The 288,358-nt window shown below is 39.9% G+C and overlaps 5 protein-coding genes and 2 long non-coding RNA genes across 13 annotated transcripts; 2 read left to right on the top strand and 5 right to left on the bottom strand.

The window, feature by feature from the left end:
• Positions 1-147,329: 147,329 nt before the first annotated feature.
• CAAP1 (caspase activity and apoptosis inhibitor 1) lies at positions 147,330-161,668 on the bottom strand. Of its 2 annotated transcripts, none has more exons than XM_069001925.1 (6): positions 161,494-161,668; positions 160,253-160,453; positions 158,673-158,757; positions 158,004-158,079; positions 153,710-153,783; positions 147,330-149,206 (listed from the first exon to the last, which is right to left on the bottom strand). In XM_069001925.1, exons 1-6 carry the CDS (start codon positions 161,623-161,625, stop codon positions 148,863-148,865), a joined length of 912 nt encoding a protein of 303 aa, XP_068858026.1. In that variant the 5' UTR covers positions 161,626-161,668; the 3' UTR covers positions 147,330-148,862. The 2 variants fall into 2 exon arrangements, with proteins under 2 accessions (XP_068858026.1, XP_068858027.1); XM_069001926.1 differs by lacking the exon at positions 161,494-161,668 and adding an exon at positions 160,755-160,919.
• A 5,081-nt stretch (positions 161,669-166,749) lies between these two features.
• On the bottom strand, positions 166,750-188,962 carry PLAA (phospholipase A2 activating protein). Of its 2 annotated transcripts, none has more exons than XM_069002111.1 (14): positions 188,786-188,962; positions 180,258-180,451; positions 178,788-178,888; positions 178,589-178,709; positions 178,094-178,261; positions 176,924-177,059; positions 176,259-176,428; positions 174,626-174,783; positions 173,350-173,569; positions 172,200-172,268; positions 170,593-170,664; positions 169,667-169,768; positions 168,896-169,060; positions 166,750-167,465 (listed from the first exon to the last, which is right to left on the bottom strand). In XM_069002111.1, exons 1-14 carry the CDS (start codon positions 188,932-188,934, stop codon positions 166,900-166,902), a joined length of 2,391 nt encoding a protein of 796 aa, XP_068858212.1. In that variant the 5' UTR covers positions 188,935-188,962; the 3' UTR covers positions 166,750-166,899. The 2 variants fall into 2 exon arrangements, with proteins under 2 accessions (XP_068858212.1, XP_068858213.1); XM_069002112.1 differs by having other exon boundaries at positions 180,258-180,442.
• A 118-nt stretch (positions 188,963-189,080) lies between these two features.
• Positions 189,081-225,972, top strand: IFT74 (intraflagellar transport 74). Of its 3 annotated transcripts, none has more exons than XM_069001670.1 (20): positions 189,081-189,224; positions 189,731-189,877; positions 190,322-190,457; positions 190,971-191,019; positions 191,806-191,904; positions 192,069-192,129; positions 192,575-192,634; positions 193,582-193,643; positions 204,325-204,463; positions 205,471-205,533; positions 206,153-206,296; positions 207,397-207,437; positions 208,635-208,714; positions 211,816-211,869; positions 215,150-215,247; positions 216,221-216,347; positions 220,156-220,319; positions 220,914-221,039; positions 223,433-223,493; positions 225,110-225,972. In XM_069001670.1, exons 2-20 carry the CDS (start codon positions 189,755-189,757, stop codon positions 225,223-225,225), a joined length of 1,803 nt encoding a protein of 600 aa, XP_068857771.1. In that variant the 5' UTR covers positions 189,081-189,224; positions 189,731-189,754; the 3' UTR covers positions 225,226-225,972. The 3 variants fall into 3 exon arrangements, with proteins under 3 accessions (XP_068857771.1, XP_068857773.1, XP_068857772.1); XM_069001672.1 differs by lacking the exon at positions 189,081-189,224 and adding an exon at positions 189,239-189,367; XM_069001671.1 differs by lacking the exon at positions 189,081-189,224 and adding an exon at positions 189,239-189,392.
• Positions 194,691-200,845, bottom strand: LRRC19 (leucine rich repeat containing 19). The gene is made up of 5 exons (XM_069001673.1): positions 200,757-200,845; positions 198,254-198,346; positions 196,852-197,362; positions 196,445-196,651; positions 194,691-195,239 (listed from the first exon to the last, which is right to left on the bottom strand). The coding sequence occupies exons 1-5, from the start codon at positions 200,781-200,783 to the stop codon at positions 194,914-194,916; spliced, it is 1,164 nt and encodes a 387-aa protein (XP_068857774.1). The 5' UTR covers positions 200,784-200,845; the 3' UTR covers positions 194,691-194,913.
• Positions 225,973-227,646: 1,674 nt separating the features above from the next.
• TEK (TEK receptor tyrosine kinase) lies at positions 227,647-287,299 on the top strand. Of its 2 annotated transcripts, XM_069002349.1 has the most exons (23): positions 227,647-234,800; positions 253,713-254,024; positions 262,019-262,129; positions 265,738-265,890; positions 266,724-266,855; positions 268,020-268,160; positions 268,361-268,489; positions 269,455-269,609; positions 269,867-270,008; positions 274,600-274,761; positions 275,563-275,697; positions 276,467-276,760; positions 278,017-278,316; positions 278,821-278,978; positions 280,214-280,424; positions 281,361-281,471; positions 281,817-282,007; positions 282,425-282,538; positions 283,428-283,498; positions 284,096-284,136; positions 285,243-285,339; positions 285,816-285,915; positions 286,045-287,299. In XM_069002349.1, exons 1-23 carry the CDS (start codon positions 234,749-234,751, stop codon positions 286,117-286,119), a joined length of 3,387 nt encoding a protein of 1,128 aa, XP_068858450.1. In that variant the 5' UTR covers positions 227,647-234,748; the 3' UTR covers positions 286,120-287,299. The 2 variants fall into 2 exon arrangements, with proteins under 2 accessions (XP_068858450.1, XP_068858452.1); XM_069002351.1 differs by lacking the exon at positions 276,467-276,760 and having other exon boundaries at positions 227,648-234,800.
• On the bottom strand, positions 234,753-253,718 carry LOC138103782 (uncharacterized). 2 transcript variants are annotated; one of them, XR_011147851.1, is made up of 6 exons: positions 253,638-253,718; positions 252,286-252,577; positions 249,045-249,135; positions 238,128-238,314; positions 236,020-236,129; positions 234,753-235,620 (listed from the first exon to the last, which is right to left on the bottom strand). It is a non-coding gene; the product is annotated as an uncharacterized lncRNA (long non-coding RNA). The 2 variants fall into 2 exon arrangements; XR_011147850.1 differs by lacking the exons at positions 234,753-235,620; positions 236,020-236,129; positions 238,128-238,314 and having other exon boundaries at positions 245,201-249,135.
• LOC138103783 (uncharacterized) lies at positions 253,800-260,160 on the bottom strand. Its single transcript, XR_011147852.1, has 4 exons — positions 260,057-260,160; positions 257,958-258,006; positions 254,005-254,129; positions 253,800-253,873 (listed from the first exon to the last, which is right to left on the bottom strand). It is a non-coding gene; the product is annotated as an uncharacterized lncRNA (long non-coding RNA).
• Positions 287,300-288,358: the final 1,059 nt, after the last annotated feature.

The following is a 288,358-nucleotide window of genomic DNA, read 5'->3' as shown; positions in this document are numbered from 1 at the left end:
TGGGTTGTGTGGTGCTACGTCTCTCACTCTGTTAGCAGATAAACTGTTTCAATACAGGTTTTCCTATTTTAAGATAAATATTGCACAAAAATCTAGTCTAGAAGAGTAGAATGATCAACAATAAAAATACCAGCCTGTGTGTTTACACAGCCTTATATCTAAAAAATTTCAGCTATTCCATTCACTTCTACTGGGAGCTGCATAGCTAATAAATCCTTATCATGCATCTCTAATCTAGGGAAAATTATTACTTTAGAAATTGTATGGCATGGCATCTTTCAGAGAACGTCAAATTGCTAAAGATTCAGTAAAACATTGAAAGGGTTGTTCCATATTTTTTCAGCGTGGATGTAAAACTGTTCATCACAGAGGTTTACAAAGCATTTCAGGAGATTCTTTGAGTTTGCTATCAATACTTACCATCCCTGAGAACTGCCCCCTGTCTTTACTACTTTGCTAAGTGAATGAGGCAAAAAAGGGGGCAACTTCACGTAGAGGGAGTTTCAGTTCTTGTTGCCATGGTAACACTGCTGCATGTTAGGAAGCTTTTCTGAATATTTTGACTTCTTTTATATCCCTGCCTATGCTCAATAGATCTTTAGTGCTCACACGTTTAATTCACCTGACAAAAGCTTTTTCTTTTTAATAAAGCCCTGCTGCTATTATTATTATTACTATTGCTGTTGATGTTATTTTGGTGGTGGTGGTGGTGGTTTTGTTACTGTTGATATTAATACTAATATTATTATCTAGTTCAAAATCTTTCCTTGCACATAGGGAGACATCTTCTATGTCAGCAAAAGCTTCATGGTAACTTCCTTCCCCATCTTGGACAGGAGCAACAGGGTCCCAACAGGTTTTAATCCTTACCATTTTCTTGCAACTATCCTGCATTTTCATGGTTTTTCCTCTTGCAACCATGATGGCTCATATATAAGAAAGATTCGGACAAAAAGAAAGACCAGGAGTATCTACACAGTCACAGGCCAATGCTCGGGAAGGCTTCAGGGCTCAGAGTCAGGTGTTGTAAATCCTGAGGGCAGTTTCCCCAAGTAATCCTGACACATCCACTTATACTTTCTGTCTCAATTTCCTCCTGGGTCACCCGGAGGTGAGAGCTGGTCTAAGCAAGTACAGTGACAAGTACCGCTTCACTTTTAGCAATTACAACCATCCTGTGAGATAATATGCACATCTTTAACCTGGACCCAGCCAAAACTTAGGAATTCTGCAGTATAACAGTTCATAATCCATTCAGAGATCTTCAGCAGTTAGAACCAAAACCTAAGAACCCCAAATTTTAACTTTTTAAAGCATGCACATTTGAAATACCCCAGGTTTCAGGAATTATTTTTTCCATTAAGTGAGTAGAGTTGTACCAACAGTGTAACATCTGTCTCTGTAAACTCTCTGTGCAACTTTTTTTTCATCTTTAAAACAGAGATCATGCTTCTTCTGCATCCCTGACGTGTGTTGAGATGTCTGGACAGGCAATGTCAGAGGAAAGAAATCAAGACAAGGTTAATGAGGAGAAGGACTTTTTTTATTTAACAAATTCAAGTGGTTTCAAAATAGCAGATATGCTACTAAAAGCCTTTATTCAAATCCCTTACAGAATTATTAGCATTTCTTATGAATGCATATAAATTTAGCTCTTTCCCTTTTTGGCACAATTCTCATTATTGAAATACTCCTGAAACACAAAGTAGCATACATGTACCATCATTGTTGTGATATTTTGAATTTGGTGTCATTCTTCTGTTCATTGTTTGTTTACAAACAACCATGGAAACAAAAGTCTCCAATGCCTAATAAAAGTCCTAACCATAAACATCCTCAAAAAACCATTTTCATAGAGAAGTAAACACCAGGATTTTAAAAGCATTAAATCATTGGAGCGAAAATGTAAGCATCTACTTAGAGCTCCAGTATTGTAGTAGCCTCTAAGTTTAGCAGAGTAATGCTTCGTGCCATGACAAAAGGAGAAGAGGGTAGCTGTGTTTCTGCTGAAAAAGTAATTTCAGCCCTGCAAAGATTTACTGATCATACTGCTTGTCACTGATCCAAGAGCTCTAGACAGATATCACTGTTTTATTTTAAATGTAAATGAATAAATAAATATTGACATCAACACCTTTATATCATTTTCTAGTGTTCTTTTCTAATATAGCAGGTGTCTTGTTTTCTTCTTAAACTGCAGCAGAGACCTCAGAAACCCTCAATAATGACTTGGCAATCTCAGGATTATCTAAGTTATTCAGAGACATCAGCAAATACAGTAGTGCTCAGCCTGAACTGCATATGATTGTCTTTCCTGTTATTGCAGGCTCAGTCTCTACACTCAAATTCAACATTAGTTAGAAACCATTTCAGATCCCTTCTGTGCATTCTACAATAGACACAGCCCCAGCACTCTCAAAAAAGATCAGTGCTGCCATCCTCTGTATCATCTGTTTCTTCAAAGAGACAGGTGCTAGGAAGGTTCCCTACAGTAACAGGGGAATCTGGTCCTGAGCACAGTGAAGAACAAAAGAGAGTTCACATTCTGTTTGATTAATTAACTCCCAAATGACACACAAATGACAGAACAGTAACTTACAAGGAAGAAAAGATAGGGATATTGTAATTGATGTTTGGAGCTCTCTTTACCTCATGTTTAATTTACACTTTTTGTCACTGCAGTCTCTGGCCAGGGCAAACCAGTAGTCTAATTACTTTCTGCTCATTAATATAATTCTAAAATTATCAAAGATCCCTGGTAATAGCACTGTTGCTCTTGTTTTGTTTTGTCTTAGGAGGAGATGTTGCTTTTTTGTCTTGCAGATGGATCAGTGTATGATATTTAAACTCCGTTTCTATGATAAGAGCAGCTGGGGGTTTGCAAGTGGTACTGCAATTATATGACAAAACACACTGATCATATAAACTTATGTACACTTACCCCACCTTTAAATTAATTCAAATGCAGTTTATTTGTCTATGCAACAGTTAATTTTATAAGTAACACATCATCTCCGTATGCCATTCTAATGTAATCTGATAACCTGTCCTCCTAAACAACCCAAAAACTCCAAGTAAGCATTGTATTGGGTGTTCCTGATGATCTAAATTAAAATATAGCATGTCTGGGCACAAGATCATGGGACAGTGCTGATGATCTAGCTACGCACAAAGCTAATGTAAAGAATTGGCAATATAAGGTGATGATTCACAGGTCTGTTCTAGAGGCAGTTTGTTCAGTATCTTCAGTGATGTGGATGCAGGGACTAGAAACACACAAGTTGGCTGATGACACCAAACTGTGAGGTGTTGACTCTCCCAAGAGACCTTCCAGGATATCTAGCTAGATTGGAGCATTGAGCAATCACCAGTGGCATGAAATTTAGCAAGACCAAATGTGGGATTCTGCACTTTAGGTGGGCTAACTCCGGACACAAGTACATACTGGGAGAGTGGCTGGAGATCAGCCCTGCAGAACAGGATCTGGGGTGCTGGCTGGCAGCAGGATCACTGTGAGCCAGCAGTGTGCCTGGGCCAGCCAAGAGGGCAAACTGCATCCTGGGGGGCATCAAACGCAGCGCAGCCAGGCAGTCAGAGAGAAGATTATCCTGCTGTATTCAGCACTGGTGTGGCCTGAGCTGACTGTTGTGTCTGGGCTGGGTCACTCCGTTTGAGAAGGACGTGCTGGTCCTTGATTGTACCCAGAGGAGGGCACCAAAGCTGAGGAAAGGGCTGGGTACTGTGTCCTGTAAGGAGTGGCTGAGGACCCTGGACTGGTCTCATTTGCAGAAATGGAGGCTGAGGCTGACCTCACTGCTCTCCTCTCCACAGATTCCTGAGGAAGGGGAGTAGAGAGGTAACGCTGCCAGGGGCTTGTCACCACAAGCCCCGGCGTGCCCTCGGGCAGAGGGGACGCAGCGTTGGCCCCCACAGCATCCTCGCTGGACGGCTCAGTGGAATGGGCGTGGGATGGGTGCGTGCGCTGGCTCCTCCTCAGAGGAAACACGTCGGGCAGCCGATGGATCAGGCTGGCGTTTGCCCCGAGGCAAAGAAGGCGGGAGGGGCTTCTGGTGTGAGTTCCAACAGGTTTATTTGCAGAAAGGATCAGGGACCAGCAAAAGCCCCCAGGAAGCGCAGGCTAGCCCCTTTATGGGGGGGGAGCGGGGGGGGGGGGGGGGGGGGAGTAAGGCAGGGAAAGAGAAAACAACCAATGGGGTACAAGCAGAGGGGAGGATACAATTTTTCAGAACAAATGGGGAAAACGGGGAAGCAGGAGTCATAACAGCGAACCAATTAATAACTAAAAAAGGGAGAACTTTCTGGAACAGGGGGAGGTAATTTAGGATTGGGAGCCACCCAGTGGGAGATAACCTAGACCTCAGTGATCTCTTCTAGTGACTTACATTTGATGGTTTCAGCCCCAGAGCAGGCTGATCCATCCCAACATCGAGGGAGGTGCTCTTTCCTCTAGGATCCAGTAATAGGGCATGTAGAAATGGATCAAAGCTGTATCAGGGGTGGTTTGTAATGGACATTACTGAAAGGGTGATCAGACACTGGAACAGACTATTTAGAGAGGTGGTCGAAGCCCTATGTCTGTTGGTGTTCAGGAGACATTTGGTCAATGCCCTTAATACCATGCTTTAACTTTTGGTTGGCTCTGAGTGACTGGACAGTTGTAATGGATGATTATTGCAGGCTCCTTCCAACTTGAATATTTCATTTGTGGTGACTTGACCCTGGATGGATCCCAAGCCCACCAAAGCCATGCTATTGCTCCCCTCCCCAGCTGGACAGGAGAGAGGAAAATATAACAAAAGTGCATGAGTTGAGATAAAGACAGTGAGAGATCATTCACCAATTACTGTCCAGGACAAAATAGACTCAACTTAGGGAAATTAGTTGAATTTATTACCAATCAAAACCAAAGCAGGATAATGAGAAGTAAAACAAATCTTAAAAATACTTCTCTCCACTCATCCCTACTTCCCAGGCTTAACTTTATTCACGATTCCCTACCTCCTCCCTCCAGCAGGACAGGGAGATAGGGACGAGGGATTATGGTCAGTTCATCTCAGGTTGTTTCCACTGCTACTACTTCCTCAAGGGGAGGACTCCTTCCCCTGCTCCAGCATGCTCCCTACAGTCTTCCATGAACTTCCCAACATGAGTCCTTCCATGTGTTACAGTTATTCATGAGCTGCTCCAGTGTGGGTCTCTTTCCATGGATGCAGTCCTTCAGGAACAGGCTGCTCCGGCATAGGTCCCCCATGGGTCACAAGCCCTGCCAGTAAGTAAATCTGCTCCAGTGTGGGCTTCCCAGAGGTCAAAGCCTTCTTTCAGGCATCCACTGCGATCTTCCATGGGCCACAGGTGGATCTTTTCTTCACTATGGACCTCCATGGGCTGCAGGGTCACATTCTGCCTCACCATGGTCTGCACCACGGGCTTAAGGGGAATCTCAGCACTGGCACCTGAAGCACCTCCTCCCCGTCTCCTTCACTGGCATTGCTGCCTGCAGAGCTGTTCTTCCCACATATTCTCACTATTCTCTTCTGTGAGTGCCATTACTTCTGCACAGTAGCATATTTTTTTTCCTTCTCTAATATGTTACCTTAGACTAGCTACCACAGTTGCTGATGAATTTGATCTTGGCCAGCAATGAGTTCAGCTTGAAGCCAGCTGGCCTTGACTCTGTGGGACATGGGGGAACCTTCCGGCAGCTTCCCACAGAAACCATCTCTGTAGCCCACTCCCCCACTGCCAGAATCTTGTCATGAGACACTACTGTCAATACACTCTTCTCTTCTCTTCTCTCCTCTCCTCTTCTCTCCTCTCCTCTCTTCTCTCCTCTCCTCTTCTCCTCTCTCCTCTCTCCTCTCCTCTCCTCTCCTCTCCTCTCCTCTCCTCTCCTCTCCTCTCCTCTCCTCTCCTCTCCTCTCCTCTCCTCTCCTCTCCTCTCCTCTCCTCTCCTCTCCTCTCCTCTCCTCTCCTCTCCTCTCCTCTCCTCTCCTCTCCTCTCCTCTCCTCTCCTCTCCTCTCCTCTCCTCTCCTCTCCTCTCCTCTCCTCTCCTCTCCTCTCCTCTCCTCTCCTCTCCTCTCCTCTCATCTCTCCTCTTCCTCTCTCCTCTTCCTCTTCCTCTCTCCTCTCTCCTCTTCCTCTTCCTCTCTCCTCTCTCCTCTCTCCTCTTCCTCTTCCTCTTCCTCTCTCCTCTTCCTCTTCCTCTTCCTCTTCCTCTTCCTCTTCCTCTTCCTCTTCCTCTTCCTCTTCCTCTTCCTCTTCCTCTTCCTCTTCCTCTTCCTCTTCCTCTTCCTCTTCCTCTTCCCTTTCTCTTATCTTCATTACACCTCTTCCTTACTGTAACCTCTCTTAAGGGTGTGACATGAGTGCAGAATGTATTTGTCTTATATAACATTGATAACACATCTGTTCTAGTAATAAACACAGTTTGGTAAATCTGAATGCAGATCAGATTTTTTAGAACTCAGTGTTCTTCCTGAACTTTCCTACTTGACACGCATTTAGGTCCTTTATAGCACAGTTGTCACACTAGGAAGGTTTTGTTAAACACCTGCATCTATGATGCTAAGACATTCTCAACCACTGAGGAAATTACGGGATCTGCATCTGAAGTTCCAATGCTCCCATTTTATTAGCAAGGGGACTTTCTTCTTCTTTTGTGTTCCTAGAAAAGGATATGTAGATACCTTGGTGCCTTTTCAAGACCAAGCAGAAACAGTCCAAGTTAGACAAAAGTTTCTATGAAATTTTTTTAATAAGTAAAACCTCTCTGTTTCTTTTATGTTATCAATATCACACCAGAGAAAAATCTGCAAAGCTGCAGCTGAGACTTCTACATCACCTCCTAGAATCAACTCCTAGTCCAAAAACTTACATTTCTTTTAAAGAAAGTGCACACTGGCTTCTTTATACATTTTCACCTGTAATGTTGAATTAGGGAGAAAAGCTATTCATTCTAAAGATTTCTTATTACAGTTAGTCCCAATGCAAAGGTAGAGTGCATAGCACAGGAGGGCTATAGTCTATCTGAAGCTTAACTGATAAAAAATTAAGTCAGAAAGAGAACTAGAAGGACTAGAAAGACTAGAAGGACTAGAGGATGAAGACTGCTTTCCGCACTCCAGAGTTTAAATTGTTCAGAGTGATCAGTGAAGAATCATCCTCTTCCTATACAGAATTTTGATATGTTGATTTGAGATCTGAAGGTCCTTGAAATTAGCATTGAAGTGATGAACTTTCACTGGAAAAATGCAGACTTGGCTATCGTAACAAATCTCTGACAAAGACAATATTTTATGCCTTCTAGCTTTATAGATTACCTACTCAGGCTAGAGCACTCATTGAGTTGTACAAGAGGTTGCCTATAAATGTCTTTTTTTGCAGAATGGCATGTAATCAATTAACTTCTGGTTACAAGACTCTTCTCATCTGCCTCTGTTATTCCATATCCCTATGGTAAACCAAATATTTCACAACTATCCATTCATTAACAGGTGTTCTAAGAGAAGAGTGTAAGTGCAAAAGAAACTTCAGTGCTTCCTGCTTCCTTTGCTTAAAATTATTGTGCTACCTGTTTCTTTTGCTGAAAACAATTATGCTTCATTTTCTCCTGTACTTGAACTTCATCCTGCATCATTTTTTATTCTGATGGATATTTTTCTCTTGCCTACAGGCTAGGAAATATCTTTCTTAATTACTCTGTGTGACCTTGATCCAGAATTTTATTACCAAATTAATAGATTTACTAAATTAATAATTACTACATTACTAACTTGATTGCTAACCACTTTTGTTCCATAAGAATGTGGAGGAAAGACCTTAAATTGACTTATTTTTTATAGTCATGAATTTTATAACAGCAGTTTTAAAAAAATGCACTCACAGAAGGAATATGCTTATGAATGTCAACAATCTTCCTAAACAGTTGCCCTACTTTTCATACAGTAGTACTCAGAATATTTCCACAGATCATGCAAAAGTCCTGTTTAACCACTTGTCAAGGACTTTACTACACTGAGAACAAGTTTTACGACAATGTTTAACAGCTGCCTCAAATCTTCATCCGTGGCATTAAGGAAGAGCTGGTACTGTCAGCAATGTACCCTGACATCTCACTGATACTTAGCATTTTAGTGCCACATTTTCAAAAGTGCTTGAAGATATGCAGATAGGCATGGTGTGGGATTTTCACTATATGACCGTATGTTTTTGAAATCAAGGGCCAAGATACACCCACACTCTGCTGGGCTGGAAAACTCTCTAGATACCTACTTGCCATTGTTAATGTTACAATTTAAATTGTGTAATGTTGCATTTAAATTCTGACTCCCTGACAACTGAAGATGAGCCATTATTCTCAATTTTTGAATTTCAGATTAAATTTTAAAAATTAATTGGAATTATATCTTCCTTGCCTTATCTGAATATCTCTGTCTGCAGGCAAAAATCAAATGTGATGCTTCAGTACATGGTACATACCCTTTTTCTTATTGTAGGGCTGAGGAGCTCAGCCATATGAGAGTGCTTCTATGCTTTTACCACCAGACAGAGTAGGACACAGCTGATGCCTTGAAGATAATCAAATTAGGCAAACCAGATGATAATGCTTTAATATCAAGTCTGAAGTAGGATTATAGTTTCACAGAGAAGGAAAGGAAAGGCCACAGTATTTTTGTAAGGTGATAGCAGAGACCTGGGACTAATATATCAGTTTCTTCAGAATATGAGACCAATGCTTTAGCCATAAACAAAAGATAGAGAATGTCCGAGGAACAGTATCCTTTTACCACAACACAGAATTTTAAAATTTATTTCTTTATTTTTAAATCTGTCTTGAGATAGCTTCTGTCTTTGATTTACTCAGGTAAGATGAAAGGAGAAAATTAGGAAGTTGGAAGGCTTGAGCAAAATATCCACCTAGATGTCAGGACTGAATACTCCCTTTCACAATCTTCAGTGTTAAACTCAGTTATTCTTATCACCTCTAATTCCTAAAGAAGGTAAATGAATAATGCCTTATTGAGATTTTTAGGTGTACTTAAGGAGAATCTAACCAGATTTGGCTAGATTAACTTCTTTTACTTATAGGACTCTTCAGCACCATGGAAAAACTGTTGAGAAACAGTTCCTGTTTGTTCCTTCAGAGTCTTTAGTTAACAAAGCGAAAGGACAGTGAAAAAGGACATTGGAGAAGACCAGAATGAAAAATAAGCAATCTATCTATATTTATCTGTAGTAAAATACAGACAGCTTCATAATCACTGAAGCATGCCCATAGACACATAAGATCCATCAAAAGCTCAGTGCTTCAAACTTGAGGGCGGAGACTAAACTGTAAAATTCAGCCACTTGCTAAGGCTTTATGAAAACAGACCTGTGGTTTCAGCCTTATAGCTGTCTTCTTCACTATTGCACAGCTGAAGGCATAAAAATACACTCAGCTTGGAGCAGAAAAGGACTATGTGCACTGAAAAGCCAGTGAGGTTCCCTCCAGCTGTAGTGAAGCACAGAGGTTCCTTTGAAGTGAACCTGTCAGTTAATGCCTAGACTTGGCTTAATAAAGAAGTTGCAGAACTTATCATTAAGAACAATCTGTTCTTAACAGCTCTTCAATCATTTAGAAATGTACTTGATATTTCAGAAAAAACAACAGCAGTATGCTAGTCTGTGACAATCAGTGAGTAAAACTGGCTATTATTAATGAATCTAATTTCACAGTTTGGGGGGTGGGTAAATGCCTATGTTACTAGGTGGGTAAATGCAGATTTTACCTCACATATGTGAGAATGATATCTATCATACCTGAGGCAGAAGAGCCCTGGAGCTAGAGTTTTATTCCCTCTCACCCACCTCAAAAGCAAGCCAGCAGAGGGTTCTTAATATTTCCAGATGTGACACCTAAGTTTTATTCAGCTCTTTTTTTTCCAGTTTTAGAAAACCCCATGTTACATGATTTATAACACTCACATTAATAAATCCTAAGACAAATCTGGATCTAGAGTTATTAAAAAGAAATGTTTGGAGGTTTTTTGAAGAAAATATCCCATCAGTTTTTATGCAAATTAATAAGGATTACTGAAACTGTTCAGTCCTCACCAAGGATAGTCATCATTTATCTTCCACTGTTCTAAGAAGAGTTTAAATTTGACTAAAAAAATCCATTAACTTTCTTTTTTAATTACAAATATACATTATGCTTAGTTGCATTCCCATTCAAAACTGAATAAAATGGGAGAAGAAAATTAAACACTCAACCAAATTAGTATTAGAGCACTGAGCTTACCAGTGCACTTAGCTCTTCCAAACAAAAACCAAAAACTGCCTTAAAACCAACTGCTGATGGGCAGAAACATCTTTTACAAACAGAAGCCATGGTCCCATCATGAGAGGATGCAGGTAGATCACACTGGCTGTGGATGTTCAACTGACTTCAAGGGAGCCACATGTGACAGTAACTGCTACAGTAGTTACTTGGAAATTCAGTACCAAATTTTTATCTGAAAAGACACATCTACTGGTTTCATCTTGAAAGGACAGGTCTATCTGACAAGATCTATGGAGAAAAAACAGTTTATTTCTTTTGCTGACTCTGCAACATTAGTGAATTTTTAAATGCTCCAGGAAATTAAAAATGTTAATTTAAACTACAATTAAGAACATAAATAAAGAAAGTTATGTTTTGCAAATGAAAATAAATTCTTAGGTTAAGAGTCCTTATTTCCCAGCTTCTAAGGAAATGTTATCAACAAAGCAAAGCAAATAACAAAACCTTAGTTATTTTCTAAACACTTGCAACTGTGCCTTCAAAGGGAGCTAAATTACATTGCCATTAAATTTTAAGGACTCTTCCTTAAGGAAGGAAAAGATCTGTAGTTCCTTTAGCTGGAGTTTTGCCAATTCTTAATGTGATTACAGTACTAAATGCAGGGGGGGAAATAATTTTAAAGAAATGCAATGCATTAAAGTTTATAGGAAACACTAAAAGGATATGTACAAAAAATTTTGTTGATTATTTGCACCCATATCTGAAATGAATAGTTATCAACATAAGTCTTCCTTTGGAACTAAATAAAGGTTTAATAAATGTGCATATTTGTATTTTTAAAGATGTAGTCATGTGGCAAACCTGCATAAGCTGATAAAAGAAGTCTTGGGGTTTTGTGAACTCTGAAAAATGAAACAGTAAGTATTTCTTCCAATTAAATGTTGAAGCCTGCTTCAGCACTGATTATTTCTGTCACACACTGAGAAATCAAAAAAAATGAAGAAGTATTGGTTACAAAAGTTCTAGAAAAGGAAAATGAAAAGAGGCATAAATTTTAAAGAAATGTTTACTTGTGAAACAAACTTCAGAAGTGCCTTAAAGAATCTGAGTTTTCTTTTTAAGTTTTCACTTAATATTTCTGTGAAAAGAATATAAGAAACTTCAAAGGAAATATATCTTAGTAAATTTAGAGCGAGTTAAGTTCTTGCATATGATATTAACATTTTTGTTGGTATATACCAATATACATTGATATATTTTATGCATAGGGCTGGGGAATATATACAAACAAGTATATAGAAGAAACAAGTATCAACTCCCATAGTGCTCAGCAATTGCTGTATCACTGAAACTGTAGTAAAACAGCTCAAGTGGCAAGAAGCAAACCAATCATCTGTTTCCTGTAAATATACAGAAGTGCCTGCTGCATAAAAAAAATTTTTGAAAGTCTGAGGAAGAGGGAAGAAAAGTGGATTTCAGAACAAGGATATGTAAATATAAGGTCTGAAGATCATGGAAAGTTCAGAAGAACTAAGAAAATCAAAGCTGCAGGATGAAAAAAGTACAATTAATATTTCCATGTCCTTTAGAGTAGAAAGGACAGAATTTAATAAAAATAGATGTGTGATGTTTCAATATAAATTGAATATAGTTGTACAAAAACTACTAACAAAACCTCTGTAATATAATAAAAAATTAATATGGAATCTAGTTGCTGTTTTAAAAATATATCCAGTATCGGGGCAGAATTACTTACACAACTCATAATAGCTATATAAGCTGACATTTCTCTATAATTTTTTTTTTTTTTCCTGCAGAGCATTATCTTTATTCTAAAGGTGAGATGTTGTCGTGGTTTGACGCTGGCCCAACGCCGGGCATCCAGGAGAGCCGCTCGCTCACCCTTCCCTGCCACAGCCGGGCAGAGGAGGGAAAAGGAAAAAAAATTAACAAACGCTTCCTGAGCGAGGTAAGGACCGGGAGAAACACTTCAAGGGTGAAACAGGCTCAACTTAAGCTGTACAGTGCATTTATTACTAACAGAATCAGAGGAGGATAATGAGAAATAAAATAAGCCCTTAGAACACCTTCCTCCGCCCCTCAGCCCCTCCCTCCTTCCCACCGACAGCGCAGGGAGACAGGGCATGGGGGCTTGGTGAGTCCATCACCGAGATTTCCTTCCGCTGCTCCGGGACAGGAGTCTTCCCCTGTGAGGCCGTGGGTCCCTCCCACGGGAGACAGTTCTCCTGAACTTCCCCGGCGTGGGCCCGCTCTCAGGAGCAGCAGCCCCACCGCCCCTGCTGCAGCGTGAGCCCCTCCCACGGGCACACGGCCCTCCCGAACTGCTGCGCCGGGGCTCTCTCTTTCCACGGGGTGCAGCCCTCCAAGGACAGGCTGCTCCCGCCTGGAAGCAGGGCCCTCTCTCTCCACCGGGTCTCCCGCGGGATCACAGCCCCCTCCAGGCATCCACCCGCTCCGGCACGGGCACCTCCCCCAGGGGCTGCGGGTGGATCTCGGCATCCCCCGTGGATCCATGGGCTGCAGGGGCACAGCGGCTTCCCCATGGTCTGCACCACGGCCTGCAGAGGAACCTCGGCTCCGGCTCCTGGAGCACCTCCTGCCCCTCCTTCTCCTCTGACCCTGGTGTTGCCATGTTGTTTCCCTCACGTGTTCTCACCTCCTCCTCTTCTCTGGCTGGAATCCAAAATCTTGTGACTTTGCTTTGATTTTCTTCTTAAATATGTCATCGTAGAGGTGTCACCAACCTCTCTCACAGGCCCAGTTTTGGCCAGCAGCATGTCCACCTTCAGAGCCATTGGCTCTGCCAGCCATGGTGGGAAGCTTCCAGCAGCTTCCTCACAGGAGCCATCTGTGTGTCCCCCCTGCTGCCTAAACCCAGGGTGTGCCAATCCAATACAGACGTCAAGGTACAGAGATATTAAATATGAAAATTAGCATGTGTAGCACTAAAGAACCCCCTGAAATTAGTCAAATGGGACAGCTTTAAACAAGTATTTAATTTAGCAACAGAGAGCTTGTACAATTGGATCTCCAGCACATATATGAAAATATAACTGAAAATTCCTATTTATTAGGCGGCTGAGGGGGAGTGGGAGGGAAGTATCTAGGAAAAGAAGCAGTTGACTAAAAGACACAAGTTGGAATCCAAGGTATGTCATGCTCTGCCCCCTGGCTTACAGTTAAATTTCTACTGTGGATTTGATTTGCTTTGTGGGAAAAAACAAACAAACCAACAATAACAACAACAACAAACTCTGAACAGCTGATATCTGAAAAAGAAACATCAGTCTCCCAAGTCAGCATCCTCCTGCTGGGTGTCACCTTCTAGAAGAGAGTTAGATCTATGTCAAAAGATTTCCTCCTGCCAAATGTTAATCCTACAGAGAGATCAAGTCAAGTAAAAAGTTTGACCAGATGTCAGGCTCTAGCCATTGCATTCTTTCTAGAAGAAAACAAGAAATAGACTCATTAAGATTGCGGGAATGATTTCCAGTGTGACAAGGAAATGTTTTTCAAAAGACTAACTAGTGTAAGAAATGGTCTGCTCCTAGTTCAGAGACACAGCACAAAAAAGCTGCTGAGCTTAAATATTTATCTTTACCTATCTAAATATCTGTGTGTCTAGATATTACAACTGGATATGGGGTCAGTGGGTCTGACCCAGGAAGAGGTGACCGGTCCAGAGAGATGGTCCCAAAAGGAATCGCCTTCCCGAGGCCTGGTGTCTTCCCTCAGCTGCTGGCAGAGGGGCCCTTGCAGAGGCTGTCAGCTCTTTAGTGATTATCAGCTCGTGATTCCAGCTCAGCTCTGCAGGGCAGCCTCCAGGCCAAACCAGACCAGAGAGACTCGTGTGGCTGGTTCTGCACAGATGTTGTTGGTTAGTACTCTGGCAAAGGGGAAAGCCAGGGACAAAAGCTCTCTCTGTCCCACAGGGGCAGAGGTCTTGCTTTTATAGGGATACAGGGTTTGGGTAAAGGCCAATGGGTTACCTGCACAGGGTCTCCTAAAGGATTGTGGGTCTGTCTTTTCTCGCCGTGACCAAAGAAGTGGTTGACTTTCCAGGGAGTCCTGCTGGGCGATTACACAATCTCAGCAGACATCCCTCCAGGGCGGGGGCTGGGCATACCCCACATCTAGCTAGATAGATAGGTAGAGCCTTTGTTTGTACTTACAGACCGATGGCTAACACCTGGATTTTCAGACAAGTGCCTTTCTTATATTAACAGAGAAGCTCATGTCTGAAGAGTGGTTATTAAACTAAGAGGGAAAAAAATACATGAATGACGTACTTTTCTAGGAATGAAAAGTTTCCAGTTTGCCATGAAAGCTGATTCACAAACTCAGGCTTTTATAGTTTTACTTTTAGGGAATTTGTTATTACTAACTCACTCCAACATGTTCATATCCCACCAGAGCATAGTTGTTACAGTACTTTGTGGATAAGAGTGGTCATAGCCAATGATGATGGACTACAATTCTATTTAGCTTCAGACAAAAAAGTAAGAAGCAACTTGTATGCTGTAAATCTATTGCTTCCAGACTTTTGAGAAAACAGACACGCATTTCAGCAGGGTGTTTTTTGCCTGTTACCTTCCACACATCTATCTGTTCTCTGCAGCAAACCAAGCAAAAGCATGGAAGAACCTTGCACTTTAGTGTCTTTTTTTCCTCCACTCGTAGTTTTTCTTAATTTTTCCTAAGACTTATGATACTGTTTGTCTCTTCCCAGAGGAAATTTCGAAGGTTTTGAGTGGTGCTGCAAAGGCAGAATGTGCAGCTTTGCTCCAACAACACTATCTTCAATGTGTAAGACAACAATAACTATCATTCGTAACATTTCTTTGCACACTCAGATTATTGCTACTCTTCTGGAGACATGAAATTATATCAATTGGATCCCAAAGTAATCCCCAACTTATGCCTCTTTCAGGATTACTGTGCAGTTGTCCCTTTTTAGTCACCTAAATAGTGCATGATATGCTATGCTTGAATTACACTTACCAGAAAAGGGCCTGAAGAAGAGACAGGCTGATACAAAGAAAAGTACAAAGAGAAGAACCTGAACTTTTATGAACATATTTCAATACAAAACCTGAGTTTGAGTCCTCAGGCATGGTGAAAAATTTGCTTTTTAGATAATGATGACATAAATCTGGGTAAAACTTTTAGCTGTGTAAAAGCCATTCTTCCATTCACAACGCACACACACAGGGATATATAGAAAATGCTTCTTCACACTTATGAATTGCACCTTTGATGACCAACATCAAAAATGCCACGTTCTCCTGTATGGACCAGCTCAGCTTATAAGGCCCCTATGTGCTTGCTTCCATGATCCTACTGGTTTTGTGTACAACTTTCTTTCAAAGGGATCCCTTTTAATTCTACCAGTGGTATTATTGCAGCACATTTTATCAGACAGACTCTCTTAAACTCAGAATCCAAAAGGTAGAGAAAAGGTTCAGATTAGTAAACACATAACACTTTAGACATCTCAGTGGCAGCCTGCCTACTAATTTTTTTTCTGTTGCAGTGAATGGCATGAAATATGTAAAATTTGCTGGAGCTCTAGTAAGAAGGCTTTTATTCCAGCAAAAGGGATTGTAACCAGGAGCTGCCTGCTGGCCATACTCACTGGGAAGCTCTCTCTGTTGTGGGCCATGGCTCCCCTTTCCCTGTGCTTCTCAAAAGCAGTCACACATCAGCCCTCTCCTGAAAGTACCTCTGATGTCTAGCAAAAGTGGAATCATAAATGTGTTTCATCTGGGCACTAAAGTAGCTGGATAGGGTTTTTGAAGTGCCTGGGACATCTCACTCTGCATGTATCACCAGCATCATAGCAGGGTAGTTGAAAATGGGTAGGAGAAAAGAGCAGGAAAAAATAAATAAATGAAAAATTCTGATGGATTTTTGCATTCCCTGTCTTGTCTTCTGCAGTGGCATTCAGTTTAGTCCATGACTTCTCTTTTAATATGTCAGGGTAGATCTTGTGACAGGTCAGGAAAAAAACCCCAATGATATTTTCTGTTTCCTTTCAGACAGGCTGGAGCAGTAAGACAGTGTTGTAATGTTCCTCTGAAGCAAGAACACAGCCAGCTATGAATAGGATGCTGAGAAGATTATGCAACATAGATGTGCAATTCCAGTCACTTCTGTACTCAGAAAGCATGTGAATTGTGAATGAACTGATTGCATCTTTCTAAAGCCTGCTCCCTTAGTAATGCTCATTGCCTCAACAAAGAAGGGAACATCTCAACATTGCTATCAACATATACATGTTAACAGGGGATTTTTTATAAATACTTGTCTGGCAAAAGTGCATTCTTGTCACTTTCAGATGTGCTCAGTGCTTCCAGCAAAATACATAGAAACATCTTTTGCGCTTACATGTAAGTATGGACTAACCTTGCAGAAAAACACAGCCAAAAAATGGCCTGATTTCCCATAGCAGAAGTGGTCTGGTTTGAAAGAAGGGATAAAAGGCATAAAGGACAAAGTGTTGGATTATTTTCTGCTTTCTTCTGAAAATCTGTATGCTTTCCAAACTTTCCAATAATGAAGAAGCATTTCAGTAGCACACTTGGGAAATGCAAAATTATCCTTGGCTGTCTTTTTCTGTGTAATACCAGTTCAAATGTCTTCCTTTTACACATCTTTCTTAAGAGAAATCTGTACAAAATAGATGTCTGTAACTCCACGTCAAAACAACTTGAACTGTGATTTTACAGTTGCAATTCCTGTAACTCCAAGACAAGCCTGAGCTTGTATTTCTACTCTTGGCATTTAAATAAGTTACAGAATTTTTTGCATCAATACCTGAATGAACATCAGACAGTAGCAAAGCCCATCCTGATGTCTCATGGACATACCAAATGAATTAGTTAATGTTAGTATTACAGAAAACTTCTTACGAAATACATCCAAATATTGAAAAAAACCCAAACCTTACAAACCCCAGAAAACCATGAATTCTTTAAACTCTTCAGGTTCAGGGACATGGGCTGTTAAGCCCATGACAGGACACATGATCACAGTTTCCATCATTCATCCAACAGGCCAAGAAGGACGGTCAAGGCAGCTGCTGACAGAAAAATAAGGAAATTCCCATGGGATTTAATGAGCTATAGCTTCCTACAGAACCTTGACAGGATTTCACTAGAGTTTTCTCAAATACACGTCACCTTATGAATATTAGAAATATTTTGAAGATTATAATTGAAGAAAACACATTATGAGTTTTTTCATCCAGTTTTCTTATTCCAAGATGGTCTCAACTACAGATTGCCTGAGACACCCATAGAAAAAAAGATCAAAGCCACAAGAAATGAAGGTTTTTTTCTTTTTAAAAGTACCAGATTCTTACTATGTCAAAGTAAAGTGTTAGAATTTTGACCATTTTATACCAAAATTGCATTTCAAGGCACAGAAATCATTATCCAACCAATATTTCTCAAGATTACTGGGACTTGCTTGAATATGGGCTCAAGAGAAACTTCTTGTGAATTGCCTTTTATGAGTTACCTCATGTGAAATGATAGCAATCAGACACCTGGTACATCCCTCAAAGTGTGATGAGGTTCATTGTTTTGCTAGCTTTAAAAGCCAGGGAAGCATTCAGATTGTTAGTGAGAATTTATTTGACTCAGATAAAAATCCCCAAAGTGACCATGACCTGTCTCCAGCAAATGAGCAGATCCATTCTCAGAAATAATTCCTCAAGATAGGAGGTTACTTTAGTTACATTATGTTATGCAGATTATTGCCTACTCACTGACTTGGAAGGAGAAGGGTAAAACTTTGCCACTGCAAAGGTTTGGGTTTTTGACTCTCTTTGCTTTCTCCCTCTCAAATTCTTGCAAAAAGAAGAGGATTAGGAGAAGAGGTTAAGGTTGCTGACAACCACCAATCATTTGGAAGGATGATTTCACCTATGTCCTAGAGCCTCCATGCATTTTTTCCACAGAAGTATTTTGTCACAGCTGTCAAGCTTCCCCTACCTTCCCAAGTAAATCGTCTGAATGATTTGTAGAAACTAGCTGTAACTCCTCACTCAGCAATGCAATATGTGAGGGAAGGTTCTTGAAAAATAGAAGATTAAACTGATGGATTGCTTGATTTGAAAACTGTCAGAGCCCTCCCTGGAGTAGCTCTGCTTGAAGCAGATGAACTTGGCCTGCTGTTGCTCAGCATACTGATTATTGACATGGGAGTGTGGGCTAGAGGGTACAAACACAGTGCAAATCTGATGACAGTCCTGAGCCCAGTCAAAATTGGAGAGGACTGTACCCACTGGTGATTTTCATGTGAACTTCCTAAATTAACATATTTGAAGAGACGACTTTGGCCTAGAAGGAGAAACACAGGAGGTAGTGGTATAGCTAGGTAGTTATAATTCAATGTAGAGAAGGACAAGCCATTTATTTGATATGCAAAATTGTAGCTGCTGTACCTAGAGATGATTTGCAGAGGAAGGGTCCTGGATTTAGGCAGCTATTAACAGAACAGTGTGGGGTGGCAATGAAGTATCCAGCCCTACTCTTTCAACTGCCTGGAACATGTGAGCTTTCCCAGCCCCTCTTCTTCATCTGTCCTAAAAAATGTGGTCTGTTTTCGTAACATGAAAAAAACCATCATCAAGCTGTACAGCTTTTGCTGCTGACAAAAAAACCCCAATGGCACCAAAAACCCAAACAAACAAACAAAACAACAAAACAAAACAAACCCAAACAAACAAAACCAAAACAAAAAATCCAAAACAAAACAAACAAAAATCCCCAAACAAACAAAACCAAAAAATAATCTGACCTCATCTCCACAGAACTGAACAGAACTGTTTCTCTGTAACAGATTTTCTTTTGATGTGCCTGGAAACAAACCCATGGTAAGTCCCCTTCTCTGCTTTCTTAATTCCCTTTCTCTGTCCTTACTCTCCCCAGCTAAACTGCAGCTTATTTGTCTGCCAGAGATGTTTTGGGTCCATCCCTTGCTATGATGGAGGATTAAGGACAATCCCCACCTTTGAATTCCTGTACACCATCCACTGCTATAGCTGGGGATAAAAGAAGAATTAAATATTACAGAGAGTACTGGTTTAGAGAAAGAAGTATTTAAACTAATGATGCCTATCCCCATTTCCAGCTACCACTATTTCTAGAGCTTCTTGATTCACAGCAGGACCTCCACGGGACATTTTGCCAACTGGAAGCAGCAGGAAATATCAGTCAAAAAACAACATGTAAAGGCTGTAGTTCCCCACAGTCAATGTTCTATTTTAATAGAATGTTCATCTTCATTACATCATTTCATACTTACGACAAAGCTGTTTGTCACTCAAATGAATCCAACCATGCTACATCCTTCAGTTTAATTTTAATTTCGTTTAGGTGAATAGAAAAACAACTGTCTGAGGCTTGCTTTTCTCTGACAGCAGCTGGTAAAAACAAGAAAAAAAAATTAAAACAAGAAAAAAAAATTAATTTAAAAATGCTTATCAAATCTCAATGCTTCATTTAGCTTGACTTTTCCCTGAATGCAATGACACTTATTTGTATAATTAGTAATGTATGATAGTATTTCTCTCCTAATTTTTCCCCCTCTCCTAGCATCCTATGACCTCTACACTTAAGTCATTTTGAAACTGAACTTTTTTCCCCCTTAAGCAAGGGGGATATCTGAGAACACATTGTCCAATGCCAAATCAGAGCAGTGAGGTAATACCTCCTGTCCAAAATCCTTTTCTTACCTTCTTTTTGGTCCAATTTGCCGCTAGTTCTTGCTTGGTAAACTGGTAAATTTAACTCCAGATTACACCATTCCACAATCAGCAAACTTCTCTAATTTGGTTTTAAAAACATAAATAGAACCTTTGAACTATGATATTTCAAAAAGAAAATGTCCTGAGTATCATGGCAAACAACCATGGCAAACCAATCTCACTGTTCTTCAATTGGGCTACAGGTGATTTGTAGGATTTTATGCTGGCTGAAGACCTAATGGAGCAAATTTTTCTTGCATGAAGTAGAAGAGGAAAATGTCTCAATAGAATTTTCCTCATCTTTGCCTGCAATCCCCAAGAAACACCTCATTTGGCATTTCTTGAAAAGGAAATTGGGACGTGGGAATTGAATAAAAATAAGGAAAATGTATTCCTCCCCTTTGGTGTTTCAGCATCAGCATATAACCATGCAATCATAGAATCTCTCAAGTTGGAAGGACCCCACCCATAAGGACTATCAAATCCAACTCCCTGCACCATCAGAACTACCAAAAACTAAATCACAAGACTATGAGAATCACCCAGATGATCCTTGAAATCTGACAGCTTTGGTGCCCTGACCACTTCCCTGGGGAATTCTTCTCCAGTGACCAACCACCTTTCCAGTGAAGAAACCTCTCCTGCTGTCAAATCCGAACTACCTCTGAAACATCTTCATTTAACTTCCTCATGTCCCATTGCTCTGTTGCATGTGATGCACTGCAGGACACAGTTGGCACTTTTGGGTGCCAGGGGACACAGGGCATACCTTCTGGCCCTTTCAACAGCTTGGTTTGGATGCATTTTAGTATATTGACATCATCCTTCTTAGATGGTGGGGCCTAGCACTGCACGCAGCTCACAAGGTGAGGTGGCACCGATGCCTAGTACTGCAGGATCATCACCTCTTTCGACCATCTGCCTGTGCTGTTTGATGCACCCCAGGATGCAGTTTGCCCTCTTAGCTGCCCAGGCACATGGCTGGCTCACAGTGAGGCTGCTGCTGTCCAGGAACGCCAGAACCCCTAATGAAGGGCTGACCTCCAGCAACTCCTCTCCCAGTTCATACTTGTGTCCAGAGTTACTCCATTCCATGTACAAAATCACATAATCACATCACACATAATCACAGAATGTGCAGAGTGGGAAGGCACCCATCTGGGTCATCAACTCCAACTCCTGGACCTATGCAGGATACCCCAAGGATCACAGCATGTGCCTGAAAGCATTGTCCAAACTGTTCCAGTGCCAAACACCCCTGGGTGAAAAGCTTTTTCCTGATACCCAACCTGAACTTCCCCTGACTCAGCTTCAGAATTTCCTTGGATCCTGTCACTGGTCACCACAGTGCGTGCCCCTCCTCTTCCCCTCATGAGGAATTTGTGGACTGCAATGAGATCTCCCCTCAGTCTCCTCCTCTCCAGGCTGAACAGACCAAGTGACCTCAGTGTTCCTCATACAGCTTCCCCTCAAGGCCCTTCCCCATCTTCATTACCCTCCTCTGGACACTCTCTAAGAGCTTAATGTCTTTGTTATATTGTGGCACCCAGAACTACCCCCAGCACTCGAGGTGAGGCCACCCCAGAGCAGAGCAGAGCAGGACAATCCCCTCCCTTGCCCGGCTGGTGATGCTGTGCCTGATGCACCCCAGGACATGGGTGGCCCTCCTGGCTGCCAGGGCACTGCTGACTCACGTTCAACTTGCTACTGACCAGGACCCTTTCCATGGTGCTGCTCTCCATCATCTCATTCCCTAGTTTATACACATAACTGGGGTTGTCCCATCCCAGGTGCAGAACCTGGAATTTTGATTTTTTAAATATCATGCCACTGATGATTGCCAATAGTCCAATCTCAATCCCTCTGTTAGGCCTCTCATACCTCAAGAAAATCAACAGCACATTCCAGATTGGTATCATCATTATAATTGTCATTGGGGTGTTCAGCTCCTGCATCCTGATCATTGATGAAAATAGTGAACAGTAACAGTCCTAGGATTAAGCCCTGAGGAACTCCACTGGTGACAGGTCAGCAACCATATGTGGTCGCAATTGCTCCAGCCCTTTTTTTCAATCAGTTCTTCATCCAGCTTATTAGAGAGCTGGTCATTTCATAGTTGGACAGTTTGTCCAGAAGGATGCTGTGAGAGACAGTATCAAAAGCCTTACCAAAAGCCAGAAAATTACAACCACCATCTTCATCCATGAGGCAGGTGACCTTGTTGTAGAAGGATATCAAAATAGTTAAACAGAACTTACCTCTTGTGAATCTGAGTTGACTGCACCTGATGCTTGCCTTGTTCTTTCAGTAGTACCCAGCATGCCCTTAATTTTTCCAGGAACCGAGGTTAGACTGACAGGGCTGCAGTCACCCAATGTATTATGGACTAGCTGTTTGCTGGACATTTTATGCAGAAGATTACTGTGAAAGACAGTATCAAAACCTCCTGAAATTCAGAAGAAAATTCACATCTACTTACTTATTTTAGTCAGCTAGATGGTTGGTCTTGTCTTAAAAGGAAACCAAGATGTTTAAGGAGGATTTTCCCCTTGTGAACTCATTCTGGCTATGACCAGTGACTGAATTGTCTCTCAAGTGCTTTTCAGTAACTTTCAGAGCAACTTTCTCCATTATTTTACAAGATACTGAAGTGGGACTGCTAGGCCTGTAATTAACAGGGGGTTCCTTCTTGCTCTTCCTGAAAACTGGGACAACACATGTTAGTTTACCATCTACAGGGACCTCTTCAGACTACCAGACTGTTGAAAAATAATGGAGACAGGCCCCGTGGTGCCATCTCCCCTCTCTTTCAGTAGCCAGGGATGAATCCCTTTGGACTCCAGAGGTCTGTGCACATCCAAATAGAGCAGCAAGTCTTAAAAACCTTTGGGGTGTCTGTGAGCTTATCATCCTCTCTGAGATTCACAGTCTTCCAGCACAGAGCTTCCGGGGTCCCAGGGCCCATCACGGACGTCAAAGACAAAGGTGAAGAAGGCGTTAGATGTCTTTACCTTGTCTACATCCTGATTTGTGAACTGTCTGACCTCATGAAGTAACAATGTTATCTCTCTGATCCTCCTTTTGCTATTAAAATATTTTAAAAAGTCTTTTTTGTTGTCCTTCACAGTGCTGGCCAGCAGTGATGATCAAAGCTGAAGTTGTACCTTACAGAAGTCAACTGAACTGGTGCAATGTCTTGAAGGGACAGGACCTGCGTCTGTGGAGGTAGGGAATTCTGTGACCTCTGCAGAGGATAGGAATAGCCCAGAGCAGAGATCTTTCCAGAGGTATTAGGTCTGATCCCCAGATTCATTATGACCATCTTCACTGCTACAAATGTTGCATCTAATTTAAATCTTTGAAATCTCCTGAAAACAGGTTTTCCACCAAAAAAAAAAAAAAAAAATTCAAGAAGCAGAAAAACAGAATTTAATGAAAAAATGAGAAACATAAAAAACTGTTTCTTTTCCAGAATTCAAAATATTCAGTTTTTTCATAACTAAATGACAAATAAAAATGCAAAAAATAGTTAAAAATTATGAAAACAAAATAACATTGAAAATAAAATCCTTTTAACTAAGTCTTCTCTGTATTCAGTACTTTATTTCGCAAATTTATATAAGGCATTCATCACTGAAATAAATCTTTTCATGTCATGAACACATTACACAGTACAATGTAATTTCATACATTAAGGCTACAATAATGTAGGGGAAAGTTTCACACAAGATTCTGAATTTACTCAAAGTAACTCCATTACTTTACGTATAATTACTATTAAATTGGCTTCTAGCCACAAAGTAATTGATATACACAAAAAAAGAGGCACTTTTCCACTTGGTAACTGTAGAAATAATTTCACTTATCTCTCAGATACATTTGTGTTTAAATCTCATAAATGCCAAAGTATTCTAATTCCACCCCCAACTTCACATAACAACCTAAATCAAAAAATATATATGTAAGAAATTATCTCTTCTGTTTCAAGTTGGACAGGACAAAAATAGGTGATATTTTTATTTTTAAAAATATTCTACTTCAGTGTCTACTGTCCTCCCTGAAAGTGGCCTTTGATACCACTCACAAACAAATGAACAAGGTTTTTATGAAATCTAGGATTTATATAATGGTTATTTTTACCATCTGACACAGGTAGTACCAGATTGCAGAGACCAGAGCACTTCCAAGTTTCTGCTTCATCAGCTGTGACAGCACTTACTCCAACAGCCACCAGGTTTCTCCGTGTGCAGCAACCCCACCACAGATAATTCTGATTGTTTGGAATCCACTGTTTACCTTGCAGACTTCATTGCTCCCTCTTTGCTTCCTCCTGGCTCTAACATGAGCCAATAACTTCCTCTACAGAAATACTTTCAGAAGTCTTGCCAGAATATGATCAGGATTTGTAAAAATAAAAAATTTGTAAAAAAGTCTTTGTATTCCAGTTTCACTTTCTTTCATTTCATCTATAGTTCCAGGGTTTTCTGCCAGGTCATGTTTTGCTTGCACTTCTGCAGCGAGAATAATATCTGTTCAAAAGCATAAAGTTGGCAAATTTGCAAAGATGTACACTGGGAAATTTGACAAAATTAGGATGGTGTTCCTGCTCCTGGTGAAGATATATTTGCATTGTGAGGACTTTCTGGTGAAGTTCACTTATTAATTAAGCTAAATTCAAAACTCTGTTTGGTGAATAAGATAGATGGACAATCTTTAACACAAAGCTCTCGCTCATGGAAGCCGCTGCCTACAAGCATCCCTGAGACCACTCATTCAGAAAGGTGTCTCAGTAAAAAAAGTCTGCAAGACAGTTGTCAAGACTCTTTTGTAGCCTGCAGAAAGTAAATGGCACTTTTAAGGCATGTTTCATCCCACTCAATGTTCACAGTAGGTCAGATTATTGTCATAGAAGCAGTTTTTCTACAGCAACTGTAAAGTGAGTTGAGGCAGTAACTAAGACCAAGAGAATGGTTTTTCTTCATAGATCAAGGTCTATTACAGTGTCACGCTACAAATGACCAGTAATGGATTTAACTATAGGGAACAGATGAGGGAAACAGTGTTGGCTACTAGAGAAGGTCTGTTTTTATCATGATATGAAGTATGTTTTTAAGGACACAAACAAGACCTGGCAGTGTGGACAGGATTGGATAATGATAACGTCTTCATTTTATGATGTGACAGCACACATGGCCACACATTTTGATTAAGTTACCTTTGTTCTAATAATCCATGCTATCCATACTTAACATACTGTTATCTAGCTTTACTGTTGTCTGGTACACAGAAGAGACCATAAATTTAGAAAGTCATATCTTATCTTCTAAACCATTAACAACCTTTATTACAGACAAAAAATATTTCCTACAAAATTTCTTGTTCTGGGGCCATCCTGACTTAAACATAAAACAAAGAACAGCCAATGAAATGCATCTGTCCTCATCGTCACAGGGATAGAGTTCATTTTCTTCCTGGTAGCAGGTATGGTGCCATGTTTTGGATTCAGTGTGAGAATAATGTTGTTAACACACTGATGGTTTGGCTGGTGCTAAGCAGTGCTTACCCTGAGTGAAGGACTGTCCAGTGTCTCATGCTCTGCCAGTGAACAGATGCATAAGAAGCTGCTAGGGACCACACAGGACAGGCGACCTGAACTGGCCAAAGGGATGTTCCACACCATAGAAAGTCATGCCCGGTATATAAACTGGGGAGAGCTGGCCAGGAGAGACTGATTGTTAACTTGGCCAGCAGGTGGTGATCAGTTGTATTTTGCATCACTGTCTTTCTTAGACTTTATTCCTGTCTTTTTTTGTTATCTCCCTCTTCATTATTTAGAAATTTAGTGAGTTGTTTGGTCTTTTTTTTAACAGTATTTCAATTACTAGATTGGTCTTAATTCACAGATTTTACTTTTTTCTAATTCTCCTTCTCATTCCACTGTGGGGAGAAGGAATGAGCCACTGCCTAGTACTGAATTGCCAGGTGGGTTTAAAACCATGACAGTGTCATCCTAGAAGACTTTGCATCACAAATGCCAAAGTATCAGAAGAAACTGCATTAAATTATGCTATATGACAAAAAACATCCAGAAGTTTTTTGCACAGAAATGTAGCACTTTCCAACCTCCGGTGCCATTGCATTGCTTATCTGTTCCTTTGTCTAAAAGGAAAAAAAATTCTGTATCTTCTTTAGGGCCTCATTAACAAAACTAAAAATAACTAGAATTGTTTACTCAAAGAAAAAAAAGAAAATACTTATGGGCATAAAATAAAAGATCAATCTTGAGAAAGAAAACATCATTTTTTATTAACTCCTCAAACTATACAAAATCAGAAATTGACTAGAATGAAAAACTGAGTAGAATCAAAAACTGAGTAGAAATATCTCACAATATTCAATGGAAGTATTTTAAAAGAAAGAACCCCTCCTGATTTGAAGACTATGATCAGAACTGCTTTTGAGTTTTCAGTTGTCCATCAACCTTTAGTTCAGTTCCTCAGTGCACAGCATAGGAAGCTGTCTGTGTTGTTTTTTCCTGAGTCAGATGAACTTAGACCATACTGAAAAAAACGAAAACCTGGTAGCAATTAGCAACTGATATACTGATGGCCCAACTCCAGAAAAGACTATCGTGTGATCTTCTCTCGTGCAACAGTAGAGTAACTGTTGTAACTGCTGTAACCTCTCTATATCCTCTTCTCCAGAGATAATTAATCATGACACAAAAAAGATTATGAGCCTACCCAGGCAACCCTGAGGTTTGACTTTGCAGGTTCACCTGATGCCTAACGTAATTTAAGGAAGGCTTAGCTGCTCAGCAAAAATGTTGAGACAGGTGACAGCTTAAGGCAGAGGAAGGACAGCTCTAAAACATCAAAGTCTCTCTGACACTCATGATGCTCTTTGATTCCAGCACAACTTACTGGTAGCGCTGCATGGGCCATGTGTAGATCAGGAAGGTGGAAAACCCTCCAAATTGTGTAAGGTGCAGATAATAAAGAGAAATAGCTGACGTCTAAATTTAATACAGTTGCTTTCTCACATGCCTTGCAACTACAATACAACTCTTAACTAAAGAACTCACTTAAGAGGTCACAGTAACAGAGAGTTTAGAAAAGGATAAAAATTGCTTCAGTGATAGTGTCAATCATAAACTTTTGGCAAAGGTTTCAGCACAAGATCTCTGTGACTTAAGAAATAGTACTGTATTATAATAATGTCTTTGACAACTCTACAACAACAAAGGCAAATTTAAGGGAGAAAAATTATTTTGTAAGGGCTGGATCTAGACAGTCAGGCAGAGGACACTAGAGAAAATAATCAGTCTGGAGGGTCTCCCAGTTGCACTCCATGTGTCAGACAGATCACAACCTCAGATATTAAGAAGAAAAGAAGGGTGGGTTTAATAGGAGAGTCCCTTCTGAGGGGAATTGAGGGCCCTGTATGTCAACCGACCCACCCCAGGAAAGTGTGCTGCCTCCATGGGGTCTGAGTATGGGATACTACCAGGAGACCTGCTGAACTAATTCAGCCTTGTGATGATTATGACCCACTGCTGGTCTTTAAGGCTGGCAGTGATGAGGTTGATAAGGAGAGTAATTAAAAGGGGCTTCAAGGCTCTGAGTTGGTTCATTGATGGGACAAAAAGCACAGGTGGTGTTCTGCTCAATTCCTTCAGTTCAGGGATGAAAGACAAAATGAACAGGAAAACCAATATTATCAATAAGTGGCTTGAGGACTGGTGCCATCAGCAGAATTTTGTTTTTTCCCCTGTAGTCGGCACTTCCCACTGGTGAGGCCACACATTGAGTTCTGTGTCCATTTCTGGGCCCCCAGCTCAGGAGGAACACTGATGTGCTGGAGTGAGCCCAGAGAAGGGCAACAAGGCTGGTGAGGGGTCTGAAGCCCAAGTCCTGTGACAAGCAGCTGAGGGAGCTGGGGTTGTTTAGCCTGGTGAAAAGCAGGCTCAGGCGAGACCTTATCAGTTTCTACAACTCCCTGAAAGGAGGGTGTAGCCAGGTGAGGGTTGGTCTCTTCTCCCAGGCAGCCAGCAACAGAACAAGAGGACACAGTCTTAAGCTGCACCAGGGGAGGTTTAGACTGTACATTAGGAAGAAATTCTTCACAGAAAGGGTGACTGGGCACTGGGATGAGCTGCCCAGAGAGGTGGTGGAGTCACTGTTCCTGGGGGTGTTTAAGAAAAGACTGGACATGGCATTCAATGCCATGGTCTGGTTGACAAGGTGGTGGTGTTAGGTCATAGGCTGGACTCCATGACCTTAAAGATTTTTTCCAACCTAGTTGATTTTGTGGTTCTGTGATTCTGTGATATACAGACAAATAAATAAAGGCATAAATGTAAGCATGATAGACACTTCCCACTATTTCCTATGGTATTTGTCTGGGGAAATTAGCTTTTCTGTCTTGTTGCACAGTAGTTAGATTGCTTTCAGTACTTCTAGAAATAAAAGGCAAATCAAATATACATGTTTGTGTTATCAGATGATAAATGGCCTACACCAGTGAGCTAACACAATGCTTGGTCTCCAAAACTACTGGCCTGTGGAAAGTTCACAATGCCCATTGTATAAGAAGGAGAACCAGAAGTTCACCAGGCTGTGTCCTGCCAACTCAGCCAGGTCACCTGAAACATTGGGATTCACAGCCACCAGGGGCCACCAGAGAGACCCCCAGGACAAAAGAACGCAGGTGTAAAGGGGAGGGGAAATATGTTAATGATTTTGGGGAAATTATTATCATATGTATGTTTAGTCCGGGACAATCAATAAATATGCATGTGAAATACAGTATATAAACAGAAACTTTCCTGTACTAAGGATGCATGGCTTTGGGAGGAGCTATCCCCTTATGCATCCAGCAGAATGAATAATGCCTGCTTCTCAATACTACATTGGTGTTACGGAGTTTTTTATTTTACCGAATTTTTGGTAACATTCAAGGCCTTTAAAATTGGGAAGAACATTGATCTAAGTCTACAGACCTAATTCATAGCATGACAAGTACAGGATGTTGCCAGTGGGATATGAAGGGAACAAGAGAGATTTTTCGATTTTGAGGACTTAAAATCTTCCTGCTTGTTTTCAGTTACAGATAACAAAAAACAAACAAACAAGCAAAAAAAAAAAAACCAAACAAAAAAAACCCAAACAAACAAAAAATCCCAAACAAACAAACCCCAAAACAACAAAATCCAAACCAACAAACAATCAAACAAATTAAAATTTTAAAAAAACCCAGCCCCACCGTACTAAGTTTGGTGGTTATATGGCTGTTGGCTGTTATTTATACTTCTCACCTAACTGCAGCGTCATGTTATGGGTATAGTGATCCTAGTCAAGGCCAGAATTTAACTTTAGGCAGGTGGATAAAACATTGCAGTAGGAGACAGTCAGCTATCCTAGAGCATAAACTGTATTCACTGGAGGGAGAGGGATCTGAGGGGAAAAGAAAAACTACCATAAAAAGATAATTTAGTACCTGTCCAATCAAAGGCAACAGGAAAGCTTTCCAATAGCTAGAGTAAAATCTAAAAAAGTTTTGAGAGTATGGGACTGTAAAACTTGGGAATTTTCACAGAGAAAACATCCACCCAATACATAAATAAATTCACATTTCAGTCTCAGTCCCTCTTACAGTTGCACATTCACCATACAATTTTACTGTCTCTTGATCCACCTACTCCATACAGATTTCTTTTCATTATTATGAGGTTGTTTATTTTCTGCTACTCCTGGCTGAGGTGCTTATGAGCCCCAGTTTATATTGTACTGTGTCTATGAGTTAGTACAATTAATAGAAAATTACCCTAAATGAAAGGAATGTATAACTCAGTTAATTGCTTCACAATACAGTACGCTGCCATTTAGAACCAGTCTCTTTCTTTCCATTGTAACAGCATGGAAATAAATGACCAATTTTCATAAGTATTGAAAAGAAAAAAATCACAGCTTAATTCATAGTCTTGTGAATAATAGTACAGAGTCCCTGTATATAATGCACCTTCCCTTGTAAATACCATTCCATTAGTCCACTCGTTTAGGTGTGAAATATATCTGGCCTGTGCCGTACTTGACACCTGGGGGGAGAAATAGCTAAATAAAGTGAGATATAGGAAGAAAGGTTGAAATAGTCTGCTTGGATAAAAGTAACAATTGAGAAGGACCAGAAACAATTCCTGTGTTCATTATCTCAGGTTATATCAATCTTAAAAGATTTATGAGCTCATCACATTACTCTAGAAAGTATATTTTCTATGCCTTGTTTATTAATGGACAGAAAAAACAGACTGAAAAAGTAAAATCTATTTTATCCACATAGGGTTTCAAAATCCACTGCACAAGTACCACTTCATTAAAAGAGATAATTTTTTCAATGAAGATTAAGTGTGATTTAAAATTCACATTTGCCTTTATCTATTCCGATGTAGGTCTGAATTAAACCTGAAATAGGGGTTCTTCAGGAAGATTTTGACTTAAAATCCCAATCCCACTGTGCTTGCCTTTGCTTTCTTGCTTTCTTTCTTTTTTTTTTAATACCTCATCTATTAGTGTCTTTCACACGGGCCTCAAAATAAAAAATTCTGCTGTTCAGTGTTAATAAAATTTTTCTGATGCCCAATGACACATGTGGAATATTTGGTAATTAAAATCAGAATATCAGAAGTTCTGCACAAGTTGTTAGTGCTTGCAGCTGTTTAGAAAAAAAACAAACCCTCCAGATCATTACCAAGTTATATCTGCTAGTAGGAACATACTCAGACTTAACTATTGCCAGGTTTTTTTCCCATGTAGTTTCATACATGCAGTACCTGCTGAACAAAAAGCACAGTAGGAAGAAATTAAAGAACTGATCAAAAATACAGAGTAAGAACAAGAGACGTTTTAATCCTATTGAAATAAGCATTAGGTACAGATATTAGGGTGTAATGTAAAAGAAATTAAAATATGTTAAGGGAACAAAATTTATATTTAAGACATGCAGACATCTTTAGAGTAGTATTTATAAAACCAAAATTAATGGCTTTCTCTATACAAGGAAATTGTTTGTTTGTTTGTCTTCACTAAAATATTTTTTTTTTACCTTCCAGACTGGTGTCTGAGACAGATAATCTTTCTATGCAATTTCCATGTATTTTGCACTGGTATATGAGTCTCAGTCTGAATTTTATCTTAGCAACTACCTAATCAGTCAATATGAAGACTACTAGGTCCACTTTGCCAAGCACATAATATCTGCATCTAACCTGCTGTATTTTACAAATGGCTGGTCACTTTCACAACAGCATTTAGCCAAGTTTTTCTTTCATTGATCCAGAAGAAAAAAGAATGATGAAAGATGATGATGATGATGGAGGGCAGTTACTAAACTATACACCTACATGCAAGTTTTGGAATCATCATAGCTAAAAGTGCTGATTAAGGAAGGAGCCAATGTAATTTAAGGGCTTGCCTTTCTGAGACTGGCATTTTGCCCAATAGAAACTAGACAGGAACAGTGACTTAACTTTGCATTTGAATAAATAATGAAGAAGCGAAAAACTCCCTATATTGTATTGTTTATTCTCCAGAACAGAAATATGATATATAACAATTGTTTTCATTACTTCTTCCCCTCTTCTTATGCCTTTTAGCTATCCATAATTTGGGGGTTTTTTTCCTTTCCTATCACATGATGTCTTTTAAGATTTTCTGGTAATCATTACCTTAGATCCAAATAAAAAGCTTCAGAAATAAAGCATAATGACAGTATGGAACACTTCTTGCAATAAGGGTCATGCTTATGGAGCTGGAGCTAGTGAAGGTGAGATTCTACAACCTGGGAAACTTGGGAAACTTTTTAAGAGGCCCTTGTCAAGCTGTTACTACTCAACAAAAGGTACTTTAGAGAGAAACAAAAAGAGGGTTGTGGCTCCATACTTCCTTTAGCAGGATTCACCAAGGTTATGCCTTTTCTACTGCATGACAAATCAGATGCTCTACAGCTGTGCAGAAGTCTTCATGCATATAAACAGCCAAATTCACAAGGCAGTTTCTCAGAAGATCAGTTTCCCCAAATGTAAAATGGAGATAATAATGCATTACTCCTCAAGAACAAAAACAAACAAATGAACAAAAGAAAAAACCAAAACCAAACTAAACTAAACAAAAACACAAACACACCAACACACAATAAAATGTTTAATGGACAGATCCAGCAAAAATGCAGTGAAATTATCACCATAAATTAGACTGTTACAACCCATGAACACACCTTCTTTTCACCTGTTTACTTCACTTAAATGTTTATTATAAGTGGATTCTGATTTTTTTGTAGTGCTTTTTCTGCCATTAAACATAAGATTTTGCTTTTAATATTAAGAGTCATTAATAATTCGAATTTTCAGTGGACAGAATAAGCTATTTCTGCTCTTACAAAATCTTGGCAATATTTTTCTTCTGTTTCCATATATGCAGCTTCTGCATGGAGAACCAGCACTATGAATAACCAATTTCCAAACTCTTTGCACTGTAGGAATGCTAATTCCATTCTCTACAGAATAGATCCTTTAATAGGCACAAAAACTTCAATATAAACTTTATAATTGCTTCCAAAATACTTATTATCTTTCCATGTCACCTCATGCAGAATGCACAGATGGTAAAAAAACCATTAACAGAAGACAATAGTGAGCATTAGAAAACAATGAACCATAAGGTGTCATGAAATTTACTTATCGTGTTGCTGCGTGAAGTCAATTTGTATAATCAAGAACTGGAAAATAAAGCATGCTTGAACCTGTCATCACATGAAAATGTCTTCATTAGGTTTTTATCCAGCTTCTCCAAAAGCTGTAAAACAGCTGTTTAAAAAAAAAAAAAAAAAAAAAAAAGAAGAAAGAAAATAATTATTTGTTACTTCAAGAAGCCACAAAACACTGTCTCTAAACCTATACAAATCTCTTCTGACAATTTCTTGATCCTATAAAAGTGTTAGCTGAAAGTATATTAAACCAGCTTGTCAATCTTTCCTCTCATACTGCCTCTGAGAAAAATGCAGAACCTATGACCACTAAAAAGAAACGACAGCTTCCAAAAGGACAGCTACAGGCAGATATCTAGCTTTGAAATCTTTTCCATTTATCTACAAGATCTAATAATGCTGGTCTGCCATTAGAAAATAGAAAAAGTAAACAAAAATACCTATCCAATATTGCAAATCCTTATGGGCTAAACTCAGAAAATAAACATTTAGGCTGTCTCTTAACATCTCTTGTTTTATTACAACTTCTCATGTTTGCTTGTAGCTACCTTGAATCCCACTGTATACTTCTGAAGGCTAAAAAAAACCATGTTTAGAGAAACATAAAAGAAGAGTAAAGGACAGAACTTGAATTCCAGTGCTAGGAAATCAGCACATATTTGTGCTTAAATAGAAAAGCTTTAGTGCGCGATGATTGGGTAGAGTTCCAGTTTAACATGGAATCTGCACAGGTGCAGCAGGAGCCAATTCCTTATGTATACGTGGCATTGTATCCACTCCCCATCCAGGCTCTGCTGCCCAATGGTGGCCTCTGAGCATTCATCTCCATGACCAGTTGTTACAAGACAACACTGCAACGTCTCATTCCCAAGGCAAACTTCACTTCTCTACAGAGAGTCTTTCTGTCCGTTCATTCTTGTGTCCAGTCAGTTCAACCCCTTCTGCAGCTGCACCTTCTTGCCCTCCATGCCCAGGTCATTCCCCGGTCACAAATTATCAATGCTGAGAAGCTACAATTTAAATTTCCCTTTGACCAGGTGCTACATATTCCAGGAAATAAATTATGATGGGCTGAATTATATTGCAAATATTTCATTGTATATATGGAAAGTGCAGGAGAAGACAAGAGAGCAGAAGAAAAGGAGACAAGATAAAAATATTCTGGATTCTTTCCTTCAAGTGGTAAATGTAGTAAATTTATGTTCTGAAGGAATGGACTAGTAAGTTTGTTCACAGCACTACAATGTTTTCTGTTGCTGCTTAGAAAACTTCAGTATCTGGTCACCAAGCTCATTCAGTCTCTTCCCCTCTCCACTTATTGCCTGAAGGAACTGAGTGTATTTTTGATCTCCCTTTTAAAAAGAATATAAGTGTCTTCAGGGGCATTACTCTCTCTTGTCAACCTGACCATATTTATTCCAAAGACATGCTAAATTTATCATGGTTGTATTAGAGACCAGTATTTTCCCCCATTATTATCTAAACACTTCATATTTTGCACAAAACTCATGTCAATGTTCACAAGGTTGGAATAATTAGCGATATATTCTCTGAAAAGGTACACAAAGAATCTTCCTGTCCCACAGTTAGAGGGAATATACATAAACAGACAAGAAACATAAATACCAATTTGCTCATTGTTGGGAGTAAATTAAGTCCTTTGGGAAATATACACATACATTGAATACACTAGTTAAAGTCAGAAATATATTACAGGGCAAATTGTTGCAAGACTTCAGCTTCCAGTTAGATAAGGAACTGACCAGATGCACCTTCAGTGAAAACTTGGGAAAAAAAATCATCTCTGAGTCCTCTGCAACAGCTAACCTTTAACTACAGGTACAGAAGAATAAAAATGTAGCTGTATAACAATTTGATGCAGACTGGGATTTCCTAGGTATCTTAAGTTATGTTTTCACAACTAAATCTTCCATGATCTTTTGAAATCCCAGCTGGTAACCAAGTGGAAAGCTACAAGTAAATTATACCTATACTATGCTTTGCTTTTGGAAGACAGTAGATACGGAACTATAGCAACATGTGATATCACCATGAGCTCTTAATGGAAAAAGAGCAGTATTTCAAAATAAACATCAGTCATATCTCATCTTAACAGTACAGATTTCCCACCACTTCATAACTTACAGTAAATACATTTCTTTCTTGCAAGAAAGTTTTTCATATGAAAAAAAATACAATTAGAATAGCTGACTTCAATATTCACTTTTGAAAAAATAGCCCTCAACCTTCCTCTACCAAAATTAAAATTGTGTTAAAATAACACACAAAAAAAAATTGTAAGCATCTCCAGCACAAAGTCATGTCTTGCAATGAAGAACTCATACTAGCACACGAACTAATCTTTTGTTTTTGTAACTCAACACAAGAAACATAAGGAAAAATACATTTGAAAGTTAAAATGGTGATTTTATAAAAGTGAGGACCACAAAGTGTAGTTGACTGAAGACAAGTCTTTTGTACCAGGAGACTCACATTCAGATTCTCGAAACTCACATTCAGATTCCCAAAACACTGATAATCTTTTCTGATAAGAAAATAACCACAATAGAATGCTCAGGGAACTTAGCAACTAATGGAGAACCTGATGGGGGAAATCCTAAATACTTCTTCAGAAAAAAAAAAATAGTATTTAAAAAGCTGATACATGACATTTTAAGGATCTGAGTTCAGATGTAGCTTGGACCTTATCTTCAAGTCTTAAGGTCTGTTAACCCTCATTTAAGTACCCCACTAGAAGGAACTCTCCATTGAACTCATTGCAAATTAGTTTTTCACCATGTTTTTACACAGAACATAAAGGTGTAGCAAAAAATAAAAGGCCATGAACTTCAAACTGCAAGTCTTGCAGCTCCCCCTTAGTCTGAAGAAATCTATACTGGTTGTGTCCCTCTGTTTTCTCAGAGCCATGGCAAGTTGCACATATTTTTCTCTTTTTCTTTTATAGATCCTCTTCAGCTTCTGAACATTTTTGTGAGAAACAGAATTATATGTGGGATGTACTGTGATGCTAAAACAGCTGCAATTGAGTTTCACTGTGACCACAAAATCCCTGTTGAGCTAGAGTAAAAATGGCCCACACCATGCCTTGTCAGTTTAAGTTTAAATACTTTGTGTAATGGATGCTGAATATAAAAAGATAGGTACAAGTCCCAGTTAAGGCAATTATGAGGAAAAGCTCATAATTGAATATGCAGAATGGGGATTTTCCTTATGAAATAAAAAGCACATGAGGAAATTTTATATCATCAATTGGATTTGTTTAAAATAATCTGGTTGCTTGTTTTCAATAGCTTCCCATGGTAAAAATGCAAAATTCTGCCCAACCTTGAACCAAGAGAGAGTGAAGAAACAGCCTTGATCAACTGATTTTTCATTTCCTATATCTTTAAAAGTAATTAATACTTTTATACCAGGTTAATTTTTTTTAAAGGTATCTTAATTGTGGAGAACCACTTTCTTGGTTGTACCTTCCATATTATGTTACGGTTTGTTATGGGTCTGACTTGCTGATTTGCACCAAGGTGGAAAGCATTCCTCGATGTGATGCTGCAAATTCAGTGAATGCACTACAAGATGGACGGAAATAAGAAGCTGATTCATCTGTCAGAAAGAGGACACTGCTTTAATAATAGACTGTATAAATGATATCCACAAACTTCATAAAAGTGTTTCTCAGAGGACAAGCTTGACATAGCCTTGTAAATAATAAAAATCTTTGTTGCCTTGTATTTCTCAGCATGTTCCTATATTGAAAGGTGATATAACAGGAGCCAAAGTCCAAGATGTTTCCATCTTTTACAAGGACTACCTATCAGCCTCTTACAGGGGGTAATAAGTACATTTATAAGCATGCTGGAGCTATATAATTTAGAACATATTTAGAGTACAGAGCAGTTAAGTGGTAACAGCAACCTCTACAAATATATTGTATTCTATTTTGAAAGCAGCATGCTTAACTATATATGTCTGAAGTACATTCAAAAAACATTAATTATGAAAACCCTACTTTCAAAAAAATTCAATGTACTTACAGCAGTGTCTGATTTTCTCAAACATTGTCAAAAATCATGGATTTACATTTAACAATATATAAATATATATTAATATTAATAAATCCTAAAGCTCCAGCCCTGAGGAACTGAGTCAATTACTGCAGTAACATGTCAACAGTTAGCAATATAGACAGCCGGTCCAACAATGTGCAATGTTACTGCAACCTTATGACAGCAAGAAAGAATTTGCTAATAGATCCAACAAAGCCAAAATTTAATCAGAAGTCCTAATGCTACTAATTTCCAGCACTGCCTTCATAAAATAATCTAATTTTCTGTAAAATAACTCTCCTTATCAGTGGGCCTTTGCTTATACTGTAAGAGAACCACAATATTGACGCTATGAATTCCTTTAATATCTTTCGATGACAACATATCTATGGACTTACCCATGATATCCTATATATGTGTCAGCACTCTTTGTCTGGTGGAAGACTGCATATCAGATCCAAACTTGCCACCTGACCCTTGCCATTTTTTGTGTAAGCTCATTCACATACAGATTTTTAAATTAATCTAGCACTTACCCATCAGTAGACCGATAATTTTTGTCTCAGTTTGGATTCCCTTTTATTTACTACAGCACAGTACAGTTGGAATTAAAGTCATTAAAAGTCAGTTGCCTCTGAGTAAGTGAAAATATCAGTCCCTGAACACACTGATCTAAATAGAATACATGAAAATGCAATGAATCGGAAGACCAAAAGGGGTGAGCTTTATACACCAGTGTCACAGCCTTGAAGTTCCAAGCTTTCTTGGGGGACTCCATAAAAGATGACACATGAAAATTACTATGTGAACATAATAAAATACAGAGAAGAACAATTTCCTCTTCTCTCTGAAATTCATGGCTCTTCAAAAAAAAGGATTTATCTTTTTTTCTGTAAAATTTTACATCTGACTATCCTAATGCAGACTGACTAGTCTAATGCATCTGAATTTATTCTGAATCTCAAAATACACAATAAAAATATATCTGTGACAACACAGACAGATTTCAACACACATGCATATCTAGGCATTGGCACACATGCACTATGTTAATACTTTTCAGTTTGAATTCCGTACAGGAGATTCAGGTAGAAACTGCCATGAGTTTGAGTATCCTAATATATTAAAATACAAGGTAGTCAAATATCTTAACCCAGAAGTGCCTTGTTGGCACTGGTATATAGGAAGAACTGTTGATATCTTCTTCATACTTCCTGGGTCCTGCAAAGAGCAGTGATTTTCTCACACAGATAATTTATTGGCACCATCATGGCTGCGGCAGTCCCTGTTCAGCGGAAATGTAGACTTTTCCAGCACTCACATTATTCCTGTAGTTCATCCCTATAATTCTGTTCTTAAACCAACCATGCAGTAGCCAAGAAGATACTTCTGAAGTGTGGTTATATTCAACATAATTGGGGTAATGCTTGGTAGAAATTGAAGAAATATGGATGAATCACAGAACTGAACAATTATTTGTTAGCTAGCAGCTTGGTCCCAAGATAGACACCCTGGATCATTAAAAATCAAACCTCTAGGCAAACATATCTGCTTTCCTAGAAATCTGTCTGAAAAGAAGTCAAGCCTTTCCTTTTATCCCAGCTTTAAAACCCTTACTACTAGAAAAGTTATTACAAAAGAGGACAAACGAACAAAACCAGTTTACTTCTGGGTAAAATGGGTAAAATGCAATATGTGGTTATGCATTATGAGAACCAGTAATCTTTTTTATAGCATCCTCCAAACTAGTGCTAGGTCCATTGAAGTTAATGTAGCAGACTGTTGTGCAAAATGGGGTTTAAAACATCAACAGAGAAACAATAATATGTATGGTTCTAATTGTCTTTGACTACAGAAGTTATGAGAAATCAGAAATGAGAAAACTTACACATTCTTTTGTCTGTTACCAATGGGAAAAACAGATAGAAGTAGAAAATACAAAAATTTAAAAAAAGGAAACAGCTAAGGAAACTGCAGTCATTCTGTTACATGTCAAAGCAGAAAATAAGAATGTGAGAAAAGCTACTGAAATGTAGTATCTCCTTGAATTAAAATGTTCATTTGAAAGAAAAAAAACCCTGCCTCAATTCTAAACTTTTTTTTTTTAATTATTGAGGGGAAAAAAAGATGAGAAAAAAATTTGAAAGAAAAATGGAAGAGACCCCAATGCTAAAGACAGGGTTTAAGCCAAAACTTTTAAACTCAAGCTCAAATTAAAGCTTTTATAGAGGAAATTACACCTTTGCCAGCTGTTCTTTCTAACCTGAGCTAAAATGCTGTGGATGATCTAAAGAATATATAACTTAAGAAATATTTTATTTACCTCTGTGCCCCTGCATGAACTAAGCATACAGATAGATGCACTACATACCTCCTTTTAGGGGCATTGATAGCCTCTTCTAAACAGGTAACTTTTTAAGCCAAATCCGTCTGGTGGTAGGTTCAACAAAACAAAAAGATGTCCCTGCATCCAGCATGAAATGGTTTCCCTCACTGCAAAATGTTTGGAATATTAAGCATAAATTGCTTAAAAATTACTGGACAATTACTTGAAAGAAATACCCGACATGCTTCTAAGTACACAACATCATTTCTGGCTCAGTAATGCCCAGACATGAATACTCTCAGTAGCTGTATGTTTTCACTGTGTTCTTACAGATATAAAATTTTCATACAATGAGCAAGAGCATATTCCCAGTTCAATGCAGCTTGTTCTCATATATTGAGTTTAAAATATTCACAGTAGCCAGTGCCTCTTAGGGGCAAAAAAGTGTGAGCTTGAAGTCTGGTCACAGTTGTGCTAAGTGTCTTACTTTCACTTTTAGCTTCAAACACCTACTTTCCTGCTATACTTATATTAAAATGACCTCAGTACCACCCTATTCACTTAGGAGAGGAAAAAAGAAACTGAAAAATGTATAGAAATAACTATTGCAAAAATTATTTGCAAGGCATTTTAATTTGATAGCTGTATTTCCCATCACTCTTTTTTTGTTGACAAGTTTCCTAGATTTTGATCTTGTATTGCAATGTTACTCTATCAGAAAAAGTTTATATTCTCCTAGCAGTTAGTGGCATAATGCAGAATCATTTATGGGAGCAACTGTTGGTTTGCAAAGTGTGCCCCTACCAGGAAAGGTGTTTGGTAGTCTGCTTGACTGTAAATCATCGTGTATGTGGTCGGGACTCCCAGACAACAGACTGAAATCTCCTCCCTTCCTTTTATCAGGATAGTAACATCTGCATTGCTGTTGATAAGCTGAATCAGCGTTTCTAGAATGTGCCCATATTTTCAGTGAAGGGACTTACAACTCTGGTGTTAGTATTGAAACTGGACTGAAGCCCAGCATAAAAATGTGCTGGTTAGGATTACTCCGAAACTTTTGCATGTGAGAATATATTTTTATGCTGGCTAGTCTCAAAAAGTCCAGTCTAATTGATTTTCAGGAATACCTTATTTGTTTGGTACAAATGTATTTCCACCCAGGATCAGCTTCCCAAAAGCATATTTCAAACCTTAAAGTAGAGGAACACTGCAATAGACAGAGTCTTTTCTGCATTTCTTTCTTCCAAAAGAGAGAATAAACTGAATTTTATGGTTGGCATTGTTCTCAGTGTAAGCTGCAGAGTCATTAATGGCTTGTAGATAGAATTTTGTTATGCATAAACATTTTGTTTCAACAGGACCAGAAAAATAGAGATCCTAAACTGTCCAGAAAACTGGAAGATGTAGGAAAAAGATAGAAGTATACTCTCTAGTGCCTATTAATGTGCTTTACTACTTGCAACAACTGTATAGTCAGCACTATTCTTCTAAACTACATTTATTTGGATTTAATTCTAATTCAGATGTGCTCTTAGAGGGGATTTTTGTTCTCCTTTTTCAACAAAAAAACAGTGGTGTTCTTACAGCCACAGTTAACTTTTTACTGAAAAGGGACAAGGTCGTAAGAACCTATGTGTCAAGGTCAAAAGAACAAAAGGTAAAGGGACTATCTTTATACAGGTACAGCTATTGTCCTACTCATTTGAAACATGTTACATCTCAGACTTGATGAATACTACAGTTTTAAAAAGCACTCAGCTTAATGATCAAACACTAAATCATAAATCAAATTTTAGAAGCATTTTTTGACGCTCTGTGGGCTTTTCTACTTTAAAAGTCTAGAAAGATTTATTTTCATTTGCATTATCGGACTGAAACAATAAAGTCCCAAGCTAATAACATCATTTCCTCACAGGAAAACAACAATTTTATTAACTACACAAAACTGTAATCTGACCCCATAATTTATTTTTTTTATTTTTATTTATAAGCATCTCAGCCTGTCACAGTCCTAAGTGCAGACCTTTAAAAATCTTCTCTAATGCCTGTATTGAATGTTTTCTCTCTAAAAAAATGTGCTCTGATGCACATTACTATGCCAGATATCAGACTAATAAATATACTTGAGGTCTGCGTTTACTGAGTCAATGGCAAAGTCCTGGATTTCACACAAGGCTGCAAAATTTTTAAATGGAAATATAAGAGATCAAAGAATGTACTTTCAGGTTTTTTATATTTTAAAAGGATTCAAGCAAAACAACATAGGATTTAAGAAAATATGGCAGCATAATTCTAGAATAGAAGGAAAAATATAAGTTTAAGCTATATTTTAATTTATCTGAATACATGTTGACTATATTACAACCTTTTTCATCTCACAAAAAGCAGAATTAAACCATTTCAGAACAGATTGAATAAAAATGTTTTTAAAGAACAATGGAAACATCTCTCTTGTAGATATAAGTAGAAAGAGTTTTATTAATTAATTAGTAAGTAACTAATTTTTGAACGATAAAACCCTCATGGGCTCTCATATAGGAAGCCAACAAACTAAAGAACGTCTTCCAAAAAATCTGCAGAATATAAAGGCTAATATTTTTTTTTCCTGCTACTTCTCAGTTTAAGGAAACTAGCATCACTCTGTCAAACAATGAAAAGAAAAGAAAAAATAGAGGTCACTGCTTTGTTGTTCAGAAGCATGCACAATAAATAATACTTGAAAAAGAAACTGAGCACAGAAGATCCATCTGAAATACTGAGTTAGAAAGGTATTCAAAGAATTTTTTAATGTAAAAAACTGGAATGAAATAACTGATATTTAAGTTGACAGCTCTTGAAAATCTAAAATTGAGCTAAGACAAGTATTATGAAAACTAGTATAAAGTAAAGACTATGTTGGCATTTTACACATTTTCAGGTAAACAATGTCTAAGGAAAATCAATTCTGGAGCAACAGATAATGTAGTCTTCCTGGGTAAAATCCTAAATATTAACCCAAATAAGCAATATTTTTTCTGATTTGCACAGGACACACAAAAAAATGTATTCTGTATTGTTTATTTGAAAAGAGATGCTTCAATTTTTTTTTCTAGAAGAAGGGGACTCCTATCACTAAGTAAGCTGTGGATCTTCAGATTGTAATTGATGCTTGTTTACAATCACTTCATCATATATTATTGCCTGAAGACCTTCATGTCCACATTCAAGGACTTCTTCCTCAGGATTGTACTGCTGACCACCATCATTTTCCCCCAATATGGAATCTGAAGAAGAAAGAGAAGTAAGGGGAGAGAGTAAGCAAGAGGTTTGGTTAAGAGGTCTTTGTAAGGCAAAGAAAAAGATAATTCAAAGATTTAACCTTATCACGTCTCTGCAGACAGAAGAACCAATGAGGTTTAGCTTTGCTGCCAGCTGCCATTGGCTTTACGGGTTAGACCACACAACCATACCTCTGAGTGCAGGCAAAATCTTAACAGGTAAAATACAGGACAGAAAAAAGTGAAAGCTCCCAAAAGACAGGCAATAGATTATCCATATGCAATCTTCCATCAAAATACGGCATCTGATTTCCTTTAGTGACAAGGTAACTCAGGTAGTTGATCAAGGGAAGCCAGCTGATATAATCTTTTTGCATTTCAGTTAAGCTTTCAATACTCTCTCCCAATATCCTTCTGGACAAACTGTCCAGCACACAGATGGATAAATGCATCATGTGCTGGGTAAGCAACTGGCTCACAGGTCAGGCACAAAGGATTACAGTGGATGGGGTGACACCAGACTGGTGACCTGTCACTAGGGGACTTCCACAGGGCTCCATCCTTGGCCCTCTGCTCTTCAATCTCTTCATAATGACCTGGACACAGGACTGAAAGAGATACTAGTAAGTTCACAGATGATACAAAACTGGGAGGAGCTGTCAACTCCCTGGAAGGCAGGCAGGCCCTTCAGAGAGATCTCAACAAATTAGGGGTCTGGGCAATCACCAACCACATGAAGTTCAACAAGGGAAAGTGCTGGATTCTGCTCCTGGGACGGGGCAACCCTGAATGTACAGACAAACTGGGGAGTGAGATGTTGGAAAGGGTACCATAGAAAGGAAGTCAGGGATCCTGGCCTCTGGCAAGTTGAACATTAGTCAGCAGTGCCCTGGCAGCCAGGAGGGCCACCCGTGTCCTGGGGTACATCAGGCACAGCATCACCAGCCGGGCAAGGGAGGGGATTGTCCTGCTCTGCTCTGCACTGGGGCGGCCTCATCACAAGTCAAGGGAAGTTTTGGGTGCCACAATATAAGACATTAGGCTATTAGTGTCCAGAGGAGGTCAACAAAGATGGTGAAGGGCCTTGAGGGGAAGCCATATGAGGAGTGGCTGAGGTCACTTGGTCTGTTCAGCCTGGAGGAGACTGAGGGGAGACCTCACTGCAGTTACAACTTCCTTGTGAGGGGAAGAGGAGGGGCAGGCACTGATCTCTTCTCTGTGGTGACAGTAACCAGACCCAAGGCAATGGCCTGAAGCTGTATCAGGGGAGGTTTAGGCTGGATATCAGGAAAAGGTTCTTCACCCAGAGGGTGGTTGGGCCCTGGAACAGCTTCCCAGGGGAGTGGTCACAGCACCAGCCTGACAGAGTTCAAGAAGTGTTTGGACAACACTGTCAGATACATGGTGTTACTCTTGGGGATGGTCCTGTGCAGGACCAGGAGTCGGACTTGATGATCCTGATGGGTTCCACCTTGTCATGTTCTGTGATTCTGTGATTAATATTTTTAGTGGATTTAGTGCAGTACTTGAAGCAACTAAGTTCAAACAGGAATTCAAGCATTTTCATTCTTGTTCTTGCATTCCACACCAGATTTTCAGAAGCAAGAATCCAGTATTATAAAAACACAAAACTGATTTCATAGTCTTACTATGTCCCAAATATATATTTTCTCTATGTATTGGACTCACTCTTACCATCTTGTTTTTTTCCTAAATGTCCAGGCACGTTTACTACTTCAGGTTTTTAAGAATGCATTTCTTTCTGAGTCTGAATTTCTTACATGAATGGTGGTACAAATTTGTTTCAATAAGCACAAAATTCAATTTAATTTAAGAAATTACTCACTTTGTGTTTTCCAATGTTATTCAATGTACCTTGGGCAAGTCCCAGAAGTGCAGGCCCCTAAAAGCTACTTAAGCCTGTAACTCCCCCTGAAATCAAGCTTGAGACCTGCTCATCAGTGGGATCAAGCTCTTAAACTGTTAGTCTCTTTTATTTAATTTGTAAGTAAATTGTGCCAGGTCATGGAAGAGGTATGAATAATTACAGAAAATGGGAAGATGAATCATATATAACTATTTAAGAATATAAATTGATATTTAAAAAAATAAAGCACACACTTTGAAAATATTTTTAGGGATGTAACCTCTTTGAAACCAATGGAACTAAATCACATTAATAAACTGAGACAGAAGCTTACACAATTCCTGAATTAGTCTTGCAGGAGTGACTGTTCTCTTTGACAAATTAAACTTCATGTAATTCCTCAAGTATCAAAGCCCTATGAAATTATACTGGCAGGTAATCTGAAGAGGGGAAAAAATAATTTGTCACTAGTTATTTTTGCTTATCTTCATCAACATATTAAAGACAGGCATGCTTTCACACAATTTCATAATAACATGTTGTGTTATTCCTAACACAAATTCTAACAAGAAAAACTGATGTTATTATCAGTATATTACAGCCACACAAGAATAGATCACACCAAAGATGACATAGAACATAATCAACTGCAGTCGGGAGGCAGCCAGTGGGGGGAAAAAAATATGACAGATCTTGGAACATGTTCTAGAGTCAAAATTATGGATAAGCCTTCTCCAATCAGCCAAATCATTCAGTTCATTACCTAGATAATCCCAGGGCTTTGCCCAGCCAACCACTTGCTGGATTTTTAGAGTTCCTCTTTCAGAGCTTCTTATGAGGGAGACAAAACTGATGAATTATGTAAAAATAAGCCAAATTTCATAAAGCAGACTTTTTGTTTGTTGTAGCAAAACTGTGGACCATAGAGCTATATTTTTAAAGGCAACTTAGTTATATACTCTGTCGGAAGTCATCACCTTGAAAAGTCTTAAAAATCAATGGGAACAAGGTCCCCTGACACCTTTATGGAAGCTGTTCCTCTTTTTATTCAAGTGCTTTGCCACACTACTTTTCTTATTCCTGTATTTCTCTTTAATGTTCAGTTTACTTTCACTGTCTCTGTTATGGTTGAGATCCTGTTGTCCTAGCTGTTCCTGTGTGTTCATGAATAAACTGTGAAAACACAGATCTTAAATGATCACTGTTAATGATTCTTTCAATGAACATGTATTAAGAGTCTCAAAAGCCACACTATCACATGAAAAATACTTATATATGTTTTTCCTAATGAGCTCCAGTCCTAGGTTTGATCCAGGACATACTTCCAAATGTATGTGCTGCTATTTTAAACCAGGAGGCAGTTGCTTACAGGATAGCAGACAGCAGCTATCAGAACAATTAACTCTGGCCATTAAAAGAATTCCTTACATCCCATTAGCACTAAAAAATTAAGAAACACAGAATAAAGCGCCTATCACAGCTACCATGGTATTCTTTGCTATCCAGGTAAACATTTTGGTTTTGTATAACACTTGTCTACCTTTCATAGTTCAGGTCACTATATTTTAAAAGCTGTTTTTTTTCCAGGAGCTAATTGAGCTTTGTCTATGTGAGTGAGCTGGTACCTGACACTGACAGCCTGCAGAAGGCAATTTCTCCAATTTCTTGAAAAGACTAAGGAATCAGACATGACAAACTGCAGCCTGGAATATCTGGCAGCAAGCCTATTAGTGCTGAAAAGGCCCACAAATTACTTACTTAACATACACTCTCTTCATTTCTGTCATGGAACTCACTGTCCTGAAACAAAAGTTAAAGGTTTACTTTCTTCCCCCTTCACAACCTGTCAGAGGTTTTAAAAGTTAAATATATCATTTATTCTATATGAGATATAATTACTAATATTCCTACTGCTCCTTGAAGTAAGCTTCCTTTTCATTTGTTAATTTCCTCAGGATGGGACCTCAGACCCTCATTAGACACACTTCATCTCAGCAAATGTTGCACAGTTCATGTGCAAAATTGTGAAGGAGGGGAAAACAGTTCTATTTCTTTCTGTAAGGCACTGTCTTTAGTTCAATTTTTGTCTCTGGATGTATACAGCTCTTTAGTGACAGGAATGAGGCTGCACTTTCATTCAAAACTACTATAAACTGGCTCAGGCTACAAACAAATCCAGCCAAACTGGTACTAGCCAAGAAATTATATACTGGGAGGTCTGTGTTAGAAAATTGTTTCATTTTCTTAGAAAAAGCTTTTCTCAGAAGCAGTTGATAACCTACTGATATATTCAAACTATGCATATAAAGGACTACAACCCAAGCTGCATGCCAATGGCAGTAGAGTGGTTTCATTAAAAAAAAACCTAAGGCATTTCCAAGGCACTCTGAGTGTCATTCATGCTCTAAGGTTACCCTCTCCCATGACTAAAAGTGTAAGTCTGTAAAGTTCCATGGGCATTAAGGACCAGTTCTGGCTTTATGAGAATAAGGAGACCTTAAAGTACTGACTGCACTGATTTGGAAGACATCGCTATTCTGTACAGCATTTAAATAAAGGTTCAGTTCCTTTTGAATTAATTCTAGTGCCTTATAGCTTTGTTGAGGTAAGGCCAAAGAGCACTTTAAGAGCCCTCAAAGATTTATGCAAAACATGAGCTAATCTCACAATATAAGAAGCTTAGTTACACATGAAGTATTTACAGATTATTTTGCAAGCTTTAAGACTTTCACCTTTAAACTTGTCAGTCCAGCATTTCAAAGATGTGTTCCAAGATTCTTCATAAAGCTGAAGTAAAGAAGGCTAGATAATGACTACATAATCCACCTGAAATATGTACACCTGCAGGGGAAATTGATGGAGATTTTCATCTTGAAGTATGAATGTAACTTTACTCACCCATTGCTTTTTCTAAAGAGAGAAAGAATGAGTAGAACTTAAGAATTCCTCTTACATGGGGAATATTGAGAGGGGAAATACTAGAAAACCTTACAGACACATTCAAATGAGTTCTGTAGCATCACACTGTCTACTATAAATTCTTTGAGGATCCATGTCCATATTTACCCCTCCCTAACACAATCTTTGTAATCTTAAATAATCAATGTGCCAGATTTTCACTCCAAATCTGATAGTTAGCTGGAATCAGTAACCAGACAGAACAGGTGGGAGTGTTGTGATTTAACTTCAGCTGGTAACTAAGCACCATACAACCGCTCGATCACACCCCGCAGCTGGGATGGGTGAGAGAATTGTGAGAAAACTCATGGGTTGAGATAAAACAGTTTAAAAGGGAAAGCAAAATCTGCACACACAAGCAAAGCAAGATAAGGAATTCATTCACTGCTTCCAATGGGCAGGCAGGCGTTCATCCCTCTTCAGGAGAGCAGGGCCCTATCACACATAACAGTTACTTTAGAAGTCAAATGCCATAACTCCTAATGTCCCCCCTTCCTTCTTTTTCCCCTGGATTTATATGTTGAGCACGATGCTGCATGGTGTGGAATATCCCTTGGATCAGCTGGGGTCAGCTGTCCTGGCTGTCTATTGTGAAAAGCAACAGAGGCTGACTGCTCTTGTTGGTGTGGTGGGCGTGATCTTTGGGGAACAGTGAGTCAGCCAAGAAAGAAAGAGAGGTAGAAAGAGAAAATGAAAGGCAAAGAAGGTAACCCTCCAAAGTCAGAGTAACAAGCACCTGGGCTGGATGAACAACAAAGACCAGTAAAGGCTGGAGCCTGTGCAGCTGGGGAGCAGCCTTGCTGCCAGGTGCCTGTGGACAACAAGCTGAGGGTTCAGGAGTCCACAAGGACTGGTTAATTTTCAAGAAATTACTTTGAGAAGCTCAGGAGCAGGGAATTCCCCTGTGTAGAAGGTGAAGCAAGCAGGCCTGATGGCCAGCTTTGCTGAACAGGGCAGTCCTTGAAGAGCTCCAGAGGAAAAATTATATGGTCTCTGGGAGCAAGGTCAGGCTTTGCAGGAATATGACAAAGCTGTGGATCATATACATGGGAAGAAGACACAAAAGGCCAAAGCTCAATTAGAGTTGTAAGTGGCCAGTGTTTTTTCTAACAACAGGAAGGGTTTTTTCAGTATGGTAATACCAAGAGGAGTTCTAAAGAAAAGATTGGAGCTTTTTGATGATCGTTACCTAACAAAGAGGGATGAAAGTTCATAAAATCATATATTCATAGGTGGCTTGGGTGGGAAGGGACCTTCAAGATCATCTAGTTCCAAGCCCTCTGCCACCTTCCACTAGACCAGGTTGCTCAGAGCTCTCCATCCAGCCTGGCCTTGAACACTTTCAGGGATGGGGCATCCACAACTTCTCTGGGCAACCTTTTCAAGTGTCTCACCACACTCACTGTAAAAAATTTCTTCTTGATATCTGATCTAAACTCACCCTCTTTCCGTTTAAAGCTATTCCCTTTTGTCCTATCACTATCTGTCCTTGTCAAAAGTCCCTCTTCAGCTGTCTTGTAGGCCCCCTTTAGGTACTGGAAGGTGCTATGAGGTGCCCCTGGACCCTTTTCTTCTCCAGGCCTGTCTTCATAGGAAAGATGTTCAAAAAAGAAGGAAAACAAAAAACCCAAAGAAACCAACCAAAGAACCAAAAACACACACCAAAAAAATTACAAAGAAAATAAAACAAACCAAAAAACCCCAGAAGTCTAGTGATTCAGAGATTTTCTTGGCTCAGTCTTCAATAATGCTGGTGCACAGTGGACTGGATGATCTTTAAGGTCTCTTCCAATCCAAACTATTCTATAGTCCTGTGAGTCTATAATTCTGTATTCAACTTATAGAGTCATTTCGATAAACTAATAGCCCTCTTGGAATAGATTACAATTCATTTAAAACTAGAAGTCAGGTAGGACTCAAAAAATAAAACTGGTTAGAAAAAAAAGAGGAAAATTGTTCATCATTTATAGCATCCATAAAACTAGTTCTTGTATTCTCACTAGGTACTCTACAGTTTTCCAGTTTACTTTTTAAGTGAATTCTTCAACATGTAAGATTGAACACTATCTTAAAAAACAGTATTATTTTAGATTCCTGAAATTAATTTGTATTTTTATTTATTATTTGCATTCTAAGTATGCATCAGTGGGCTTTTGGTCAGCATAAAACATGGATTTCCATGTATAAAACATACATTAAGTCATGTATTCATTGAAACAGATTCACTTTATATTTGAGTAGATACAGTCAACTGTGCCCATTGTTAAAGGGCAGGTGAGTTACACTGAAAGCCATGTCAGAAAGCCAAACAGAATACAGAGGATACTTGTTCACAAAAATCATTCAGTTATATCAGCACTTTAGAAATTACAAATATAAAAGATTTCACAAATTAACCTTCAAAATTAGAATGGGATATATCTTTCTTTCATTTGCCCTTCTCCTGCCTCATAAAGGAATAGACTAACATTTTTTATTAAGTCCTTGATTAATTAGGGTAATTTCCAATTTTGTGGTGGGATAGCTTTGTATGTCAAAGAATGTGGTGAATGGAGTTACTTGCAGCTGATGGCCAGTCCCTTGCAGTGTTCACCAGGGCTCAGTCTTGGGGCCAGACCTGTTTAATATCTTTATCAACAACCTGGACAGTGGGATTGAGCATCTCCTCAGCAAGTTTGCAGATGACACCAAGCCGGGTAGGAGTGCTGATGTACTGGAGGGTATATAGGCTCTTCAGAGGGATCTGGACAGGCTGGATTCATGGGTCAAGGCCAGCTGTGTGAGATTCCACTAGGCCAAATACCAGGTCCTGCCCTTGGGTCATAAAAAGCCCATGCAGATCTGCAGGCTGGGGGCAGTGGTCCAGCAGAAAACAACCAGGGGCACCGGTCGACAGCGGCTGAACAAAAGCCAGTGTGTGCCCAGGTGGCCAAGAAAGCCAATGGCATCCTGGCCTGTACCAGCAATAGTGTGGCCAGCAGGAGCAGGGCACTGATTGTCCCGCTGTACTTGGCAATAGTGAGGCTGCACCTGAGTCCTATGTCCAGTTCTGGGCCCCTCACTACAAGAAGGAAATTGAGGTGCTGGAGTGTGGCCAGAGAAGGGAAACAGAGCCTGTGAAGGGTCTGGAGCACAGATCTTATGAGAAGCAGCTGAGGGAGCTGGAGTTCAGTCTGGAGAAAAGGAGGCTCAGGGGAGACCTTATGACTGAAAGTGAGGTTGTAGAGAAGCGAAGGTCAGTCTTTTCTCCCAAGCAACAAGTGATAGGACAAGAGGACATGGCCTCAAGTTGCACGAGGGAAGGTTTATATTGAATATTAGGAAAAATTGCTTCACCAGAAGGATGGTCAAGGATGGAACAGGCTGCCCAAGGAAGTGACTGAGTCACCATCCCTGACGGTATTTAAAAGATGTGTAAATGTGGTACTTAGGGACATGTTTTAGTGGTGCTAGGCTTCAATTCAATGATCTTAAATGTCTTTTGCAACTCAAATAATTATATGAATCTTCAATGCCAGAATGCTCTTCTGGAACTGAATAGGGTAGGGATAAATGAAATCAACCATGCCGTTTTTTCAAATTGTCCTTGTAGAGCAAAGGCAATTGACCAGCCTTAAATTTAAGTTTTTTTAACCTTTTATGTCTTCACATTTATCTTCAACAGAAAACATTTTAAAGAAGTATTTGGCTTGACCACTAAATTAAGATAATTTTGCCAGTGTATGACAAAATTGAAACATTGATATTCTGGCAATTTTCTGGATGTTTATTTCATGTAAATATAAGTGAAAAAATCCCACCTAACGAGCATCATTTTCCTAGGCAGATGTGTCATTCTGTCCTTTAAAATCCCAGAAAGCAACCATCTGGCCTAAAATCCATGTTGCTTTGACTTTTGTTTTAGCTTTTTAAACACAACTGTCTTGAAGTTATCCATAGTGACAGATCAAGTCGCACTTTTTTTCAGTCTTCTGTTCAGAAAAAGCTTAACAGTATAAATCTGATTATGAGAAGAATTTCAAAGTAGGGTGCAAATCCTATTAAATACCAAACACTAACACATTTTCTCAGATTGCAGGGAACTCCAAATCCCATCAGGCGAAGATGTGATTCTCCCATTAATACCCATTCCCTCATCCTCTTCCCTCAAAACCACAGGAATGAGTTAAAAGAAGGTGCAATCTGATCAGAAGTTAATTCTGGTGGTTTTTTCTTAATTGGGTTGAAGAGAAAGAAAGGTGAATATTTCAGTTAGGATCTCCTCAAAAAGTAATCTAACTATTCATTATAAATTTAATTTTTCTTTCTGGCCTGCAATCCATCATCATAATAAAGTTAGGAATTTACCATATTTGATCAGGACAGCTGTGGTTACATGACATTATCACTAAGTTACAGACTTATCACTAAAATCTCTTAATCATTTCATGGTAAAACCAAAAATGTTAGAATTATGCCATTATTCAAAGCAAACAGATATATTCATTTGTTCTCTTTAGACTTATGTCTTTCCTCATTTGTATAATTGGACGGTAAATACCAAATGCAGAAAAAACTCATTTGTCAGGCAGCATAACAGATTGGGCTAACATCACAAATTTACTATATTTCTGAATATCTTGTCATGTGGAAATTTAGGTCGGTGACCTCCAGGAAAATTCAGCAATAGTATCAATGCTATTATTCTAATATCAAGTTATTAAACATATGTGCCAACAGTAACAATTCTTTCCTGAAATTTAATGGTTCAATTGCCATAAGCTCCTTTCCATATATTTGGTACAGTAACTGACTGTACAAACTCACTTTTTAGAGCAATAAACCATATTGTTTCTGTTGCAAAATCCATTGTTCTTCTGTTCTTGGCAAGTTAAACCAAAATGAAATTTTTAAGAAGGTATTTGTTTTGAAAGAACATATTAAGCTTAAAACTGTGTTGATATTTATATTGATATTATATATCAATATAAATTTTTATTTTTAAATTTTTATTTTAATTTTTTATTGTAATTTTTATTACAGTGTAAGTTCATATTCTTAAAAAAAAAAAATTAAAAACCTGCAAGAAAGAAAATAAACATGCAATACTTTTCCTAGGTGTCTAGAGACATTTTCCAAGGCAGTAAATAAACCAGTGTTACTAAAAGAGTAATTAAAGTGTTACTTGTATTTATAGCAAACTGTCCACTGTAAAAAAATAGCAAATCCCCAAAAATAATGTTTAAAAAACAACTATTCATTATTTTTAATATCTGGTGGGCAGGTTGTCAAGGTATCCAGGTAATTCAAAAGATGCTAAATGATACATTAGTAGAATTTTAATTGTATTGGAAAGAAGACACCCAGATGCTTTTAGAAAGCAATGCCTAAATACCATGACAAATTGACTCAGCATGACTATTATGAGAATTATATGATATATAATTCTAAACTGAAAGACAGCTGTACATTTGACTGAAATTAGCGAGAATTTCCTTTTGTAAGAAACTTTCCCATAATTATCACTCATACTATCCTTAAACTTCTTTCCTTTGTGTTTTAATTTCCAAAGTTAATTTCCATCAGACATTCCCAGTCAGACCCTGCTTCACTGCAGTTTCTGGGGTGTCTGCCCCTCTATAAAACTGGGAGACAGTTTTATAGAGACAGACTGGACCCCTTTGACAGGCAGATCCAGAAAAGGGAAGTGGACAAGGCAGCTGCTGAGAGGACAAGCAATGATGGTGACCATATGGCTGTGGATGAGAAAGGACTGCTGGTGATTTGGTGTCATTTCTCTAGAAAATATTTAACTCAGCCTCCTGAAATCCTCGTGACCATGTGTCTATGATGGGAGAATTACTAAAGGAGAACGTTGACATCAGGATAAAGCCTGCAGTGGAGGGAGAGTAACCACAGCATCAACACCAGCTCTGTTCAGCTGTTGAATAGGCAGAAGCAGTTTGGGGGGCTGAGAAAGAAGAGTTTATGTAAGCTGTAAGAGTTAGGCATATGAAACAAATTGGGGGAAATAACTTCCATTAACACAGAAGAATTAAATGGCAATCAATAGGAAAAGAGATGGAGCATAAAAGAATTACTTCTTGGATCCAGAGCAAGCAGCACAGCAGACCAGCAGCAGCAGCAGTGTTTGAGATAGAGAGCAGCACAGCACAAGGACAGTGGAAGCACTGGAGAATGAACCAGAAAGTTCAGAGCCACCTTATCCATGACAGAAGGCATTATCAAGGCTGCAGCCTGGAATAGAGGACATGAGAGTCAGGAAAGGGAGAAACAGTTCAAGGCTGGTGTCTTGCTGAACTCTGCAGGAGAAGGGTGAGAGGGAAAACAGCATTAATTTCATTAAGCATTAAAAAAAATGTGGTGGAAAAAGAATGTAAAGCCTCAATATAGTGGCAAGGGAGACCACAGCTCCTTGCTGTAGGCACTAGGAAAGACGAGAGCAACTGACCACAGCAGGACTGACACTGAGATCAAATGAGATGAATTGCAAGTTTCAAGCAGGCAAACAAAGCACTGGAGATACTCTTTTCTTGCTCTGGGGTCACAAGAATTCAATGTTTGATAGGGTCAGTTCCAGCACTGAATTCATGTAAGAACAACAGCAGTGGAGTACCATGGTAGACAGTGCTTTATGCAGCTTCACTTGCCTTGTTTTCATCAGCATATTTAATAAACTAGTGCAAATTCCAATTAATGAGTCAGATCAACAACTCATCTCTGAATGAAACATTTGTATCCTCTGTGTGTCTGTAAAGTCAAAGCCATTTCCAGGGACTGTGTTTCCATGGAACTTTTACCACCACTAAAAATTACCTTTTGCAGTGAATATAACAGATGATACTGCACAGCTCAGCAGGTTAATTTTTACAATTATTGTTTTTTTAGACCCAGCATCATGGGTAAAGAGAAGGCAAAAGAATAGTAATGGCAAAAAAGAAGTAGTCTCTGGAAATAAAAATATCAATAAACAACAAATAGCCACTAAGGCTGTTTATTCTGAAATGATGAATAAAAGTATCTGTGGGCAGACTTACTCCTGCAAACATAAACAGACCTTCCCTTCCCTTCCCTTCCCTTCCCTTCCCTTCCCTTCCCTTCCCTTCCCTTCCCTTCCCTTCCCTTCCCTTCCCTTCCCTTCCCTTCCCTTCCCTTCCCTTCCCTTCCCTTCCCTTCCCTTCCCTTCCCTTCCCTTCCCTTCCCTTCCCTTCCCTTCCCTTCCCTTCCCTTCCCTTCCCTTCCCTTCCCGCACCTTCCCTTCCCTTCCCTTCCCTTCCCTTCCCTTCCCTTCCCTTCCCTTCCCTTCCCTTCCCTTCCCTTCCCTTCCCTTCCCTTCCCTTCCCTTCCCTTCCCTTCCCTTCCCTTCCCTTCCCTTCCCTTCCCTTCCCTTCCCTTCCCTTCCCTTCCCTTCCCTTCCCTTCCCTTCCCTTCCCTTCCCGCACCTTCCCGCACCTTCCCGCACCTTCCCTTCCCTTCCCGCACCTTCCCTTCCCTTCCCTTCCCTTCCCTTCCCTTCCCTTCCCTTCCCTTCCCTTCCCTTCCCTTCCCTTCCCTTCCCTTCCCGCACCTTCCCGCACCTTCCCGCACCTTCCCGCACCTTCCCGCACCTTCCCGCACCTTCCCTTCCCTTCCCTTCCCTTCCCTTCCCTTCCCTTCCCTTCCCGCACCTTCCCTTCCCTTCCCTTCCCTTCCCTTCCCTTCCCTTCCCTTCCCTTCCCTTCCCTTCCCTTCCCTTCCCTTCCCTTCCCTTCCCTTCCCTTCCCTTCCCTTCCCTTCCCTTCCCTTCCCTTCCCTTCCCGCACCTTCCCTTCCCTTCCCTTCCCTTCCCTTCCCGCACCTTCCCTTCCCTTCCCGCACCTTCCCTTCCCGCACCTTCCCGCACCTTCCCGCACCTTCCCGCACCTTCCCGCACCTTCCCTTCCCTTCCCTTCCCGCACCTTCCCTTCCCGCACCTTCCCTTCCCGCACCTTCCCTTCCCGCACCTTCCCTTCCCGCACCTTCCTTTCCCTTCCCTTCCCTTCCCTTCCCTGCCCTTCCCTTCCCTGCCCTTCCCTTCCCTTCCCTTCCCTTCCCTTCCCTTCCCTTCCCTTCCCTTCCCTTCCCTTCCCTTCCCTTCCCTTCCCTTCCCTTCCCTTCCCTTCCCTTCCCTTCCCTTCCCTTCCCTTCCCTTCCCTTCCCTTCCCTTCCCTTCCCTTCCCTTCCCTTCCCTTCCCTTCCCTTCCCTTCCCTTCCCTTCCCTTCCCTTCCCTTCCCTTCCCGCACCTTCCCTTCCCTTCCCGCACCTTCCCTTCCCTTCCCGCACCTTCCCTTCCCGCACCTTCCCTTCCCGCACCTTCCCTTCCCTTCCCGCACCTTCCCTTCCCGCACCTTCCCGCACCTTCCCTTCCCGCACCTTCCCGCACCTTCCCTTCCCTTCCCTTCCCGCACCTTCCCTTCCCTTCCCGCACCTTCCCTTCCCTTCCCGCACCTTCCCTTCCCTTCCCTTCCCTTCCCGCACCTTCCCTTCCCGCACCTTCCCTTCCCGCACCTTCCCTTCCCGCACCTTCCCTTCCCGCACCTTCCCTTCCCTTCCCTTCCCGCACCTTCCCGCACCTTCCCGCACCTTCCCGCACCTTCCCTTCCCTTCCCGCACCTTCCCTTCCCTTCCCGCACCTTCCTTTCCCTTCCCTTCCCTTCCCTTCCCTTCCCTTCCCTTCCCTTCCCTTCCCTTCCCTTCCCTTCCCTTCCCTTCCCTTCCCTTCCCTTCCCTTCCCTTCCCTTCCCTTCCCTTCCCTTCCCTTCCCTTCCCTTCCCGCACCTTCCCGCACCTTCCCGCACCTTCCCGCACCTTCCCGCACCTTCCCGCACCTTCCCGCACCTTCCCTTCCCTTCCCGCACCTTCCCTTCCCGCACCTTCCCTTCCCGCACCTTCCCTTCCCTTCCCTTCCCTTCCCTTCCCTTCCCTTCCCTTCCCTTCCCTTCCCTTCCCTTCCCTTCCCTTCCCTTCCCTTCCCTTCCCTTCCCTTCCCTTCCCTTCCCTTCCCTTCCCTTCCCTTCCCTTCCCTTCCCTTCCCTTCCCTTCCCTTCCCTTCCCTTCCCTTCCCTTCCCTTCCCTTCCCGCACCTTCCCGCACCTTCCCGCACCTTCCCGCACCTTCCCTTCCCGCACCTTCCCGCACCTTCCCTTCCCGCACCTTCCCTTCCCTTCCCGCACCTTCCCGCACCTTCCCGCACCTTCCCTTCCCTTCCCTTCCCTTCCCGCACCTTCCCTTCCCGCACCTTCCCTTCCCGCACCTTCCCTTCCCGCACCTTCCCTTCCCGCACCTTCCCTTCCCTTCCCTTCCCGCACCTTCCCTTCCCTTCCCTTCCCTTCCCTTCCCTTCCCGCACCTTCCCTTCCCGCACCTTCCCTTCCCTTCCCGCACCTTCCCTTCCCTTCCCTTCCCTTCCCGCACCTTCCCTTCCCGCACCTTCCCTTCCCGCACCTTCCCTTCCCTTCCCGCACCTTCCCTTCCCTTCCCGCACCTTCCCTTCCCGCACCTTCCCTTCCCGCACCTTCCCTTCCCTTCCCGCACCTTCCCTTCCCTTCCCGCACCTTCCCTTCCCTTCCCTTCCCGCACCTTCCCGCACCTTCCCGCACCTTCCCGCACCTTCCCTTCCCGCACCTTCCCTTCCCGCACCTTCCCTTCCCTTCCCTTCCCTTCCCTTCCCGCACCTTCCCTTCCCTTCCCGCACCTTCCCTTCCCGCACCTTCCCTTCCCTTCCCTTCCCTTCCCTTCCCTTCCCTTCCCTTCCCTTCCCTTCCCTTCCCTTCCCTTCCCTTCCCTTCCCTTCCCTTCCCTTCCCTTCCCTTCCCTTCCCGCACCTTCCCGCACCTTCCCGCACCTTCCCGCACCTTCCCTTCCCGCACCTTCCCTTCCCTTCCCTTCCCTTCCCGCACCTTCCCTTCCCGCACCTTCCCTTCCCTTCCCTTCCCTTCCCTTCCCTTCCCTTCCCTTCCCTTCCCTTCCCTTCCCTTCCCTTCCCTTCCCTTCCCTTCCCTTCCCTTCCCTTCCCTTCCCTTCCCTTCCCTTCCCTTCCCTTCCCTTCCCTTCCCTTCCCTTCCCTTCCCTTCCCTTCCCTTCCCTTCCCTTCCCTTCCCTTCCCTTCCCTTCCCGCACCTTCCCTTCCCTTCCCTTCCCTTCCCGCACCTTCCCTTCCCTTCCCTTCCCTTCCCTTCCCTTCCCTTCCCTTCCCTTCCCTTCCCTTCCCTTCCCTTCCCTTCCCTTCCCTTCCCTTCCCGCACCTTCCCGCACCTTCCCGCACCTTCCCGCACCTTCCCTTCCCTTCCCTTCCCGCACCTTCCCTTCCCTTCCCTTCCCTTCCCTTCCCTTCCCTTCCCTTCCCTTCCCTTCCCTTCCCTTCCCTTCCCTTCCCTTCCCTTCCCTTCCCTTCCCTTCCCTTCCCTTCCCTTCCCGCACCTTCCCGCACCTTCCCGCACCTTCCCGCACCTTCCCGCACCTTCCCTTCCCTTCCCGCACCTTCCCTTCCCTTCCCTTCCCTTCCCTTCCCTTCCCTTCCCTTCCCTTCCCTTCCCTTCCCTTCCCTTCCCTTCCCTTCCCTTCCCTTCCCTTCCCTTCCCTTCCCTTCCCTTCCCTTCCCTTCCCTTCCCTTCCCTTCCCTTCCCTTCCCTTCCCTTCCCTTCCCTTCCCTTCCCTTCCCTTCCCTTCCCTTCCCGCACCTTCCCGCACCTTCCCGCACCTTCCCTTCCCTTCCCTTCCCGCACCTTCCCTTCCCGCACCTTCCCTTCCCTTCCCTTCCCTTCCCTTCCCTTCCCTTCCCTTCCCGCACCTTCCCTTCCCTTCCCTTCCCTTCCCGCACCTTCCCTTCCCTTCCCTTCCCTTCCCTTCCCTTCCCTTCCCTTCCCTTCCCTTCCCTTCCCTTCCCTTCCCTTCCCTTCCCTTCCCTTCCCTTCCCTTCCCTTCCCTTCCCTTCCCTTCCCTTCCCTTCCCTTCCCTTCCCTTCCCTTCCCTTCCCTTCCCGCACCTTCCCTTCCCTTCCCTTCCCTTCCCTTCCCTTCCCTTCCCTTCCCTTCCCTTCCCTTCCCTTCCCTTCCCTTCCCTTCCCTTCCCTTCCCTTCCCGCACCTTCCCGCACCTTCCCTTCCCGCACCTTCCCGCACCTTCCCTTCCCGCACCTTCCCGCACCTTCCCTTCCCTTCCCTTCCCTTCCCTTCCCTTCCCTTCCCTTCCCTTCCCTTCCCTTCCCTTCCCTTCCCTTCCCTTCCCTTCCCTTCCCTTCCCTTCCCTTCCCTTCCCTTCCCTTCCCTTCCCTTCCCTTCCCTTCCCTTCCCTTCCCTTCCCTTCCCTTCCCTTCCCTTCCCTTCCCTTCCCTTCCCTTCCCTTCCCGCACCTTCCCTTCCCGCACCTTCCCTTCCCTTCCCTTCCCTTCCCTTCCCTTCCCTTCCCTTCCCTTCCCTTCCCTTCCCGCACCTTCCCTTCCCTTCCCGCACCTTCCCTTCCCGCACCTTCCCTTCCCGCACCTTCCCTTCCCGCACCTTCCCTTCCCTTCCCACACCTTCCCTTCCCGCACCTTCCCTTCCCTTCCCTTCCCGCACCTTCCCGCACCTTCCCGCACCTTCCCTTCCCTTCCCGCACCTTCCCTTCCCTTCCCGCACCTTCCCTTCCCTTCCCGCACCTTCCCGCACCTTCCCTTCCCGCACCTTCCCTTCCCGCACCTTCCCTTCCCTTCCCTTCCCGCACCTTCCCTTCCCTTCCCGCACCTTCCCTTCCCGCACCTTCCCTTCCCGCACCTTCCCGCACCTTCCCGCACCTTCCCTTCCCGCACCTTCCTGCACCTTCCCGCACCTTCCCTTCCCGCACCTTCCCTTCCCGCACCTTCCCTTCCCGCACCTTCCCGCACCTTCCCACACCTTCCCTTCCCGCACCTTCCCGCACCTTCCCGCACCTTCCCTTCCCGCACCTTCCCGCACCTTCCCACACCTTCCCTTCCCGCACCTTCCCGCACCTTCCCGCACCTTCCCTTCCCGCACCTTCCCGCACCTTCCCGCACCTTCCCGCACTTTCCCGCACCTTCCCTTCTCGCACCTTCCCGCACCTTCCCGCACCTTCCCGCACCTTCCCGCACCCTTCCTTCCCTTCCCTTCTCACACCTTCCCGCACCTTCCCCCATACAGCTGTAACACCTAAATCTCTAGATTCTTTCCTTTCCATAAATTGTCCCACTGATCTTAGTGACCAGTCAACACAGACTGAGATGAACTTTACAGTGAAATAGACAAAGAAAAGAAAAAAGCAAATGAACAAATAAAACCTCATAGAGAATATATGCGGTAAATTTGTGATTGTATTTTGAGTTAGAACATTTCGCATTTTCTAATGTTAATGTTTGCCTAATCAGTCAAGCTTCAAAAAGTCCATTTAGAATCTTGCCTAAATCTTTCACATACCAGAATTGCTTCTTTCATCAAGCAGACATAGACATTTTATGAAACACAGTTTAAAAATGAAACTAAAGTTTTAGTGTGACATTAAGACAAATTGATCCAGATATGGCATTCAAAGCAATCCACTACCCATCATTTCCATCAGTGTGAAGAAGGCAATCCAGGTGCTTCCTTTTTAACACAACTTTTCAGAGTGGTATGACTAGAAAAATATCACAGTGTATAGCAAGACTCACCATTCTGCCTTTGAAATCCACCACAGTATTTACCTGAATGATGCAGTTTATGGTGTTCTGTCAACACCCAGTTCTTCACATGTGCGGTCAGGCAGTCAGACAGAGCTTGACTCTATTAAAAATCTTTTAAAAAAATTCCTGCTAACTTTGGAGGAAAAGAAAACTTTTACTCTTTTACATTACCATGTTCTCAGAAGTCATCATATATTCAAACAGACTATATCAAAAAATCTTACTCTATTAATAATCCTAATCCTCATACCACTAGGATTACTGTTTTATGGAGGAAGCCCGAGAGATCCTAAATATGCAGAAACTCAGTATCAGTTTATCGAACTTTAATTTATGTTCTTTATTCTTCCAGAGAGAAAAAACCTGTTTCTTTTGGTTTCAAATCCAAATACCTAGATGTAGACTACTCCTGTTGATTAAATAAATCTTGGAATAGTCTTTTCAACAAAACGCTAAATGTAGTCATATATCTTAATGCAAAGAGAAAGAGCAGTGTAACTATCTTGAAGAATTTTAGGCCAGACAAAAGGAAAGCTGTCAGGTAGTTTTGGTGTTGGGTATGGCACAATTTCAGTTTTGTATGGAACTAGATACTTCTACAATGCCAAAAAGAAATTGATAAAATATGTGCTTTTTTTGTGTATGTTACCCCTTAACACCACATTCTCAGCACAAAAACAGTGCAAAATTCCCTCAAAGGATTTCTTTATGGAAATAATGCTTTTTTTGCATTTATTTCCAAAGGCATTGCCCCTCACATTTTAGAATATTTTGTGTAATTTCTTTCTGACTCTGACAAATGTTTCCTTCATTGTTGAAAATTATTCAAGTTAACAAAGGAACCAATGTATGGAGCTTTTGCAAATGCACGTATCTCTGTAAAGTTGGGTTTAATCACTTATTGATTCATCCAGTTTCCTCTACACTGCTTCCCAAAGCAGTTTTAATACTGAAAAGGAAAGAAAAATACCAAAGTTATGGTCTTAATGGCAAAGTCATTTGCAGTGATCAACTACCACTCATACAGTTTTGATGACAAATGACTTATAAAAGGTGATTTTGTCAAGAAGATAAAGTACTCATAGCTACATTTTGACACACAGAAAAAATTGCAATATGATTGTGATTTCCATAAAGGTTACCCAAGTTTCTGAAGCAGACTTATAGATTCCTCTTCTGCATGATTGCCTCCACATTCTAGGTCCATTTTGCAGTTTTAGAAATACATTATCTGTATCATCTTTGCTATCAAACAAAAATGTTTCTGTCAAGCCAAACACTGAAACTACCCACAATGTGTCTCATTCGTGTTTAGTGCCTAGAAAAGAAAAACCACTCACCAAAGTAGTGGGTAGCCATATACAGTTAAACATTGAGGAAAGAGGTAAATTGGGTTGATTTGTACACCAAACACTAAGTTCTTAGCAATTCAGCTATCAAGAGTTATACTCATTTACCTGAGAAGTGAGCCTTCCTGAAACACTAAGAAATTAAAGGATTAATCTTCTTTGGTTCTGTGTATTCTGCAGCCAGGAGAGACATATGAGTGCAGCACTCTACACGATCAGACTTTTCAATCAGTCTATAAACAAAGGCTGTGGGTGTGAAGGAAAGGAAAATAATGCGAGCTGTTTATCTTGAACTGAAGGGGCTTCAAGTACAAAAAACTACTATTGCTTGCAGAGTATTTGTAATGTGAAACAACTCACAACTTTTTCCTCCATTTAACAAACTCCCTGAAAAAGATCTGGTCACTTGCTACACCCTGTTAGCTAAAAACTTGTGTTTGGTAAGTACACATGATCCTGTAAGCTATGGTGAATAAAACTAGATGGACAGAGAAAAGGGAGAGGAGTACAGTAGACAGAATTATGTGATGGCTCTGTGCAGCACACAGGGGCACAGTGAATTTTTTGAGAACTTTCCTTGTAGGTAAAGTCAGTTCAAACACTTCCAATATTTTGCACCTAAGGAAAGGTCAAGTCTGCACCCAAACAAGCAAATGTATTAAGAAATTATGTTCACTCATCAAAACTCCAAAGAAAGTAGGCATGGCAACAAAAACTTCATGTTTCGTGAATTTGTATAATGTTGTTAAGAAGTTGTGAAGGAAAGGCAGCAGGATGAAACTATAACATGGTATAACTTTATTTTGCACTTTGTTTCTACCCATCGTGGCTTTGTAAGAGAGCATGATTTTTCTCCAAGTTATTCACCACAGGGTTAAGGAAACTTGACATCAAGTCCCAGTTTCATGACAGGCTTCCTGAGTGAACCTTAAGCCCTTAAATATCTTCACAGTTTATTCCCTAATTAGGAAGATGATTACTATTTCCATAGTTGACACGATTTAAATACAATGAAGGTATTTTCATCTATGTAGAGTTATTATTTTTTTTTGGTGTTACCACAGTGATTGATTGGCATCACCCCTTCTGCTGTAAACAAGACATTTTTTGTGGGTGCGTGAGTGCCTTCACTTCCCAAATCAGACTTTCATTAAAAGGAGTGAGAAAGAGTGAGGGAAAGAAAAGGAAGAGACAGAAAGAGGGAGGGAGGGAAGGAAGGAGAGAGAGCGAGAAAAGAAGAAGAAAAAGTGAAAAAATAACAAGAACAAGAACAAGAACAAGAACAAGAACAAGAACAAGAACAAGAACAAGAACAAGAACAAGAACAGAATGAATTGTTTGCTGAGTGCATTATGAAATTGAACCATCAGCTGGTGAGATTTAGTTCACTAAAAATAAAGAAGTAAATGACAGAAAACTTTGCAGAGGTAGTACCTGGACCTCAGAACATAAGAAAGCTTTTGCTGCCTGCCTCCAAAGGCAAGACACAATTCACATATATGCAAGCATTTGATGATATTTTAGAGGACGCAGTCTGGTACAGTTGTCACAGCTCAGTCTTTCAGAGATTGGTTTGTAAATCTCAAAGATGTGACGTACCTTCAATGCACCTTAGTTAACCCAAACATTATAATACTTTGTCCTGATTTACAAGTCTTGACAATATCAAACTCTCCTGGTTTCAGCTGGGATAGAATTAATTTCTTCTCAGTTTTAAAGTGCTGTGTTTTGGATTGAATTAGAATGGTGTTGGTAATATTGATGTTTTTGTGGTTTTGGTAAGTCATGTTTATCCTAAGTCAAGGACATTATTTTCTTGTCTCATGTCTTCCAGTGAGAAGGTACACAAAAGAAGCTGGCGCAGGTGACCCGAACTGACCAAAGAGATATTCCACACCATCAAATGTCATTTCCAGTATATAAACTGGGGGGAATTACCCGGGAGCACGGCCTACCTGCATTTGGGAAGGGGAGTCTGGCATCTGTCAGTGGGCAGTGAACAACTGTGAATCACTTGTTTTCCCTTTTTATTATCATTATTATTATTTACCACTATTATTGTATTTTAATTTATTTTCAATTATTAAAATTTTCTTAACATACAAGCTTTGCTTTAATTCTCCTCCCAGTTCCACCAGGGTGGGAATAGAGGGAGGGTTGAGTGAACGGCTGCATGGTGCTTAATGTTCATCTTTTCTAAAACGACAACACAAACTTTTCTTCTTTTTGGTAGAAATACATTTTGCATTGAAAGAAAAGCAAGAAATTTATGGGAAATTTCTGATCAGTGTAACAGTAACTCAGGCTAGGATTACTGATTTGCTGTTTTTAAAATGTTTGGAGGTTGGGATTTTTTGGTACAGAAATAGAATATAATTATTTCTCTACATGAATATCTAATTCTTTTCAGTCAATTGCACTCTTCTGTTGGAAGCCACGCGGGACGAAGAGCCCGGATCCCCGGCGGGGGGAGCAAGAAAACAGAAGCTCAACCAATATGGTTGATAAATGAACTCTGTTTTACTAGCAGTATAAAGGCACTTATATCGTATACCAGCTTGTTAGCTCCTTAGTGGCTTAAAGCTTATCAAGACACATTTCTATTTCTACATAAGTGGACTACATTGGCAGTTTTCCCCAGTCTTGTTATGTTCAAAAGAACTTTATGCTTGCCTCCCTCGTATCACTCCCGGATAGCACAGCTGCAAGTTCTTTACTCTCTGTATGTTTTCTCAGGCTGTTTGTTTCCTTCACACAGGGACTTTCCCATGGAAAATGTCTCTCACACACATGCCTAAAAACCTCCAGCCCAATTGCTTGCACAGTTCTTTTATTGATCCCAATAATTCTATTCCCCAACACTCTTCCATCCACATAAGCATCTACATGTCATTCCCGTATTCCCGTGAAACCACAACTGCCTGCCTCTGCAGGACTGAATTACCAGTACTGTTATATGACTTAATACAGGTTCTCAAATTACAGTTTAAAGATTGTCTAGTGTGGCATTTACCCACCTCATTTTACTGGATTAGGTCATCATCAGAATTTTCACCAAGTCCCTTTTCACTAGTATTTTCTGACAATTTCCATTTTCAAGACCTATATAAATGGCATAAAATAAACACAATATAATAAAGTAAAATAAATAAAATAATAAAAACAGACAATGAGGGAGGAGGGTAAGTTATAGACAATAGTAAAATGAGTGATTAACAGGAGCAGTGATTCATAATGCTACATTTTAGTCGTTTTACTTTGTAGAAGAAAAACCATAATTACATTAGCAGCAAACTAAAAATATTTTAGAATCTTGTAGAAGAACAATATTCAAACACCAAAACCACAAAATGCTGCTCAGCTTAAAGTACTTCCAAATACAGGTTAAGAAGAAGGATCAGGAGGTAGCAAAAATTGTCATGTGCCCTTCATCAGAACAGTGATTCGTCTAAATAACAACCACAGGACAACAGGCAGACAAGAAAACACAGCAACCCCCCCGAAACCAAGTTGTGCAGGACTGTGTCATTGACACTATTAAGAAGCAATATAATTTATAATTTCTAAAGGACATCATGCCTATTTTAACCCTTATTTCAGCATCCTCCCCTGACTCCCCACGTGCATTGAGAACTATTATGATGCTTACAATTTAATGCTTGTAACAAACTGCTTACAAGCATAAGATCTTAAAACACCCTGTTCTTATTTCCACCAGGGCCTCTGTTGGAGTTCCTCCCCCCTCTGCCATGTGGTCCTGGAAGAGGGGCCCTGGGGGAGAGACACGGGGTTTCCCTACTCCCTGGTCAGCCTCGTTCCCCATTGGTTGTTTTGTGTTCCCCTGCGCGGGCAAGGACCCTCGGGTCCCGTGATTGCCACAGTTTCCTCGGCATCCTCAGCCATGCGGCTGGGGAAATAAACATCTCTCTGAAAATATCTACCAAGAATCGGTCCTTATATTCTTTTCCACAGGCCTCATTGTCTGATACACGTGTTGCAAGTATCCCCACTGCAACAAATGGTTGGAGAATGCTGGCAAGACACCAATCCCTGGGGACAGCAACTGTGATTTGTGAGTAAACTCTGGATTTCTCTTCTTGTTTTTGTTTCACTGTTCCATCTCTAAACTATGGAGGAACCATGGAAAAACGCGTGGCTCTCAGAGCTGCATATGGACATTTATCGTAAACTTGAAAAGATTCTTGAACAACGATTTGTAAATTTTAGCTTAATTCAGGCTCAAAAGGAACTGAAACACTTCCTGGCATGGTTGTTTAAGAAGTTTTTCTACGTTTCGTGGCACTTGATTCTTACCAAAGACTTTTGGAAGAATGCTTGGACACAGTTAATTTCTGAGTCAAAATATATGCCGATGGAAGAATATTTTCGTGAATATTATTTAATTACCGAGACTGTTGAACAATGTCAGCTGTGTGAAGGGAAGCCTGCCTCAGGGACCGTGCAACCCAGACCACGTGGACCGAGCCCTCTGCGAGCAGCAACGAGGCAGTTCCTGCACGCGGGCGGAGTGACGTGAGCTGCAGTGTCAGCAGCAGAGCGAGGGGCGGCAGGAGCGGCACAACCCGGCGGTGCCCACCTGGCCCCACGCAGCGCGTGGTGGAGAGAGTGTCATGAATGCCCAGCTGAGAGGGGCGGCACGCGGGCGGCGGCTGGCGGCGGTGGAGCGGAGCCGTGCACAGCCGAAATGCGCCACAGCAGGGTGCGGGGTAGTCATTGCTCGGGGGCCCGGCCGAGCGCAGCTGTAACCAGAGGCAGCAGAGGCGGAGGAGCGTGGCCCCGAATGCGACCCCGGGAAGCCGAAACCTGCTAACTAATTTTTTCACCTTGTTTCCCAGTGAAAGATAAAATCAATAGCTCTAGTTCCAAACTTTGCCATAACCTCCACACACTGCCACCAAAGAAGGCCAGGAAAGGGAGTGTAACTATGATTAGGCACCTATATTTTTAGAGATTTATCCCTTGTGTCAAGGCATCAAAGCTGTCTTTAAATTACCTCTATATCAGCTATAGGAAGCAACCAAACAGCAGTAGCCTCGACTTTGAAATGGATGAGTTTTTCCTCCAGTTAGGCTACCATTTTCTATCTGAACTGGGTAGTACGGTAGTCCTTACATAATGCTCATTTCAGACATAAGCATCACAGAATTACTTCTGGCCCTACTTGATTTTGGGCTCCCATGGGAACAAGTCTAGTCTGACTTCAAGCACACTTCTCCATAGCCTTTTGCTGGGGATACCTTTGTTGGTAAGTTGGAAGTCAATGGCAATGAAAAACACTGGTGTCAAAAGTCATTAAAAATGTGTGATTCCTTTATCGTCACTGCTCTCTGCAATGTTAATAGCCTGCATCCTGATGTAACAGAAGTGACACCAGTTCTCACTTGCCTTGAAAGGACAGCACACTCCTGAACACAAGACACTGAAAGTTTTGTGTGTTTTCTTTTTTTTCAGATGGTAGAAGCTCGTCCTGAGTGCCAACACATCTACCTGTTAACAAGTATATATTCTCTTTGAGCAGAACTACTGGGCTCAAACATGCTTCTTTGTGGAGCTCAGGGACACCTCTAGATAAGAGTGCAGTGAGGTGCATCCAGCCAGGCTTTCAGTAAGAATACTCTGGTATCAGTGCCTGAGTCACAATGCCTACCTGGCCTTTCCTACACTCATTTAACACACCCCTAAATCATGATAATAGTAATCCCCTATGTACCCCTTCTTCAAGGAGTTCGTGCAGGGAGCCCACTCACACAGGTTTGAGAGGTAGTTCTAAAGAATGGCAAAAGTTTTTATGACTCAAAAGAGCTATGTATTATTCTATTCTAAACTAGGAAAATTTACTTTTTAAAAAGCAAAACTCTGAACAACTTAATCCAACAGTGCTGAAGCAAAGTATTGGTTTATAAACCACCCCACTGACCCCCCCCCAGATGTTTGCTCTAAGCATTGCTCCTAGGCAGAGCAGTGGTGTGTAACCCTTTGCATCAAGCACTGTACCTTTCCTGATTAGTGTCTTTATCTTACCCTTCAAGCTGACAGCTGTTTCCTCCCTGCAGTCTCTCTGTAGAAGCAACAGGCTTCTATCTCCTTGCCGGAAATCCACCTACTTGCCTCTCAATAAAACCATCTCAGCTGCTCACAACAGCTCTTCTGAATTTGCCTAACAGGAGCAGTCACCCTTCCTTAACTGAGCTGCTCTTTTTGTAAAGGCACACAGCATATTGCAAAGGATAAGCAAATAAAAGAGAAAAATGAGCTACACCAGAGACAGCCAGGCACTACAGAGACAGCTGCCTCATCTAACTGAGGTGGGCTGATCCCAGCAGATCCCTGCAGAATATCTCATTATTGCATATAAATATCTCAAAGACAGATGTCAAGAGGAGCATGCCAAACTCTATTTAGGGGTGCCCAGCATCAGGACAAGACGTAATGGCCATAACCTAAGCCAGAAGAAGTTCCACATCAACATGAGGAAGAACTTCTTTACACTGAGACTGGCAGAGGACTGGAACAGGCTGCTCAGGGAGGTCATGGAGTCTCCCTTTCTGGAGTCATTTAAGAACCCATGTGGACATGGTTCCTGAGTAACCTGCTCTAGGTGACCCGGCCTTGGTGGGGGTGCTGGACTGGATGATCTCCAGAGGTCTGTTCTGTGATTCTGTGATCATAATACTGTGATTCTGTGAATATTGGGGCAGATGGAAGTGCTCTACAACCTCAACAAGATTGCAGGTGACACCAATTAAGTGGTGCAACTGTCACACCTGAGGGACAGGATGTCATCCAGAGGGATAGCATACCATCCAGAAGGACCTGGACAAGCTGGAGAAGTGGGTCCATGTGAATCTTGTGACAGCCAACAATGCCAAGTACAAGTCACTGCACCTGGGTCAGGGCAACCCCCGGCATCAGCACAGGCTGGGGATGAACAGATGGAGAGCAGCCCTGCCCAGAAGGATTTGGGAGTGCTGGTGGATGAGAGTCTGGACATGACCCAGCCATGAGCACCCACCCACAGCCCAGAAAGCCAAACGTGTCCTGGGCTGCATCCAAAGCAGCGTGGGCAGCAGGGGAGGGAGGGGATTCTGCCCCTCTGCTCTGCTCTGGTTGAGACCCCACCTGGAACACTGCAGCCAGCTCTGGGGTCCCAGCACAGGAAGGACATCGATCCATTGCAGTGAGTCAAGAAGAGGGCCACAAAAATTCTGAGAGGGCTGGAGCACATGCTGAGAGAGTTAAAATTGTTTAGCCTGGAGAAGAGAAGGCTCCAGGGACACCTTATTACAGCCTTTCAGTACTTATTGGGGGCTTATAAGAAAGATGGGGACAAACTCATTATCAGGACCACCAGGGCAAAGGGCAATGGTTTTAAACTAAAAGAGGGTAAATTCAGACTAGAGATAAGGAAGAAATTTTTTACAATAAGGGTGGTGGTGCAAAGAAAGTTGTTGTCCATAAAGGTGGAGATGTTCCCATCCCCGCAAAGATTTAGGGTCAGGCTGGATGGTGTTCTGAACAATCTGATCTAATGGAAGATGTCTCTGGTCATTTCATGGGCATTGGAGTAGATGACCTTTAATGGCCTTTCCAACCTAAGCCATTTTATGATTCCTGTGAAATTAAGCTCCTAATCATTCATCAGAGAGGACAATTTTTTCAATGGCTGTCAAAAAAGCAGAGACATCTTCTCTATAGTTGTGACATGAAGGCATATTTTCACTGTGGAAGAGAGCAGTAGCACATGCTAGTCTGTTTGGGGCACTTGAGTTTAATGTGTAAAGTTCAAAAGCAGAATTCACACTATCAGTCTGCCATATTCCCTTTTGAATACAGAATTAAAATTTGCATAAATAAAATCAAAGAAGGCAAAGTTCCAACTCCCACCAATGGCAATGTTTGCTTGTGAACCCTTTTCGCCTTTAAAGTCTTTCCTTTGCATAATGTAGAAAATAGGTTCTGCTTTACTATTGAACTGTTCAAAAAACTAGAAGCTGCACAAAATCTATCATTAAAATACAGAACATTTCAAATGTGTTTAGAGGTTAACAGAGGTTCATTAACAGTTTGGGCAAACTAGAAATATTTTAACAGTAGCAAATAAACTCACTGATTTTAAAATGAGCTCATATTTACTTGATTTTAGTGATTAAGCAAAGGAAATGTTATTTCTTGTCTGATCCTGAAGATTTCTGTGGAACAAAGCTGTGAAGGAAACCCATACTCTCCCCTGTTACAAATTCTTTGATGAATCCGAGCAAGATGGAATCACTGAAAGGCTCAGTATTTCTGTGCTGAATGTCAATTCAGTGCCATTTTGTGAAACACTGATCCCAGAGGAGAGAAAAGCCAGTGTGGTCTTTGCATGGGCAGCACCCTTCTGCTTTCTCTCCATTGCCTTTGCTGCTTCTGACTGAAACAAAAGAAAACAACTGCACAGCTCAGGCACGGGAGACACTGACCATTTTGGCCTCACTTTCAAAAGTAATAAAATGAGCACTAGCCCTAATGAAAAACTACTTCTCTAAAGCTTATTAGAGTTGAGTATAACCTTTCCAGTAACCTGGACAGGTTGTGAGTCAGAGCTTTTACTGCCCAGTGCAGAATGTAATGGACCTAACAAAGCAATCTGACTACAGACATGAAACTGCTTAGAGAAATTGCACAATCTAGAGCAATTGAATGGCCACATTTTTCAGATACAGAAGTATGTAGAGTGAAAGGAGGGAACAAAATAACCATTAGGTAGAGCTTTTTTGTTTCTAAATTAATTTTATTGACTTTTTCTGATGTTAGCCTCTTACCAGTGCAACTTTTTTTGTCCTCTCTGTCCTTTATCCATTAAATGGTCTGTTTTGATATTATGACGCTGACTTACAGTTGATAATTATCTTGGTTTAATGGGTCTAAGGTCACTTGGTTTAGTGTTTGTCATTAACAGGTTGTGTCTGTACAATATGCCTTTGGCTGAAAAGAAGTTTATCACTCCATAAAAATGTCCTCAGCTAAATAAAAAATATATTCAATACCCCCATTCTCTTATGATTCCAGTTTTTTACATTTGGGGTGAATATTTATGTTCCAGAAAGAAGAGAGGCTGCTGTCTCAAAACCTTTAGGTCTCCGTATAAATACGATATAATCATTTATAAAATGTGTTTGGCCACAATGACCCCCTAGTGACCTAGTACAATTTAGGATTAAAGCCAAGATTGTTTAGTAAGTTTGCCTGACAAGATTGCTGAGTGAGTTTGCCTTTTGAGATGAAAGAAAGGTCCCTTTCGTACATTCTTGTCAAAAGTTATCTAAAAGAACAGAACAAACACAACATTCATCCCCAAAGGGAGGAAGGAGGCATACAGATGCATGGATCTGTGTGCCTCTGTCTGTGTTTGGGTCACCGTCTGTATGAGAAGAGTATTGTTTACCTATTACAAAAAACTTAGTCCTTTTCTTTTTCTTCTTTCTGTTTCTAAAACGTCACTACTAAATCCAATTGAAATTTGTACTGCAAGATGGCACAACTTGGTCTAAAATGAATGTCAATAAAAGAAATAATCTGACCCAGATAATCAGTTCATTCTAAACTCCATCCTGCCTGTACTTTCAGGTCTTTGGACTAACTTGGGTGTGCTACAGGTAAGATCAAATTGGCTACTGCGGGTCTGACACCCACCTTATTCAAGGATCTGAAAAAAACCCCAAGACTCACAAACATTCCATAAAATTAATACTTTATACTCATCTCTATCTAATTTCCATGACCTTTAGCTTTTTTTAAACACAATAAGGCACCATAGCATTGGAAGCACATCTCAAGAGTCTCCAGACCCCTGGCACTCATCGTGAACCGAAGCTGTCACATCAAGTATAGCAATTATTATATCACTACATGCAGGGGCATGGTCTATGTGCTCTGATTGATGCACCCACTGTAGTACATAGGCTGCTTAATAGGCAGCTTTTCCCTCTCTTTATTCCAAGGACTGTTGTCCACAAAGGTTCTGGGCATCTGGGGAAATTTCTAGGTCAGAATTTAGAGATGTCTACATCAAGCCAAATCTTGTCCAACTACTAACTTCTCCACTGAAAAGTCATTCCAATTCTTTTTCCTAAGTGAGTAAATATTTTGATTTCTTCCTCAAGCTCAATATCAATGAAAAAATTTTAAGTGCCTTTCTTCTGAAGTTAGGATTTTCCCTCTATACACAAAATTGTACCCAAAAGCAAAGGTATATGAATTACCATATTAATAGTAACACTGCCTAGTGTGTACTGCTGTGCCTTATGTTTGCAGAGCCAGGCCAAATATGACTTGTCATGTGCTGAAATAAAAAAAGCATGACCTTGACGGAAATGAAATGACAGTGCCATGTTTAATCAAACTTTCATAACCATTTTCTGTTGCTCCTATGCAATTTTCCTAGCTCAAAAAATGTTCTGGAGAGTTTATTAGCTGAAATATTTTGTTTCAAATAAAGATTTCTGAGGAAAAGTTAAAATCAGCTACTTATGAAGAAAATAGTTATTTATAAAGTAAATTGCTGATTTTAACAGCAGTATCTATGCCTTACCAAGCATCCAAAAAAATTACTATAAATTACTCCCTAGATCAGGGGTGCCCTGAGTAAATCAAATGTGTTTCAGTTGAGAACAGTTTTCCTCTCCACAGATATCTAGGAAAAATACCTGTGAGAGTCTCTGGAGTATTTACACAAAAATCAGTATAAACATGCACTGTGATATTTTCCATCTGAGCTCATCAGAAAAAAAAAAAGCTGTATGTAGATGAAGTATTTAAAGGAATTATTTTATGAGCAATATATAAATGAAATAAAAACATGACTACCTGTGAGCAATTCAAGCAGAAACACGCAATAGAATTAATATACACAGTCTTTTTGGAGTTTGTTAGCTTTATAATTTCTTCAGCCCATTGCAGGAAATGCAGGACACAGTACTGAAACCATAACCTCTATCTTCCATAGTCCCAGCACGTGTGACACAATAAAGAGTTTGTTTCATAAAGCTCAGTCATGATACCATCCTTATGTACTGACTTACTACCTCCTGATGAATTTACAGAATTTCCTCACAGACTATGAACAATAACAGTACAAACTTCCTCATTTGGACAGCTAGAGCAAAATACTTGTCTGTTCTGGCCCTTTCACTTAATATCCACTCCGCTTTCATATTGTTTAAAAGCAAAAGAATTATTTTACAAGAAAAGACAGAGAAACTGATTAAATCTATTTCTTTCCAATTGAGAAATATTAAATATTCTTGAGTCCCAATGCTGTATTTTTATTAAAGAAAAGTAAATGCTTGGGGTTTTTTTCAAGTTGTTACTATTGTCAATACGTATACATGTCAGCTGAATAACCTGACATATATAGCAAAAAAAATTTCACCAAGATATGTGTTCAGCCAAGCTTGTGCCTGGTTTTGGAATAATTCCATCAAAACTTGGATCAAAGTTTCAGTTAAACAAATTGCCCCTATGAATACATGTTTCTTATAAAATTGCATTTTATCATGGAGTGGGAGATGACACATCATTAAGTCTGTCCACTGAAGATTTGTCGACAGACCTGACTAGGAAAATTAAATATATATATATATATATGAATAAGCCAACCAAGCATAATTTATGCCAGCTCCAAATATAAGGTAGAAATGTATGATTAACAGCTTTCAAAAAACAGTGTGCAAGGAAATGAAACTAAGTGCAAGTTGCTTACTCAGAGAACAGGGCACAGCATCATTTCATGACAGTCAGCACACCCACCACTGTACAGAAAAACTGCTCCAATATGGTATTAACCAATGGGACATGACAGACCAACACAAAGGGGCACCTCAGAGAGTCATGTTTTTTAGTTCAACAGTATGTCAGGGGAAACCAATTCTTCCTTACAATGAGGAAATAAAATCTTACTCGAAGCTCTACAATTGAGTATAAAGATTTTAGAACAGGAAGATCCATCTAATAGCCATAAAAAGTCTTCCTTCTATATTGAGCCCTAGGACAACAGAAATTTTGCTGTATTTTCTACTTTTCCCAATGCAGTGATCATGTGCAAATAATTAACACCTTTGATTTATTTAAAGAGACATCATTTAGTGATGGTTCATGTCAATGATCTAATCCTGCATCCCATTAAGCCAGTAAAATTCCCAGAGGTAGCATTTTCTCCCTTGTTTCCCAGCAATCCTACCAGTCTTGACCTTTAGAAAAATGGATAGATGCGTAAGAGGTAGAGAATAGATTAATTTAAAAACAATTATTAGAAATATATTGAAAATTTTAATTTAAACACAGCTCATTATTTTTTTATCTTACTGCCCAGTACAGCTTTGCCATGGTATAGGTACATATCACAGAAAAAACAAGAAATAAGAAGCCTAACATTGCAACAAAATGACCCCATGTTAAACTCAGCCAAAGACAAAAAGCAAACTGTGGTGTCATTTTATTTACAGTCATTTCAGAAGCACAGAGACTATAGTCAAAAAGCAAAAAAAAGGACAATTGTTTTTTCTACCAATTCACTGTTGTAGCGGGTTCAATTCGGAAACCAAGTAGAAACACCAATTAAGTGTAGTGGTTTGGTTGAAAATACCTATTACTTACTTATTTTCCTTCTGTGAGATAAGAATTAGGAGACAGCAAAGCAGGCACAAAACTTAAACAGTTGCAGTACAAAGAAAGAGTTTTATTACTAATAGAATTAAAAGTAAAGAGAAAGAACAAGAAATTAAAGCAAACTCCCTCCCCTTTCCAGCACTTTCCTCCTTTTACCCCACTCACACAAAGGGTAACAGAACACGGGATTTTAGTCGGTGTTGCAGTTCTTGGTAAGTCTCTTTCTTATGCTTAAGGGAAAAAGGGTTTTCTTCAGCTGCACACGGTTCCCAAAGCGCCACCAACAGCAGACCCGCCTGGAAAGAAACAATCTGCTGTGGTGTAAAACATCTCTTCCATGAAAATGTCACAGTTCCTTCACACTGCCAAACATAGGCTATCACATGGGGTTATTAATCTTTTTAAGGATGAGTTATTTTGGCTTGAACACAAAGGCTTTCTTCACCACAAGTGTCTAAAAGCCTCTCAATGCTTCTATATAGCCTGGCATAGGCACTCTTCACAATATTCACGGGCCACACGTGAATTTTCCATCTCCCCATGTACTTCAAATGGATTAAAGAGACAAAGAGTTTGTGGTATTACAGTTTCTTACCATGGCATACAAGAAGGTTTTTAAGCTACGCGCGAGAACCGCGGCACCGCCCTCTTTTCTCCCGTCGCCATGTTCAGCTCCGTCTCACGCGACTCGCTTTCTCCTTCTCTCTGACTCTGAAGCCGCCACGTTGAAGAGCGTTCTTGTTCAGGCTTTACAGTGGAGAAAGCCTCGCTCCCTTTGTGCTGCTGGCTGCGTGGTGTCCTCTTCAGCTCAGCACAAATTGTGCTGGATGCAGACAGGAGGCTCCGCCGGCTCCTGTTGGCTCCGCCGGCTCTGCGTGTGGAGGGGAGAGGGACCCGCCAGTCCCAGGAAGCTGCCCCGGATGGATTTATAGCTGTGTGGCAGTCCATGGCTGGTTTGAGCTGCCTGTGGCTCTGGGACAGTTTCCCCCGCAGCGACCCAGGGTCCGTGCTGCAGCACTGGGGAAAGGGGAGGGGGCACAGGCCCCAGCCCGGCCTGGTGGGGCCCAGACATCTTCCAGGAGGTGAGCTGGGACAAAAGACAATTCCCCCTTTTCATGTGGTTTAAATATGTAAATTGTGAGAAGCATCATTAGTCTAAAAGACTGTCCATCAGCTCAGGTTCAACCCACTACAACTATGGTAATAGGGACAGTAAAATTATGAAGGAGATAAGAATTGAGTAGAAGAAAAGAAAATTATCCATTTTACTAAGCTTTTTGGACTGGCCTCCAGTAGACCCAGATTTTACTTCAGATTCCTCTACAAGCAGTAAGCAATCCTGATTGTTTTAATATTTACATCAAGAAGGAAGTAATAAACTTATGAAACAAGTAAAATGTATAAGTAAATAAGTATAATTATAAAGATATTATTATCAAAGTAATTATTCAATTAATATTAAGAACCTTTATTTAAAATTATTTTATAGAACAACTCCCTTATGTTTCCTTTGGATACTGTACACCAGTATCAAAATGCTTTCTAGTTGTATATTCATGGTAGAAAAATCTGCCCTTGAAATATTTTCTTAGGCAAATTTCTCACTGAAATCACCAAGCTATACATATTTGTGTTTTAGTTCAGTTTCACTAGATTTTGGTTACTCCATCCCATACAACACAAATCATGGGATGCTTAATCTCTTTTTTCTAGACTTAGGGGCATTGAAAGGTCACATTATGGTCAAGAATTAACAAAGTTTGTCCATTGACTTATTTTGGGTTATTTGTCTGCACCTGATATAACCTAGAAATTCTGCCTTTAAATTAATTTAGGAAAACTGTTGTTAGGTGAAAGAAAAGAAATTAATTTTTAAAATGCCATACCTTTTTTACAACAAATTCCAGTTTGGTATCATGAACATATATCACTTCAATATTTTTGGATAAATAAATTCCACCAAGCAGTTTGCACCACATGACTGTTGCTGAGTGAACATTTTGTCTCTGTGTCTTGAACTGTGCACCCTGCTCATTCCGTATTCTGGGGTGGTTTCGATGCCCTGGAGTGATGTGTTTTTCAGTGACACATCAGCATGTCAGTGGATACACCACAGAATATCTGTGGAAACTCTGGCAGGCTCTTAAATATGGCAGATGCCATTTACACTGCACTCATGTTCTCTGAGTATCTAAAGTAATCAAAGGACTATAACAAATATACTTGAGACATTTTGCTAAAGGGCCTGCAAAGGCTTTCAGAGAACACGGACAGTTTTTGAAAGAACCAGGAGAAAATTTTTCATGAAGTAAACTTTTACTTCTTGCAAGACATCCACAATTTCTGCATAAAATACTGTTACTTAGACTGAAGGAAATTGTGTACTTCAGCTAAAATCTGATTGAAAAAAAAGGGGGGGGGGGGAAGACCTGTAATGGGATTCTGTTCAGCTGGAAAGTGTATATTTATTCAAGGTGAGCTTAGACCTCAAAATGATACACTGAACAAAACTATAATTAATGAATAATTTCCTATCAAAATTGATAAATGTTTTGAGCTCCATCTTAGTTTCTAAATACAGATTTGTTGAGGGTTTAGGTGATAACAGAAGATTTATATATTCTACATAAATCATCCATAATTTAGTTCTTTCGTGTGATATCAAACTATTTATATTATATATTACAGCCAAAAGGCACAATCTGTTTTTTACTTGAACTGAGATATTAGTCATCATTCACAGAATATGCTTCTCTTACAGATGTCCAAAAATTCTTATATGACAATTTATGCTTACAATAACATACTATGAATCATCAGCTAAGTTACAGATCATCAAAAATAGAATTCACAGATACCACAGGTTGAAATATTTATGTGGGTGTGATGGTTTTTACTGGGGTAAAGTTAACTTTCTTCACACTGGCTGGTATGGGGCTGTGTTTCAGATTTGTGCTGAACACAGGGTTGAGAATATAGAGATTGTTTTGTTATTGCTGAACAGGGCTTACACAGAGGCCTTTTCTGTTTTTCATACTAACATGGTGGTAAAAAAGTTGAGGGTGTGTGGAAGGTTGGGAGGAGACACAGCTGGGACAGCTGACTCCAAGTGATGAAAGGGATATTCCAGATTCTGTGACACCATGCTCAGTATATACAGTGGGGGGCAGAAGGAGGAAGGGGTGCACATTTGGAGTGATGATGTTTGTCTGCCCAGGTCACCATCCTACATGATGGGGCCCTGCTCTCCTGGAGATGGCTGAACACCTGCCTGCCCATGGGATGTGGTGAATGAATTCCTTGTTTTGTTTTGCTTGTTTGGATGGCTTTTGCTTTCCCTACTAATGTGTTTTTATCTCATCCCACAAGTTTTCTGGTTTTTGCCCTTCAGATTCCCTCCTCGATCCTGCTGTTGGGGAGTGAGTGAGTAGCTGGGGGGGCTTGGCTGCTGGATGTCGTGAAACCACCACAATGGGGGAATTATGTGTATGTTTTAATAAACCTCTACAGTTGAGTATAGAAATACACTCGAGTTTCTAGTTATTTTTAATACAATCTTTGACTGTTCGAATTAATAAGATGTACTTACTCTTTCATTCTTAATTCCTATTCTCCTCATCTGCTGTGCCACTAGGATAGACAATACAAGACTTCAGTGGCAAAGATTATTTGTATTGACTTTTTTTGTTCAATAAACCCGAACTCTTTTTTTCCTCTGTGAAAATCTCTACAAATACTGATGATTTTTTAACACTTGAATTTCATTTCTTAAGTTATGCCATGAAAATTTTCTGCAATTAATTCTTGGAATTTTACTTATTGAAAGGAATTGCAGCACAGCTCTTGAGCATTTCACATCTAGGCAGCTCATGGAAAGATTTGTGGCACCTGCCTTGTAGAGTCCCTCTGATGAGGAATTCCCTAGTACAGCCTTCAATTGCCTTGAAAATTTAAGCAGGGACCTTCACAGAAAATCATCTTTTCTCACAAATTTTTATCAGTTCTCACTTTTACGTTCAGTGAAAGTGTTGATCATTCTGACCACTTAGCCCCTTTTGTAAAAAGCACTATTTATGCATACACCACATGCCAAACAATGTTGTAAGGGGATTCACTATGCGAATTAATAACTACATGTTTATCCACAGAAATCTGAATAACAGCAGAAAATATCGGAATGCGCATGTTCATCTCTCCCTGAAAAATAGGCTTATGTTGTGGGCTCATTTAAACCCAAAGACTTCAAGGACTTTCAATTTACTTGTTACATGTGAAAACTGAGAGGAATTCATCCTGCCCTTTATCCACCTTGCCAAAACATATAAGGTCTCATATTACCCAAACAGAGTCTTGTGAAGCCAACAAAGCAAGAATTAAGCAGCATTTTACCATGACCTCACTACACAGACTGGCTTTTGCATATTAGGCAATTTTTCTTGCACAGCAGGCAATCATCAGAAACGAGATGTATTTTCAGATTATTCTCCAATTTGTATATAACATTGGACCTTCTCTTTCTGCCACTTCTACCTAGGGCTCAAAGATGAAGTTTAGCCATTTCATCACTTTCTTCAGAGGAAAAAGCTGGGAAGCAAGTCTTATCAACAAGACTAGCAGATTCAAAGGAGGAATGATTTGAGTGGGACATGGTTATTTTACTTTGCCTTTTGTACTTCGTAATTTCTTCAGCTTACAATTTTTCAAATTTTTTTGTTCCTTGAGTGTGTGGTTTTGCAGCTGCCAACAATGAAAGCTTTCACTTTTCAACAAGCACAAAACAAGGCTTCTGTTAACACCTCCTACTAAAGGAAACAAAAGCTTTCCTGTGTTTTGTCAGAAAGCTCTTTTTTATCAAAACAAGGCAAGGTTGAGAAAAGAGAGAAGGATTTTTACCATCATGTGTTAATGGTTCTGCTGAGATGTGGTTCTGGCACAATAACTGTGAATTACCTTTTGTTCGGTACTTCCATTTTTATTCTGGTTTTTCTCATCTCTTTTCTGCTACTTTACTTTGATTGTGTGTTCTCCCCATAATGTCACCCATCTGTCTCTACATTTATATCTTCCTTTTCCTTTTTTATTCTCCAAACCTGATGTGTATGAGTTGCTTGGTAAAGAAAGTTAACTGAAACCATGTACTCTGCACTGTAAAACTGGACAATGTATTTGAGATCAATTGTAGATTCTTACTGTCTGTTATAAAGCTTCAAAACGTGAAGAATAATGTGTAAAACTTATCAATAGAAAACAAGAAAATCTGAGGAAATATTTTCCATGGCTTTAGTGCTTGAAAGTCTTGGATACTCAATTCCTTCCACCATCTGCAATTTTTTCTGGATACTTTTTTCCATCCAGACCAAAAAAGTTAGCCACAACTTCCAGTTTTTCCTTATATTTCCCACCCACACACCAGACACAGTTTTAGCATCAGTATGACTCAGCTTCCTAAGTAACTTGATCTCACTCTACCATTCTCATTTGCTTTACTAATGGCATTTCTAAATTCTGCTTATATTGCAGATTTATGTGCAACTGATACACTGACTAACATAGAAATCTTCCTGTCAGCTATTTTAAGAAGGTTTACAGCCTTGAAACAGGAACTGAGAAAAATATAAAAGACAGAGCTTTCCTCTTCTTTGCCTTTCTTGAAATGGCAACTGAACATTTCAGCTTTAGCATAAACATGCCTTTGCCATTTACCTAAATCCACCTAAAAGGTATTTAATTTCTTACCAACCTGTTTTTGGCACAATTTGACAATTATTTAATAAAATCATGAAAATATATTTTTAGGCCTAGCTAAGAACACAGTTATCCTTTTGACAACAAATATCTCCCAGTACTAATAATTTGGTCACTTACTAATATGCTTTTCCAAACACTTGTTATAGCATATCCACACGTGCTGTCTCAAGGCAAATTTGCTCCACCTTTACCAGAATTTGTTAGAATTGCACAAAATTCTGCACTGGAACACTTGTCCAGGTGAGACTGTAATGTGAAAACTGAAGTGACAGAGACATCAGAATATGTATAATTTCAGCACTTTGCTGCAAAACTCTACAAGTTCAGGGTGGCTGAGGACAAGTACAAAAAGTTTTAAATCCATCACAGTTGTAAAATCCAGAATATCAAATAAAGAAATTACCCTAATTTTTGAAGTAATACTAATATTTGAAGTCCACAAAAAACTTATTCTGCCATCAAGTGGAGTATTCTGATCTTGTCAGCTCCAACTTCCATGTGTATCAAACTTTGTGGCAGTATACAGTAAAAGATGCAGTCCTGAAGAGAAAATCAGCTCTCATGGAGAGTCTAATTGTTTTATTGCAATCATCTCAGTCGTTGACCTGACTTGTCACTGTGGTAAGTGTATGCTCAGAATGAGCAGTCTATGTATTTAGGAAAAAAATTCACCTTGGGATTTTGAGCAATGTCATATTTTAAACTGGAAGGAGCTCTGGTGCTTCATAATATGTCAACAATCTTACGGGCTTAACAAAGAATACAAGAACTTATTAGCTCTGTGTGTGGTCAGCTGAGAGTCATTAGGGCTTTGCTCAAAGAATAACAGAAGATTTTAGAAAGTGGCTCTGGAAAAAAATCTAATTCAACTCTGGACTTAAAGCAGGATTGACTTTGAAGTGATATCTGCTACTCTGCGTTGTTCAGCTGAGCCCTGTGATTCTCCAGTCTCCCTGTGAATCCCCAGTAGCCCATAAAGTATCCATTAACATGAGTGGAAAAGAGACAAATCTCAATAGCTGCTAAATGAGTCTGGACTACCAAAAAAAAAAATATATATATATATATTTATCACCCATGAATGATGTGAGGTTCTTGATAACTTGCTAATGCAACTGCAAGTAGTGACAGAGCATTTTTAAGTAGCAAACTAGATACGGTCATGGTTGGGATTTTTCTGTTCATTTCTATTCATCTGTATTTGTGGACTTCACAAAATCCAAGATAGCCCATTTAAAACTACAAAACTGTATTTTTTTTCTGCTCTATCTGGTTTGTTTAAAAAGCAATTTGAGAGTAAGCCTCTGAATCCTAAGTAATTCTATTCATTTGATATGGCAAACCTCAAAATAAGTCTAACATCTTCTCTTGAAAAGACCAACCCTTCCGGGTATGCCCCACAGGTTATCTATGAATTCATTGTTATAGCTGTATATCAAACTATTTTAATTAATGTCTGTCTCAAAGGATTACCATACAATACTCTAAAAGGAAAATGAAAACAAGAAGTTTCCCTGTAACCATTCATTCATGTTCTGACATCTAATGAATCTGTGGGGAATGCACCCAACCCCAACAGTGTTGAAAAGACCTACTTCAATGGGATTGGAAACACATCTTGAAGAATGGTTATTCCTAGGAAGGCAGAGAGTATAGCTGGAAATGTTAAAATTAGTCATTTTTGCAATGTCTATTAGGGATAAATTGTAGCTATTATTAGGTCATTTAACTGGAGCCGTAACACCTTACTAATATGGATTTTCCCTAGCTAAATATGAGCCATGAATCATATTTATATTTTACCTTTTTGTTTTATCTTGAACTTCATGAAATTTTATCTTAATATCTTGTCTGAAGGCACAATTGACTCACAAAAACCAGCAACTATCCATTCTTACAAGAACAGTGACATCTGCAATGACACAATATATAATTCATTGTCAACATAAAAGTAGTTCCAGACCTTTCTAGGGATTCAAAAGTAACTTGGTTTTTGCCACTGTAGGTCTTATGGGTTCCTTGAAAGCTGGGGACACAAAGGCCTAAAAGGAAGTAAACATATCCATTGGTTTATGCCAGCTGGGAAAGTTTTCTGGCATTGAAAAAGGCATTGTAAAACAGTGCTAAACTTGGATTACAACAGATGAGCATTCCGATCTGAGCAATGGACATAAGAAAATAAATATGAAGGCTGAGTTATCTCATACTGTAATTCTCCTTTCATTGTACATAACATATTTTGCTCAAGCAGACCATACATTGTTCCATAGTTCCAAGGTCTCCCAATTATTATTAATTGTAATAGGTCTCTATTACTATGCACATAAACTTCTTGCCATTATATGAATGGGAGACATATTTCTAGTGGTAAAATTTATTTAAAGAATCTAAAAGAAAGGGGAGAACCTTATTTACTTACAGAGACACAAAAAGTAAAATGAATTTTCTCTCTTATGCATCCAAAGAATAAATTTGGTATTTCACTGTTTCATTTCTGTGTTTAAACTGTCTATGTCTCTTCATCTGTCTAGCAGATTTGACTGAAATGTTTGTTTTAAAAATCAATTTGAGTCAAAAACCAATGGAATGGATAATGAAGCACTAACAATCTAAACCAAAGCATAATATTTTTCAATATGAAATAGTGGGAAAAAAACATATTCATGTTTGGTAAATGGACCAGAAAATGTGTATAAAACTTACAGAAAACAGTAAAAAACAAAACAAAACAAAACAAAACAAAACAAAAAAATCAGCATAAAAGGATGAGGAAGCTGCAAAACACAGAAGATCTCGCTGAAGTTTGAGGGGGAAAATTGTTTAATTTTGTTGTCTCCAAAGGTTGACTTTGCCTGTAACATTTATAAAATATTGAAAGAGAAGAAAGAAAGTAATATGGATATAAATCCTGTGGGCTTGTTTTATTTGCTCTTGAAAAAGCTGCCATAAATCTTGGATGAAGCCAAGTAAGTCTGACAATTTTGGTCTTAATTCTTTCCTACCATTCAAAACATACATGATCCTAATAGAGTTAGATCTAAGCAGATTGGCTTTTTTTTCTGTGATCTTCATATCCAATGATCTACAGATTTACACTGGCAAAGTTAAACCAGCATCCCCCTCCTGTTCTGAAAGGCCTGTTTGTGTTTGCGTGTGTGCAGATACATGCATACATGTGTCCGTGTGTGTGTCCGCTCTCACGCTTGAATAATCACTTGAAATTTCAGGAGAAAGTTGAAGAAAAACGTTCTAATGGAAAGGGAAAGGAAAAGCCTTGCAGAGGTTTTGGCAACTGATGAATCTCTTTTGTTGTGGTTGTTCTTTTTACATCACACAATGAATGAAATCACACACAGCATTTCTACAAATGGCTGGATCTGAGATAAGACTGACTAAACAACCACATGTAAGAGATGCTGCAGTGGAGTCACATGGAATGCTGAGCTCTGTCAACAAGACAAAACGCTGAATCTGTTGGCTGATTGCCTACTTTGTCAGGAAAAAGTTTTAATCCACTGGAGAATTTTCAAAACAAGATTTCCTTAACAGAAAACTGTATTGTATATAGTTGTTATGGTGTCATTGAAAAGTGTTGATTGCTTCAAGATGAAAGGAAAATGTTCAAAATAATTCAAGACAGAGCATATTGCAGCTTATGTCTTTGGAAATTTACATTCTATGTTTTATTCCAGTGTTCTAATTTAATGTATCATACTAAACAGCATCACCAATGTTCTATACTAAAAGTGACAATATAAGGAAAACAAAAATATATAAAATTAGATATTTCATTGGAATCACAGTTATTCCACTCTTTTTGTAAACTCTGTTCTGTTCCCTCATTGTTCTTGACTTTTAGATCCAGTAGAAAACGGCAATGATCTCTTATATGCTAGAATTTACTGCAGGGGTGAAACTTCATTTCATTACTAGTTCTAGTGAGAAAAGGGTTTTGAAAATTATTCACTCAATACATCTATGATTATTTTTAATAATTAATACTGTCCACAAGGGTCTCTAATGGCTCAGAACTCAAGGTCAAGATGAGCTCGTTTTCATTGGTCAGAGATGTTACTCAGCAGAATTTTTGCTCCCTGACTGTAATGAATATATATATTAAAATTATGTCCATAGATAGAAAATTACATCCCTGTAATTCCTTCATAAAATTTCATCATTATTTTAATTGTAAACCTTACTCTTTATTTCTTGAATAAATATCCACAAGTTTTAATATTCCTCAAATTAAAGCATGAAGTATTTTTTGTGAAATAGTGCAGATTTTTTTTTCACAGGCTTTCTCTTATTTGTGCCAATGTAATATTTGTTATACTTATTTTTTCAGCTATCTTATTAAAAGCTATTAATAAGAAAAAAAATTTAAACTCTACTCTGCTTCATGAGAAGTAATTTCTTAAAACTAAGTACAAAAGTGTTCAATAGTTTTTTCTCTTCTACTCTACAACAATTTCTAAATAATCTTGGAGGGAGGTGGTGGTGGTATTTCTTTATGTGACCTCTCTACTCCCTTAGGAATGGAAGCCACTCGTGCCAGCTCTTGTAGCCCATTTGAATTTAGTCCAGCCACAGCGATTTATCACGCAATTATACAATGGTTTGGATTGGAACTGACCATAAAGAACCTCTTGTTCCAACTCCCTGCTATGGGCAACAACACCATACAGTGGACCAGGTTTCTCACACCCCCATCTGGCCTGGCCTGGAACACTTCCCAGGATGGGACATCAACAACCTCTCCAGGCAACCTATTCCAGTGCCTCACCACCCTCACAGCACAGAATTTCTTCCCAAAATTCAATTTAAGTCTACCCTCTTTCAGCTTAAGGCCATTTTTCTTTGGCCTGTCACTGCTTGATGATGCAACAAATCCCTCTCCACGTCTCCTGTAAGCCCCTTTCACATACTGGAAAGCTGCTGTGAGGTCTCTCTGGAACCTTTTCTTCTCCAGGCTGAACAACACCAGTTCTCTCATCCTGTCTTAATGGGAGAGGTGCTACAGGCCTTGGATCATTTTAGTGGCTCTCCTCTGGACTTGCTGGGAACTCCAGATGCAGTACTCCAAGTGGGGTCTCACAAGAGTAGAGCAGAAGAGAGTAGAATCCTCTCACTAGATTTGCTACACTTATTTTGATGCAACTCAGGACACAAGGGACTTTCTTGGCTACAAGTACACCTTGTCAAGATGTGTCGAGTTTCTTGTCCACCAACACCCCCAAGCCTTTCTTCCCAGGGCTGCACTTGATTCATTCTCCCCTGGTCCATATCTGTGCTTGGAATTGCTCCTACCCAGATGCAGGACTTGGTCTGGTTGAACTTCACAAGGCCCTCACAGGCCCTCCTCTCAAGCCTGTCAAAGTTGCTCTGGATGGCATCCCTTCCCTCAGTGTGTCAACTGCACCACACAGCCCTTTCTCTTTCTTCTTAATGCCCTCTTCTTGGAATTTTTGAGTAACTTAAAATCAAATGGGCTTAGAGTTTGCTAAGTTGAATGGGCTAAGTAAATGCTTTGAGAAGGAAGTGTTTTATGTTGATTGAATGTTGCACTAAACTTTTTGCCAAAGTTCTCAGATTGTCTAGGATCGCCAGTAAAGTCTATTTTGTTGTTTTGACCTCTTGAGACTATCTTGTTGGTATTTCTCCTGTGAGTCTAATTCAGAGTACATGAACAACTGGAAGTCCTTTTAGAAGTCTCATCGAGCAAGTTTTTTGGGGCCTTACAATGCATAAGCTCTCAGTCAGCTCCTCAGCTCCAAGTGCAGTTTCATGCACTCCAGATGGTCATTGACATAGAAGGCAACACTGCCTCCTCATCTTCCTTGTTGGTCCTTCCTAAAGAGCCTGTATGCTTCAACACTCCAGCCATAAAAGCCATCACACCACATCTCTGTGATGTCAGTGAGATTAAGATCATACCCCTGAAGGCATCCACACATCTCTAACTCCTCTTGTTTATTCCCTGTGTGGTCTAGGTTTGCATAGAGACTTTTAAGTTGGGCCCCCAATGAAACTGACTAACTGCTCGAATGGCTGAAATTCCTTTGTGTCCCCCTTCATGGGCAGAAATTGATGCACAGGCAGTTCCTTCTGAATATGAGAAAGAACTTCTTTCTACTTCTTTTACTTTTTTTTTAAACCTTTGTGGGAAGAAAAAGAACAGGCTTTAATTCTCTGATCTTTATATGAAATGTTCAGACATCACTGGAAACAATAAGGCATAAAGAAGGCACAGTAATTCAAACAGTAATCTATGGGCATATATATCATCCTGCAATGGTACATTAATCATTACCCTTAAAGACAGCACAAGAGTGATGAAGTTTTTCTGTGTATATTGCAACTCAGCTATATTCAAGTGCTTTTAATCGATGCTATTACATCAAAAGGTAATAACTGAATTTTAATATAGAAATCTTTTATATACCTTTTGCAATATGATTGGAAGAGAATCATAAGCAAAGGAGAGGTGACTTGAATTCAGCATGCATCTGCATACACAAGCACTAACATGCACACAGAAGGGTTATTTACAGAATATAATATTAACATTGCTTCTGAAGGAGAAATTCAGTCAGGTCCCTGAAGATAGAACTTCCTATAAAAAAGAAAGAGGGCAGGAGAAAAGGATATGTATTTAGGCCAGGTGCAATCCTGAAATTTATAGCATCTTGTGTCACTAGCCTGCAGCTGGTTCAATAGATTTCAGTAAGAAAAGGTCAGCGAAAGAGGTGAGAATTTAACTGTCATTAGAGAGAGAGAGATTTAAAATATATATATATAGCAGATGGGCTGATAAAACACCTTTCATGTTCAGAGACAAACAAGATAATTTAAAGATTAGACTATTGTATTTATGTAAACAAAAAATGAAGCATATCAGCCATTCCATATTCATGGAATTTTCTATACTGCTTTGAAACCAGGATTCATCTTAAGAAAAAAAAGTACTGGTCCTGTCAGATTTTCCCAAAATTCCTTCAAGGAGTTTAGTGCCAAAAAGAGAACCTGTATTAATGTTTCCACAGAAGGACACCATTTCTAAATGGACATTTGATACTATTTTTGAAGTGTCTTATTAGTTGTGGTCATGAGCCAGCTGAAATCTACAAGATACACCAAAACACAGTTTTCTAGTTCAAAGAAAAACAAAAATAATATTGCTAATGATTATGATGAAGGAATCAGAGATGTTGACTGAAGTCTGGTTTTTTTTAGTGCAACCCTTTCAATTCAGAGGCAGAGGTGTTTCTCAATTACTTTACACAGCACAGTACAGACACCTTTTGCTGAGGTTGGCTCATTAAACCAACTGATAATCTCATGACAGACCCTGCAGGGAAACCTCCTTCTAAATTTGGCCCTGATGAAAAAGCAAGCGTAAGTTACGCTGGGGCCAGATGTAGGCTGGGTGGTGGGAACTGGATAGCTGCCAGAGGAAGTGCATTCCAATAAAACAGTCCTAAAGTGGGTGTACAAAGACAGTGAGTAGGTCACAGGTCACATAAACTTCCCATTTAACCCGTACCTGAGTGACAAGTACGCCTGTCAACATGTGCGTGTGGAAGATGTTATAGTTATCAGGCACCTCACATCTTTTTTGATCTCAAACTTGGTGTTATAGTCCCCAAAGGAAAAATGTAGTTTCAAGTATGGCCAGAAAGCAGCATGCTCTGCTAAATGTTTATATTTCACTTTCCACAGGTATTAGACTTCTTGGAAACTGGCCTATTATTTTTTGCCTAACATATATCAAGTTCATGGAAATTATAGGACTACACCAAACGTCCTTCTCTTCTAACATCTTGAGACCTTATCAAGCCCTACAATTACCTGAAAGAAAGCTGCAAAGAGGCAGGAGTCAGACTCTTCTCCCAGGTAACAAATGATAGAAGAGGAAAGAGACTCAAGTTCATCACGAGAGGCTTAGGTTAGAAAGTGGAAAAAAAATTATCACTGAAAATGTGGTTCAACACTGGAACAAACTTCCCAGGAAAGAATTTGAGTCACCACCCTGGACGTATTTAAAAGATGCGTGGATTCAGCACTAAGGGATGTGGTTTAGTGGTGGACTGAGCAATGCTGCATTTACAGGTGGACTCAATGACTTAAATGTCTTCTCCAACGTAATGATTTTATGATTCTATTATTGTATTCCATCTAATTTTTGGCTCAGGCCATTATTATTTGACAAAATATAGGCTTCTTCACAAACATTTATACCCAGAAATTAAAACAAAAAGGTCTTAAAAGTGTTCTACACAATACAATCTGATCCTAACCCTTAGGTCCTCAGTTTATTTCTCTTATAAAAGCTTTTAAAATATCATAACTGTGTTACTCTAGAGTTTATATTTTATCTTTTTCCTCTTTTTAATTTTACTCCTCTTTTTTGACTACTGAAATTCTTGATTCTTTTACTACAAATTAATTTTTTTTCTGTTGTTTTAATTGCAATGTAGTCAAGAGAATTGTCCATTTATAATAAAATTAGAAATACAGCTTACTAGAATACACCATGAAATTATATGCAGTGCTTATTATAGAGACAAGAACCACTGATCTTTAAAAATACCCTTTCAGACATACATCTCCACAGGGATTGGGAGTTAAAGTTTATTACCTGCACATCAGCTCAAACCAACCATCTGACAAGGGAGTAAGTAACATGACCAATAGTATTTCATGGGTCAAGAAGTCCTTTCTGAAATCAAGCTTGTTCAATCCCTTTCACTTTCTCTGACAATGACAGTAAACAATGAGTATTAGTCAGTCTGAAAATAAACGTATTTTTCAATATCTAAAATTTCTTAAAGAGAAAGATAATCAAGACATCACATAGATTGAAGAAGCAAAAGGAAAGCAGGATTATAAGCACTGGAAAGTAGACTTCAGGCAGGGGAAGCTAGCATTTCTGTTTAGTTTGGTCTATCCTTTGCTTCATCAGAGAACTCTTGAAGCTCCCGTAAGGCTTTTTTTAATGTGTTTATTTTTTGTGCATCTTAAAATGAAAACTGTCAGTGTTTTTCCATCCTGACTAAACCAGAACAGTTTATTCAGACTGAAAACCCTTCACTTTTTTTAAAGAGTGAAAAGAGAATACAGAAAATTAATTCCTTCTAGGCAGTCAGTGCAATCCCCGTTCCCCCACTCCCTCTTTCTCTAGCAAGAGATTCTTTGACCTTTTTCTTTGGCTAAGCCTGAGCTCAGGTGAACAGAAGAAAACAGGAGGATGGTGGCTTTAATGCCATTCTGAAGGAAAGTTGCTCCACCAAACAAAAAATCTGGTGAGTAATCTTATCCGTAAGGCCTTGTCCCCCCTACACAGTCCCCTTTTCCAATCCCATGAACAGGCAGCTGCCCACACTGATGGCAACCATGGCCAAGCACCATGGGGAAAAGGCATTCTCTGAAGTATGGAGGACCTAGGTCTTTTTGTAGATCACAGATTTATGGTTCTCAGGAAAGACGCCCTGTTTTATTTATCAAGTGGTCAATAAATTCTGTACAAGCTGCAGCTCCTGAACAGATTTAAGATCATGGTGGGTTTACCCTGGCTGGACACCAAGCGCCCACCAAAGCTGCTTTACCACCACCCTCCTCAGCTGGACAGGGGAGAGAAATTATGAAAAAGTGTGGGTCAAGATAAGGACAGGAAGGTCAGTCACCAGCTACCATCACAGAAAAAACAGACTTGATTCAGAAAAAGACTTCTTTTTAAAACTCCTCTTCAGAGCAATAGCTTTTACAACCTAGAAGCACAACTATAAGCTTCCTTCAACCTAAATCCATCTTTCCCCAGATGAGACGGCCTCTCATACATACGGCTCACTAGATCACATGTACCTATTCTGGTGGCACAAAATGACAAAAAGTCTGAAAGTGTTTGCAATCTGGAGTCATTTAAGGGAGTCATTTGCATCAAAAATAATAACTGTGCAAAGCTTGTGGGGCTCTGGATTTTGTCACAAACACTGAATTCTTCCAAAACCCTGATCCTTCAAAAGGTAAAAAAATCTGAGCTACCACTGTCTTTGTCTTGATAAATGATTCACGACTTCCTGTTCAAACTGAAATTCATTTAAAAGGGAGAAACTGTAGGTTTCACTACTTTTGAAGTCCAACATTTTAGGGTTAATTCAGGTAGATGGAGCTACAGAGGATGCTCACAGCCTCTAGTCAGACACAAAGAACTCAGCCAGGTCCCAGAGCCATACAGCCACCAGAGCTGGACAAAATACATTAGAAACTGCGTTTTTCTTCCCCTGGCATAGAACGGCATTTTGTGAACCAGAAATCTGTTCTAGAAAAGTTCTATTTAAGAAAAATATATTATGTTTTAGCAAAGCAAACAAAGAAAACCACAAAACACACAATGAAAACCAGTCTTTTTAGAGGGAAGCAGAAGGAGAAAAAAAAAAAACAACAAGAAACAAGACCAAACATGCAAACAAACAAAACCTACCCAGGATATCTGAAACCAGTAAAAAGTTTGCCAAAATATGCAATGATCTCACTTTCTTGGCATTTCTCCTTCTTTGTAACTTACTGGATGATTTAGGTGGGTAATTTCTGAGTCATTTTCTATGTTCAAGTCGTGTGAAGTTTTACTCATTATGATCTTCTCACTTGAATAATCACTCAAATATTCACTCTTGAGAGCACAAAGCAAATGCAAAAATGCATCAAAAACAAGATACCATAGTAAAATTCTGACATTACACTAGAGTATATTGCTATAGTTGACATTGTAAGACAGACAAAACTCAATCTGCAGACCTTAGTGACACAAGTAACCCCCTCAATATAGCCTTATTTTTTCATGTATAGCAAGGGTGTAATTCCCAGTTGGTAACATAGGTATTCTATCTCTCTAGTAATTTCTCTATTCTTTATATTTTTGTGAAATATATTCAAAATTTTCTCTCCTAGTTTTCCTCACTTGTTACAGGGGAATTTGAGTAAGTCCTCTTCCACTCACATATGCCTAACTAAACTAGACTATATATATTTGCTAAAATTTTGGATATTGGATCTGTTTCACTGAAGCCCATGATGGTAACCCAAATTTTGGCAATAGCTATCACACTTGCAAGAGCAACAAATTTCTTTGTTGTTCCATGCACAAATTATTTTGATGTGTTACCCCTGTGAGAAAAGCACAAGAACACAGCACAGCACACACACAATAGCACAGAACAGCTCAAGAACACAAAGCAGAAAAGTGGAAAAGCACCAACCAGACCAGAGTCATGTCATTTATCTCCCCTTTTGACTTCTGCATATGTTTTCATATAAAAGAAAGAGAATTAGATAGAGTATTGTTATGATGTTCTATCTGGAGTAGTTCCATCAGCAATATGCATAAACTGCCCCTGTCCCTGTTCTTCTGCTTCATAATTTATAATCTCACTGTAAAAGCCTGAATGGAAGGACAGTGTTGTAATCAATCACCTCCCACAATGACATTCTTTCTCTTTTACTCTCCTTTACTTTTATTATTTTTTATCTCTTCTAAATCATTGGCAGACAAGACCGTAAGATACAGAAACCTGTGAGTTTTAGACAAAATTATTTACACAGGAACATAAAAAGTGTAGTAGCAATCCTCTTGTCTCTTGAATATTTAGTCATGCAGCCAGGCTGAAAGTCTTTACAAAGTTTGTCCAGTACAATTCTACAATAGCAAAGAGGTCCTCAGGAAATAAACATTTAAACTCTACAACATCCTTTCAAGCACATAAGCTCCTTTTCAGCCCAGTCTTCTACTTCATGCCATCGTCCCAAATACAGGTAGATGACAGAGAACCTGAGCCCATATTCTTTAAATGCTTACTCACCATTTTGCTTTTCGCAGTTCTTACTTAACTTTACTGAATAAAAATATTCTCCCACTGTCTCTCTGACAGTTTATTCAAATTCATCGTTTTGCCCTATTCAGAAGAAAAGGAGAGTAGTGATGCATTGGGGTTAGATCAAGAGTCAGACAGTCAATTACAAAGGAATCAAAAATTTTTTTCTCCCTAAAATGAGAAAAAATCGTATAGTGCTGAAAGTGTCCCTACTCACAATACTATGTTTAAAAGTAAATTTTAAAAAATAATGGAAATAAGGAATCAATTAACCCAAAACCTCTCAAAAATCCTAAGGAGGTGGTTTTAGAAAGCACAAAAATATCTCAAATAACAATACAACTATTTTAGCATAACTTACTCCAGACTAAAGGATATCCAAGCATGGCAATTTTATTCTGTTTTAACTACAGTGTGCCCAAAAAAACATGGGTCCTCCCTGAGTTGGCCACAACTAAAGATAATGTCAGAAGCAAAATTTATTTCAGCTTTTTTGTTTTGTTTTTTGAACATAACTACTATTGCTATAAAGTCATGTATCAGAAATTCGCCATTCAAATAGGATACAATTTTTCCTGTTTTTCCTGAAATATTTCTTTAAAAAAACCAATAAAAATTACAACAACTATTCAATGTAGCAAACACATAGCTTAGAAAAATTCTAGAATAAGGTTTTTTTATATTGTTGACTTGAAAATCTCTGTTCATTTTTTTAGGCTACTTTTCATGTTTATTTCATACTCAGGATATGATGCATAAATGAAGAATATGTTCATTCAGAAGAAATGGAAGCTTTTGACTGATTGAAACTAATGAAACCACCACTACAAATGCCTAGCAGCTTCAGTGGTGTGAAATTTCTACGTGCAATCACTCTGGTCTGATCCAGAAGACTGCTTTCCAAAGTTTGTGTTCTGCACAGCAGACATATGGCACAGTGTTATGGCATAGCACATCATGCCAGCTTGGATTAGTATTTCTTCTGTGACTTTGATCAGCAGCTGAAGACAAGGTATGAAGCTTATAGCAGGACAAACAGAACAGGCATGCCCTGCTAGTATAGCCTCCCAGCACTACTGATCTATGATTAAGGAGAGGACTGGAAGAGGATCAGAGCTCATCAAGACAAATTTTCCCAGAACACATTAATTTTCTACAGTTTGATGTGAGAAAAGAGATTTTCATAACAAGGGTTAGATACATGGATAAACACCATGTGTTTTGAATCACTGATCTTCATTTCACACCCAAAGCAGCAAAGAAACCTCAAAGGACACTGGTTCTTCTTATTTCAGTAATGGTCTCTGAAGGTCATGCAAAATTTTTCTAAGATAACTTGCAGCCACAATCACTGAGTCCCCTTTTTTTTTTTTTTTTACTTTTTTGTAAATCTTACTAAATAGTAAGCCAGAACTAAGCTGATAAATTGCCAGACCCAGCCCAACTCTGTACAGATTTTAGAGAAGCAACCTCAAGATTGGAAGGAATAAGATTTATTAAGTTTAATTATCCACAGCACAGAGTTTCATTATTAACAGCACTTCTAAATGCAGCATAGGAAAAGGAGATGGTCTTCAGTCCTTACAGCCTGTAGGAAATAATGGAATGGAAATAGTAGCTGGGGGCAACACATTCTGAACAGTGGAAAAATTCTCTGCTCACACCAAAGGTGATGATTGATGCTTGTGTTGCATTGGCAGGCTTTAGCTGCATCTGATTCAGAGCATGCCTCTTCTTACAAAGCAGGTTTTGTTGTACAACCTGGCTGCTTCTAAATTTGAGGGAAACAATTATATCTGTATCTGTGCTCCTGTTCCAGGCAGTACACACTCCATTTTGTCCTTCACTATAGTAAATACAGAATTTTCATATAGTTTAGTGTAAACTAAGAACATTTTAAACCATGATAATTACAGGCGAGGACCAGAACAGACCACGTAAATTTAGCATAAATGTCACTTTATGTGTTTCTTATCTCTTTTTAATCAAGGCTAAAGCAGAAAATAGGCATTGTTTGGTTTAAGAAAGGCTTTGGAGGTCCGTGCTCCTTATCTTGAAAGTAGGATCACAAAGATGGATGCCTGTTAAATTTCACAGAATACAATGGAATCAGGGATATGAGGAAGTGTTTGGAATGACAAGCATATCAAGTATTTCCTAGAAGCATGGTGCTGGCATCAGAGACTGATAAGCTCCTATTCATAATGTGTTCCATCAGAACTTGAAGGAAAGTGTGTTTTCCAATATAATACCACAGAGGAATAAAACTGTGGAAATTTGCCTCTAGAGACAGCTCAAAATATACTGAAGTACTCTACCATTTTGGAAAACAGTCTGAGCAAAAGGCTGTAACACGTCAGCACTTCTTTCTGGAGGGATGGATGATTGTTCGACTTGGAAGAGGTAAGCCCTCACCTGGACATATAGTTACTGTTTCATTCCATCCATTTGAATCCATCAGTTCTATTTAAAATAGAGATTTTTCCTTGTCTAAGGTCAGCAACAGGTCAAGGAGCCCACAGGCCATGTCCAGTGCTCTCTGGCTGGAGCTACAGGTCATTTTGGTCAGTCTCTGGCAATGAGGTTGCAACAGGACAAGATATTGTGCAGTCCTCCCTTATTCCCCAAGGTGTGGTCTGAGTGAGCTGTTAATGCAGAGGGTAGGAACTGCTGTCATTGGCATTGACAGGCTTATTTTTCTTCAATTCTAGGAAAGGAAGACAGAAAATGAAAGAAAATGCTTGGCTCCATATTTTAATTGTTATGCTGAAAATGCCAAATGCAGTGGTGACTTCTGGCATTTAGACATAAAGAGTTCACTGGGGAGTAGACTGGGAACTGTTCCCTTCAGCCAAGCAATCACATAGCAGACAGAGTAATATTCTTGGCAACAGTGACACAGCAGGGACAGAATCATACAGGTGATCAAAACAGTGCAATCTCAGTCTCACAGCAATTGGCAGGGGTTTGATGTTAACTTTAATATAGTCCAGATTTCATCCAGGGGACGTTCCCTCCTGCCAAGTCAGTTGTACTCCCTGTGCATACAAACTATGATTTATTTCTGTTAATAGTCCAGTGAAAAGCTGTTGTCTTTGTATATATTAAACATCATTGAGAGAAAAAAGGCTCTGTGCCACAAAGACAATGCTGAAAGGATACACCTGTTGTATTTAGAGGGAAATTATACCATCTCACATTTGAGATTTTAGCAAGCACTAATGCAAGAGCAGCAATGCACTGAGAGGGAGAAACTCAGAGATTAATAGAATGAAGATGATAATAGCCTCACATTTGAACAGTTTACTTTTCAAAGGCAACACAAGGACAAATTGCTTTGTGCAAAGAGAAAATTAGTTTCCAAATTGTGCGCTTTCTACAAAGAGTCAAATTAATCATTCAAAGCAGAGGCCCATGAATTCTCACAATTTAGTCATTCTGTTCTGACACACTTAGGCCCAGTGAACTGCTTCTTATCAACAGGAGTTTGCTAATGAGCTTAGACATATCAAATAAACTTTCTGGAGAATTTAGCAGTAAGCAGGTATGATATCCTAACAGGGGTTTAATTAGGCATTTCTCTGCACAATAATATATTAGCAATCACTGTGACGTTTTTCTGCCCTGAGGGATTTTGGCCTTGCTCATTTTTACAATTTGCTGGGAAATAAATTAATTCATTACAAAGGTCTAATCCAACATATGACTCTGTTTATCCTGGTTTGTACAGTAGCAGATGTCTCAGAATTAATGAGAAGTGACATAAACACCAGAGAAGAAAATGCAGTCTTCATCCTGAGTGAATAGCCGTGATCTCTCCTCATCCTGCAGACTGTAGGAATGCAGTATTAACTGCTCTGATCCTCACATCACAGATGATATCATCATGGCAGAATGAAAATATTTTTGTTGTCTCCTTCTCAGCAAGGCCAAAACTCTGAAATACAGAAAACACAGATAATAATTTTTTTTTAAATACAGCTTCCAACTTCAAATCCATCTCCAGAAAAAAAAAGGGCTCAACACTAATAATTTACGTGAATTTTCTTGCTCGTATGTGAACTATCACGTGGTTAATCTTGTACTGTTTACAGGGAGACTTATGCTGCAGAACCTAAGTCATATTTATAGATGATCTACAACATGGAAGTGGCTGCATGCGTGGTTTGTTTTAACGTTTCATAAAATGGAAATGAGAGAATCTGTAAACACATTCTGGTTTTGAAGAGTCCAGATAAAGGTAGAAGTATCCCTCTGTCTTGGGGTGACTTTATGATGCTGTATCCCCCATCACCTGCATATTGCCCAGGCATAATCCTGTGCTTTTCTGTGCCTTTAAGTTGGGTCCGAGAGGAAGGGGGAAAGCCAGGTGAGTTCTTCAACACAGTTTGTGTTCAAGGACACACACACTATCCTGCATTCTCACCTCTGCAGAGCTGAGGGAGAAGCTTCCTGCTTTTCCCTAGTTCTCAGGACCTTTCTCAGGAGATGGAGAGTTAAAATCTTTTGCTTTTTAGCTAGCCTGGTAGCTGAGGCAAGAAAGTTTTCCTAGGACTGTGGCTTTTTCTTCTTCTCCTGGAACTGTTCAGCTTTGCTCCAGTCCAGAACACCATCACCGGGAGGCCCCACACCGTGGCCCAGAGGGGCCCACGCTGCACCCCAGCTCCTAAGAGAGCAGAGGCACACCTACAGAAGTGACTCTGAGTCTACCACGTCTTCTCCACAGCAAGAGGTTTTATTGTCAATCATTATTCTTTTTGTTTTTTTCCCCTCTCGTGCCTGCATGCACTCCGCTTGTTAAAGAAACAACTTTTCACTTTCCTCCAAGAAATTTCTTTCTGAACCTGGTGGGGGAGGGGCTGCTGAAACCTGCCTTCTATTGGAAGATATTAATCTCAGGATGTTTCCTCCTAATATGTCTCAAACCGAGACACCCTGAAACTGAAAAATAAATAAATTTTAAAAGTTAAGAGGAGGAACAGAAGATGAGAGAATAAAACAAAACCAAGAAAGTTCTTATCTGAGCAATTACAGTTCAAAGTAAATTACCCTGACTTATTCATAGCACAGTCAGATTGTGATATTATAAACCACTTGATGGTAATCACAGGCCAACAGGATTAGTAGATGCTTGTAATGATTTTATTTTACACTATACAATAGCTACGGCAAGTCTAGAACTTTTTTACTCTAAGTATAAAATCAAATCTTATTGCATTCTGCTGCATACTAAAAATACAGAAGAAGAAAACACAACACTATGGATGTTAAGAACTACTAATACAAATATTCTTTGTACTACAGTCTGCTTAAAAAAAACAAAACAAAACCCCTGCACTAGGGAGTCTAAGCCTGTATAACTAACATGTTCAAAATCTCTAATAAAACTGAGTGGAGTTTGGCCTGAATTCATAGAATCATAGAATCCTAGGTTGGAGGGGACCTCAAGGATCATCTGATCCAACCTTTCCAGGCAAAAGCAAGATCTATACAAGATGGCCCAACATCCTGTGCAGCTGGATTGTAAAAATGTGCAATGTAGAATCCACCACTTCCTTGGGGATGAGATTATTACAAAGATTTTTCACACTGTGAAACATTTTCCACTTGTCTCCATTTGGAACCTCCGCAGGAGTAACTTGTACCTATTGTCCCATTCTGTCTTTTCCATGAGACTCCTTAGACAAAGGGAGTTTCCATCTTCTTTTTAGCTGCTGGAACACGGTGATAAGATTTCAACTCAGCCTTCTTTTCTCAAGGCTGAACAAACCCCAGTGGTTCAGCCTTTCCTCACTCAGCAGGCTTCCCAGCCCTTGCAGCATCTTTGTGGCCCTTCTCTGGACTCTCTCCAGCCTCCTTGTAAAAAAACCAGTCAAGCACAGTATTCCAGAAGTGGCCTGACAAGCACTCAGTAGAGTGGGATAGGGGCTCCTTTGTCTCTGCAGATGATGCACTTTTTGATGCAGTCCAGCACTGGGTCTCTTTTCCACAGCACACTCTGTGCACTCAGTGTGAATTTGATGTCTACCAGGACCCTGGGTCCCTTTCCACAGAGCTGTTCCCCTTCTGGGTAGATCCCGGCCTGTGCTGCCCTCCTGGATTATGATTTCCTTGGTGCAAGACCTTACACTTGTCTTTGCTGGACTTCATAAGGTTCTTGGCAGCCCACTCTTCCAGCCTATCCAGGCCTTCCTGCAGGGTAGCTTTCCCTTCCCAAGCAGCCATTTCCCTCAGTTTGGCACCACCACAGGCATCATCACGGTACACTTGACCCCCTTGTGCAGATCACTTATGAAGGTAATTAACAGCTTTGGGCCCAACACTGATCCCTGGGGGACCTCACTTGTGAGAGGTGGCCAGCTTAGAAAGGAGCTGTTACCATCCCTGTCTGTGGGCAGTCCATGAGCCAGGGCCCCTGCAAAACACTTGTCCAGACCATCACACATCAGTTTCTCTGGGAGGAAGCTGTGAGAAACTGCATGGAAAGCTTTGGAAAAATCCAGCTAGAAAATGCCCACCAACTGAGCAGGATTGAAAGAGCAAAGTTGTCGTTTGGATACTTCAAGCAGCTAAGAAGATCTATGGATACAGAAATACTCACCTTTCTCCTAGAAGAAACTGAGATACTGATGTGATGACCAAACATCTGCTAAATGCCTTATGGGCACTATTACTGTCAACAGGTAAACTAAGAAAATAAGACTTAACATTTTCAAGCCCCTTCATGAGTGCTAATTTGTCAGTACACTTTTAGGAAATATTTAATCTCTCCCTGGGTTTAAATTACAGCTGCAAGCAGTTCAAGAAATTGTTCAAGGAAGTTCAAAAGCAGTCATGACAAATCACCTTGTTAGAAACAGTACCTCAGAATAATAATTCTTGCACTGATTCAAGCAGAAGCGCTTCTGTCTCCATATTTGGGATCCATGCCTTCAGTGAGGTTCTGGAATAAGCCATTTGTGTTATTCACAAGTTCAAATTAGCCTCACTAGAAGTCTAATAAATTATGATGCCAGTATGAAGGTATACTTGCTGCTCTGTCTATGAAACTTTTCATAAATATTTTCTCATGCAGAAGAATACACAACATTTATGGAAAATTAGTAAGAAATGTGAATTACATTTGTGTTTTTCTTATTTTCTTCTAACAGGGTTAAGGAGACATGAGAAAGACTGATTATGTTGCAGGAAAACATGCATAATTAATTATTTCCAACAGCACACAGTATTTGCACAGTTGTTCTGTTTCTGCTGTAGTTAAAGTAGTGATCTCAAATACACAGTTATCCTTTAGAAGGTAAAAATCCATAAAAGGACACTTAAATTTATCTAAAGGTTGTAATAGCGGACCAAAGCCATAAAGAATATAGCCCATCTGATGGATAAAAGTTTTCACAGTACCACAGGACATCTGGGTGGGAGAACTGAGTAGACATCAAGGAACTTTTCCCACTAAAATAAACGGTTCTCTTAGTTACAAACAACTAAAATCACAACATATAACAAATATACTGTAGTTCACTGTGTCATCAACATTTTTCAGTGTTCCGATAAGGAATAAAGATTAAATTATTTTTATTTTCAGTTGCAAATTTTTTGCCAAATACAAAATATTTAATCATGAAGGCAGTCATTATTCTCCTACTGTTGTGGTCTGATTAATTCTTATCATATTAAACAGAAATTCATTATATCCCTCCCTATCACAAGTCCAGCTGAAGGAGGTAAGTGGCTGACAAAATATCCCTGAGAACAGCTATAAATTACTCACTCTAAAAGAATAATAAAACAGCTATGCAAAACTGACTAAATCCTCAATATATTTAGTATAACTTAGAAATATGCAGCAAATTACAGTCAATAACCTTCACTGTCAACCTACTGTTCCCCAAATTTTTGCACAGAAACTTACCTCTGAAATGCAAATGTTTGATTAGTTTTTAATGGTGATGGTTTTTTTTCACTAGATCTGTCTCCATTATTTTTTCCATTTTTTTATAGCTAAAAAGTAATTGTCTATTCAAGAGCTTTCTTTGTCCTTCTTCTCTTTTTTATTTCCCTCTTGAAAAGCACAAGATTCAGCAAAAATGTTCAGAACAATTTACCTGAGTAGGGATGCACTACAGGGGCAGTCCTCAGTCATTTCCTCCTGGGGCAGATGTTCCAAAATTTGATGGCTCAAGTATGAAGGAAGAAGCTGGTACTAAGCTGACTCTGTGGGGCATTGTTTAAATGTATGAACAAGAGAAAAGAAATGCATCTTGCTCTGGATTTCAGTAAATAGCTGATGGCAGGGAATGGGAAGCATTACATAGTAGGAATTTAGGCATTTTATGACTCTGTGATGCACGTGCTGTTGCGGGAGGAAAAAACCAAACAAGCACAAAAGCCTGCAAACAAACAAACCAAACCAAACCAAACCAAACCAAACCAAACCAAACCAAACCAAGCCAAACCAAACCAAACCAAACCAAACTAAACCAGTCCTCTTTTGATAACTTTGAACAGCAGTGGTCTCTGCATTTGTTTCTTACATTATTCTGAAAACATCCTTCAAATTAAATAATAATACTACACTGGTTTTCACTCCTCCTACGTGTTTTCCTCCTTTAAGTATCTAATGACTGTGATACTTGTTAAAACTTCACAGAAATGCATTAAATTTTTTTTGTTCTTCCCTAGGACAGCAACTAATTGAAAATATTTGCAGAAATGTAATTTTTTTCTCCCTTTAAATTTGGTCTAAATAGTAAAAATATCGCATCATTGCTGCTGAACTTTTCTCTAACATGTAGTCGTTTATCATCAGACAGATACAATGTCATGGCCTTGTCAAGGACTTTTGGGACAGGAAAGGTGTGACTGGAAGAGAGAGTCCCACAGAGGTGGGGCAGCACTGTTCTCAGCCAACTTCCTTTTCTATTTTGGGACTCATGCTCAGTGCACCTGCATCAGCTCCCCCCATCCCAATTCACTTCCTGAAGGGCTCAGAAGGACTGGCTGCGCATGCACAAACAACATGGCACAAAAAGTCCAGTTACATAAGAGGTGTGCACTGGCTTATCTATAAAAGGAAGTTAATCTGTCCCCCTTGCTCTCATTTTCCTCCTTCTCTCTTTGTCTTGTTCTCGTTGTAGTCCCCAGATCTGGGACCATCCATGCATCAGTACCAACACAGGATCTAAGGACTAGTGATCTTTTTTCTTCTGTTTCTCTTTTTATGCCTTTCTTTCCCTCCTCTCTTGCTTTATCTGCACAAAGCAAGGCTATCATATTCTACTCTTTACTCTGTACTGAAGTTTCCTGTGAGGTTTGAGGGCTTTTTGGTGATATGAAGAATTCAACATCAGGTTGTGATATTGGGCCTAACCTTTATCTTTGTATACATGCATAGGCACAAAAAAAAGTGTTCTTGGTAATGTCCCAGGGAAAAAGAAAGTTAAGGGACAATAATGATATAAATTTTGCACTACTGAACAGGCACTACACTCATCTTCCACTGTTTCCCTCCACCAGACTAATATTTCTTCCCCGACATTAGCTGTAGGGGAAAGCTTATGTGGTGTTGGCTGCACATAGAGAGGTATTGTAAGAGGAGAGCATGGCTGGACATGAGTCATATAAAGGCAGTACAGATAAGCAGGCAAGATATCCCTGGTTAGAGCTGAGGTCTCAGGGATTGGACTTGAGTTGTAAAGCCCCCTTTATGGAGCTAATGTATGAAAATTTATAGCTAAACTCCCTGAAGTTCAACAGGGACAGGCTATGCAATTTGTAAAGGAAAATAAACTTTGCTTTGATGTTTAAACCTGAACCTTAACAGCACAGCTGCAACCAGATCCCTCAGTTGCAAGGAACAAATTCCAGTTACCAGATGGACACAAGCCTCAGTGACCATGGGCAATTTGTATATTCCCTGTTCACACCCATATTTGGTGACTATGTCTGCCTTTTTGTGACCTGGCAACATGTTTTGGAAGGGCCGCATGCTGGATTTGGCTTTTTATGATAACTTCTGCTGATAAACATCTTGCTTCTCTTCCTTGACTCCTTCCAAAGGCAATGAAGAGGTTCAAAGCCTTACACTGTTGAACTTTAACTAGCAAACTAGTTTGCCTACATTTTAAATTTTCATTATGTATCCATGAACTGATGAACTCTGATGGGTCATAACCTGCTCACCATTGGAATAGTATGTGATTTTCATCATCTGTTGACATTGGTGCCAGAAGCCAAACAGGGCGGGATGTGTTTGGACAGCAAAGCATCCTCTTCAGAAATGTAAGCTCATTACAAAGATAAAGGTATTAAGCAAAGAATTTGAACCGATTCAAAAATTGTTTCTTTCTGAACTGTGCCCTGGTGTCTATTTCTCCAGGCAATATCTACTGGCTATAATTTTATATGCTAGTTTTAAAAAGGTAAGTTGAAGCAGATCAACAACACAAAAATTATATTTATTACGCTATGCTTAGAATCACTAACAATTTGTTAAACAGATGTTGTAACTGTATGGAGTAAAAACTGAAGAAACTCAGTATCAGAATAATAGCAATTCATTTGCAACTTCAGATGTTCTCACCTGTTTTTGTATTAAAAAAACTAAATAGCATTTTGAAGGTCATTTTTTAATATTTCAATGCAGCCAGGCTGATGAGGAAGGACAAACACTTGAAAATGAAGTTATACAAGGTGCTTGAAGATAGAAATTGTTTCCTTAAAGTGTTTAATCATGCTTTTCAAAACCACTTCCTCTGGTGACCTAATCACATAAATCATAGTAAAAGGTTAAAGACAAAGTTCAATTGCACCAAATTATATGTGATAGTTTCCCTGACACGGATTGCTTTCCATTAAAGAGTGAAGTCATTCCACTAAATAATAATGTTCTTTGCATGGCCTCTGGAATGAAAGCTGATACTTTGTCACACACTTGTATGGATGGACTTCTTGGCTGCTTAAAACTCTGCTACATGGGAAAATAACAACAAATCATATAGCTACTGTGTTCTGGAAAGTAATCACTTAAGTCATGACTTACTCCATGCAATGAAGATGTTACATGTGACTTACGATTTCTGCAGAAATTCCTCAGAACTCTGCTTGATTTACAACAGGGGAAACCAAAGAACAGAATTACAATGGAGAACATGGAGCTGAGAGATGTCCCACTCTCAGACTTATGCACTGCACCATCTTCCTCCTTCCATGCCACAGCAGAGGTGCTTCTACTGCAAACTACTTACTCATATGTATTTATTTTGGGTCACATCCCTGTGTTTAGTGGGTTACAGTTTGGAGAGCTAAAGGCACCTTTCTTCCACGGAACTGCTAAAAGGCAGCCACCACATTGTGCTGGCTGTAGAGGATACTCCTCAAGTGTCAGTCCGACTGCCCTTTCTGAAAGCTGAAAAATTTCCCATCTTGCAAATAATCAAAGAAAAGAAAAGAAAGATGATGTTAATTTAAAAGCAGATAAAGAAACATGAAGCAAGGGGAAGCAGTAAGCCAGAGCTGACAAGGGTGTTACACTCTCCTTACATTTAACAGCAGCAACCACATAAACCTAAAGAAGCTTTCATTGCATACATCTTAAAAGATATTGAATACTAGTCAAAGGATTTGGCAGCTGCAAACTAGATGCAGGCCCACAAAAAGTGGCAGAAACTGTGTGGTTATGACAGAAATATGGATCCTCCATAAGATTCTCACCCAGAATTACTTTACAATTTATTATTCAAAATACAATTTTTAGATTTAAAGGTCAGCATTCAGTCAAAGGAAACTGGATGGGGTTCTTATCTCTGATGAATGCTCTAATTTTATGTTCTCCTCTCATGACGTAAACATTTTACCAGTTCAGATAATGGTGTACATTCTAAACAAAAAGATACCCTTCAAATGTATGTTTTAACGAAGTCCATCTATCTTAATATATACTTCAAATAAATAAGGCCACTTTAAGACATTGATGAAGCATTTGAAGCAACGTTTTTGTAAGTTTTTATACAAACTTCCTTAAATTTCTACACCATCAATTACTATGTAAAAACATCCAAGATCAAACTTTCTAAAAATCAGTACCAGATATCTGCAGCATCCAGGAGAAAAACTGATGCATACAACCACAATAATTTCAGGCCCAATTGATGATGAATTTTTTTTTCCATCTGTAGCGGGTTGGGTTTGTAACTGGGCGGAAACACCAATTTCATGTAGTGGTTTGGCCCAAAATACTCATTACTGTTTATCTTCTGTGAGATAAGAATTAGGAGAAATGCAAAGCAGGCACCAAACTTGAAAGAATATAAAGAAGTTTATTAACAGACCTAAAAGAAGGAAAAAAAAAATTATACCACCTTCAGAACTCTCCTCCTCCCCCCACCTTCCTCCCTTCTCCCACTGACAATGGAAAAAGACAACCCTTAAGATGTTCAGTCTGTTTACCACTTCCATAATAACCTTGTTCAGTCCATTTAGGAAGAGAAGTCTCTTCTTGCTCATGCTATGAAAACAGTATCACAACGAGACAGCCGCCCACTTCCAAATATTGTTCAGTCCATTCAGGAAGAGGAGTCTCTCTGCTCGCATGTGAGTCCCTTCCCCCGACTTGCAGCTTTTCCGCAACTGCTTTCGAGGGTCCACTCTTGAAGTTTTTTGGGATACAATTTTAAGGTTGAGCCGTTCAGAAACAAAAACAAGAGGCCCTTCTCCTTCCCTGGGAGCAAAGGGTCTTCCTCATCTTCATCGTTAGGACTATATCTGGGAGCATCTCTAGGAACTGAGGTTTTCTCCTTTCCCATTTGGAGCAAAAGTCCTCATCTGGTCCATCTCTCCCTGTCCAAACTTCTCATGAAATTACAGCTGCGTCAGCATCTGCCTATTGCTTACGAGTTGAACACTCCACCCCCCATATCTTCATGAAATTACAATGGGATACTCTGATATATCATAGCTTCACAACAGAATTTCAGCTTTAAGCATCTCCTCTCTCTCTTCCCTCAGGTTTTCAGCTCTTCACAGCAATAAAAGGGTTAATCTCACCTCGGCCTTGCACCTTGCAGCTGGAATGTTGAATTTTTCTTATCGAAGTGGAGAGGGGAGAGAGCCAAGCCGCTCTGGCATCCCACGGCAAGGCAGTGGGGGCGGGGGGGGCTCCATGGATGGAACAGGCCCATTGACTCCAGGATGGCCGTGGCCCGGCCCAGCCTGGCCGGGCCCGCTGGCCCCCACACAGAGTCCGCAGCCACCTGTCCCAGTGCCGGAAACAAGAGAGAGCTTGGGGGGGAGTTTGTCTATTCTTAAGTGTGTATCACAGAGGCGGTCACAACTTTAAGTGGCTTAAAGAATTGTCCATATTCAAACTGGCCAGCTGATAGGTTCTATCAGGTCCCAGAGGAAACTGTAAGCACCCCTTAGCAAGGATATCCCCTCCGGGACTATGCTTGCTAACCTATGACACCATCCAAACAACACGGAGGGGCTTCAGTACCTGTGAAAATAAGCCAACACACTGAGAGATAACCAGTTCTCTGCTGGTAGCAGAGTAGTTTCAGTAGAGTACTGTAATTCTGAACAGTTAATTAGGAACTTTATAATGGACCAGGTTTTCCTCACAGGTGGGAAGAAATCTGGCATAATGAAAGGAAGTTGCTATTTCAGGAGGGGAGGGAAAAAAAAGAAAGGGAAAGGGAAAGGGAAAGGGAAAAATTTAAAAACTGCAGGCCCAAAGTAGGTAGAAAGAGATTTGAACAACATCTCCAAGATAGTGTCTTAACATGTAACAGGCAGTTTGGAGTGCTGAAAAGCAGACACTTTGGTGTCCATGTGTTTGAAAGATTATAAAGTCTTAGGTTTAGACTAGTGCAAGTGCAGGGAGCAGGAGACAGCAGAGGAGAGGTAAAAATGCCTCGGACATATTTTGTTGATTAACTTGGATCATTTTTTAAAGTTGAGTCTCTCTCATTCTGTCATCAGAACTAACAGATTGACCAGTCCTTTAGTAAAAGTCAGGATTTAATTCACCTTTGATGCACACTAGCTGTGACAAAGAAGTGTCAATATCAGCATGCCTCTAGGTAAGGTGGCAAATTAAATCTTTCTCTTCTCTGTTCAACATTTTCCAGTATAACTACAAGAAGGAGATTTAATGAATTACAAGCCTTGTTTTTCTCTAATGCAGATGTGCTCTTCAAGAACTTGTTCTTCAAGTTCTCTCTGCTTCTTTTCTCCTTTTTTCTGCTTGGCATTTTCGATATCCTTCTCAAATATTTTTACTGAATTTATGTATATTTTTAAAGTAAGGAACAGTCAACACCCTCTGGAAGCAGTTCTGCTGTTGTGTCTGGCTGGGGAGATAACTGCATTCGCTGTTAGCTGCCTACAGGCAGACTCAAATTCTAACATACCCCTTAGTACTGCCAGAGGTCCACATAGCTTTCCAAGTGGGATTACAATTCAAGCAAGCCCCTTTGGCGTAACTTCTGTAAGAGCTTGTTTTGGCCATAGAAGTATTACTTCAAGAGTCAAGAGATGAACTGTAGTGTAAGAGAGCATGCTGGAACTGGTGCTAGCACCACCACAAAGGTTATTTCCACCGACGGGTTTCCCTCAGTGTCGCAGTGACCGCTACTGTCCACTGCCCAGGCTAGCTCCAGCAGTGTGCGGCAGGAGTGCGGAGCAGCCGGAGGCACGGAGCGGAGCACAGGCTCCAGGCACTGTAGCAGCCAGCAGCCCTCGACGAAGGGAGAGATAAAAAGTAGCAGGGAGGCTTGGCACAGAAGGTCATCCAACTTTATTAGAGGGTATCCACAGAGGACACACCCAGAGCAGCTCTGGGCAACACCTTATAAGGGGAGTCATTACAATAGGGATGGCTTAACAGGGGACCAATAGGGATCTTCAGGGGAGGGATATGGACAGAGATAGACATTCACATAGGCCAATAGCCTCGAGGGGTGGAGGGAAAGGGATCACATGCCCCAATGGGGCGTGGAGGTTTGGGGGATTTCCAGAGGGGAGGTATCAGAAGGGGCAGGATCTCAGGGGACTGACAAGGACCACATAAGGATAAAAAGGGAGGGCTTAGGTAATAGACACTGAACTTATGGGAATAACGGGAGGGGTTTGGGTGATTGATGGGGAACCAACCAGACCAAGGGGAGGAGAACAACCATATAGGGAACACCGGGGGAGCGGCTTGGATCTGGGACAAACCAACTGGGAATGGAGGTAGGGAAGGTAGGGATGAACCATTGGGGTACGAAGTATACACAAAGAACATAAAAACACAATAAAAACATTGCATCACCACACCTCAGCATCTTCCACACTACACACATAAGCCATGTTTCCTTGGTGGTTGTGCTAAAGCACACTTGGCATGACCTTGGCCTCCTCGAAAAAGGGAAACTTGTGATTGAAGCAGATGCCTGCAAGGACACCCAAGAAGTCCTAAGTATTTACACCATAAGAATTCTTAATGTAAAATTTGCATACAGTGATATTTCAGCTGAACATCCTTTTTTATCCCTGAGTAAAAGCCCCCCATCCCCGTCCCCCCCCCCCAACTATTTAATCTGGGATGCAGCCTTAAAACCATAAAAGTACCTTTTTCTTGCTCATTAGTGGGAAAACTTATCCAGCTTCAATCAGGACTAGCAAGTTGAATTCAGGGTCTTTCCCCTGAATCACGCCTCAACCGGGCCAGGAGACACTTCAGAGACAGAGTCAGAGAGGTGGGTATTTGCTTTATTCGGCGCGCCGGGTGTGTGGGGATCGCTCCTCCAAACACACACACCTGGTGCTCTCTACAACACAGTATTAAGGGTTAAATTATGAATATTCATCACATTCATTGGGACAGGTGTGGTTAAACAAATTATTTCTCGGAAGTCATTAGCATATGGGCCACGCATGCGCTGTGTGTCCTGGTGGTCGCGCTGAGGAAGGCCTCTCCTCTTCCTCAGGGGTCTTTCTGATGAAGGCCAGTACTCATCCTCGCAGTGAACTTTTCACCTTTCTCCCTGGGCATGCGTAGTCCTTTGAGGGATGATTCAGCAATCTCTGAGATGATCCTTGTCCCCTCTATCTTGACAAGATTAGGGTGAATTCGGCTTCTCAGGCTTTGTAATTAACATCTTCTGTCTGAACCAACATTTGCTGTCTCCCAATAGTTAACTTGTGCTTACGTGAGTTAGTTATTGACTGCCCCTTCTTCACCCCAACATGCCTGCACATATTAACCAAATGAAAATATTGTACCTTCTTTTCAGGTTAGCCGAGCAGGCTCCAGAACACCTGACTAGATTTTCTGTCTCAGAATAGAGAAAAAATGGTCAAGGTTTGTTTAGAGAACACTCTTGGCTGATTGTTGTTAAAATTAAACTTAGGGCCAACATCAATTAAGACATAACAAAGGAGTTTTCCAGTCCTGCTAGATAAGAATCTTGGCTCTCCTAAATTAGCCAGCAGCAAGTCTCTACAAAAAAGTACCATGGCCACACTGAATCCTAGCCCTACTAAAACAATATGAAACTGTCAACATTTCAGTGAGACCTGAATTTCCCAGCTGAGTTCAGGTATTTCAAGATTATATTTGATTCTGGAATTTCCCATATTCACAGCCATTCAGCTGCAGCTAAGCAGAGTAGACATGACTTTTAAGAGAGTGACCTTTTCCTCTCTGGTTAATGAGACAGGTTTTTTCAGTGCTAGCCTTGAACCGAAGGTCACTCTGATCAGGTTGACAACTGGTACTGTAAAACAAGTAATAACACAGAAAGCTGTAAATATTGTATTTGATCCAGCTATAGCTGCCTTCACATAAGGGTTACAACCTTGATTTTTCCACCCACTTGCAGCAAAAATGTTGAAAGTATCAGTGCATGCTGAGCAGCCAGGCTTCCCCACAAATGTTTAATATCTAATATATTTACACAACCCTTGCAGACAAGCCTGCAATTACATTTTTCACTGACATTTGCACTCATTATGCTCTAATATTGTTAGGTTATGAAAATATCATGTTTAAGGTAATGAAGAGAACACTGCCGAGGACACCATGTCGGTATAATGAACTAACATGGTTTTCAAACTGGCGTTTGCTCCCATTACTTGGCTTTGAAAGTAACTACAGAGAGAGTACAAGACTGCAACTTCCAGGCCCTCTTAGCAAGCACACATTCACCTTCAGGTTTGAAACTGACTTTAGACAAGCCAGTGGGGCGGGCATCAATCTTCCACACCATGTGCATTCCAGTGATTATCAGTGAGAATATTTTCACTGCATTCAGATCCCTCTTTTTCAACCAAAAGCTTTTTGGTGTCTGGAACATTAGAGGAGACAATTGGAAAATGTGGCTAAACATCATCTTTTATAAACAGCCTTAAGTTCCTCTACCCCTAACTCAAAGTGAATCAAGGAGATAGAGACAAGAACAATGTGCATTCTGCCCACTTCTCTTAAAACAATTATAAGGTCAAGAAGAGACAAAATAAATTAACAAATTTCAGAAAGGTGATTCGGAAGGACATTAATGGTAGGTAGCAAGCTACCTGCACTCTGTACTATTTTATGCTGCCTTCTCTATTTTTGTAGATGTTTCCCATTTAAATTTTCTGTAGGTGTGGCTCAGGCAGTAGCTTAAATATATGGGAAGTCAGAATTTCTTGCCCTGACACAGGAACAGTTTTGACTGCAATTCCCTCTATATACATGTGAGTAAATTACTCAGAATATTTAGAAATTTAGAAATACTTCACAGCTTCACAAGAACTGCATGGAGAGCTCAAAGATTCAAAATTCACATGCGCTCATGCTACACACTTGGGCACTCAAATATTTAAATCATGCAAAACGAGAATGTGCATCCTTGATCGGCACACCTCTACTCCCATATCATCAAGTCCTTCATTCTAATCTTCCAATGCACATTGAATTTCAGCCATTTCAGTGGCATCATGCCCATGTGGAGCAGGAGGCATGCTTTAAATTGGTCATGTTCCATTCAAAAAGACAGGAAAGCTCTCTGCTCACCTCTCTGTCAAGTTCTTATTTATCCGTTTTTCCTGAAGAGGTAATTCTCCAAACTTCAACAGCATTGGCAGCAGAATATAATTTTTGACTCTTGGTTCATTTCTATGTTGCCACTGTGGTGCGGAGGATGAACCCTTTCAGGTTTCTCTGCATTAGGCAGAGTGCCCAGAAGTGGTCACTCTGTGAGCTCTTCCATACCTGTGACATTCTGCCCTAGCTTACACATTATGACATATCCCATAAAGGCCCAGGGTTCTCTGGGTTCATCTGAGCAGATTGGAGTCTCAAGGAGATTCACACGTGCACTGATACCAGTCATATATGCGCTCATTTAGCAGGTCCAGTGGTGGGAGCCTATTGCTTTCAAATCATATAGCTGGACTGATCTTGACACTGTGGGTAAAAAACTGTGATGCACTCAGAATCTAAAAACACAAGAGGTACCAAAAGTAGTTTACAAAATCGGCACAACAGGAAAAAAGACTTACTGGGAGGACTGCTTGTGGGAATAGCTTCTTGAGAGTATAACACTTTCAAGTTCTGCCAAACCCGCTTTTATAATCCAGTGTGAATTTTTGTACAACATTCTTTCTTCTGCTGTCTTATTTTTGTTTGGCTTGCCAGCCCTTCACCAAAGATTTTTCACTTTTTATTCTGAGTCATCATAACACCTATCACAATGAGTAGATGTTCACTAAGCTGGCAAGACATTATTTGTTCTAACACTATGTGACGATTTGTTGTTAGGTTTAATAGATTCTGAGCCTCAAAACAAAGTGCATTCCTATGTGTTACTCCAGTTCTTTGCTGATTTATAGCAGCATAGAGTCAGCTTGCAAACATTGGGCCCATTTATACAGCCTCAGGAAATAAGGTTTAAGACAATGTTTTATACTACTCCCAGTGCTGTCTGACTTGGCAGTTTAGCATGTTGTGTAAGATTTTTACGCCCATATCTCTGTTGTGGTTACATCTGAAACATTTTTTTCCACTGACACACAGGTCTGTCAGCTCTAACGCTCATGTTACGATACAGCTGAGAGGTTATTCTCCATGATGCAGGGGAGGAGGAGATCTATGTATCTTGTAAATCATCAAAACAGTTCATGCATCACTATTACATTGAGAAAATACTCATCTTTAACTCTGATTGACCATAATGAAGGTAAAGGCCACTTAGCACTAGTTTGAGGCACCCGATAGATGAAAGGACTGGCCCCTACAGGTTTCACCTTTCTGCAGGACTCAAGGAGAGTGTATGTCAGTAAGAGCAAAGGGAGATGAACCAAACTTCAAACAACCTGACGTCATCTAGAACAGGAAATAGTTTCTTTCACATCTTCACTTCAAAATGTAACCAACTTTAGGAAAAAAATGTTCCACAATCCAGTGTAAAGAACTCTACATAAAATGAGATTAAATCATAACACTGTAACAACTGAAGCATATGGGGATAAAGTGGGTCAAAACATAAACCAAATAACACAGCTTGTTTCCACACTAACCAGAAGATTTCCAGAAAATGCTTTCGTTTTAGAGATAAGCTGTTGCTAGTATCTGAGTGGTATATTTGAGTAGTGTAAGTATGAGCATAATTTTTTAACCATTGTGTGCTGCTTCAGAAACTAACACTTTCTACTCAGTTCAGGGTAATAATCTTGTTGGTATCTGTTTTCCTTATTCCCAAATATTACATTCTACTACCTTTTAGAAAGAATAAAAGAAAATGTATGAAATAACCCTATAGGTTTTAGGTATCTAGGTAAACCCTAGACTGCAAAGAAGAACGTCATGCCAACTTATTCTTCCTGGTGCTATTAGGTTAGAAGATGAGAGCTTCTAGGTGAATGACACCCACCCATGATAACCACATTGAGGCAGAACTCATTAATTAAAGATGAGGTCTGCTTTTATTCACTTCTGGTGCGAGTTGAACAATCCATGGCATTTCTTTAACAAGAAAAAGGTATTTCTTGCCTCTTCAAGTAAAATAAAGAAGTACGTGCCATATTCTTATACAAGCATAAATCAGAACAGCTTAACTAGTATCCAGTAGAGTGTAACTTATTATAACTAAGAATACTATCCACCAAAACATAGAACAACCTTGCATGACCACAGAGTTTATACTTGCTGCATTGAAAATGTCAAGTAGTATTTTTTCTATGGAAAACATAACTAATTTTCGACTCATAGTGTTGGAAAAGACCTCCTCTAACTATTTCTTATAAAGGAAGGGACCAATTTGCAAATTTGCACATTTATGGAATTGATGTGTGGCTCAAAGTTTTACTGATCCTTTTTAAGCAAGAGTAGGAACAAAAATAAAACCAGGGAAAAAAATATTGACTGTATCTTCTAACCCAATTAAATTAGCTATGTGGCTTAATTGAGAAAAGTCCACCTCCAAAATACAAATTTTGCACCCTGAATCCTAGAGTTTTTACTTTTGGTATGATCTCTGTGGCTTAAACTTATTTATAATTTTAAACACAAACTTTTTAACAGTCTCTTTTTTCCATGAAAAATGAGTTCATTACTAAACCTGCTTACCACCTACTTACTTTATTGTATAACAGTACATTGCTCCCTATCTGCCTTCCCCAGTAATATTCAGTTTAAGTGTAACAGATACACCAGATATTGCAATGAAGTGCCTACATTAAATGGAGCATTATGTTTTTCTGACTTTGGTAAAATATGTTTCAGAATCAAACATAAGAGACTTTTCTGATTTCCTTCCCATTCCTGCAATGGGATTACCCTAGACCAGGACTGAAGTTCCAAATACTTCAGTCATTCTATCACTCTTCACTTGAAAAAAAACTTTCCAACATTTGCAGACTGCTGCAAAAAATCCAGTGGCTGGGCCCATTAACATAATTCCATTACTTGATATACCAGTATCATTTATGTTAAGTGGAATATTTTGTATATAAGCACATGTGTGCAAAAGCAGGTAGATAGGTAGGAATATAGATACATTGAAAGACGGATAAATATATATATTCTTCCAGCATTTCTATTTTTCAACAAATCAGCTGTGACTTTTCTGCATTTAACAGTTTAATGCATCTTGTACTTACTTATGTAGAGAAAATGTAAATGAAAATTAATAGTTTATTATGCCCAGTAGAAAAGCACCTCCGATTATATAGCTTATCAAATTCACTACTCCAAGCAGAGTGCTTGGATGAATTTAAATGTTCAAATCTGACAGACGCTTTGGTGAGGGGATATGAGCTTTTCAGTTCGCTCCCTCACAACCTGTGTCCTCTGAATACTTTTTCAGTAAAACACCATTATCTTAGAGCGTTTCAGAAGCAAGTGTTTTAAGAAACTGTTTCTTAGATTGTACTATTCAAGACATCATTTTCTATTATCATACAGTCAGACCCACCACATCTTTCCTTTCTCGGCTGTTTTAGTTTGCTAGAAAAGCTGCCACTGCTGAGGGGGAGGGTAATTATAGTTCACTAGAAGAGAAAATGAAGTTTTCTAACCTTGAAATGGATCTAATTTTTGCATTCTTTGGGGGTCCTTCCTTTTGCCTTTCCTTTCCTTTTTCCTTTCCTTTTTCCTTTCCCGTTTCCTTTCCTTTCTCCTTTCCTTTTTCCTTGCCTTTCCTTGCCTTTCCCACCCTGCCTTTCCCTTTCCCACCAGTGGTGCTCTCCCATCTAAAAGCACAAGTTCAATTTCACTTCAATTCAGTACTGTTAGCTTGACACTGAGCAGAATTAATAAATCCACCTATAATTTACTAAAGTCTTTCACAGTTCTCCTCTCAGCCAGTTCACATGGCCTGTACTTTAAAAAAAATGCTTCTGTCACCTGGAATGAGAGGATACAAATAATGGACAAAGCAGGATGAGAGTGACTGTGTTTCATGACCGAACTCCCAAGAAGCTTTATGGCAGGCATCACCAGCACCATCCTGTTTCACCACAGCTCAAATGAAGCACTGACTTATGGGACTGCTGACCCTCACCATAATTAGTAACAACTTTAAATCAGAAAAGCTACATAAAACAAGGGGTCTGCACCCTGAATTACAGGGCATGGCTCTTGAGAGAAATCACAATGAACCCAAACCTCTCAGAGGGGTCAGAAATGGAGGAGAAGCACAAATGGTTTCATGCTTCCTAGGACTGCATCACAAGTCTATTATGGAGTTTATTCTTTATTCTCCATGGCACTTTGTTTTGACCAGCAACAATCTCCTTGAAATTAGTCACTTGGCAATATGAGGAACAGGAATGTGGCCTTGTCACAGGTTAGCAAGCATAGTCCCGTAAGTGATTTTCTTGCAAAGAGATGCTTACAGCTTCCTCTATGACTTGACAGTACCTATCAACTGGCTAGTTTGAATACTGAGTATTTTTTAAGCCACTTAAAATTTTGACTCCCTCTGTGGTCCACATTTAAGAATGGACAAACCCCAAGAAGCTCTCTTGCTTCTGGCCTTGGGACAGGTAACTGGGCTCAACCCATGCAGCCCAGTGGGGCCAGGCCGGGCCCTGCTCAGCCCGGGCCAGGCCAGGACACAGCCATCCTGGAGCCGTGCGGCCCTGTTCCACCCACGGCCCCCCACTGCCCTGTTACGTGCAGACGGCATTCCCCCCCCCCCCCCAGTGTGGCCGAAGATTCAGCTGAAGCTGCCCCGCTGCCCAGCAAAGATCATGTGACCAACAGCGATAAGCGAAATTCCAGCTGCAAGGCCCGGTGAGATTAACCCTTTTAGTGCTGTATTTCCTTCAGAATGGATGAAGCCTGCAGACATTAAGTAAAGAAGAGCTGAAAACCTGAGGGAGGAGAAAGCGGAGATGCTTAAAAGCTGAAACTGTTGTAAAGCTATGGTGGTGATAGACTATGATATATCAGAGTACCTGTTGTAATTTCATGAAAGCATGGGGGGGGCTGGAGCATTCAAACTGTACTTGTGAGCACAAGCACCTGTGCTGGAATAAGCAAATGCTGAAGCAGCTGTAATTTGATGAGAAATTTGAACAGGGAGAGATGGAAGCGATAAGGACTCTTGCTCCAATCGAAAGGAGAAAGACCTCTGTTCCTAGAGATGCTCCCAGAGACAGTCTTAGAGATGAAGATGCTCCCAGAGACGGGTGAAGAGAACTTTTGTTTTTGAACAACTCAACCTTAAAATGGTACCCCAGTAGCTCGAGACTGGACCCTCAAAAGCAGTTGTGGGAAAAGCTGTAAGCTGGGGGAAGGGACTCTCACATGTGAGCAGAGAATCAACATGAGCAGCTGTCTCGTTGTGATACTGAAGCCATGAGAGAATTTCTTGTGGAGATGTCTCCATAGCATGAGCAAGAGAGACTCCTCTCCCTAAGTGAACTGAACAAGATTATTATGGAAGAGGTAAACTGACTGAAAATCTCAAGGGTTGACTTTTTACATTGTCAGTAGGAGAAGGGAGAAAGGTAGGGGGAGGAGAAGTGTTCTGAAGGTGTAGTCTGATTTTTTCTTTCTTTTAGGTCTGTCAATAAACTTCTTTATATTCTTTTAAGTTTCGTGCCTGCTTTGCTTTCTCCTAATTCCTATCTCATAGAAAGTAAATAAGTAATGAGTATTTTGGACCAAACCACTACAGGCCTCCAGCTTATTTGACTGTTACATTTCCAAAGGAAAAAAAAAAAAGTTAATGAAATTTAAAATAAATATGTGGTTGAGTACATAGGATGTTCATCCAGCACCAGATGCTTTTCCCATGCAAGGCATGGTAGGAAGCACTAAAAGAAGAAAAAGATGGGAAAAGGCTTTTACAGAGTTACTCACACCAGAAACAGGAATTACCTTGTAATCTAGCTAATTCACAATGAGGGTAAGGTTAATTTATTGCTTATTCAGTGTCTGTATTTTACATTCTGCATAGTGGTCCTGGAGACCTTTGTGCTGCATGCTGTAAAAAACTACAAACAACAACAAAAACACAAACAAACAAAAAACCCACCAAAAAAAAAAACAAAAACAAAAAACCAACCCCACCAAAAAAAACCCAAGAAACCAAAAAACCAACAACACAAGAAAAGAGAAAAAATGCCCTACAGCAGAGAAAAAGGTGTTACACTGGTTGTTTGAAAAGGAGCAATATCCCTGAGGATGAAGCACAGTGATGTGTATTGTGCCTGCTAGAAGTGTCTTCTGACAGATTCAGAAGAAAGATGATAAATCAAAAAATCACTTTTCAAATACATGTTCTGTCTATCATACCTGATTTTAAGTTCAGTAGTACTGAACATTGAAATAAATTAAAAACAAAAGATAAGAAAATTACAGAGGTGCCCATTGTGTCCCTGCAACAAAAATGTGTTGAAAGCAAATTCTTGGAGTTGAATTGGTTCTCAAAACAATGAAATATGTCCACCAGTCCTACAATATAAAACAGAACAGAAGTGCTAAAAAGTGAACACTTAAGCTTCCTTATTAAATAACGGAATGATTTGACAGATACATCACATCACTCATGGTTGCTTAAACTACTCAGAGTGAAAGCTAAAATTAGCTTTAACTTCAGACTTTCCCTGAAATCTCCAGATGAAGTAAATACAAGCTCCTTGCATCTAGTTAAAAATAGATGCTGCTTTGAACATGTTCATTAAAGCTAATTATTTGCATACGTGTTTAATCTCTATTTATCATGGAAATTTCAGGAATATATATATATACACATATCCCTTTTTAGAACCCTTTTTTCAATTAAGACATTATAAAACTTTAAACTTCATTTTCTTCAACTGTTACTGCAGGTCTCCAAGATTAACTAAAATATCTATACCCCTCTAAACATTCTTGCTAAGTGTTGATAGGAACAGCTTGAAGAAGGCAGATGCACACAGGCAATATGAATGCCAAAATAAATAACTTCACAATTTCTAAAAACTATGTGAATGGGGTTTTTTTTTCAACATTTGCACATAGTTTCCTACTATGACATCACAGTACACATCTTGAATTAGGGATACAAAAATACTCAGGAACTTCTAAATTTGACCATTTCCTTATGCTCCATTCACAACAGAAAATTAAAGAAATTTATGTTTATAGTTGTAAAACATGGGGTTTGGACTTGACTCGGCATTCTTTTTTCAATAAAAATTAAGGAATTATTTTAGAATTTGATCCAATTTCACTAGGGTTTAGAAGAAGGAGAACAGAAATTTGAGATAGAGGGCTTTGACTTCAACTTATGTGTTTCCTCTTTCTACATCTTACTCTACAGTACATCATCCCCTGGGGTTGCAGGCTTATAAACCCAAGTGCTAATTTATATTATTCTTTGCCGCATGCTTGGCTGTGCCTATCAGCCTATTAAGAAATTAATAGGGTCTCAGTACCTGTCATTGCTAATTTTAAGCAGGAAAAAGGACATGCCAAGCCATAACATTGATGCATTTGAAAATATGTTAAATGTCTTTCTCATTATTTAGCCTTGGTAGCTACTTGCCAATACTACTTTATTAAATACAAGTCATGAGAGATTATTTCAGGTTTTTAAAAATTTTATCTGAATTCTTTTGAAATGCCAGACTTTTTCTACTAATTGAAAAATAATTTTCATGAGGATTCCTGTAGAGAGATCACCAATCAGAGATAAAAGTTAATGTACAGTTGGTACACACTATCGACAGCTTGTCAACCTCAAACACTACTGAAAATTAGCTATCTGAACTCAGCAGAAGTGGTAATTAGCTTTCAGTACCAGCAGTTCTCGACTCGGGTGTAGAACAGGTGCTAACAGTTCAATCATGCTTTTGTGGCAAAATATCTCTGATAGTTGTAAAATGGGATGCAAGCAAGGGAGTATATTTTTCCCCCCAGCATATCTGGGTGACACCTACTAATGCTAGTATAGACGTGTCTGTGCAATGATGACTCTATATTCCCCTCAGACTGCAAAAGGATAGTTTTACTCTGTGTCAGTGTGTACAAGGAAGCACAAAAAATATTAGTGGTGATTTAATGCATCATGTTCCGCGGTCTATATAGAAACTTGTAGTCCTGGAGGGTCCTACTGCATTTTAGCTTTTGGGAGGACACCAGATGGGGGGTTTTTTGAAGCATAGGGAGTAATAGCTCTTTTAACATTCAGATGTCAAGTTTCCCATTCTGGTATTTCATTAATGGGCCGCAATATCCCATGGCCTGCCTGAGATCTTATCTACAAAATTTTTGAAAATCCTCTTCCCTTTCAAGGAATGAAGCAATATGGCAGCCTTTCAAGCAATAAATCAGGAAGTGTCTCCCTTACAGTGAATGTGAGCAAAAGAGAGGCAAAGGGAAGTTTGGGGGGAAGAAGTGTGGAGAATGTATGCATGTGCAAAAGCTGGTAATTGTCACCACTTGCTCTTTAAGTGACAACCATCTTATGGGATACAAATCCTTTGTATCTCATCTCTGTGCCACAAGTCTTATTAATACAAAGAAAGAACTTATGACAAATCATCCCTCATCTATTTTCCTTGTACACAATGGATGCCTAATATATTTGGTCCCTGATCCACTACAGTAATGAAGCTGTACAAGAATATACAGTCCTGACAGTGAATTCACTGGCAAGACTACATTGAGTGTCCTTCTCCAAACTTAAGAAATCTGTGTTATTAAAAAAAAATTTTTTAAAGTCTGTATTTGCATTCCACAAAGTTTAAACACATGACAAGAAACAATACATACATTTTAACTTCTTTTCTTTGCTCTGCTACTGGTTTGCGGTGGCATTTTGGTCATATCTTCCATGCATTTTTATCTTTTTTTGCCCATAGTTGAAATGGGTTTGTATAAGATACACCAAGTTTTTTGAGTACTAGTTCTTTGAACTTTCTGATCACTGGTTCAATTCTGTTATTCCTTCCTCTCTATCTGATGCTGTATGTGTGCACCAGCAGCCACGGAAGATGGTAGAGCCGCGTGCCTGCTCCCCGTCTGTTCACTCTTCAGGAGGCAGCAGGGAACAAAATGCTGCCTCCAAAAAGGTGAGGGAACCACAGGGGAAGAATTTTACAGGAAGAGCTATGTTGGTTTTAAGATGTAAATGAGATTCTAAAATCTTTTTTCCACCCTTAACCCAGAAAGGCGGAAAGGGCAAGAAACAGTCCTTTTCTAGTTCTGCAGTTACTAGTGAGGAACGTGTGTTCTTATTTCATGTGCCAGTTCATGGGAGACAAAATGGTGTTCGGACTGCTCCTCATGAAAAGAAGGTTCAATGTTATTAAGAACAGGGAGTTAAAATGATGACTTAAATTGTGCTAATATAAAAAGTGCCTTATCATTAATAGGATAATACCTTCCCCATAGGTCCCTCTGCAAGGTGCACATCTCTCTTTGGACATCTTTATTCTAGGGTTGGTGCAGCTTACTATTAACCATGTCCATGAGGAATGGCACCATTTGCTTTCAGATTTTACATTTATAAAGATCTCCTCTGACTGTAGAATATCTCTTATAGTTACATGCAAAATATCTGAGATATTATGTAACCTCAGGTGTGGTCAAATGGAGAAAAAACCATAGCTGTGGAATATTCCCTTTCTTCCTCAGATGCTCTATTGTTGCATGGTTTTAGCCATAGTAAAACGTTTTCTGCTGCCACATTAAGCACAGAGTCCTGTGATGTGAAAGAAAAAGGCAGTGGGGGGGAGGGGAGGGAATGGTTTGCATAACATTTTGTTTAGGGGCAAGCATGTGGCTCCCAATATACTCTGGAGACACAGTCTTTCAATTTGTACCATGCAAAGTCCAATCACAAGCTCATTAATCAGAAGGGAATGAGCTCCCCATACCCAAGATGTAAGGCAAGTGATGTGATTCCTGGAAGTAGCATTGCCTGGGACACAAAATCAGAAACAAGAAATTCGAGAAGCTCCTCATCACTGATGCTTGCATTAAAGCAAGCTGTGAAAGAGAGGGAGAGGGTGAGGAATAGGGGTAGAGAAAGAGTGAGGGAGAAGGAGAGGGAGAAAGGGAGAGGAGAACATGCTCTTAACATGGCTTTAGAGTGCTGCTCCAGCATCTGCATTAACATCTAAGACTTGCAACTGAAATAGAAATAATTAGAGGACAGGCAATATCCCAGCTCTGTAGAGCACCAGCTTTATTCTGATGTTGCTTGGTTTGTATTCTTTGTGCTACTGTATCTGCAGGATGTCCTGGAGAGGATCAGGGTGCCACTGAGTGTAGTGGAATGCACAAATAAATCTTCCACAGACCACTCATCCAGAGATTTTCAGAAACAAAAAAAAAAAAACCTCCTTTCAGTTTCTAGTAGTTCTCTTCTAGTTAGAATGGATCCCAAAGCCCTGGCAGCAGCTGCAGAGGCAGAGGACACAGATTGATGTGTGCCTGCATGCACACTGCAGAAGGGCTTGGCTCCGTTTACTGCAACCAGTTAGGGGAGCCGGGCTCCTTCCTCTACTCCTTTAATGTGTTGTTGCTTTCTCACTCTGGAAGAAAGAGGTAAAAAGCTAGTGGTCTTCCACTAAAAGATGCACAGTATGGGAAGAGTTAAAATAAGACAGCCTGAATGTTTAATCTGCCAGAAACATATGAGAAGAGCAATCAAATCTGGGATAAGTAGCTCTGAATGAGGTATGCCTGATTGCTTTAGACCATGCTGTTTGTCAGTCTTTTAAAATTCAAGTCATTACCAGATGCTGATCTGCTCTAATATTGTGATATTTTATCTGATTACACTTATATGATTGTGCTATATCTGCTATTTGCCTTCCCATTTTTCCATGTATATTAAATGCAGGTGGTTTTATTATTCAGAGAGCTAGAAAGTGTTGACTGCTCTGAATATAAATGGGGATATTATATCATTACCTTGCTCTGAAAGTACAGTCATTCAGTGTGTAAATCATAGGCAAGGTACCTAGTGGAGACACAATAAACCACTAATGTCTTGAGAGAGAAAGCAATGAGAAAGGGATAAGGAGATAAAAATTTAAGGCATTGTTAAAGAAAGATAATCTTCATAATCCTATTTAGTTCTTTCAAACCACCATTTGATAATATAACCTTTATATTCAAAATTTTTTTTAAGTTGAGTATCTCTTGGTGAAGAGAACATGGAACATTATCAATAATAAGACTGAATAAAAAACAGGATCACCAATGAACCAAGCACTTCAGCTGCTTTCAAAAAAATGCAGCAAAGGCCCACACATTACTGCAAATGCTTTGTGAACCCTTCTTCTAAAAACATGCCTTACTGTGGGTACAGGGTTTTGGGATACCCTGGAAAAGTACTCAATAATCACTTACAGCATATCTGAAAAGCAGATCAGGGTAACAGGGAAATCCAGGAGTCCCCTTTTCTTGCAAGCAAAATCCCTTGAAAATTTCACTATGATAAATTGAAAGCATGATAAATCCCACTGTGAGGATGCTTGGAAAAGTTACTGGATCACAGAAAGGCTGAGACTAGAGACACCTCTGAAGAAGAGCTAGCCTAGCTCCCTTGCTGAGCTAGAGCAGGTTGGGGAAGACAGTGTACAGCTGCATTTTGGATATCTTCAGGATGGAGACTCCACAACCACTCTGAGAAACCTGTCCCATTTCTCAAAATCCCACACAGGAAAAAAAAAAAAGGGTTTTCTCATGTAAATGAATATTCCTGTCTTTCAGTTTGTGCCCATTACCTCTTGTCCTGTCAACAGGCACATCTGAGGACAGTCTGCCTATACATTCTTCACCTCCCCATGACGTATTCATACATCTTGGTAAGATCACCCCCAGCCCTCTCTTCTTCAGGCTGAACAGTCCCAGGTCTCTCAGCCTGTCCTCTTAGGAGAGGTGCTCCAGCCCTCTGATAATCTTTATGGTGCTCCTCTGGACTCCTTCCAGTGTGTCCATACCTCCCTGGGGAGCCCAAGGCCAGGCACAGTACTCCAGGTGTGGTCATCTCTAGATGTTGTTCCTCTCCTTTGGCTGTTTTAGCGCAACCTCTTGTAACCCCGCTCCACCTCCGAGAGCCATGACAGACTGTCGTGGTTTGACGCTGGCCCAACGCCGGGCACCCAGGAGAGCCGCTCGCTCACCCTTCCCTGCCACAGCCGGGCAGAGGAGGGAAAAGGAAAAAAAAATTACAAACGCTTCATGAGCGACATAAGGACCGGGAGAAACACTTCAAGGGCAAAACAGGCTCAACTTAAGCTGTACAGTGCATTTATTACTAACAGAATCAGAGGAGGATAATGAGAAATAAAATAAGCCCTTAGAACACCTTCCTCCGCCCCTCAGCCCCTCCCTCCTTCCCACCGACAGCGCAGGGAGACAGGGCATGGGGGCTTGGTCAGTCCATCACCGAGATTTCCTTCCGCTGCTCCGGGACAGGAGTCTTCCCCTGTGAGGCCGTGGGTCCCTCCCACGGGAGACAGTTCTCCTGAACTTCCCTGGCGTGGGCCCGCTCTCAGGAGCAGCAGCCCCACCGCCCCTGCTGCAGCGTGAGCCCCTCCCACGGGCACACGGCCCTCCCGAACTGCTGCGCCGGGGCTCTCTCTTTCCACGGGGTGCAGCCCTCCAAGGACAGGCTGCTCCCGCCTGGAAGCAGGGCCCTCTCTCTCCACCGGGTCTCCCGCTGGATCACAGCCCCCTCCAGGCATCCACCCGCTCCGCCACGGGCACCTCCCCCAGGGGCTGCGGGTGGATCTCGGCATCCCCCGTGGATCCATGGGCTGCAGGGGCACAGCGGCTTCCCCATGGTCTGCACCACGGCCTGCAGAGGAACCTCGGCTCCGGCTCCTGGAGCACCTCCTGCCCCTCCTTCTCCACTGACCCTGGTGTTGCCATGTTGTTTCCCTCACGTGTTCTCACCTCCTCCTCTTCTCTGGCTGGAATCCAAAATCTTGTGACTTTGCTTTGATTTTCTTCTTAAATATGTCATTGTAGAGGTGTCACCAACCTCTCTCACAGGCCCAGTTTTGGCCAGCAGCATGTCCACTTTCAGAGCCATCAGCATTGGCTCTGCCAGCCATGGTGGGAAGCTTCCAGCAGCTTCCTCACAGGAGCCATCTGTGTGTCCCCCCTGCTGCCTAAAACCAGGCCAATACACAGACAGATTAAGGTAAATGTACAACAAACAAGTAAAAACATAAAACAGTTCATACCTCCCTATCCCTGCCCCCATCTGTTCTGCTGTAACTGTCAGAAGGGCACCAGGACTGTCACATCCCCCACAAAGGTTACAGCACAAAACAGCCCTACCATCCCTGTGTTTACAGGAGTGATTTCAGAGAGTGTGACTAGCAGTCTGGAGAGAGATGGAGTTGGCCAAGTGAGCGGTGACTCTAAGTAGTGGGATAACCTTATGTAGATGTTGGTGGGGCAGTGTACAGAAGGAAGCTAGGGGAAGGCTCTACTATTAACACACATCAGACATCAATGTTTCTGAAAAATAAGAATGAAAAAAAAAAAAAAAGAAAAAAATAAGGAGGGAAAGGGGCAGTCAGTACAAAAGCCATGGATGAACAGCTCAGACACAGAAGTTCAAGAAGAAAAACTAGCAATTAAAGAAAAACAAACATAGGAGAGAGAGCCATAGCTATTAAAGGTTGGTTTAAGCTTGCAGGGTAAAGCATAATGGCAACAGAAGAAAAGCAAGGACTAGTGTAAGGTGACAGAATTTAAAGTGGCTTGAAATCTGAACTGAGGAAAGCAGAAATGCTTTCCACTCTGTAAAACACACTTTCAAGAAAGCAGAAACCAAGAAAACTGTGAAAAAAAGTAAGTAGACATAGTCCTCCAAATAGTGGCAAGAGTCAGATGGACAAACCACTGCCTTAAATACCTCTATCCTGAATCTTAATTGATTTTATCTGCCTGGATAATTTGCAGTAACAGCCTATTGACATTGATATACAAGTCTGGGCACTAAAGGAACTAACTGCCAAGCTTGCAGAAATATGTGTGATTTTATCACAAATATCATAAAATGTTATGTTGATAAAGCCTCTGCTCCTGCAGCCATGTGGCATAGGGAAATTTTTGTTTTGAGTTCGTATTTCCAAAGTAAGATTTTAGTCTTCCCATCTGTGAAGAAAAAAGACATCAGCCCAACGTTAAAAGTGCAGAAAACAAATAAAAAGTACTTCATGTTTAAACTCCTACATTTTAAAACATTTTTCAGAATGTCATTTTCAAGATTTTGGAAATCTTGTTTCATCATGCTTGAGCTCAGTTTCACTCCTTTTTCAAATTTCCTGCACAGAAAAGCTAACAAGTGCCATACTGCTTTTCCATGATAAAAAGCTGTCTTGCTAATCACCATCTCATAGATACAAATCTGACCAATCGGGGAAAAAATGGAGGACAAAAATATGCAGAAAGTTCAAAAACTTCAAGAACTAATGGTTGAAATGCAGCATCAGATCACAGTATAGAGGTTTCTGTATGCAAAATATATGATGAACTGAACTAGGGCATTTTTAGAACTTTTAATTTCCTTCTGTTAGCAGTTCTTCAGAGGAGGGACACTGGTTTTGCTCAGCTTTCAGAAAGCAACTGCTTGCACTGGCACAGAGGTTTATTCCCATGTCTGCTTGGTTGTAGCACCAGACCGAGGATTTGAAGATAACATATGACTAAACTGAACAGTTTTTTCCTTGTATTTGACTCCTAAGATTGGGAAATAAAGGGGACATGGGACTAGATGAACTATATTTGGATGCTGATACAGCATTTTGTGTTTTCAGGTTTCAGCATTTTTAAGAAAACTTACCTCAAAACTCACTCAAATTTGTTTGGATAGAAGACAAACTTTTGCAGAATGTGAATGGCAGAGTTAAGAGAGAAAGACAGTGGTGTAAATTTTCAAAGGCACCCAGATACTCAGGGAAAAGGAACTCTGTCAGTCTTGGTTCTATTAGAAGTCTTTCTTGTATAGCATTTTAGAGTGAATAAATATTATACTTGTGAAAGCTGCAAATTATACTAAACACAGAGGAGCTGTAAACACCAGTTAAGCCAGAATAAGGTCAAATATCTTGTAGGAAATTAGAAAGACAGATTGATAGAATTTACTACAAAGCTGCTTATGTGTATTTCTGCCAGGTGGTGCACTCAAGGTTAGAGGCTTTCCTGAGGTGCAAATGTGCCACCACAAAGACATAAGAAGCCACAACAGTTAATGTAATCCTGGGTGGATTCATATCAGATTTATTGGTCAAAAGGAGACATTTGAAACCTCTGGGTTTCAGATCCCACTCTCAACAAGTTTTCCTCTTGGTGTAAAAGAGGATGGGAAGAGGAAGCTGGACATTTCTCAAATGACAGTGACAGGCACAGAAGAGTTTTTTGATTCTTATTCATGTTCATATGCAATAATTTGCCTTCCCCTAGAGAAAAGTCAACTCATTTGAGAAAATTCTATCAGAAACAAAACAGCTTGAACAGTTTCTTGCCTTTCTCCTGCATTTTTTTATATGCTAATTACTGTAGTATCTCTGCTAAAAATACAAGTTTGTTTTGATTGTTAAGGTGCAAGGAGCATCAAACAGAGCCTGCAAAGTTGTTCATTTCATCTTGCCACCATAAAGAAAAGCCTCTCAGGCACAGTGTTGCAAGGCCTGAATGAGCTCTCCATCAAATTATGCACACGTTGTCCAGCTACACACTGTGAATTCTCTAAGTTCTGCATTCCACTGCTCTGGCCAGGAGTGACTCTGGGCTGTATAGTATCCATTTTTGTTTGATGAGAAAGTTCAGCCAGTTCTTTCAAGAGACCTGTTCAGACTGCTGTGCAAATTTTGCAAAGACTTAACATGGTTAATGCATGTCCAGGAGTGTCATTTTCTAAAGACCTCAATGACTTCTGAGTAGTGACAAAAGTGACTTTGTGGCTTTTATCACTCAGGTCAACCTAGCAAGAAATTACTTCTGGAACTTTATCCATAATTTAGCAACTTGATATGTTACAGAAATGGTACATGCAGGAAATGGACTAAAAATTCCTCTATTAAAAACTGTCATTGGGAAAAATAATGCATGTACAGTTCCATGATGCACACGTGTATTAGAAACACAGAATCATAGAATATGCTGAGTTGGAAAGGACCCATCACGGTCATCAAGTCCAACTCCTATTCCTGCACAGGAGATCCCCAAGAGTCACAGGACGTACCTGAGAGCATAGTCCAAATGCTTCTCAAGCTCTGTCAGCCTCGGTGCTGTGACCACTTCCCTGGGGAGCCTGTTTCCAGTGCCCAGCTGCCCTCTGGGTGAAGAACCATTTCCTAATATCCAGCCTAAACCTCCCCTGACACAGCTTCAGGGTTCTGTCACTGCTCACCACAGAGGAGAGATCAGTGCCTGCCCCTCCTCTTCCCCTCACAAGGAAGTTGTAACTGCAGTGAGGTCTCCCCTCAGTCTCCTCCAGGCTGAACAGACCAAGTGACCTCAGCCACTCCTCACACGGCTTCCCCTCAAGGCCCTTCCCCATCCTCGTGCCCTCCTTTGGACACTCTCTAACAGCTCCATGGCTTTTCTGTGTTGTGGCACCCAGACCTGCCCCCAGCACTCGAGGTGAGGCCGCCCCAGTGCAGAGCAGAGCAGGACAGTCCCCTCCCTTGCCTGGCTGGTGATGCTGTGCCTGATGCCCCCCAGGACACGGGTGGCTGTCCTGGCTGCCAGGGCACTGCTGGCTCATGTTCAATTTGTCATTGACCAGGACCCTTTCCATGGAGCTGCTCTTCAGCTTCTCATTCCCCAGCCTATACACACAACCAGAGTTGCCCCATCCCAGGTGCAGAATCTGGCACTTGCCCTTATTAAATTTCAAAGCTTTGCAGATGTTAAGACACTGTGTCACAGACTTTTGTCCCAGAGGAAATTCCAGTTTAAGGAGTTCCTGTCCCAGATGCTGGGGTGTTATTCCCTGTGCTGTCCCACAGTTACAGTGACAAAACTGTTCAGTAAAGAATTTCCTTCTAATATCTTACCAATCTATCTAATTCAAACCTACTCTCAGTTTGAAGCCATTGCCTCTTGTCGTATTTCTACAGTTCTCTGGCTTCCTTGTCAGCCATCTTAGGATACTGGAATGTTGCTATGACGTGTCCAGGCAACCTTCTCTTCTCCAGGCTGAACAGTGTCAGATTTTTCAAACTGTGTTAAGAGGAGATGTGTTCTACTCATGTTTTAATGTTTCATTAGTTCTTAAAAAGTTAAGAATGAATTTCTGTGACATGAAATTCTTTTACTACTAAAGAAATACATCCTATTTTTCTCACATCCTCCCATCAAAATACATATGCCAACCTCATTCTTGGTCTCATTTAGAATTTTTCCATATAGAAATGGAGAAATTAAAATGTGCACCAAATTCCTTGCAATGCCTTGTATATTATTCCCTTCAACCCCACTACTACAGCTATAGAGAGAATCACATTAACCAGCTACTAGGAAAAGGTATTTGTTGTGGTATCTATTATTCTCCCTAACCCTCTTAGCAAAAGGCAGGGATTCAGAAGATAATCCTGTTTCCTAAAGAGTGTTTAGGTCAGGCATATTTGCCAAATTAGACCACTCAGCTTCCACAAACTATAGCCATGGGTTTTCATGGAATGAAAACAGTTATTGAAGGAAAACACTGAGAGCCACTAAATTCATCAGTACTGGCCATGAGTTGTTTCTTATTTTTCTTTCAAGAATTTTTGTGCAGTGAAGTGATCCATCCAGTGTCCCATATTGTTTTCCAGTTATTCTTTTCCCAAGGGCGGCCTTTGTTACCTTCATCTGCTGGTAGAAGGAGAGGCTTCTTGTTTATGTACATACGAACATACGTATGCTGAGCATATATCAACACATGGCAAACAGTAGTAGTGTGCTTTTATTCCTCTTTAGCCACATGGAAACAGGCTTTTATAGCTGTTAAAACCTTCACAAGCCAACAGTTTTGCTGCATTTCTGAGCCACAAAAAACTTGCAGACCTGAAATAACAGCAGGCCTAAAATTTGACAAAAGAAATCCCCCCTCAATTGAATTTTGCAGTATGACTAGCATACAAATTCAGGCAGTCTAATAAAGTATTTTGAAATCTGTTCCTGACTTTGCAGATGGCCGCTGAAACTTATATCTAAATATGACAGCAGCATATTCATTAGTGATGTCAGCAAAATAAATATTTTCAATAACAAAAATACATGAAATGTAAAGGAAATACTGAGTCAGAGCATCATACTGCCTCTGTGTCCACTAGGAGCGGTTCCCACAATGCCCGGTCAGCTCTGGACACAGCAGGCTGCGGGGGCCAGCCTCCGGTATCAGAGTGACCAGAGGTCTGGCTCGTGGGTCCTTCCAAGGGACCTCAGGGACCAAGGCAGATGGCGGAGGGAAGGAGGCAGGCTCAGAGTTGGGTAAAATCCAGAAGGTTTATTAGACCCCTGAACGGAGCTCTTCACCTACCAGGGGAGCCCAGCTCTAAGGCCCTGAGACAAGGGTGTGCAAGGGGTTTTATGGGGGGGTGGCGGTCAAGGGAGGGGTTACAAAAGAACCAATCGGGGAAGGGAAGGGTAGGGCAAACAGCGTAATGGACGCTTACAAGAACCAATGGCAACAGAGGAAGGGAGGGGCTCCTACCTCAGGACCAATCACTTGGCCCCCTAGCTAGAACTTTCTAGACGCCTGGGAGGGGAACCAGAGTGATGGACAGAGCCCTGGGAGGAGACAAAACCGATACATGAGGAGATTTACATAAAACAGGAAGGGCGCCAACTGGGGTAAACCAAACATACTGAACTTAGAGGGGAAGACTCGGACTGAACCAACAAAACACACTCCCACATCATACTGTATAAACAAGCACAACACTGCTCAGGCAATTTTTTTATTTTTATATAATAATCTATAAGTGCAAGTAACACATACAGTATGGAGAATGATAGGCTAGTCATTTGGAAATAACTGGGCTTATGTGGAAGGAGAGGATATGCTACAGTAGGGACATAGGACAAAGACTCTAATGAGGAGCATGCAGTTCTTCCAAAAAAAGGGTGCCAAGCTACTGTAAACACTCTCCCTCAGTTTTTAATTCTCAACTAGTAGTGAGGCAGACCCTTTAATATTTTTTTAATGTTTTTCACTACTTAGGCACTTCATGATCAGCTTTCTTTCTGCTTGAAACTTTGCACCATCTGGGTACTGAAATTTGTTTTGAACACTGTAAAGTCAGGTATGTACAACTTTCTGTACCCAATTTTGAGAAAAACTCTATTGTCCTAAGAATTTATGAAATTCTATTTTTCTAAAGGTAGATGCATATTGGAATTTTTCAGTTCTGTATTAAGGACAATATTATTTTTAAAACACCAAGAAATCATATTACCAACTTCTTTGGAATTTATAATTTAGGTAACAAGTCCAACCAATTCTCTGTAACAAACAATATATCCTCCTTCTTTATTTCTGTTATGTATATAAAGCATCTGTTCAATACCTTTTCCCCCACAGAACGTACAGTATGTTAACAACCCCTACTTACTGCCAATAAAAGAGTTGTTGGCTAAGAACAACAAAAATCCTTTCTTTTCTCATTAGCTGAGGGGGAGATTGGGCTCATTAAAACTACACTGTGCTTCTCAAACAGAGAAGGAAGAGAAAAAAGATATGAAATGGACAGGGTCAGGAAGAATGTCTGGCAGGTAAGGATGCTATTTCTAATTGTTTCCTCCATGTAAGCCTTGGGATTACTTCAGGAACTGACTGTACTTTAAAGATATAAGAAAAATTTCTAGTTATCTGGGAAGGCATTTAGAGTGGTCCTAGGGATTGAAACACTGCTAGCAAAAATCTTCACAGGAAGACTGAGCCACAACTCAAAACCAGAGAGACAGGAGCAAGGAGGCATGAGAAACAGGTGCAGGGAAAGTGAAGAGAATAACTAGTTTCAACACAACTGCAGAGGCAACTGCCCCATGGAGGTGCATGAGTTCTTTTATTGTGAAAACCTCATTTGTATTTACTGTAACTGCACAACACCTGTAGTCTCAGAGGTAAGTCTGCAAGATCAAAATTAATGTGCCAAAAAAAGAAGTTTTATAGATTATCAGTTTACCCATAAGAGAGCGTCAGTTTTCTCTCATGGGTATGAAAGAGAGAAACCACCAAACAGTAGACTGAGAGCAGAGCAAGACGTCATGAAGGCACAGTGAAAAGGATGTCTGATGCCCATTTACTGGGAAATAAAGAATAAGGTGGGAACCTCAAGCCTAACACAGAACAGCAGCTAAAAAAGGATAGTCACTCTAAAAGTCAGCATGACAACATTTGAGGAGCTTTGTGGACTGGACTTCAAATTTCTATGCCTTAGCTTACCGGCTCAGTAAAGGAGATCTTAGGATTGCCCTGCTTCACATTGCAGTTCATTCAAATTCTCATTCATTCTAAATGTAGAGCTTGAAATCAGGAAGAGTGAGGAGATTTTCACCACGGGCATACAAAAATAAAACCAAAGAGCTGACAAAAAATGCTGTGGATCTCACACCCAGGACAGCTGCAATTTATAAGGTGGGACACTACTGCAGGAGGACATGCCTGAGTGGTAAAAGCAAGAAATTATCAAGGAGTGGAGAACAGAGATGTACTCTCTAGCTGGCATGTGGGCTAACAGTAATAAAATAATCTCTCTAGTTCTCATGTCCATCACAGAGACCAGGAGAAGCAAAAGAAAGGGTCCACCAGGCCTCCCCATGCACTTGGGGCAGAAGCACTGTTCAGCTGTGTTCCAATCAGGCAGAGCCCCAGCAGCAAGGCCAGTGGGGCTGGGGACAGCCCTGAGGATAAGGTCCTGTGTCCTGCTAGGCATAAAGCTGAGCAAGGACAGAGAACCTGGAGATAAGGGAAAGATTTTTTCTCCCTAGGAGAAGCCATGGCTGGACTGTGTGGTTTGGGGGGTAGTGCTGTCTCCCTCCTTAGAGGGTTTCCAGCCCCCATGGGATAATGCCCTGAGACCTTTGGCTGAGCTGGGGGGAGGGGGTTGGACTGAAGACTGCCTGAGGTCCTTGCTGGCTTTAAGTACCTTATACTGATCCAATGTTCTCAATTCAAGGAGGACATCAGAATGCTGCAGAGGATTCCTGGAAGACCTAATTAACGAAGAATTAAGTAACTGGAAAAGGTGCAGTGCAGAGGAAGATTTTAAGGATCTCAATCTTTTTACCTTATTAGAAGCAGATTAGTGGATACATTGATACTGTTCTTAAGCACGACTTAGTAAGCACAAACCTGGTAACAGAGGGGCTCTTCAATCTGCCAGAAGTTATAACAGGATCCAATGACTGAGACAAAAGAAAAGCTACAGAAAGAAAAAAGCATGGATATTTATAAAAATGAACAAAATTAAGTCAGGATTTGTGAAAATCATCTGGTCTCAATAGATTTTAAGTAGGCTCAGTTAGAGTTGATATTTGAGCCTTTTATTCTGAGAATCTTGAGCACAGAGTAACTTTTTTTAAAAATAATCAACACTGGTTAGAGGTTTTTTCTGACCAAAAAACTAAGAAAACATATATATCAACCATTGGCTAAGAGGAGGCAAAAGTAAAGTCTAGGAAGAGAGCTTATGAAGGGAAAGAAACCCAAGTCCAAAGGAAACAAAGGTATGGAATTGTGCAGGTGACAACTATAAGCTGACATTATACAGAGGATTGAAAAAGAGATACTTGCATTAACTCAGTTCATTCTGGCTTTGTTGTGACAGCTCTGTAGAGTTACCAAAAACTCAGATGACCAGCAAATCAGGCGTTATGTCCATAACTTTGCAGCGCACATTGAGAAGGAAGATTACGTGGGGCAGGAACCATCTTTCTGTGTTGAGAAGGTGGTGTGCCACTTGTACTGCTACTGGCCAGTACCATTAAGAGTTGTTGTCAGGGCATAATAACAGCACGACCAACACTGATGCACATTCAGAGCAGTCCTTTATTGTCTTCTGGACTTGAAACAATGCTGTGTAGGGCAGAACTGTGCCCTACAGTTCCATAACAACTGGATGGAAAGGCAAATCAGAAGGTTAGATAAATGTCAGAGACAACTGCCTGTACATGGTTAATATTTATTTCTAAGTACAAACACAACAGAAAAGAGCAATAATTAGCTGAAAATGCAGTAAGAATACTTGTAGGCATAAAACACAGGTGTTTGAGAGAAATGTCATAAGTAATGAGTAATTTCAATATTGTTTGCAGGTCTGGTGCTGAGCGAAAAGCAGAAGCTACAGTCAGCACCTGTCCTAATACCATAGTGACATTAGGAATATATTATAAAGAGTTTTCAATGTGATCAGATTAATTCCTCTTTAAAGGACATAGAAGATAACTAGCAAACATTTCTCTTTGTATTACAGCCACTGTTGGGTGCTGCTTTAGTTAAGGTGTTGGTTGGTGTGGTGAGTGAAGAGCTTTGACGAAGGAAAACGCAGAACTGCTTAAAAAAATTACAGTAGGCATGGTTTCTTGTGCAAAAAAGTTTGAGGATGCCTTCTGGGATTTGGAACTCTCTTTCATAACACTTAAGCAGCCAAGCGGCAAGATTAATTATATCTAAAAAGTCTACTACATTTTAAGTCCCTCCTTTTCACTAACATTTTCTGTTTCCTAAGTGCTGCATGGCATGCAGTACGGTGTCAGTCATGTGCCTTGCCATGCAGATGGTGAGGGTAAGGTTCCTAAGAAGGAGCCATGCAACAAGGAGCCTGGCATATGAACAACTCTTGAACTGCCATCTCCTCTATAAGCATATGCTCCCAACCACCCCTGTTATCTGTGATGAAATGGGTTGGGGATCAACTGGGTTCTTCAGCATCAAAACCTTGAAAGGAATCAAATTTTTTAAATTGCAGAGTATAAGCACAATGAATGCAGTGACTGACAAATGCAGTCTGAATTATAAGTGCAAGTTATAGTAGTCCATAATTTCCATTTGGCAGCATCCCTCCAAGGCTACTCTATCACACTGCTGTTGGACTATGTGATGGAAAGGTCAGAAAAGCTTTTGGTTGGAAAAGATGTCTGAGATCATGTTGTCCAACTTTTGAGTGATCATCACCTTGTTACCCAGACACCGTGGCCCAATCATTCCATGATCACTTCCAGGGACAGTGACTCCACACCTCCCTGAGCAGCCCATTTCGATGTTTCTGTGAAGAAATTCCTCCTGGTGCCCAGAATCCTTTCTAATGTCCTGATGTCCAGATTCAGTACCAATGATCTTTTTTCTGCAACAGTACAAGAACCTTGCCTATCATCAGCAATATTTCTTCCAGAAAAGTGCACTGAATCACTGCAAGATGCTTTCTTGATAACTGATTCTGCAGGATTTTATTTGTAAGTCAATGAGGAGCGCAAGTTTTGTTTAATTGCTGCATTTTTATTTATATTAATTCAATGTATTTAAAAGGCTGCTGTGGTTGGAATTAAAAGAAGGTTGTTACACTATTGAACATTTATCCTTTAGGCTGACAAAAAAATCCGTCACTTAACCTGATGGCAATGAAAGACAGTGAATGAATCACTGCTTGAGGAAACCAATTTATTTAGTCACTGTGTCACTGTTATTTATTACTTATCAGCACACGCTGTTAGGTCAATTAAATACAAGAAACTGAAGTTCTCTTCCAGCCTTCTCCCCTTCTCAATTTTTAAAAACACACAACAAACAAGAAAAAAATGACATGAATCTGCAGTGCTAGGGCTGAACCCTTCAGGTTTCTTGTGCTTCTCTTGTTTTAATTAAGCTTTGTTTATTAAACTTCTGCAGCTAAAGTATGGGGATTATTAATCTTACCCAGTAGCTAAAGATAAAAGTAGAGAGAGGACAAAAGGAAGAAATTAATAGTAAAACAAAGTGTTGATTGCAACATTTAACCAATAAAAATATAAGGAGCTGCAAAGAGCAAATATTTTCTCCCATTTGTATACAAAGGAGTAAGAAATGAAAATTCCTAATTTTTGTATATGTGCATGTATGTCATTTAGAATGTTAGTAGTAAATGTATCTGCCATTTCACAATATAATCACAGATGTATAAAACCAACCATAATCAGTTCAGTACCGCCCTTCCTCCTGCTCTTTGTTTCCTACATGTTCTTTGTTTAAGACATAATGAGAGCAGATAACAGAATTTTTGTTCCTCATGAGAGGATTCTCTGTTCTTTGCTTAATGTTGCGATTAACATGGGAAGACTTTCTTATTAATAATAGAAATATAGGTAAAACAAATAATATAAATAAAAAATCTACTGGTCTGAGGAAAAAAATGGCATTTGGAGATGTGCTTAGTAAGTACCATTGCTGAAGTAACAATAAATTAGTTACTCCACCCAAAACTCTTTTAGAAGATTAAAGGGATAGACTGAATCACAATTCTAACTAGGGTTACACGTCAGCTGTGTCAAACACTGCCTATTGATTCCTGACCCTGATTCCAGTTTGCAGTGATAAGCATGTGATATATCCCAACATTTTTAGGGGCTACCATTCATCACTGGCCCTCACTTTTGGTGAGTTCACCATGTTCTCACTTTGGGCAAGTTCATTCCTTTTGGACAGTTGGTATTTAGTGAAAAATACTGGCAACACTACCTTTCTTCTGCAGCAAGTGGAGGCATAATTAGGGGCTCTGGGGCTCCCTGTTCTCACCTCTTTTTTTTTTTTTTGTTTGGCTTCCCAAATACAAATTTTAGTGTTAATTTATGTAGCAGTGAAGTAATATTTTTCTTTTTAAAAATGGTCCACTGAGAAGTGTTTCAAGCATTCACATCTTTGACATGCCATTCTTTTCATGATTCAATAAAAACCTCAGTTCACTTCATTCTCAGTTCTTAGGCAACAAATTTTTTTATTAAAACATCCCAAATTAGAAAAAGTGCAAGGAATAGGATTCACCAGGCTGGACCCCACCCAGCGAAACAGGCACAGGTGCCTGCAGAGCCACATTATTCATGCTAAGGAAACCAGATTCACCAACCAGAGATTTAGTAAAACCATCCTCTCCCAATTCCTATACCAGTTTATTTCACCAAAGGAGAGAAATTTACTTTGCCAAGACATGTATGGACGCACTCTCCATACACCGAAAACACAGAAATTTTCTCAATGTGCTCTCCTGCAAAGCAGATATGACATTTGCATTTTTGAATAGAATATGCAGATTAGTTAGTGAAACAAGTGAAGAAACTCCAGTATTATGTGATCTAATGCTAATATTTTAATTATAGACTAATATTTGAATAATAGACATATTTGAATGGTTTAAATACTACCTAATCTTGGTTCTAGCTCTTCAGAGGTATCCAAACAATGTAAAAGAGTAAAGCTCAGTAATTTAAAGGAAATTTATATTGCTTAAATAGGGTCTTACTGTAGTAAATGCTGACTATTTTAACTTCCTTGGAACAGTATCAATAGCTCTTCAGCATTTCAGTACAAAGATAAATTCCATAAGAAACCTATTTCTTTAAAATACCCTTTATTTACACCTTTTAAAGAAGGTAATATATTAATAGAATTGTTTAGATCCACTAAATATTTAAAAGGTTTAGTAGAAATTGAGGATAGAAAAGATATTACCTGCCTTTATAGCAGCAGAAGGTGCCTTCAGTTAATTTTCCCGTACTACATCCTCTCGAGTTCCAGTATACCTCTATGTCAATGCCCTGATGAGGCCTGGAAAGTGAGTTGGAGAGGATATCAAGCAACATATGTTAATTTTTCCTGGGATATACAGCAAATAGTTTCCTAAAATGATATTTTAAGGAGCGCCATATTTGTAGCAAAGCAGTCTTACATCCTGTAGTAATACGGGAACTGGTGCAGTCAAAGAAACAGGGGACTAAAGCAGAAGCACTGAGATATGAAGCGTAACTGGGATATGCTCTGTATAGAAAATCCCCCTTTATGAAGAAAAAAATGCTACAGTTGCTAAATCTTGATGGCGAGCAGACTTCCTGTCCCCAGTTCCAGCAAACTGGGTTATTGCATCCCGGGTCTGAAGAGCTACACTACAACTGAAGTAACCAGGTCCCAGCCTTTCCACTCATCTCATGAAAATGAGAGCATCACTTCATCCTTCAACTTTTCAACTTTATATCTAAGTACACAGATAATAAAGTGTCTTTGCTCCTATCCTATATTTGTCTAAATTGCAAGTCATTCCCCTTTACTATTCTGCTCCTGTTCACCATATTATGTATGGAAAAGTACTGCTTACAAGTTGTTTATACAGTTTGGGCTCTGCTCTTAATACATGACTCTCTGAAACAGACATTGTTAAAGCAACACAGCCCCCTAGTGTGGATGTAATCCAAAAGTTTAATTCACACACAATTTTCAGGCACTAATTTTCACCAGACTACACACAGTAACAATTACACAGACTTCACTTCAACAAAAAACCTCGAACCAAACAACAACAACAAAGAAAAGTCAAAACCATAGACACAGAAAATCTACACCAGCCAATAATCAAGAATGTAGGTTTAATAAAGATTTAATAGCTAAAATAGTATACATTTGGAGCAGTTCAGCTAATATTTTTGAGTGAAGGCTTTCAAAAAGATAAAATTAAATAATTTTAATTCTGATGCCTCATATCTTAAGGACTGGAAGAATGAGGGGTATCACTTATGTAGTATAATCCAGCACCATTTTCAGTAGTTGGATTTTCACTACTCGTTCTGTTGTGCCCACATAGAAAATTCAATTGGAATGGTGTTCCAGGTTAGAAGCGGATGGGCAGGATTCCCTGCATGAATGAGTTTCCTGATGTGGTTCTCTACATATCCGCATAAACACTAGCTGCACAACAGCAGGGAGGAGACCAGGCCTGGGAATAAGCAACCTAACCAAAATGTATGCATAGTTCCTCACCAGCATTCATATTCAGCTTAAATGTACTCTGTTTCTGCCTGCCTTTAAGGCTAGCGTCAGCATACTTAGAATTAACACATTTTTCTAGTCATTTCTCACGTCCTGTGCTCCTCTGGTGATGTTAGGAGACTTTATCTGAATCTGCTCCACTCCCATTAGATACTCCTTCAACACAGGCATGCAGAACTGCACACAGTATTCCAGTGAAGTAAAGCTGAGAATTCTTAAGTACAGTTAGATTGACTGGAGTCTAAAAACACAAGATGGGATGCAAGGCTTTAGATTAGACAATTCACAGTGTAATATTTTCCATCTAGAACAACTTTGCACCAGATACAAAAGACAAAAATTCAATTTTGAGACTGACAATAATCAACAGATGCCATAGACAAAAAGTTTTCACACTGTTTAAAAAAAAATATGATGCAGTGAATGAATGAATGAACATGTTCCATTCTCTGGTTATTTTGGGTTTGGGGTTTCTTTTCATATTATTATTATGCTGTATAATGCAATAAACATGTAATATTTAGTTTTAAGTTTTCGGGATCTTTTCTTACCTGACTACAGAGTCAAGTTGCTTAAGTAGTATGTGGCTAACCCTTCCTACAAGCCGTAGATTTTTCTCCACCTTTTATGTATTACGTTTACATATTTCAATATTAATGCTAAAAAAGGCCCTTGAAACATGAGATTTCACCCCCTCCCCCACAAAATCAAGTACTTTAACACCTATATTTGGCCACAAATAAGGTAAACAAACCTTTTTTCTTCTCTACTTGTGTTGCAGATTGACTTAGCAATAAACATGAAGGTTTAGAGTACTGGGACTAAATTGCAGGACTTTTTAATCAGTTTTTAATTTGGTGTCTATGCTCCTAAAGTTACGCTGTTCTTATGTTTCTCCATCAATTAACCACCTCATCTCCCTTCCTGACTAAAGGGCTTATTTCACAATTAATCTTCAATTATCTTCTGTGAAAAGGGCATATTTACCAGTGTCAGTGATCTCATAAAGCTAAATCAGTGCTTATAATTTTAAGATTGGCATGTAAAATGCTATACAATAATTTACTATGCACTCATGCGCATAAAGCCTTTCTTCAGTTGCTCTTTTTAGAAAAGGGCTGGCATGCTCTACTCATAGAAGAAAAAAAAGTAACTTGTTAAAATAACTGCTTTTGTAAACTGGTATTTAAAAAATAATAGTAATAACCAAGCAACCATTTACACTCTTTAAAGCTCTGACATTGTATGGAATCAGCTGGTGAAAGGTCATTTTGTCCCACTACAAGGTGCCCCTGAAGTGGCTGCTGGTTTTGAAACTATGCTCCTTTAAATACAGACAAGGTTGCAGGGAAGTACTATCTAGCTGACTCCTTTGGAAGGACTGACAATGCAGTGCTGAGCGGCTCCTGTTTCACGTGGCCTTTCAACAGTATCCAGTTAGAACAGCAGCATCTTACATTGTCTGCACAGATTATCTGACTCCCTATTTTTTCAAATACACTTAGGAAAAACCTGTAGTTATCAGTGATCAAAACCTTCATTTACTACAATTAATAATTACAATATTTTCAAACAGCAAAGAACATATTTTATAGCTTAAAAAAAAGTTACGGCACCAAGTCTCTTACGCAAAATATTTTTGAGAGCAAATACTAGATTGAAAGAGTGTTACAAATGGAACTAATTCTTTTCTGAGAAAATGCTTGTGATTCACCTCTCAAAACTGGCATCTTGAAGTCTATTTATTATTCTCTATGAAATCACCATAACAGCAAAGCCTCCAAACAGAAATAAATATTGTTGGCTCTCTGTGGAGTTATACCTTTTTATTTATCTAGTATACACACAATCAACTCTCCTCCTCCTCAAAAGAGCACTGTGCACTATGACAACAGCCAAAATTCATTAGAAAATATTTTTGTTGCAGTCCCAAATATAATCAAGATCTTTTTCATGCTGACCAACACCCAGTGTATAACATTGGTTTCCTGACAAAATGGTTGATTAAAACCCAGTAACACTATTTTAAGGTTTCATAAATAATTCAATACATTTTACATACTTCTTCCAAATGAAATAATAAATTTATTTTTCAAGGAAAAATCACAGACATATTTAAAAGTGGAAAACAAAACAGCTGTATAATAAATATTTTAAATATAGTGGATTTTTTTATCTCTTCTGTGATAAAAATCAATGCAAGAACACACGTAAGTTACCTGATCTGCTTTTAACCTAAGCAGCAACAGTACAATATCCTACAAATGAATTAGCACTTGTGTAATCAATCACATTAAGTACCTCATATAATTTTTTTTATTTTTGTAAACAGCTTAATTGAATTTTCTTGGAATCCTTCTCATCTCTTAATTTCAAATTTAATTAGGCTGTAATTACAAATCTTCTCTGTCACATGCATAGTAAACCTGTTTCATCTCTGTCACACTACATGCTAAAGTTAGCATTTGCAACTTCTTGATACAGAGCTTGAAATAATAACCTTTAACCGTTCAACGTGCTACAAAATGAACTTTTAAAGATGACCTGGGAAACCAGTAGGAAAATAAGTGCTATACACCTCCAGAAAGTAGGCAGAAGGTAACTACATTCTAGTTTATCATTTCTTCCAGCAGTATTTTTGTGTTGCCAAACAACTACAAATGTGTTGTTTTGCAACATCACTGAATGAACTTCATACATGTGGCTTCTTCTGGTGACACAGGAAATGCCCTTGCAAGTGAACTTTTGCACTTCCGCAGCAGACAAGGTGAGGTATTTAGTGCCTTAAGGATCTAAGTGCAGCAGCACTAAAATATATCTTTGAAGTCTAACACAGCTCCACCAGCCTATGACTTTGGAAAAGAGAAGATTGCACATCCAGGTTTTGCCAGCTGTCTTTCTCTGTTTACTTCTTTTGTTTCTCTGGACTCAAACAGAACACAAGCTCACCAAACAGCTAAATGAAATTAACCAAAGACAACACACACAGATTCGGAGACAGTAATGTTACCTTTTGAATTGTGTGTATATATTCTAACTTACACCACTTACACCCTACGTTTGCTAAAATAATAGAAAAAATGTTGATGCTGTGGATAACACTACAATCAGGTACACTTTACCCCGGTCACTGACATCACTTAATGAATGCACACTGTAATTTTCTCAGCTGTATTTAATGAAGGTTTTAGTTTATTATCAAATTTACACTGCACTAACATTTTACAATACTGTTGATTCAGAGGAATCAATCATATTTAAGAAATAGACAAGAATCTTGCTACAGAAAAGGGTTTAAAAGGAAACAGGAAACAAGAAAGGGAATAAAGAGAAGGAAGAAAAGGGATAAAATGGAAGAATAAAAAGAAAATTATAAACCTTAAAAGAATTCAAAACATAGTATCTGAAAAGAATAAGGTTTGCAGTAGTATTACAAAATAGCATGGGGAAATTCTCTCTCCTACTGTTGCAAAGTATGTAATTGGCTAAGTAACAACCAAGGAAAATTCATGAATAAAATACATTACACATCATTTTACTTAACGAAGACTACAGTTGTAAACTTCATACCTTTAAAGAAAAAAATTGGTGTCTGCATATGTAAACAAATACATAAATATTTTAATATGCTTTGATTAGCAGCCAGATATAAAACCAGCACTAATTCTAAAAAATTAAAATAATTTTAATTGTTGTAAGATATTATAGCATAAAAATTAATCCTAAAATTCAATTTATTTATAAAGGAATACCTTGAAGTGGATAAAAATAGAATTTGTATTTTAAAACCTCATAAATAAATTAAATGCCTTTTCTAAAAAAACATACTGAAATTAGGTGGATTTTTCTACTTTCAGGGGACATGAGAGTAGGACTACATCAGTTGAATGTTAAAAGCTCAAGGTCTTCTGAAATGTTTGATTTGCTATTATGTCAAATATTCAAAAGAAAAGCTTTACAGTTAGGAAGAAACTCTGCTTTCTTCAGTTATAATACAAAAGGTAAGAGTGGAAAAGAGTGACAAAACTACATGACAGTGTAAAAAACTCTGCTCTTTCAGGCACTTTCATAACTCTGAAAATAACACGTTCAGCTGTGTATTTGAAAGGTAAAAAACCTTCCCTTTAGGAATTTCAATTCCAAAAAATTGAGTATGCTTTTAAACATATCATCACATTTTAATTAGAATACCTACATTATGATGAGATAGGCCCCAAGAAGAATTAAGCAACCCTAACCATTCTAAGTTTCTACAACAACCCTTCTGGGAGGCACCAGGTTCCTGGTGATGCCATGAAGATTTTTGCCTTTTCTTTTATACCCCTGTTATACCTTTTTACAACTTCTGTATTCCTAGTGCTTTTTGCCTACATTCTTGGACTTGTTTGTCAAGCTAAGAGACTAAACATTTTAGAAGCTTCGTAGCTAGGGATCAGTGTGCCCCAGACCCCAAGGTCCTCTCCAGAACACATCCTGTAAACCAAGATAGAACCATCCAGGGGAAGGCTCCTTGGGGAGGGGGGCTCACTTGAGCCTCTCATTGGGGAATCTTTGATAGATATGCTAATTAGTAAAACCTATAATGTTATACCCAGTGTTGGGGAGGGGGACAGAGAGAGAGAGACTCGGCAGGGTGCATCTCGATGCATATGACCTGGACGTGTACACCTAAGGATCCTTAAAATAAATACCAAGGTAAAATCCCTTTTCCCCTTCTAACCGTGTATGACTCTTGATTTTAAGACCAGGAAAAGGCATCAGTTGCTGGTGACCACGAAGGAACCCTAAAGGCCTTGAAACTCGCAGTCTGGGGTTGGAACACATCTTACTTTGCCCCTTTCTTTGCCGGCAAATTACAGAGGGGCCGGAGCAACAATCTAAGACTGTGACCAGGACTTTAGGACCCAGCACGGAAAGGCAGAAGCACGGAAAGAGGTGAGTGAAAAGGGGATCAGTACTTACTGAGACTGTGCTAGCACTAGGGAAGGAGATCTCCAAGGGGGTTGGAAAGGTTGGGGGCATAAAAGCCCACAAAAGGGGAAAGCTTAAACTTTTCCTCTGCGAACTGTGGAAAGGAGGGGATGCCCTCCATGGAGTCCACAGGAGCCCAGAGGCTGCACCCCCTGCAGCTGCAGGAGTCAGGAGTGGCTCAGAGGTAGGTAGGTAGGTTGGTTGGTTGGTTGGTTGGTTGGGATGTCGGGAAGTTGAGGGCTCAAATCCTATTGAGACCAGATTTTCGCGCGCGCGCATTTACTGCTTGCTAAAACTAGTTGCTTTTCAGTGTTTTAAAGTGCTGTTTTGAAGTGTTTGTGTAGTAACCTAGATAAACTGTCTGGGGAATCGGAATTCTAAGGCCAGATTGCAGGCTGAATTCCGGAGTTAAGAGCTTTCCTCTGGCAGAGTTTTCCTGTCTGTGAGCAAACATGGGTGGTGTGAATGAAAAAATCCCTCCTAAGAGCCCATTAGAGCTGATAATAAAACACTGGAAATGGCTGACAGGGCGAAAAACTACTTTGGACACCCGAGAATTGATAAGACTGTCCACAAGGGTTTGGCCGACTTTAAAATTAAGTCAAGGAAATTGGCCTCGCTATGGGAGTTTGGAAAATAACATCATTGATGACCTGATGGTAGAATTGAGATCATTACGTAGGTTTGATGAACTAAGATACGCAGAACTTTTTACTATGTATTTGAACAGGGAAGAAGCATTATGTGGTAGACAAAAGTAGTATGGAAATGGCTTTGAGGAAGAGAAAGGGAAAGAAAAAGCCGCAGCAAGCTGACTCGTATACTAATACGGACAGAGAAATTGATATGACAGATACAGATATGGTAGCACCAGCTTTGCGCACCGGGGGGGGGGTCTCCGGTTCAACCGCCGGGGCAGCCCGCACGGGGGGGGTGGGGGAGCGGTGGCGCCGCTGTCCCCGCCGCTGTCCAAGCGGGAGCAGGGGAGGGAGCAGGCGGCCGGCTCCAAGCAGGAGGAGCGGCGCGGGGCCCCCCCACCCCCAGACTCGTCAGGGGCGGAGGGCGAGTGCAGAGGTAGGAGAGACGCGGATTGGCCGCCGCCCCCTGACCGCCCCAGAGGCAGAAAAGAAGCAGGTATGCCACCGCCCCCTGACTTTTCCAGAGGCAGGGAAGGGGTGGATTGGGCGCTGCCCCCTGACCTCCCCAGAGGCAGAGAAGAGGCAGGTATGCCGCCGCCCCCTGACCTTTCCAGAGGCAGAGCCGGGGAAGAGGGAGGGGAAGGGGCAGGCTGGCCGCCTTTCCCCGAATACCCTGAACACAGAAGTGAAGGTAGAAATGGACACGGGCAATTGCGGCGGCATTCCCCAATACAGAGAACCGCAAGTTTCCGAGCCAGAGGCAGGAGGAGCCGCTCTCTCTCCCCACCCTGCGGCACAGGCAGTGTTAAAGCTGAGGGCAGATGGGATGGCGCCGACCCAGGCGGCTCTTACAGAGCTAGGGACAGGAGAACCTGCTTACAGCCCCTGCCTCCCTACCCCTCCACTGCCGCAAAGAGCGAGACAGTTCCTGATCAACATTTGCCTAGAACAAGTTTTAAAACCAATGAACCAATTTCAATTAAAAGCGAATGGGATGATTTTGATACAGATGGTTCTCACGGGGAGGGTGGTAGAAGGGGCAGGATAGCCCGAGAAGCTATGAGAGCAGTCAGTCCCATCGCTAAACACACAAGGTCCAAAACAGATAAAGGGGGGGGAGAAGAACTTGTATCAGAAGCACCTCTGAGACAGGCTGTGGGAAATAAAGGAGTTATTTATATAAAAGCACCATTTTCTCTCGGAGAATTACAGCAGTGGAAAAACTCAACTGGGAAGTACAGGGACAACCCAGAGAAAGTAGCTATGCGTGTAGAAATGGCCATAAAAACCCAAAACCCAGATTGGGGTGATCTAAATGTTATGCTAGATGAATTATTGGATAAAACAGAGAGAGAAATGGTCAACAAAGCTGCTATATCTGCTATAGAAACTCAAATTGCAACTGGGAGTCTTCAAGGGTCAGTTAATGATACCTATCCCCTAGCGAACCCTAACTGGGATCCTAATGTCCCAGAACAGATGGAAAAGCTGAAGCGATACCAAAAATGGGTGGTTGTTGCGTTAAAATGTGCCATTCCTAAAGCAGTGAATTGGGCTAGGTTGTATGAGATCAAACAAAATCCAAATGAGACCCCCACAGTTTCTAAATAGGCTTAAAGAGGCTGCACAAAAATACACTACCTTAGACCCTGACTCACCTGAGCAGCAGATCCACCTGGCTTACCTGTTTATAGGTCAATCTGCTAATGACATAAAGAGAAAGCTGCAAAAGATAGATGGGCCACCGGATATAAGTAAAGTGTTCACTGTAGCCTGGAAGGTATACCAGAACAGGGACTTAGCAGACAAAGATAAACATCATAAACCCCACTACAAGAAGAAGTATAAGGAAAAGTCATCTGACACATCAAAAAGGGGTCCCCCTTTTCCCCTATCTGAGGACCAATGCACAATTTGCAAAAAACAGGGGCACTGGAAAAATGACTGTCCATCACGAGCAGAAAAGAAGCCCCCAGTTTCAGAACTAACTGTAAATATGGACTGACGGGGACCGAAGGTACCTACCCCAGCAGAGCCTTCGGTTGTAGCTAAGCTGGGGAATGATGATGTTGAATTTTTGGTTGATAGAGGGGCAACATATTCTGTGTTAAATACTTTAAAAGGTAAACTGAGTCAAGACACTGTGGATGTGATTGGAGCTACAGGGGTAAGTGAAACAAGGCCTTTTTTCCAACCTTTAAAATTTAAATTGGGAAAACACTGGGTCACTCACCAGTTCCTGTATATGCCAAATTCCCCAATGCCATTGTTAGGCACAGATTTATTGGAAAAATTGGAAGCAGAAATTAAGTTTTCAAAGAAAGGGGGAGTGAAAGTTATAATCCCAGAATCTAAAATTATCAAAGCAGCTGCTATACTTGTACAGGAATGCCATGGAAAAATTCCCAAAGAAGTTGAAGAGGCTGTCATTCAGCTAGTGTGGGCCAATGATTCTCCTGGGAGATCCAAAAAAGCTGAACCTGTGAGTATCACACTCAAAGCAGGGGCTACACCAGTAAGACAAAGGCAATATCCTCTGAAATTAGAAGCTCGTAAGGGATTGGTACCTGTGATTGAAAAGTTTCTCAAATTGGGTTGTTAGTGGAGTGTGAATCCAGGTACAACACACCAATCTTGCCAGTAAAGAAAGCTGATGGTAAAAGCTACAGGTTGGTACAGGATCTGAGAGAAATCAGCAAGATAACAGAGGACATACACCCAGTGGTAGCGAATCCTTACACACTTTTGACAACACTAACAAATGAATTAGGGTGGTTCACTGTTTTAGATCTCAAGGATGCCTTTTTCTGCATTCCTGTGCGTAAGAATAGCCAAGAACTCTTTGCTTTTGAGTGGGAGAATCCAGAAACAGGGAGGAAGACCCAGCTCACCTGGACAGTTTTACCACAAGGATTCAAAAACAGCCCGACCATATTCGGAAACCAGCTGGCAAAGGAGCTTGAGGACTGGAGGAAACAAGAACCAGGCGGAGCGGTTCTCCAGTACATTGATGACATCTTGATAGCAGCCAAGACACAAGATGACTGCATGAAGCTCACTGTAAGTCTGTTGAACTTTTTGGGCCAAAGTGGGTATGGGGTCTCGAAAGAGAAGGCACAGGTTGCCAGGGAAACAGTAGTATCTCTGGGCCTGGAAATTTTCCGTGGACATCGCAACTCAGCAGAGAACGGAAGGAAGCCATCTGTCGACTTCCAGAGCCCCATACCATAAGGGAGATGCAGGCCTTCCTGGAAATGGTGGGTTGTTGTCGCCTGTGGATATCAAACTACGGTATACTGGTGAGACCTTTATATGAGGTCCTTAAAGCAGCTGAAAAGGGGACAATCATGTGGACAGAGAATGCCAGGGCTGCATTTAAACAGCTGAAACATTCCTTGATGTCAGCCCCAGCTCTGGGGCTGCCGGATTTGACTAAACCTTTTGAACTCTTTACACACGAGCAACTGAATGTTGCTCTGGGGGTACTGGCACAGCACCTTGGAGACCAGTGAAGAGCTGTGGCCTATTTCTCAAAACAACTAGACAAGGTAGCCCAGGGTTGGCCAGGATGCTTGAAAGCTGTGGCAGCAACAGTCCTTCTGATACAGGAGGCCCGTAAATTCACCCTTGGGCAGCACATTGTCGTGTATGTACCCCATGCAGTGATAAATGTGCTGGAGCAAAAGGGGGGACACTGGCTCTCCCCTAGCAGGATGCCCAAATACCAATCTGTGTTGTTAGAACAGGATGATGTTACTCTAAAGACAACTTCTGTGGTAACCCTGCAATGTTTTTATCCACGTTACTTGACAGTGTGCCTGAGCATGATTGTTTGCAGACAATAGAGGAAACTTATTCCAGCAGACCAGACCTGAAAGATGTTCCTTTGAAAGATCCAGACTGGGAATTGTACACTGATGGGAGCAGCTTCACGAGAAACGGTAGGAGGATGACCGGTTACGCTGTAACCACCTCAGATAAAAACATTGAGGCAAAAGCCTTGCCTCCAGATGTGTCATCACAGAAAGCTGAACTCATTGCACTAACGAGAGCTCTAGAACTGAGCGAGGGGAGGAAGGTGAACATATGGACTGATTCCAAATATGCCTTCAGTGTTGTGCATGCCCACGGAGCTATTTGGAAGGAACGTGGCCTACTGACTGCTCAAGGTAATGAGGTTAAGCATGCTAAACACATTCTTGCACTTTTACAGAGCATTTGGAAGCCTATGGAAGTGGCTATCATCCACTGCAAGGGTCATCAAAAAGGGAAAACAGTCCCCGAACTGGGAAATCGTTTTGCTGATGAAACAGCCAGGGGGATTGCAGAAAAAGGCATTTTTGCAGTGGTACCACAGAAAGAGATAGATCTGTCATCATTTACCCCAAAATACGATCAGACGAATCACAAATTAATTAAGTTCCTTAAAGCTGAAATCAAAGAAGGTGGGTGGGCTGTTACCCCGATAGGACAAGTCGTAGTTCCACCCCTGATCCTTCGGGAAATAGCCCAATGAGAGCATGAAAGTACCCACTGGGGAACAGAAAATCTTTTAAAACATTTGAGGAAAGTACTGATAGGGAGAGGAATGACTGATATTGTACAATCTGTAACAAGCAAGTGTGAAACCTGCTGTAAAAACAACCCTGACACAAGCAAGAGAGTTGTGTTAGGAGTGACAAAGACAGGAGATATCCCAGGAGATTATTGGCAAATAGATTTTGCTGAGATGCCACGCAAAGAGGGATGCAGGTATATACTGGTACTGGTTGACACCTTCAGTGGATGGCCTGAGGCTTTCCCCTGTCGCACCAACAAAGCAAAAGAAGTAGTGAAAGCTTTGCTCAATCATGTAATACCAAGATTTGGGGTTCCTTTGGGAATGTCATCAGATAGGGGACCACATTTTGTTGCAACAGTTGGGAAAGTTAGCAGGATTTTGGGACTTACCTGGGACCTGCACACACCATACAGGCCCCAGGCAAGTGGCAAAGTTGAATGCATGAATGGGACCCTCAAAACCCAGATTTGCAAGATTTGTCAAGAGACATCCATGATGTGGGTTCAAGCCCTGCCTATAGCCTTGCTGAGGGTCCACATACAGCCAAGGAGAAGGGACAACATCAGTCCCTATGAAATATTATATGGCAGGCCATACCAAGTTCCACATATCCCAGGGGAAATTCATATGAGAGGTAAAAATGATTTGCAGAAATATTTAATGGCTCTTGAGTTCCACTTTGCAGAAGCTCCAGAGATTCGTCGTGTTATCCAAACCAATAGGATTGGACATACCTGCTCATCCATTCCAGCCTGGAGATTGGGTCTACATCAAGTGGTGGGACAGCGACCCCTTGCAAGCCAAGTGGAAGGGACCATTCCAAGTTTTGCTGACCACTTTTACTGCAGTCAAGGTTGCAGGCAAGGGACCATGGATTCATTACTCCAGGGTGAAGAAAGCTTCTGCTCCCAAAATCACCAAGAAGACAGAGACTGATACAAATCAGAAAGATGCAGTCTAAACTGTTTTTTACATGTTTGCTGTTTGCCCAACTGGTAACCATGGTTCAGGGTTCACCTCATGATTTGCATAAGACTGAGGTCCAAAATGTGTCCAAAATTCTTAATAAGAGCGATTGCTGGATTTGTACTCAGTTACCACCTCTGGATGGGAAAGGTCACTGGCCATTAATTAGCATTTTAATAGAAAAATTAAGAAAGATTTGAATGAAATTTGGAAAGGAACTCAAATTCTACATGAAGTGGCTTCTAGAAATAACACTTTAAAATTTGATCATATTTTTGATACCCTCACCTCATGGTTACCAAACTGGGCCTGGGTAAAAGAAATATTCATAATAGTTGTAATTGTAGTTATTATCTGTGTAATTTCCTGTGGAGCAGCCAGTTGTGTAAACCGGTTCTGCGGGTAAAAATAGAGTAAAGTAGAGTAGAGACTAGACAAGATAGAGTTTTGTTAGTCTCTAAAAGGGGGGAAATGATGCCATGAAGATTTTTGCCTTTTCTTTTATACCCCTGTTATACCCTTTTTACAACTTCTGTATTCTTAGTGCTTTTTGCCTACATTCTTGGACTTGTTTGTCAAGCAAGAGACTAAACATTTTAGAAGCTTTGTAGCTAGAGATCAGTGTGCCCCAGACCCCAAGGTCCTCTCCAGAACACATCCTGTAAACCAAGATAGAACCATCCAGGGGAAGGTTCCTTGGGGAGGGGGGCTCACTTGAGCCTCTCATTGGGGAATCTTTGATAGATATGCTAATTAGTAAAACCTATAATGTTATACCCAGTGTTGGGGAGGGGGACAGAGAGAGAGAGACTCGGCAGGGTGCATCTCAATGCATATGACCTGGACGTGTACACCTAAGGATCCTTAAAATAAATACCAAGGTAAAATCCCTTTTCCCCTTCTAACCGTGTATGACTCTTGATTTTAAGACCAGGAAAAGGCATCACTGGCAAAACTCTATACATGGTGTGACTCTTTGAGGAGGTGAACCAGCACAAGGACACCTCATCTCAGGGAAGAACCAACCTCTGTTTGTGCATGTCATGGAAGCAGCACACAAAAGGCAATAAAACCACAGAACCACAGGTCAGGAAACACAACACAGTCTGAATGAGGAATGTCATATCCAGCCCAAACATACTGCAGCACTGAAGAGAACAGACACCACCTTTTTCGAAACAAATACTGAAAATGAAATCTGAATGGTCTTAGGGCTGTTTTTTGACATGACCGGCTTTCATCAGAGCCTTAATAGCTCTGGCCCTCATCTCGAGCTCCAGAAGCTCCAGCTGTTGTGCTGATGGCTGAACATCTTCTGATGGAGGAACAGCTAAGGTCGCTGCTTTGTGCTCCTTTGGGCTGGACTCTGCCAAGCCCAGTATCTCATTCACGCTCTTCTCAATGTCCTTCTGAAGGTCATCTATCTGACCAGCTCCACTTCTGACAGTGCTCTCTTGCACGTCTGGGCCATCCTCTTCATTGCATGGGCCTTCTATGTCACTATCATATGCATCTGCATTTATGCTGAGGACATCACTATCTTCTCCCTTGCCTGTAACACAAACATAGCAATCATAGAGTTGCCTAACACAACTGTTTTTACCTCAACTTAAAAAAATCACTTCTGCTTAAAGCATTACTCTGCAAATTAAGAGAGTGAAAAGAAATCTGTAAGATAACCAATTCCTCTTCTTATTCTCCTCCAGCTTTTAAAACTGAGCTAATTTATACAAGTGTTAATGCATTTTCATGCCAATCTAAAAGAACATGCAGTATAGCAAAGCAGCAGTACCAGAAAAATTTATTCCCTCCTACAAAGTTACATGATCTATTTTCCTAATTAAAATGTCATAAGATTTTATATCAAAGAAACCTTCTGCAGTGTAAAACTGATTTTTGCTTATCTTTTAAGTAACCTAATTTTCAGAATGCACCTTCAAAAATTACACTCAACTATGTTATTTATTTTAAGAGGAGTGGGACTATAGTGAGGCATAAATTAATTTATTAATTTATTTATAATTAATTAAACTAAAAATTAATAGAAACTCCACTTATAGTGCAACTACTCTGAATTTATCACAAGTCTTCCAGATGTATTTAACTCAGATGTAAAAACATGAAGGAATTTATGACTTTGGTTTTTAACGGTGGCTGAAAGTTGGAGTTTACTTTTAAAAACATAATTAGAAGAGGAGGCAGTGCAATAAAATAAAAGCAAAGCTCTATCAGAACCTAACTGTTCTCTCAATTTGGCTACAGCAAGACTTGCTTTGACACACTGGCCTCAGAAGTAATTGCTATTTCACCAGCTTTTGTATCTGTGGAAACTTAGAGCAGGATTGGCTCCTGCTTAAAATGAGTAATGTATATTCAGGTGATGGTAAAGTTACTGATTATAAAGACTTTATAATTGCTTTTGGTAATACCATTTTTACCACTTGCACAGGAAAAGCAAGCCTTTAAAAAAAAAAAAGAGTAGCATCTTTCTAAACATTTCAATATGCTTTTTGGTACTTGTATGCATTTGGTTTTAATACATGAAAAGCTCCCAAAAACCTTAGGAAAGACCTATTTTTCTTGGGGTTTACAACATTCCTCCCATCCTGAGGGTGTGAAAAAAAAATCAATACTCACTACTTAGAAAGCTATAAATGCAATTTTTCTACTTAAAAAACAAAGGAAGGCAGGAAAGGAGGATCAAAACATCTCAAAACAGTTTTATAAACAATAGTAACATTTTAAAACATTAGAGTTTATGGATTCATCACTGAAAATTTTTTGTACTATAGACACATAATTCAGTTACTGACTCCTAATCACTCCATATCAGGCTATGATTTGTCACAGCATTTAAGTTCAGATTTAAGAATTCTGCATACTCACCCTGAGAATGATTTAGGATCTTTGTTATCAGTCCAGTACCTCCTAACACTGGTTTACTTGACTGTAAAAAGCAGTCATAATGCTGGTAAGTACAGCGTGTTTGGAAACATACACAGCTAAGGTATGTGGCACCTCAAAAATTCCAAAGCAAGCTAACAGGAAAGCAAATGCAGCTCATGAAAATGTTATGCTAAGACATATAAAGGAGTTTACAGATAACTTTTCACCTTTTCTTTTTGCAAGATAAATCACAACTTTAATATAATAAAATCTAAAAACCTAAAATATAAACAAAGCTACAGAAAATCATCCTCACAGCAGTGTGTATAAAAACTACTCATGAGATGAACATACAAGGGTCTTCTTTGATCCTAAGTAGTCTTGCCCTGTTCCTACTGTGACAGTGACTTCAGGATTAATATTTCAGTTTCAGATGCAGTTTTCCCTATTTCCCACGCCATTTAGTCAACTTTGAACACTCTTTTTAGCTTTACCTTGCAAGCCCCAATGGATGGGAAAGATCATAATGGGAAACAACAGGATTAAGAAATGGTAACTTTTCTGTCTTACTTCATAGTATCAGTCAGTATTTACCTAACATGCTGGTAAACCAAGCAGCGTTTCCATGGATCAAAAAATCAGATGCATCAGTGGATCAGAGTTCAAAGACTGAAACTTAATAGCTGAGCCTGCTCATTCTAATTCACTGCCAAAGTTGAACTGACCTGTACTGAGTCTGGCTGGGATGGAGTTAATTTGCTTCACAGCAGACTGCATGATGCTGCTTTTGGATTTGTTTCTGAAACGGTGCTGGTAACACAGAAGTTTGGCTGCTGCTGAAGAGTGCTTGCACAGCCTCAGGGCTTTCTCTGTTTCTCACTCTGACTTCCTAGAGAGTAAACTGGGGGTCTGCAAGAGGCTGAGAGGGCCAGACAACCAGAACAGCTGAGGCAAACTGACCTAAGGGATATGCTCCACCATATAACGCTGGCATTTGTCTTCCCAAGTACCTGTCATGCATGCTGAGTTTCTGCTTTCCAGGGAATGGCTAAAAATCTGGCTGCCAATGGGAGATTGTCTCTAATTTTGCTTTGTTTCAGTGCACAGCTCTTGCTTCACTTACTGAAGAGTCTTTATGTTGACTCTTAAGTTATTCTCATTTGTTTTCCTGATTGTCACCTCTACCCCACTGGGGGACAAGTAACTGAGGTGTTAGCATGTGCCTACTGCTGGCTGGGATCAGCCCACCATAGGATTCTTTTTGAAATTAATTGGTCACATTAAGAAGAAACACAATATTAAGTCACTCACATCTATCCCAGACTTGTATGGATGAGAAGCTGGGCAGAACAACCTTGGGTTCTATTTAGAACTTGAAACCTCTGAGACTGTGTAATTCAGTGTTCATACAAGGGTTTTGGCCTACAGATGTTTAATGAGCTAACAGGCCTTATTTCCCTCTTTTGCACCTGTGTTTTTACACAGTAATAAGGATCATGGCTGGCACTTCACATTATCTTTTTCATTTTGGTAACTTTTACTTTTTTCTTCATCTACAGTTGAAAAATTCATTTTAGCACACTTAATTACATTTAAAAATTTTATTTTATCCACTTCTGCTTCTCCTCTCATTCTCTTTTCTTTTTCCCCACAGCTTCTCAGGCTGCAGTGCAGGAGAATGACTGGAGTTATACTTTCTAATTTATATGATATTCTCAAAAGCTCTTTAAAGCTAACATCTTGAGTGGAGCCACTGTTATAGCCCAAAGCCACCATGATACGCTGGTTGATTAAGTCATAAAAAACAATGCAATCACCTGCAACAGTCCATCAATTCCCTTTGATAATACAAAAGTGGAAGAAACCTGCAGGAAATCTGTCGGTTCTAAAATTCCTCCATATAGTACAACAAGCAACATTTAAAAGATTCTTCATAGTCATAGCAACTCACTCCTTAGAGTTTTGATGCTGTTATGACTCCTTCCTTTTCCATTTAATTCTTCTCACTAACTACTTCAGAAAAGAAACATGTTTCACAACGTTATTCCAAGAGACAAAGACAAAATTCTGAATTGTGAAATAGCAGTTGCAAGAAGCAAATAAAGTTAGAACTTTGCAGAAGAGAAATGTAGCTTAGAAGAATTTGCAACATTCTTTAACTGGAAATGCTATTTCTGATGTTTCTGCATACAGCCAGCCAAAAATGAAAATAAACAGACCGAGACAGAAACACCTACAATTCTAGTGCTTCATGCACAAACTAACACTGGCAATTGTTATATGTGCTAATTTAAGGACTGGAATAAAACAAATACTACTGTGGGCTAAAAATACTGTTTTCTTGTGTGGAAAGAACAAATGCACACTGATAACTTATTTGCCTTTGCATTTTCTATTCTGCCAATCGCTGTAGTACTTGAATGTCTCACAAGCTGAATTTTTGCATTTAAAAAGAGAAAGTACACAAGACAAAATGTTCATTCTCAATGATTCAAAAATTTGAGTGTGTATGTCTACTTGCACTGACTTCAAGTAAAATAAGCCAGCTAACACAAGTGCTGGGTGTCAAGCACCATTTCACTGGACCTCAGCTCTATACAATCAAACAAAGCGAGTTATCATATACCAAGACTGAAATAAATTACTAAATTACAAGCAGTCCTTTGGAAAAGTTATTATTATGGATTTCTGTGAATGCAAAAACAGACTACTGTAGACTCGTATGATCATCTCAGTGCAAAATAAACCTGATGCTCATTTCAACAAACAGTAACAGCAGTATTAGCAATCTCCTGCATATCAAAAAACTTAAATGCAGTTCCTCTTCAGCTGAAAAACTAGGAGCCACATGAGCTCTGCAAGAACTTCAGTCATGTTCCAGAAGCTAAACTAGGGAACTCTGAAGAGCTGCAGTTTGCTTCTAGCTGCAAAAGTCCCTCCATTCCTATAGAACTAAGAAGCCAAAGTTTCTAGAATGTCTTCTTCAATGTCCCCATCACCTTCTCTGGAATTGTACGTGCGGGAGAAGTTGCAACCCTATGCAAGCTGATTTCTAAGAGGATGCTTCTCTATGACTGCAGCCACTGTTCACAAGAGAGCTGTGAGCTACCTGGAATTAGTCACTGGCCAACACCAAGAACACAAAATTTCAGCTTTCTATACTACATACCTTGTTTTGATTCCTGACCTTCCAGCTTGTTGTCTTCTCTCAGAGAAGAAGTTGAGTCTATACTGTTGTCCTGTCTGGAAACAATTAAGAACATTTTAATCACCATAATTTACAATTTAACAGGACGTTTTTAAGAAACTAAAAAATTATGAGGTGGTAGGTCAATAAGACAGCTACAGTAAAATAAAGACAGAAGAAATACAGAGAGCTAATCTGAGCACTTGAAAATGAACTTTTCTTGTTTTGCCTTGTGATACACAAGGACAAAGCAATTATTTCCACTACATCCTTGCCTTTTAGAGTAACAATCCTCAACGCTTATAACTGAGGAACCACAGCCGAGTAGTTATAAAGGAAGAGGCTCCTCATATTAGGAGCTTTTCTGTAAAACTCAAAATAAATTGTCATATAATTAAAAGCTTTCAGAAAATAGTAGTTTCTGCTGTACTCTACTATTTATTATCTTATTTTGAAAGTAAAAAGATATTTTCATGAAATTATCATCAGACCATCACCACCCTCTCCTAAACCACAATCTTTTTGTTTCACAAAGGGATACTTTTTAAACTGAAAGTGTTTACAACTCAGCTATAACAATATATTCAGTATTTGCATTTCTCTATTTCTCCTATTTAAAGATTTCTACCATTGACCTGAAGTGTTTCAACTCTTTACACAAGGGTAAGGAAGAGACACTTCTGTGAAACGTTAACGTCCTTCACATACTTCATACATACCAGTTACATAAACTGTGAAAATAAGGTAAAACATACAGGAAGGACACAGGTGGAAGGATCCAGAATCACAAGAAGAGTTCAGTTACCTCATCTGATGAGCATTTTGACAATAGAATTGCGAAATTTCTAAACTGAATGTTGGTGTGGCATTGGTTTCATCTATAATATGGAATCAATGCAGCTCTCCTGCCCATGGGAGCTTAATAACACTATAAAAAGGAAGCAGTATTCTGATATCATGGATGTAAATACAATGATTAACAACTTGTTTTTCAGTAATGGCTTTTAGGGTTTTCCTAAAATTGAACACATATCTATTTTCCCCATGCTCTACAAGTTGTTTTTTTAACATATATTCAATGGTTTCAACAGGAGGGGGAACACCATAACGTTTCTAGCCATTGTGGTCTGAGAGGCAGTTATTTTAATTTCTATTTCCTTTTCTGCAGTGGCAAAGGCTACATCAACAGACTCTCCTTTTTCTCCCACTGTTTTTAGCCATTGGAACATAAATGCATAAAGTATCATGCAATAATTAATTAAGGAGAATAAACAGGTCAATACACTTGGCTAGTGAAGTCCTGGACCAGTCTGTTCTACCTATTTATTGAACCTCATGGCTACACTAACTCTTTTTCCAAATGAGATGACAATAATCTAAATATGCTCACACGTGTGCCAGCAACTGCAAAGGGGACCAGAGGTCAGAAGCACCTGCAGGACTGTGCTGCCAGAAATCAGACAGAATGAAAAATGTACACTTCCTCCAGGATTTTCAGTGTCATGCAACTGTAAGCAAATGCTTGTAATTCACCAGCAAACCTCAGGCTACTCTAGACAACAAGCAGGATGAGAGGTCTGGGACTAAGGTATCAAATAGACTGTAAAATCAAAGGCCAAATTCCAAAAATAGACCAGGTTCTGCAAGTAGGCAAATTGAGGGACCATAATGGAGTACTAGATACCCCAGAGATTAACAGCATCAGCTACTGGGGACAATCACAGGTCTGCACCTGCCATCAGAGAGGCCCACATGCACAAGGAGGTCTATACAGCAACTAGAGAAAGGATACAAACCTTTTGGACTTGTGTGACAGCAGCTGGAGAGAGATGCGGATTTTGGACCAGTTACTGGTCGGCAGATATAGAAGGAACCACCTGGTTTGGGTTTTTTTTGTTTGTTTTGTTGTTGTTTTTGTTTTGTTTTGGTTTTTTTCCAGCAATTCCTAACAATTTGTTATATTTAGTTAGTTAACTCTTTACCAAAATTAGGTTGTGATATACCCTGATCATCACTAAGAGTAGAAGCTGCTTAGGCTGTCCCTGCTCATATCCCATGCTCCTTCACACACATGCTCTGTCATTTTAAACTGATTAGTCATCTCTCCACTGGAGAGCAAAGTGTTACTTGAAAAACCTGATCTTGCACCAGTAGTATCCAGACAACAGATTTCACAACTGTAGTATCACCTTGAGGTCTGATGAGGAATTGTAACCATCTCTTTGAGAGAAAACTCAGTGACCTCCACAGTTCAAATACTGACCGTGAAATTATCCACAACTATTTTAACAGCCATGTAAAAAGAAATTACCAACTTAAAAAAAAATCACACATTGAAACTTGTAAAGTTTCCTCCTGATGTCTTGACTTTAATAATAATTACAGCAAGCCAACATTCCTTTAGAGACTACCTACTGTCAACAAAAGAATTTTTAGGATGCAGAAGTACTTTTATAGAACGTTTTACTCTCAGAATTTACTGGATTGGACTGCATTGCCGGTGAACTTTCATGACTTTGTTTCATAGGCAGGCGTTTTGCACCATCTACTGGCACAAAAGATGCATTTTAAGTTCACAGTTCAGTCTGGTTTTTGTTAGCCTTGTTTTGTTTGCTAGTGAAAAACATTTTTTCCCTAATTATCTGTACTGTGGTATACCTTTAAGAAGGGTAACACAATGCCATGTCTTCAAACAATGGGAGCAGAAGATAAGCTATTCTAAAGTTAAGGGGCATTTTACAAATTTAATACTCTCTTCTTTCATGCTATGCTACTAAGTGACAACAGTAATTTGGAGTTTCTCCCTTTTGTCAGCCTTTAAAGATATTTCTCCCTCAAGATGACAGTTAAGTTCAAAGTCTGTCTTCCAAACAATAAACTCAGCACTTTTAATTTATTTTTCTAAACAGTATAACATTTCCATGGTATGATCTTTTCAGCAGAAAGAAGATAACTACAGTTAAAATTTGTTGACAACAAATGTTGTAAATTGAAATTTACGTTATTTTATGTAGAGCATGCATTTCATGTTGGCATGTGCCACACCAGTGTAATGCTTAACTGGACTCACACATATGGTTCTATATACAGCTTGCTACAGGAATTTGTACAGCTCTCAAAGACCTCTGGGTTTGAGGGTGATTCGGTACCAAACTCCAGTAGAACATGCAAAGTGAGGTAAAAACTCAGCAAAAGGTTAGGAAAACAAGGACTGGCAGAGGAGCAGATGGCTAAGGATGAAGACAGTAGCTCTGCAGTACAGGTAGTGGGGATTAAAGACAGGATCAGAAACTAGGTCTCTGCTAAAGAAAAATACTGACCAGAATGTGAAAGTTGGGTTACTATCTTTCCCATCCATTTGTTCTTATTTAGAGGTTTATATAAACTAACCAAACCAGTAGCTAGGAGGTTACGTTAATCTGCCCATCTCTAGTGCATTGTCTTGTACTGCCTCAGAGTTTTATTAAGTGCACCCTGAACCTGTGGACCAGCTGTAATCAGGCCAGTATTGAAAACATAAAAGCTTATAAGTCTTTTAGAAAAAAGTTAGCCTCACTAAATTTGATGTATTGTGCGTGATAACTAGTGTAACTTTCTTTTTCCCTTCACTACTGCCGTAGAAACTATCAAACAGGTGAACTCCTGACAAAGAAACGGTCTTTAAAAAACAGACAAGCCTTTTAAGAAAAGGTTAAAAAAGTGTTGTCTTTTACAAAACTGACAGATGCCAAGATAAGAGCAAGAAACCAGAAGCCTCTGTTCTTGAAACGCTACATTCTGTAGCACCCCTTCTACAGAGTACATTGAACAGGTGAGTGTCAGTGTTGCTTCAGCTGAGGCAGGAATGAAAGGCCGGAACAGAAATTGAAGAGAAGGGATAAATCTCAGCTGAACTGAAAATATACTTAAACTATTCACAAACCTATGTGGGAGGGGTTTACCGATTTAGCTCACACAAAGACATTTAACTAAAATCACACCACTTCTGTTGCAGGACACAAGTGTGAATGTTTAATTACTACAACTCAGCTGATGGGTGGTATGCAATTATGAATCCAGTTATGTGCTCAAGACACACTAAATGTCACTAAGTGACATCATGTCTGTAAAGTTTAGTGCTTGCTAGTAGTCACAGTTCATCATCATTCAACTAGAATAATTAATTAAGGATATAGAAGTTTGGTCTCTCAATGATATATTAGATAATTTCTCATGAAAAATCTCTGAATTGTTCAGTCTCCTTAAATTAAGTTTAAGTGTTTTGTCTTTTACTCACTGACTGACTGAATCACCTCCAGTCTTGTCTCCTCCATCTGCCTCCTCGTCAGTATCAGAATCAGCTCCAATCTTGCCTAGATATACACAGTTTCAAACATGAAAATTTAGGAAAGTTATATAATTAATACTACGTAATTAGGTTTACTCTTAATTATTAACTCTATTGCAATCAGCAGAAGAGGATTTTTCCCAGTTAAAACAGAAGTTCTAAAATTAGACTTAGTCAAAACCAAAACACTTACTTGTCAATCTTCTGTTAGCTACACATACATTTATACTGGATTACAAAAAATCTGATTAGCTATTCTTAGCACAATACTATGGGTGCCAAAAATGAAGTACATAATTAACAGCAAGATACTCTGGAGCTCTCAGACTCGAAGAGTTTCACTTCATTGAGAAGACAGCAATATGTTTACAAATAAGTTTAACTATCCCTTAAATATCAAGTGCAATAAGGCCGTGAAAAGCTGGAATGTCATATCCTTAATCAACGTACATGAACTGTGTGCGTTGGTGGAACTGAGGAATTATGTACACGCTAATATATACTTAGTAGAGTGTGTCTGTATATATACAGATATATTTAATAGCTAGAAAGAGTGTAAATCTGGTTGAGGTAGACTATTCTCTGGTGTACAGTGGAGTCTAAAAGTTTCATTCATACCTTCAAGTATCTTCAACAGTTTTTTTTCAGATAACAGCTCCAACTGCTCCATGCAAAGTCTTTTGATTTCATCCATGGAACAGTTCTAAGAAGACAGATAAGACAGACCACAAGCTACTAAAAATTTCTAAGAGAGTAATTACAAATGTAAGCAGTAGTCCAACTGTAATGAAGAGTTAACTTGGATTAAACATCCCCTATTCTGATCTGCATTGATGCAACTGCTGTAGAAAACCAAGTGTTTCAGTTTTGACAACTACAAAAAATAGCGTATGCGTGGGCTTTGTCTGAAAAATTAAACAGTACACACTATCAGTTACTTGACCTATGGACTGGACTTTTTACTGCAGCTTCAACACTGAGCATCAGAAATACCAGACCATATGTGTGAAGCATGGAACAGCAAACAACTGCAGACCTGGTTATTCCTAATTCTCCATCACTTGGGGGAAGCTGGGTTATGTAATCAAGCTTGCAAAGACCAGAGGCAACTGTTGAATCCAAATTCACAAACTGGAGAAAATAATGCTAATGACAACATACCAACAGTTGCACATCACAGCACAGAAAATAAAGTATGTAAACTGTGATTTCTCATGCGTGGTACATACCATACATTGCCACAAATTTTATTGGTATTCCAGTTACCTTCACATCTCATACCTCTCGGTGACATAGTGTGATAATTTCACATTTTCAAATGAGCTATGATACCACGTACAAGTACCAAAATTAGGAGGTGCTAAACAGGTTGTAACACTCACAGTCCTGCTGTAAGTTTGGTTCTACATAATCAGGCAATTTCCCTACAAACTCAGTAATGTCATTCCTTCCAGCTTCTCAACCTCTTTTTCTTCTGCCAGAGATGAGAAATGGATAAGCCTGTGTGTAATTTACCATGTGTTTAAAATGAAGAAGTTCTGTCTCACTTATATTAATAATACACCTCATTAGGATAAAAATTAAAGACAAAAAATTTACAACTACGAACAAACATTACACAGACATTTCACCTGCAGCCTCTTTATTTTTACTGTCCTATTGTTCATAAGACTCAAAAGGCATATATTCTAAGCCAGTAAAACTCCAGCTTTAGTTCACAGGAGTTACAGCAGCAGAAGCTGTTTATGAAGAATGGGCTTTATTTTTTTATCTCAGACATTGCTTTAATACCATACAAAAAAAATCAGTTGACACAAACAGAAATCAGTATTTTATTTACAAATCAGCATATTAATTAGTGAACAACACTACTGAATTTACTCCTCACAATCATGAAAATCCTTTTGCATTTAACTAACCAGTACAGAGAGATAGTCTAAACATAAACCTAAAGTTCAGAAATGGCTGACCAGTAGCAAAAGGAGTAACCTGGAATAACTATAGCAAATCTTTAAAAAGTCTCACTTCCAGACACATGATACTACTTAAGGTACTTGACTTCGTAGAAACTTCTTTAGTTGAGAAATATACAGGCAGCTTTTAAAATGTAAATGCACTAAGCTTGAAAGATAAGTATTCTTTGTTATGCAAGCATTCAAGATCATACTAAGTATATAAATGGTAAATGTACTTGGTACCTTTAAAGTATCAGGCAGCATCCTCTGTAGTTTCTTCTCCCCTATGACACACAAACACTGTTGAAGCATTTCTTTTTTGTCCCCAATGTAGAAACTGACAGGTTTGAGTGACACAGTGAGATCTAATCCTCCTTCTTCTATATCACTGGGTTGTTCAGCTTCTTCCACTTTTTCTCCAGAGAGTACATTGCATTTTGTTTCCTAAAACCAACGAAGGCACATTTTCTAGTGAATTAGCGAAAACAGAAACTTACACACAGTAAGGGGTTATTGTAACTTGTGCTTACAATAATTTCCCCTTTATAAATGCAAGGTACATCTTAATGCAGACTTTTCAGGTTCCAGTGTTTCATATTGCAAGGTAACTGCATTAGAGAAGCTACATTCTTTATTACTGAAAACATTCTTGTGCTAGGAAAAAGTTTTAAAGCTTCAAGAAGTGAAAAGTACTCATAAATATTAACTGGGAAATATTATCTGCAAATACTTAGCTGGTGCTTACACATGAAAGTATGCTTTAACGCAGAAGAAATCCATCTGATTTGCTGTGCATTTAAATCATAAAGTTCATCATTTACAGCTACTCTGCTAAGACGGAAATTGGCATACAATTCCCGGTGTGGCAGAGTCTTCGGAGAATTAAAATGGGCTTCGTATTAGAAAAGACATCCTCCGTACATCAGTGGATGACCTCTAGAATAAAAAAACTAATTAAACCAAAAAAAACAAACAAACAAACAAACAACCAAACAAAGAAACAAAACCAAAACCAAAGCAAACCAAACAAAAAACAACCAAAAACACCACCAGCCAGAAACATCTTTCAGCCTCAAAATTCACTTAGGCGTGGATGTCACAACCATTTTTTGCACACCAACACATCCTTGAGAAGACTCACAATGCCACAAGTATGAGAACCACGACTGGGGCACCCGAGCTTGTACGCCACATCTCTTACATCCGCAAAACACAGACCGGCGTCGCCGGGACGCGCGCGGGGCGCTCCGGGGCTCGGCCCGCCCCGCCCGTGCCTGTGCTGCCCCTCCCCGCGCTGCCCGCCCGGCCACTCCCTGCAGCCACACACCGACCAGAGCCTGAACCCGGCCCTTCCCGCAGCCAGCCAGGGCAGGGACAGCAGCCAGGCCTCTGCCGCCAGGACGCCGCGGGATTGGGACGCCCCCGGGAAGGCAGACGCGGCACGGCACCGCCCCGCCCAGGCCCCGCAACTCTGCCCGCCCTACCTCCAGGGCACCGTGGCTGGACTCGGTGCTCCGCCGCTTCCTGTCGCTGCCGTCCAGCCCTGGGGCTCCCTCCGGGCAGCAGGAACGCGAGCGGCGCCGCTTCTTCTCCTTGGAAGACTTCCTGCCCGGCATGGCCACGCCGCGCGCACACCGCGCGCCGCCACAGGCGCGCCGCTTCCGGCGGGACACGCGGGCAGCGCCCCCTGCCGGCCCCGCCCTGCGGCCTCCGACGGGGCCGCTCTCGTGGTCGGGGGAGGCCGCTTAATGTACGCGGGGGATGCCTTGGGGTTAGCGAGGCCCGAGCAAAACTGCTGCCTCACATGGGCACGCCACCCATTTACACAAATATCGGTGATCTAGGGCCTAGAAAACACGTTTTATGATGAGCGGCTGAGGGAGCTGGGGTTGTTTAGTCTCCAGAAGAGGAGGCTCAGGGGTGGCCCCATCCCTCTCTACAAGTCCTGAAAGGAGGGTGTAGTGAGGTGCGGGTCAGTCTCTCCTGCTGTGCCTGCAGTAAGAGGACAAGAGGAAATGGCCTTAATCTGAGGCAGGGAGATTCAGATTAGATATTAGAAAAAAAAAAAATCACCGTCAAGCTGGTCAGGCATCGGAACAGGTTGCCCTGATGGCGGAGTCACCATCCTTGGAGGTGTTCAGGAGGTGTCTGGATCTGGTGCTGGTTGTGTGGTTTAATGGTTCAGTGGTTAAAGTGATAATGCTGGGTGGATGTTCGGACTTGAAGATCTTAAAGTTCTCTTCCAACCTTGATGATTCTATGATGATTCTATGATTCTATCCTCCATAACTACTCTTTAATCCTGACCTTTTCCCTGGCTTTCAACATGTTTCAATGGTGTAAGAACCTGCTTACTCCTCCCTTGGCAGCTCTTTGGCATTGCCAATAACTTTGGAACAACAGTAACAATAACTTAATTTTTCCATGATACTTAATGAGTGCTGGAGAAGCATGACAGTAGGTGTTTCATGGGATGCAATTAGGAACTGCAGCAGAAAAGCCTGTTAAAGGCAGGCTGCTCTGTGCAACTCAGAAACAAACACACTGATCAGCTTTCTGCCACCAACAGGATTAGTTATTGAGGGAACTCAGTCAGTTATCCTAAAGAGAATAGTTAGCTGAAAATAAAGACTAGGGTAGAACAATGTCCATCATTATGCAGAGAGAATTTGTATTAAAAATCTCCTTTTCTGTGCAGAGATAAGCAATAATTTTCATTTAACCCAACTGTGTGCCTGTTCTTCTGTGTCTGCTTGCTTTCCCAGATTCAAACATGTTGCCTTCCAGTTTGTCCATATTTTATTGGATCTTCAAATGGGAGTTACTGGCCCATTTAGGTAGAGGTCCGCTAAATGCAAATTGTACAAAGCTAGTGGTGATGAAAAGTGCTGTGGGCAGATCAAGATCATACATATTGCATGGGCTGACACTGTTTTCAAATGGGTTAGAATTCACTAAGTACCATCAGTTCTTTTTTCAGCAAGCATGAGTCCCTGCAGAGGCAGATAGTATCTCAGTTGATCCTGATTAGTCTATGTTGTTAAGATTACCTGGATGGGTGGGAATAGATCTTCATATTTATCATCACCAAATAACAGCCTCAGCATATGCTGAAGGTGGCAGAGGTAATGTAATTAGGAAACATTGAGGAGGGGTCTAAATTTGGGATGAAAATGGGATCCCTTGAGCAAGGATATAAGGGTAATAAGGAAACAAAAGTTTACCACTTTATGCTTAGGCATGCAAATTGTGTTTTAAATGAATGCAGCATCTACTAACACAAAATACAGAAGCTAACTAGGCTAACTGTTGATGAAAAGATTTGTAACTATATTGGAAAATATGTGATCACAGGCTTCAAATTCTGCTGTCAAAAAGGGGTAGTTCATACTTTAAACTATTTTTTAATGCATTTTGTACAGACCAACAGCGGTATGGTCCACATTGCAAATTCATCTTTGCAACTGGAAAGTCTAGAAACAAAATTTCCCACCAAAATTGAAACATCAATCTCTACAGTGAATTAGCATAAAAAAACCACTGGAAGAACAGGACATCTGAAAACACCCAGATACTCTTCAGGCTGTCAACAGTTGCATATGGCATCTTGTTGCCAAACATTTCATTTCACAGTCTATTCAGTACACATTTTGAAAAGATGGTAAACATCTACTGTTCCTAGGCTTTGGATTTGTTGATAGTTTAAGGAGAAAGAGACAAGAAGAGGCAAGTGACCACAGTATATAGCAATGAATCACATTCAGCTAAGAAGCTTAACTAAGTATTTTTAAACAAAAAACTTCACACAATTGAAACCAGCAGTTTATAACATTTCCTAAAGCATTTGGCATTGCCTCTGTAGTACTGATCTATGGTATGACTCCTCCTATAGATTATTATAGTGTTATTACATTATAAAAAAGTCACTGCATCCAATGATTCATTAATGTATAGTTCAGTGTCCAGTACTTTTAATGAAATAGGCTTGCAGACTGAAATGAGTCTATTTCTGGCTGTAGCCTGAACACGACTAAGTAATTCACACTGCTTAATTAGGTCCTGATATGAGCAAGGTGCATCATAATAACAGATATTACAGAAATCTCATGATAGATTATCCCGATTTATGTTACTGTGTCTCCTTTTATCTTGGAAAGTACAGTAGTTGGTGCTGACCTAAAGCCAGTTTTGACTCCTCATTTAGTTCCTTAGGAAGGCATTTGATACTGTGTCCTGAGTTTTGGTTTAAGTAGATCCCAGTTTTTCCACTTCATAAAACCTAAGGCATGCCTAACTACAATGGTTTAACGTGAAATGCTACTGTGTGCTGTTTGCTGCTCTTTCTAAAAGCTTCCTTTCTATCTTAGAAAAAGATGCCAAAAGAATTGTGTCATCTACTGAGAAACTTTGAATTCTTAGCAGAAGACACAACTTCTCTTCAAGGAGTTCTTGAAATCTCTCAAACATACTTCAACTGATGAATGAAATCAGGAGCCCTTAACACACAGATCAACTTATTCAAAGTTTACTGCTGTAGATAGCAAGCCAGCTCCCAGCTGTGTGCCAGGCACATACTTGTTTTCAATGGCCTCTAGTCTCAAAAGACTGTACACTGTGGACCTCATGACTGGCACTTTTCCTCAGCATAGATTTAACGTTCTTTCACTGCAACAGGAACTTCATCCTGCTGACATCCCTAGGACATTCTACTTGTTGGTGATCCCAGCAGCAGATTGTGTAGTACCCTTACATGCGTTTGTGTGTTTTTATACAGGCATGCTGACATGAACCACAATGGAGTTTTAAACAGTGTCATTTAAAACAAAACCAGTAGCAAACAATTCCCCATTACCCTGTTTCCTCAAATGATGCTAGATCATGGAAGGGTTGGTATCACAGTACCCTGTGGCAGCACGTATCTTTCCTCCCAAACAGTCCTGGCCTGCTTTGTTTATCTTGCCTAACACTTGGTGCTGCAGTCCCCAGAAGGATTTTTTGCTATGCCTCATAATTTCTCCGCAAATTTAAGTGAATTTTGTAATATCTTTTAATATAACATTTCTTGGGAGTTGCCAGAGTATGTTTATTTAATATAAGCATTAATTTTTGGTCTGGGAAATTCATAACAATTTTCACGTAAAGAGATAATCTGTAACAGAGCAATCCCACAATAATAAAGCCAAAATATTAAGACAAGTAAAATTTCTTAAAATAGCACAGGTACAAACACAGTTGAAAAGCACAACATTAGAAAGCTGAAGCTTCAAGAACAATTGTATAGTAGGCAACCAAAATTCAACAGACAGGCACATTATTTCACAGACATGTTTCCTAAAGGTAGCTTCTTAGATGCTTTCCCAGGAAGGGGTTCATCTATTAAGCACTTTAAATCGTGAATAATTTGTTGGACTGCCTCATATCCAATGGATCAAATCAGAAAACCTGTGACTCAGACCACGATCAGGACTGTGAGGGTATTTATCTGGAAATCCATCAAAAGTGTAACTGTACAAGTGTGCAGCTAAAGATCTGAGAGACTAAGATTGCTGGAAGCAGTGTAATAACTCAGTTCAGGTAGCTGGAGCAAAAATAAATTTAAGAGCTCTTGGTCACAAAATCCTTCACATCTGGCATAGACATCATAGGCAGGTATCACGTGATGTAGAGCTCATGTGCCGGAAGTTTGCCCTTTTTTTTTTCCTCTTTTTCATTCTATTAGTCTAATGAAAAATATAACTTAAACACTGACCCTCTTCAGTTCATCTTAATTCTAAACCAAATTGTAACACTTGCAGTCATAGAAAGTAACATTTCCCTTTTGAGCTGAACATCTTAGATCTGCTGGAATAAGCTGCAAAGTATTATTTTCCCTTTTCACAGTCACCACAATTATGAAGTTAAAGCTACTTTGTAAAACTTGTGTTTAAATTTGTAAAGTTTACAATAGAGTATTTCAGTTGTAGAGGACCTGACCACTTCTGGACTGACCAAAAGTTAGAGCCTCTTGTCAAGCGCTTTGTCCAAATGCCTCTTCAACACTAACAGGCAGGGTACACTGACCACCTTTGGGAAGCTTCTTCAAGATACTGCTGCTCAATCTCTTCTCTGCATCTAGATTGCTCTCCCACTCTTCAAAACAACCTTTTCTTAATCATCTAGATTTTATAACATAGATTAAGACACCTGCTATAAACTGGTGGGGTATTCCTGTCCTTAAAAATTAAAAAGTCAGTTAAAGGCTTCTCTAGAAGTCCATGCCATTTTACAAGCTGCAAGATACAAATTTATGAGTGAAGCACAACATCCATACAGCAGGTAGAGATTCTACCCCTCAAAAAGTCATCCAATCCTAGGGTTAAAAGAGGTAAGAGTCATGAAAGCTAAGTTTCAAAAGGAAGTGGAGAAGGCTGATGAAAAATTTCCTTACCAGGCTATCTGACAAGGGTTAATATTAACAAACATTAACTAATAAGCTTGTGAAATGCACTATATAGGGCCCCTTCTCTGCTGAAAAAACCCACAGTCAAGAACAGACTCATGCTGAAACACAGAATGTGATTGGGGTGGGTGTCAAGAGTTGACAGTCACTAAATAACAGCCATTTCCTACCTTTCTGTCTGGATGACCTGTAAGTACTGATATGGTTTGACTTCTTGGTGATCTATTTTTATTTGAGCAATGCCAGGACTCCTTGCAAAGTTCCAGTGCACTGATCACTTCAGAAAAGCAGTCCAATGACAAACAGTGAAAAAAGTTTTATTTTCTCTGTATCTTGCAACAAGTCAAGTGTAATTAATCCATAGTACTTTCCCAAGTATAGTCTGTCATAAAGTATGAACAAAAGCATCTTTTTTCTGCATACACTGTCTTCCAAGTGCTAAGAAAAACGATTATAACAGACTGAGAACAAACCTACAGCATTCTTTTACTTTAGCTGGTTCCGATACAGAGGCATACTTTTTTACTTGAGAATCAACTCCCAGAGACTTAGCTAATTGCACAGCATTTGTATCATCACTGATTAGTGTCCCAAGAGCCACAAGCAGTCTAAAAATGGCTTCAAGATCTTGAACAACTTCCATAACTGTGCTGATTACTGATAAACATTGAGCTTTGCCCTCAACGTTGTTGACTTTATGTAAACATACAGCATAGTTCAATGTCAACGTGGCCAGCGCAATGTGGATGTTCTTATTATTGCCTGATTTCGTTTCTATTGCTTGTGTCATTATTTCATCCCTCTGTTCCATCATGAGCTTCTGGCCTGCATGGCTGACAAAACAATTGCAAAGAGCTCTAAGTGCCAACAGCTGGTTTGCTTGCTTTCCTTTAGGATTCAGAAATTTAAGGAGAAGGATGATAAATTGTACGTGCTCCTTTTCACTGCAGAAGTTTTCATTCACAGTGGGATGCCTGACAGACAATCTAAGAATGTCTAGAGCTGGAAAGACAATATCTGAGAAACAAAACAAAACAAAATTTTAGTATTAATACTGCATTATATGTAAATTTGTCAGTGAGTTTCTTTCAGACACAGACCTTCTTAGCCCTGCAGCTTTGCAAACAGCCCAGTAACAGTTCCATGCAGAAGCACAAATTGTTTGAAATTCATAAAGACAAAATTGACAAATCCATTCTAGCAACGCTTCAATTATCATAAAAAAGCCATAATCCGTAATTTAGGATTAACACAGTGCTTTGCAGAAAACCTTAAAATCTTTTCTAAAATCTCTTATTGATAGCACTGAAGGCAAGCACAAGATATGATAACTAATCCAAAACTGTCTTTGAAAGCTGAAAGTTCAGTGACTGAACATCTCTACATAGACAGCATCTCCCTTCGTCCTCATTCTGTAACTTACAGTAGAGTATAGCTACAAAACAGGAAAAGAAAATAAAAAATATGTCCTCCACTGATGAGTTGGAAATCATTGTAAGGAAACAAAAGCTTAGCGTGTCCCTCCTTTCCCAAATTCTGACTATATCTGGCTCCTTGGATCTACTACTGGTATCCAATGCTTACAACCAAATCAAAGCTGAACCTGCCCAACTACTTATTGATGTTTTTCCTGCATATGTGCAGAATCTTCAGAACTAATGCTCTGTACAATACAAAGAGCCTGGAAGGTATGACACTGGCCATCACCAGCTCCTCATTATGCAAAACACAGTTTGATTAAGTGATATTATATAATGAGCACGAATTTTTAATACTAAAATGTTCTTCCTGTCAGTAAATCTTTAACTGTGATTTTAAGAAAGCAGTTCATTTTAACCATGCTTAGACATTTTTATATGCAAACAATTCTTTATTTCCAGACTGTGCCGTAACAAACAAAATAGCTTTTCCAATCCATCAGCGCAAACAATACATTATTAAATGTAATTATATCACCTACACTTGCATTCTTCCAGAATGTCATTTCACTAATGCAGTTTTGATCATGTAGCCTAGCATCAGTAACTTCTTCTCTACCATATTAAATAGGAGCTACTTTTGATTTTCTTCCCCCCCTAATTTATCTCCGTAATTTCATCTCTCATTTGGTAACATCTTAGGGATCCCAAGTTCACACTTCCTTACTCTACCTCCTAACAAGTCTCCCACCTTTTTGAGGATGGCCTTGCTAAGGAAGTAATCATAACTGATTTTCATATCAAGTTTCTCCTTTGTGTTTATTATTGTGCCAATAATATCTGGCAACCAATCACCAAATTTGCCCCTGCAGCTGATCACTGCTGTTAGCACCTTTTAGTCATCTTCTGTTTTCTACTTGGGCTATTAAGTCTTTGGGACAGACTCAGTGTAACATACAGCATGACGAGACTTTTCTTTCATGGTGGAGTACTGATGACATGACGCATAAAATAATTGCAAGTGTTTACCTTCTGGCCAGTTAACTGCTCTCCATAAAGTCTGAAGCTGCTGTGCTGTAGGTGTTTCAGCAGAGGTGTTGCATGTTGCAGACAGTAACTTTTCTAGGATTATCAAGTCATCTTCAGTAAGCCTATGTTCTTCAGCTGCACTGCCATTAAGTTCCTTTAATTTGCCTGTAAAACCAATAGAAGAGGCACACCTTTCTGGAAACAGAACCTCATAAATTGAGATCTCAAATGAAATGCTACAAAAGCACTTTATAAACAATAAGAACTATTGCAATTGAGGGGTTTTTGGGAGGTCAGATTTTTAAACACTTTTTCCAATATGATAATTTTCTAACTTTTAAGTTTTTAATTATCACAATGATTGCTACTATTAATTCCCCTTAAACAGTGCAACACAAAGATTGAGAATTTGTAGAACAATTTCAAAAAATGCCTATATAGAGACAAAAATCCAGAAAAGAATCATAAGAACATTAGAGCTTTCATAACTGAAATACAATTCCTTTTTGCTCTTTCTATTATTAAGCAGTAGAAACAATAAAGAAACTATATGTTCTTAGTGTGATCCCAATTTTTGTATTTTTACTTAAGTCATGTGGTCATGTTTTGCTTATGGCATGTGCTGTATTCAAACTTGACTGTGATTTAAAAAACCGAGTATTGGATTAATGAAATGGATCTAGCATTAAGGATAGGGGTTTTTTTTAAGCTCAGTTAGTCAAGTTACTTCAAAAAAATTTAAGAAAACATCCTTGATATTAAAACACTGACCCAGTATCTGCGTAGGATTGGCCTGGTCAAAGGTGACAGCATCCTTCTTTGGAAAATAAATATTTTCAACTTTAGCTGCGGCTGACTGGTAGGCACTCATTCCTACAGAAAGGCAATAAAGAGCATTTAACGGTGTACCAAGGTGTCTGACATAGAATGACATCCTAGAAGTAACTCTCTACTGCTGGATATTGTTCAGAAAAGTATGTTTTGAAAAAAAACGAATGTCTATGCAAATATCTGTCATTCCTTACATTATTTTTACATTCAAGAGTTAAAACTAAAAGCAGTATCTTCACAAATTGTTCTCCCCCCATGTAAAAATTTACAAGAAATTTTAAGAGTTATTTCTTATTTATGTGAACTAAATACACAGTCACTTATAGCAATATGTATTGTAGTTAAGACATGAAAATGGAAAGGGTCTTTTTAGAAAAAAGATCCCTTCTGTCCCTGAAATCTTATATTTTTATTATTTTCAAAATGGAAGTGTTTGTGTATGAGAAGATTTGAAGAAATGACCAAGTTATGGCACATGCAATAGTAGCCTGAAATCTCTTTTTTTGAAGAGCAACAAAAAGCTTTTATCATCACCTATAATGATTTCTTAAACTCGACATTTAGTGGCTGATATTGTATAATGCCCATTAACTGTATCCGTTTCTCTGATCAACTACTACTAGGAGATCAATAATCCTCTCAAACAGATTATTATCATACATTTTAAAGCTTGTGTGCATGATTCCTGCATGTAAAGGAAAGCTCTGTTATCCCTATTTTATGAATAATTTCAGAGTATAAGCAGCTTCAATCTGCCCATTATTTTTAATAAAGTATGAATTTCCATCAATGCAGAATTCATGTCAGAGAGAAAAAACAAACCAAGAGATCAGGAACATTTTTCATTGGCAGACATAGTCTCTTACCTGTAAACGGATCAACCCCACCCACTGGAGTTACTGCATTTGATGCTGAACCAGGAACATAGCGACCAGCACCTAAGAAAGATGTTTTGAAACACCACTACCAGTAAAGAGGTAATGTATTAGTTACCTAACTGAATACCGGTTACCTAACGTATTTAGTTACTAGTTTTCAAACATAACTGTTAAAAGGGATTATTCTGCACTAAAGGAAGTACAAAGAAAGAGTCAACACTTCATTAAGGATTAAATCTATGCCTGTGCGAGGGTGTTGGTGATGACGGCATTCACAACCTAAATGAGCCACAGCTGGGACACACTGTGTCATGGTCTCTGGCACCCACAGGTGAAGTGGGCCTCAGCACAGCAGATACCTTATCCATGACAAGCTCCAGCAGGAGGGCACACTGCAAAGCCCAACCCTTGACTCTCTCTGTGCCTGGGCTATGAGTTTACTCTCCTGTGGGAGGTGAATTCTCTTGCACTGAGGCTTCAACCTGCAGAGACGACAGAGTCACAAAAGCCAGGGAGCAGAGACAGGTGGAGACAGAAAGACTGTCAAGATGGGGAAGACTGAAGGCTGTGAATTTTGGTAACAGCACAAATGCTTCTGCTCTACCTGTGATCTGCAACTTCAGAACAGGCACTGAGTGCACTGGTGAGGACAAACACCCAGCAGTGATGTGTAAGAGCCAGCTAAGACTGCACCTCATGTCTGCAAAAAGGATAAAGGCAAGCAGCAGTGATGGGAAGCAGAGTCACTTCCTGCAGGGTAGGGAGGCCTGGTGACTTGGCAGGTGTCTGCTGGGGGCTAGGATTCAGGATGCCACAGAGACACTGCCAAGCCTTGCCTAGCCTTCAGACTGCTACCCTGCTACTCTTCCACATGGCCATCAATGGTTTTGCCAAGGACATCCTGGAGGATATCAAGAGTGATTAAAGAGTTCTGGGAGCAAGGATGAAGGGTGCAGGTGGTTTATCTTTGACACACTGAACGAAGCAAAAATGCTTGAATAGAAATGGATGCATCAAGTAGGTCAGCAACTCACTGCATGGCTTATTTTGCAGACAAGACTTTGGCACTGAGTGATTACAGGACCCTCTCTGAGGAGCAAGAGCTACTAATCAGGGATGGGATAAGTCTGCCAACACAGGGCTGGAACTGGGAATGTCTTTGCAAACAAGGTTGCTAAACTAGTGAGGGGGACTCCACAATAGCTATACCAGTGAGGATCAGAATCTAGAGTGGATGGTACCAATAAAGATCATGTAAAATGTAAGTAAAAAATGAAAACAGAAAACTACCTCTATGAATATACATAATCTTGTGTTGTTCTTGCATATGAAGTCTGGCAAAACAAAAGGTTTAGGTCCTTACCGTTCTACTGTAGAGGGCAGAGTGACATGAGCCAGACCTGACAGCAGATGGCTCCCCTCCACTGAACAGTATGCGTTGCCAGTGGCAGAGCCCACCTTACCAGGCTGTTCCACACTACTGCCCCAGAGAACTGCAAGAAACAGCTGTCTGGGGCTAAATATGGCATGCAACGGAACACAACTCAAATGCATATCTTAAGTGCTAGCCAGACAGATTATGAATTTTAGGTTACCTGTAAATGGGTCTGCCCCAGGTATTGTACTCGATCCAGATGAAGAGCCCGGAACATAACGTCCAGCACCTAGTCAAAGAGTGAGAAAAGCAATGACTATTAAACACACCTTCATGTACAAGAAGATCAAGAGGTACAATACTGAAGTCTGCCTAGGCAGACAATTCTGTGAGGTTCAATAAGGCCAAATGCTGGGTCCTGCCCTTGTGTCACAACAACCCCATGCAGAGCTACAGGCTGGGGGCAGCCCAGCAGAAAAGGACCTGGCAGTGCTGATCAACACCTGCCTGACCATGAGTCAGGAATGTGCCCAGGTGGCCAAGAAGAACAATGGTATCTTGGCTTTTATCCCAGCAGGACCAGGGCAGTGATTGTCCCTCTATACTTGGGCCTGGTGAGGCCATACCTCAAATCCTGTGAACAGTTCCGGGGCCCTCACGACAAAGAACACATTGAAGTGCTGGAGCAAGTCCAGAGAAGAGCAACAGAACTGGTGAAGGGTCTGGAGCACAGGTCTTATGTGAAGCAGCTGAAGGAACTGGGTGTTTAAGTTCCTGAAGGAAGCTGCAGGTGGACCCTACTGCTCTCTGCAACTATCTGAAAGGTATCAAGGTGGGGCACAGTCTCTTCTCCCAGTAACAAGTGACAGGATGAGAAGAAATGGTCTCAAGCTGCACCAGGAGAGGCTTAGAGTAGATATCAGAAAAGAATTCTATACTGGAAGGGTGCTCAGGCATTGGAATAGGCTGCCCAGGGAAGTGGCTGAATCCTCATCCGTGGAAGCATCCAAAAAACTGTGTGGATATGGCACCTGGCGATATGATTTAGGGGCAAACATGGAAGTGGTTAGTTGATGGCTGAACTCAATATTCTTAGAGGTCTTTTCCAACTTTAATGATTCTATAACAGTGAGATGGATTGAAAACTGACTGAACAACCACGACCAGAGGATGGTGATCAGTGGAACAACATCTGTTGGAAGCCAGGCTCTGGTGGTGTAGCCCAAGGGTCAGTACTGCATCCAGTCCTGTTCCAAATCTTTGCTAATGATGGTGTGGAACATCAGTCAGAGTGCATCCCTAGCAAGTGTGCTGAAGACACAAAACTGGCAAGAGTATCTAATGTCATCATTTAAGTTTAAAATACTGACCTGTAAATGGATCTGAAAATTGATTACTTGTACTCAACAGTGTTTGCCCCTTAGTGTTGTCCATAATAAACTTGGCCACCTGATCCAGAAACATAGGATTTAGATCATTCTTTTGCAGGAAGTTGTATGCCGTCAGCCAAGGATCATCAGTGATGTTATACGGCAGTTTGTAGGAAGGCCCATTTTCATTTACATCAATGGTGAAAACATAGTCATATTCCTTTAAGCAGAATAAAAATAAAAACAAATTAGAAGTCTTCCAGGACTTTTGACATAAAAATTTATTAAATGCAGTCTAATGGGACCAAACCTAAGCCTAAAAACTTAAAACACTGATACTTACAGAACATATCATTAATGCTATCCTGAGAGACTGCAAGTAAACATTTGCTGGTTTAGGGTAAACACTAAACATTACTTAGCAACAGCCAAAACATCAGTGTGTTATAACACTGTTGTTATACTCTATCCAAAACACACAGCACTGTACCAGCTGCTAAGAAAAATATGAACTCTGTCCCAGCTAAAACCATACCAGACTTAAACCTGTATTTTCCAGAACACTCTGCTCAAGAAGAGCAGAGTAAAACAACAGATCATGATAATGTGTGTACACATGTATTACAAAATAAAAATGCATCAGGTCACTCTCATGGACACCTCTGTCTCCCTACAAAGCTATAGAGCAGTCAGATGCCTCAAGAAATTTCAGTCTTAAAAGCACACTTCTAATGCTATCAAATGATGGTTTCCTAATGTTTCTTCAAAATCTGTGAGAGTGAAAATCAGTATCTCAGAGGCATTTCTTTCTCAGAGGTATGCTCAGAGGACCCTGACAGGCTTTTCTGTGTATATTTCAGTAAAGGAAACATTTTTCAGCTTACCCGTCTTTAGGTTTAATAGTTACTATAGAGAAGGGGTACAGAAGGCCTGGTACCTAACATTTTAGGTAAGCCTCGCATTATAAATTACAAAGTTCATTCCTTTGGGAAGGATATTAAAACTAACTTCTCAAGGTATTAACAATAAATACAATAGAACTTGACAATTTCTCTACTAATAGTTTACCTTTCCCCAAAATAATTTGTGTCTCTTGGCTTGCTCATTTTACAGAATGTGCCTCGTAAGTAATAAAGCAAATCGTACTTATTTATACTTCTACCTCTGAGATCAAAAATAACAAAAAAGTACAAATACGTATTTTCTAAACTGTATTTTATCTGAACAAAGACTGATTACTTAGGAAATAATGAAATTAATTAAAGTTTGCATATACCTTTCCTTCAAATAAAACTTTTCCAGATGTTTGTTGTGTGGCTCCAGAAGAACCAACAACATCTCCAATCTTTATCCATCTTCCTTCACTAACACTCCATTGATATGCTTCTACTTTCCCGTTATCTTTAATAAGCCGTGTCTGTCCATCTCTTGTTCCTGTAGACAGGAGTTTGAACAATTTCAAGGAAATGCTTTACTTTAGGAGAAAAGAATATTCAAATGGTGCTCAGCATTAAAAATGAAAAAATAGTTCAACAACACTTGAAGTCACAGCACAGGAATTAAGTAGATACGTGTCATGGTTTAACCCCAGATGGCAACTAAGCACCACTCAGACACACTCAGTGCTCCTGTGGCTGGGATGCAGGAAAGAATCAGATGAACAGAAGTGAAAACTTTGGGGATTGAGATAGAGTTAAAAAGGTAAATCAAAAACTACATGCACAAGCAAAGCAAAGCAAGGAATTCATACATCACTTCCCACAGGTAGGCAGGTGTTCAGCTGTCTCCAGAGGAGCAGGGCTCCATCAGGCTCAACAGTTCCTTGGAAAGACAAATGCCAACATTCCAAACATCCCCCCCTTCCTTTTTCTTCCCCCTAGTCTATATGCTGAGCATCATGCCATACAGTATAGGATATCCCTTGGGTCAGCTATGGTCAGCTGTCCCAGCTGTGTCCCCTCCCAGCTCCTTGTGCACCCCCAGCCTCCTCGCTGGTGGGGTGCGTGAGGAGCAGCAAAGGCCTTGGCTCTGTGTAAGCCCTGCTCAGCAGTAACAAAAACATTCCTGTGTTATCAACACTGTTTCCAGCACAAATTCAAAACAGCCCGAAACTAACTACAGTGGAGAAAATAGACTCTATCCCAGCAAAAACATCTCACAACAAGAATAGCAGCAATCTTAATGAGCATTTTACAATTATAGTAACGGTATCTGCCAACAGACTAAGTGGCTAAACCAACACTTAGGTCGAGTACTTCAGAAATTCATCATCTTCCCAGTGAGATGACAATTAAGAAAGGTGATATTTTCCCATAGTCTAACAAGATGCAAAGTTTCATACAGATGTAAGATCTATGCCACTTCCTGATCACAGCCAAGGGCTGAAGTCACTGGTTACTTCACCCTGGAAAACAGTATTTGTCTGTTTAAGAATAATGTTTACTACTGCTTCTACTGCATTCCCAAGAACTTCTCAAGTACCTAGAAAGGGTGAATTGAGCCCATCAAGACTATCTTTCAAGTCAAAAGCTAAACCAGAAAATTTGCATCTACTACTTTTATTAGGAAAAAAATTGCAAATTCAGTATTCCTTTTGCAAATTACCTGTTTCACATACTCTTGGTACACCTGGCAGAACAGATCAAAAACATCTCAACCACACAGTAGCATCGATTCCACCTTTGTCTAAATTATCTCGTAAGAGAATAAAAAAATCCACAAAACCAAAAAACCTAGAATCCTGCTTCCAAAAGAATCAGTGAAAGGACAGTAGAGCAAAATTAAACTGTTTCCTTCAGTAACCTTACTGAAAGGGATTAAAGCCTTAAGTTTGGAAACTATCAGAAGTTTCAATACCTCAAACCAAGATTTGGAGGCACCTCTAACATGACAGAAATACAGTAACTTACCAGGATCCTTAAGGTGTTCTCTCCCAGGAAGGTCATCAGCATTGATATCTCCTAAATCACCAGTTTTAGGATCAATGGATGCTTGGGCAAGCTCATTTTCAAAAGCCTGAATCTCCTCAGCACTTGCTGTACGTTCCAAGGACTCTGTGAACACCCTTATAATTCCATCACTGAATGGAAAGAAAACATTCAAACAGAAGTACTATTTTAAACATCACACTGACTGCAGAAATTCTAATGGTGACTTCTACATCACATGAAACCACCACTATTTCTAACTACCCCTCTCAACTACTGTTATGAAAGGAATTCACTCTCATACTAAAACCACACAGAGAAGGAACCAAGCAGGTAACCCTGTCTTCAGTATAATTTTAAAATCAAGATACAATATGCCTATCAAAAGGGTTCTTTTTACCGTGCTTGCTAAATTTATTCTCAAGTCTATTCCTGGTTTACCACATTTCCAAAGAATTCACTCTACCTCTGTGAATGACATAAAAAATCATTTTGGATTAAGTGTAGCACATGTTTAAATTTCACACACACTTTGATGGCTGTATTTTTAAATTTAAATGAAACTGACATCCAAAGTTATGCTGGCAATTTCTTCAAGGATTGTCAGATTTGGATCTAGAAATATATTGTAAGTAAAACCTGGATACCTTGCACCAACTACGATGTCACCATTGTCTAACACACAGCAGCACCATACAGACTGAGCTGGGAGTCTGATTGTTTGAGCACATTCCCCTTGTTTCCAGATTCTAAGAGATCTATCCTCTCCAGTAGTTACAAAATCTGAAAATAAAAAGATAGAAAAAACTTTCAAAGTATTTTTTTTAGCATACTATGATACTAGATGACATTCTGCAACTGGGTAGCTAAAAATTATAACAGTAAAAGAACCTTTCTGCAATTTAGTACTCCTCTCAATTACAAGTAGAGAGCAAAAAGAAAGCCACTTTTCACTTCTCAAAAAAATCACACTTGTCTTCTCAAAAAAAAGAGTGCATAAATTGCAGATTAAATGAATGAAACTGTGCCCAAGACGAAGAAAGATCCCGTCCTCCTTTCAAGGGCTTAAACAATTTTGTAATCACCACTGTTTCATCTTGCACTATACTTGCACACTTTCACATTTGTTTTAAATTGAGTTTTGGAAGGTAGGCCTGCTTTTTCAGAAAACACACACAACTCACTTTCAAAAGTCTACAGACTCCTCAATGAGGAATTTTAAGGCATAGGAGATCTACAACATATGCATCAACTCATATACATGCACTTTACCTGCTGAACAAATGCGCAAGTGTCCCATACACCACACAAAGGTCACTGACTTGGAATTTCTTCTGCAACTGGCTCAACAGTTAGTTCTGAACCTCTAAACTCTAACTCTGAAAACAAATGTAATTAAGCTTCATACATAAAATTCTTAACCTAAGTACATATAACGCACGCTGTGGAAATACCTAAATTTACGTTATTTCAAACTGGCATGCCACACATTACTATTTTACTACTCTGCAACAGTACTGAAATACAGGTGGCAGCTAAGACAATAGTTTTGCCTACTTCTTCATCTAAGTTTTACTTAAGCCTTCAATTAGCCCTAACCCAGGACCTTTTATCCCACATAATGCCAGAGCAAGTCTGACAGTGGTGCAATCTGGAGTCAATCACAGTATCTTCTTTTATCTACTTATCCTGGGTGTAAGAAAAAAATTAAATGCTACCTGAGCTCTTTAGTTGTGGCAGTGCCACAGAACATCAGAATACACACCCTGCCATTTCATTTTGAAGAATGTTGTCTAACAGTCAGAAAGGAATCCTACCTTTACATCGAGGGAAGACAGAGATGCTATATATATAATTTGTATGTCCATAATACACCTGCAGACACTCGCCAGAGATCTGCCATCTTCGAACACTAGCATCATTAGCACAGGAAAGGAACTCTGTTTCACTGAGAATTGCTAAACCTCTCACACAATCTTCATGTCCTTTACAAAAGAAGAAAAAATATTAATGCAGTTCTTGTCTCCTTTAGCAGTAGTATACCCCTTCTATATAGCTCATATCTAAATCCAGGCAACAAAACTTTGTGGGAGCAGTTAGAAAAAAAAAATTAATTGCTCACAGTTCTCAGAAAAAAATCTTATTTTTTTAAAAGTCATGTGGTTTCTGGGCATACAACTACTTTAGGACTTTAAAAATCCTACCTAAATATTGTTCAGTTTATCCATGGTTTTATAAGATTTTAATGTTTTTTCTCTTTTGACAAGAACAGATCACACCAGTGAAATGATATCAACTGCAGCAACATTTACCAGTGAATGTTCTTTCACATCTGCCTGCCTTCCACAGTTTTATAGTTTTGTCAGCTGAACCAGTCAACATTAATCCCTGTTCAGGAAGTATCTTCACTGCCCATATTGCAGCTGTGTGACCCTGCAAAAAACCCAACATTGTTAAGACTTGTCAGAATCAAATTCAGAGTACTTATAATTATGTAGAGGAACTTCCTACCTGTAATGTCATCATACACCTATCATTCAACCAGACTTTTGCTGTTGTATCCCATGATCCACTTAATAATGTGCCAAATTTCCCAGATGAAAGGCTGCAAACTGGAATGAACATTCAAGTCAGAACTGACAAGTACCCGGCACTGCCACAAATCTTATGCCAGAAATTTCAAGAGATTCATTTAAGGGGATTTATTTGGTATTAGTAGCATATTTAGTGTTGAGGAGTCTAGAGAAAAATTAAATGAACTGTCGTTGCATTGCAACCCAGAAAGAAGCTCCTTAAAATTCTCTTAATTTTAGGTTAAAAACTTTGAAATGTTTTTGCCATTCACATTTTTAAATTTCCTCTTAAGCCACAGATCTCTTCTCTTGGACTAGAGAGATCTAGTCTCTTGGACTAGAATATGATGACAAACATATTAGACAACTAGTCAAGACACACAATTAATTCAAAGGTGCAGCTTTTATGAGAAGAAAAGTTTTATCAACAAGTATTAATTTATGTCTTCAAGAAGTTATTTCATACAAAAAATACTTAGCTCACCTTCTTGGAACGCAAAATACTACCACCAAAAAACTGTGGTGACATTCAAAATTTAGTAAAAAGATAATCTTCAAATGTTCCAGTTACACAGTGTAAAGCTATATAGTGAAAGCACCAATAATCTAAGTAACAAAATGGGCAGAGGAAGTTTATTTAGGAAGCTGACTTTTTCTACTTGTATCATCTTTGACAAAAAAAATTAAGCTTAATACATGAAGAACTGAACTAACTGCCTGATAAAAATGCAACTCTTGACAAAAGGGTAATCATTCTGTGAATTGCTGGGACAGAGAAAGTTCAAATACTCATCAGAATAAACTTGCAAGTCCTTGCAATGAATGGTCACTGCATGAATTAAGATTATAAAATCCTATGTGCAGAAGCCATAATTAAACACCTTGCTACATTATGTTGATGCCTTTTCCTGGTCTTAAAATCAAGAGTCAAACACAGTTAGAAGGGAAAAAGGGATTTTACCTTTGTATTTATTTTAAGGATCCTTAGGTGCACACGTCCAGGTCGAATGCACCTTAATGCATACCACACAAAAGATCTGGTATGTCATTACAGGTCTTACTAATTAATATATCTATCAAAGATTCCCCAATGAGAAGCTTGAATGAGCCCCCCTCCCCCAGGAACCTTCCCTTGTATGGGCATATTGATCTCTAACGATGAAGCTTCTAAAATGTTTAGTCTCCTAGCTTGACAAACAAGTCCAAGAATGTAGGCTAAAAAAAACCACTAAGAAATACAGAAGTTGTAAAAAGGTATAAAAGGGGTATAAAAGAAAAGGCAAAAAATCATCATGGCATCAATATACCAAATAAATCAAAACTGAGTTTTATAAATTCAACTTTATTTCCTTTCTAATAAATCACATTAACTTTTATGCAAAAACTCCAACATACAATTACTACATACCTGTGTTTTTATGACCTTTAAGGATGTAAAGAGGAGCTGGGTTGTCAACTGTGAAAATGCAAATATTATGATCATTGCCACCAGTTGCAATCAGCCCACGAGGATAGAGGTCACTTGGAGGTATGATGCACACACAAGATACAAAATTTGAGTGGCCACTCATACAGTGCATCTCAGTAAAACCCCTGTTAAGACTTAAACATACGTGACAATCAGTTCAGAATCATGACAAAAACAGTACTTTATTTGAGTAAATTACAATTCCTGAATTAGTAACTATGCTTGGCTTGTGCTGAATAAATACTATGGACAGCCTAGAAAGAATGCAAAATTTAAGACAAAAATTACATCCCAGAATTCCTCCCCGGTACAGAAAACTTAAAGCTTTCCATTTGTTTTTCAGTACAATGATAGGCCTGGAAGAACTTTGTTTTTCCACGCTCATTGGCAAACACTATGCCAAATTTGATCAGAAATAGCTACAGTTTGTATTTATGGCATCTTTTTCTGTCTGAAAACTCAAATGTATATCCAAGTACAGGCTAAAGTAAGAGCACATAAATGAAGTTTACTGCCTGCCAAATGTATTCACTGGCTCTTCATTAGGAGCATTGTAGAGGAACAACAGTTAAACAGATTATAACTGACTTGAGCAGCACCCTAATTTCTTCACCCTGAGCCAACCTCAATGGTTACAGAATTAACTGGAAAAAGCTACTTATTCCCACAGAATAAACATGCAGGTTGTGGTGACGTGCGCTTGTTTTGTTTTCCTGTGTTTGTTCCCCCACCCTCAAAAAACACAACCTATCATATGATATCATACTGTTATCCTTCACACCCTCATGTTTGGCAAGCTTGAAATACGTAAGGAAATCATGATACTCTTTTAAATACTAAAACATCTTCTTCTTTAACTAAAACATCTTCTCCCCTTAAAGTACCTAGAACAAATAAAGCAACATCTCTTCTTGGAAAAGCTAAATCAAAACAGCATACAGCAGTGTGCCTACCCACTGAAACCCTGACTACTGTAGTCCCTGAGCCTTCAAAACAGAGAAGGATAATCAACAACAACATTATGACTCCAAAGAAGTTACTCATGTCTTCTTGCTCATAGAGCTCTCAAAAAATATGGGTGAGAATCAAAATTCCTTTCGTGCTTCAAACTTCTGTGCAATTTAACAAGTTCTTTCCTGTCATAGGTTAGCAAGCATAGTCCCGGAAGGGATATCCTTGCTAAGGGGTGCTTACAGCTTCCTCTGGGACCTGATAGAACCTATCAGCTGGCCAGTTTGAATATGGACAATTCTTTAAGCCACTTAAAGTTGTGACCGCCTCTGTGATACACACTTAAGAATAGACAAACTCCCACCCCAGCTCTCTCTCGTTTCCGGTGCTGGGACAGGTGGCTGCAGGCCCCGTGCAGGGGCCAGTGGGCCCGGCCAGGCCCTGCTTGGGCCAGGCCGGGCCGGGCCACAGCCAGCCTGGAGCCATGGGCCTGTTCCAGCCATGGAACCCCCCCCACTGCCTTGCCGTGGGCAGCCGGAGCGGCTCGGAACCCCCCCCTCTCCACTGCGGCCGAGATTCAGCAAAGCGGCACCTCTGTCCGGCAGAGGTCAGGTGACCAACTGCGATAAGCCACATTCCAGCTGCAAGGCTGAGGTGAGATTAACCCTTTTATTGCTGTGAAGAACTGAAAACCTGAGGGAAGAGAGAGAGGAGATGCTTAAAGCTGAAAGTCTGTTGTGAAGCTATGATATATCAGAGTATCCCGTTGTAATTTCATGAAGATATGGGGGGTGGAGTGTTCAACTCATAAGCAGAAGCACCTGCGCTGAGATAGGCAGATGCTGACGCAGCTGTAATTTCATGAGAAGTTTGGACACAGAGAGATGAACCAGATGAACCAGATGAACCAGATAAGGACTTTTGCTCCAAAGAGGAAAGGAGAAAAACCTCAATTCCTAGAGATGCTTCCAGAGATAGTCTTAAAGATGAAGATGACCCTTTGCTCCCAGGAAGGAGAAGGGCCTCTGTTTTTTTTTGTTTCTGAACAGCTCAACCTTAAAATTGTACCCCAGAAAACTTTTAAGAGTGGACCCTCGAAAGCAGTTGCGGGAAAAGCTGCAAGTCGGGGGGAAGGGACTCACATCGTAAGCAGAGAGACTCCTCTTCCTGAATGGACTGAACAATATTTGGAAGTGGGCGGCTGTCTCGGTGTGATACTGTTTTCATAGCATGAGCAAAAAGAGACTTCTCTTTCTAAATGGACTGAACAAGGTTATTATGGAAGTGGTAAACAGACTGAACATCTTAAGGGTTGTCTTTACATTGTCAGTGGGGGAAGGGAGGAAGGTGGGGGGAGGAGGAGAGTTCTAAAGGTGGTATAATTTTTTTTTTTTCTTTTCTTCTTTTAGGTCTGTTAATAAACTTCTTTATATTCATTCAAGTTGGTGCCTGCTTTGCATTTCTCCTAATTCTTATCTCACAGAAGATAAACAGTAATGAGTATTTTAGACCAAACCACTACACTAAATTGGTGTTTCCGCCCGGTTACAAACCCAACCCGCGACAAAATGGTGGGGAATGCGGGCAATTGATGAGATCTGTGAGATAAAGCTTAATTAGGAGGAATACTGGGCAAAGCAAGTATTAGGTCATAAGTTAAGTAGCATGATAGTGAGAAACTTATATTGTAATTGTACTGAACTACCTAGGGGTGGAATATAGCAGAAGTTGAACGTAATTTTGATAATAATTCTTAAATGTGTCTTCACAGAGGCGAGGGGTGGAGAATGTCATAGGTTAGCAAGCATAGTCCCGGAAGGGATATCCTTGCTAAGGGGTGCTTACAGCTTCCTCTGGGACCTGATAGAACCTATCAGCTGGCCAGTTTGAATATGGACAATTCTTTAAGCCACTTAAAGTTGTGACCGCCTCTGTGATACACACTTAAGAATAGACAAACTCCCACCCCAGCTCTCTCTCGTTTCCGGTGCTGGGACAGGTGGCTGCAGGCCCCGTGCAGGGGCCAGTGGGCCCGGCCAGGCCCTGCTTGGGCCAGGCCGGGCCGGGCCACAGCCAGCCTGGAGCCATGGGCCTGTTCCAGCCATGGAACCCCCCCCACTGCCTTGCCGTGGGCAGCCGGAGCGGCTCGGAACCCCCCCCTCTCCACTGCGGCCGAGATTCAGCAAAGCGGCACCTCTGTCCGGCAGAGGTCAGGTGACCAACTGCGATAAGCCACATTCCAGCTGCAAGGCTGAGGTGAGATTAAACCTTTTATTGCTGTGAAGAACTGAAAACCTGAGGGAAGAGAGAGAAGAGATGCTTAAAGCTGAAAGTCTGTTGTGAAGCTATGATATATCAGAGTATCCCGTTGTAATTTCATGAAGATATGGGGGGTGGAGTGTTCAACTCATAAGCAGAAGCACCTGCGCTGAGATAGGCAGATGCTGACGCAGCTGTAATTTCATGAGAAGTTTGGACACAGAGAGATGAACCAGATGAACCAGATGAACCAGATGAGGACTTTTGCTCCAAAGAGGAAAGGAGAAAAACCTCAATTCCTAGAGATGCTTCCAGAGATAGTCTTAAAGATGAAGATGACCCTTTGCTCCCAGGAAGGAGAAGGGCCTCTGTTTTTTTTTGTTTCTGAACAGCTCAACCTTAAAACTGTACCCCAGAAAACTTTTAAGAGTGGACCCTCGAAAGCAGTTGCGGGAAAAGCTGCAAGTCGGGGGGAAGGGACTCACATCGTAAGCAGAGAGACTCCTCTTCCTGAATGGACTGAACAATATTTGGAAGTGGGCGGCTGTCTCGGTGTGATACTGTTTTCATAGCATGAGCAAAAAGAGACTTCTCTTTCTAAATGGACTGAACAAGGTTATTATGGAAGTGGTAAACAGACTGAACATCTTAAGGGTTGTCTTTACATTGTCAGTGGGGGAAGGGAGGAAGGTGGGGGGAGGAGGAGAGTTCTAAAGGTGGTATAATTTTTTTTTTTTCTTTTCTTCTTTTAGGTCTGTTAATAAACTTCTTTATATTCATTCAAGTTGGTGCCTGCTTTGCATTTCTCCTAATTCTTATCTCACAGAAGATAAACAGTAATGAGTATTTTAGACCAAACCACTACACTAAATTGGTGTTTCCGCCCGGTTACAAACCCAACCCGCGACAAAATGGTGGGGAATGCGGGCAATTGATGAGATCTGTGAGATAAAGCTTAATTAGGAGGAATACTGGGCAAAGCAAGTATTAGGTCATAAGTTAAGTAGCATGATAGTGAGAAACTTATATTGTAATTGTACTGAACTACCTAGGGGTGGAATATAGCAGAAGTTGAACGTAATTTTGATAATAATTCTTAAATGTGTCTTCACAGAGGCGAGGGGTGGAGAATGTCATAGGTTAGCAAGCATAGTCCCGGAAGGGATATCCTTGCTAAGGGGTGCTTACAGCTTCCTCTGGGACCTGATAGAACCTATCAGCTGGCCAGTTTGAATATGGACAATTCTTTAAGCCACTTAAAGTTGTGACCGCCTCTGTGATACACACTTAAGAATAGACAAACTCCCACCCCAGCTCTCTCTCGTTTCCGGTGCTGGGACAGGTGGCTGCAGGCCCCGTGCAGGGGCCAGTGGGCCCGGCCAGGCCCTGCTTGGGCCAGGCCGGGCCGGGCCACAGCCAGCCTGGAGCCATGGGCCTGTTCCAGCCATGGAACCCCCCCCACTGCCTTGCCGTGGGCAGCCGGAGCGGCTCGGAACCCCCCCCTCTCCACTGCGGCCGAGATTCAGCAAAGCGGCACCTCTGTCCGGCAGAGGTCAGGTGACCAACTGCGATAAGCCACATTCCAGCTGCAAGGCTGAGGTGAGATTAACCCTTTTATTGCTGTGAAGAACTGAAAACCTGAGGGAAGAGAGAGAGGAGATGCTTAAAGCTGAAAGTCTGTTGTGAAGCTATGATATATCAGAGTATCCCGTTGTAATTTCATGAAGATATGGGGGGTGGAGTGTTCAACTCATAAGCAGAAGCACCTGCGCTGAGATAGGCAGATGCTGACGCAGCTGTAATTTCATGAGAAGTTTGGACACAGAGAGATGAACCAGATGAACCAGATGAACCAGATGAGGACTTTTGCTCCAAAGAGGAAAGGAGAAAAACCTCAATTCCTAGAGATGCTTCCAGAGATAGTCTTAAAGATGAAGATGACCCTTTGCTCCCAGGAAGGAGAAGGGCCTCTGTTTTTTTTGTTTCTGAACAGCTCAACCTTAAAATTGTACCCCAGAAAACTTTTAAGAGTGGACCCTCGAAAGCAGTTGCGGGAAAAGCTGCAAGTCGGGGGGAAGGGACTCACATCGTAAGCAGAGAGACTCCTCTTCCTGAATGGACTGAAAAATATTTGGAAGTGGGCGGCTGTCTCGGTGTGATACTGTTTTCATAGCATGAGCAAAAAGAGACTTCTCTTTCTAAATGGACTGAACAAGGTTATTATGGAAGTGGTAAACAGACTGAACATCTTAAGGGTTGTCTTTACATTGTCAGTGGGGGAAGGGAGGAAGGTGGGGGGAGGAGGAGAGTTCTAAAGGTGGTATAATTTTTTTTTTTTCTTTTCTTCTTTTAGGTCTGTTAATAAACTTCTTTATATTCATTCAAGTTGGTGCCTGCTTTGCATTTCTCCTAATTCTTATCTCACAGAAGATAAACAGTAATGAGTATTTTAGACCAAACCACTACACTAAATTGGTGTTTCCGCCCGGTTACAAACCCAACCCGCGACAAAATGGTGGGGAATGCGGGCAATTGATGAGATCTGTGAGATAAAGCTTAATTAGGAGGAATACTGGGCAAAGCAAGTATTAGGTCATAAGTTAAGTAGCATGATAGTGAGAAACTTATATTGTAATTGTACTGAACTACCTAGGGGTGGAATATAGCAGAAGTTGAACGTAATTTTGATAATAATTCTTAAATGTGTCTTCACAGAGGCGAGGGGTGGAGAATGTCATAGGTTAGCAAGCATAGTCCCGGAAGGGATATCCTTGCTAAGGGGTGCTTACAGCTTCCTCTGGGACCTGATAGAACCTATCAGCTGGCCAGTTTGAATATGGACAATTCTTTAAGCCACTTAAAGTTGTGACCGCCTCTGTGATACACACTTAAGAATAGACAAACTCCCACCCCAGCTCTCTCTCGTTTCCGGTGCTGGGACAGGTGGCTGCAGGCCCCGTGCAGGGGCCAGTGGGCCCGGCCAGGCCCTGCTTGGGCCAGGCCGGGCCGGGCCACAGCCAGCCTGGAGCCATGGGCCTGTTCCAGCCATGGAACCCCCCCCACTGCCTTGCCGTGGGCAGCCGGAGCGGCTCGGAACCCCCCCCTCTCCACTGCGGCCGAGATTCAGCAAAGCGGCACCTCTGTCCGGCAGAGGTCAGGTGACCAACTGCGATAAGCCACATTCCAGCTGCAAGGCTGAGGTGAGATTAACCCTTTTATTGCTGTGAAGAACTGAAAACCTGAGGGAAGAGAGAGAGGAGATGCTTAAAGCTGAAAGTCTGTTGTGAAGCTATGATATATCAGAGTATCCCGTTGTAATTTCATGAAGATATGGGGGGTGGAGTGTTCAACTCATAAGCAGAAGCACCTGCGCTGAGATAGGCAGATGCTGACGCAGCTGTAATTTCATGAGAAGTTTGGACACAGAGAGATGAACCAGATGAACCAGATGAACCAGATAAGGACTTTTGCTCCAAAGAGGAAAGGAGAAAAACCTCAATTCCTAGAGATGCTTCCAGAGATAGTCTTAAAGATGAAGATGACCCTTTGCTCCCAGGAAGGAGAAGGGCCTCTGTTTTTTTTTGTTTCTGAACAGCTCAACCTTAAAATTGTACCCCAGAAAACTTTTAAGAGTGGACCCTCGAAAGCAGTTGCGGGAAAAGCTGCAAGTCGGGGGGAAGGGAATCACATCGTAAGCAGAGAGACTCCTCTTCCTGAATGGACTGAACAATATTTGGAAGTGGGCGGCTGTCTCGGTGTGATACTGTTTTCATAGCATGAGCAAAAAGAGACTTCTCTTTCTAAATGGACTGAACAAGGTTATTATGGAAGTGGTAAACAGACTGAACATCTTAAGGGTTGTCTTTACATTGTCAGTGGGGGAAGGGAGGAAGGTGGGGGGAGGAGGAGAGTTCTAAAGGTGGTATAATTTTTTTTTTTTCTTTTCTTCTTTTAGGTCTGTTAATAAACTTCTTTATATTCATTCAAGTTGGTGCCTGCTTTGCATTTCTCCTAATTCTTATCTCACAGAAGATAAACAGTAATGAGTATTTTAGACCAAACCACTACACTAAATTGGTGTTTCCGCCCGGTTACAAACCCAACCCGCGACAAAATGGTGGGGAATGCGGGCAATTGATGAGATCTGTGAGATAAAGCTTAATTAGGAGGAATACTGGGCAAAGCAAGTATTAGGTCATAAGTTAGGTAATATGCTGAAAAATTCACTTTGTGAATTCAACTAGACAAATTCAGTATGAGACAACCCTGTGCAACATGGATATCAGAAAAATTAATGCTGGGCTGTTATTTCCTTTTTTAATGTCTGTGTATTTAATTTTTTGTTCACATTCCATTTTACATTTAAAAAAGCTTGTTTAGCAAGGTTAAGAAAGGATGGGGTTTTTTTTAACATTCAAAGCACACTGCCTTACTGTCAAAATCACGGCACTGTTACCTAGCAGGATTACTTTGGCACTGAATAGCATGAGGTGGAAACAACATCATTAATACCACCTAGAAAAAAGGATGCCTAGAACTACTGACATTGTTAGCATCTCCAAAGCACTACAACATCAATGTACAGCTAACTGCTTAAAAACATACAACCTTCCCCAAAAGCAGGCATGCAGGACTTGGGCCTGCTCAGCATGGAAAAGAGAAGGTTGCATGGAGACCTCATAGCAACCTTCCAGTTTCCTAAGCAGCCTACAGGGAAGCTGGAAGGGGACTGTTCCTCATAGACCGTAGTCATAGGACAAGAACTAACGGGCACAAATTGAAAGAGGGAAAACTTAGGTTACACTTTAGGAAGAAATCCTTCACTGTGAGGGTGATGAGGCAGTGGAACAGGTTCCCCAGAGAAGTTGTGGATACCCCATCCTCGGAAGTCCTCAAGACCAGGATGGATAGGGCTCTGAGCAAACTGTTCTGGTGAAAGTTGTCCCTACCCATGGCTGAGGGACTGGGACTAGATAATCTTGAAGGTACCTTCTAAACCCTTAACACGATTCTATGCAAGTGACAATGCCAATCACGAACGCCTCCTGCGAACAGGTTCTCACCGCCCGTCACCTCCCCCGGCCCCGCCGATTCTGCCGTCAGCCACCGAGAAGGACTCGGCTGCTGAGACGAACTCGGCGGGGCGCGGGCAGGGCACAGGCGGAGCCCCTGCGGAGGCATCTCCGCGCTCTCCTTCCTGCGGAGCGCCGGCCGGAGCGCTCGGCCCGGCCCGCCCAGCGCCGCGGCCCAGCACTCACCCGTCAGGGGCCCAGAGCCGCGCGGTTCTGTCCCGCGAGACGGACACGAAGCCGCCCTCAGGAAAGAGGCCACGAGTGAGGCCCCGCACGTCCTGCCCGTGCCCCAGCAGGGAGCAGCGCAGCCGGAACGTGCTGCCCTCACCCGCCATGGCGGCAGCGCCGACCTGACACAGCACGGGCCCCGCCGCCACCGGAAGCCGCGCCGGAAGTGTCGTCACAGGGCGCGCCGCCGGACCAACGCGAGACTTCTTATCCCGGCAGGCACCGTGCTCCGCAGGCTGTCGTGTTCCTGCTGTTCTCTTGCGAAGCCCTCTGGGAGTCGTAGTCTTCGGTAGTGGGGAGAGTCTGGAGCGAGATTTGCGGCCATCGCGATATCCGTGCGGGTGGTTGCCTCGATACGGCGGCGCTGCCCCGCGGCTGACGGCGGTGGAGGGCCGCGGTGAGGGGACGGAGCTCGCTGGGCGGTCGGGGAACTGGCTCTGCTCTGCTCTGCTCTGCGGCTGGAACGGGCTCCTTACGGGGGTGGCGAAAGCTGCCGGGGTTTGTCACGGATAGCGCAGTTTGGGATCGTTGTAGTGATGGGTGAGGGCTTACGGACCGTTTGTAGGTAACCGAAATGAGTATTTGCAGCAGTTGCTCGCGTCCTGTTCGTTTCATTAAAGATTTGCATTCAGATACTGAAATAATAAGTGCCACAAGAATAAGCTGAGGGCTCACTAAGCACTGAAAAGAGACTGCTGCCCCAGCTTATTCCTGGACGATACGTGGTCCCTCCTGAGCCCTGCCGCTGTCTTGTACCATCCAGTAAGGGAGTGCTTTGCGGATAACAAAAAACCGAAAACAACTCCCCTCAACTTATTTTAATGAGAGTTATTTTTTAAAGAGTCGGTTTCTCATAGTTCAAGGACCTTGTGCAAATCAAAGGATGATTTCTCTTCTTGCCAGAGAGAAGTTAAAAAGCAAACGAATATGGCCAGCAGTAACAGACCTCCCACAGCTCGTTCTTCTTCAAGAGCAGGAGTAGGGCTGACTTCTTCATCAAGGCCTGCCTCTTCATCAAGGACTCCTTCAGCAGGCAGAATAGGAACAGCGGTATGTTAGAAAATATTATCATTAATTTTGATATATTTAGATTTTTGTCCTTTTTTTTTTGCTAATTTTTTTTTTTTTTAGTACCATGAGTGAGGAGAAGTTCTTTTTTAGGAAGAATTTAATATTTCAGTTTTGTATAAAGTTTTGCTAACCTAGTTTGGAGGGGGGTCAGGGAGGTGCAGCATCCAGAGTTCACCTGGGAGACCTGAATAGCATTAACGTTGCAGATAGATGTAACAGTGAACAGTTGCTCAAAGGTAATCCCTTACTTTCTACAACAGACATTCGACTGAAGCTTTGCTTCCCTGAAGAGATGTAAATGATGAAAGATTCCTACAGAAAGAGTATAGAGACTAACTGAAGTTTTTAATTGCTTTCGCAGTTGCTTCAGGATAATAAAGTAATAATTCAGATTTGGTAGAATTTTTTTTTTTTTTTTAATAGATGCCTCCTAGTACAGCAAGACCTGGTTCTCGTGGTGGTTCTTTGACTCCTGGAGGAGTCTTATTATCTCAGGTTAAAGTTGCAGACCGTCCAGTGACTCAACAGGGATTAAGTGGAATAAAAACTGCAATGAAAGGTATTTTGTACTGAAAATAGCCATCAAGTTGTCTGCAAACATTTTGAAAGAATATTTAGATTGTTATAGGAAAGCTTTTCATCACTGTGTATATTTCAGAGTGAAGAGCTGTGATTAAAAAGAGCAGCAAAAAGAAAGAGAAAATTAAAGTGTTCCTCTTACTGTCATTGCTCTTGGCAACCAAAGAAGATAAACATTTTTCTGTAACTGAGCTGTCTTTAAAAATAATTCAAAATAATAGAACAAGATTATTGTCTTCTTCCATCACTGCAGAATACTTGAAACACTCTATTATGTAGTAACTATTCATATATTTGTATTAGTAATGTTTCTCTTTGCAGCAGTCTAAAAATATCTTCCTTTTTTTAATGAGATAATATCTATTTAAGAACACTAGATTATATTAGTTGTAATTTTTTTTGACTGTAAGTTTTGCAGATTGTTTTCCTAATTTACAGTTCATCTAACTTAGGGGTTTTTTTAACAAAATATCATATTGTTCTCTTTTATCAGGTCCTCAGAGACAGATAATGGATAAAACATACTACCTTGGGATGCTGAGGTACGTCTTAACAACACGTCTGTTCCTTTTCAGACACAGAGTTGAAGCTTGACAACAGCGTGCAATAGGTGGTGTTCACTTATAGTGAGCTGTTAGAAGAGTGCTGCTATAAGAGGGAAAGTTATTTTGTATATAGGTATTCTGTAGGAAGAAAGGAAGTAGATTCCCTTGAGGTTTTGTAGTTAGGCTTGATAAGTTAAATGCTCTCACACAGCATTAGTAAGGGGGGGGGGGTCAGTGATTCTGAGCTTCCACCTCTCATGTTTTTTAGGTCTGATAGCTCCATTTGTCAGAAGTAGCATTGCAAACTAAAGATTTTTTATTGTACATTTCAGGTGGTTTACTTGGATTATGCATTCAGCTAGCAATGACAAACGCAAGACCTTGTGCAAACTATTGCATGCAGGATTTTATCATTTGATCATATTACAGTTTTGAATAACTAGTCCTAAAAGATGTCATTTTAAGTATGGATGATACCCACATTTTGTGAATTTATACTGTGTTTTTTTTCTGTCCACATCTGTTTTACCAGCAGAGACAAAAAGCTAATTAAAACATTTTATTTCATACCAAGGTTTTCCAGCAACTACTTAAACTTTATCTGATACAACAATTTTGCTTTTTTCCACACTTACCTCTTCTTAGAAATGCTGAGTTGAAACAAAGTGCAGTGTGAGAGATACTAATTTCAAATCTCCTATTGTAAAATATATTTTCTGTTCTACCTGTGCTTTAGCTGTACATCCAGATGTTGATGATTCTTTTTTGTTTATTTTTTTTCAGAAGTAAAGCAAATGAGCTTACAACAGAAATTAGCAAGCTGCAGGAAGAAGTAGAAATGTACAAGCAAGAGAAATCTGTCTATTTGTCCTATGAAAAACGGTGAGATGTATTGCAGTTAATGCAGTGCTAACTTTCTAAGTTAAAAGACTATTTTCAAGTATTGGGCAGGCTTCAAGGAATCAGTGAATATTTTTTTTTCATTATTTTATTTTTACATATACAAATTTTATCATTTGAAGTTTGACTTTTTGTTTCATATTTAGGGCAGAGGCTTTAGCTGGTGAAATCAAAGATTTTCAAGGTCAACTAGCAGACTACAACATGGTATGCTGCTGTCAAATTTTGAAACTGAATGCTGTCCAGTTTATTCTTTTACTTAACTTTGTACTGCTTTTGCCTCATTTGGAATTTTTTTTTTTTACATTTCTATGTAAAAATATACTGGTTAACGCTGCCTTTATTCAGTTATTGGAAAGGAAAGAGATGGAAACAGAGGAAAACAAAAAGTGTACTATACATTAGGAGAAGTATCTGCATATGGATTTAAGAAATTTGTGCTGTGTAATATTTCAGTGCTTAGAATAGCTACATATGATGATGATTATTCCTGAAAATGACATGTGATCTATTCAGATTCCCAAATCATGTTTTTTTTCCATTTGCAATAACTGAAATTTGCTGTGCTTTCATGAACCCTTTGTCTGATTTTTTTTTTTTTTTTTTTAAGAAAATGAGAGCAGTAACAGGTTGGAATTCTGTCTTGTTTCAGGTTCTGGATATACTTAACACCAGTACAGATATGGCAGAAGTGATCCGTGATTACAATATGGTAAGAATTACGATATTTGCTATACTTTAGCAGTGAAATGGTGTGTTACTTTCTTGATGCTTTGAATGTCTGACATATCTAATAAAGCATAGCACTGACTTAAAACCTAGCCATTTTTTTCCAGTTAAATTATTCATAATGTTGCCAACATGTTAGCAGTAAGACAATTGCCTGAAGTGTTGGGTTAACAGCCCCATGATAGTTTTCTGTGATTTAAATTTGAGAGGGATGTTATCCCAATCCAAATTATGAGTGTTAAGATATCTTTTTTATTTTTCGGGAGCACAGAACACTAGTCTTAGGAGAGGTAAATTTAGGTAGACTACACTGCCTTGTAAAGCTGCCTGGTCTTCTGTACATTAAGTTCTCTTTTGTCTTCAGCCTTTTAAATGTCTCCAGTGTAAAAAATAGTAAATAGGTCTCTGACATAGCCATCACAAAATTAATGAGTTTTGTTCTTCCTTTGCTTTCCTTCTTTATTTTCTAACACGTACTCTTAAGGTGTGAGTGGCGTATTTTATTTCCTATGATCAATTTGTCCACAAGCAAAAGAAACCAGTTTCAGTAAAGGTTGTTTTGATAACTTGAAAAATTACCTGAGTATTTCTTGGTCAAAACAACTTTTTTTTCCTTGCATTTGATTGAATAATAAGGTACAATGTCTGTGTAATAAAGAGAAGAATGCCTTTCATCCTGCCTGTGTAGTTTTAAAGGTATTTTGCTAAGTGTTTCAATAATAGATCCCAGAGTAATAGTGAGTGAATCAATTTCTCTAGAAGTATTCAAAAGATGTGTACATACTGTATTTAGGGATATGGTTTATTGGTGAGCTTGTCAGTGCTGAGTTAAGGGTTGGACTTTATGATCTTAGAGGTGTTTTCCAACCTGTATCATTCCATGATTTATTACAAACTTGATTGTGCTCCAATTTTTTTTTTTTTTTTAAGTTAAAGGTTCAGAATGACCAAGCCACTCAGAGTATGGATAAAATTTTCACAGAAAGACAAGTGTAAGTACATTAAGTGTATGTTTTTCATCTTTGAATAACTCAATTTCTCCTAACTCAGCTTGGGAAAGTACTTGCCTAACAGTGCAATGCATATCAGAAGTGATGCCTGAACAATTTCAAAATGATATGTTGGGCCAGGTTGCAGCTGGAGTTCCTAGTGTTAAACTCCAGTTACTCCCCTGAAGATAATTACCATGTCATTCAGGAAGAGTTAGATGGCAATGGAGAGTCCTGTCTCTTGGCAATCTGGTGTCAAGTTCTGGGAGTTTTGTTGTGTTGTAGCAGAGTGAAGAAAGCAAGCAGAAGTGGGAACTAGACCTTTGCCTGTCTGGTAAGGTAAGGCTGTGTAGAGGGAAAGATGAGGACTGTGAGATGCTTGCAATAGGAATTAGTAAGAATTTTGTGAGAATGGCTTGTGTAGTGATAGGCTGAGAGGGTGAGTTTTGAGATAGTTAATTTAGGCACAAGAGGGGTGCAGGAGAATGCTATATGATCCTGCTCATTGCCAGTGAAAGCAGTGAGGCTTTATGTACCAGTAAGCCATCCAAAGCAACCAATTTACCAGTTAATAATGTCACATTGCATTAATACTGCAGTTTTCAACAGCTTGCAAATGTGCCTGTTGCACCCTGAATGCCTTTTTAAGTGTTAAGAAAATATGAAGAGAAAATACTTGGTTCAGTAGCAATGCAGTAATGGTAATTTATCGTTGCACTGTACGTACAAGCTTTTGGGAATACAGCAGTTGGTCTTTCTTGCTCTGCTAATTTGGGTAAAAAAATACCCAAATGCTCCATTCTCTGATTGTGTTAGTTTTGCCTAATGGACTGCAGAGCTGTTCCAGCATTGATTTGAAGCCAGCCCCCAGTCTGGCTGTGGTCAGCTTCAGCATTTTTGAGAAATTATTTTTCTCTTCTAGACCTCTTCACAATGAAAGTATTAGTGATTATGCCAACATCACCTGCTACTTTGTTCATGTCAAACAATATACATTAAGCCCCCCAATATAAGTAGCCAAATAGATTTTATGAAAAAGTGGATTATGAGTATTTTTTGCATGGTTTGAAGTATTTATTGTGTCAATAATGCATGCATATGACCCCATTTTTTAACTTCATGGTTGATGCAGCAAAATCTTGTTACGGATTTGGCGAGATGAAAGGAGACAGACTGCATAACTTCATTCTGTCTTGTACAAGGGCAGCATAAAATGGAAGTATAAGAGTACAGCATTTTTAAAATGTCAGTTCAGCATCCATTGTTTAAGACATTAATGCTCCTCATTTACATAAATATCTATGTATTTATCCTCAATAAATCCATCTTCTTCATCTCTGCATGCATGAATTTTCTCAAATATTACGATGGGTTCTTCACTGCTTGTACCCGATACTGAAGGAGAAGAACACGTGTCAGCTGAGAACTCCTGTTCAAACATCTCTGAGTTATTTTCTTCCAGACGACGGTGACGGTAGCTGATCAAGTAGTGATACCATGCTGGGCATTTTACAGCAGTAAAAATCAGGAGTGTAGTGCCTAGGACAAACCCTAGGACACCTGCTAGGAAGGTCCAACTTTTGCCAACAAGTGGTAACTCTTTAAAAAAAACAGGAAAAAAGAAGAGTTATCTTCATGAGGAATACTAGGAAGAACTCTTGTATGATTTTTTTCATAGTTAAATTGAGAACTCAAAAAGTAAACATTGATAGGGGAATTACTGAGTGTCTCCAGAGCTTTCGTAGAATGTTGTTGCTGTGTTGTCATGGAGTCAGTAACTTCACAGAGATTAGTAATATATGTGCATCTCATTTCATAGCAATATAAATCTACTTTGCATATTTATAAAAAATAATTGTTTCAAAGTCTATTTCAAAGGTAAAGTTCTTTAATATAAAAGATTAAAAAAAATATAGAAGATTTTTTTTCTGAAAGTAATTCCAAGATTAGGCTTTGGAAAAAAATAATCAGTAATTGGCTTCAAATTTTATTTCCCAGGCTTTACTTTTTATCTGGTAATAATGTCTGAACCCTAAAATAAGATGTCTTTGACATATCCTTTCAGTTGTGTTTCTTTAATAATAAAAATTTCAGTAAACTATATTTGCCAATAGTCTTTATTTAGAAGCTGGTTTTGTGTGCTGGCCACTACCCTAAAACAAATTATAAGATGGTACAGCTAAAGAAACATGTCACAGTGATAGCTTATAATTTGTGTATATATCTGTAGATATATTTCCTGCATTAGCCAGAAGGAAGAAGTAAAGCTTTTCAGGATTGAAGAGTTAACTTGCACATAAGATTAACATTGAAAGGTGAAGAAAGGTGAGGAGACTATCACTGAAATTTCCAGAGAATGTGCAATGTGCATTCATGTCCTTTATACTGAACACATTTAGGATGGGAGTAAAATCTGTAAGTTCACGCTATCACATTTTAGGAAGACAGCTACATGTAGAAAGCAGTTAGTTTGGAAAAAGAAAATTTCTTTTAAAGTTACTTCCCTAGTTCTGTTAGGCAGAGACGTAGACAATTATCTGAATTTTAGGGCTTTGAAATTTCATCATCATTTTTTAGTATCATTGAAGAATGGTGGGGTTTATCTGTTTTGAACACTTAATCAGTAAATCTTAACATTCCCTGTAATGTGTGTGACTGTCTACAAGAACCTGGAAATATGCTTGTTCTGTAGCCCTGGCTTTTATGGAAGAGTCATGGTGTACTAGGAATGCAAAACAATATATAGTCATGGAACAGCAAATCAAACAGCTCATAAGCAGTAAAGTGAAATATCTGTGTATTACCTGCTCGTGTTCCATTGTTTCCAGTGATGTTGTTTGGAGTCAGAACTGTTATTAAGGCACTACTTCTAAGACTAACAGCAGGAGTGGAAGTTACAGTGTTTTCTAAAGGAGTCTTTTCAATTTTGCAGTCAGCAGGTTGGATAGCTGCCATCTTGATGGAGATTTTTTCCATGTTTGGCAATGTACATGTAGTGTTGCTTTCATTTTCTGTGAATGTGAGCAGGGAAAAGGCTATGAGATAGTGGTAATTTTTTGGCACTCTAGTCTAAAACAAATCTCATGGATAGCTATTGTATTACTGCATAATATGGGTAAGTTGGTGGTGGATTTTATCCACATCAGAAAAAATGCACAGTTAAGCTATTTGATGTAAAAAAATATGAAATGCTGCCCTTACCAAAACTTACCCAATGTCACATTGGAGGCAGTTAGCCATATCTGTAAGTCAAGGAGATCACAGGAGCAGATCCATGGGTTTCCAGCTAAAACAATTTTAATCAGTTTAAAAGATGATTTTATATGAAAATATTTCAGAAAATTATACTGTAGATTTAAAACTGTCAGGCTTTCTAGAAAAGTAAATGTATCTGAATCCAGCTGAGCAATCATGTTATAGGATAGATTCAACACTGAGAGTTGCTTTAATCCTGCAAATGCTGCTTTATGAACAGTGCTAATAGAGTTGTTGCTAATATCCAGAGTTACGAGTTTTTTCAGATTGTAGAAGCTGTTATTGCATAATACAGTAATGTTGTTTTCATTCAGATGAAGTTCAGTGAGGTTAACAAAATGTCCAAGAATCTCTTTGTCATGATCTTCTAAAGTGATTTTATTGTTTTTGAGGCTTAATTTAGTGACATTTTGAAAAAGGTTGAGGGGGATATTAAAGAGGTTTTTTCCAGACTCCTCACAAGCAACCTGTTGAAAAAAAAGAGAGTGACAACAATTAAATACAGTGGAAAAGTCTACTAATAAAGGTGTCTCAGTGAGGACTGTTGAAGGCAAGAGAAAACTTCTATTTTGTAATGCTGTCACTTTAAAAGAAAAGTTACATTGCTCTTCATGAAGTTTTATTTTATCTTTCTTAATTAACTCATGGTCTGGTGATACAGCAGAATGAATCCTCCTTGGAATCTGATGTTCTAGAGCATTTAGTGCTGAGCTCTGTGTTTAGATGCAAGGGTCTTTAGGTGATGGTCATCCAAAATGTAACCAGTTTGGCATACTGTTTTGGAATTAATTATTTGTTGGGTAAAAAATGAACTCCTTTCCTTCATAATCTGGAGAGAAGGTGTCATAGAGAAAGTTTATTCAAGACTGCAAATTAATTCAAATATGCCTTCTGTAATGTATTTTTAAAAAAAACCTATGTTTACTCTTAATTTAAAATAACATCTTTAGAGCAGACCTTCAACAAAACATTTATTATATATATATTTGTTATAGCACTTCATTTTGGTTTTCTGTGTTGAAGTTTAGCGTAGCTGCAGTCTTTTCAGATTTGAGTGTTTGCTCTCAATACCTTGAAATAGTTTCATTTTCTGAGAAGAGTACATTTATTTATATATGTAAAGAGGCATTCCTGTTGTCTGGAAGAATTGGAGGTACAAAATCATCTCAAATATGTTTCCATGTTGTTCACCCACTTACAATGACTGTCATCACCTAATTGTCCATTACACTACTTCTTACTTGCATTTTTGTATTTCTTTCTTCAGGGCATATGTTTATGAAACAGTTTTTAAAATGCCTTCTGCTTCAAATGTATCTTTCAAACATAAGGGTAGTCCAGATCAATGTAAAACTTACAGTTTGGGAAGTAATGTTGCAGTCAGCAGTGGCTGGATTCAGAAACAGCATTCCAGCCCAGATCACAAGCCAGTAGAGTTTCATGTTTGGAGCCTAGTAAAAAACATGTTTGCACATCAAGACCAGAATGCCGGTGTCTTCTGTAGCGGTAGTTTAACAAATTAATAGATACAGTTATTTCAATGATAGTTTAATAAATTTTGTTCTACATAAATACTTTCTAACGTAAAATTAAGTGGAGAAACAAGGGTTATCAGAATCAGCTTTCACTTAATTGAGCCAAACCTAAAATCCAGTGTGCAGACTGTATCAGCAAATAGAAAAGGGATTGGTTAGACAAGTTAATAGAGAAAAACATCATAAATGTATAAAACAAATAGGCAGGGCTGTACTCTTTAGTATCCCTGTTCAAGCAATTATGGGTACTGAAAGACTATGACTGGAGTAAACTGCAGAAAGTATTGATGCTTGCATGCTCTTCCTGTACAATTTCTCTCATTGCCTCTGACAGAGGCAGGGTACTCTACTAGACAATTGTTGGTTTGTCCAGTCAGATTTCTTATATGTTCTTATGCAAGTTACTAAGCATTTTTTGTGAATTTTTAATTAGAAGATCAATCTTTCAATCTCTTTATTGTCCATAATATAACGTATAAAATGACATAAACCTGGATTTCTCTATTAGGAAGGTATAATTGTTGCTCTGATCTTTGGAACTAAGTAAACATGGTTCAGTCTCTGGTGATAGAGTTTTTGTACAGATTTGAGCCTTATTTTTTGAAAGTTAGGAAAGATCCTACAAATAGTATTTACTGTGGTATTAACATCTCTCAAAGAAAGGGTCTCTCAGTCATTGCCTTTGAATCAGGCACTATTTGCAGTATCTATTCATTTTAAGCAGAAATGTTACGCCGTGTCTGTGACATGTTAAGTTAGTCCCTGTTTATGCCACACTTGAGTGAAAATGTTGTGTAAAAGTCAATGAATCTTTAATTTTTCCAGTTTTTCTTAAGCATCTGTAAAGATAGGGGTTTAATCTTAGTATCTCCTTGCCAGATATCTTCCATAGTAAAAGAAACCCAAAAGGTAAAGTGTAAGATACTTGTTTAAAGTGAGCTGTACAGAGCATTCACTGAATTTAACAGAAAAGAGTGGGGGAAATTACATAAGGAAGTTTAATTGCACAAACAATGCTAAGTATAGGCAGCCCATCAGATTTACAAAACCTCCACCAGTCCTTAAAATGAGTGCCAGGAGGCCTTTGCTGATCATAATGATATAAATGAGGTCATAGAACAAACTGGTCAAGTCTATTTGATAACTTCTATATATTTGCATGTCAGAGGATTGACCTCATTCACCTAACTGAGTCAGCCTGGAAATTTCATAACTTCTTGGAAAGAAGAGGAAGATAAATGCTACTTAGTCTGCTCTGATCCATTGTGTATTTCTACTTCTGTCAGAATCTTATATTGCATACAAAAAGAGTTCATAAACCTTTTGCCATTTAGCCATTTTCCGTGGCAGGGACATGGGGTGCTAGCAGCAGCAGCCCCTGTGGAATTTTTTTATGTTCTGTATTAGGTTTTGCACTTGTCAGTGGTGGTACTGGTGGCCTGCATATTTTTTTAGCCAGCTTGTGTATTGTTAGTGGAAAACATGATGCACTTAGAGAATTTCCAAAATTACTATTTTAACATCTGGATCTTGCAGTGTATTTGGACTTTAAAGGTACAGCTTCCTAGATGTTCAGAAACAGAACAGGTCTTAACCTGGCAATTTATAAATACAGATAAATGGTATTATTGTCGTTTGCAGATTACAAGACAAGAACTGTCTTAAATAGAGTGGGAAACTATATTAAATATTGTTCTTAATGCTAACCTGTAAGTTACTAACAACCAAGTTGAAAATTTAAGTTGTACATATGTCTAAGTCAGAAACATAATTCCTAGCTCTTACTTTAGTTTCTACTGAAAACGTAGGGGATTTCTTACAAATGTGACTGCCTGCATTTTGTGTATGTGAACCTGTATAATCAGTAGAAGAACAGGAGAGCATCTGTAATTTTAGTTGCAGTCCAGCATTTTACTAGAACCAGATTTTACAAACCGCTGTTTAAACTAACTGCTTTGAAAAGAAACTCAGCCTAGTAATACATTGGCAATACATTGGTAGTACTTCGATATTTCCTTGTAATTAGAAGTGCTTTCTTAAAAATTTCCATCTGAGAACTTTGAAAATCATATAATTTAAAAATAATGTAATGATTTTTGTTTTTTCTGGGAAAGTTACTGAGTTTATATAATCAGTCTGATTTTCAGAGTCTGTTCCCCAGCTTTCTAATGAAGTAGAATTTACTTAACAACTCAGCATGTCCCAGGTTCATGTTAATTCCTGAAGTTTTAATATAACTTGAGATATGTTTTCTTCCAGTCTAGCAACAAAGTTATACTAATAAATCTTTGCCTGCATTTTGAATTAGACATGCTAAGTGTCTTACCTTTCTGCTGCTTCTTACAGGTATCATATGTACCTATGTGTAGATTTTTCAGTGCACTGACAAGAAATAACATGGTGAAACAGCACTTTGTTTTTCTTCAACCTTTGTACCTGATGAATAACCAGGCAGTGTAAAAAAATAATAAACCTAGAAAATCCTTAGCAAAAGATTGACTAAGTTGAGCAACTTCTTATAATCGTCTTGGATTTAATTGGATCATCAGCCAATAGGAAAGTCTAACTGTAATATGCTGAAGTGTCAAGTTCCAGTTCGTAGAGGAGGCAGTGAGTTTAAATGCCACAGGTAATTTACAAGCAAGTTGAGTTATAATCAATTAAAGAAATTCCGGAGACAGAAAAAGACTTTCATTTTTAATTTGATCAGTCATCAAATGAAGAAAATGTCAGGATATTTGCATACCAAAGTAAAGCTTCCTAGTAGCTAGTTAACTCTCTGTTAGTGCTTGTGTCTTGCAAACATCATCATCAGATGAGCTGCAGGGCGATACATAAGGATGTCTGTAATAAGAACTGTATTTCAGGAAGAAGTTCCAAAAAGAAATCATACTTGCTCTGGAGTGAATGTCTATGTACAGGCTGAAAAAAAGGGATTATATTGATATAACGGCACTGTGTCCTATAAATTTTTACTTGCATTAGTGCTCGTTCTGTCCAATGCACACCACCAAACTACAGGAGAGTTCATCTCCTTTCCATCTCCATTCCTCTCCAATATGTGGCTGTAGAAATTGTTTTACTTCACTATGTCTTTGTTTTTATTGGCACTTTGTTTTTGCATAATATCTCAAAACATTCTGCAGCTTTTCCAAGATTCATCCCTGATTCAGCTCATCCATAGTGTTCAAATTACTCGTGGTAACTCGTGGTGTTTCTGTGACAGCCATTTCTGATTTTTTTACTGCCTCTTGAAAAATCACTAAGTTGCAGCCTCCCCTCAGAAGGTTTCTACCAGAGAAGATGCATCACAGTAAGTCAGACATTTCTGGTCTCAAGGACATGCTGGATCATCTTGAAGTATTTAGCCAGGAGTCCATATCATGTAAGAAAAGGAGAAGTGCCTCATGTTAAGAGGCTACTCTTTAATTTATCCACACACACTTTGAGTAGAGGAGGCTGGAAAAGTAGGTTTCATTCCTTGTCCTGCTTTACATGCTATAAATCTCAGGCACAGATGAGAGAAATCCCATAAAGCTTGGAGATACCACTACCCTCAAGAGTGGTACTGCTATACATGGAGCAAACTGTATTCTCTCTCTTTCTGAAGGTTCCAGTGATCTCCAGGAAAGACACTATGTTTGTGTTTAAATACAAGCTCCCTCTAAGCCATACTGCAGTGTCTCCAGGAGAATTACATCTAGTGTGGAGACTTCTTCTGAAAATCAACACCCTTAGCATTTTGTTGAATTTTTTACTGCACTTTCTCTATTTTCTTTCTTCCATGTTGGAAGCTGGGCTTGATTTGAGAGAAACTGTCACTGCTGAGACCTTGCAACAGCTTTCATAGGCCCACATTGAGGCATGAGGAGCATTCAATAAAGAAGTAACATGAAAGGTCCCTGACAGCTCCTAGTTCCACGCCTTCCAAAAGGTCTTGGATCAAACTACTCTTACAGCTTAAAAAAAAGCTCCTTTCACTACCATATATAACATAATTAACCATTTATAACCTGGTGCACTTGCAGTGAGAGCCTTGTTCTTTGGACTGTGTCTGAATAAATTTGTTTTAGTCTCAAGAGGGTATTAAATTTAACGTCATGTTACAGCCATCCAGTATTTCTTATTCAGTCCCAGTGCTTGCCAAGTTTGCCATACTAAGTGGGAGATCATCACTTTGTTGTGTTTCATCATCATCAGATCGAAAGCATTTTTGCAGCATGGCCTGCTAACCTCACGGAATTTCTGTATAATATGCTCAGTTTCCTGGAGATTATAGATCTTCCTTGGAAGCTAGTTGGAAGTGGTTACTTTTTTTAAGCTCTTTTGAGAATTCCTTGTCAGTGATGAAAACTGTGGGGAAAGGCTGAGGGAACTGGCATTGTTTAATCTCTAGAAGAGAAGGCTTAGGGGGTATTTTGTCAAAGTAAATACCTGATGGGCAGGGATTAAGAAAATGGAGCTGCTCTCTGTGATGCCTGAGGGCAGATCAAATGACAATGGCCATATATTGGAGAACAGGGAACTCCCTTTAAACATCAGAAAAAACTCTTCTGTTTGTAAGAGTGAACAAACATCAAAGCATTGCCTAAACAGGTTATGGAGTATCCATCCTTCAAGATACTGAAAACGTGAAAAAGACACTGACAACCTGCTCTAGGTGACCATGCTTTGAGTAGTGCACAGGTTGGACCAGACAACCTTCAGAAGTCCATTCCAATGGTAACTCTACTCTGCTTCTACAATATTTTCATTATTTCTTTACCCTGAAATTATCATGGTGCAGTTCCAATATTTTGCATCATCTCTTAAACCTGAGGGCATTCTTGTCTGCAGTCTTTGATCCAGTAGTGTCAGTTACACAATTTACCACTTGTCATCTTGCAACTTGGGAACAGTTAATGAAAAAGAGGAGAAAAAAAATCCTGAAGGAAGGTATTCAGCTGATTTTATCATTCTTAACAGCAGAAATCACTCTGGAAACAAGCAAACTGTTTCAGCAGCAATCTTTCATGAACAATGAAGGGAATTAAGGTATACTGTTCAGGTTATACTATAAATATATGTAAGGGTATACATATAAGGGTATGTATGTAATGTATACTCTCAGGAGTGGTTTTGTTTAAATTTCCTTTAACTGTGTTCTCAGATTGACTCTCTAGCTTTCAGGAATTTCACAGAAATTACTAGACTTATCATAAAACAGTGAGAGCAGTTCTTTATGCATTCTTTAAATCTGCTAAGGCAGTTGCTTGTAGCTCACTATAGCTGAAATGGTAAAGTTTTTGTATTTGCAGACTATTGATTTCCTAAGAAGATTAAAGTCCTGAATCAAGAATGTAAAAAATGCCTCATTTCTTAGTTATTGCATAGTTTAAAAGCTACACTGCTTAGACTTCTGCAACCACTCTACATTGTAATCAGCAATTCTTTGCAAAGAGTAATCTTTTCATCATCATCATCTGGTACCGCCTAGTTGTGATGTCTGTATAATATATTTTCTTAATGTGCATTCACAAATTGCATACCAGCTTCTTTATTTCGAACTGTCTGTTGTTACTCCAGAAATTCTGATTAAGAGCAACTGAGAAGGAGTACTGAACTTTTGCCAGTGTTGAGACCAATGCAGATAGACAGTGCAGGAGTGCTGGAAAAACACAGTGTGGGTATTGTAAAGGCAGAGAATTCTCCTGTATTTAATTTTGTGAATGTTTGTATACCTAATCCAGCTCCAAGAGGATTAGGTACAAGCTGGTAACTCCTTTTTTCTAGCATCTGGGCATTTGATGTTACACTGAGCATTTCAGTGAGGCTGAAGGAATACTGGAGTTTGAAATGAGTGCTTACAATATATATTAACTGGTGAAAGTTACAAAACCCTTATATTTTTACAGCACAGAAAAGTTAATTCAAGCTGTAGAAGAAGATATCGAGCGTGAAAAGGTTGTGGCAGATGACATAATGAAAGACACGTCGCAGGAAAATCAAGCTAAATATATGGAGCTGAAAGCTGCTAATGAAAAACTCTCCCAGGTTGGCTTGTTTCATTATGCTTACCTAAAATATTTCTTAAACTGGTTTAGATAAAATTTAAGTACTAAAGAGCTTGACAACAGAGTAATACAATAAAAAAGCTTGCTGGTATCTTACTCAATTGTAGAAGTACCTGAAAATAGAGCAATTGACTAAGACCAAATACTTAGTCTTTTTGTATTTAATACTTTTAAGAAGAAATAATGTTCCCAGTTTTCTGTTTAAATTTAGTGATCGACATGCAGATTTTAAAAGCCACTGCAATACTTAGATGTTTCATCATGTGCAAAAAGCAAGCAAAAGGGAAAAATAACCCCAGCAATTTCTGTAGTTCAGTAGAAAGTTTTCTTCTTGTGTACAAAAGCGAATCTGACTAGCTTTTTCTATTATTATTATTATTATTGTTTTATGTCTGAATGTATCAGAAAAAATGAACTGGGCTTTATAAAATGTTCACTAATCCTAATGTTAACAACAGGAGTAACATTTCTAAGCTCTCTGGGATGATCTAGTTCAGGCTGTGCAGTCTTGAAAGTTTCTCTGTATGGTCTGTACAGAGATGACTTCAGTGTTTCCCATCTGTCTTAGGATGAGCTGAATCAGTACTCAGGGTTCACCTGTCTCTTTCTGGACTATGAATAAATTGTTGTGGCTGGTTCAGATTTTAAAATTTGACTCTAAATTTCTGAAGGACAGATAGTAAGTTCCACCTGCGGTACTGATTTTAAGAAAAAAAATAGTAGAAAAAGGGCAAAAAATTTTTTGCTAGTAGCCCAACTGCAAGTAACAATGATAAGAGTAATGGAAAAGTTGGATGCTGAAATCAAGTGTTTATCAAGTGTTTATCTGAGTTATGTGAAGGAGTTGGACACAGTCTTGTCTTTCAAATTTTTGAGAGCAGCAGTGGAATAGTTTACAGCATTTTATACATACTAAAGTTTAGAGCAAAAAAGTAATTAACCAAGTAATAATTTTTATCTGAATTTTGCGTTTTGCTTCCTCTTTAGAAATTGATTGTTCAACAGCAGGAATTGGATGCACTAAATGTAGAGGAAGAGAGTCTAAGAGCTGTATGTATGATAACAAGTGCTCTCTGTACTAACCTTCCCTGAATGCTATTGTAAAGAAGAAAAAATACCTATAATTTCTCTTTCTTAAATTTTTAGATACTGTAGGATCATGCTGTAGTATGGGATGCCAAATCTGCCTCTCTGGTTTCCACTAATAATTTCTGATCAGTTTTGGGTAAAAATGTGTTATTGAGGAGATTTTTTTCATATTGGTTCTTCCATGGATAAAAGGATCTATGAGCTGAAACATACAGTCTGAAAGTATAATTTTCAAATGCTACTAGACATTTTTCAGTCCTTTTGAATATTGTATATAGTTTGAAATTCCCTAGAAACTGTGAAGTAGTAAATCTACTCAGAAAATTGGCCCAAGGAAGAACTTGTAAAGCAAGAAGTAACTGATTGGGATATTCTATTCCAGTAAATGTAATATTGACAATATGAATTATAAATTTTACTTTTTATAAAGTACTTTATAAAATACTTTTTACTTTCTCTGTGCTTTTTGTAAGAAATAAGCTTCACTTGTATAGGTAGGTGTTGCTTAACTAAAGCAGGATTGCCACAATGCTCTCTTGCCATCTGAAAATAGCTAGTAGGTGTTTGCTTTTCCCAACAGGAAATAGCACACTCTGGGGTGAAAGAGAAAGCTGTACAGATGTATAAAAAGCTCCATGAGCTCAAGGAACATCGAGATCAAATGATTACTGAGGATAAGAACGTGGAATCTCCACAGGAGGAAAGAGAGAGATTACTAAACCAGGCAAGAACAGAAAATGTTGTTATGTAAAAGATTCTCCAAGTCAAGTGTTTTTAGGGGTGATAATACTTGAAAATACTTAAGTTTGAATCTTGCCTATATTTATGCTCTAGGCAGCACAAATAATCTGAAATTAAGAATAGTTAATGAATTGGAAAGTTGGGGTATTTCTGGTTCGCCAAAACCTGGAGACCTTTGGAAGCAGGTTCAGAGGAGGGCTGTGAAGATAATCCCAGGGCTGGAGCACCTCTTCTGTGAAGACAGGATGAGAGAGTTGGAGCTGTTCATCCTGGAAAAGAGAAAGCTCTGGAGAGACCTTATAGCCATGTCCAGTACCATAAGAGATATATTTACCTTTATAAAAAAAGAGGCCGAGTGACTTTTTTACACAGGCAGAAAGTGATAGGATGGGGGGAATTTGAAAGTAAAAGATAAAAGATTTAGATTAGATGTTAGGAAGAAGTTCTTTACTGTGGGGGTGGTGAGGCACTGGAACATGTGAATGCTCCATCCCTGGAAATGTTCAAGGCTACGTCGGATGGGGGCCCTGAGCAACCTGATCTAGTGGGTGGCATCCCTGCCCATGGCAGGGCTGGGGAGCAGGGGGAAGGGTGGGTTGGAAACATGATCTTCTAACCCAAACCATTCTATTATTTTAAGAAAACAAAATTGGCACAGTGAGCTTTTCAGTGGGTTTTGTTCCAATTCATGAGACATGTTGGTTGGGAAAACTGATCCAGTTGAACAGCTCTTGTAATTAACTCCAGAGAGTATCTTTGTGGGGTGCTGAACAGGTATACCAGTCCAGGAGTAATTGGATCAGTTTACAGTAGCCTACACTGTAATTACCCATTTCTAATTTATGGACTATTGGTCTGAATGACTAATGGTAAGTGTATTTCATTTTTAAAAGTATGCTTTTTAAACATTTGGAAGACGTAACACTTAAATCATATCACTTCTTGTTGGACAGTGTCACAAATTTGTGATTTCAAATGCCAAGTTTCTATTCCGTGTTTTTTTGAATTCAGATTTTTTTTAATTTTCCTTTTTTCATTTGTAGATTTAATTTCATATGTTAAAGTTGTTGAACTTTTTTATAGGTTAAAGATGATAGTCAAAAAATTGCAAGCATGGAAAGACAGTGAGTAACCCCATTATACTGTTGCTATAAATTACTTGTACACCCTAAAGACACACAGTTGTGTTCCTTCATGTCTTTCTGTAGACTTTTAGAACATCACCACATCTTCAAACCTGTACTAGTGTTAACCTTCCACAAAGAACAGAAGATGTTTTTCTGTTTCCAGTAAACAAGTTTTATAGCAGTAAAACCTTTAGGTCTGCATAATAAGATATTTCCATCCCTTATGAACACACCTTGAGAATATGAATTGGTAGTAGCACTGACATAAACTTGCTTAAGGCTGAAGGAGACATTGATTTGTAAGAGCTGCTCCTTTGAGACAGCTGTGAAATTGAACCTGCATTACACTGCAGCCACATTTTGAAATTTGTTTATGTGTTCTTAAAACCTAAGAGTCACAAAAGTTCCACTCTAAAGAGTAGAAGGGCATTGCTTCTTGATTCTTGGGTATTGGGTCTTTCGGAACACTTGCCTGGAAGTCAAGTAAATTTTATAATAAATAGTATGTATTGAGGGGTAGATAAAACAGTACAGTATTTTCTGATTTTGAGCCTTTTGATTTCTCTTTCTTTAAAGAAAAATAGAGATAATTCATAAAATCTCCTAGAAACAGTTTTAAATTCTTTTGAACAATATTCCCAACTAAAATTGTTGGTTAATTTTTAATGCATTTTAATTGGATAATAAATTGCTTAACAGAATTTTTTAATAGATAAAAATAACAAAGATTTATATTTGAGATTTTATGTAGAAATGTATTAAAGGTAATTTCATTTCACACTTTGATTGATTATGTGGCAGAGTGTTTTATTTGGAAATTTCTTAGTGGATTTTAGTGAATACAGTTTAAGGAATGCAGTTACTTGTTGCAGTTTAACAATCATGTTGTACCTCTGCAAAGTTGAATAGCAACCAGCAGAGGGACTAGTTGAGTAAGTTAAGAATTACTGATGACTCAACAAAAATTGTTTTTTAATAAAAAGGAGCTACTTCTATTTAATAGACAGAGGACTGAAATGACAGATGATTTACACATACCTTTTATAATAAAAAGAATCATTCTGATACACTTTTGGTTTTGGTAAATATAGATTTTTCTATTTTTATTCTGACTTCTCTCTGCAGTTTTGTCTAAAATAAAGTAAGTATTTTACAATACAGTTTTAACCTTGACTTTCATTATCTATTTGTTAGGTTGGCAGAAGTAAAAGGAAAAACAGACCATTTTAAAAAGGTCATTCAACGACTTGATATGGATCTGGAGAACCATCGAGGTAATATGATTAGAGTTGTAGCAGACTAGGCAGAGCTGCATCTCTTTGTTCTGTAACAAAGTGTTATACCTATTAGTTGCTTAAAACTTTTAGGCTTATGCAAACATTCAGTACTCACCGGCATGAGAAGTTCTGTGTCTCCAAGTACAGCCTTTTCTTTTCAGACATAAGAAATGGGGAGTACCCACCTTTAGTGAAACATTAAACAAGTTCGTATTGAAAATTACCATATAAAATAATAGGACAGCTGTCTGGTTTTCCATCCAATTTTATTTTTAATATTGCTTGAAGAACAGAAGTGTATCTTACTGGAAGCGCTGCAGAACAAGTTCATATTTAGAAATGCTTTCATTAATTTTACATCATCTGTTACACTGTCGGCAAATGTGGAATTGAGAATATTTAATAGCAATGTGTAAAGCAGACAGAATTCAGTATTATTTTTACCTGTCTTTGAAACTTCTTAGGTTGATCTTTGCAAGAAGAGTTTGTAAGCTGCCCAGGAATGGCCTTAGCTTATACTGACTTCCAGCAAACACGTGCTGCTAGTGCTTAGTGTGGGAATTTATCGTAGCACTGGAAGTTACAGTTCTGGAGGAAGTAACTTTAGTTTGAGCATCAGCCCTTAATAGCTGTAAAAGGTTCTCCATAAAATGAAGATTCATGCAATGAAAAACCTTCTTTTGATTATAAGAAATCTTGTTCAGATAGGAATTACATAAGTATATGCCTGCATTCTGAAAGTCTCTATAAGAAGTTACTTAACTTGTACAGAATTAACAAATTGATGTCCTTCTTATTTTATGCCTTTTCTTGGGCAATCAGTGTAAAATCTGGCTGTAAGTGTCTTCCAGGTGAATAAATATCTAAAAATCTGCCTCTAAACAAATGTTTCAGACATCTGTTTATCATCTTCTGCATGACAGAATATTTCGTATTTCTACATTAATCTGTTTATCATCTTTTGCATGGCAAAATATTTCATATTTCTATGGATAGTTCATTATTTTTGTGCAAATAATTATTAAGATTGTTTTATTAGCTTTTGTGTTTCCAGATAATATCATTGCAAACTTTATTGTCCTTTAATTTTTCCTTTCTGTTTGGCTTGCAACTGTTTTTTATTTTAACTTTGGAGAAATGCAGAAGGTAAGAAGCAAGTTGCTTTTCACATTTTATAGTTCAGTTTACGCACACAGTCATACCTCGCTGGACTGTGTCTTTCACTGTTTTAGAAGTCTGTTGAAGAAGAGAGTTTGAAGCAGATGTAGGAGAAAGCACATGCTCTCTGTCAGCGTATCAGAACCAGTCAGAATACTGAGAATCGAGTTACCTTGTGGTATAATGTAGAGGGAATTACACCTATCGGTGTAACACAGAGGGAATAAATATATTCATAAGGAGTCTCTTTAAGACACAAAAATGTAAACTCCCAATGCCACCTTCTCTAGCGAATGGGGAGAGAATCACAGAAGGCGATTCATACTTCTGCTCTAAATCAGCATCTTGTTGTGTCCTTGAAATTCCTGTGCTCTCCCCTTCCCCAGTCACTTTACTTCCGGATCAGTATTTAAACATTATTACATAGCATTCCCAAAATTCAGCTCTAAAGTTTTTTTTATGTAAATATCAGGTGAAATAGCAAGTAAAAAAAAAAATTTAACTAAGGATTTTTTAATGTTTCAGGATAAATATTTCAGTGCTAGAAATATTTTTGAGCAGGAAAAAGTCAAACAGACCATGTTGAAAGAACTATTTTTAGGTTTTGCCTGAAAAAAATCTAAATAAGTAAATAGTTCACCCACTTATTACATGGGCTATATACTAGCAGTTAACTTTAATGATTAGTCAAAGTCAACATTAACTCAAATGCAACAGACTTAATCCTTCATAAATTGCAGGAGAGGTTAAGATATTTGTGTATTAATGGCATATTTTAAACAAAACTTACTATAAAGACATCTCAAAGTTGTGGTCTTCAAATATTTTTTTCTTTAAACACTTTGACAGATCATGTAACTGTTTCATGACTCACCATTACCAGAATTTTTAAGAGTAGAACAGGCTAAGTTATTAACTATTGGAGCCTTGCCTTGCAAAATGAGAGTCCAATAAGGAACAAAGCCACAGCTGCAAGGAAGCTGAAGCAGAATCAAAGTCTCTTAGGGCCCCTCAGGTGTTCTTATTGTTTGTATATACTACATAAAAAGGAAAGCATAGGGGTGTACAAATAAAAAGTTGGAGAGAAATTTGCTTGCTCAGTTTTATCTGTATCTGTCTGATTATTTTACTTTGTATTCTTTAAAATTAAAAGATTATGTTAAATATAAAGCAGACAATTAAAAATTTAGATGTTTGAAACTTAAAATTATTTTTTTAGGAAATGAATTGTCTCATCTTCTTGTGACAAATATATCTGGTGTCCCACTTTACTAATACATATAAATTATGAGTTATTTATTAACTGTAGTCGAATTTAAAGATAGAGTGAATATGTATATTGTTCCTTATTTGTAATACCACTATATTGAAGGTGTATGGAAATGTTCTTTCAAACTTAATTGTAGAAAGCTTTCTGTGTATTTTATTTTCCTAGACCATTGCTTGTACAGTTCTCCTGTTTATTTCCCTGAGATTATCAGTTTCTTTGAAGCCGTGTATCCCTATGAAAGTCCATTGTAATAGGTGAAAGTGCAGTTGAAATGGCTTATACATTAAACAGGGCTGCAGAAAGTTTTAACTCATCATGGTGCCCAAATACGCAGAAGCATTTGTTCTCTATTGTTTAAATTCACTTGACTTCAGAAAAACCCTGTGAACTTCCTTTGTCCAAACCAAGTATTTATCCCACTCCTATCTATCAGAAATTGTAACACCTGAAAGGTTCTAAAAATTGCATTGAGGCTGATTTATTAAGGTATCTTCTTTTTTTAATATAAAAGGTATATGACATAGTTGACCTGACTACATTAAATTAAATAGGATGCATCCTGTAGTTCCTAGGCATGTAGAAATTTTATTTTTGAAACAGTCATTTTGCTTCCTGAAGGAATCCAGGCCTGAGACAATGTAAAGTTAAATTAATGTTGCATCTCTTGTAGGAGAAGAAAATTGGAAATACAAGGAATTGAAGAAGAAGGAAGAAAGCATGGACAGTAAGTTGTCTAATATTATTTAGCTTAATATTACATATATATATATAAATATTATTAGGCCTAAGTTCACTAAAATACAGATTTCGTTTTGTTTTTAAAATATTTAATTTATAGCTGCAAAGAACTGATGTGCTGATCTTTGCATAAAGTTCTATGGTCTTGTTCTGTGGACAAGATAATTGAAATCATGCAGGACAGTCACAAACATTTGGGGCGTCTTTCAAGGCTTTTCATCAAGCATTAAAGATCTAGGAACACAACTTTATTTCATGAAAGCAAGGCTGTAATTAATTGCTTATGTGATTAAAAGCAGAACTTCAAAATGGACGACTGTAGATATCATGTAATTCTTTAAAATTAAGGCTTCTCATATCTATTTACTCAAGATGCATGCTGCTAAATCCTTGTTACATATTAAAAAGTTACAATGTTGTAGAGATTTTGGTAGAAACTAGCTGAGGATGAAAACAACTGGGTTTAAGTATACCTTATGCCTAGTATACTGGTAGGAGGCAGCTTACAAAAAAAAGTTGGTCAGCAAAAGGGAAAATTGTCAGTAAACATGCCATGGAGGTTCAAGGGATATAAGACCTTTTTTTAAGTGTTCTCTAAAAATGTTCTATATAACTTATGGCTTGCATGATACTGAAAGAAAGGTCTCAGCTGACAATAAGAGAAGATGAATAAGACAAAACTCAGGGAGTTTCTGTGTTTTCAAATTCCAGGTTTCCTGAGAAGCAAAAAAGACAAAAGCTCGCTTGATCTGGGTTTTCAGTATTGATACAGATGGTGTCAGCAGGGCTTTACTTTTTGGCTTTTGATTCTGCTTCATCAAAGGTTATTGATACAGTTCTGGACCAGTTAGTAATTTGGGGGACCTAAGAGCTGAGAGATTTGGGGGAACATACAGGAGTCTTAAGGATGGGAAAAGAGCAAATATGGTGCCTGTGTAGAAGAACAGGGGACAATTAAATACAGAGCAGTCAGATTAGTATCAATTTGCAGAAATAATTTGGAAAAACTAAGCAAGCAAATAATATGTAAATGTCACAGGAATGGGACTATGAATAACACTAGTATTGATGTGTCGAATACAAACATCTTTTTTCCTTTTTTTGACAGATAAACACTGCAGAATAAGGAAGGTGTAGCAGATGATGTGTACTTTAACTTCAGTACATCTTCTGCTGTCTTGTGGTGTTTTTAGAAGCAAGCTAGGCAAATATTGTCCATTTTTAACCTATATTGTGCATATTAATTGTGAAAGATTCAATGTCAAAATGAAAGGATGTATCGCGTAGAGTTTTGCAATGTGCTGGATGTTCAGGTTAGTCAATATTTTTCTTAATTAGTTGGATGATGGGAGAGAGCATCTTAGAGAACAGTTTCACAGAAAATGCTCCATCAGAAAAGCTGAAATCATGTTGGAGGACATGGTTAGAATTTAGTGTAATTTTGTTATGTTAGAAATTAATTACAAAATGTTTGAAAAGAACTAAGTGTAAGTTTCTGCACTCGGAGTAATCAACAGCAAAAATGCAGAGTAGGGAGCAGTTCATTAGGTACAGCTCTGTGGTGTGGCTCAGAGAGTGAAAGACAAAGCTGAGCAGTATCAGACTAACATGGAAAATGCCACAACAGTAGGTATACATTGGAGTGTCATTTGTTAGATGTCCAAAGTAATGTTTTTTCCTGTGCATCAAATACTTCAGATGGTTGTATTGTCTCTAGTTCTGCACATAAAGAAAGGGGCTGTCAGTCCTGAAGAAAACTGATGGGGATACACAGAAAGCATGACCTGCAAAGAAATATGAAAGAATGAGTCTTTTATTTTAGAAAATTTATGACAGTTGTCAAATGTGTAAAAAGGCTGTTTCAAATAATAACTGAATAATTTATTTCTGTATATATGAGGAGGATAGAAAAGGAGTAATATACCACTAGCTGCAGAAAGATTTCTGGTTGGATATTAGTAAAAACTTCCTAACAATAAAATTTACCAAGTGTTGAAATAGATTGTCCAGAATTGTAGAGTATCTATCAGGAGCTATGTGTGTGAAGAATATGGACAACTGTCTGAATTACTGACATATAACTGGTTTTGTCCTGGAGCAAGTGAATTAATTAGATGAGCTCTTGCAGTCTCTTGCATTCAAGAGTTTTTATGAGTCTGTGAAATACACAACATTCAAATGAAACAAGATCAATCAGACAAGTGTAATGAAAAAACAAGTTGCTTGCAAAAAAGCAGTGCGATGAGATGTAAATATGGACCTTGCTTAATGTTTCTAAATAAATTCAAAGGTTTGAAACAAAAAAAAAACATAAAAAGTCCAGAATGCCAAAGGAGAAAAGCACTAGTCAAATTACACAGCTACTGTTCTGAGGTCCTAATTTCACTGTTGCAGGCTCACTTTTATAGAATTACATACATATCGGTGGATATTATGTATATTAGTTTTATTGTTTCATATTTATAAATGTGTGAAAATGCTTTTCTATCACTGTCAAATCCTTCTTGCCCAAACAAGGACTTCTCCAGTTCTTATCCAGATAAAAAGTGTGTGAACTCCTATGGTTCCCAAGTGCTCCTGTGTGTATAAGCCATGTTTCAGGAGGAGATCCAGCAGGAAAGAAATTATCGTAACTTAGAGCTCTGGGCAGCATCTTGCTGGCTTCTAACTTCCATGTGATGTGTCCAGGACGTTTCATTTTAGAATATCTCTGTCACCAGAAATACAATGTGGTATTCCTAGAACACAGATACAGAGTGCCTACCACCATTACAACTGTGTTGTCAGATGCAGTTGGACAATTACTAAAATGAACATAAATTAGACTTGTAGCTAAGGGAAATAACACAGAAGGGAAGAGGTGATACCAGGTCTCAAGTCTTCAGCAGTGTTTCGCATTTAGTCCAGGCCATTGGAGATAACAAAGTTACCTGTTTCCTTTATTCAGTGGCCCATGTTGATAGCTTGCAGAAAAATGAGGACCAACAACTGCTGGGACAAGCATTTAGAAAAGCATCAGAAATAGTGGGGATGAAATTTCTTTCCTATTGGGTGGCAACCCTCACCTAAACACAAGAAAGTGGTGGCCTTGTGTCCAATGTGTCACTGGAATAATTCTTCTCATTTTCATTCCAGCCAGTAAGTTGACAAGTTTCAAGGTCTCTATCTGAAACTACTGCTCAGCAATTTAATACAAAGTTTTGACTGGAAACAACATTTCAACCACTCAAGTAAGAGCTTTCTTTTTTGTGTTTGTTAATCTCTAGATTTTCTTGAGACGTTTGAAGATGTGAAGAGTCAGGAATTGGAACGAAAGGCCCAAATAGAAGCCAACATTGTTGCACTCCTGGAGCACTCCAGCAGGGTAAGCATTTCCATCCACCTTTAGCAAGCTAGGAGTTTAGACGCACAGAACAGGAGAGTGGCTGGATGAAGAAGGATGATGGGTTTTATATGTTTATATTTATCTACATAATAGTCTCTTAAAATGATTAAACATTAAACCAAGTGCAGCTGTAGTTAAAAAAAGGATTTGTTTGATTTCTCTTTTTTTTCTGGGAGAAGAGTTTTAAATAGTATGTAATATTGTGACAAGAACAAAGAAATATTTGCATAATTTCTATAATTCTTCATCTCTGTTGTAACTAACATTAATAATGATAAACATTTCCAAATGCTGCAGATAAAACTACTGCAATATTTTGTTTATCCAAAGTATGCAAATCTCAGCTCATGGGTATTCTGTCACTAGTGTTATGTAACTAAAAAAATATTCCAGTTGTGTCTCTGATATACTAAAGGTATGTCTGAAATGCCCTGCTGTATAATATTTAATGTAAATATTACATATTAATAATTCAACAGTTCAGAAACTGTTCCCATTTACAGTCTGCCATTTTTTCCCACTTTCAAGACTTCTTTTCTTTTAATGTTCTTAACTCCCATGGATTTTTTTATGTTATAGAAAACTTTCATCTGAGTAATATTTTGATTCTATGATTATTTTAATTGTCTTCTTCCTACTTCAATACAGTACACCATAAGGTATATTTTAGGCACTGTCACTTACTTTACAATAGACCTATATGGCAGCACAGTTTATATTTGCTGCGTTTTATTTTCATCTGTGCTGTTCTGTCAATACATCTTTTATCAGAAGTTGGCAGAATGAAAGTCATTCACATTTAAATCACTTCAGATTATTTCCAGTATTCTAAGTCTTTGTAGTAGAAAAGGCAAATAACAATGTCATAGGACAGGAGAGTTTCTTACTTGTCCAGTTACCACTTGTTGTTTCAAAAATACAGCATGTTGTTATTGTTGTTGGTAATACACAGAATCTGAATCATATGAAGCAAATTTCATCTGTTACCAATCAAGAGCTGAAGATTATGCAGGAAGACCTCACTTTCAAATCAAATGAAATGCAGAAATCACAGAGCACTGCTAAGAATCTGATTACAGGTGAGATCAGCAACAGATTTTCTAATTAATTCCTTAAAATAATAAAGACTACCTGCATTGTTACACTGATAACATGTAGAAGATTCCCAAATGTTAGATATCAAGTGATCTCCAAATATTAAAATACAGTGGCAAGTTCACAAATTGAAGGGCTTGTGGGTAACAAGTTATTTATTTTTCTCAATTTATTTATATCTGTTATAATCTATTAGATATTGTATATTATACATTTATAGTAAGTGTGTATACTTATTTATACTTACGTTACTATTATCACTAAATAATCATTTTCCTTCCACAGATACATGTCAAACAAGAGTATTTTAATACAGGGGTTGAATTAAGCTAGTATTTGATTTTACTAATACTTACCTCAAAATAAGATCTTTCATGATCTTGAAAGTGTATTTAATAAACTGAAGCAGAGTTTTCCATAGTTATCTAACCATGTATTATTTGTAAATTTAATTTTTAGTATCACTTATTTATGGTTTATGCTTTTCCAAAGGGATATGTACCTCAGGCAATTAACTGATAACAGTGAATAGCTCTCAAATCCCAAGGCTTTGGTTCTGCAAAGTGAATACTCATTTTGATTTCATTTTCAAAATACTCAAATACTTACTAGCATCTTCAGGATGTTCTCTGTAATTTCAAAAAGCAGACAGTAGTTTTCTTTCATTCCCGCAACAAGTATCTCTTTAGTTCTTTATTTGCACTGTTTATGGTAGAATTGTTCTCACAATTCTATGTCTGTGCTTCTATGTCTATCGTTATTGGTTCAGCAAACCTTTCCTTGTTTGTTTGGCGTAAAGGAAGGGGCAGGAATTAAGAACTATAAATCATTTTGTTAGAAGTCTGTTGCATGATGTACTTCGTAGTAATTTTCAAAAGAGCAGCTGGTATTGTGACTTCAAAGTAGTTATGAGCAAGTAAGTTGTTTGGCACAAAATGTTAGAGAAATTGATTTTCTGTTGTATGTTTGAACACTTACTGTTTGCTTGTCTGCAAAGACTCATTTTGAAGTTGTAGCGTAATTTAAATTTCTGGGCCATATGTCAGAAGTTCAAATATGACTTTTTGTTCTTTCATATAGGTATCATTTCTGACTATTGTACAATATAAGGATTTTTTGGAAGCACATAGTGCTATAGAGGCATTATTGAAAGACATACTACTTCTTTCTCTGCAAGGGAAGAGAAGGAAGTTACATTACATCATTTTCAGCAGACAATTTAAATTATTCCTAAGTAAATGTCTGACAGCTAGGATTCACAGATAGTATAATGAACTACTTAAGATTCTTTCAGAAATACAGTGAATGCTCAGTTTGCACTGTTGAAGTTCCTTCTAACCTTTGAATTATAGCACAGTCGTCTTCAGGATTCTTTTGTTATGATTAAAATCTGAATTTCCATATTTTCTTGCCGTAACAAAGATATAAAAAGTCCACCAACAGAACCCTTAAAAACAATAAAGAAGAGAAGGAAACCATGAAGGGTAAACAAAAGTGCTGATGGCATAGTTTCCCAAAAACATTTCCTTGGGTCACTGTAGTTTGTTCTGAGAATTTGCCACTATGTACACACTGCATGCTAGACACTGCAACTTCATGGCCTATCAGAAGGAACTGGGCTGCATCCTCTTCCTGTCTCTTCCCCTAGAGGAATTCTGAGGTTTTTTCAGTTTTGAGGTTTTTTCATTGAGTCTGCTGCTGGATAAGGATAAAATTTGCCCCTTCCAGTTTCTTTCCCGTTCTCCAGAAAGTGTGAATGGATAGGAATACCCATTGCAGTCTCATCATAGTTGTATTAGACAGAACAGTCCAAAAATTTTTTTTTTCCTTTTTGGCATTTAGGTTGTTACTACTCTTCACATGTAAAATAGATTCCAACTGGTCAACTATGTATAATTTTAAAATAACAAAATACAGATATTAGAACAACTATATAAAAAGTGAAAATGCTCTGATAAGACCTAAGTAAATCCTCATGAACATCTATAGTTGTTTTCTGCTATTTCTTTCCAATCTGAATTTATTTCATAATTCTACTTTTTACTATTTCTGATCTAAGATTCTCATTTATTGATGTCCTTAAGCATTTGTCTTTAAACCACAGTGCTGTAGGAACAAGAGAAGTAAAGCTGTGATTTGTTCAGTTGTGGTTTATAATCTGTCATTAACCAATTCAATGTTAACTTCAGTGTGAAACTCTGAGCAGTTATGAAATACTGTAGACACAGAGAAAGTGTTTTCTTAAGCCCTTTGCAGTGGAAGGCAGACTGTGAATTACTTACATGCAAAGCAATGCAAAATATTTTAATTTAAAATCCTTCTTTTAATTTGCAAGGGAAATTTTCATATTTATATAAATGCTCTTTGCACATAGAAGACACTTTCAATCTTACCTTATGGATCAGTATTCCTCAGGAGAATTGCAAATGGCACACAAAAATCTTGGTTTGTCTTTTTTTTCATTCTGACGTTCCTAAAGAAATCATGAACGTGCTCTGTAATAAGCCAGAAATGTTGATAAAAACAAATGTTTCACTCTAAAAAATAAGTATATGGCATAAATCCACAAGCAGAGAGATGAGTACCTTGCTCTGAGTGTTTTGATCAGGTGAGATTTTCCCATATAAGTCCACTGACAAAACTATACCCACAGTTTTTGGAAAGGTGAACTGTCCTTCTATCACATAGAGACATCTATTTTCTTCTGCCTTAAAGATTTATACTGCCTTGGTTAAGTTGGGGAGGCAATTTTCTGTCCTTTTTTCATCAGATCAGCACAAATCTCAAAAAGCAAACCTATGCCAAGAAAAGTTTCTTTGTGCAGTCTCATCCCTCCCAATAGCCCACGTTGCCTGGTAATCTGAAATGTAGGAAAAAAACCTCCATTATCTATATCATTCTTCTAAGTTAGACACAGATCTGAAACGTAAGAAGATGTACCCATGTGTTTAATATTTAGGAACATGAGTGAAATACAATGACAGGTCACAAAACCATACAAACTAAGACTAGCCAACCTCTAGTCCTTCCCTACTCTGGGTAGGTAACTTACCCTCAAGACTGAGTCAAAGTATTTTTATTACTTGGTATATCTTTATTGTTTCTTTTCACATATGTCTCATGTCTGGACAGTTTCAGTCTCCACAGTTATCTTTATGTCAGAATCCACCCATAGTTCTAATTCCTTTAATTACCTGTAACTCTGTTACTTTTTTAATGAAGCTTCAGAAGTAAATGCTGTTTATTATAGCCTATGTTGATGTTGTAAGCTGTCACACTTCTTTTCTGTGGATGTATGAAAGTGTTTTCCTGTACAAAGCAAATGTTTAAAATAAGTTTGGCTATTTGTTCTCTTAAAACTAAGCAGCACAAATAAAAAAAACATGATGCTAAAAAACTAATAAAAATATTTCTTCAATTTTTCTGCATCATTGTAATAAATTTTTTGTAAGTTTCACCACTGCTTTAAGATTGTGGTGCTGTAATTAATTGTGTGGTGCTATAAACATTAAAAATAGAAACACTGTGATACAGAAGATCATCACACTTCCATTACTCTTCACTTATGGATTATAATACAGTAATTGTAGTGTATGAGTCTGACTTGTGTGGTGGTTGTGAAGATGAAATTTTTTATTTCCTTCACATTAACAGTCCCATAAATATCAAAATCAGAAGTATATTTAGGAGCTGTTTATATTGGTTAAATAAAGCATAAATCTGTATGTAATGGGCTGTGTATTATGAAACAAAAATTACTGTTAATTAGCGATTGTGTGTCTGGTGATCTAGAGAGTCAAAAACTGCAGATGGACCTACAGAAGATGGAACTTCTGGAGGGCAAGATGGTTGGTGAACTGGCTTCTCTTAAAGACAAAATTGAACAGACAAAAGCAGAGTTGGAGATCTACAATAATTTGCCAGCTCTGAAAGCATCAGGAGAAGAAAAGAAAAAGGTAATGAAAGGGATGAAACAGAGTGAGTGCTTTTGAGCAGCTAGTGGAGGGGAATCCAGTTTTGTGATTTAGAGTCCTTCCTGACAGCTGAAAAACAGGATTGCATATCAGTGCAAATGAATCCAAATACTATTTTGCTATTATGTGTGACTTACTAACTGGGTACATGTAGCAGGTATTCAGCTGGGTATCTTCTCATAACCTCCTTCCACAAAATCTCCCCATTTTATTTTAGTGATTCAGCTAAACTATTCTGATGTAATTTATGACTACCCATGGCTTTGAATTTAGCAATCTAGCACAGAACACAAGCAAAAGAGAATTTCCTACAAATTCTTAATATCAGCATTCCCACTGGTGCTCATACAGTATTGTCTAAGCATACAACTTGCTCATAATCATTGAGTATTATTTTGGGGATAGAGTATGCAGTGCTAGTGAAAAGCCTATGAGTTCTTTATGCATATGCATATGGCTTTGTTCTAAAAGGAAAAAAAGTAGCATCTTGAAAGGTAAATTGAAGTAATGTGCCTGAAGCCTGCAGCAAATTAATTCATCCATTAATCAGTTTGTGTTGGGTTTTTTTCTAACTAGAAACTCCAGGATGACAAAGAAAAGTTAACAAAATGCAGCCAGGCTTTTAAGAAAATAATGGAGCATTTGAATGCACAGTATGAGACACTAAAGAAGGAGCTGCAAGAAAATGAGACGCATTCTCAGGTATAGGTCAAGTTACATATTATCCCTTCAGTTGTTACTTTCTCAGTTTTGGTTTTCTCACTTACATGAAGCATTGGAAGACAGAATCTGTTTATTCCTTCTCAGTGAGTTTTCTAAATCATATGTTGTAAGTGTGTAGCTGTATTTGCTGTTTTCAAACAAATGTTAATATTGTGACAACAAATGGCTTGTAAGCTTTGGATTACTAGCAGAGATCTTTCTGAGCTAAAAAGTATGTGAATCCTTGTTTAAGTTTTTCTGTTAATCTTGCTCAGAACTCTCTACCTTCTGCCCTTCCTTTGCTTAAGTAGTTTGAGGATGAATTTAGAAAGAAACTGCAGGGGAAAAAAATGTCACTACTAATAGCTAAGATCCCTTTTGCTTTTAAAGTCATGGTGATAATTTTTTTTTTTTAAATCTGTGCTATTAATTCCATTTTCCTTTTTCCAGTTCTTCTGCTCCTTGCAGGCCACTGAAGTTTTTGTATCTGTTCACACTTCTTTAAACAACTTTGGTATACATGTACGTTTACATTTCAAAAGTGAATCAGGAAAGAAGATGTTTATAACCTCTTGAGCAGCTTTTATTCTTTCATTATAAACACACATAAATTGCTGTCATTTTGGCAGCAGAACTTTACTGGAATAAAGTTTGGAATGCACAGAAGGAAAATGGATAACCTTAAAATAAGGTGGAAAGGGAAATTGATTTTTTTTGTAATGCATTTCACTGTTTTTTATTGCTTGAGGTTGTTGAGATATTTGTCCTTTAGAACTGTTACTTTTTTCTAATATGGTTAAAAGCTGAAGGTCATATTGTACATTTTTAAGTTGACTTTCTTGTGGAATGAATGTTGTGGAGCAGATGAGAAGGCATAGCTCTGACTGAGCCATATGTGTCCATTTGTAGCATAATATTATTATAATCATTCTAGGGTGATGATCTGAATCCTCAAAGCTACATGCCAAAGTGTGCAAGACTTCAGATACTGTGTATCTTTTTTGCCAAGACCAAATTCTAGAGTTTAGGTAAATCAGAAATGCATACTCAGACAGTGTTAAGATACTTGCATAATTAGGCTTAACATTTTCTATAAATTAATAGTTGTAGAGCATTTCTTCATTATGCTTTGGCAGTTCTATTTTAATGTGTTTGAAAAGGATTTGTTTCTTTACTTTTTATGTCCTGAGTGTAAATATCCTCAGTGAGAATTAAGGTATGTCTTATAGTAACTGATTATTTGACATTCATCAAGCATTTTGAAGTTCAAATAGTGTTCATAAATGTGGAGGACTTGGGCAATTTTGCAAGAGGTCAACTGGTCTTCAAGCAGTTACTATAAAAATACACTGGATCTTTCCTTTTCTGTGTGCAAGACAGTAAGTATTTCAGTTCCAGGTTCCTTTACTGGCTGTGTTGTGTGCAGCAACATCTACAAAGAGGACAATAACAATTTTAATTGGTCAGAAATACCTAGTCTTGGAGACAAATGATTGCCTTGTTTGATGCAAACCAGTACAGTATAAAACTCATTCTTTACTGTTAAGGTTTGAGTTATATGGCAATTATTTTCATCTCTTCCAGCTTAATAATAAGCTTTTAAGTAAAATACTGTAATATTTTCCTTATTTATTACCTTAGTTTCCACTGAAAGTTTCGTCCCAGAATGATTTTTAGTTTTACATTTAAAAATAACAACTTCATATCTTGAAATGCAGAACCTTGAACAGTAGCATCAGAAAAACAAATATAAAATTGTATTGTAAGGAAGCAGCCATCAATATAATGTCCACATTAGTTTCCTGTTGATGCTGAAAGTATTGAAGAAGTGCCAGCACTGAACCCACATTCCTACAATCTTCTTGCTGCAGCTCTGTTCTTATCGCAGCTTCTGGCATTGGACAGGAAATTTAACTATGGAAGTAAGGAAGTTTCTTCTGTGTAGTGCAAAGTCCAAGACAGTGTCAGGAAATATTGCATCTTTGGCGATTTTAGATCTTACTGATTTTAAGAAGATCATGTAAATGATATAAAGCATAATGAGAATTAGTATCTCTCTGAATTGTTCACCTTTTTATTTCTGACTTGCCCATTAACTTCCTTATATGACAAGTCTTGAATTCTCATCAGATATTTTCATCTGTAACTGCAGTTGCATGTAGTGCTTTTATACAGATGGATTATGAAGAGCTTAATTATATATGCAGGTTAATGAGCAGCAGCTTTAAAAACATTTTGCCATTGTTTATCATTTCTGTGTTTTTAATGTGAAATAACTTTGATCTTATCAGATTATAGAGTATAACGTACTGATACAAAATTATTTGTGTAAAATATGTGTGTAATAATTACCGTTTTGATTTTTGGCTCTTTTTGTGGTTTTATGTTTTCAGCTTACAAATTTGGAGAGGAAGTGGCAGCACCATGAGCAAAATAACTTTATGATGAAGGAGTGTATCCTTTTCTTTAAGAAGTAAGAGTCAAATTCACACACTGTATTAATTGAGGAAGAAGTCTGTTTCCTCCAGTAGAATAAGACAGGACGGAATGGGCTGCAGAAGACAGGGGAGGAGGGGAAAGGCAATCCTTTGCAAATACCTGCAGATACTATATGTAGCAAAACTTGCATGTGTTGTCTGAAACAATTTACAGGGTCCTAAAGCATAAGCTTTGCCTTGCAGTCTGGAATTTTTCCATCTTTCTCAGGTTTGCCACTAGGTTTCATACAAAGTTCATCTTCACATCTCTCCAGTCTTATCTGAAATTAATCTGCCAGGGTAGCACTGTTTGAAAACATGTTGGGGTGGGGGAAGTGTCTTGTAGCTCTCTCTTTATGTGATTCAAATTAACAAGTTGTATTCCAGTAATCATATCAACAAAATCATTATTTGCTGATTTGCAAATGGCTTTGATAAGATAGTTTTTGAAATTAGGAAAAGCACGGAAGTTTATTTTAATTAGAATTGATGGTTCTTCTCATCTGTTACTATTTTTCTATTTTTCTCCTTAGTTATGATAGAGACCTGAATAGGACCAAGATACACTTGTATTTTGTATTCTAGGGACAGTGAATTCACTGCAATAAAATTACTTCTTTAAAGTTATTTAAGAAATAAATTTTTGTTTAAAAAATCTCTAAGACACACAAAATCACTGTTTTGTGATTAAAGTACAAATGTAATTGGTAAAGATAACATCAAAACTAGACCCCACCATCTAGCGTAGTGTGTTGGACAGTGAACATTCCTTCATGTCTCAGAAAATGGCACGGGGATATATTTTGGACAATTTTGTGATAGCCTAGCCATCACAGAAATAATACTGATGATCATGATAATATATTTAATAATTAATGCACATACATATAGCTATATGTATATGTATACATATAGTGTTGTTTTCTTCAGATACCAAATATCCCATTTCTCAAATCTGGTAAGTGCTCTAATTCTTAGAAAAACATCTGAAAAAAGTCTTGTACAGTGTAATATAGTTGGAGCTACCTCCTCTTTGAAGGAGGCTCTACAGAAATATTTTATTAAGGCAATACTCTTAAACACAGTTTTTCTTAACAAAAAAGACTTTAAGACAAACCAAGAGAAAAAGATGATCAGGATATTAAAGTATCTCCTAACTTGGTATGAAATATTGCCTATCCAAGTGCAGACCCTTGAGCAGAGTATGTCTGCTTGGGCTACTGGAGAGGGGCTGCTTTCTTGGGCTGGGACTTTTGTAGCCAGACTGTATGGCTGTACATAGCTGAGTGCCTTGAAATGGTTTGGTTTGCAATGTAACAATAGGCAGAGTCCTTCATGAGGGACTTACTGCCTATATAAATATATAAATATATATGAAAACAAAAGTGACTCAGACATGTAATCACTTTTTTTTTCTACAGTGCTTGTCATGAGATGGCAGCTAGTAAATTAGCCCCAGTATGAGTTTTTTCCACTATTTTCACCCCTTGACAGTATTCATAGAAGGAAATGTATGGTATTATGGTTCCCTTGTGATCTGTGATTATGCTCATATTTATACTGGCAGTTTGTTTCCTTAATTCGTTTAATCAGTCATAGCAACAAAAAGTCAGGAGAGTGACTACCAGCCGATAATGAAGAATGCGAAAAAGCTGGTCAAAGAATACAACCAAGCTCTCATAGAAGCTTTGCAGAACACCAAGAACTGAACCTAGGCATTTCCTTCGTGCCTGAATGGACCAACAATGAGAGATGTGCAAAGGCCGCATGGAAAGCCTGACTGCTGAGATCATTCACTCACCACTAGGGTGACAGATATTCTTAAAATTATTTTACCAGGTTTTTAGAAGTTACAGGTTTTAATACTATCCCTCCTTTTGCAGTGTTTAAAATTTTTAGAAATAAACATCTGAATTTTAGAAACAAAAAGGAAATACTGCCCAATGAGTTACTGAGGCCTGTTGCTGAATCGCATCTCAATGTGAAATTTTAGTCTGCTTGACACACTGAATTTCAAATTGCCCTGTAGTCCTACCCCTTCCAAACAGAACAGGAGGACTGCTTAACAGGTTGTCATGTGCATTATCTTTAAATTAAGTGTATAATAAGCTAAATGGTAATATCAGCATACCATACCTATGTAGATAGCAATTTATACCAAGTAAGGAAAGCATCTAAGGATGACCAAGTGTCTTTTAAAGTCAAAATTGCTTTGTAGTGTAAAATTGTACAATAAAAGCAAATGCCAGCAAATTTTCATTTCCTAATGGAGAATTAACTTCCTTATTTTTTAAGATGAAATTATAAAGAGCGAACTATGATAAAAAGCAGTGAAACATAGCTAACACTGATTTTGTGTGGAGTATTTTACTGCTGTAGTATTCACCAGTAAAGGAAACAGCAGAGAAAATTATTTGTATATTTTCTGCAATGTTTTTTTTCCCTCCAGTTTCAACAAGCAGTGTCATATGAAACCTCTGACAAGCAGACACAAGGAAGAGTTTCAACATAGAACAAAAAAATGTGTAGAAAATAACAATGTGCTTTATGATATAGAAATTTCAGAAAATGTTTAGATAAAAAAAAATCCATTTATATATTTCTCTCACATTCTACAGGTAATGTATTCATAAAGTGCTTATTGATAATTTCTTTCACCTGGTATATTGTACGCTAGTCCTGATCAAATAGAAAAAGCACCGTTGACTATAGGTAGAAATCTTAGCTAAACAGTAAACTAGCCTTGTGGAAAGAAATTACTAAAAAGCAATGGGAACTGGTTTTACAGTTGTTCTGCTCTCATAGAAAAGTTTTCCAGAAAAGAGGTAGGCTATGCACCTCACTTTATAAAACTGGAGTAGAGAAATAATTAGAAAATATTCTGAGTCCATTGAAATAGTTCTGTATTTTTATCACTAAATTTCCTCAAATCTGTCATTGTGATTTTGAGTATAAAGAAATCTGTAACCTAAAAATATTGAAGATTTGTGCAGAGAGCAGTGTTTGCAAATTCAGCACACTAAACGGTGTCGCTTTATATATTTATAATATTTAGAGATAATGGAACAGGATTTCTATAAACTAAGGACTGTTATCTAGGGGAAATTCCCACGAAAGTCTCTTCCTTCCTGTCAGAGTTTCAGCTATTCCAGAGAAAGCCCATTATTTGCAGAGATAGTTGAAGTCTAATATTCTCACCAATCAAACCATCAGCCAGAGAGATTGCCTCCTGAATTCCACTTGTGCTAGAATAACATATTGTAATGAACAATGGAAAAAGGCTGCAGACTGAATAAACAGACTGCTCTGACTTTGTTTTCTCTCAGGGCAGGGGAAGGTTTTATTCCTTGGTAGTGATTCTGTAAGACAGCATGGTAAAGTTTACAGGCTTTTGTTGTGTTCCCAGGAGGTGCCTGTCATGAAACCCCTTTCTCTAGCATGCTGTTCCTTTTCTTGTTCTACTGAAGGATCTTCAGATAGCCTGTTTCTGTGTGAGAATCTCATCACTCATTCTTTCTCTTAACAATTCCTCCTTATGGTCCTTGATACCAGTCATAGTACCCATGGCTGAAAAGAACTGTATGGATTCTAAGTGATGAGCTATGCGGCAAGTGTTTCATCTTCCTCTGGAAGATGAGTAACTCACTCCCAGTAGTGAGCTGAGTAAACGGTACCCTTACCTAGTTCCTCAAGTATCAATGAAAATCACCTTTTCTTTAACTCTTTATATCTTTTTTTTTAATACGGTTTAAGTACCAGACACAATACTTTTTCACTGAAACTCCTGTGTATACATCCGGACACTAATTCAGTAACACAGGTCTCTCTCTACCCAGGCAGTCTTTTATCCATTTTATGCTATGACTTCAGACTGAGAGGACATGAATTAACTGGCAGCATCTGCGAGGTGGAGATACTTAAAACCTCTTCTGCTCACCTCTCTTACCAGTGCTGAGGAAGGATCACCTCCCTCAGCCTGCCTGGCAATGCTCTTCCTAACATGCGCCAGAATACTGCTGGCCTGTTTTGCTGTGCATTGTTGGCTATTGGTCAGCTTAGTGTACACCAGGAAGGGCCCCAAGGTCCTTCTCAGTAAAGCAGGTTTCCAGCCACTCAGCCCTCAGTGTGCATGGGTGCCTGGATTGTTCCTCCACAGGGGCAGGACTTTGCATGTGTCGGAACTTCATGACATTCTTGGCTGCCCACTTCACCTGTTTAGGTCCCTCTGGACAGCACTGCTCCCATATGGTGTATCAACCACTCCTCCCAGCTTTGTGTCATCTGCATGCTTCCTGAGGGTGAACTCTGACCCGTCGTCCAGGTCATCAGTGAAAAGGTTAAACAGTATTGTCCCCATATCCACGGCTGTGGTATTCCACTACTGTCTGGCCTCCAGCTGGACTTCAGGCCACTGACCACACGGTGAGCCCCAAGCCTGCTTATCTAACTATACTTTGTCAGCGTTATCTATGAGGATTTAATGGAAGATTCTGGCAAACACCTTGCTTATGTTGAGGTAAACAACATCCTAACCTCTCTCCTTGCTCAGTGAGTTAGTTGCCTCATTTTGGATAGCTATCAGGTTGGTTAAGCATAATCTTCTTCATAAATCTGTGCTCTCTACTCGTGATCACCTTCCCATCCTTCATGTGTCTGGAAATCGTATACAGCCTTAGTTGCTCCACAGCTTTCGCAGGGATTGAGATGGCGCTGACCAGTCTGTCATTCCCTGGATCACTCTTCTTGCTCTCCTGAAGGTAGGAGTGAATACTCTATCTTTCAGTATTTAGAAGCCTCTCTCTTACCGCCATAAAAAAAAAGGTACTCAGGAATGACCTTGCAATGCCATAAGTCAGCTACCTCTTTACACACATGGGTGCGTTTCACCAAGTTCCATGGAGTTACGTTTTCCAGTTTGTTAAAAGTTCCCTAACCTAGTCCCCCTTCAGTAAGATACCACTGAGGCATTAGGATACCAGGTTTGACAATTATTGTCACTCCACATCCCACTTCAATGGCACACTGTATGTAAAGAAGCATTTCAATTTCAAAGCCTTCAATCAAAGGGTGTGTTGCTGCCATGTTGTTTGTCCTTTGCTTGAGGACAAGCACAGGAATGACTGCTGTTGTTCCCAGTTCATGATGGCATGACAGTGCACCAACCTTGTTCCCATATATTAAGGGATATCATCATATCTCCAGGCAAACTCTTATTTTTGCTGCAAGCAAAGGTTAATCCTCTTGTTGGTCTTCCTGCTTCATCTTGCCTTCACTACTTTTCATGGTGATTAAAAAATGTTGTCTGTCTTTCAAAATAAGTTTGTTTTTTTAAACTTTCTCTTAGTGAGCTTAGAAGTCAACAATGTAGTATTCCTTTGAGCCATTCTAGACAGGTGGAACACTGAGAGTTCTTTCCTTCTGACAACTTTAGTTAATGGCTCATAGTGTTACTATGTGCTGTTTCACAATTGTAGGGATATGTTTCCAAGGTGAAGTGGTTGTAAGTTCTTTCAGTACACTTCTAATTTCCTGCTGCTGGTATAAAACAAAACTACGAGGCATAATGCAGACCTTAAGAAGAGGTGCTAGCCATTAGAATGTATTAGTTTGAGGAGAAAGAGATTAAAAGATTACTTTGTAACTGTTCTTAAAGTACCTGCTTTGAGTGAACTCCTTGGAAACATCTCATGGTGTTAAATCATCTGGGTGTGGTGGATGTAGCAATCAGAGTGAAAACCCTTCAGATTCTGAAAGTGGTCATAAAATTGGAGTTCGCTTGAACAGCTACACAGTGTGAATAGCAGCTGAATGCCAAATGATACATGTTTTGTATGTGCAGAGCAAGGCTCTGAAATGCAGGTCAATCACTCAGAAGGGAACTGGATTACTCCCAAACAAAATAGTTGACATCTTTTTCTTTTTGAGTAAAGAGGAAGACTTTAAGCATTCACAGCTACAGAGATTATCTGAATTCAAATCCCAGCTTTGATTAATCATTTGTTGGGATTAACAAAATCTTGGAGCAGAGGAAGAAATGTTCTTGCTGTGACTTGAGCCCAACACTTACAGGTTCTCTTTTCAGGAAGGAGGACTAACTGGACAATACGCCAAATGTGTGAAATGGGAGGAAATGTTCCACATTAAAAAAAAAAAAAAAAAAAAAAAAAAAAAAAAAAAAAAGACGAAAAAAGAGAGAAAAAAAGAGCCAGAAATGTTAAATTATCCACTTATAGAGCGAATTCCTTGAAAGCTACATTCAAAGTGACTGAGCTTGATTCACTGTGCACTGGTATCTTTGTATCAGCCCCAAGATTTCTGCTGTGCAGCAAGGATGAATAAGGTGCAAGAACTGTCTCCAACATAAAACTCAAGTTTGCCCACAAGTACTTGTGATGTAAGGGGGACTCAGCACCTCTTAAAATTAGGAAGAAAAATAAAATAGTGACTATAGTCATATAATCACATATAGCAGAAATTATCAGTTGCATCAGTGACTTTAACAATTATGCATGAGAGACAAAATTCTAAATAAAGCCTGCAGATTTCCAGGATTTCTGCAAGATTTCCAGTCCCAAATTTGGAAGAAGAGGCAGGTGGACAGGAAATTTATCACTAAGTTGTACTTGTTTAAAACCACCATTAAAAAGCACCATTAAATCATACTAACAGTGTGATAATAAGTCAGTGGAAGGTAGTAGGTCTCACAAACAGGATATTAAGAATGAATTTTGTAACCCTAATGGCTGGGAACACTACCCCTGAGATCTAGTTAGCATGACCCATTTCCTGGTCCTTGGAAACAGTAGTCAGATCTTCAAAGATCATAGGCAATACAAGGCTTATGAAATTAATCTTTATTTCTTCAGATGGCAAAAATATGAAATTTGCCTTGTTCATGCCCTACTGTTCTTGCTGTGCATCATTTGGGGAGATTTAATATCAATATCTTAAAGATATTTGGATATACAACTGTTGCCATTAAACATAAACACACAGACTCATTTGTCCTTCAAAATTTATTGTAAAAAATTACAATGAAAGTAGTAGAACAGAGAACCATTTTTTTGTCCTTCTGCTGACAACGGGCAGGCTAGTCTAAAATATACATGAAGCATTTTTCAAAAGAATACAAGTGACTCGCAAAGCAGAAGTTTTCAGAGCATAGATGTTAGACAAATGGCCTAATGTTCTTCACAATGACTTTACTGATACAGAAGCTCTAAAGTATTCTTGTGTTTTTTCATCAGCTGAGCTTTCCCTTTGAAAGAAACCTGAGATCCCCATCAGGTCCTATGTTTAATTCCATTCAGTAAATTCCCTTTCATTTCAGTATCAAGGAAGACAGGAAAGCAACAGCTCCCTTTGGCTAAGGCTGTTCTGTAGACTGCTTGGTACTCAGCCATTTTCCAGGCTGTGTTCTCCAAGAGGAACTCTTTTTAGAAAAGAAAACAAAAATGCTGAGCAAAAAAAGTGGATCATATGTTTGCAACCCTGAATTGCTTTCTGAGTATGCATATGCAGGGGAAGCAGTGCAGCAAAAAACTCTCTGTTACCTTTTCTACCTCACCTTAAGGTTTCTCAGAACTACCCATTTCAATAGCACCATTCCTCCATACTGTCCTATCCACGTTTGCATGACATGTACCCCAGAAACCTTTACCTCCCTCAATTTACCACTGCCACTGAAGTGGTAGGGGCAGCGCTCATCCTGAGTTCTTAGACCAGCAGCTGCACATGTCCTCTCCCTGGCCACCTGTCTGCTACCTCTCACTTCCAGGTGATCCCAGATAGATGGTTTAGGGGCTACAGCTGGCCGCAATGGCATAGGCCATGTTGCAGAGGAGAACAGGATCTGTTTGAGAAAAGAAGCTTAAACCCCATCATTTGTGAGCCTTTGTTTCACATTAGCTGACTGTGGTGAGTAATAATTCCTAAAGTTCCTTTACTGCCTCCTAATAAGACGTATCAACATCATGTCAAGGCAAAAGTAATGGCTTGGTTCCAAAAAATATAATGTGACCAGACACTGCAAGAGGATATGTGATTTCTGCTAACACATCTACCTGACTAAAGAAGTGCAGTGGCATTGTTTCTTTTTCCTCCTCACATATTTCCATGTGGTGCAGCATGTATGAATGGGTTGTCCTTGAGACAAGTGTGCTGCTTATCTAAAGAGGAAAGCCTGGTGTCAGGAGTTCAGGGCACTTGACATATCATAAAATTAGCCTTCAGCAAAGACAGTTATGAAAAGCCATGTTTAATGCTAGGGTTATATTTACATGTTGGAAGACAATTTGTTTCCCTGCTGCAAGTAATTTAAACTTAAGCATGCCATTATGTTGGGAGTTAAGATGTGAATATGTTTGAATCAGCAGTTAACCACCAACAAAACTGATGTTTCTGAGGGGAACTCTTTTGAAACTGCCTTTCTAAAGTATCTTTAGAAAAGATGAGTGTAGTCTGTGGGGCCAAAATACAGCTACATACCTACCTGAAGATGTAGCAAGGATGCTCATTGGACACCCTGACAGTCAACAGGTCCACATGCAATAAAAGTTAGAGTAACTCTGTACCGTATTTTACTCCTTGTCCCATCCTTACTTTTAGCCCAGTTTCTTTTACTGGCCATCAGGTTTTGCCAAAGGCTATTTGGAATTCTTCATGTCATTAATAGTGAATGCAGGCTGAGACTCAGTGTCCCCATTAGCTATGGACTATCTTTTTGGTGGTGGGGACAGGCAATTCTACTGCACTTTTGTGTCGCTCACTAAGAAGGTGATCAGATAATACAGTTTTTACTTCAAGGGACACAAAATTAATATGACCTACCTTAAAAAATACTTACCTTCTAGGCACATGAAATACAAGGATGAAAATATGAAAGGTAGACCTAGCAGACACTTAATGTTGAGTGAGAATAAGACAGAATATTGAAATCCTTTAAATTCTGCAGTAGAAAAAGCTTATCATGTGATTAATTTGGACTTCAGTGGGAGCAGTAATTGTGGTGGCACTTAAAAGCTTTCCAAATAGACATACATTTAACACATACTACAAATAAAGGAGTACTTTAGTGTTTGCTGAATTGCAGATGCTATTCTTCATTTCTTTGAAAATTAAATTTTGTAATGAAACAGAAATGAACACACAATCCTGCTGACGCTGGTACCCTAAACAAATTCTGGCTTGGGTTAGTATGTATCTCCTCTCTTCTGGCTTCAGCAGGCCTTTGCAACCTTCTTGTATCTGTGGAATGCTTCATGTTCAGGCTGTCCACTCTGAGATAAATAACTACCTTGTCATCATGGCAGCTGAAATGATCAGTAGGCACAAGTTGGTTCTTCAAAAAAGAATGAACAGCTCACCTGGCCCATTATTCATACTGCAAAATCAGTATCAGAAGCATTACTTTCTATTTAGGTGTTTTTCAAATGGAGACATGATGCATTTCTCCTCAGTGACCTCTTTACAGCAGGAAAGTGAGATTTAAGTGGAAACTTTAAAAACCCCTCTAAGATTAGAACAGCAATCTGGAGAACCACAGCCTTGACCACAGTTGTTTAAGCCTGTCCCCTCTCCTTCCTTCCTGCTCCCCATCCCTCAACAAATCAAAAATAATCGAGGATTGGCCAACTTATAAACAGGTTAAATGAATAACAAACCAGTTATCCACTAGATGGGAAATATGATAATATTTAGTATCTGCTAATATAGTAAGTATTCTGGTATTGGAGGGATCTCTACTTGCAGACTTATAAAAGCTAAGGTGCAATTGGAGAGGGGTAATCACTACTGCTTCACATCTAAGAGTAAAAGAAGAGTAGATGTTCTCCAAAATCTCAAATGGACAAAATATATGTGTTTATTTTAGTCTGAAACCAAACCACATAAATATCTTATATTCTGCCTCCTTTAAGCATCAAAAAAGAATTTTAGTAGTGTTTGTACCTCATACTGTGTTTTTGCACCCACAGGGTATTTTCAGTATAATTTTCTACCTGTTTTGGCTTTTGGTTATATGGAGGGAAAGGAGGGACACACGTAAGGAACTCTGGGCTGCTGCCTTCCCGTTTGCTGTGGTTGTAACCCTTCTCTCCACATGGCAATAGATCTTGGGTGTGAAGGACTTCCTCTGTGAAATCTACACTACAATCAAAGGCTAAAAGGAGATTAAATCAAAGTAGGATAAACCCATACCCCATTTCCAAAATTGTGCTGAAAATTCCTTTTTTTGTATTTCCATAAAAGTAATTCTGGCTGTTGGCATCTTGGCAGAACTACAGAACTTTCAAATGCTGTATTGCCATGGATCATGTTTTGTCAAGTGCTCGTTAATTTCAATTCTGTTTATATATATGAGTGCTGTCTTTACATTTATTTCATTTATTTTTTTTTTTCTGCTTTTCTTTGTATTTTTTCCTTGTGTTTTGTTTTAGCTTCCGAGTTTCAAGACCTCCCTGAGTGATGCAGGCATTTTAATCCCACTGAAGTCATAATAACTATGTGTGAGATTTATTATTGCAACAAGTTTTCAGTCTGTTTCCAATTGTCAAATGTAAAGAAAAATAGTTTCCAGTAAAACACATGAACTAAGGGAATAGTTTGCTGGATTGTGGATGGCTTTGGTTATACTGGATTCAGCTGGCTGCTTTGTTACTGTTTACTTCTTATTTTCATTATTGTGTGCAGAAATGCATTGTGGCCAGCAGTTTATGTGTGGATTAAATAAATAAGGGAAAACACTACAGCACCCTGAGAACTTAGCAGACCTGGACTTTAAGAATGAGATAATAGCACTTTCCACCTACTGTACCTAGGTGGAGGATGTTTTACTTCCACTCTCACACCTACTGGAGGATGCCATCATTGTTCCTATTCTGCTGACTGTGAACAACAGCAGTCCTCTGCTTCTCCAGCAGCTTCAGATAATTGTTTTGATGTATTGCTGGATGGATGGGATTTGCACTCCCCTGCAGTCCTGCTGATACAAAAATGCCTTTAAGATCCTGCCTTTCCCATCCTAATCTACAAAGGAAACAGGAAAAAGGAACTTAAACTCCCTGTACTCAGACAGCAATGAGACTGTTCCAGCCTGCGCCAGTGCTCTGATTTCTTGCCTGTGACTTGTAAACAGCATACTATGCAGGACAAGAGTAACTGCTAAAGGTCTGCCCCGAGGAAAGGATACTCCATGAACAGCTGTAAGAACTGGATGGATATACTTTGGAAAGCATGGACCCTCTAGCACACCTAGTTCTCTATGGATTCAGCCTGTTGATTTCAGGTAAACTTTGGCTCTAATATCTGTAGTGGACCTGTCATGCCTTTCTTTGTTTTTCACACAGTATGCACCTAGCCTTTGACTGTCTACCCTTCACTCCAGCGCTTACCTTTACTGATTTAAGTACTCGTGTTTGTTTCAGGGAGTCCACTTCTCTGTGCAGAGCTCTTAAAGCGAGTGAGGGCAGGACTGGGGCCAAGCAACTGGGGATGATTTAGCTACATGTAGGATTCACTGCTGCAGCTTTTAACTGTTGAAGTTGTTTGTTGATACATTTGTTGCAGCAGGGTTTCTTTTCTATCTAATGTACTAATTTTTTTTAGACAGCTGATAACTTTGAAACCGTTGGTATCTTTCCCTAAGGAATCTGCTCTAAATACAGATTAATGTCAACTTCTGTGACTGACTTTATGAACTAGCCATACACTGGATATGTGTAGCTATTCCAGTATCTGATTTCAGACAAGATTCCACAAGTGGAATTTAGATGAGAGTCAGTGGAAAAAAGAGGGAAAAAATACAAGATCAATTAAAACCACTAAAAACACAGTTATATAGTATTATCAGGAAATGTCATTAGTTCAGCAAGTCAGAAGTTATCATAAGAGATATCTGTAGAAAGGTATACGCAAATATTGTACTAATTCAAATTTAGTTTACAGTAATTTCAGCATTAATGTTAGAGATACATTGCTGAACCTATCACATGCAGAGCCCTGAGGACTGTTCTCCTGCCATCAGATTCAAAGTTACTCCACATTTGAGTAAAGATCACTTTTACAATCCTCATTTTGATTTTCTAGTCAGTTTCTTCTGTAAAAATCTGTAAAAGAAAAATACAAGTCACATGACAACCTTAGACTCTTAACTCACCCTTAACCATTGCATTGAGATATATATACAGGTTGTTCCACAGTAAAAATGTAATGTGCTGTAGAACTGCAAATTGTCCTGCAGTGAAAACCAGAAAGTAGCACGAAAAGGCAGAAGTCCTTATTTCCCTGCAACTTTCTTCACAATTGCTCTGTACAGATCTTCTTGATTAGCAGCATGCCAACAGCTGTTAACAATAAAATTATGAGTTTGAGATGTTACTTTTGGCATCTATAAAAGGCTAGACGTTAATGCAGGCAAAAAAAAAAAAAGTTTTTAATCTGTTGAAATCATGTTTGGAAATATTCTTATCTAGCAATTGCTGTAATAGGCTACATGTTGTTATTACCAATTCCTCTTCTGTGGCTTCAGTTTCTGGATTGTTTAGCTGCACATGAATTCAACCTGTTTAGCCCTCAGATCAGTTCCAGCATTTCACAATATCTGGTGCTGTACGCACTATGGATGGAGAAGAAAAGAAAGTCCAGTTATTCCAACTTTTTTCCTTGTCCCTCCTATTTCTCTGCATGGTGTCATATACCTATTTGACATAGACAGCAACAGCGTTCATTAAGTCACAAGTAGAGGAGAAACAAAAGTCATTTGCAGAGATTAGCTATAAAAATGTGGAGAGCACAGACAGCCCAGCACCAATGAGCTGCCAGTCACTGCATTTTCCACAGGGGCTGACCAGCGAGGTGTGTGCTGTAGTCACACCCATCTCAATAGATCTGTCAGCTTTCCCGCTTTTGTTTGAGAATGATATCATGTTTCCTGGGGCGAGCAGTGGAAGACAATGCGAGCCTGCTTTCCTCCAGATACTGCAGGCGGAGTTCAGGAAAGCAGGAATGACATTCCCTGAGCAGGGGAGAGTCTATACTCTGTACAGACACTGAACTGGCTTAACCTTGTCCCCGATGATTGTGGGCTTCTCTGAGTGTGTTGCTGGGTAGGCACAAAATCCACTCCACCCTTTTTCTAGGTGAAAAGCACTGACTTGGCTCCCATTAGGAGAAATGGCCTTTGATTTAATGTCTTTTTATTTTTAATAGCAGTACTCCATTAGCAGCTAGAACTAATGATCCAGAGTGGAAGATGGCGTTCAAAGTATACACAAATGCTCACTTTTTCACTCTCTACATTCCACAGCAAATGTTCAATTAAACTGATAAGGAGTTGAATTTAATACTGCTGGGATTCTTCAAACTGTACTGAGTATCACCACATGTTTTTCCTTTTGGTTGTTTATGTTCCTGACATTTTGGAGTAGCAAAATTATGCTGACATCTATCCTGAAGTATGGATTCTAATGCTCAGCTTGTGGCTAGGTTCAGTTGGTTAAGTTCTGACCAAAGAAGAGCTGCAGATTTACTTATTCCCCTAAAGGCAAGGAATGAGTGTCACAACTTGCCTTTTTCCTCAGAAGTGCTTCAGACATCCTCAGGTATCCTCAAATGGTCTAGAAATCTGCTTGCAGTTTCTCACAGTGAGCTAACTCCCAGAAATGTTCAAGTGTGAGCCTTATTTTAGCAAGATGACCACCATCAGTAAAGGACTGGTGAAAACCAGCAGCAATTACAATTAGCTTCAAGAACATTTGACTATTTCTATCAGGAAACAAATATATTGTCAAATGTCTCCATTCTCCAAGACAGAATCTTCTGTGCTACAGTTTTGCTCTGCCAATAATCCTAGATCCAGTGGCTTTCTAAAGATACTAGATTTTTTTTCTCACTTAGCTGTTGGACCCATATATGGTAAAAGACTCGAAATATTATAATAGCCTTTTTAGAAAAGGGTAACAGTGGAGCAAACCAGTGCAGTAGCATTCAATAGCTCTCCATCATCTATGTTGATGGCTGCATTTTCTTTGGGATCAGTAGGCGTTATGAAAAAAATCTAAATTATCATTATTATGTGACTCATTTTCATATTTACAAAGTTGAACAGCTTTTAACATACATTACCAGAGACACAAGCACCTTTATAATTCTATAGGCTTTTCAAAATGACAAGTCAAAAGTTTTAGTTGGATTGGAAAGTTCTAACAATTCTGTTTCAAGACTTGTATTTCTCTTTTGAAGCTTAACTTAATCAAAAACCTGTACTAACCAGTGGCCTATCCATGCCTGTGACAGTGAGCAGGAATGTCATTCTTCCCATAATTGAAGGGACTAGGCCTCTGTGAGCATCTTCAAATAGGCTGTTGTCAGATCAAAGTGGCACCTGAACTTCAGTGTGTCGTATGACTGAGTGCTGGAGTTTTGAACATCCCACAAAGAAATGCAGGAATACCACTTCTGACCTTTGAATGTCGGGTATTTCATAACTGTAACCATGAGGTTTTAATATCAGGTATTTGTTGCATGACCAGACATTACACTGATCCACAACCTTTCTGACACCTAAATTATCAAACTACTAATGTGAATTAGAGGAATTTTAAACCAAATTCACCTTTTGTTCCTGAAGTGTATTTGATTTGTGAGACCCTGAAATTGCATCCGCCTGCCATACTGTGCCTGGTTCACACGTACTGAGATGCAGAGTAGCTCTCAGGAAGCCTGTGTTCCCAAAGGTCATTTCAACAGCTGGGAATAGTTGGGAGTGGAAAGGCATTACATCAGGCCCAAAGGAATCAAATCTGAAAGAGTGAAATGAAACCACACTACATTTGTAAGTGTCAACATATGCTATTGTTTTAGATACAATTTTCATATATAGATACATGAATACACATGTATTATATGGTTTTCATACTTAGTCATAATTAAGATGGATAGATTACTTTTTTGCTGAATTTTCATTTAAGGGAAAACTGAAGTTGTAATATTTTGCACAGATTGTCTGATGCCCACAAGATTTTTATCAGGAAATCTTTAGTGTACAAGAGGGAGAATAGAAGTCATAGACATTGACTGTCACTGAGAAGTTGGCTCTAGGGCAGGGGTCCTTCATGTGCTCATGATGAGAATTACCTGGGCTGGAAACCTGCTCTGTATCAGTCACATACATTTGAGTGTGCTTGGCCTAGACCCATCTCTTAAACAAACAAAAAACCGTGTGCAGCTCTCTTGGAAGATGTCTTGGTTTGAAAGACAGGTGTCTGCTAAGGAAGGCAGAAGCCTTCCTTGGAATGGCAGATGTAACCCCTTTCCCTCTGAGTTATTATAATTTTGAAATCAAGGGCTTTTAGGCAAAGATGTGGGAAATAGAATAACAGTTCTTTACTATTATATATATATATAACCAGTCAACCAAAACAGCAATAACTATGGCAGTAACAGCAAACAATCACAAACCCAGTCCCAGCCTTCTCGGCTGTCAGGCCCTTTCCCCTCGGGTGCAGTTCCGCTCGCAGCCGGCAGGGATCGCTGGCGGCTCCCGGTGAGCAGGGCAGGTGCGATGGTTCCCCCGCGGCTGCAGGGGGCGCTCCGGAGCGAGCTTGGGGAGCACGCGGCACTGGTGCCCTGGGATCCCGGGGAAGGGTGGAACAAAGGCTTCACAAACCCCTGGGCAGCCGATCCCAGTGTCCGGCCAGACTCTTGGGAACGGCAGGCTGGAACAGCAGGCTGGAATGGCAGGCTGGAGCGGCAGGGATGAGCACAGATCCCAGAGGACAGACGAGATGTATCCAAAAGGGGAACCCCCCGGAGATCGGGCAGGCAGGGCGAGCACAGCTACGGCGTAGCGAAGGCTTGAAGCAGCAGCGGGGCAGGGCGGCCACAGCCCGGCCCCCAGCAGAGCAGGGAAAGCAGCTTTGGGGTCCCAGTGTTGTTTCCAGCAGAAAGAAAAACGGCTGAAGAAAGAACCAGCAGCTTCTTTCTCTGCAGCTTCTCTTTCCAAACACCGAGAGCGAACTGACCCCACACCCAGCTGAAACAAAGGAGTAGCCAGGCCCACCCCACCCCCAATGGGCAGCTCTTCTTGTCTTTCTTAAGTACAGTCATTTGTCCCCTAGCAACATGCATATGGGAAAAACTTCCTTTAACAGGAAAAAAACTAGGACTAAAATAAAACCCCAACATTATCCACCCTGAATTTTTTCCCATACTAACATGTTACATGAAACTTAACCTTTTTAACCATATAAATACATGCATCACCCGAATTATATACATATATACATGCTGATACTGATACAAGTACAAAGCCATGGGTAGTGCACCCTAAAACAAGGTCCCCTTGCAGTATGCATCGGGTCTCTCCATCCCTTTGCATCACCCACCAGGTGCAACCTGGTCCCTGAGCAAAAACAACCCCACGGATGGGTTTGTCTTTGCTCAAGGCAGACTTTACCCAAACAGTTTTTCCAAGCATACCTCTCATGTGCACCACTGGAACCTTATCCCCATCTGTTGTTTGTAGGGGTTCGGATTGGGCAGGGCCTGCTCGGCTGGTGGAGCCTCAAGTGTTAACTAACCAGGTGGCTCTTGCTAAATGCACCTCCCAGTTTTTGAAAGTCCCCCCACCCAGTGCCTTCAAGGTGGTTTTAAGCAGTCCATTACACCGCTCAACCTTCCCAGCTGCTGGTGCATGGTAAGGGATGTGGTACACCCACTCAATGCCATGTTCTCTAGCCCAGGTGTTTATAAGGCTGTTCTTGAAATGAGTCCCATTGTCAGACTCGATTCCCTCAGGGGTGCCATGCCTCCAAAGGACTTGCTTTTCCAGGCCCAGGATGGTGTTCCGGGCAGTAGTGATGGTCTCCAGCCATCCTGTGGTGGCTTCTACCATTGTGAGCACATAGCGCTTGCCTTGGCAGGTTTGAGGCAATGTGATATAATCAATCTGCCAGGCCTCCCCATACTTGTATTTGGACCACCACCCACCATACCACAGGGGCTTCACCCGCTTGGCCTGCTTGATCGCAGCACATGTCTCACAGTCATGGATCACCTGGGAGATACTGTCCATGGTCAGATCCACCCCTTGATCTCGTGCCCATTTATAGGTGGCATCTGTGCCCTGATGGCCTGAGGCATCATGGGCCCATCGAGCTAGGAACAACTCTCCTTTATGTTGCCAATCCAAGTCTATCTGGGACACCTCTATTTTTGCAGCCCGATCTACCTGTTTGTTGTTACGATGTTCTTCATTAGCCCGGCTCTTGGGGATGTGAGCATCTACATGACTGACCTTCACGGATAGATTCTCTACCCGAGTGGCAATGTCTTTCCACTCCTCAGCAGCCCAGGCTGGTTTTCCTCTGCGCTGTCAGTTTGCCTTATTCCACCTTTCCAGCCAACCCCACAGAGCATTGGCTACCATCCATGAATCAGTGTAGAGGTAGAGCTTTGGCCACTTCTCTCTTTCAGCTATGTCCAGAGCTAATTGAATGGCTTTGAGCTCAGCAAATTGGTTCGATCCACCTTCTCCTTCAGTAGCCTGTGCAACTTGTGTGGGGCTCCATACAGCGGCTTTCCATTTCCGGCTAGCACCTACAATTCGGCAGGAGCCATCAGTGAAGAGGGCGTATTGTCTTTCACTCTCTAGTAGCTCGTTATATGGTGGGGCTTCTTCAGCATGCGTCACCTGCTCCTCTTCTTCTTCAGAAGATAACCCAAAAGTCTCACCTTCCGGCCAGTTCGTAATTATTTCCAAGATCCCAAGGCAACTTGGGTTTCCAATTTGGGCGCGCTGCGTGATGAGGGCAATCCATTTGTTCCAAGTAGCGTCGGTGGCGTGATGCGTGGAGGGAGCCTTTCCTTTGAACATCCACCCCAGCACCGGTAGTCAGGGTGCCAGAAGCAACTGTGCCTCTGTGCCGATTACTTCTGAGGCAGCTTGGACTCCTTCATAAGCTGCCAAGATTTCTTTCTCTGTGGGAGTGTAGTTGGCTTCAGACCCTCTGTAGCTTCGGCTCCAGAATCCTAGTGGTCGGCCCCGAGTCTCACCAGGCACCTTCTGCCAGAGGCTCCAGGACAGGCCATTGTTCCCGGCTGCAGAGTAGAGCACGTTCTTCACCTCTGGTCCTGTCCTGACTGGGCCAAGGGCTATGGCGTGAGCGATTTCCTGCTTGATCTGGGCAAAGGCTTGCTGTTGTTCAGGGCCCCAGGGGAAATCGTTCTTCTTGCGGGTAACCAGGTAGAGAGGGCTCACGATCCGGCTGTACTCAGGAATGTGCATCCTCCAGAAACCTATGGCGCCTAGGAAAGCTTGTGTTTCCTTCTTGCTGGTCGGTGGAGACATTGCAGTGATCTTATTGATGACCTCAGTGGGAATCTGACGTCGTCCATCTTGCCACTTTACTCCCAGGAACTGGATCTCTCGGGCAGGTCCCTTGACTTTGCTCTTCTTGATGGCGAAACCAGCTTCCAGGAGAATTTGGATTATTCTCTCTCCCTTCTCAAACACTTCTGTTGCGGTGTTCCCCCACACAATGATGTCATCAATGTACTGCAGATGTTCTGGGGCCTCACCCTTTTCCAGTGCAGTCTGGATCAGTCCATGGCAGATGATGGGACTGTGCTTCCACCCCTGGGGCAATCGGTTCCAGGTGTACTGCACACCCCTCCAGGTGAAAGCAAACTGCGGCCTGCACTCTGGTGCCAAAGGAATGGAGAAAAATGCATTGGCAATGTCAATAGTAGCATACCATTTTGCTGCTTTGGACTCCAGCTCGTACTGGAGCTCCAACATGTCCGGCACAGCAGCGCTCAGTGGTGGAGTCACTTCATTCAAGCCACGATAGTCCACAGTCAATCTCCATTCCCCTTCAGACTTGCGCACAGGCCAAATGGGGCTGTTGAAGGGTGAGTGGGTCTTGCTGACCACCCCTTGGCTCCCCAGCTCACGGATCATCTTGTGGATGGGAATCACAGCATCTCGATTTGTCCGATACTGCCGGCAGTGCACTGTCGAGGTGGCAATTGGCACTCGTTGCTCTTCCACTTTCAGGAGCCCAACTGCAGAAGGATTCTCAGATAGTCCAGGCAGGGTGTTCAACTGCCTAATGCCCTCTGCCTCCACAGCAGCAATCCCAAACGCCCACCTGAGTCCTTTTGGGTCTTTGTAATAGCCATTTCGGAGGAAGTCTATGCCCAGAATACACGGAGCCTCTGGGCCGGTCACAATCAGATGCTTTTGCCACTCCTTCCCAGTCAGGCTCACCTCAGCTTCCAAAAGGGTCAACTGCTGTGATCCCCCGGTCACCCCAGCGATAGATACAGGTTCTGCCCCCACATGTCCCGATGGCATTAAAGTACACTGTGCCCCAGTATCAACCAATGCATCATATTTTTGTGGCTCTGATGTGCCAGGCCATCGAATCCACACCGTCCAGAAAACCCAGTTCTCCCGTGCCTCTTCCTGGCTAGAGGCAGGGCCCCTCTAGCCCTGGTTATCATTCTTTCCCTGGGCGTACATGCTCGAGGTACCTTCAAGGGGATCCGACATATCATCCTCCCTTCTGTAATACCTGGCAGCTCGGTCACGGGAGGCTGAGGCTACTTTCACCTTAGTGGAACCCCCTCGGTTAGTGCCTCCCTCCTTGAGTTCACGCACCCGCGCTGCCAGGACAGAAGTGGGTTTCCCATCCCACCTTCTCATGTCTTCCCCATGCTCACACAGGAAAAACCACAGCTCAGCTCATGGGGTGTACCCTCTCTCTAGCAGGGGGATGACGGGCTCTGACTTGGGGGCCTGTGACTCGCACTGGTGCCACACTGACCTTCCTCATCTCCTCCCTCATTTCCTTCCTCATCTCCTTCACCTCCTCTTTGAGGTCCTGGACCACAGCAGAGACATGAGCTTTCAGCGGACCATTGACCATAGTGTCATAATTCCTGAGCTTGTTGGCAACAGAGCCCACTGTTTCTCGGTTATTGTCAGCATCAATCGTTGCAATGAAGGTGGTGTATTGCTGTGGCCCTAGCTTTGCCAGGTTCCACATCATCTGTCCTGTGCACCTGACCTTATCAGGGTCATTATCATACTGTCCATCCTTCCCAAAGAGTACCTCTAATACTGCCACCTCTCTTAGCTGTTGGATCCCTTCCTCGAGTGTCTTCCACTGCATTCTATGATGGTACTCCTGCATTCTTTCTTTGTGAATGAACCTTTCTCTCACACTCATTAAGAGCCGCTCCCAGAGAGAAAGGGGCCCTGGCTCCCTCACAAATACCTGGTTCACACCTGGGTCCTGGGTCAACAATCCCAGATACCTTGCCTCACCACTATCCAGTTGCACACTTGTGCCCATAAGGTCCCAAACCCGAAGCAGCCAGGTGGTATAAGGCTCACGCCCCCTTCGCACAATGTCTTTTCACATACCACGGAGACTGTCGTATGACAGGGACTCAGTGATGATTTCTGGCTCTGGCTCTCCTGCTGGTTGTGAGGGCCCTGGTTCCCCATCATCATTAACTGGTCGTACTGATTTGGTCTTACACATCCTCCTTTGCACAGGGGCGACTGCTGCTGGCTGTCATTGGCCTTGTGGTTCAGCTGAAACCTGGATGGTTGTAACATCCGTGGGCTCCACTGCTGCACCATCGGACTCACCCTCTTTGGGGCAGGGAGAGGGTTTTTCACTAGCTGAGGAGGTGTATTCCCTTAGCAATTGGCATATCTCCTGGCGCACCTGGCCCATCTCCTGGCACATCTCCTGGCACATCTGGCCCATCTCCTGGCATACCTCCTGCATCCCTTTTGCCAGTACCCCCACCCAGTTAGGGTAATCCATTTCTGAGGTTGGCTGTTGGGCAGTATCAGGCTCCGGGGTGGGATCTCTAGTGTCTGGGGCTGTGTCAGGTTCTGGGGCAGGATCAGGCTCTGGGGCAGGATCTCTAGTCTCTGGGGCTGGTGTCTGGGTAGTTATCCAAGCCAATCTCAACTTATCCTTGAATGCTAAATAGAGTAGGCCTACCAGCAGCAGGTGGTTAGTATTCAGAGGGAATCTAAACCCTTCGAAAATTGATGGGGTGGGTCCAAAGAACTGGTTGAGGGGTTGGGGGAAAACTTCCCCTGGTGTCATTTCCTCACAGAAGGTACCATTGTTAACATAACCCCAAAAACATGCGCTCAGTGTGTGATAGCCGTTTATCCACGTGCCCACATTCCGGAGGAAGTTAAAAACCCATGAATTCCTCACCTTCTCGACCCATAGTGGAAGCTGGATAACAGCAACGGTAGCCTTAGTCAGAGGACCCATATTCAAGTAAGGAGCTGCAAAGGGGAAGAATATAGCCACGGCCACATGCCACCCGAACCAGGGTAAAGTAGACCACATAGTGCTGCCTACCAAGGTTCCTATATCCAGCACACAAACTTAAGTTATCCAGGAACTGTTATTTCTTTTTCATCTGTCTCTCTTAATGCCCTCGTGTCTCATGTTGGGCGCCAAGATCTGTCTTGGTTTGAAAGACAGGTGTCTGCTAAGGAAGGCAGAAGCCTCCCTTGGAATGGCAGATGTAACCCCTTTCCCTCCAAGTTATTATAATTTTGAAATCAAGGGCTTTTAGGCAAAGATGTGGGAAATAGGAATAAGAGTTCTTTACTATTATATATATATATATATAACCAGTCAACCAAAACAACAATAACTGTGGCAGTAACAGCAAACAATCACAAACCCAGTCCCAGCCTTCTCGGCTGTCAGGCCCTTTCCCCTCGGGTGCAGTTCCGCTCGCAGCCGGCAGGGGCGCTGGCGGCTCCCGGTGAGCAGGGCAGGTGCGATGGTTCCCCCGCGGCTGCAGGGGGCGCTCCGGAGCGAGCTTGGGGAGCACGCGGTGCTGGTGCCCTGGGATCCTGGGGAAGGATGGAACAAAGGCTTCACAAACCCCTGGGCAGCCGATCCTGGTGTCCAGCCGGACTCTTGGGAACAGCAGGCTGGAGCGGCAGGGATGAGCACAGATCCCAGAGGACAGAGGAGACCTATCCAAATGGGGAACCCCCCGGAGGTCGGGCAGGCAGGGCGAGCACAGCTACAGCGTAGCGAAGGCTTGAAGCAGCAGCGGGGCAGGGCGGCCACAGCCCGGCCCCCAGCAGGGCAGGGAAAGCAGCTTTGGGGTCCCAGTGTTGTTTCCAGCAGAAAGAAAAACGGCTGAAGAAAGAACCAGCAGCTTCTTTCTCTGCAGCTTCTCTTTCCAAACACCGAGAGCGAACTGACCCCACACCCAGCTGAAACAAAGGAGTAGCCAGGCCCACCCCACCCCCAATGGGCAGCTCTTCTTGTCTTTCTTAAGTACAGTCATTTGTCCCCTAGCAACATGCATATGGGAAAAACTTCCTTTAACAGGAAAAAAACTAGGACTAAAATAAAACCCCAACAGAAGACCAAGGAGTCATTGTGGTATGAAGGGTGTTGGGTAGGCACAGGAGCAATGAACCAAAAATGGATGCACCTACTACTTGTGTGAAACGGATTTAGTTCCATGGGCAGGTCCCTCTGTAATATAAGATCTATCTGGGACTGGAGAGATGAAAATCTTAGAGAATCTGCAATGAAGAACTGCCTTCTAAAGACAGTCTCTGTCCTGTGCTGGTAAATCATATTTAGGATGCTGTTCCACTGTGGTTTCAGTGGAGGCACACAGCAAAGAACAACCCATGTCTAAAATAGAGGCTTTCTTATAAGGAGTTTAAAATGCTGATTGTTTATATTACAGATTTGATAGCTGTTCTCCAACTGTTAAACACGGATCGTAACGAAGTTAAAAAGCTATCAAAATACATTTTGCAATTCATCACTTGGAGCTATTAACCCCTTTAGGGTGTAAAGATATTAGGCATTTACTAAGTCCTGAAAGGATTTTTGAAAGATACATTAACAAATTACATTTCTCTATTCAGAAATGTAAGCTTTTTACTTCAAGGCTGGTAGGTTTTTTTGCCTGCTATTTATTTTTTGCACTGTTAGCCTGACTAATGAAGTGGCTTAGTTAATTTCTCCTTTGGAGTATAACAAGCTTTCCTTGACAATGCAGTTCCAACTGCACTTCTGATTGTGCTGATGATTTTCCCTTGTGTTGTTTCCTGGCTGTTCATCACAGACAAGACACCGGTCAGGGGCCTTGGCCTCCATAGTCACAAAGTGTGCTTAACACCAGAAACACCTCCCAGCTACTTTAGTCAGAAAAATCAGTAAGTGGCAAAGTGAGGGTTCACTTCTGTACAGGCAAGAGTATTAGAATGTGTTCTCCCAGCAGTCAGTGATCACAGACAGCCAACCTTATGCTATTGTATGCACTGACTAATTAATCACCTGTGTTATTTTACCTGCTTTGGCTTAGCACTTGCCCACATACAACAGGCAGTACACATTTGCGGTACAAATAGGAGCTTCATAATGCAACTGGACAAGGGCCAGCCTTGTTACAGACATATTTATTTTGGTGTGCAAATACACTATTGATGGTATGCTATGATGATATTTTGCTGGCTGCAAATCCAACCACATGCACCTGAATTACAAGCCTGTCCTACTTGAGCTTTCCCACATTCCTCACCTTTTTCCAGCATTTTCAGCATTACCTGGCATGCTGTCATCTGGTTATTCAAGTAGCCATTGCTGCTGATATGTTGTTTTCCACTTCACTCACTTGTGGTCAACCAGGCATAAGGAGAAATCATGACAAACCATGTTTTGGTTTCTCTCTCATGTTTTGGTTACTTACACACACACGCAAACACATATTTAGTCATGGCCTCCCTATCCCCAGAAACCTCCAACTAAGCTGCAGCAGTGTTTCTCTTCTAGAATTTTCTCCTTACAAGATGGTTTTGGTAGGTTGTGAAACAACTGACATGCAGAGAAAAAAAGAAGGCAGTGACATTTCCTTCAGCTGCACCAGAGGTAACCAAAGGCAGATGAGCAGATACCAAGATAGGCAGCCCTCTTACCTTTGACAAACTATTGCATTTTTCATACGTGTGCTCTGGTCTTCCCGCTACTGCTAAATAGCATAGTGATACCCTGTCACTAATTTTTCATCTCTTATTAGTTTCACTATACTTTCCCCCCACAAATAGTGCCCTATTTCTAAGGGCAAGTGGTCTTGGTATTTGAACTGTGAAGCATCTCACAGCTGCACAGTAGTATCATGCAAGATACAACAAGAAGTTTCTTTAAATGAACAACAAAAATGGTTTTATTGGGAAACCTGTCTGTTAGCTCATTTATCAGATGTTTTCCCAGAGCATTTCTGTCTTTTTTTCCTTCCCTGCTGTTCCCATTGTATGGCAGAGAATCTTAATCTCTTTGGACAACAATAACTTCAGCCTTGTTTTCCTGTGCAGGATTGAGCTGTCAGAGGAGAATCTGACTCACTGGGAGAAATTACCTGAGCCACTGCTATCTTTGCATTCCAGATGAAATTTCTAGGACACTTAAAGACCACTGAGCCCATAAAATGAATACATGGTTTCAAAGCCCCCCAAATTACTTACTTCTTTAGAGAATGAACCAAAAATAATGTAAGAGAAGTGTTGAGAGCCCAGAAAAAAAAACAAAAATTGCCAGGTTCTGGTTTGGCATACGTTCCACTCTCCCTGTGAAAAATATGCCTAAACAGTTAGTGTTTTGGGTTAGTTTCTGACTGGCTTTAATATTAAGTAAGGAGTACTTTATTTTTTCTTTTTGGGAGTGGAGACATGTGGATTTGGTCTCTATTTTATTTATTCATTCATATTTAACTTGCATTATTTCCAGCCTGGTTATGTTCCACATTGGCTAATTAATTAATTTTTAAAAAAATCACATAGTTTATTCAGTTTTTCCCCAAGAATTAATCAAATGCCATACTTCCTCATCAAAATCGCTTGTATGATTGCCATTTGTATTCCTAAATAGATTTAATTCTTTTAATCTGGTATGTTGTTTTATACCAAAAAGTAAAACTGGAGAGGGTACAGCTGAAGTTATAACTATAAAACAGACACAATGAGAAATACTGAGGTTTAGGCTATTTAGCAAGTTGGGTTTGTTCTAAGTCAAAACCTTATTATTTCAAGCAGAGGGAGTGTTCATTGTTGTATTTTAAGAAACTTGCAGGAAGAAGGGTTGATGATTTAACGGTTTGGAACATACGTTTTCACCAGTCTCTAAATGATTTTCAAATGCTGCAGTGAATGTTATACACAACTGACTGTTTCACTTTCAGCATAACACCAAAACTAAGCACAGATTCTACTTTTTCCCTGCTAATATACTATCTATATATTTTACATTCCTATTCCCAGACTCTTAACAGCCGGAATAATTTATGCTCCAAGCAATAACGTAAGAGAAAATAAGAACTACATAGGTATTACATATTACATCTATTCTCTGCTTCACCTAGTGAAAAATGGAGTGGAATTTACTGGAATTTTCTGCCCTTTCATCTTCTCTCAAATAATTAGTACTGTAAAAGTATTAATCTTTCCGCTTACCTCTTACAACAGATCTTCTCCTTCTTCTGTTACACTCCAAATGCCAAGAGGACTTCCTGCTTACAGTTTCTTCAAGCAATCAATAATTGCTCTACAAATACAAGGAAATAAATACATCTTTAGGTGTGTCATGTTTAAACAATTTCTTTGCTTCCACTACCAATCAGTATTAACACCTATACCTTTTGCTCAGAACTCTGAATTCTCAATACCCCTTGCAAATATGACCTGTGTCCATATTATACGTGCTTTGAAGGACAGTGAGGTGTGGTTATCCTGTGATGGAGCTGACAAGTCTGGCTGCCTGTTATGGAAGAGGACCATAAGGCATTCCAGTGTTGAACATTTTTTCCAAATAACAGGCAACTTTGCAAAGGTCCTACATTAGGTAGAAAATGCCTAGAATTTTCCCATGTTTTCCTTGAGACAAGACAAAGGTTAACAGTGGAAATATGGAAGTATATGGGCAGGGATTGTCAGAGGAAAGGACAAATCAACACTTTTCTCCTAAGAGTTGCTGTATCTATGGCATTAAACTATCTCAGCTCAAGACTGCCACATTCACTCATGAACTCTAGTGTCTAGCACCAATAATGGTCTAGAGGAGTGATATTTTAATCTTTGTCAGAGACTTGCTTGCTCTTTGAGTAGAACTATGGCTGGGATGTATTCCACAGAATTTCTGAGAACTGTTTCTTTCAGCTGATCCTAGCCGAGTTTTGCTGGTGCAATGCAGGACAGAAAACATGATGACTGTGTGCATGTATGAATGGCATTTTGGTAGGGAATGAGAACACAGAGGGACTACAGACACAGCATGACAAATTTATTCTGTGTTTAGCACAATTTCCCCAGGTGAATGTCATAGAATCATACAATAATTTGAGTTGGAAGGGACCTTTTTAAGGTCATCTAGTTCCAATCTCACTGCTATGGACAAGGACACCTTCGTCTAGACCAGGCTGCTCCATCCAGCCTGGCTTTGAACACTTCCAGGGATGACGCATCCACAACTTCTCTGGGTAACCTGTTACAGTGGTTCACCTCCCTCATTGTAAAAAATTCCTTCCTTGTATCTAAACTGACCCTCCTGTTGTTTCAAGTTATTACCCCTTATCCTATCACTACATGCCCTTGACAAAAGTCCCTCTCCAACTGTCTTGTAGCCCCTTCAGGAACTGGAAGGTGCTATAAGGTCTCCCTGGAGTCATCTCTTCTCCAGGTTGAACAATCCCAACTTTCACAGCCTTTCCTCAGAGGAGAGGTGCTCCAGCACTCCATCATCTACATAGTCTCTTCTGGACCCATTTCTACAGGTCCATGACCTTCCTATGCTGGGGACCCCAGAGCTGGATACAGTGTTCCAGATGGGGTCTCACCAGAGCAGAGGGGCAGAATCGCCTCCCTTGCCCTTCTGGCCACGCTGCTTTGGATGCAGCACAGGATATGACTGACTCTCTGGGCTGCGGAAGTCTGTACTAGAAAAGCTATGAAAGATACAGTTGAATATCACCCAGCAAGAGACAGGACAATCCTGTGTAATTTGGAGTGGACCAAGAGGAACTGCGTTTCCCTCCATTCATTTTGCTGCCTGGGCTATAGTCAGTGTGCTGTTATTTAAACTTGTTTAGAGGATGCCATTTTCACTGTGCTGGAAAGACTCAAAGTGCTGCATCACTGTGAGTGATGTGTCATAAATTCTTGGCAATGGATCTTCCTTGCATGGTCTCTCCCATTTACAGCAACAGCCTTCTGCAAGTGCTTTCTCTTCTCAAAATCTATTTGCACACACAGCAAATTGCCTTCCTGATAAGGTCTGTTCTTCAAGGACGAGGGCAAGATTGAAAGGACTTTTTCAAGGCAGCACAGAGGTCCTTGCTGCAGACATAGTCTGTTCCCTGTCTCTATTTTTTGTGCTTTTCTCAGAGCTCAATTCTGTTGTCCTTGTTTGGTTCTTACATACTCAAAGCCTTCATTAACATCTAGGATATGATTTGCCTAAATTTTGCCAGACTAGGTAAGTTCCTTTTTAGCAAGAGCAGTTGGATTACTTGAAATTGCATTACCCTAAAGAGATGCTGCAGGAATCCCTACCCAGTGGAGTCAAAGAAAGCACAACTATCATCTCCAAGGCCTTAGATTGCCAAGATACCTTTTTTTAAATTTTTCAAATTATGTCTAAAGCATAGCTTTTCTTAGTGCAAAACTTCCACTATTTTAAATTCTGCTTGCAAAATTTTCCAGCTGGGAAACCTTAGCTGCAAAGTCATGCTTGGCATATAATTCCATACTTACACATAGATATAAATTCCTCTTAGAGGCAGAAAACCCTTTTGTGCTTCTCTGGGAAGAAATTTCATCTGTGTTCCATCTGCTTCACTGAAGTGTCTGGGCTACTCTGCAGAGTTTAATATGACAAAAAGCCACCTATCTTTAGACAATGAATCAGAACGCTATCCATTCACTGGTGCCTAGATTTTGATTCACCCAGAATATTCTCAAGTTTAAATAAGCAATATGTCTACATATTCTACACCTTTATTGCATGATTTTTATTACTACAAGGAACCAGATATGCAGCAAATGCCCCAAATCTGGTAGAATATTGCTTTGCATATGGATCAAAGGCAGCATGAAAGCTGGTCCTCAAAATTCAGATTCTCCTACTGCTTTTTCCTCAAAGTATTAAAAGGTTGAGGTGCAGGGGAAGAAAGAGGTGTTATTTTCCCCTTTAAAACTTTGTTAGAAGTCAGAGGAACAGAGAAATGCTAGGGAAAATGGAACTGGAGCCCTGGGTGACCAGCCATCCTCTGAAGGACACCAGCCCCTTGGGCCCACACCTTTGTATTGGAAAGGCAGTTGCAGCTCTGTGCCCTGTGGACGCCAGGCAGAAATACCAAAATATTTCACTTTTGCTCTCTAACACCAGGCCTGACCTCAACACAGAAAGTCACATCAAGTCACAGAATTTGAATCCAGATTTGATTCTGAGTTTCACAAAGTTTGCAAAAACAGGATCTTGCAGTTTGTGATTTTAAGAATATCTCTAGCCGGCATGTGATCCTTGCTGATATAAACCGAAGCTGCTTTCAGTGCTGGTGGCTGTTGAACTATATCTGCCTTTGGCTGATGTATCAGATCCATAGTAAAAGCACAAATGTTCCTCATAAAAAACTAAGAGGCTTGAGACAAATGCCCTATAAAATGAATGCATGAGTCTGGTCTCATTTCTATCACATACCTCTTTAACGTTTTTCAAAGGATTTATATTTGCAGCATGCAGCAGGATGAACTGACTTTGCTGACCTGCATGTTTATGCAATATTTACTTTAATGGCTGTTGTGTCCTTTCCAAAAGGTTTCATTTCTCCATTATGTAACTGCAAGTTATCTGGGCTGGCACATGAAAGGGTGGTGGCTGTGGAAGATTGGTTGGGTGTGGTGAGTGTCAATGTGCTGTCAAGATACTTCAGTCCCCAGAGTGGTTGCTTGCATTGAAAGCAGAGAAGGACCTCCTCCCTTGGCCCAGAGCACTGCAGAGACACACGCAAAGACTGCAGTCAGCACTAAGACCTTTTGACCTCCCTTATCTAAGACTATACCCCTTCCTTCCCATCAGAGAACATTTGGAAGCTGACCGGCACTAAATATTAGGTCTCTCTATGTAAATACAAAATATACTTGTATCCAAATCAGGAAAATAGATGTGATGAATAAAAGAAATCAATTATTCTTCCTGTTTCAGCTGGAAAAAATGTGTTTCCCTTCTCCTTACCCTGCACTTAAAAAATAAAGGGAAACGCCTATTATTTGCCAATTGTTCATTATAGGAGAGCTGAATTTCCCTCCAGCTATGCACATTTGAACAACTAATAGTGTGGCACTCTGCTAGAGGATATTTTAATTAGGCTTGTATCTCTCATTTTCAAAGAAACGTTCATCTCTATGTGTTTCTGGCAGTCCTATTGATCAAAAGAAGCAATTTTGAGTGATTTAAACCTGACCTCACTTAACTAGTGGTGCCGACTTGCATTTTGTTTTGGCATAAGTTGCTTTGTGCCACAGGCCTTGCCAGTGTCTGTTAGGGCTTCAAATATTTAATGTGATTGACTATGAAATCATTAGTCCAAATTCATAAAACAGCTGCAAAAAAATACTCCAAGCGCTCAAAGTACTACCTGCTCCTGTAACTGAAAGTCATAACTGATTTACATCAGTTCATACGTACTAAATCACGTAAGGGACATCAAGGAAAGACCATTAAACTGACAACCTTATCATCTACTGATTCCATCACCAGAAAAGCACCACACTTGAGGCATTTATGTGCATGTCTAACTATACATGGATCTATCTGCTTTGGCAACCCATGGTTTTCCTTGGGCTTCTACAACAGCTCTTGAAAGAAATTCAACATGTTTGCAAGACTTACTGCCTTTTCTGAGAAGAACAAACTCCATCTGTTTGTGTCATAAAAAAATAAATCCTCAAGTCATTGTAGCAGAATACTTAATCTGTGTTCATCTGATTTTACACAAAAGCTGTGCAAGACACCAGCCAGAGAAACCCTGAGCACTGCGTGACACAGCTTACCTGGTGACTTGATTGGTCACATATTTGAATTCTGCAGTAAAATTTTTTTTAACTTGATGCTTTTTTTTTTTTCAGGTAAAGTAGAAGCAGCACTGGACCTCATACTGATCAATTCCTTCCCTCTGGTGGGCAACTCCGAGACATCACTTATATGTATCACTTCCAAATGGCGTTCCCGTGAGTCTATCACGATCGGCCGGGACCAGGAGGATGTGGCAAACCAGCACCGAGAACCACTGGAAGTTAATGAAGATTCCAAGAGAGCAGCAGCCAAAACAGTGGTGTGGAAGAGAGAACAGGCCAGTGAAACTATCGGCGCATACTACTGTGAAGGGAAACTCAAGGATGAGGTGACAAGGATACACACCATGAAGATGCCACTGGGAGGTACAGTATAGTGGTCAGATCTAAATGGTACTGCTTGCAGACTGGCAGCTATCCCTGGTTGACATGAGTGGGCACAAACATGGCTCCAGACCAGGCAAGGCAGTCCTGAGTCAATAAAAATAGACTTGGTTCAAGGCCCTTTTTTTTTTTCTGCAGTGCAGATAAAATGGTTGGTACTAGGTGCTAGTCATTTCCTTGTGGAAGTTAGTCAGACATCTGTAAGTATTCTGCCTGCATCTGGCAACTGCCAGGCACACAAAGTCAGTCAGCAATTAAGGTGGCCTCACTGACCCCATGGAATAACATTCCATTCCCCATGGAATACATGGCAACTCCTGCCCTGGGTTTTTCACATCCCAGACCCTTGATTTCAAACAGGCTTCCATTTTAAAAGTTTGACAGGTCTGAGATGTAGATAGCTAAACATCACTATTCTATTTTCTTAAGTAAATGGGCAAGCTGAGCCTAGAAAATAATTGCCTTGCCTAAAGTTTAGTAAAACTACAGATCAGCAACACTGGATCTGCACAGTCCATGTCAGGGAAAAAAAAAAGGATCCCCTCTCATCACTGGAAAGGAAATACAGAGAAATTTTCCAAAATCTGAGAAGATTATTCACAAAAATCCACTACAGATTTCATTATTCATTTGATTTTGGTTTTAGGCTATGCATAGTAGTAAAAGCAAATATGGCAGGGATACAGTGGGATGAGAAGGTGAGATTTCCAAGGTCCATTAAATTGCATTTCCACATGTTCCAAATTTTCCTTGTTTCTGGACCTCATTAGACTTCTGGGACAAGTTCCAAAGCCGAGATCACCATCAACTACAGAAAGGCACAAGTTATTTTGAGTAATTTTCTGCAGCAAATCACATTTTCAAAACTGAAGATGATTTTTAATGGATTTTACTTTACTGCTAATATTTTGTGCCATGGCAACTGGTCTGTGAGGAGACTTGACAATTTTAATCTTTCTTTATAAGGTTTTAGTAAGAGCAATATTTGTTGTTGGTATCTCCTGAAATTACATAACAAACTTCTAAAAGGAGATATTTTCATTTGTAAGAGCTGCAGCTAGTGCCTGTTATTATTTCTTTGAGCATGGATAGGTTGGAAGCAAGCTTAGTAGGACAAGTGCATTTTTCTTTGGCTTATGTTTTCTCTGGTCTTTGAAGGGTGGATTGGTCACCAAGAAAGCTCTGCAGATGCAGACTGACAACTCCTCCATTGTTTCAAAGGAGGCTGCAGTGAGGAGGTGATAAGATAGTAGTCCATGGAATGTTAATGTGACCCTGCCTATGGCAGTCTGCCAGCAAGCTGAGCACATTTCTGGCTGTTCTGTTGTAGAGCAACATCCATGGGTGGAAGAATGTCTTTTGAATCTATCAGTTCTTTGCACTTGGTATCTGTGGGCCTAGGAGCAGAGAATTTTAAGTAATCAAACTTTACCTTTTAAGTAATCAAACTTTGCTAAGAAGGCTTCTTATGTGACAAATGTTGTTCTAAACAGAAGTAGCATTCACACCAGCAGTTGGTAGGTTTCCTGAATTAATTTCTGGGTTTGAATCAATTTCTCAGATTTTCTCTGCAAAAGTTTTCACTAACAAAATTCGAACTAGCAAGTCCTCAGTGAAAGTGTATAATCTAATCAGATTAGATGGGTGAGAAAGAGGTGCATCAGAAATTCTAAAGTACACAGAAAGAGGAGAAAGAGGTTAAGGAAAGATGGTGAGGTTTGGCAAAACATATGTATCTGGAAAACAGATCTTTTTCCACTTTACTGTTGTTGTCTTCATAATTTTAAAAGTCAGAATATGTTTTTCAATAGCAAAAATTGAGTTGAAATCTATAGTTTCCCATTAGGGACACCAAAGTCATGGGAAGAAGCAGCATTTCTGGAAACCCAGCCACTGTTTTCTATCCTCCTGGCAAGAAGCTGGTGAAACACTCACTAAGCATTAATCATTTGGGTAGCCCCACTGACTTAGTGGGAACTGCCATCTGCCTGATTATATACCTATTATCAAATATGAACATACAGTGAGGATTTTTGCTGTATAGTATGGAAAGATAACAGGTTCATTTTCCTGATTTATTTTACCATCTGCTATTCTCAAAGTAACAAGTCAATTCTCCTGAATTCTTTATACTGAAACTTTGTAGTTACACATGTAATAGTCATAGATGCAATGAGAGGGAACAGTTTATGTTTTATCTTCTTATGGGGAGTGATCCTTATACTGTATAAGTACACATCTCTAGAACAGAACACCACAGGGTGTTCTCCTTCTAGTCAAAGACAATTTATTCAATTTCTCTACACAATAATTTATTCAAATTCTCTACACATATGTTTTCATATATGTGATTGAGTTCTCCCCACAGAAACTCAACCATAGAGCTGGCAAAAAATAATAGAAATGCTAGCAGCAGAGCATTATGGCACTTGTCCTGCAGCTCAGTTCATTATGTCTCTATAAGGAGTGGGCACATTTGAGATGTGAAATCATGTAATACAAGTCACAATCTAAAAATACATTGGAACTGAGCCCAAGAGGGAGTGTGCATTCCTTTCCATTGTAACAGTACCCTTTAGAAAATTCTTATGGTTTAGCCTAACAACATGCAAAGAAAAGTAAATGGGAATACAAAAGTTTAATATCTTGTTAAAACAATTAGTATTGTCTCACTAAATTTGGTCCAAAAACCAATGCAACTAAACCCTTTTGGATCATTTGTAGCTAACAATTAATGTTTTGCAAAAGCTGTTGAATTATTTTTTTCTTAAATAGATAATGATTTTTCACTATGTGTCTGTTACTAATACTACTAATACTTCTAACTTGGGAGCTGACAGTAAGTTGGAATTGCTTTCAGTTTTTGTTTGCTTGTTTCTAATGAAATCTTATTATTCTATATTAGAATTCTCTGTTTCTCTAAGATGTAAGTGTAGATACCAGTGTTTAGGCAAAATCACAAATGCATGTACTTAATGTGAAGCAGGAAGACTCCTGCTGAAATCAATTGTGTATAACTTATAAGGGAATGAAAACATGTGGCAGAGCCTCAGAGCATAAACACTAGAACTGCACAGGGGATGGAAATTCCATTCTGCAAAGAATTGTGAATTTTCAATAGTTGTCTTTTTTTCCAGCCATAAATAAAACATTTAAATGTCAAAATTTTCAAGGAAATAATATCCTAGGAGAGAAGTTGTCTTGGATTGATAAAAATGTCTTCATTCTTGCCCAGATTTTCTTTCTTTAATTTTACATAATGTAATTTTGATTTTTAACTTAAAATTTTATTTTGAAATGAAAATATCAAAATGTTCTTTCTTTTATTGCAAGAATATTATCCTTTTTTTACCCCCTCAGATTTTGCAAAATTATGTTGTGGCGGTACTGGCAGAATATCAACCTCATACAAACTTTGATATGGCATCTGTCTGCTCATTTTTTACAGCTCTGTTACATATAAAAGATAACAGAAAGTTACTTCATAATTTTTTTCTCTACTTTCTGATCCTATCTCTGTGTATTTCTTTCCCACCAAATTTTAGCCAGCCACAACCTCCAAATTATTTTCTCCAACTTTTGGTATGAACCAAAGGATGTTTTATCAACAGTTTGTAAAAACGAACCACAAAAGGAGGCATGGTTCTAGATAAAAGGCAATTTTTGATTAATAAGTTGTCTAACAGTTTACACTAACTTGTATACATGTTCCTTAAAAAAATATTTGTTGTGAAATAAATGTAACTTTATTAGAAATGGAACCTGTGCAAATGCAGAGCTGACCAGGAGCATGAATGGCTCTTAAAGGATTCCTTCCAACTGAAATGCAGGTGGGTCTTGTATCAGAAAAGTCCCACTCAGCTTGCTCGGGAGGCAGGTGGCAGCAGAAGGAAAAACAAGGATGGATGGACTTACCTGGAGGAACTTGCATAGGAGGAAACCTTAAGGCTAAAAAACTTCAAATCTAGAAAGAGCAAAGGGACTGGTTTAAATCAATGTGTCATTCCCCCGAGTGTTCTAAAGGGGAAAATACAGAGGTATCAAATTCGCAGTCAGGTAAGGAGCTGAATAATTACTAAGTCAAATTTGGCTAATTTTAGAAGAGGTTTTTTTCCCCATATAACATATGAATGACAGTATGGCATAAACCTTCAGAACTAAAAATGACCTGAGAACCTGAATCTGTCCTCAAAACACTTCACAACTTTCTCTTAGAATTTTCCAAGTAAATGAAAGGAAGCATCCTTAACTTCTAACTTGTTTCAAAGGAATGTCAATTAAAATTACCATTTCACTCAGAATCACAGAATCACCAGGTTGGAAGAGACGTTCAAGATCACTGAGTCCAACCCATGCCCTAACACCACCTCAACTAAGCCATGGCACTGAGTGCCACATCCAATCTTTTTTTAAACACATCCAGGGATGGTGACTCCACCACCTCCCTGGATAGACAATTCCAGAACTTTATCACTCTTTCAGTAAAAATTTTTTCCTAATATCCAACCTAAATTTCCCGTGGCACAGCTTAAGACTGTGCCCTCTTATTCTGTCAGTTGCTGCCGGGAGAAAGAGACCAACCCCCACCTGACTACAGCTGCCTTTCAGGAAGTTGTAGAGAGCAATAAGGTCACCTCTGAGTCTCCTTTTCTCCAGGCTAAACAATCCCAGTTCCCTCAGTCGTTCCTCACAGGGCTTGTGTTCCAAGCCCCTCACCAACCTTGTTGCCCTCCTCTGGATGCATTCAAGTGCATCAACGTCCTTCCTGAACTGAGGGGCCCAGAACTGGACACAGTGCTCAAGGTGTGGCCTCACCAGTGCCGAGTACAGGGGAAAAATGACCTCCCTGCTTCTGCTGGCCACACTATTCCTGCTACAGGCCAGGATGCCTTTGGCCTTCTTGGCCACCACAGCACACTGCTGGTTCATGTTCAGTCAGCTGTCAACCAGTACCCCCAGGTCCTTTTCTGCCTGGGCACTGTCCAGCCACACCGTCCCCAGCCTAAAGCATTGCAGGGAGTTATTGCAACCAAAATGCAGGACTTGGCACTTGGACTTGTTAAACTTCATCTTATTGGACTCTGCCCATCTATCCAACCATTCCAGGTCTCTTTTCAGAGCCCTCCTACCTTCCAACAGATTGACACATGCTCCTAGCTTAGTGTCATCTGCAAATTTACTAATGAAAGGCTCAATACCCTCATCCATGTCATCAATAAAAATATTAAACAAAACTGGTCCCAGTACAGATCCCTGAGGGACACCACTGGTGACTGGTCACCAGCTGGATGCAGCACCATTCACCATCACTCTCTGGGCCCAACCATCCAGCCAGTTCTTAACCCAGAAAACAGTGCTCCTGTCCAAGCCATGGGCTGTCAGCTTTTTCAGGAGTTTACTGTGGGAGACAGTGTCAAAGGCTTTGCTGAAGTCCAAGTAGACAATATCCACAGCCCTTCCTGCATCCATCAGGCAGGTCACTTGGTCATGAAAGGAAGATCAGGTTGGTCAAACACAACATACCCCTCCTAAACCTGTGCTGTCTGGGTCTGATCCCCTGGCCATCCTGTAGGTGCTGTGTGATGGCACTCAAAGTAAACTGCTCCATTACCTTGCCGGGTACCAAGGTGAGACTGACTGGCCTATAATTTCCAGGATCCTCCTTCCTACCCTTCTTGTGAATGGGTTGGCCAGCTTCCAGTCATCTGGAACCTCACCAGTGAGCCAGGACTGTTGGTAAACAATGGAGAGTGGCTTGGCAAGCTCATCTGCCAGCTCCCTCATCACCCTGGAATGGATTTCATCTGGTCCCATAGATTTGTGAACATCCAAGTGGCTCAGCAGTTCTCTGACTGCTTCCTCCTGGATAACAGGGGGACCATCCTACTCCCTGACACCATGTGCTAGTTTGAAAACAAACCAGTGGGAGGCACCAAGTCAGAATAACAATTTAATGGAAATTAAAGAAAAGGAAAAGAAAGTAAAAGAAAACACTGACAGAGTCAAGATACAACCTGAGTCCCTGTTAGGCAGGGTGGTGGTAGCAGTCCTCTGAAGTGGTGATCCTGTAGTAGAAGGGGTCTGCTCTTCCTCAGAAAGTCCAGTGGTGGCTGTGTAGCTCCTGTCCTCTGGAAATCCAGTGGAAAGAGTGTCTCTGGTGTTAATAGTCCAAGATTATATCCACGATGGGATGCTTGGTTCCTCCCTCTGGGTGGAGCATCTCACAATGGGGTAATGAGTCATGAGGCCAAGTGTTGATTAGGCTCGTTAACAGAAGATGGTCCGGAGGGAGTTATCTCTGAGTCATGCAGCAGGACAATGATGGGCCATTAACAGCAAGATAGTCTGGGGGGAGGAGGCAAGGAAACACTGCCCCACCTGATTTCAACAGCTCATGAGGATGGTAATAGAATACACTGCAACCCAGGACACACCATCTACCAGCCCAGGAGGACAGTTGTCCTGAGGACAAACCGTCTTTCCAATAAAGACTGAGGCAAAGAAGGCTTTAAACACATCTACCTTCTCCCCATCTGTGGTCACTAAATTCCCTCCCTCATCCAGTAGAGAACCGAGGTTGTTGTAACCCTTTCTTTTTCTATTAATATATTTGTAAAAACATTTTTTATTATTGTTCACAGAAGTTGCCAAATTAAGTTCTAACTGAACTTCGGCCTCTCTAATTCTTTTCCTACATTCCCTAACAACCCCCTTAAATATTTCCTGAGATACCTGACCCTCCTTCCAAAGATTATACATCCTCTTTTTATTCCTTAGTTCCTTCATAAGCTCCTTGCCCATCCAGGCTGGACATTTGCCTTGTCGACTCATCTTTTGGCACACAGGGACAGTCTGTTCCTGTGCCCTCAAGATCTCTGTTTTGAAGCATGCCCACCCTTCCTGGACTTCTTTGTTTTAAAGAAGTTCCTGCTTCCCAAGGAACTCTCCGAGTAAGTCTCCTTAATAGGCCAAAGTCTGCCCTCTGGAAGTCTAGTGTGAAAGTTTATTGATGCCCCTCCTTATTTCACCAAATATTGAAAACTCATTTTAAAAAGAACTATTTCTGGAGGATTTTTCTGTCCCTTCTCCAGTTACCTTCTGATGACATTTTTCCACTAGTACTGATAAGGAAAAGGTAGAAATGTTGGGAAAATCCTTCTATCTACTGCTTTCTTTGTTGTTTAAATCAAGATCTACAAACAAATGTATAAGCAGTTTATATATATATATAAACTTTCAGTTTAAGCAGAAAAATTAATTTCAATTTCCCTGCTGGAAAACTGACTGATCTACACCAGCGCCTCACACAGAATTTTTATTTTCATTAAGCCATATTTCCAGGTGAGAATATTTTTGTAAAAGTACCACCGCCTGTGAATTTGATTTTTTTCCCCTTTGGTTCTTAGTGCAATCCAACATTCTCTGTATTTCCAGAATAATGGTGAACTAACACAAACACAGACCTACTCCATCCTACCTCACCTCCTGCCAGCCCTGCAGGATTGTGGTCTCCTGAACTATCTTAATGGTTCTGCATCATGAAGCTTAAGTACAAAAGAACTGAATCATCTAGGTATTTGTTTGCCAGTGATAGCTTGTTCCGTGCAATACAAGTTCCAGTACTTTTTCCAGTCTGCTTTAAAAATGTCTGAAGGGATAAAGAAACTTGGGAAAGTATTTCACAGCCAGTTGGAGCTCCTAGTTAGAAACTGTTTCCAGTTACTCACCCACAAGCCAATTATTTTTTTCATGCCTCAGGTTCTAGTGGCAGTCTGTTGTTTCAGGGTATATGCAAGTCCTCTGTCTTTCCCAAAACATAGGTTGAGGCTGCTGGTGGTAAAGAACCATTTTACGCTCTAAAGAAATTGAGGTGTCAAAATCTGAGTGAGGGTCATGCTGTAAACCATTCTCAGCAGTCAGGGCCAGAGACCAGATAGAGACTGTAACTTCTATTTATCACATACTTCTGTTTTCAGCTTCGTTCCACCCAGTGGCATTAACTGTTACAGCAAATAAGGGAGAGCATGTGAACATTTCCTTCATCAGAATGGCATCAAAAGAGGAAGATGCAGTGATCTACAAGAATGGTAATCAATGTTTTTTCTCTTGTCTCTTCCTGCTATCATTGTTTTAACTAAGTGCCAAGTAACTGTTTTAAAGTTACTGCTGCTACCATGCTGTGCAGCTGTAGGACTCATCATTCCTCATATATTTCATGTTTCCTAAAGGGGTGAATTGCCATATCCAATATGTTGATCTGACCTGTTTCTCTCCCACCAAAATTCCCAATCCTCTGTTTATATCTTTGCTTTGTTTTTTATTTTCCTTTTTGATTTCTGTCTACATCACCTCATGTAGTTGCCTGGTTGTTTTTAGGCTGTTTGTTTATTTGTTTGTTTTTCTTTCTGTGGCACTGTGAAGGGCCAGTTAGAATATCTTTCATTGAATTTCTACAGCTTTTCAAGTCATGCCTTTCATTCTCCAAAAGGCTTTTTGAGGCCACTTACCTTCTATGATGCCCTCCAAGCTAAGAAATTCATCACTAGTACTCTGCTATTGGAAAGAAAAAAATGTAAACAAAATCTAATCCTTATTTCATTCAACTACAAGAATTAGTCAGGTTGTAAATTGTATAACACCAACCCTTCTATCTAGCATGGCACCTAAATCCCATATAATCACTGTTCAGATGTGTGTTGCTCCTGCTTGACACTTGGAAATATGTGCAGGTTGCTATCTACCTCCTGTAGAAACATACAAAAATAAAGGTCACTAAAACTCACAATGACTTTGTAGTCAGAATGTTAAACTGTTGTAGCTGCTAGGTTTAGTTTAGCAAGCTGCAGCTTTCCCAGAGAGCTCAGCGGGGCTGCTTAGGGTGGGGTAGCCATTCTATCCTCCCGTAGTCCTTTTTGGATGGCCCTGCACTTTTGCTCTGGCCAGCTATCAGCTCTACAACCCAGTGACGGCAAAGGAGGCAAGAAGGGTCCCTCCAAGAGGGTTTCAGAGGACCTTTAATAGTCATATCTTGTCCCGGCGACTCCCAGAGGCAGAGAGACCTCTCGACCCGGGAGCAGGGGTCTTTCTCAGGGGCCCAGGGGCGGTACCTGGGCGGAGTTGGGGTACAGGAACCAACAGGAAGAACCCGAGGGAATGGCCAGGGCTAGGGGCAAGGGAAAGCGGGGGAGGGAACAATATGGGATCAGAAAAGCAATGGATAAACAGATTGCCACATTAAACCACAAGAAATTGTGGTTGTGGGAAGCACATGTAATGTACTGCTCCATCTCTGATAGCTCATCTTACAGTGAGCCACCAGGAAACAGAGAGTAAATAGAGCAGAATGAGGTAAGGAACTGTCAACACACTGCAAAACAATTCATACAGCAAGTCAGTCTCAACCACAGTTACTGATTACCTGGAGCACTTCAACAGGCTGGAAGAGTAACATAGATAAAAGGGGTCTTTTAAAGAGGCAATAGGCAAAGTAGACTTTCACAAATACCTGTTTCTTTGCTCTTCAGAGATTCAGCTATGTCAGGGCACAGCAGACGAGTTTGCCATCACTTGTCATTTCAGGGTTCCTAGGAAAACTTTGTGATCTCCTGTCGGCAGTTTCTCAGAAAAGAACCAGATGAGATGTTGGAGCAGGACTGCTTACATCATGGTGCTCCCTTAGCTGGGGTTCCATCTGGGAATTCAGAAAAAAATCTCAGACAAAATCTTGACTCTGGACAGTAGGTCAAGTTTTTCAGCTGAGGTTGATGTTGAAACAACATTTCTGAGAAGTCCTGATATGGTAGCTGGAAAAGAAGAGAAAATGCTTCTCCTACTATATTTAGCTGCTGCAGTCTTTCACTTCAGTTGTTCAAGTACTACTTCCCCTTACAGAACCTCACAATGGCTGTCTAGACAATGAAATGGTTCTGCTAGACAGGGTTGCTTTAAGACATTGGCATAACATCTTGGAAAACAAGCCATAAAAATTGAGCCTTGCTTAGCAGACTGTAAGCACAAGGTTTTCTTAATGCTTTGCTGTCAAGTTTGTTATGGAGCTCGTAACTCAAAAGATATGAAGAAAATGCCCCACAGTTTCAAAAAAAATCCCTTTCATTATTTGTTCTTTTAATTTGGCCCTGTTTTCATGGAGAATGTTTGTCATGTGCTGTCATGGACTGAAGTGACCCACAGTCTTTCTGCTGTTTTGGTTATGATCCTCAGCAAAGTTTTACATTTCTAGGCTGCCTGAAATTTGGCTATAGTCAAATTGGTAGTATGTACAGTCATAGATAGCAGAGGTCTTGCCTGATGCTGTTTACCTTCTAAATAATCTTTAAAAAGTGAAAAAAGTTGTTGCATTTTCAGTGTAACTGTAAGGGAATGTAGAAGGTAAGGACAATTTGATTCACAAGAGTACCATTGGTAATGGTCATTCAGCCATTCTAGCTTGCAAGTCAGAACAGGATCAGGGTGTCTGGGTTGTTAATGTGAGCAAGTTGGGATTTGTAGCCTGGAGAAGAGAAGTCCACAGGGAGACCTCTACTGCAGCCTTCCAGTACCTGATGGGAGCTGAAGGAAACCTAGAGAGGGACTTTTGACAATGGGGAATGGCTTTAATCTGAAAAAGGATTGGTTTAGATCAGATACAAGAAAGAAATTCTTTTATGTGACTGTATTAAGTCACTGGAACAGGCTACCCATAGAAGTGTTGGTGTCTCCATTGCTGGGAGTGTTGAAGGCCAGGTTGGGATGGGGCCCTGAGCAACATGACCTAGTGCAAGGTGTCCCTGCCCCTGGCAGGGGGTTCAAAAGTAGATGATCTTTCAGGTTCCTTCCAAATCAAGCTATTTTAATGAGTCCCATACAGACATGCAGTACTCATAAAGTCACAGTTGTGCTGTGTGGGTTTGTTGGTGGATGACTTTGTTTGTACAGTGTGGATGAGCATATGCGCAGTATTTTAGTGAGAGCTGGCTGAACCTGGCATTGACCGACTGCAGTAGCCTTCCTCTAACAGACTGGAGTGGAAATACTCCAAGGGGTCCTGGAGTTCAATGGATGCAGCTTCTCTTTGACAGCAACCAATGTTCAAATGTTGTTACTCAGTGATCCACAGGGGTGGAAGAAGACAAAATACTTTTGCCTTATTTAGCAAACATGTATGACCAAGTACAGCAAATCTAGAATAAAATTAACAGGCTTTTTGGTGAAAAAACCTAGAAGAGACAGAAATATGTTAAGTCTGGGAAGAAAAGATAAAGCTATGCTGAGTTCTTCCTGCATTGGTCTCCTAAGTAAATCTTTGTGCTAGACAGATTAAATTGGACCCGGCTGGCATTTGCTCTTCAACTCCAGTCACCCTAGAATCCTTATGGATTGTTATCCCTCATTTCAGAAAAGACCAAGAAACAAAATGAACACTTTTAGCCACTAGGCTCTTAGCAAAGCTGAACGTGAAGTTGTTTGTTCTGTTTATCTACTAAATGTCCTCAAGATCTATCTTTCCTCTACTTGCACCTCTCCAATTATGAAAAACCAGTATAGCGAAAGAGTTGTCAGAAAATTCATAATTAATACATTGATTCTGCTGTTTAGCTTGCCCCACCTGTACTTCCTCAGTAACCAGTGCAAACGAATTTCTTTATTTAGAGGGTGAATGACATCTGTCTGTGGTATCTGTGTGCTCCTTCCTCAGGTTCCTTCATCCACTCTGTGCCCAGGCATGAAGTGCCAGGAGAACTGGAAGTTTCCTATCCTCAAGTTCAGCCACAGGATGCAGGGGTTTACTCTGCCAGATATATAGGAGGAAACCTTTTTACTTCTGCTTACACAAGGCTTATTGTTAGACGTAAGTTCCATTAGTGTGTGGTGATGATTAAATGTTAAAAGTCAAAATGAATCTGAAATGAAACCAGAATCTTTCTTGACATATGCTGCCATCAGATTATGTCAGAAGAAAGTTTTACCCAAGAATCTTTGGTATGAACTGATATTGATGTCAACAGCTGAGAGAGAAAAAAACCCACCAGATTTAAGTTCAACTCATCCTAGCTATTGCCAGGACAGCTAGCTCTTTTCTCAGTATCTCAGCTTTTCAAACACCAAGAATGAATGAAGAAGGTAATTCTTCACTGGGTCTCCCTGTTCCCTGTGGTGGGTTATATCCAAACCTCATTCATCCTAAGGTTCATCATCTTTAGCATGCATTATTATAACTTCGCAAACTACCTTAGCTTTAGTTAGCTCTTAAGGTTTACTTCCTACTGGATGAAAGAATGAGTTGGGATATTTTCCATTAAGTATTCTACAAACTTTGCTGCTCATGCTGCTGTGTCCATCAGATACAAAGAAAATTATATTCTGTTAACTTGGGTAGAAATTTAAAATTGATGTGAAAAAATAGATAGCTGTTCAAATATCTCATACTGTAGAGAAAATATTTATGATAGTAACACACATTTCACTCATGAATATCCACAAGACACTTCCAGAATTTGTGAATGAATGGATTTTGAAGCTACTGCTACCTTACTAACTACAGTTGTCTGGGTGGCTGGAGTATGGGGTCCATATAGATTGTACTTTTATGTGTTTTATTGTTTGCCCTAAAAAGAATATTACAACTGGATGGGTTACTGAATAAGAAGACAACAAATATGTCATTATATTTTTCCGTAAAAGGATGTGAAGCTGAGAAATGGGGCCCTTCCTGTAGCTTCCCCTGCCCTTCCTGCACAAACAATGGCATTTGTCATGAAGATACCGGAGAATGCATCTGTCCTCCAGGTTTTATGGGAAAAACATGTGAGAAAGGTAAGTAAATAATAATTTCAGTGATTCCTTATTAATTTGTTCTCAGTAACAGAAACTGGCGTATTATTGAGGGAAGCATCATATGGAGTAGCCCGGTTTTACTCTTGAAAGCTACAGCATTTACAGCTGGTGGTAGAGACAGAACAGAGCTGGGTGAGATGAACCCTGAATTCTGTTCTGGCTGTTCTTGCAGTTGTGATTTAATTTCTCTCTTTCTTTCTTCTCCTAGTAGAGACTATGTTGCTAGGGAACATGAATGTTTCCAGCACTTCTTGATCAATATGCACTTGGACAGTATGCCACCTAATATCTTCTAGGCTTCTTTTCTCACAAAAATCTGGACCAGATGATCTTTTGAGGTCACTTTCAATCTGTGCTGTCCTATGATTCCCTTGAAATGAGTACACTCAGTGCTGCTGACTAACTTTAATGTGTGGTGGTACAGAACATCTTAAGGATACATTGGCACTAGGAAATTGCCACAGGTTCCCTGGCTGCTTCTGAAGAAGCTGCTAATGTGCTCACAGGGTGCTTTGTCTCTGTAGGGACATCAACAGTGTATGTCTGTGCAAATCTGCATCTGTGGCAATTAGCTTGGATTCTGGAAAAGTTAGAGCTGGCATCACATTGCTTTGACTTCTCCAAGCAACTTTTGGGTTCATTGCTAAATATGTATCCTTTTACTTTATGTAATTGTAGCGAAAATACTAGAGCTAAACTGTTGGAATAGTTGACACCCAAACCACTCTAGCATAGCACTGATCTTATCATAAAAGCAGAAACCTTGTCATCAGCAGTTTCGCATGCATTCACTGCTAAGAAGAATATTTGGTTTTCATGGCACTGCTTGTCCATTTTATATTAAAAAGGCTTATAAAGAGAATTTATTGCTGAATCTCTGTCCCCACAGATCTAAAGCAAGGGTGCTTGGCTGACAGATCTGCACAGTGAGAAAATTTTTTGTTTCTGCTGCCTGTACTTGACTATCAGAACAGCTGTGGCTTAAGTTGCTATGGTTGTTAATATATCTAGTATTTGAATGATCAAAGTGTTATTTTTACTTTAAATTCATGTTTTCTCTTGTCTAAGGCTGTATCATTAGAAGCACTAGCTCTTTTGTGGACAATGCTATTGGGTTATTCTTTCCCTCTCTCCCTTCAACAGCTTGTGGAGCCAACACATTTGGTAAAACATGTGAAGAGACCTGTAAAGAAAATTATGGCTGCAGAAACTATATGTTCTGTCTACCAGATCCCTATGGTTGTTCTTGTGCCACAGGATGGACGGGACTGGAATGTGATAAAGGTATAGTAAAAAAAGAAAAAAAGAATGGAGGGGGTCCTTAATGTTCTGCACCCAGGAAATACAGAAGGAAACCAAAAGAGGAGAATAATAGACGGTATTTTTTACAATCATCTAAAATGATTTTTTCAGTAATGAGATTGAAAAATAATGCAACATATTTTATAGTACCTTTGCACTAACTGCAACATCTGTACTTGCAGAATGCAAACCTGGGTTTTATGGATCAGATTGCAAACTCAAATGTAATTGTCACAATCGAGGAACATGCGACAGATTTAAGGGCTGCATCTGCTCCTTTGGATGGCATGGTCTGCAATGTGAAAAAAAAGGTAAAGAAAAGTAGTAAATGATTGTTTCCAGTGTAACTGAAACAGATATTAATGCTGGTACAGCATTACTGCTCCAGGCTGGTATTCTTGCTCTGCCCACTACTTTCCAGGGGCCCAGACACTTCTGTATAGCCTTATTGCAATAGAGTATTTTTAAGCCTCTGACCTATATGTTGCATTTAATCTGATTTTGCTTTCATTAGAGGTAGATCTTCAAGCTTTACTCCATCGGGCTTGACTGATCTTAACATCAAACCCTGACAAAAGCTGCACATCCAGCCTTTTATATAGTCTCATGGTATTTTACCATTACCTCCCCCTTGTTTGTCTGCATACATTCCTATACCATGAGTTTCATGACCTGAAAGTGATGACTGAGACACTAAGACAACACCAGAGTTTGAAACTGCTCTGTCTCTCTGAGAGAAAGTAAAGTTTGCAAAGCTGAACATACCTTGTCTCATTGGATTCAGGCAAGGTGATCTGTAAGATGCACTCAGCATTTATTATTTTAGCTGGATAAATAAAGTGACAAATCCACTGATGATTTGTAAAGCTTTACAAGAACAAAAACAAATAGAGAAGTAAGACTGTGATCCAACCAGCCAAACTATACTGTTGTGATCTCACTGGTCTTACAAACAGATAAAATAGAGAGCAAGTACGTACTGTAGGTCAGAACAAAATGTGTGCGTGATTTTGCCATGGCTAGACTGTTTGTACTTAAAATGTCAGCAAGGAAGAGAGGAGAAGGTTCACAAAAAGAAAGAAGAGTGAACACAGGGCTCATTCCTTCTCACATTATATATAAAATGATGTAAAAAATGTTGACTTTGCTAAGCATGATTCTTGCATATGCCCACGTGAGGGAAGGCAGAGCCAGACACCCACACTGCCTGCACACCTAAACCCATCTTTTTAAATGTCTGTTTGAAGGGTGATGTAGTACTATATATCTTCTGTAGGTTCAGCAGATTTTTCGCCTCAGATAGTAAATTTACTAGATCCTGTGGAACTCAATTCTGGCGTCGAGTTCAAGCCATTTTGTATAGCAACTGGGATGCCACTTCCTAAATCTGAAGAATTCAAACTCTTGAAACAAGATGGAACTGTCCTAAGGGTAGGCTCCTGATCAATTTCTTTCTTCTGTTTCCAATGCTTTTATTGACTTTACCTGAAGTGAATGCATACTATGGTTTTCAAGCATAGTATGAAATTTTGGTATTCTGGGATACCCCATGAAGTTCTCAGCATATATGAAAATATGGTGTTGACCATTATAGATGCTTTTTATAGATATTGCTAAACTCAAAGTATCATCGGAATACTCCAAAATGCCCAAATTTTTCAGGTCCTGTACATCTTTTGTCATTTCAGCCTGATGAAATTTCTACCAGTAATCGTTCTGAAGCCATGTTCAGAATTAATCGAATCCTGCCCGGTGATACAGGAACTTGGGTTTGCAGTGTACAGACAGTAGCAGGAATGGCAGAGAAACCATTTCAAGTTACAGTCAAAGGTAAAAGCATGAATTTCTTCAAGTGCCTTTGTCTCTCTAATTTTAAGCACAACTTTATACTCTAGCATGGCTGAGCTTTCTGTTCTCTGCACTGCCGAAAAATGCCATGTCTCAGTTTTGGAGACAGAACTTCAGGAGGAAACACTCCACAGTGAGTGTCTCCTCCAAAGGAAAAGGGCCGCCCCTTTTCCTCCACCAATTAGACAAGTGGGTCACAGCAAACTAAAATGGAGAAAACAGTTTATTAACACACAAACAAAACAGGATGGAACAGAAAAAAAACCAAAAAACTCAAAATACAACAAATTCCTGGAGAGGGAGCAGACACGCGGGCTCGGACCAGCTGGGGCCACTTGCAGCCTCCCTGGACCGGTGAGGAGGGAAGGGAGGCAGTGAGGCAAGGGCAAGGGAAGGGAAAAAGAACAAGAAAAAAAACCCAGCAGAACCTTTTCCCACTAGCCGGAACACAAAGGAAACCCAAAGAGCAGCACAGCGCTCCCGGCACACTCCCTCCCGAGCCCGCAGAGCCCCTGAGCCGCTGGGCCCGGCCGTTCATCGGCCCCGCACTCGGTCCTGTGGCCCCGGGTCCATCGTAAAGAAACAGCGCCTTGGGCACTGAGCGGATGGGTAAGGAATAAAGCGGCTTCGTAACATCACCCCAGGACATTCCACCCCTTATTCCATACTGTCTGCTCAATGCCCAAATTAATACATTTCAACTTTAAACATAAACGTTTATACATATATGTACAGCTACGAATTGGATCTCTTGGGCAGGTCCCTTGACTTTGTTCTTTTTGATGGCAAAGCCAGCTTCCAGGAGAATATGGATGATCTTCTTTCCTTTCCCAAATACCTCTGATGCCGTGTTCCCCCACACAATGATGTCATCAATGTTTTGCAGATGTTCTGGAGCCTCACCCTTTTTCCAGTGCAGTCTGGATCAGTCCATGGCAGATGGTGGGACTGTGCTTCCACCCCTGGGGCAATCGGTTCCAGGTGTACTGCACACCCCTCCAGGTGAAAGCAAACTGAGGCCTGCACTCTGGTGCCAAAGGAATGGAGAAAAATGCATTAGCAATGTCAGTAGTGGCATACCACTTCGCTGCTTTGGACTCCAGCTCGTACTGGAGCTCCAACATGTCCGGCACAGCAGCGCTCAGTGGTGGAGTCACTTCATTCAAGGCACGATAGTCCACAGTCAATCTCCATTCCCCATCAGACTTGCGCACAGGCCAAATGGGGCTGTTGAAGGGTGAGTGGGTCTTGCTGACCACCCCTTGGCTCTCCAGCTCACGGATCATCTTGTGGATGGGAATCACGGCATCTCGATTTGTCCGATACTGCCGGCAGTGCACTGTCGAGGTGGCAATTGGCATTCGTCGCTCTTCCACTTTCAGGAGCCCAACTGCAGAAGGATTCTCAGATAGTCCAGGCAGGGTGTTCAACTGCCTAATGCCCTCTGCCTCCACAGAAGCTATTCCAAAGGCCCACCTGAATCCCTTCAGGTCTGTACTTCCTCCGGAGGAAGTCTATGCCCAGAATGCACGGGGCCCCTGAGTGTTTCTTCCACTCTTGTCCAGTTAGGCTCAGGTCGGCTTTGAGCAGTGTCAACTGCTGCGATCCACCTGTTACTCCAGAAATAGAAACTAGTTCTGCCCCCACATGTCTCCATGGAATCAAGGTGCACTGCACGCCCGTGTCAACCGAGGCTTCATATCTCTGTGGTTCTGATGTGCCAGGCCATCGAACCCACAGTGTCCAAAAGACATGATTTTCCCTGGCCTCTACCAGGCTAGAGGCAGGGCCCCTCTAGTCCTGGTTATCACTTGAAACTTGAGCTACTTCCCTTCTGGTGGGACTCCCTCTCTCAGCATTACCATCCTTCAATTCACACACCCGTGCTGCCAGGACAGAAGTTGGTCTTCCATCCCACCTCCTCATGTCTTCCCCACTGCCAAACAGGAAGAACCACAACTCTTGGGGTGCACCCTCTCTCCCTAGCCATGGGACATCTGCTTCTGGTAACAGGGCCTCTGGTCTGCACTGATGAGATTTAGAGAAGGTCCTCTTTCAGCTCCTTCCTGAGTTTCTGATGAGTCTTGTACATCCTATCTTCTTTCCTCTGTATGGTCTCTGACAGACTCTTTTCCACAGCTGCAATTCTTGCTTGTGTTGGCCTGCGCAGAGTGTCTGCATATGCCCGGAGCCTCCTCAACATGGAATTCACTGTCTCATCCCCATCATTCCATGTCATCACTGCTAAAGCAGGGGCATATTCTGGTGGTGCATGTTGTGCAAGTTTCAGCCACATTACCGGTGCGCATTTTACCATGTCAGGGCTCCTAATTGCTTGGTCATCTGAGAACATGATCTCTATCACTGCCAGTTCTCTCAGGCATTGAGTCCCGTGTTCCATGGTTTTCCAGGGGTTTAGCTGCAGCTGAAGATCTTCCCGGCACAGGTATCTTTCCTTCACACTTTTTAAGAGCTGTGTCCAGAGACTGAGAGCTTCAGGGCCCCTTGTCATCCCTTGGTCGATACTTAAATCATGTGACAGGGATCCCAAATGCCTCTCTTCAGTGCCATCCAGAATTGTATCATCACCTGCAGCATCCCAGATTCGGACCATCCAACTTAATATAGTTTCATCAAGCCGTCGGGTGTAATCCTTCCTCAGGGTACGAAGGCTCTATGGACAGGGACTCTGTGATGATTTCAGGTTCCAATTCCTCTGCTGGCTGTGAAGGTCCTGGTTGCCTGCCATCATCCACTGGGCAAGTGGATTTGGCTTTGTGTTTCTTTCTCTGGACAGGGGCAATTGTTATTGGTTTAGGTTCCCCATCTGCTTTAGCTGCAGCCAGAGTGATTGGGATGTCTGCTGACTTATTCTCCTGCTCTTCTGGCTGCATCTTCTGCCCTACAGTATCTAGCAGTGTGCAGTAAGCGTTAGATAGGACCCAGCACATGGCAATGTGCTTTTTCTTTTCATCAGCGTTGTTATTGCAGCTTTCTTTCAGATACTTCCCCACCTCAGCTGGATTCTGAATTCGTTCGGGGGGAAGTTCCAGGCTACTGGGTCAGAAAACTGCTTCAGGGTCTGGACTATGTCCTCCTATACCCCATACCACTTAGGATTTTCCCCAACTGGGGCAGGTGTCTGGGCAACCCCTCTGGAAATCTCGGCCCTTATTTTAGATAAGCTGGAGACCACATAGAGGAACCCTGCTAAATAACATAGCAAGAAGGTGGTATCTTTGACATCCAGGGGAAACTGGACACTTTCAAAAGGTGACGTGCCAGATCTGAAGGGGAAGGAGGAGATGAAAGGCTGGGAATTATCATCCCCTGCTTTTCCCCGAACAAACTGGTGTAATTACTAATACATTCCAAAAGAAAACTACCAAGGCCAGGATGGAAAAACAACATAACATACACATTCTCAATGGTTTCCATTACTTTTGTCAAACTTCGAGAAATCACTAACACCAGGCATATTGAAATGGCAGTCCTGATTCTTATTCCTGACTTATAAAAAGTATAAGCCAGGAACCCGATTGTTCATAGCTGTGGACATGAACTTATGGTTAGGTTCCACAGAAAAATTATTAAATTGAACAGCATGGTCTTACTGCTGTACTTCAATACAAAATGCTTCAAACCAGAATGTTGGGGTTTTTTTCCACTTCCATGTGCCCCTTAAGTTGGGCACCAAATTTATGTCTCGGTTTTGGATACAAAACTTCAGGAGGAAACACTCCGGAGTGAGTGTCTCCTCCAAAGGGAAAAGGGCCGCCCCTTTTCCTCCACCACTAAGACAAGTGGGTCACAACAGGTGAAAGTGGGAAAACCAAACTGTTTATTAACACCAAACAAAACAGGGTAGAAGAGGATAAAAAAAACCCAAACCTCAAAATACAACAAATTCCCAGAGAGGGAACAGACACGTGGGCTCGGACCAGCTGGGCCACCCTGCGGGCCCGCCGGGGCCACCTGCAGGCTCCCCGGACCGGCGAGGAGGGAAGGGAGGCAGTGAGGCAAGGGCAAGGGAAGGGAAAAAGAACAAGAAAAAAAACCCAGCAGAACCTTTTCCCACTAGCCGGAACACAAAGGAAACCCAAAGAGCAGCACAGCGCTCCCGGCACACTCCCTCCCGAGCCCGCAGAGCCCCCGAGCCGCTGGGCCCGGCCGTTCATCGGCCCCGCACTCGGTCCTGTGGCCCCGGGTCCATGGTAAAGAAACAGCGCCTTGGGCACTGAGCGGATGGGTAAGGAATAAAGCGGCTTCGTAACATCACCCCAGGACATTCCTGAATCAATATTTACAGTTGGAATATGAACAAAAACCCATTATAAGTACCATGCTAATTATGTATATTGAAAGAATAAGTGTGATGATAAGGTTTAGAAGAACACCCAAATTTTTTTTTAAATATCTTAACTGTCAGCTTTAGTGTGTAAAGACCTATCTATTTTGTGAGAGTTTTGACGAGCATCTTCCATTTTCCTACAGATCTAGGAATAACCAGAGTCTTACTGATATACAAAGCTAAAAGGTTATATAAAAGGTTAATACTTGCATTCTTGTTCAGTTCCTCCTGTGCCGCAGTTTGCCCCGAGGCTGACAGACAGAGGACATAATTTTCTCATAATTGATATCAATGCTGAATTACACAATGGAGATGGACCTGTTGTGTCTACAAAACTTCTGTACAAGCCAGCAAAACGTTATCAGTCCTGGATGTCTGTGGAAGGTAAGAGGACATTCTTTAATTCCCTTAAAGACAAATTTCACCTACCAACTGAAACATCATGTGTTTCTGTTCTTGATAGCCTCAAAAGAATCTACAATGCATAGAAGTTAAACCTTTTGTGACTGGATGTGTGACTGTTTATCACTACACATAATGTTCATGTGGATATGTTACACCAACAGTAGTCAAAAGTGTATATTCAGTTTAGGAACAAAAGGTTTTCCCCTTCTTCCTTAGGATTAAGTGTACTCAGTATTGGGCTCAGCTGTTTTAAACTCCCATGTAAACAGGTTTTCAAAAGCAGTGGGCAGTATGGAGACATGCTGGGGCATCCAGCATCTTGTGTTGTGTTCATTGTGCCCCTGGTGAACAAAGTAACTTACCAAAATATTTATCAGTAATAGTATGGGCAAAATGAAACCTGCTTATGAGTTAGATGACCTCCTCCAGCTGTGCTTTCAAATTTTATGCACGGCCTAAAATACTATAGGAAACATTACAGGAACTTTAACAACAGCTGTTACTAAATCAGTATAATCCAAAATCTGTGTACAGAAAGAACACTAAGTAACCAATATAGTTCTGTCTTGAAAGAAGGGCAGATGAAGCAACCTTTGGGCTGGGTTGGAACTCAACTTAAAAATAATTATTTTATACATCTAATTAGTTTATCCTAGTGAATCAAGAACAACAACAAAAAATGGAGCCTGAATATCTTACCTTGTATTATCCAAACATTTTCTTCCATAACATATTTCAACATGGGCCATGGTTTTACTTTCTTTTGACTTTTGTTGTCAGTAAAAGACACAACTAAAAGACTGGACAATCTGGAACCCAAAACAGAGTATCAGTTCTGTGTTCAGCTGAGTCGGCAAGGGGAAGGTGGGGAAGGCCATCCTGGACCACAGGCCAGCTTCACAACAGCTGCGCTTGGTAAGTCACCACCATGGCTTTTCACAAATGGGGTGTTTCAGCTGTTTTTCTCTGTGGTCTGTTCCCTGATCTCTGTCAGAACACTTTCACTTGAGCAAAGAAGGCTGCACTTGAAAACTTTGTAGACTCTTTCAGAAGAATCTCAGACAAAGGGATATTAAAAAAAAAAAGGAAGGAAAGGAAAAGAAAGGAAAGGAAAAAAACAAATCATAAAACAGAGGTGAAGAGAAGCAGAAAAAGGCAGATCTATTCTTTTCCCTGATTTAGAGATGAGGGATCTGGGTAAGAAGAATTTATATATTTTGGCTAGCTATGCAGCAGAGTTGGAGATAAAAATCACTTTTTTGCAGTCCTTCCTTCTACTGTTAGATCAATTTACTTTAAAAATGAAGATGTTTTAACAAGCAGGAAAGTTTTTAGTCCACTGAGGATAGATCCCAAACTGAATACAGACATACAGAATAAATGAGGATTGCACCAGGACCTATCTAACAAGACAACACCAGTTGGCTTCTCACATCTAAGAAGTGCAACTGCAACACCAGCTCATTGAAGACACCCTTTTGTTGCCACATCAGCTGTTGATAAGATACTGTGGGACTATCACCGCCTCTTAGATGTAGCTTCTGCCAAATTATGTGGGATGGCTGAGAGAATTGCCCTATGTCACCCCAAGCTGGGGCAAGTGGTTGGGAATAACAGGTACCCTGTTTTAGCTTAGATACCAGACATGAAATGTTGTTCCCTGTTTCACTGTGGCTTTTCCAAGGTCTTCCTCCACCAGAAGGTATCACTCTCTTTCCAAAAAGTATGACATCACTGAATTTGTCATGGCATCCTTTAACACTGAGGACAGAGGATGATATTCGTGTTGAAGTGGAAAGGAAGAGCGTGAATGACAACGGTGACGAGAGCAGTGTTATTACTCAAGTGCCAGGAAATATGTCCACCTTGATCATTAAAGATCTTGAGCCTAGACAGCAGTACATGTGCAGGGTACGGGTGAACACCAGGTCCCAAGGAGAATGGAGCAACTATCTGTATGCATGGACTTTCAGTGACAGTAAGTGCTGATTCACATCCTTCTGTTTAATTCTTCATGTTACCCCCAGTGATCAGACTAATTGTCACTTGATGACTACATTAAATGTAATCCTTTATTTTGGTAACGCTTAGTTCCTGATGATCACTTGTGGTTGTTATTGCTATTATTTGGAAAGCTCAGCTTCCAAAGGAATTCTTCTACTGGAAATTGTCAGGAACTATTAATGTGTTGGGTTTTTTTTAAATGGAGAAAAACAAGCTTGAGAATCTATGTCTTCTTTTCAGTGCAACTCATGCTTCTGACACAAGTAGCATTTTTTTCCTTCTCCATATGATGAGCCATCAGAGTTCACTACTCCAAGCTCTTTTGTTACTCAGTTTGGCTATGATAATACAGAAATTGTCAGCACTTAAAGAAGAGAAGATACAATGCAAGGTAAAACCCCTGTGGGCAAAGAGTAGTTAAGTGTGCTACACTGAAGACCACCCTTGAATTCCCTGAGTGTGAGCAGTGTGCTTTCATAACATCACAACAAATGCCCTATCTGAATGAACTACCATCTGAACAGCTGTCCATCTGAATGGCTGATGGGTGACACTGCCCTTACCACACACTGGAAAGGTGGGCTTCTTCCTCCTTATAGGTCATGTAAGGATGCCCTCACTGAAATCCTATACGTATTAGTGGAAGAATTAAGGGCTGTCATGGGACTCTCAACTCTCCTGAGCTCTGACACCAAACTGCACTGAGAAACACATAAGGGTCCTCTTTTCCAGGAGAAGGTACTTAGCTTAGTATTCATGGCTGTGTCCACAAGTGTAGCACTCACCCCTTCTGGCGGTTTTCTGATTAGATTTTTGGAAATGTTGGTATCAATTTCCTTTCTCTCTAACAGCCTGACAGGTAATTGCTCCCTGAAGCAGAGAAAGTGTGGGATATGGGAATTAAAAGGGAATGATGATTCAGTATAGAAGGAAATTAATATTAATCTGAAAGCAAATATGGTGTGCTTGCCTACAGATCAGAGAATGTGTATCTTCATCCAAAGACAGTATACTGAATGCCACTCCAGCTGCTCCTGGAAGTATGGAATACTGCTACAAGGATCATACTGCACATCAAGATCGTAAAATTATTGCATTCAGTAACCATAGCTCATCCACATATTTTGTTTCACACAGCAAAAGGAATGAGGAAAATGTTTTGTTCTCTGTGGAAAGGAGAAAGAGGTGGATGTACACTCCAATGCCCTGTGTGTTTGTGTTTGTTCTCAGGAATCCCTCCTGCACCAAACAACATCAGGTTTTCTAATACCACAGACACATCCTCAGTCATCTCTTGGACAGCTGCTGAGGGTCATTCCATCTCCTCCATCATCATCAGCTACAAAATTTATGGCAAGGCTGAGTACAACCACATCAATATTATCATAAAGAACACCAGCATTACTCAATATCACCTCAAGGGCCTTGAGCCAGATACTGTGTACCAAGTTCAGATTAATGCTCAGAACAACATTGGCTTGAGCAACCCGAACACATCATTTGAACTGAAGACTCTTCCAGAAACTAAAGGTTAGTTAATCCACCATACTGGATTTGCACAAACCAGGACAGGCTGTATAAACTAGTTAGCTAAGACACAGTCATAATACTAATTTTTGAATCTGAGTTTTCTTTTGCTCTTAATTTTAACACAAAACACACCACCACCAATATTTAATTCTTAGTTCACTGCATGGTATTGATGAAGTGACAACATGCACCATTTGTGTATATCCACCAGACAGAGACCAGAGACTCAAAAATTAAAGGAGCTGCATATAGCAAGACTATTAGATCACTAACAGAATGTGACCTCATCTCTGCTCTGACTGAATTCAACAGAATATGCAGGTGCTCATACATCTGAAATTCAGAGCATCCAATGTCTCTGACATTTTTGGAAAACAAAGGGATGTATCCGTACATCTTTAAACAGTTTACAAGACCAGAGTATTCAGTTACACATTGCTAATGTATTGCTAAACTCAGAATACGCTGAAAATAATGATGAATTCTTATGTCCTTCCTCAACAGCTCCATATGAATCAAAAGGAGGCAAAATGCTGCTTATTGCTATCCTTGGCTCTGCAGGGATGACCTGTGTAACAATTCTCCTAGCCTTTCTCATCATGCTGCAGTTAAAGCGAGCCAACTTCCAGCGTCGAATGGCTCAGGCTTTCCAAAATGTGGTGGTGGGTTACCAGCTTTCTTGTGTCAGTTTGGTTGTTAACTTTAGCTCATCTTTTCCTGGTTTTTCTTCCAATTTCTTTTTCCTGGTTTTCCTAAACACTGTCTTTTCTTTATGTGTGCAGTTAGCACTGTTGTAAAGCTTCTCTACTAGTGACCTCAAAGCTAAAGCAATCACAGTTACAGGCTAGGAGGTACAAAACTTGACTTGAAAAAAGTTGCAAACCATTTGCTATGCTCCTTCTTCTTCCTTGTCACTCTTGTGTATGACAAGTACCAAACCAGACGGAATAGAGGAGCCTGTTCTGCCTCTATGAAGTTGTGCCTGATTTTGAAAACTACCAAATATTTAATGTTGCTTGTGAGCATCAACAACAGCTAATACATGTTCATCCATTTTCAACCTGGGGACAGCACATCAGGGACCTATCAATGGCAACATTATAGTTTTGGCTGTGAGGAAATTGCTGAAGGTTTTAACATTACATGGAGATATCTCTCTATACACATGTATATATTTGTATCCTGCTGCAGTCTCTTAGTCACTCTGCTTTCTGGTGCTTTTCTCTGCCTTCATAGGGGAACCCATAGAGCAGAATGAAGCTGGCCCAAAGAGTTCCTTCATATGTATCTGAATAGGTTGTTTCATAAACAGGGACAAGGGGCTCACCCAATGATATGATCAGTCTGCAGGGCACACAGAATAGCTTTGTCTCCTAGTCCTAAAACTTTTCCCATAGCAGTATTTCATGAGAACGTGTAACTGAAGAGATGTCTCCTTAGGTATGGAGGAAGATAATTTCCGTTCTCTTTTTATTTCCTTGCTTCTTCTTGCCTCACCTCACCAACACAAGTTTTAATTAAGCCTAATATGAGATAAATCTCAAACCTGAGACTTAAAACTGCTTTTGAGATCAGTTTTATCACATTATTTTTTTGCCCATGTCCTTTATCTTCAAAAGGATTATAAGACTGTTCAGGAGGCCCAGATCTAAAAGGTACTTACACACAAATTAGAAGCCTGATTAATTTTGTGGATCTGGGCAGAACTCCTTGTAGCAATTAGTGTCTGAAGTAGTGTAACTGTCTAGAGTACTCTTGTGTATGTAAGAGATGGATTGGGTTCTCTGTGTGTGTGTGTGTGTAGATGAGTGAGCACAGGTATTTGGGAAATGTAATCAGAGCATTGCTCAGTGAAGTAGAAATCACAGTTAATGTTATTTGCTTAACTCTGTTGCAGAGGGAAGAGCCAGCTCTGCAGTTTAATTCCGGTACTCTCACTCTGAGCAGGAAAGCAAAAGCCAGTCCAGATCCTACTATTTATCCAGTTCTTGAATGGAATGACATAAAATTTCAAGATGTGATTGGGGAAGGTAACTTTGGGCAAGTCCTGAAAGCACGCATTAAGAAAGATGGCTTACGCATGGATGCTGCAATAAAAAGGATGAAAGGTAGTAAAGACCAGGGATTCTGTGACTAAAGAATTTTCTTGATTGTGTATTCCAGTGTTTCTCTGTCATACAAAATGCTTAGTAGCCCTCTTCTAAAGCTACAATAAATCTTCAAAATTACTAGTTAAATTGTATCAGGTGTCACTAGGCCAAGATTTGTCAACTGTACTTCTGCTGGGCAAAGTTAGTTTCTATTTCTCCTCAGTAGTTGATATCATTAAGTATCATGTATTTTTCAATTCATAGATCAGTATGAGCTTCATGTGAGTTCATCTGTAAGGCATGATGCATTGAATAAAGAGGAGCAAAGAACTAGTCTTGGTGCACAGCATTTGTTCATCTTGTTTACTTCAGCCATTCAGAGACAACTGCATCCATGCATCTATATATACACATACCATGGGGATATTAATCTTCTTTTTATTCATTGGGCATGATAGATACCTTCCAGAGAGAGCCACAATATGTACAATACTGCAAGAATGTACATGTTTTATTGTAATTCACTAGATCATTATTTAGGCAAATTGAAAAACACTTTTAAGTGGGATGATTAATTTCAAAATAGCCAAGGTCTGCATACAGGCAGAAATAATCAACAGCAAACGTAGGGAAGGATTTTTAAGCAGCTACTTTTCATAAGATCTGCTACAACATTTTACACTCTCAAGTAAGAAGGAGAGTGACAGGGTGTGTTAAGATGCTTCCTTTCTCTGAAGATAGCTTCTGCAGACATTTGTTTCTCTCTTTTTTTCCGTCTTATTGAAAAATCCTACCTTTTTCTGTAAATACTAATGTACCTTATAGTTTTCCTCTTTCTACTGGGGTTGAAATAGTAGTGGCCCAAGCAACTCAGAGTCCTCATAATTAAAAAAAAAATATTGTTATAAACTCAGTTCAGAGGAAAACATCAATGAGTGCTGTTTTGATTTTCAGAGTATGCCTCAAAAGATGATCACAGAGATTTTGCCGGAGAACTTGAAGTTCTTTGTAAACTTGGTCATCATCCCAACATCATAAATCTTTTGGGAGCATGTGAACATAGGGGTAAGGTACTATTGAATACATGCACTTTAAAAATTCGTTAAAAAAACCCCTCCCACAATATAGCCCATACAGTCCAGAGAAACACTACCAGGTCTGTGTACAACATTTGTTAAAAGGTCAGATAAACTTGTGTTTGGATCTACAAGCCCACATTAATGCTCCAGAAATGATGTTCAGTATTAGCTCTAAATTCTTCTCTACTCCTAGAAATTAGCCTGTTTGACATTTCCCTCCAGTCTGTTTTATGTTTATTTCCTTTCCGTGTAAATTTCAGTGCAAATTTCCAAAGACTATTACTGACCATCTCTTACTTTGTGATATGCTTACTATCTGATGTTTCGTTAGGATATCTTTACCTTGCTATTGAATATGCCCCCCATGGAAATTTACTGGACTTCCTTCGGAAAAGCAGAGTACTAGAGACAGACCCGGCATTTGCTATTGCCAACAGTACTGCATCTACACTTTCCTCACAGCAACTTCTGCATTTTGCAGCAGATGTTGCCAGAGGGATGGACTACTTGAGCCAGAAACAGGTCAGTCTTCAACTCTCTATCCACTGAAAGCATGGCAAATAATTTTCTGGGGAATATGCCCTTTAATTAAATTAATTTTTAATTTTAACTTCTATAGCACACACTGAATGAGATTTATTTTGTTGTCTCCACTTAAACCTATCAAATACTATGTCATGAGGAATCATGGAAGAGGCATCAAAACAAAACAACATGGTAGTTAACTGCTTTCATTTTCAGATAAAGTTTAAGATGTTCTTGGTAGTGACATACCACGCCATTTTCTTTGTTTTGTGTTCTTACTCCAAATGTTTGCAATTTTCAATAAAGCAGTAAAGTAATACATGTAAAACTCAATTATACTGACTTCCTTATTTTATTACATTATTATTATTATTATTGTGGTTGTTATTATTATTACTATTATGATTATTTTAGTTTATTCATCGAGATTTGGCAGCAAGAAACATCTTGGTCGGAGAAAATTATGTTGCAAAAATAGCTGACTTTGGCTTGTCAAGAGGTCAAGAAGTTTATGTTAAGAAGACCATGGTAAGGACCAAACCAAATTGATACAGTCTGTTTTCTTAATTTTGTTTTCTTATTTCTTAATCTGTGTTTTCATATGAACAAAAATGCAAATTTACAGGTATTACAGAACTGATTATTTAAATGCTATAGTTGACATGTAAAACATGCATGTGTTTATTAATATACACATAAATACATCTACTTGTAAATAAATTCTATACCATGTTTATAATATACAATGTCATTTTAAATTATATGAATATGGATGACAGTAAACTAGATGAGTCAAGCTGGTCTAATTCTATTGAACAAGGCCAAAGTTAGCAATATGGTAACCAGAGGTACATCAGGATGTGTCCAGAGTTAATGCTTTGGAAGATCTGAAAGAGAAAGATATGTAACAAACATCATGTAGCTATAGACCAGAAATAGCACTGTGTTGTCAAGGCAACAAGATGGTCAGAGGCATTGTCTTAAGTATTATTTACATTTCACCTTGATGCTGATTAGATGATTTTTTTATTAGCTTTCATGTGAACTGTTCCCTTGGGAAGCAAATCATATAATCTTAGGATCATGGAATGACTTGTTTTGAAAGGGACCTCAAAGACCATCTAGTTCCAACCCCACCTTTCACTACACCAGGTTATTCAGAGCCCCATTCAGCTTGGCCTTGAACAGTCCTACATCCACAATTTCTCTGGCCAATGTGTTCGAGTGTCTCATCACTCTCACAGTAAAGAATTTCTTCTGTAAAAATGCACAAGTTTAATAAGTTTATTTACTTGATAAAGTTTACTTGAATAAAGTCAGTTTTCATTAAGGTAACACAGAACGATTGTTGGCATAGAAATTGCAATAGTGCTATGCCAAGAACTGAAAAATAAAACTTTCATTAAATAATTTCCAGGGACGGCTTCCAGTGCGATGGATGGCAATTGAATCTTTAAATTACAGTGTTTACACCACAAATAGTGATGTGTAAGTATGTGTTCAAGCAGCATTTTTTTAAACAAAGAAATATTTTTCCATATCAAGGAAAGTTTGGCAGCTAGCATGAGACATCCACTCTTAACTCACAATACTCAGTAGTCATGTCAGCATGAGTGAGCAATGGAAGCAAAACATAAAACCCATAACAAAAAAGTTACTTATATTTCTTCGTCAGGGTCTGATCTAGTTCTGTGTTCACAACCTACTTAGATGTGCCCCACTACTTTAGCTGTATTTCTCTTTCAAAACAGGAGACCTGATGAATCTTTGGGAAACCCAGAGGAAATTGGTATTTTATTTAGGAAACTAGAAATTGTATTTGGAAAAGCAATTCTATAACTACAGTATTTGCTGAAAGCTCACAATCTGATAAAGGTCTTTGGTTGACTCAGAGCGAATTAATTTTGCTACTTTTCCTGCTTTCTGATTCTACAAACCCCAGCATTATACAAAACTTTATAAAAAACACAGAAAAACATATCACACTTCTCTGTGTTCCCTGAATATTAGCAAAACTATCTACCATTTAAAAATATCAATTCTTATTGCATTCTTGTTGCACTTCATAATATCCCTCTGTTGCAGATGGTCATATGGTGTCCTCTTATGGGAAATTGTTAGTTTAGGTAAGTATCTGAACTTTGTACTGCACAAATAAACAATCTGAGCCAAGGCAGCTCCATTCACTCAGTCTTTTAAAATATATTGCTTCAAAATAGCAGTATTTTTTCAATTTTCTTTCTGTTTTATTCAATACATTTTATTTAGGTTCAGTATGCTTGGAAATAAAATTGTCAGATTTTCAATTCAGATACCATTTTAAATGAGAAAGAACCGTAATGATCATGTTTTCATTACACTATAAAACCAAGGCCATACCTAAATATAAACTCCAGGATATCATATGATATTATAGCCTGAATACAATGTTTTGGTGGGTGGCTTTTCCCCAGCTTTCCTGCATTTTAAATCAAGACTTACATTTTAGTGATATTGCAGGGTAGGGGAGTAATTAGCTCCTACTCCAACTATTCATGAAGAAAATTTTTGAACATTAACCTTCAAATAAAATTTAGAGTTCATTTCTGCAGACACCTCTATCCATCATGATTGTGATACAGCCTCTCACCACTCAAAATCACTGTGTTACATCTCCCTTGTGATTTGCCCTGGAGATATACCCATGCCGGCCAGGAGATGCTACTGACTGAGGTGCACATTGCCTACTGGACTGATCATGAGCTCTGTATTTCTGATTTGTTCCTGGCTTTCTTTACTAAATGGGTTTGCATTAGATATGGATGCCGTGTGGAAAATCAAGACTCTAAGCAACCAAATATCTGCAGAAAGGGGCAAAACCAGCTGATAGTAAGAGCTCCATGAGTCCATACCAGATATTATTATGATGCTAATGAAGGAATGACTTGCCTAGTGACATCAATGCTGTTGAAAAAACACTTCAAATACAATCAGATCCAGGCCCTCAGACTCGTAGAGAAATTTAGGCCAGCCCCACAGATGAGAATATTGACAATTAATTTTATTTTTCTCTTCAATATTGTGCATCAAGCAGTAAGGAAGCATTAACAATAAAAATGTAGCTGCAAAATATTTCCTAATTTTGGATTAATTTAGCTGTTACTATGTCAGTCATACCTTTCCATGTCTACTATGGAATTAAACTTTATTTTATTAAAACCCTCTTCTGTTCATGACAATGGTTAAACTTAAGGTGGAACACCATATTGCGGAATGACATGTGCAGAACTATATGAAAAACTCCCTCAAGGCTACCGACTGGAAAAGCCTCTCAACTGTGATGATGAAGTGTGAGTATTGCCTCAGAAAAAAACCAAAAAGAAACAGAGTAACACAACATCAGCTATAGAAAATACATGATTTCTACAAGAAACTAATAAACAATTTTTTTTAAATATAAAAACTACATTTAAGAATTCAAAAGGAGCACAAAATATAAAAAGTACATTAAAAAATTAAAAAGAACACAAGTCCTTTTGTGCACAGCATGCACTGTTAATTTGCCATGAATACTTTCCCAGGCTCTCTGTTCTAGCCAGTTACCCTGCTCTTTACACAACATGCCAGGGTTTTAGCTCAAAGAGAGGTTTTTGATTATTTGAGTAAAAAAATTTCTTTTCAGGAAGCAACTAACTATTGTAATTTCAGCTATGTATAAATCCATTTTCCTCTGAAAGTGGAATGTGCACAATCTTTAAATTATCATAATTTTTTAACTTTAACCTATGTATCTAAACTATCAAATGCTGGTGTTTGATTTTTAAAGGTATGACCTAATGAGACAGTGCTGGAAAGAGAAACCATATGAAAGACCATCATTTGCTCAGATACTGGTGTCACTGAACAGGATGTTAGAAGACAGGAAGGTAAGAATAAAATTCTATTTTAAATATATATATATATAAATAATTAGGCTATGAATAATTTCAGTATTATTTAGGGTCCTTGAGGTAATGCACCTTGCATCACACCTTCTCTGTTTATTTCTTTCCCAGACCTATGTGAATACTACCCTATACGAGAAATTTACTTACGCAGGCATTGATTGCTCCGCTGAAGAAGCTGCTTAAGACGGGACAAATCTTCATTCATCAATGATGTATTACAGAAACCCAAAATTCAATCTCCTGGAGCCCAAAATGTGATGTGCTGTGTAGAACTGCGTCTAGTTCTAACTATATATAATACAGCAATACTGTTTTACCACAGTTATGTGTGTGACTATCACACAGTAACCTCTGCCTTCACAGGCTGTAGAAGTGTATATACTGTCCAAAGCAGGTATAGACTGAAGTAATGAAATCTGTTGTTTCATATGCAGGGTTTTCTTTTTTCCTAGTCATGTAGATATAATGTCTACATACATATTGTAATGCATTAGGTGTTGCCATCTTAGATTTTTTTTATATTTTCCAAGAGCTACTCATAGCAAAGTGGTAACTTATTGTAGTATTCCATGTACACGTCATTCTGTCTGAAACAAAAATGCTAGGCAGTTGCAACAATGGAAGTTGTAATCCAGTGTGCTCAACTAGGATAATTAAGACAGACTCCTATTTGAATGCAAAAGTAGAAATAATCTAGTCAAAAGTTTTGTTGACACTTGTAAGATATAAGGCTATTGCTCTTTCGTTGCCTGGTGTGGTGGTCAGTTTTTGCCCATATGCAAAATATACATATATTTTGAAGTGTTTAATGCTATCAGAGGCAGCCATACAGCAATTATCATGAAGTGTAGGTTTGAGGAGCATACTATGTATTGCAAACCACATTTTTACAACCCGTCTGGATATACATGAGACCTATTCAATTTGTATTTAATTTAATAATTTCACTGCATAATTATAAATTACTACCTATTATATACAAGCAGGGCTTACTTACTTTTGTTCACTTTACCCTCTCATTCAGTCTGTAGTGTGGTATGACCTCTTAAAAATATCATACTCAAATGCTTCAAAACAGCGATATTTTGACCTGCCAGAAAGGTCCCTAGTCCTTAGGTAAGACACACAGAGGCAGGATTGGCTTGAACTTCTGGTGTCAAGCCAGGTACAAGGGATTTGGTGAGTTTACCCTATCCAAATTTCACATATCAGCCAACTTCATGTTTTGCACATATGCTCCCCTCTTTCCCTTGACTTACCAGCTTGTAACTGTCCATCAGACCACAGTGACTTTCCAGTTGGGTGCATCAAGTCATCCATCCCCTAAGACTTGGAGAAAGATTCTTGAGAGAGTACAAGATTTCCCCTTCTGATTCTTACTTTGTGGATGGGTATGTGGTTGGTTACAAGGTGGGGGTATCACAGCACAGTATAGAGTAACATTAATGACATACACCAGACTGACTCAAATAGAAGCACCAAGAACCCTATTAAAAGGGATTAAGCCAACAAACAAGGGTGCTGAGATGACTTGTGTGGCCTTGAGATAGGCAGAACTTGCACTGTAAACCAGGTGCTAGATGTAAACTAGGAGTTTATTGTTGGGGATTTAAATAAGTTTACTTATAGAATATTAGAAATTAACTGTGTAGGTTTAAGTTTAATTGTAACTTGCTTTCAGCTTAGCATGAGAGGGCCCTGCTCAAAACTTAGTGTAGGTGAACTTTAAATGAACTCTGTTAGCATAAAGGCTAAGCAGGGGAGGAAATAGAGAAAGACTGATTATCTTCAGATAAGGCCTGAGACCCTGGAGGGCCCCAAGACTGCCCCAGGCTGGAAGATAAGAGCAGTTAATGGCACATGAACATGGAGAATCCAATGAGGTGTTAGCAGACCCTAGACCATAAATCACTGTAGGACTAAGAGGCATGTGCAGGGCACGTGACGAGTGTGTGAAAGTCGGGTGCACAGACTGTAAGGGTATAAAGACCCAGGGATTTCTTTGGTCAGGGTCCCTCTCAGGTGGCACCCAGCTCAAACTGAAATAAACAGACTCTGCCTTAGAACCCAGGGTCCGATCTCTTCTTTCACATTTACAAAGAGCACACAGATTCAGTGGACCAAGGGACAGCTCCAAAAAAAAAAAAAAAAAAAAACAAAAAAAGGAGAAACAAATTCCAATATATTTTTCACAAGAGACTACTTTGCCAGTGGTTTTTGAAGCATAGGCATTGCATTTTGCAGTTGAACTACATTCCTACCAGTCAGTGAGATGAATAAGAATGTACCTCCAAGGGTGTTTTCTAGACTTCCAAGCAAAGCTGGCTAAAAACATCTGCTGGAACTGCTCCACTTTCTGTACAGAATTTTTCACAGGTACAAAGAGGTTCTTGTCTCATACTCTCACATATTTCTAACAGGC

This window comes from Aphelocoma coerulescens (assembly GCF_041296385.1).
Source record: "Aphelocoma coerulescens isolate FSJ_1873_10779 chromosome Z unlocalized genomic scaffold, UR_Acoe_1.0 ChrZ, whole genome shotgun sequence".
In the NCBI taxonomy this organism is placed as follows: Eukaryota; Metazoa; Chordata; class Aves; order Passeriformes; family Corvidae; genus Aphelocoma; species Aphelocoma coerulescens.
This window is presented reverse-complemented; position numbering and strand designations above follow the sequence as displayed.

What these genes read in the sequence shown, in the direction of transcription:
- CAAP1 (XM_069001925.1), bottom strand. Translation starts at nt 161,625, where the DNA reads ATGCCGGGCAGGAAGTCTTCCAAGGAGAAGAAGCGGCGCCGCTCGCGT. An exon ending in CCAGCCACGGTGCCCTGGAG is followed by an intron (nt 160,454 to 161,493) that starts GTAGGGCGGGCA and finishes CGTTGGTTTTAG; the next exon opens with GAAACAAAATGCAATGTACT. An exon ending in GGAGGTGATTCAGTCAGTCA is followed by an intron (nt 153,784 to 158,003) that starts GTGAGTAAAAGA and finishes AATTGTTTCCAG; the next exon opens with ACAGGACAACAGTATAGACT.
- PLAA (XM_069002111.1), bottom strand. Translation starts at nt 188,934, where the DNA reads ATGGCGGGTGAGGGCAGCACGTTCCGGCTGCGCTGCTCCCTGCTGGGG. An exon ending in AGAACACCTTAAGGATCCTG is followed by an intron (nt 174,784 to 176,258) that starts GTAAGTTACTGT and finishes TCCTGTCTACAG; the next exon opens with GAACAAGAGATGGACAGACA. An exon ending in AGCAGTTAACTGGCCAGAAG is followed by an intron (nt 167,466 to 168,895) that starts GTAAACACTTGC and finishes TTTGTTTCTCAG; the next exon opens with ATATTGTCTTTCCAGCTCTA.
- IFT74 (XM_069001670.1), top strand. Translation starts at nt 189,755, where the DNA reads ATGGCCAGCAGTAACAGACCTCCCACAGCTCGTTCTTCTTCAAGAGCA. An exon ending in AATAAAAACTGCAATGAAAG is followed by an intron (nt 190,458 to 190,970) that starts GTATTTTGTACT and finishes CTCTTTTATCAG; the next exon opens with GTCCTCAGAGACAGATAATG. An exon ending in ATTGCAAGCATGGAAAGACA is followed by an intron (nt 207,438 to 208,634) that starts GTGAGTAACCCC and finishes TCTATTTGTTAG; the next exon opens with GTTGGCAGAAGTAAAAGGAA.
- LRRC19 (XM_069001673.1), bottom strand. Translation starts at nt 200,783, where the DNA reads ATGATACCTGTAAGAAGCAGCAGAAAG. An exon ending in TGCCTCCAATGTGACATTGG is followed by an intron (nt 196,652 to 196,851) that starts GTAAGTTTTGGT and finishes TCACATTCACAG; the next exon opens with AAAATGAAAGCAACACTACA. An exon ending in AAACAATGGAACACGAGCAG is followed by an intron (nt 195,240 to 196,444) that starts GTAATACACAGA and finishes TTTTTTTTAAAG; the next exon opens with AGTTACCACTTGTTGGCAAA.
- TEK (XM_069002349.1), top strand. Translation starts at nt 234,749, where the DNA reads ATGGACCCTCTAGCACACCTAGTTCTCTATGGATTCAGCCTGTTGATT. An exon ending in CACAAGGCTTATTGTTAGAC is followed by an intron (nt 265,891 to 266,723) that starts GTAAGTTCCATT and finishes TTTCCGTAAAAG; the next exon opens with GATGTGAAGCTGAGAAATGG. An exon ending in CTCAACTGTGATGATGAAGT is followed by an intron (nt 285,340 to 285,815) that starts GTGAGTATTGCC and finishes TGATTTTTAAAG; the next exon opens with GTATGACCTAATGAGACAGT.